Source organism: Oncorhynchus kisutch, linkage group LG15 (assembly GCF_002021735.2).
Source record: "Oncorhynchus kisutch isolate 150728-3 linkage group LG15, Okis_V2, whole genome shotgun sequence".
Taxonomy (NCBI): domain Eukaryota; kingdom Metazoa; phylum Chordata; class Actinopteri; order Salmoniformes; family Salmonidae; genus Oncorhynchus; species Oncorhynchus kisutch.
In genome coordinates this window covers 50,960,655-51,242,635 of record NC_034188.2, presented here as the reverse complement: position 1 = coordinate 51,242,635, position 281,981 = coordinate 50,960,655, and the positions used below count along the sequence as shown (strand labels likewise).

Sequence of the window (281,981 nt, the reverse complement as noted above, 5' to 3'; positions counted from 1 at the left end):
CATACTCTCTTTCCTCTCCCTTGTCATACTCTCTTTCCACGACACTGCATCCCCCGGGCATTACCCCAACCCGAAAAACATTCTTAGTTTCTAAGAGGTCCCTAACTTACTGCTGTTATCAGAATTCAATTCTATCTTGTAAGCTACTACGGCTACTTCGGTGCCGTTCAAGCCTTTCAGACAGACTGAGCTGAGAGCTGGGGCAGAGCTCCACGGCTGGCTAGGTACTGGGGCTGGAGAGCCGTAGGACTGTCAGGCAGAGAGCAGAGCAGAGCGGCTCAGCATGATCTTCTGAGTGAGCCTAGCCGCCCTTGTCCGGCCGATCTGCTCCAGTTACCCCACTCCATTACTTTACCCACCACCACCGCCCTGCCCACCACCCTACATTCCCCTGGCTGCAGTCACAGCCCCAAAACTCTGCTTTTCTCGCCTGCCTTATTGTTCTTGTTTTATGAGGCCCCATCCTTGCAATCTGTCTCTCATTTTGTTTAACTTCTTTGGGGTAGGGGGCAGTATTTTCACGTCTGGATGAAACGCGCACCCAGAGTAAACTGCCTGCTACTCAGGCCCAAATGCTAGGATATGCAAATTATTAGTAGATTTGGATAGAAAACACTATGACGTTTCTAAAACTGTCCAAAATCCAACCAGGAAGTGGGAAATCTGAGGTTTGGAGCTTTTCAAGTCTTGGCCTATCCAATATACAGTGTCTGTGGGGTCATATTGCACTTCCTAAGGCTTCCACTAGATGTCAACAGTCTTTAGAACCTTGTTTCAAGCTTCTACTGTGAAGTGGGAGAGACAAGAGCTTATTGAGTCATGGGTCTGCCAGAAGGCCATGTGCTCAGTCAGGTGCACGCCCGTGAGAGTTAGCTCCGTTCCCTTTCATTTCTAAAGATAAAGGAATTCTCAGGTCGAAACATTATTGAAGATTTATGATAACAACATCCTAAAGATTGATTATATACATAGTTTGACATGTTTCTACGAACTGTAATATAACTGTTTTGACTTTGTCTGGATCTAGTGCCTGCGCATTTGGATTACTGTACTAAATACGTGAACAAAAAGGTAGGTATTTGGACATAAATTATAGACTTTATCAAACAAAACTAACATTTATTGTGGAACTGGGATTCCTGGGAGTGCATGCTGATGAAGATCATCAAAGGTAAGTGAATATTTATAATGATATTTCTGACTTTTGTTGACTCCATAACATGGCCGGTATCTGTATTGCTTGGTCTCTGAGCACTGTACTCAGATTATTCCATGGTGTGCTTTTTCCATAAAGCTTTTTTGAAATCTGACACAGCGGTTGCATTAAGGAGAAGTATATCTTTAATTCCATGCATAACAGTTGTATTTTCATCAACATTTTTGATGAGTATTTCTGTAAATTGATGTAGCTCTCTGCACTTTCACCGGATATTTTGGAGGCAAATCATAACGTGCCAATGTAAACAGAGATTTTTGGATATAAATATGAACTTTATCGAACAAAACATACATGTATTGTGTAACATGAAGTCCTATGAGTGCCATCTGATGAAGATCATCAAAGGTTAGTGATTCATTTTTATCTCTATTTCTGCTTTTTGTGACTCCTCTCTTTGCTGTAAAAATGTCCGTTTTTTTGTGACTAGGTACTGACTTAACATAATCGCATGGTATGCTTTTGTCGTAAAGCCTTTTTGAAATCGGACACTGTGGTGGGATTAACAACAAGTGTATCTTTAAAATGGTGTATAATACATCTACGTTTGAGGAATTTTAATTATGAGATTTCTGTTGTTTGAATCTGGCGGCCTGCACTTTCACTGGATGTTGGTCAGGTGGGACATTAGCGTCCCACGTACCCTAGAGAGGTTAACTGATTTGAGAACAGTTTCACCTTTCTAGCCAATTGCGCATTGCTCTCTTACCCCCTCGTTGGAGAGAGCGAGAGAGATAGAGAGAGAAGAGAAAGAACAAGATAGAGAGAGACCTCAAGTCAGCCAGACACAGTCTGAGGTGAGTGTATATGAACAGGGAGAAATGGGTTAGTTAGCTTCCACTGTGTACTCACTGCTGAGGCCTAACGGCAGCCAGGCAGAGACAGGACTGGCTGATTCCACCCTGACCTCAGGTCAGACTTACAGGAACACTCTTTGTTGATTATAATGAACCAAATGTGCGGTGCCCTAAGGGCACGCTAGGCTACAGCTGGTTCTATAGTGACCCTCATCAATAGAGAGACAGCTGATCTGGGAACCTGATGACCTTGTTTTGGCTCCCATTAAGTAATAAAGACTCTAATGTAAGTGGAGCTGGGGCACAGGCCCCAGATCAGCCCTATGGCTGTGCTCTGCAGTAAGGGGAGTAGCTAGCTTAGTCCCATTAAGCAGTTTTGTTTTATTTGTTTGGGGTGGTTAAATTAAGTTCCCCCTATACTGGTTCCGCCAACTAATTCTCTCTAGATGTGTGATGTTACGGAGCATCATTCAGGATATATAAAACACTCATATAGTTTATGGCGTAAAGGGACATCATCACTGTGTGTGAAAACATAAATCGCCTGTCCTCCCTCCTGACATCGAAGGTAATTATCACCCACCCACAGCCAGGCAGGCAGACACACAGCGACAGGGTGGTTTGTGTCTCTCCCCTAGCCAGTCTAATCATATACACTGCCTTCGCTCCCACTTAGGTGGCACTTATGTCAGCCTTTCTGTGTGAACGGGAACTATGGCAGGCAGATACGACTGACGGCGCTGGGTCAAATGTTTCACTGCAGAGTGTCTGAGGAGAGGGAGGGAGGGTGCAGATTGTGCAAGAGAGGGGAGGGAGGGCAAAGTGAGGCTGACGCCCATGTCTGAGTCCGATGTTCCCTCAATCCCTCTTCATCAGCAGGGAGGTTAAAGAGAGGCGGAGTTGGGGAATGAGGAAGGGAAGGAGAATGTGTGGGAGGAGGAGGAAATAAACCCAGGGCATGTCCCACTAGTCTCTGGGCATGTTTTGCTGCAGCACTAGAGCACTACTGAAAACATGCCGCACAGCTGGACCACTCATCTGCCAATCACTCTCTATTCCCTTCATTCGGTGAGACTGCCCCCTATCACGCTCTTAGGGCAGGTCTGACTTCATGCACTGATGCAACAGGGAACTCTCCGGATTAGAAAGACAGCCCACCTGGGAACAGGGCATGTCATAAACCTGTTGGGTTTACTCTGCACAGATCTACTTACCGAAGGAAACGTTTAAAAAAAAACTAGCCAGCTGGGACTGCAACTAGGGCTGTAGCAGTAACAAGGTTTGTCATTTGGGATGAGTGAGTGGGTTCGAGCTAGGGATGCTATTATCTGAGATCAAACACAACTGCTGTACAGAGAGACAGTGCGGAGGGGGGAGAGGGGGCGGTAAAATAATTATCTCTTTTTTTTACTCTCGTTAATGCCCTCATTCACGTGGCCGGTGAAAGAAATGGCCAACTAAGCTGGCAAACATGTAACTTCAGTTTTAATGGTGTTTGTGTCAAATTATAATGAGCTATGTCAGCATGGGTTAAAGTCCATTTGTGAAATAATGACAGCACCACACACATAAACACATGTACATTCAGGGAAACACATTAAAAGAGTTTCTCTGAGCTTGGGTGAGATCAATAGCTGAAGTTTCTCTCTGCTTCCGGGCCATGATTGGGCGGGTTTGGAGGACTCCAGCGGCGCAGGAGAAAAGTAGGACCACAGAGTGAGAGAAGGCAGAACTGATTTTAAGAGCCTGGAAGGAAAGCTAGACCTAGACCCTCTATAATAGAGCCTGTCAGACTCAAATCAGATGGGCCCCAGTGAGCAGAGAGACATGACACAGAAATCCCTAGGTATAGAAGTAATGAAGACAAGCACAAAAGCCTCCCTTTGGCAACACACTTAGAGCACAGTGCTAATTACTCTGAGCTCAGCTCATATACTCACACAGGTGATATACACTGAACAATGCAACGGGAAACGCTGCTGCTAAGTCACTTTGATCAAGGCGGTAAGTGAAGACAACACTATTAAACAGATGAAACTCATTAAAGTAGTCTATAATAGCTTGATAGAGATTGTGCCCGAGTGGCGCAGCGGTCTAAGGCACTGCATCTCCAGTGCTTGAGGCGTCACGACAGACACCCTGGTTCGATTCCAGACTATATCACAACCGGCTGTGATTGGGAGTCCCATAGGGCGGCGCACAATTGGCCCAGCGTTGGACGGTGTAGGCCGTCATTGTAAGTAAGAATTTGTTCTTAACTGACTGTCCTAGTTAAATAAATACATTTAAATAAAAACAATATTAAGTCATTCATAGGGGGAAATCTCAATGAATCACACCAGTTTCTCTCTTTCTCTATGTGACCGGTATGAAGAATAAAAACTGAAAGTATGCAATCTGATGTGACCATATTGATGAACGATAAACACACACACACACACCCACCCACCCTGGGGCACATACCTTGGTGTTTCTGCGCAGGCTCCTGAGGATGTTCCTCCTCTTGGGGTCCTCACCCTCCTCGTTAATAGAGTTGTCCCCCTTGTGCGCCCCACCCAGCTCCTCTGGTGCCTTGGGTGGCCCCAGCTCGTCGTCACTGCCGATAGAGAAGCTAGTGCGGAAGCTGCTGAACTTGCCCAGGCGTTTCGAGCGGTCGCGGTACAGCCGCGGCTTCACCCCCAGAGCAGACATCTTCCGCCTCCGCTCCAGGGAGCTGCTGTCAGCCTCGCTATCCGAGCCATTGCCCCCGCCGTTAGAATGCTTGTTGGCATTGCGGATGGTGATGATCTTGCCCTGAGTGCTGTCGTGGGGCACCGAGTAGATGCTCTCCTCCTCCGTGGGCCTCTGTTTGATCACGGCATCCACGGGCTCTGCGTAGTCCGAGGGGTCGTAGCCACCGTCGCTGCCTGGCGCCCAGGTGACAGCAGGCGGTAAAGAGCGGCGGTTGGTCCCTTGCTGGTCCATGTAGGGCCCCAGGTTGACTTTCCGTACAGGGGGCTTGGGCCGTACCTGCGGGGGCACCTTGTTGTTGAGCTTGCTCTCGAAGGTGCTGATCTCGGAGATGACTGAGAAGGCGTCGCTGGACTCCAGGTCAGGGAGCTTAAAACCCCCCAGGTGGGAGGTGGGGGTACCATCGGGGTAGGGGGGCGAGGGCTCCACATCCTCCTCAGAGTCTAGCAGGGTGTTGATGGGGCTGGGGGAATTGCAGCGGGCCGGGCTCATGCTCTCAGTGGTGCAGGCCTCTGCTACATTATCGTACATGTGTGTGGCCTCCACTATGGTGCGTTTCTCCACAACCTCCTTCAGGAAGGGCTGGAAGAGGTCTATCCTGTGCAGGCCTCCCACCACCCCTCCAGGCCCACACACTACTGTGTTAAACCTGGCCTCGATCTCCCGGGCCAGCTCCTCCCCCTGGCTCACCTGCTCCCTGGCCACTTCAGAGTCCGACAGCTCAGCCTGACTCTCCCCCACCGCCAGCAGCTGCACGGGGATGATGTCCTGCACCTCGCACAGGAACGCACACAAGGTCTCCATGGATGCCTTGCGCCTGGCCGAATACACGGCGATGTAGCCGTGCACCAGCCGGCTCTTCCGTAGGGCAAATGAGGAGTGGAAGGAGAGCAGGGAGAGGTCGATGGTGTGCCTCTGAGCCCCCACCGTGAGCTCTAGGAGCACGGACGTGCCACTGCTCAGGCTGGAGGCCGGCCGACAGTGCTGGGGCAGCAGGAGAGGCGAGAGGAGCTGCTCCACGTCATAATCGTCCCCACACATCAGGCACATGACTATCCGCAGGTCTGTCTCGGGGATGGGCTGGGAGTGAGAGTCTCTGAAGGAAGGGGGTAAAGGAGGGGAGCTGCTGCCTATGCTCCCAGGGGGCCTACGGCATTCTAACAGACCTTTTAACACCTGGTTGATCTGCTTTTCGTTCACATTGCGTCCATAGCCCACCCCAGGGGAGGCGGGGTCTAGGTAACCACACTGTAGCTTCCCAGCCACCTGCTGCCCCTGGAGGATAAGTGTGTGGGCCGTCTCCCCCCCAATGTCCCTGACGGACCCTACTCCCCGTTTGGTGACTAGGAGCAGGTTCATGGGCAGCTGAAATAGACTGTTTTCCCTTCGGCCTAGCGTGGACTCTCTGAGCTTTTCAATGCTCTCCACAATGTAGGATAGTGACTCCTTAGAGTTGTAGAGACACAGGACGCCATGGGGGGTGAAGGTAGGCGTGTGGAAGGAATTGACCGGCAGCCGAACGTTGCCCTCTATGGGCCGGAGGGACAACTCATACATTTTCCCATCCAGCACGTACCGGTCGTCATTAGTGCACAAAGCCCTGATCTCATTGGCCAGTTCTCTACCCAGGCCGTCTTTACCCAGAATGACCAGATTAATCCGATCTGCATTCCCGTCACCTGGTTTATGGCTATCAAAGAAGGAGTATCGAGTGGGGAACTTGGAGGCTAGAACCTGTTCAATCTTACAGTCCACACAGTGGGGGCTATTTGGGCAGGTCTCCTTGGTGGGGTGGTAGACAAAGTGGATATGCTTGAGAACCAAAGCGTCCCTCTCTGCCTGTAACTTCTGCAGGGCCTTGAACCTTTGCTCCTCCCCCAACACCTCCTGGATGGCCCCCATCTTCTCCTTACTTGGCTTGGCGTCTACCTCCAGCTCATAGAAGAGCTCTGAGTACTCCAGCAGCAGCTCCTGGAAGTCCTCCTTGGCTCGGTCGATGATCTCCTTCTGGTGCCTGTTGTAGATGTCTAGGTACTCTTGTTCCTCGAGCCACTGGTAGAAGTCTTCATTCATGATGAAGCTGCGTGCCTCCTCCCAGGGCTTGCCTGCTGTGATAAAGGGAGAGGCACTGAGCTTCTCCTTGAACTCCCACTTCATCTCCGCCTTTTTGCGCTCGTTTCTCAGGTGCTCCAGGTGGCTCTCATAAATTGTCTCGGCCACAGGGGTCTCCAGGAGATCCTCTGGAATCCTCTCGTCCTCCATGTTGTCTATGTGTGGCGTGGTCTCCCAGGGGGTGTCGTCCAACACAACGAACCAATGGGAGAAGTCCCGTTTGGTCTCCAGAACCTTCTGGACCCCGGACCAGCTCAGGTGGTCGATCTCATCCAGCTCAGGGACTAGGGAAATCAGTGCCTGAGGCAGGGTGCTGAGATAGACCTTCCGTCTTCGCTCAATGTGCTCCTGTTTGAGCCTGTGGACGTGCTGCTGGAAGAGCTTCTTGGCTTTGGCCGTGCCCTCCAGGAAGACATACTCCTTGTACTCTGGGGAGGTCTGCATGCGCCGGTTTATGTTGGGCCACGTCTCATTGTGGTTCTTCACGATGCGGCTGACCTGCCATTCGTAGTGGTCTTTAGCCGAGGCGATCTGCTGGCTCTGCTGCTTCAGGGCCTCAAAGTAGGGGATGATCTTGGGTTTGCCCCGGCCCTTGTCTATCAGCTGCACCAGGGTGAGGAAGGCAAGGTCTACGTTGACGTTGGAGCGTGCTGACGTCTCCACCACCTGGAGGTTCTTCTTGGCCAGGGCGAAGGTGTGCGAGTCCTTGATGTAGCGCTCCACCCCCTCGTCGCACTTGGTGAGCACCAGAACCACTGGCTTCTTGTTCTTGGCTAGCTGGTTGTAGAGATTAGTGATGAACTTCATCTGTTCGTCAAAGTTGCGGTTCATGCCCCTGCTGACGTCCACACAGAGGAGAAAGCCATCCACCATCAGCTTCCCCTCAGGCATCTGCTTCTGCTCAAAGTCCTGCTCCAGCCCAAGCTGGTCTGTGCAGAAGTACATCAGCTTTTCTGCCGAGGCCAGCTTGTTGGAAGCTGCCCTCTTGATGTAGGGCTGGAGCGCTGTGGAACGGTGCGGCTGGAACGTCTGGTCATCAATGAACTCTGTCTGTTCCACCACATGCATCCTGCACTCCGGCCCCTCCTCCAGCACCCGCCCCGTTTCCCCCCAGAACAGGAAGTGGTCATTGTTCACCACGCGTCCTCCGAAGTCACTGGTGCTTAGCACGGAGGTGTGGTCCAGGTAAAAGTCGTCTGCGCTGGGACGGACGAAGCGGTTGCACAGGCAGGACTTGCCCACGCCACACTGCCCCTTCTCTTTCTCTGTGCCAGACAGGCCCACCACGACCAGGTTGTAGGTGGGCGCCTTTGCATCTTGCTTTTTTGCCATCATCGTCGAACGCAGACACTCATCCTGCCATGCCCACAAGCTCTAGGGAGGAGGCTGCAGGACGGTCTTTCCATGCAAAGATTCTTACTGGCCTTGGGTCCGACTCTACAAGAGAAGGAGAGAAAGGTAGATTTTTAAAATAAATAATATAAAAGACTGTGGGAAAGATTCATTGTCATTATTCAATTCATTATTTGTAGGCTGTCCCATGTCTCATTTAAAATTCCCACATCGTTGCTGTGTGATGTTAATAATGTTTCATCTGTGATCCCATTTCACCGCTGAATGTTTCCTGAAGAGATTGAGGTCAGAAGCAAAGCTGTTGGAATGCTACAACTTACTTAAGACAACTGCAGTACAGTCAGTAACTATTCACTGATGCATTCTTTCACATTTAACCTCTTTTTGACATTCTACTACCCACCATACTAAAAGTAGTTTCCTGAGGCTTGTTTGCTACATTCTTCCCTGCTTTGTACATTTCAAAACAGCAGAAAAGGATCTTATGTGAGGATACATAATTATCTCACATCTAACAGTGTTGTCTTTAAGCCAGCAGCAGTTCTACAAGACGCGATGGTACAGTTCTCACTAACACACAAATCCACATACGTAGAGAAAGAGACTAATTGGGCAACTAGGGAAGCCCAACTGCCTTTCAAACGGCTGCTTTGAATGTTAGCTGCTTTCCTCTCCACAAAAAAAACAACAACATTTTCCTCTGGTTCCTGAAAAAAAGACTCTGCGGACAAATTGAACTGGCTGATGTAGCATCACTAATTATGATCTGAAATTGCGTGTCTCGTAACATTTACCTAGATGTAATAGCTGTTCAATTTGGTATCATGCTGTCTGGAGATATCACTTGCGGATGTTTCTTTCCAAGACCCACACACACACTGTTCTCAGAGCAAGCACTTTCACCACTACACAACAGATTCCATTGGCAGAACACAGGCCTACAAAATCATAAATAGAGCTCCTATTGGTAGAACTGAAGGAGGGAGATAACATTCATACCATTTTGATAGACGGGCCCTTTCTAAACAATCAGGCTTGTAGGGAACAAGAAAACCACTAGACAAAGCCCCAAAGCACTAAACACAGCTGTGCACAGCAAAAAGAACCCACACCCAGTCCATGTTAATTCGTCTATGTATTTAGTAAACACATTAAAACCACTGTTAACGATGAATGAACGGGGCTTTTGAGGCATAGTTTGGAGAATACTTACTACCCGCTGAATTGAGTTAGTCATAGAGAGTCAGTGTGAAGACAGAACAAAGAGGAGGGAGAGAGAGAGAGAGAGAGAGAGAGAGAGAATCCAAAACTGTAGATAATATATACACACCAAGACCACAGGTAGGACGGTTGTAGGTTTAATAGTAGAAAGGGGACAATACAATGGGGGATTCAAAAGTTAGTGGAAAGCAAGTTCTATCTACCCAGACTCTGTTTACTGTAACACTACAGCAACACTCACACCTACTACACTGGGTGCATAAACAAGTGGCAGCGCAAAAGAGATCAATATCAAAAGGAATTTCTTTATTTTTTCATATTTTTTTAATATATATTTTCAGAGTAAAACATGTATGAAAAATGCATCAAAAGGGGGCTGGCTGAGAGATCCAGGACAACCAGTCTCTGTAACGAAGGGAGGCTGAGTGTGGAGCTTTTGCCTGGGCTGCAGGTTGATAGAGAGCTGGTTGGTGATAAGACCTGGGCAGCCATTGTTAATTCATGGTCCTACGTCCTGCTGCAGGGCTCTGGGCTGGCTGGCAGTGATTAGCCCGGAGATCAATGAGCCCTTCGCATAGAACAAACAGCACAGAGGGGAGTGGAAGAGAGCAGGACAACACACATTTTGCAGACACTCTTATCCAGAGCGACTTACAGTTGTAGTGCATTCAACTTAAAGTTGGAATCCTTAATGGTGAAACAACCACGTCCGATATTACAACGACAAAGAAGTTAGGGGAAACAACTAACCCCCCCACTGCAATTTTTCAGGGACCATGTAGGACAACACTCCTCAGCTCAATAAACAATAACAATGGTGGTGGGGCGGGCCAGTGGTTCTGTTTCCCCCTACTGCGGATTACATATATAAGATAACTAGGTGAGACAACCACATCTCAGTCGTAGTAAGTACATTTTTCTTCAATAAAGTAGCTATCAGCAAAGTCAGTGCTAGTAGGGAAAGACAAGTGAATTACATTATTTATTTATTTTTTAAATGTATGGGGGGGGGATAAGATGTCTTATTTAAGATATTCTTTGAAGGGTAGGGTTTCAGACAGGAAGTTGTCAAGGAAGTGAGTTTGTGTCCATACAGGACCTCCCGCCCCACCTACCGTTACCCCGATCACGTCAATGCGGAGCTATACGGAGCCCTCCCCAACGTTACAAAATGTGGGAGGATCAAAGCGACGCGGTATGGAACTCAATTTGGCTTCTGCGCGCACCTCCGCAATTGCGTCACACCCTCCATGCGGAGCCTCCGACCACGTGTTCACGGATCAAGCATAAATTGGCTTTGAGCCATGCCCACTGCAGGAGCCCCGTGCTCAGTTGATAGAATGTTCGACAACACTGACAGGGCATAGAAATTGAGAGCGTAGACAAACGCATTCCCCCGTGGAATAGAGAGCCATAACCATTCCAGTTTTATCTGACCTTCAGTATAACGCCGTCGTCGTCATCGGCGGGGTTAACTGGACCTTTACCTCAACACTGACCGGCTCCAGTCCAGACGACAGAGAGCACCGTCTCAATTAGTTACATATTAAACTGGCCTGTGACCCGCTTTAAGCTGAGCCTAATGGTAGGCTAAAGGACAGACAAGGCTCCCCCTGCTTTCGTCCTCGCTGCCTGTCTACTTCAGAGGCACGAGAACCCATTAGTTCATTAGATGTACAGTATTTATCAGTCCCCCGTGTTACACTACCACTGATGATAGTACGCTGATGACAATTCCTGGGCTGACCTATTCCACTGTGGTAAACAGGTGGCACATAACACTACAAAGCAAAGAAGGCAGGGTTATAAACAGGGTTGTGATCTGAAAATGGTGTCGCTATGCAAGAGTGTTGCTATGGCATGTTTTATAGTAGGGCAGTTCCACAGAAAAGGAATTGCGCCGAGACTCAGATTTCTCACTTTAAAATGTGTGCCATGCAAAAACCATTCAACAAACCATACAACTATGCACAAGGGCTACTTTTAACAATTGACACTGAACATTTTACAAATGCAGATGCAAAGTTCGGTAACATAATTTTGGTAAAATCTCCATCAGTCTTTTGGGTCCACGTTTTCCAAAAACGTAATTCTCCGAATTAAGATTCAACCAAGTCTGCAGAAACACTGGGGTTGTCAGCTATGACATGAGACATTGACTTTGAAAAAAAATCAATTTTGGTTATTGAACTACAGTAAGTGAAGTGGATTTACACCCGGTAACGGAACTGTGATAACGGAATTTCATCATGGGTCCCTGTTCTGTAATACACAGAAAGGCATTATTATGGATATGAATGTCATTCTCTTCAGGTGATGTATCCTACACAAAGGTATAAATATGCAACATCCTCCTTTGGGTATTATTGTACACACTGGCTATTATCTTAAAATGAGCCCTGCCCCTAAACAAGACCGAATTTGGTTGGTCGGAACCAAATCTGAACCAATCGTAGATCGTGAACCAATCGTAGACAAGTTTGGACATCATACATTGACCTTTTGCCACTTCCTTCTTCAGAGAAATAGGACAGATTTTTTTACTTGTCCGAAACCTCAAGTCACTTGTACCCCCCCCCAAAAGATGTCTAACACCATGGGCCAAAAAGGTGACTTATAATTGTGCTGTATGCTGCAATTGTGTTGTGTGCAGGCTTTTGATCCAACCCTGCCCAAACACACCAGAATCAGCTTATCAAGATCCTACAGAGAAACTGAATTATTTTACAATGTGGTGTGTTTGAGCAGGGCTGGAGCTAAAGCCTGCACTCCCATTAGCTCTCCTGGACTCTCCAGGAGGGTGGTTGGCCACCCTACAACATTACAATTACAACAAATGACTTCTTGTCTTTGTAAAAAATAATTCACTCCTTCAATGAACCAGGGAACAAATGGCTACGGTAAGGTAGTTAACTAAGATGTTTATCGATTTGTAAGGTTAAAATATTCAGTGTTCAGGGGTGATCTTGGTATTTAATTAGGATGCCCATTAGCTGTTGCAAAAGCAGCAGCTACTTTTCCTGGGGTCCACACAAAACATGAAACAATACACAATACAGAACTTTAATAGGCAAGAACACCTCAAGGACAGAACTACATCAAATAATGGTTTAAAAGGCACACGTAGCCTACATATCAATACATACACAAACTATCTAGGTCAAATAGGGGAGAGGCGTATCTTGACAGCATAGGAGTTACTTGTCAATTAGGCTATTCTAAGAATTGTTTTATTTTTTACTTTGTACACTTGAGAGGTCTTACAACCAGAGTAAGCAGCATTGGTTTCATCACCCATATCAACTGCGTGTTGGCCATCTGCGGTTATACACGAGTGTTGGTGGAAAGTTATTTTAGAAAATCAGACATGACAATAATGCATGCTAATAGCTAAATAGTTAACATTTTTGGGATGGAAAATGGATGAAAAATGCATATATATATATTTCTTAATTTTTTAAAGATAGACTCTTAGCTTCATTTGACACGCTCCTATAAACTTCACATGCTGGTGCTTATGGGTCCTTTTACATGGAAATGACCAGTAGTAACAATACTGGAGTGCCATGAAAAAGGCTACATTAACAAATAACTATGACAGCCGCAGTTACCACAGATTGCGCTAACCGCACACACACACACACACACACACACACACACACACACACACACACACACACACACACACACACACACACACACACACACACACACACACACAGAGAGAGAGAGAGAGAGATCAAGGCACTAATCATCATGCACTCATTTGGGTCAGATGTATTGACTCAGTTTAACATGGCCTGTTGACGAATTGAGCGAGTCACTGGTGTAAATGGGGGGGAACTCTCCTATAGTTTTCCCTCAGGTCTGAGGACCAGCCATCCCAACTGTTCAGCAGACGCTGGAGACATGCTGCTAACATCTACTTGACTTATCCCAGCTGCCCGTTTCCAAGCGCTTCCTCGATAGCCAAAAGGAGTGTGCGCACGTGTGTGTGTGTGTGTGTTTGGGCGCGTGTTTATAACTACCACAATACTTGAGAGTGGGTATTGCAGCGACATTTTCAGCAAAAAACCTTGGGAAGAATGCTAAACAAAACAGTTTTTCCTGTTTTCCAGGCCGTTCTAGTGACAGGTGAAATAAACAACTAGAACCAGCAGCATTCCATCTAAACTGTTGTGACACAGTTAATAACACAGAGATAAAGGAAAATGGCCCCTGACACATTAGCATGCTAACCGACATAATAACTACCATTACCATAAAAATAAAAAATTCGAAATGCATAAACTGTTACTGGTTAAATAGCAACTAAACTAAACCAAACTATTGTCTCGCAGGTAAGGTTAAAGCAAACTTTAACCTTACCTGCGAGAGTATATACAACAAGACAGATTACCAAAGCTATCTGTAAAGGATAGAATGTACAGTGCTAGCTGAATACTAACCAGGCTCAGTTTGTCCAGCCAGACACAGTGTTCCAGTGCCGCCTGAGGCCCTCTCTGTGTGAATAGTGCGCATGTCCTGCCACATACTCACTGCTAGCCCCTGGCTGAAGGGGATAGGTTAGGGCCTGCATTCTATCTACCTCCGACCCAGAAACACATGGATGAGGGAGCGGGTCGGCCGGGGGCTGGGGCGCTGGGTCAGAGAGCTGGGTCATGTGAGCTCATCTCCTCCCTTCGGGGATGACGGTTGGGCTATGCCTGGCGAGGGCGCATCACTTCTTCCATAATCAGAAGCACAGGAACGATAGGGACCCGGCACTGGAGAGTGGCCACCAGGGCGTGAAGTTTACTAACACGCGTGTCAGAGGGCGGCAGCGGGAGAGACAGCCTTAACTAGCCAGAGGGGCCAAGCCCACAGGATCCAGGCATTCCAATGGTTCATTACAGGCCTTCAGCCAGAGAACGTCAACAAGGCCTGAGTCTGAGCCCAGTGGGTCTCATGAGGCCTGTCAAACAACCCATAGCCCTGAGAACCAACCGCCATGAAAACTAAGACAATGTTAGTGTATGCACGGCATACATCTTTATGAGCTGTGCCTGATTGTTAAGAGGGGGAAAAAATACTTCACTGTGCCCACTGACTGAGTTATTCTGATATTTCACACAAGACTATGTATAAAGGAAACATGTAAGAGAAAACTCTATTGCAGTGGTTTCTGAGAAAGAGCTGCCTCTGTTTCCATATATCCAGGGGCTGTCATTGTCAGTACCATATTTGATCAAATAAGCATAAGCTCTGTGATGGGTGATGACAGAGTGCTACAACAGGAGGTAAAACCCATTACTGAGACATGCCTGCTCTCTCTCTCTCTTCTCTCTCTCTCTCTCTCTCCTCCTCTTCATCTTCTCCTCTCTCTCTCCTCTCTCTCTCGTACTCTCTCTCTCTCTCTTCTCTCTCTCCTACTCTCTCTCTCTTCTTTTCTCTCTCTCTCTCTCTCTCTCTCTCTCTCTCTCTCTCTATCTCTCTCTCTCTCTCCCTCCTCTCTCTCTCTCCTTCTCTCTCTCTTTCTCTCTCTCTCTCTCTCTCTCTCTCTCTCTCTCTCTTCTCCTCTCTCTCCTCCTCTCTCTCTCTCTCTCTCTCCTCTCCTCTCTCTCTCTCTCTCTTCTCTCTCCTCTCCTCTCTCTCTTCTCTCTCTCTCTCTTTCCCTCTCTCTCTCTCTCTCTCTCTCTCTCTCTCTCTCTCTCTCTCTCCTCTCTCTCTCTCTCTCTCTCTCTCTCAAACTGGCCCCCATTAACAAGACAGTCGTGAAGAGAGACTGAAAGATTTTGGCATGGATCCCCAGATACTCAAAAAGTTCTACAGCTGCACCATCGAGAGCATCCTGACCGGTTGTAATCACTGGTATGGCAACTGCTCGGCATCTGACCATAAGGCGCTACTGAGGGTAGTGCGTACGGCCCAGAACATCACTGGGGCCAAGCTTCCTGCAATCCAGGACCTATATAATAGGCCGTGTGTTACCTGTTTATTTTTTTAAAATGTTTTTTAGTCTATTTGGTAAATACTTTCTTAACTCTTCTTGAACTGCACTGTTGGTCAAGGGCCTGTAAGTAAGTATTCGCGCATGTGACAAATAAAGGTAGATTTGATTTGACATCCATCCATCCTGTCCCCCCGTTTCCTTCTCCCTCTCTCCCCGTCGATTTCTCCCGCCCAATAGCTATATATTTTATTTGCTCTCCCTCCTCCCCTCAATACCGCTCATCTTATCCCCTCCTCTTTCTCGCGCTCTCTTCTTCTTCCCTCTCTCTTACTCATGAGACCTGCCTTCCATTAGCGAGGGCATCAGGGAAGAGAACTCTCACACGGACACCACTTCCTGCCGAGGCGAGGTCCTCTGGCAGAGAATGGATGGAGGGGAGAACGGAAGGGGTGTGGAGAGAAGGGAGCAGAGGGTGTGTCTGTGATGACAGCTCTGCATAACCAGAGCAGAGAATGTACTCCCTTGTGTGCCTTAATCTGCAAACAGTCATGGATTCTCTTCACACACACACACTTATGCAGTGCAACACAAACACATGCACTGTAATACATTAAAACAGTGACGCAGGCACAAATAACTCATTACCCTCTTTCACTAATGCAATGACTCCGTACTCCATTTACCCACAGGAAGTTTACACTCACATTTACTATTACCAATGCAGTGTATAGACGCAAACAGACCACAGACAACATTTCCAAATATATCACACACACAAACACAAATTGCTGCTAGTAAACAAACATGTACCACTAAAACTGAGCACAGGTCATGTGTTCACAAATTCCAGAGGTCCCCATTGTACTAGTGTCATGATGTTATCTGAACCGTCACACACACACACACACAAAGAGAGCGAGAGAGACATAACACACTGCAGTGCACACACACACACGCAGGACACCCACATCACAGGGGCAGTAATCCAGGCGGGATAGTCAGATCTCGGTGGGATTACACACACACACACACACACACACTGGATTACCAGGGCTCTTTGCATCTTCACATTTCCTGAATCGCAGTATGTATTAGTATGATCTGATGCTCTGCTCACGTAACATGGAACATCAAGCCAGAGATACGCTACCCAAATCCCCTTAGGATGCTCTGTCAAACCACTGGATAACACACACACACACACACACACACACACACACACACACACACACACACACACACACACACAACATATCTGTAATGCTTTAACGCTCCTTAATAAAACAAGCCTGTAGTACATCAAATCCTGGCAGGGTTCTCTGTGGAGCTCTCTGCAGTGGCTTTTCTCCCAGCAGGCACCTTGTTTACTAGCCGAGTACGGAGTGACCTTTTCCAGGCCAAAGTCCGGCAGCTATTTCATTGGGCTCTACCCTGCCATGCCCTGTCACACAAGGCACCACACTGCGAGGTCATTTCCTTTTCCTCCCTGCCTGGGGCATGAGAGATAGAGTTGGTGTTAGGGCAAGCCACTGTGTTCTTATATAGCGAGAGATGGAAGGAGAGCGAGAAATACGGCAGGGGGGGGGGGGGTTGCTTTGTTTCAGATCAGGAGATAAAAAGGAAAGAGTCCGAGAGAAAAAGATCATTCATGTTTGGTTAAAGATAGAGGTGGCTAGAAGGACGAGGGGGGAGAGAACGACTGTTGCAAAGCAGGAGGAAGAGGGTGAGGGATAGAGGAAAGGGAAGGTGTCACTGATGGTTGACACAGAGAGGAGCAGAGAGGGAGGAAGAGGGATAAGGGCCTACTAGAGCGAGAGAGAGAGAGAGAGAGGGGAGAATGAGGGAGAGGCTGAGCGGGGCAGATCAAAATGGCGTCACAGAGTTGAACCCTTCCACAGCATCAGGGGGGCCTCTTCGATAACACAACTAAAATTAACGCGTCGGGAACATGCACGGCGACAGCTATTAATCCCACAGCCCCCCCCCCTCTCTCCGACCACACGCACCACGTCTGTGAGTGGAGGAGTGCCGGGGCGAAAGCGCTGGCTTAGCTACGACGCGACGCCCTACAACGACCTGCAGCTGATATTAACCCATTGCATACCGCGCCCGCAAAACATGCTATCAAAGGTCCCCCGGGTGACTGTGCATTTAAAACAAAACACTCAAATTGCCTTTGTCGACATGGTAAAACAGGTTTGAGCTACAACAACAACAACAGCTGCCATGTCAGCAGGTCAGACACCTCCAGGGACAGAGAGTCATTTTGTAGGTCTCTCTCCCAGCAGAGCTGTGCGTCTTCCTGCCTAACCTTACAGCCCCGGTCCCTGTCAGACACGCTGAGCTAGCATCAGCACACATCTGAACTCACTCTGGAGCAAAGGGGTTGTCATCTGAAACGCGGTGTGAAGAGACACTGTATACAGCCATTGTCCCAGCCAAACGCAATTCCCGGAGCGCAAACAAGCCATGCACCACACAGACAGACAGGCACAGATAACGAGCAATACACACAGGCACGCAGCTTTCACACTCACATAGCCACATAGAAAACTAAATGGGGACGAGAGAGAGAGAGAGAGAGAGAGAGAGAAATATCCCAGCATCCCCCTCCTCCTTTGGGGTAGCCGTATCTCCCCATCCAGATGCCAGTCGCCCACATGACTGTCAGAGCTAATTGCTTGTGTAATTGGTTTGACAACACAGGTGTTGTAGAGGGGACGTACCTCGATAACCTGCACAACACTGAGGCTCTGCTTACATCAGAACCACTGTTAATCGCTTACCTCAGACCTGCTGATCCACATCTAAATGGTAACCCAAACTATTAGCAGCAGAGATGTGAAACTGAACCAGAGTCAGGGCTAATGAGAGCTGTCAGGGGCATTTCCCAGCTGGTTCGAGGAGAGAAAGCTGCTGAAAATAGTTTTCTTTGTTGCCGTTATTGCTTATAATCATTATGATTATCAGACTGCACTCCTACCAGAGTGACTTGTATCGGTAGACAGTTTTCACAAAGTGTCCACTCATATTCACCACAGCAGGCTATCTAGGTTGGGAGTCTTACCAAGGCAGTAACTCGTCTGGACTTTGAACCCACAAGCATTTGTGGGAACCAAACATGTGTTGGGAAGTCCTGGGGGAGGTTTTAAAGAGTAACACCAATGAGAGAGCTCTGTACCTACAGCTAGGTGACAGATGGCCTTCCCGCACACACACACACACACACGTACACACAGATTCACACATACAAACTCACGGCACGCCATATGCTCAAAGATACCAGAGATCCACACCCGCTCACACACAATCCCCCACATGAACTATCATGCCCTCTACTTAAAATGGGAGCGTTTTCGATCAAGTTTCTTTTTTTCTCTCTCCTCCACCAAGAAACGTTCATGCACTACTGAATCCTGAGACCAATTAAAACAGAATATGACAGGAACGAGGGATGGAGGGAGAGAGAACGAGAGAGCGAGGAGGGAACGAGGACCGGAGAATAAATAAACACGTGGCGCGTGACAACACTGCACGGTGACGTCATACACACACGGGGGTTTAGGTGTGTGTGCATCATCCTGTGGTATTATCATATCAAATGTTTTTTTTCTTTGTTGTATGAGACAGCTACGGGCGCCAACATGGTAGCCTGGACAACTGCTATCCTGTGTTACCTCTTGCCGTCAATGGAACAGGAAGCAATAGAGGCACCACTTCCACTCCGATCTCTACTCCATTCCCTCCACTCTACACAGGACTAATGGAGCCTGCTGCAGGAGTAATGAAGCCAGTCCACAACGCTAGGCATTAAAGAAGCTTTCTGATACACAGTAAGGGCAGGCCTAATACATGATGTACCAGACACGGGCTACAGGGAGCAGGACATAGGATGGAGAGGGAAAGAGAGCAAGAGGAACTGCACAAAGAAAGCAGACAAAAACACAGAGGAAGGCTGAATGGGGAAGGATTTTTTTTTTATAGGAAGACAGTGAGAGAGGAAGACAAAGTGAGGAGGAGAGAAAGTGAGAGGAGGAGGGTTAACAAAGGCTTCTGGTAAATACTTAGCATTTGTGGTTGGCTAATGGAAACACAGGGCTACTTAGGGCTCATGCGCTGACTCTCTCTCTCTCTCTCTCTCTCTCTCTCTCTCTCTGTGTGTGTTTAATAACACTGAAGAGGCAGTGGGGCGAGGGACCTCACAGACAGCGACGAGAGGGACCAACGCCCTAAATCACTGCGCTGCCAAAAGATACACGCCGCGCACAGAAAGTGAGGGATGAAACATTTTAGAAAAAACGTATTTATGGAGGAGAGGAGCCAAAGAAGACGGTGAGTCACTCTGCGGTGGGAAAGGCAAACGATACAAATGAAAACACCTGAACCTGCCATAGTGTCAATTAGCGATAATGACTTTTTACTTGTTGCCACAGTAACCAACTCTTGGTGCAAAGGCAGATGGCTGCAGACCCCCCCACCCTCCCCCTACCCCACTCATTTTCTTCTGAGAGCTTTTCTCCTCTCTCTTGTCCTTCCCCCCCCCCCCCCCCACGTGTGATTCATGTAGGAGGAACTAAAAGGCAAACAGATGAACAGCCCATTTCCCTCCTTTAATAACCCCTCGCTAAAATGGCATCCTCTTCTCGGTTCTGTCAAAGAAACCAGACCTGAAGCAACTGAGCTTCAACTTGAAACCCAGAACGAGGGGGCACTATGTGGGTTTCTCCTGCAGCCTAACGCTCTCCAGTGTGTGTGTGTTTCTCTCCACTCTGTTTCTCTTGCGGTTTGTTCTCCCCTCCAGTGTGAGCAGACACAGGAGGAAGCTGACAGGCCCTGGGGCCGACAGCAGTCCAGAGGTTGGAGGGTTACGCTTACTCATCCATTTTAAAACGAGCCTCCAGACAGAAGAGATGAGCACGGCCATTAGAGCTCTGCCTCTGCCCTGCTTCCTGCCTCCTCTGCTCTCTGAGACTGCTCTTCTCCGCCTGCCGGGCCGGGGGCTAGGGTTCACTTCGGCCCTGTCCACTGCCCAGCTGACTCAGCCCCCAACAACACACTCAGAGGAATGTGGTTCGCTGGGGTTAAGGGTCATCTCTGGTGTGGGGTTGGGTGGGGGTGTTAAGGGAGGCGTTCACTGTTACGGACATGTCAGGGACTAACACTACAAGTACTAAAACTACTAACACTAGCCTGAGTGCCAGTCTGTTTCTGCTGTCTTGCCAAATCCTTGTGAATTTTGTCATGCCATGTTTGGCTTGCCAATTACAATGAAGTAGGCAAAAGCACAAACAGATCTGGGATCAGGCGATACAAACTCCCAATGTTGTGTGAACTGTACAATTATCAGGCCCAAATCAATCAAATTTCTCCTATCCCATCCTCCCCCCTCATGACTATGGCAGTTGGAGGCCACCAGCACCCATGGAGCCATTCCAGAGTGTCTGTGCAAAACCCACACTCCTCTGCCAAGGGTTGCTATGGAGCAGAAGAGGTAGGGGTGTTAAACCAAGTGAAGCGTAGACACCCCCACCATCACCACCACCCAGCCTCCCTCTTCACTCCTCAGCCAAGCAGGCTCACTCTGGCTAGTCTCCGTGGCCAGTCTCAGAAGACAGAAGGGGGGAGAGGACGGGGAACGGCATGAAAGATATTATTTTACAGCAGCCATGATTGTGTTGATCCGTGTGGTTTTGAACACCTCCTGTTGAATTCCTTTGCTTGGAGGCGGCACACAAAATGCCACCCCACCCTCCTCCCTCCTTTCCCCTCATCTCCTATCCCCCTCAAACCCCGGTCTGTGCCTCATGACTGGCACCGCTGCTCCCCGTTACCTCATTTCCCAGGGTTCTCATCTTGAATCACCAACCAATCAGCAGAGCCTACTATGACATCAAAGGCTTCTGGAATGGAAAATAATGTTGTCGTTGGATGGCCGCCGCCGCCGGGGGGGGGGGGGGTCATACACACATTTCAAACATTGTGTAAAGCCTCACGGAGGTCAGAAAGACCAGAGTCTCCAGGAAATCCAGTTTGAAGATTCTTGGGCAGCCAAAATAAAGATCCATTTCTATCCTGTACTCTACTAACCAAACAAACACAGATCGAACTGCATCCTCTGCAGCCAGTAATGCAACCGCACGCCGATACTCTACAGTTGATGTGATGTCACACACACACACACACACACACACACACACACACCTGGGCCTCCACCTATAAACTCTCTAATCCAGGGGCTCAGGTATAGGAGAGGCCAAAGTGCTGTCAAAGACCCCCCCCCCCCCCTCCCCCTCCCCACGCACACAAACACCCCCCTAAACCTCCCTGCCATTGTCTGGTTCTATCTCTCTATCGATGAGCCCTGGCTAAGGTCATCATTGTGATTGTGATGTGGTGGGAAAGAAGGATTATGCTGCGGGTGTCTGCTCTGCGCCAGGGGACTTAAGGTTCTCTCTCTCTTTCTCTCTCCCTCTCTCCTCTGTCTCCATGGGGATTTGAGAACAGAGGGAGTGGAGGGGGGTGTTGGGTTGGAGACAGTCAACAACTTCTAGATTTTCCTCCGAGATAAGGAGAATATGTGCAAGCTCTTTGTAAGACTTGCAGGCACACTGACCAAACAACCTTGAGCGAGTTCATTCACAACGCCAGCCGTAGGAGGGGGGCGGGAGGGGGGGGGGCAACCAAACGTGATAAAATCTACTCTGAGGGAAAAGGACCGGAAAGAATCAAATAAACGAATTAAGCAAGATAAACCTTCGGTCCCACTGCACTCTGGAGACCAAATGCCATGAATGAGAGGAGACGGAAAGAACGTTAGAAAGAAGGTTTTCAAAGGAACTGGGTGAAAGAGAGAAAGAGAGTGGTGAGAAGCCAATGGGAGTCTTCCCTAGAGACCAAAAAAACAGTTACAACACCCATTCTTACACAACCTCACTTCCCTAATCAGTGAAATGTTCTTATATCCTATCTCAACGTTCCTAGAATGTTCCAACTCTGTTTTAGTGGCTATGGTAAACGGTGTGGTAACCAGCAGAGTGTGGCGGGCCCATATCCCATGAGGGTCCACTCCTCTAGTGTTGAGTTCTCCCGCCTGAGAAAAACAGCTAGAAACCTTAGACAGAAGTGAAAGATTTAAGTGAAATAAAACACTCAAAGAAAGCATAAACATTTTGAGTAAAATAAGTGACCGCAGGGGGAAAAATTAACTAATATATCTGGACCAACAGAACAGCTGAGGCAAGATAAACTAAACGGTAAGAAAATGTTGCCGTATTGCAATAACTATCCAGCAGGGCGGGAACCGATACATTTCATCCTGTGCCTATTGGCCCATTTCAGCAGTCAATTACTCGGAGTAGCCAATAGCTATCAGCCAGTCTGTCAGTCTCTGTGTGTGCCATGCACCTCATCAAGCCACATGTCTACCCACAGATTCCCATTTAGATTCCCTAAAAAGGCAAAGAAGAGCACAGCCTTATCCCCAGGCCAGGCACTAACCCGGGTAGCTATGCCCCCCAGTCCCATTGATTCCACTCCAATAGGCATATTATAATGGGGTTAGCTAAGGCACTGTTTCGCCCAGGAAGGTCAAAATACGCAGCATTTTTTAAACGTTTTATTAAATAATACACTGCTGGCTTTATTCTTCATAACAGACTGAGGTGTCAGAGAACAAGAGCGTCTTACCATGAACAAAGCATCTACCTGATACGCAGACAGATGTCAGTTAAGGCGTGTACCATGTGCAAAGACACCAACAGCCAAAGCATTTAAAGCCAGCCCTGTATGTGTTCAATCAAGCCCTTATCCCCAGGGGCATGACCAGTCTACCGGAGTATGTACACACACACACAGCGGTTAAATTGGGAGTTGGGGGGGGGGGGGGGGGGGGGGGTTAGAATAGCCTAAACAATAAAATACTGATAAAAGCACATATCCCAGCATACCACATGTAACGGAGGGACCTAGATGATACAAGGTCATTCGACTCCAAAATGTATGAAAATACAATTATGCTGACATCGACAATATTATCTCCCCCTCCGGGAATGATCCCAATAACATATTGGTCCATATTATCATCAGGCAGGTTTGCCAATTAGCAATATGCATTAGCACCTGATGTAGGCCATCTGATGCAGCATACTGGCTATAAATAGGCTGAGGGTTGCCCATCTGCATTTAGCCCATTGGGCTAATCACAAACTCTTAAAAAGTCTAAACACGAGGCTAACATATTGATGACTTGAATGTCCCGACAACAACAACAAATACCTTGCTACTGGCACTCAGCCAACCAAGACTCATATACTGTGAATATAATTGTAGCCTGTTACACCTGACCCTTGTTACATTGGACTCCAGAGTGGCGCAGCGGTCTAAGGCACTGCATCTCAGTGCTTGAGATGTCCGGGTTTGGCCGGTGTAGACCGTCATTGTAAATACGATTTTGTTCTTAACTGACTTGCCCGGTTAAAAATAAATAAACATAAACCACGGTCATCCATTGGCTAACGCGCATAAACATGCCGCTGCTAAAACGCTTCATTTTTAGCCTGCTAATGTCTTGGGTTCCAGAAATAAGTGTGGCCTACGAGTAACACCATAAAGCTTCGTGATCCTCTTCACGGTGGCCATCAAAACCTCTTTTCAAATGTGTGTTTTCCCTCAACTGCATTAAGACTGTTGTACAATGACTGGGCATGCGTATCTCTTTCCCTGTGCGACACTCACTACTTGAAGGCGCCCGGCTGAACAATTGAATAGGCAAACAATCTACCATGGGGGTTGTCTGATTGCTTACTCGCGTTTTTTGGCTGTGGAAAATTAAAAAGGGGACAACCATTTGTCATTAGATCATTCAAATAACCAAATAACCAAAGCAGGTGCCGGGTCTCGGACCCGGCGCGACCCTGCCCAATAATTAGAGCTGGTGTGAGAGAGGCCCCTGGAACAGGCCTGTTAACATGGAGTCCTACACCGGACTTACAGACAGAGGTTCCTACACACCACTGACAGACTGGTTCCTACACCAAATTGACAGGTTACAGACAGACAGGTTCCTAGACAGGTTCCTAGAGCCCAGTGACAGGTTACAGACAGACAGGTTCCTACAGCCCAGTGACAGGTTACAGACAGACAGGTTCCTACAGCCCAGTGACAGGTTACAGACAGACAGGTTCCTACAGCCCAGTGACAGGTTACAGACAGACAGGTTCCTACAGCCCAGTGACAGGTTACAGACAGACAGGTTCCTACAGCCCAGTGACAGGTTACAGACAGACAGGTTCCTACAGCCCAGTGACAGGTTACAGACAGACAGGTTCCTACAGCCCAGTGACAGGTTACAGACAGACAGGTTCCTACAGCCCAGTGACAGGTTACAGACAGACAGGTTCCTACAGCCCAGTGACAGGTTACAGACAGACAGGTTCCTACAGCCCAGTGACAGGTTACAGACAGACAGGTTCCTACAGCCCAGTGACAGGTTACAGACAGACAGGTTCCTACAGCCCAGTGACAGGTTACAGACAGACAGGTTCCTACAGCCCAGTGACAGGTTACAGACAGACAGGTTCCTACAGCCCAGTGACAGGTTACAGACAGACAGGTTCCTACAGCCCAGTGACAGGTTCCTACAGCCCAGTGACAGGTTACAGACAGACAGGTTCCTAGAGCCCAGTGACAGGTTACAGACAGACAGGTTCCTAGAGCCCAGTGACAGGTTACAGACAGACAGGTTCCTACAGCCCAGTGACAGGTTACAGACAGACAGGTTCCTACAGCCTAGTGACAGGTTACAGACAGACAGGTTCCTATAGCCCAGTGACAGGTTACAGACAGACAGGTTCCTAGAGCCCAGTGACAGGTTACAGACAGACAGGTTCCTACAGCCCAGTGACAGGTTACAGACAGACAGATTCTTACAGCCCAGTGACAGGTTACAGACAGACAGGTTCCTACAGCCCAGTGACAGGTTACAGACAGACAGGTTCCTACAGCCCAGTGACAGGTTACAGACAGACAGGTTCCTACAGCCCAGTGACAGGTTACAGACAGACAGGTTCCTACAGCCCAGTGACAGGTTACAGACAAACAGGTTCCTACAGCCCAGTGACAGGTTACAGACAGACAGGTTCCTACAGCCCAGTGACAGATTACCCAGACAAGACTAACCCATAGACACAGTTTACCGGCCGACAAGGCAGACACAAACAAGCATACAGACGGACAGACGAACGGAGATAGGACAGACAGACTCTTAGCCACAGTTCCAAAGTGTTGAGAAACATTCCTTTCGTAGTCTGATCTAGAGTAATCTACAGAATGTCAGAGAAGAGGGGGACCACAGAAACAGGAGTTTCCTTCTCCTCTCTTGAAGCAGTTCTGATGCTAATTGAATACAAGCATCAAACAGTTGTAAAACAAAAAAAAGAGAGAGGTGCTCCCATTTCACATCAGCCATTAATCATGCCGCCTCTGTAGGGTAAATGTATGCATACTACCTTTCCTCAATGTGTGTGTAGACATACTGTCATTTGCCATGAAGGCACTTTTTAAGGTTCCTTCACTCACAGACATGTGACACAGAGAGAGAGAGAGAGAGAGGGGCAGGGGTCCATCTCTCCCCCATCCCTGCTTACATTACTCATGCAATTGGACAGAGCATTCATCTGATCCAACGGGCGTGACCACAGGCCGTCACATGCTACTATAGGTGTGACTGCGACAGAACGGGACCTCACACGCGCACAGGCAGGGAGGCACACATACACTACATACAAGGCGGCACGTGAAGGCACAACCCCTCACACAGAAGCATGCTAACATTCTCACACAATTCATATTTGCCAAGAGAAACTCCCCCCACAAACATACAGTACATAACACACTTCAAGACATGCATGCCCACACAAACGCATCGCACTAGCTCTCTCTCTCTCTCTCTCTCTCTCACACACACACACACACACACACACACACACACACACACAAAAGGGAGCTGGACCTGACTACTGTGACAACACTCCCATTCATCACCCTGCCTGCCTCTGGAGACAGTGCATCCCCCTCATAGTGACAGGAGTCAGAGTACTGGGAAGACACAATACAGCATACAGCATCACACATGCACAGAGCTCAGCATACAGCACACACAAGCACAAGGCACAGCCTGTGTGTGCCTTCGCTACCACAGAGCTAGCGCAGAGGGGCGTGAGTGTGGTGTGTGTGTGTGTGTGTGTGTGTGTGTGTGTGTGTGTGTGTGTGTGTGTGTGTGTGGGGAAGGGGGCGGGGAGACATATATTATTCATTTGCATGTGATCGCATGAACTGAGTCTCTGGTGGGGAAGATAAGCGTCTTCTTTATTTCAGCCTTCTGTGTGTGTGCGGGTGTGTGTGTGCGGGTGTGTGCGTTCTCTCCCCTATCTGACTGTACGCGGAAGCGACAGACAGACAAACCGAGATGGAGAAGTAAAAAGGGGGGGATTGCAAAAAGGGAGAGGGGGAAGCTGAAACAAAGGAAGGAACTAGGAGACAGAGGATGAAGGGAAAGGGAAGAGGGGAAGGAAACCAAAACGGGGAGAGAAAGATGAGGGAGTGAGAAGAAAGGGAGATCAAAAGGACAATCTCCCGACTTTCTCCAAAATACACCTTTGTAACACCAATGAAGTTCTGGGAGCATTCTGAGACACTCCGGAACATATATGACCAATCTGTAACACTGCTTTGACTTCTCAGTCTAGCCAATAGCACTCACTATAATTTACCCCATCAACTGTCAACCTGACCCTAGAGTCACTCTCATTTCCCCTGATATGAACTGGACTTAGTGAGCGGCGGCACAGACAAATATAAGACAGTGATAACCAATATTTTAACTGTCTATGTTAGCCAGAAGTTAGAGGTCAAAAGTAGTGTGGATGGCTTTGTGATAAAAAATATATATATTTTAAAAGAATGCTAGAGTGAAAAGAGGCTTTTAGATTTTTTGGGGGGGAAAAAACTGAAATAACATTTACATAAGTATTCAGACCGTTTGCCATAAGACTCAAAATGAAGCTCAGGTGCATCCTTTCTCCATTGATCATCCTTGAGATGTTTCTACAACTTGGAGTCCACCTGTGGTATATTCAATTGATTGGACATGATTTGGAAAGGCACACACCTGTCTTGGTCCCACAGTTGACAGTGCATGTCAGAGCAAAAAACAGATCTGAGGAAGGGTACCAAAACAATTCTGCAGCATTGAAGGACCCCAAGAACACAGTGGCCTCCATCATCCTTAAATGGAAGAAGTTTGGAACCACCGAGACTCTTCCTAGAGCTGGCCGCCAGGCCAAACTGAGCAATCGGAGGAGAAAGGCTTTGGTCAGGGAGGTGACCAAGAACCTGATGGTTACTCTGACAGAGCTCTAAAGTTCCTCTGTGGAGATGGGAGAATCTTCCAGAAGGACAACCATCTCTGCAGCACTCTACCAATCAGGGCTTTATGGTAGAGTGGCCAGACAGAAGCCACTCTTCAGTAAAAGGCAAATGACACCCAGCTTGGAGTGTTCCAAAAAGGCACCTAAAAAGGCACCTGTTTCTTGTTCAGAAACAAGATTCTCTGGTCTGATGAAACCAAGATTGAACTCTTTGGCCTGAGTACAAAGAGTCACATCTGGAGGAAATCTGGCACCCTCCCTACAGTGAAGCATGGTGGTGGCAGCATCATGCTATGGGGATGATTTCGGCGGCAGGGACTGGGAGACTAGTCAGGATCGAGGCAAAGATGAACGGAGCAAAGTACAGAGAGATCCTTGATGAAAACCTGCTTCAGAGCGCTCAGGACCTCAGACTGGGGTGAAGGTTCACCTTCCAACAGGACAACAACCCTAAGCACACAGCCAAGACAAAGCAGGAGTGACTTCAGGACAAGTCTCAATGTCCTTGAGTGGCCCAGCCAGAGCCCAGACTTGAACCTGATCAAACATCTCTGGAGAGACCTGAAAATAGCTGTGTAGACAATAACGCTACCCATCCAACCTGGCACAGCTTGAGAGGATCTGCAGAGAAGAATGGGAGAAACTCCCCAAATACAGGTGTGCCAAGCTTGTAGCATCACACCCAAGAAGACTCAAGGCTGTAATCGCTGCCAAAGGTGATTGAGTAAAGGGTCTGAATACTCATGTAAATGTGATATCAGTGCTTTAATTTTTTATAAATAAGCAAACATTTCTAAAAACCCGTTTTTGCTTTGTCATTATGGGATAGATTGATGAGGAATTTTTAACATTTGTATACATTTGAAAATAAGGCTGTAACAAAATTTGGGAAAAGTCAAGAGGTCTAAGTACTTTCCGAAAGCCCTGTATGTCCGATGTCCTGGGCATAAAGTGTGTATGGTGTTTAACATGGTGTTTAACATGGTGTTTAACATGGTGTATGGTGTTTAACATGGTGTATGGTGTTTAACATGGTGTTTAACATGGTGTATGGTGTTTAACTGTGTTTAACATGGTGTTTAACTGTGTTTAACATGGTGTTTAACATGGTGTATGGTGTTTAACTGTGTTTAACATGGTGTATGGTGTTTAACATGGTGTTTAACATGGTGTATGGTGTTTAACTGTGTTTAACATGGTGTTTAACTGTGTTTAACATGGTGTTTAACATGGTGTATGGTGTTTAACTGTGTTTAACATGGTGTATGGTGTTTAACTATGTTTAACATGGTGTTTAACTGTGTTTAACATGGTGTTTAACATGATGTTTAACATTGTGAATGGTGTTTAACTGTGTGTAAGGTGTTTAACATGTGGTTTAATATGGTGTTTAACATGCTGTTTATCTGTGTGTAAGGTGTTTAACATGTGGTTTAATATGGTGTTTAACATGCTGTTTATCTGTGTGTATGGTGTTTAACATGGTGTTTAACATGCTGTATGGTGTTTAACATGGTGTTTAATATGGTTTTTAACTGTGTGTGAGGTGTTTAACATGGTTTTTAACTGTTGTATGGTTTTTAACTGTGTGTAAGGTGTTTAACATGGTTTTTAATTGTTGTATGGTTTTTAACTGTGTGTGAGGTGTTTAACATGGTTTTTAACTGTTGTATGGTTTTTAACTGTGTGTGAGGTGTTTAACATGGTTTTTTAACTGTGTGTATGGTGTTTAATATGTGGTTTAATATGGTGTTTAACATGGTGTTTAACTGTGTGCATGGTGTTTAACATGGTGTATGGTGTTTAACATGGTGTACGGTGTTTAACATGGTTTTTAACTGTGTGTATGATGTTTAACATGGTGTTTAACATTGTGTATGGAGTTTAACATGGTTTTTTGACATGGTGTTTAACTGTGTGCATGGTATTTCACATGGTGTTTAACATGGTGTTTAACATGGTGTATGTGTTTAACATGGTATTTAACATGGTGTCTAACATGGTGTATGGTGTTTAACGTGGTTTTTAACATGTTGTTTAACTGTGTGCATGGTATTTAACATGGTGTATGGTGTTTAACATGGTTTTTAACAGTGTGCATGGTGTTGAACATGGTGTATGGTGTTTTAACATGGTGTTTAACATGGTGTATTGTGTTTAACATGGTGTTTAACATGGTGTATGGTGTTTAACATGGTGTTTAACTGTGTGTAAGGTGTTTAACATGGTGTTTAACATGGTGTATGGTGTTTAACATGGTGTTTAACATGGTGTATGGTGTTTAACATGGTGTTTAACTGTGTGTAAGGTGTTTAACATGGTTTTTAACTGTGTGCATGGTGTTTAACATGGTGTATGGTTTTTAACATGGTGTTTAACTGTGTGTATGGGTGTTTAACATGCCGTATGGTTTTTAACATGGTGTTTAATATGGTTTTTAACTGTGTGTATGGTGTTTAACTGTGTGTATGGGTGTTTAACATGGTGTTAACATGCTGTATGGTGTTTAATATGGTTTTTAACTGTGTGTGAGGTGTTTAACATGGTTTTTAACTGTGTGTATGGTGTTTAACTGTGTGTAAGGTGTTTAACATGTTTTTTTAACTGTGTGTATGGTATTTAACATGTGGTGTAATATGGTGTTTAACATGGTGTTTAACTGTGTGTATGGTGTTTAACTGTGTGTAAGGTGTTTAACATGGTTTTTTAACTGTGTGTATGGTATTTAACATGTGGTGTAATATGGTGTTTAACATGGTGTTTAACTGTGTGTATGGTGTTTAACTGTGTGTATGGTGTTTAACATGGTTTTTAGCTGTGTGTATGGTGTTTAACTGCGTGTAAGGTGTTTAACATGGTGTTTAACTGTGTGCATGGTGTTTAACATGGTGTTTAACATGCTGTATGGTGTTTAACATGGTGTTTAACATGGTTTTTAACTGTGTGTATGGTTTTTAACTGTGTGTAAGGTGTTTAACATGGATTTTAACTGTGTGTATGGTGTTTAACTGTGTGTATGGTGTTAACGAAGTAACAGGCTAATGTGATGCTAGTTCTGTACAGACCTGGCCTGTCCCTCAATAGTTTAGGGTGGCAGGTAGCCCAGAGGTTAGACCATTGGGCCAGTAACCAAAAGGTTGCTGGTTTGAATCCCAGAGCCGACAAGCTGAAAAATGGATTTCTCCTTAAGCATGGCAGAGGTGCCGTAATACCATGGCTGACCCTGTAAAACAACACATTTCGCTGCATGTACCACAACACAGCAGCCCTCTATGCTTCAATGAGTGGTTATGTGACAATTTTTTTTTATCGTTTCTTATTTTCACTTAAAAGAAAAGCCAGGGAATCTCCCCATGCATGTATTAGGGATTCATTCAGTGTGTGTGTGTGTGTGTGTGTGTCGTTACAGAGAACGCATTAACATGTAATAAAAGCTGAAGTGTGTTCTCTCTTGGACAAAGCAATTGCACATGTGCATTCCACCCTGACACACGCACGCACACACCGAGTCAATGAATAAAAAGGGAAGGAGGCAGGCTACCAGGTGTTGTGTTTGTGGAAGATATGGCTTTTGTCCACCTAAGCATTTCTAAACACACAGAGCTATCTTCCCCCTCCGAAGGAGTAGAGGTCATTGCTCTCCTCCTCTCCTCTCGGTGGAACGGCACATTCAGCAGCCAGGCTGCACACACAGTAATGAGTCTAATCAAGTAAGACCACAATACAGCAGCCCTCTATGCTTCAATGAGTGGTTATGTGATATTATAAACGGGTTGGTTCGAGCCCTGAATGCTAATTGGCTGACAGCCGTGGTATATCAGACCGTATACCACGGGTATGACAATACACATTTTTACAGCTCTAATTACGTTGGTAACCAGATTATAATAGCAACAAGGCACCTCAGGGGTTTGTGATATGTGGCTAAAATACCACGGCTAAGGGCTGTGTCCAGGCACTCCATGTTGTGTCGTGACTAAGAACAGCCCCTTAGCCGTGGTATATTGGCCATATACCACAACCCATCGGGCCTTATTGCTTAATTATGGGACCGTGGGAATGGTCTCCATCCTTAAAACGAGAGGGAGAAAGAGAGAAGGGGAGAGAGAGAGAGAGAGAGAGAGAGAGAGAGAGAGAGAGAGAGAGAGAGAGAGAGAGAAGGGGAGAGAGAGAGAGAGAGTTGGATAGGCGGCGCACGGAAGAGATGGAAGAGAGGAGGACGGGTAGCTAGAGAAAGAAAGAAAGAAATGAAATGTGTGAGGTCATCTCTCCACCAAAGCGCTGCATTCATTCTGACGATGAAACTCGAATGGACGACTGAAATCTCTCTCGGACAGTTAATGTATGCTTGGAGCGAGCACAGAGGCCACTCGTCTGAGACAAAGTGATTGCGGTTCTAAGAATAACGGCTAAGTCACGAACACCACACAAGAAAACAGACTGTCGCTGCAGAGCTTGTAATGATCATTTATAAGACCATTCGTTGCAACTAGTGGGTCTCAAGTGAGGCAATCAAGGTCTGTAGGGGAAGAGGGAATGAAGGACGAGGAATGGGTATACCGACAGTACATTTTTTGCATCCTCCATCCTACGTTTCCCATCTTTATCCTTTCCCTCCCTCCCTTTATCCTTTCCCTCCCTCAATGCTATAGAAAGCATAGTAGTAAAGACTATAGTCCTTATGATACACAGTGGGGGGGGCAGATGGGACAATGGGCTGAGACCTAGTTAGGCCTACAGTGGGTAGAGATAGAGGAGAGAGCAGCCCCAGGGAATGGAGAATATGACAAACACTCACACACCAGTGGGCAGGGCCAGGGCAGCCTTTGGGTCAGACGAGAAAGGCAGGAAGTGTGTCACTAACAGGAGAAGCACTTCCACCATGGGGGGAGGGGAGAGCAGGGCAGCCACAGCCCCAGGGCAGCATCACTCACAACACAGAAAGGGTTACTGTATGTACGCTGTATGAAATGATCATACAAGGTTTGGTGTGGTGCCTAAATAGCCAATGGGACAACTATCCTATCAAAACCATGACCATTTTTATCATCCTCTCACTCCACCTACGCATTCTGTCTCCTTGTGCTGTCCCTGCTCCCTCCTCTTCCTTCCTTCCTTCCTCCCTCCCTCCCTCCTTCTGGGTCTCTCCATCACTCCTCCAGTCATGTCCAATTCCAGGCGGCGGGCGGGCGGCAACGCCGGTGATGGTGGGATGGGATTTGCGTCTTTAAACTTCATTAGTTCCGCCTCAGCCTGGGGCCTGTAGATTATGACTAATTAAGCAGCTTAACGTGGCTTAAAACCGCCACACAGAAAGGAGAAGAGCCTTATCTGTCAACCTGCTCAAAAGATTTCGTCATTCTTCCTTTTCTTCCAGTGGCAAGCTACACAAATTCCTTCTGCGTGTCCTTTATATGCCAAGGAGATTAGCGTCATGCTCAGGCGGCCGCTTTCGGAGCGGGCAGACACCTCGACAAGACAACAGGGGGGCGTGGATGTGCGCAACATGGCGGGTCGTCCCTGGCAACCTCCCTCATACCAATAACAAGCAGTAACAGCCTTTATAATGACATCGTCTACACAATGTCATATTTGACAACCAAGGCTGAGGCTACTACTCACCCCCAAAGATACAACCACCCATTTAATGTCACCATTGACAAAAGGTGTTTGATAACCTGTGACCTCGGAGAAACAAGCAGTTTGTGTCGTTATTACACGCAGCACTTGTCACAACTAGGGACTCTGTCTGTGCCACCTGGAATTAGCTGGCTGGTGACGGTTAAAGGTCGCAGAGGGAACAGCAGGTCAGCGGGGCTGGGCGGCTGACGTCGGCTGCCATATTTCACTCTGGAGCCGTGGCCGTGTCGGCTTTATGTGGCTGCCGCCGTTTGAAGGTGCTGTTCAGACATCAGGGGGTCAGAGGGCAAAGTTTTGCTTCAGCGTGTTTGCCATGCCAGGTCACATTCCCTCCCTCAGGCTAGCTTGGAAATTAAAACATGTACACACAGGCACACACACACACACACCCTCGCCTAAACACAGGTAGTACCTCCGTCACTGAGACAGGATGTTACTTCATCAATGGATTACACCACTGGGCCTGGTAAAATTGCCACCGCCTCAGAAACTGGTATGTCCTGATAAAGGGATACTTCAGGACTTTATCTACTTCCCTAAAATCAGATGAAGTTGTGGATACCATTTTTATGTCGCTGTGTCCAGTATGAAGTAAGTTATATGTAGTTTCGCTATCCAATGCTAACTAGCGTTAGCACAATGACTGCAAGTCTATCTACCAAAATGCTAAAAATAGTATCCACTAGTTCATCTGACCCTGGGGAAGTGGATAAAGGGCCTCATTGCCAAAGCCCTGAAGTATCAGTTTTACCGTAGTTCAAACACACACTGACTGGATCAGAAGACAAGAGTTAGTAGGACTGATGAGAAGACTGTATGAATCCACATAACTTCATCTGTGAAGCTCCGTTTCAACCTCTCAAACGGAAGCATTTCCTGCCATGGATAGAAGAGAAGAAATGGCCCAGAGAGATATTTGGCTGAAAGAGACATCACTAACACCACACAGGCCCACATACAAAAAGGAAGAAATAAAAACAGAGAGAGGTGGGAATGAGAACGCGTGAGTAGAATGATATAGAGATAAAGACTCAACTAGAGGCCGAGATGAGAAAGGGAGAGAGCGGAACAAAGGAGAGGTAGAGATGGAGAGATAACGCCAAGAGGCGGACTGATGTAGGAAAGCAAAAGAGAGAGGGACTAGGAGGGGAGAGATCATATCTGATAGGAGGGATTTGCCCATGGCTGGAACGGTAATTCACTGAAGCCATTCTGCTGAAGTCCATCAGTCCCGATCTGCCGGCAGATTAGAGGACAAAACCCCATCCCTCGCTTCTCCTCCGCCTTGTTTCTATGAGCTGAATTTGAGAGACCTCTTAACAAACACATCCAGGAGATAGTAATAATAGCTCTATCAAATCCTGTCTTTAGCCCCAGGATACAACACACGAATGGTGTGTGTGTGTGTGTGTGTGTGTGTGTGTGTGTGTGTGTGTGTGTGTGTGTGTGTGTGTGTGTGTGTGTGTGTGTGTGTGTGTGTGTGTGTGTGTGTGTGTGTGTGTGTGTGTGTGTGTGATCTGAAGGTTTGGCGTGTATAATCAGTTTTCTCCTCTCGTTCCTTCCCTCGCTCGCTTGTCCATTTTCAGTTTGTGTCCTCCGCCGCAGGCTTTTACAGCACACCTGCGTTCTCGCTCGCTCTCTCGCTCGCTCTCTCGCTCGCTCTCCCTTCTGTGATTACGTTGCATTATTTACCATGGTACATCAGCCAGCCCCTAGAGCACAGGCCACAGCCCCACAGTCCCTTTCAGCCCTACAGCAGTCTGAGCCATCAACATCCCCTGCAGCATGCAAAACAACAACTCCCCCACCCTCCAAACAACACAACAGAAAATAGATGATAAAAGAACAAACAAAACAAACTGGAGACCAAGCTGTGCAGACATAGTCCTGGAAGCAGGTCAATTACGTCATAGAGGAGGAGTGAGACACGGCTGGCTTCCTAAGCATGCTTTTCATGGCAAATCTGAACCCTGTCCCTGTCGCTAACATTTACTAACCCGAACCCTCAACTAATAAATAGTATGGGCACTTGCACGTTTTATTATACTTTTTTGTCTTTCTAGCATGGCCATCTAGTCATCACTGCTCCTCTGGGCCTTAGAGGTCAGGGGTTAGAGGTTATAGGATCCCAGTAAGAACCAGAGGGTCTGCACAAAACGCAAATGCTCATTACGTCAAATATCCCTACAGACACTCTCTCCCCCCTCTCTCTCACACACACACAAACACACACAGTTCAGCTGAAATAGTTCGTTAAGAGTTTGTGCATATATTATGATGACATTTTTGTTTGTTTTGGTAAGGTTTTAATTGGTTGCTCAGGCAAACACACAAAAAAAGTGTGAGGCAAGTCTACGCCCCTTCATCGGCTATTGGTCAACAGTAGGGATTCTTCAGTAAAGTCTTTGTTGTCGTTCAATTGAAAGACAACTCGTTTTCATGCACATTTTTTCAATTAGAAATACTGCCCCAAACATCTTAGTTAGATGTAAAATTGCACGACTAAGATTTCCTCGGCTGAAACGTCAAAATTAATCTTGAGATCTTGGATTAATTCAGACTGTTTTGATGCACCTGTGTCTCAAAATGGACAAACAGTAGTACTATTGCCACCTTTTTCAAGTTTTTCAAGCGAATGTCTTTTAAGTGAGTATGCGAGTACACTCGTTCAGTTCGCCGTGCCGACTTCGGCTAGTCGCCAGCCGAACTGAAGCATGTCGACGCCTTTAGAGTGCAGCCCAAACCTGACAAACTCTGAGAAACAGCGAGCTGCTCCTCCCCCCTCCACCACCACTTCCCGCCCTTATTCCGGAATTACATCCCGACCCATGAGGACTGCCAAATCCCAAGGGGGCCATGATATCGTCCGTCCATGTCTCCTACGAACTCTGACCCCAGTGATGGTGGGAGAGGCCCCATGGATGTGTTATTGGGTTCAGAGCTACATAAGTTGGATGTGTGTGTACTAAGCATTGCATAACTTCCCAGAAACTGTTCTGCTATGGCAACATAGTGGGACTTTCCAGTAGTGGGCACTATAAGATGTAAAGATGACTTAGCACGAGTACGTAACTATGTGCACTCAATGGCCCTCTATTATCAGTGTAAAACTGAGTGTAAAAAGCTATGTGTATATGAGTATGTACATAGGGCCTTCGGAAAGTATTCAGACCCCTTCACTTTTTCCACATTTTGTTAGGTTACAGCCCAATACTAAAATGGATTAAATCGTTTTTCCCCCTCATCCATCTACACACAATACCCCACAACGACAAACCTACAAAAGGCTTTTAGACATTTCTGAAAGAAAAACAAATCCTGAAAATATCATATATACATATGTATTCAGACCCTTTACTCAGTACCTTGTTGAAGCATCTTTGGCAGCGATTACAGCCTTGAGTCGTGGGTGTGATGCTACAAGCTTGGCACACCTGTATTTAGAGAGTTTCTCCCATTGTTCTCTGCAGATCCTCTCAAGCTCTGTCAGGATCATCCAGGATGGGTAGCGTTATTTTCTACACAGCTATTTTCAAGTCTCTCCAGAGATATTTGATCGGGTTCAAGTCTGGGCTCTGGCTGGATCACTCAAGAGCATTTAGAGACTTGTCCCGAAGCCACTCCTGTGTAGTCTTGGCTGTGTGCTTAGGGTCATTGTCCTGTTGGAAGGTGAACCTTCACCCCAGTCTGAGGTCCTGTTTACATCAAGGATCTATCTGTACTTTCTCTGTTCATCTTTCTCTCAATCCTGACTAGTCTCCCAGTCCCTGCCATCCCCACAGCATGATGCTGCCACCACCATGCTTCACCGTAGGGATGGTGCCAGGTTTCCTCCAGACGTGACTGTTGGCATTCAGGCCAAATAGTTCAATTTTGGTTCTCATGACCTGAGAGTCCTTTAGCTGCCTTTTGGCAAACTCCAAGCTGGCTGTCATGTGCCTTTTACTGATGAGGCTTCCGTCTGGCCACTCTACCATAAAGCCCTGATTGGTGGAGTGCTGCAGAGATGGTTGTCCTTCTAGAAGTCTCCTCCATCTCCACAGAGGAACTCTGGAGCTCTGTCAGAGTGACCATCGGGTACTTGGTCACCTTCCTGACCAAGGCCCTTCTCCCCCGATTGCTCAGTTTGGCCAGGAGGCCAGCTCTAGGAAGAGTCTTGGTGGTTCCAAACTTCTTCCATTTAAGAATGATGGAGGCCACTGTTTTTCTTGGGGACCTTCAATGCTACAGAAATGTTTTGGTACCCTTCCCCAGATCTATGCCTCGATGCAATCCTGTCTCGGAGCTCTACGGTCAATTTCTTCGACCTCATGGCTTGGTTTAGACAGGTGTGTGCCTGTCCAAATTATGTCCAGACAATTGAATTGACCACAAGTGGACTCCAATCAGGTTGTAGAAACATCTCTAGGATGACCAAAGGAAACAGGATGCACTCGAGCTCAATTTTAAGTCTCATAGCAAAGGGTCTGAATATTTATTTACATGAGGAATTTCAGTTTCTCAATTTTCTCTTCGTCATTATGGGGTGTTGTGTGTAGATTGATGAGGATTTTTTAAATGTATTTAATCCATTTAAGAATAAGGCTGTAACATAACAAAATGTGGAAAAAGTCAAGGAGTCTGAATACTTTCCGAAGACACTATGTGCACCAATGTATAATTCCTGCAATCTCTGGTTCAAGGGCAGGCTAGTCACAAAATAACATGAATATAAAACCTCCACACAAACAGGCAACTGACCTACACCCAAAGCAACGTGACAAACCAGACATGTTTATATCAACTCCCCATACCTCGCTCTCTCGTCATCACACCCTCCCGTCATCAAACCAGTCAGTCACAGTGGAATAGAACAACAACAGGCCTAGCTCATCCCAACCAGACGGACAGCATTCTGACCCACCTTTAACCTGATTGGGTGACGAGGCCTCTGTTTTGTTCCCCTGCATGGTGGTGACTAATCCAAGCCACAGCGTGGAAGCTTGCTGGCACCCTGAACAGCCCGCTCCACATTTCAAAACAACCGTCCCACGGGGATGTTTTCATTCTTCAGCCATGTTCAAGCCATGGTGGAAAATAACCTCAAATAGAGACAACAGAGTTCTGGTCATTTTCCTCCCTTGAACCAGACAATGAGTACGTTTACATGCACACTAATCATTTGCTAAACTAAGTATGGCAGTAGGCAGCGTATGGCATTGGTCATGTAAACACCTTACTAGGCTTATCTTAAAATCGGCATTAGGTCAAAATCGGAAAAAGCATACGCCGATTAAAACACCTGGTTTTCTGAGCAATCTTTCAAATTATTAGGAAATGTAAACCCCTTAAAATCGGAGTTCCGGCCTCCCTCTTTTGTGTAAGTGAAATGAGTTTTGGAGAAACGGAAAGAATGCATCTTTGAAATAGCTCACATGGACCTCCCACGACCGGGAGGTCCGTGGGGCGACGCACAATTGGCCTAGCGTCGTCCGGGTTAGGGAGGGTTTGGAAATCCTTGTCTCATCCCGCACCAGTGACTCCTTTGGCGGGCCGGGCGCAGTGCGTGCTAACCAAGGTTGCCAGGTGCACAGTGTTTCCTCCGACACATTGGTGCGGCTGGCTTCCGGGTTGGATGGCGCTGTGTTAAGAAGCAGTGCGGCTCGGTTGGGTTGTGTATCGGGGGACGCATGACTTTCAACCTTCGTCTCTCCCGAGCCCATACGGGAGTTGTAGCGATGAGACAAGATAGTAGCTACTAAACAATTGGATACCATGAAAAAGGTATAAAATTCACACACAAAAAAGAAATAGCTCACATAACTTGATATATGTCCGAACTCCCGAACTTCCGAACAAATCAGCTTCCCTTAAATAACATGGTCGCTGTGGCATGACATTTATTCTGATCGCCGATTTTCTGTATTTATAAGAGCGCCATCAAGTAGCCTGATTTCAGGTGTGTCCATGTAAACAGTGTCCATGTAAAAGGATGGAATCGTTCTTGCAAAGCCTGTAAACGTTTTAATCGAACTAGCTATTATATTAATCTGACTATCCACTATAATTGCATTATTGTGTGCATGCAACTGTACCCAATGTCTAGATCTGAGCTTCAGCTCAACGAGGTGCCCTCCCTGGCATGGGGGTGAACTCCAATGATGAACCACTTTGCAAAAGACGGTCCTGCCATTATCTGCCTTCAGTCTTTGACCTAGAATCTACTCGCTAATGTGATGTTTTACTTGCTCCATCAACCAAGTCACAAGTTCTTCCGTTATCACGGGGCCGCTACAAAATGGTGGCGCTCCAAATCCTCCAAACTAAACAGGAAATGAACTGTGACGTAAGAGCTTTGGACCCTGGGAGTCCTGCTGTATCCTGGGAAATCGGGGTACTGAAAGATCATTTCCCTCAATAGATGAGCCACACCACCTCCCCAACACCACAGCTAGCCTAAAGCAAAGGCCTGTCAGGGTTACTTCCTTGGGGTAATAATGGATCTGCCGTGACAACGTGTTATTTGCTGCCACTACATTGGCATCTCACAGCGATCATTCAAAAATGTATTCTTGAACATATCAACAACAAAGTAGAGACTTCTAAATACAGGGTATTTGCACAGGATGGTCTGAGAGACCCTAAAGCGCGAGGGCGAGAGAGGAGAAAGGGGAGAGGAAAGAGATAAGAGAGAGGAGAGACAGTTTGAAGCGGGCGTAGTCGAGTGGCACATGACTCCTGTCCACGGAGCGCCCCATCCATCTTCCCGGGGGGCGGCGCTTGCGGGTTTTATGACCGTTTTCCCTGCTGCGCGGTGATTGCACTGACATCATTAGCTAAGTGGTGGCGGGATGGCAAGACGTGTTGGGCCGATCGATAACGCCAGGCAAGCCATCCGCAAGCAGAGGCCCGCCAGCCCTGGGCCTGGCCTGGAACCGGGACAGATAAGGGATGTGGATGTGTCGACCGCTGTGCTAGAGAATGGGCTATGAACATCCACCTTATCTTCTACCCTTAAAAAGGATATGATGTCCTCTGTCACACAGTCGTCTAACAGCCATAACAACTCTGAGCGATACGTTATGGAGCTGTAAAAGGGTGGGGGAAGGTAAAGATGGGTCAGTGGTAAAGCTGTGTGTGTGTGTGTGTGTGTGTGTGTGTGTGTGTGTGTGTGTGTGTGTGTGTGTGTGTGTGTGTGTGTGTGTGTGTGTGTGTGTGTGTGTGTGTGTGTGTGCGTGCGTAATGGGATGAGTCCACTGTCACCTGTGCTACCTAGATGTACTTATGATTGCTTTTAAAAAGATCCAGCTGTCCCTGGACTTCATTGACAACATATCAGTGTCCAATCCCTGAGTATCTGTGCTCCGAGTTGAAATCCACTAGGTAAAAAAAAAAAGATCCATCACTAAGTAGGTAATAATTTGGAGGTAAAAGTGCATTGAGCAAGCTTCCAGTTACAAATAGATCACCACATGCCACCACTATTCGCTAAATGTTCTTTTTGTGTGTGTGCACTTATCGCGTGAGCGTGCACACAAATACGTGTGTTAGAGGCAATTCCACGGTTACAGAGTGACAATGACTCACGTTTTCACTTTAAAATGTACGCCAAGCAAAATCCTCTGATTGCTTTAACAAACCACACACCTATATGCAGACGTCTACCTTTAACAATTGCCACTGAACATTCTACTAAAACACATTCACTTGAGGAACGGTGCAGATGCAAAGTTCGGTAACAGAATGACAGTAAAATCTCCCTCTGTTTTTTATGTGACCAATATCTACTCCCCCGAATTAAGACTCAAAGATGTCTGCAGAAAGAATTTGGTCATCAGCTACAGTTTAAGTCAGAAGTTTACATATATTTAGTTTGGAGTCAATAAAACCCATTTTTCAACCACTCCACAAATTTCTTGTTAACAAACTATAGTTTTGGCAAGTCGGTTAGGACATCTACTTTGTGCATGACACAAGTCATTTTCCAACAATTGTTTACAGACAGATTACTTCACTTATAATTCACTGTATCGCAATTCCAGTGGGTCAGAAGTTTACATACACTAAGTTGACTGTGCCTTTAAACAGCTTGGGAAATTCCAGAAAATGATGTCATTGCTTTAGAAGCTTATGTTAGGCTAATTGACATCATTTGAGTCAATAGGAGGTGTACCTGTGGATGTATTTCAAGGCCTACCTTCAAACTCAGTGCCTCTTTGCTTGACATCATGGGAAAATCAAAATAAATCAGCCAAGACCTCAGAAAAATAATTGTAGACCTCCACAGTTCTGTTTCATCCTTGGGATCAATTTCCAAATGCCTGAAGGTACCACGTTCATCTGTACAAACAATAGTACGCAAGCATAAACACCATGGGACCACGCAGCCATCATACCACTCAGGAAGGAGACGCGTTCTGTCTCCTAGAGATGAACATACTTTGGTGCGAAAAGTGCAAATCAATCCCAGAACAACAGTAAAGGACCTTGTGAAGATGCTGGAGGAAACAGGTACAAAAGTATCTATATCCACAGTAAAACGAGTCCTGTATCAACATAACCTGAAAGGCCGCTCAGCATGGAAGAAGCCACTCCTCCAAAACCGCCATTAAAAAAAGCCAAACTACGGTTTGCAACTGCACATAGTGACAAAGATCATACTTTTTGGACAAATATCCTCTGGTCTGATGAAACAAAAATAGAACTGTTTGGCCATAATGACCATCGTTATGTTTGGAGGAAAAAGGGGGAGGCTTGCAAGCCGAAGAACACCATCCCAAACGTGAAGCACGGGGGTGGCAGCATCATGTTATGGGGATGCTTTGCTGCAGGAGGGACTGGTGCACTTCACAAAATAGATGGCATCACGAGGAGGGAAAATGATGTGGATATATTGAAGCAACATCTCAAGACATCAAGTTAAAGCTTGGTCGCAAAAGGGTCTTCCAAAAGGACAATGACCCCAAGCATATTTCCAAAGTTGTGGCAAAATGGCTTCAGGACAACAAAGTCAAGGCCTTGGAGTGGCCATCACAAAGCCCTGACCTCAATCCTATAGATTGAGGGCAGAACTGAAAAAGCGTGTTGCGAGCAAGGAGGTTTGTATGTTTTCCTCCTGACATAGCTGACTTACACCAGCTCTGTCAGGAGGAATGGGCCAAAATTCACCCAACTTATTGTGGGAAGCTTGAGGAAGGCTACCCGAAACGTTTGACCCAAGTTAACCAATTTAAAGGCAATGCTACCCAAATACTAATTGAGTGTATGTAAACTTCTGACCCACTAGGAATACAATGAAATAAAATTTAAAAAATAAAAGCTGAAATAAATATTATTATTCCGACATTTCACATTCTTAAAATAAGTGGTGATCCTAACTGACCTAAGACAGAGCCTTTTTATTACGATTAAATGTCAGGAATTGTGAAAAACTGAGTTTAAATGTATTTGGCCAGGGTGTATGTAAACTTCCAGCTTCAACTGTATAATGACACCTTGAGTTTGAAATAACCTCTTTTGGGTTTTGAACTACAGGTAGGGAAGTGGATCAACACCAGTAACAGAATGATCCCACGTTTGGTCCCACGTTTCATGAACTGATATAAAAGATCCCAGAAATGTCCCATATCCACAAAAAGCTTATTTCTCCCACAAATGTGTTAACATCACTGTTAGTGAACATTTCTCCTTTGCAAAGATAACTAATCCACCTGACAGTGAGCATGCAATTGGCATGCTGACTGCAGGAATGTCCACCAGAGCGGTTGCCAGAGAACAGTGGCAGGCTGGAGAAGTGCCCTCTTCACGGATGCATCCCGGTTTCAACTGTACCGGGCAGATGGCAGACAGCGTGTATGGAGTCGTGTGGGCAAGCGGTTTGCTTATGTCGACTTCGTGAACAGAGTGCCCCAGGGTGGCGGTGGGGTTTTGGTATGGGCAGGCATAAGCTACAGAAAATTAACACAATTGCATTTTTTCAATGGCGATTTGAATGCACAGAGATACCGTGACGAGATCCTGAGGCCCATTGTCGTGTCCTTCATCCGCCTCCATCAACTCATGTTTCAGCATGATAATGCACAGCCCCATGTCACAAGGATCCATACACAATTCCTGGAAGCTGAAAATGTCCCAGTTCTTCCATGGCCTGCATACTCACCAGAAATGTCACCCATTGTGCATGTTTGGGATGCTCTGGATCAACGTGTACGACAGTGTGTTCCAGTTTCCGCCAATATCCAGCAACTTCGCACATCCATTGAAGAGAAGTGGGACAATATTCCACAGGCCACAATCAACAGCCTGAGCAACTCTATGTGAAGGAGATGTCGCGCTGCATGAGGCAAATGGTGCTCACACCAGATACTGACGGGTTTTCTGATCCATGCCCCTACCTTTTTTTTAAAGGTATCTGTGACCTTATATACATTCCCAGTCATGTGAAATTCCCAGTCATATTCCCAGTCATGTGAAATCCATAGATTAGGGCCTAATTAAATTGATTTCAATAGACTGATTTCCTTATATAAACTGTGACTCAGTAAAATATCTGAAATTGTTGCAGATTTCATTTTTATTTTTGTATAGTGTATGAATGTCATTCTTTCATGGTGATGTATCCTGAATAAGTACACAAAAGGGTATAAAAATATAATATCCTGAAGTTTCGGTGTTATTCTGCACAATATAATTCTAATGACCTCCAACCCAAACAAGACCAAATTTGCTTGGTCCAGACCGGACCAAATCTGTACCAATCATAGACGTCTATGTTTCACAAGTTTGGGCATCACAGTACAGCACAATAGAGTACAGTACAGGAGTAGAGTGCAGTACAGTAGAGCATAGTGCATTACAGTAAAGAAGAGTACAGTACAATAGCGTTTATTATATTATACTGTACTCTACTCGTGTGCTCTAATCTTCTGTACTCTACTTTTCTTTAATGTACTCTACTGTACTATGCTCTACTGCAACTGTGGTTTGTGACTACTACACGCACCCTACGTCCAAACTGCCTCATGCCCCAAGGACCCAGCGCCGCTCAATGGGGGACAGTGTCTTATCCTCCCACGCACATGGAACGCCCTTCTAGATAATCTCAGGGCCGTTCGGACTGTTTGAGCTTTTAAAGCAGGCCACAAAAGAGGAGCTGACACACATTTAGCACCATCAAATCCTATTAAAGTCGCAATATTTAACTTTTTGGGCGACCCGAGCAAATTCACATAGAAATGTCAGTTATAGACCTGTCATTCTCATTGAAAGCAAGTCTAAGAAGCTGTAGATCTGTTCTATGTGGACTATTTCTATATGTCCTGTTATTAAGTATAGTTTTTGCGTCTTTTCCTTTCGGTTTTGTACACCAGCTTCAAACGGCTGAAAATACAATATTATTGGTTGTGGAAAATATATTTCGATGACCATGTTACAATGATTCTCTACACTATACTAGGCTATTTTGTCACATACACTGAAATTAGGCTAACTATTAATATTTTCACGTCCAGGAAATAGCTGAGCGATATCTGCATAGTGCATCTTGGGAAGAATATGCCGCTTTTACTATTGTGACAAGCAAGCACATACTTTACAGTGCATCGGAAAAGTATTCAGAATCCTTGACTTTTTCCACATCTTGTTACATTATAAACTTATACTAAAATATATTAAATGCTATTTTTTTCATCATCAACCAATCTACACAATAGCCCGTAATGACAATACTAAAACCGTTTTTTAGCATTTCTTGGAAATATATAAAAAATTTAAACAGAAATATATTTTTACACAAGTATTCAGAGCCTTTGCTATGAGACTCAAAATTGATCTCAGGTGCATCCTGCTTCCATTGATTATCCTTGAGATGTTTCTGCAACTTAATTTGACTCCACCTGTGGTTAATTCAATTGATTGGACATGATTTGTCCAATAGACAGGCACACACCTGTCTATTGAAAAGGTCCTACAGTTGACAGTGCATGCCAGAGCAAAAACCAAGCCATGAGGTCGAATGAATTGTCCGTAGAGCTCCGAAACAGAATTGTGTCGAAGGCACAGATCTGGGGAAGGGTACCGAAAATGTTTTGCAGCATTGAAGGTCCCCAAGAACACAGTGGCCTCCTTAAATGGAAGAAGTTTAGAACCACAAAGACTCTTCCTTGAGCTTTTGGCCGCCTGCCCAAACTGTGCAATCGGGGGAGAAGGGCCTTGGTCAGGGAGGTGGCCAAGAACCCGATGTTCATTCTGACAAAGCTCCAATGTTCCTCTGTGTTGATAGGAGAACCTTCCAGAAGGACAACCATCTCTGCAGCACTCCACCAATCAGCCCTTTATGGTAGACTGGCCAGACGGAAGCCAATCCTCAGTAAAAGGCACATGACAGCCTGATTGAAGTTTGCCCAAACGCACCTAAAGACTCAGACCATGAGAAACAAGATTCTCTGGTCTGATGAAACCAAGATTGAACTATTTGGCCTGAATGACACGTCTGGAGGAAACACAGCACTATCCCTACGGTGAAGCATAGTGGTGGCAGCATCATGCTGTGGGGATGTTTTTCAACGGCTGGGACTGGGAGATTAGTCAGGATTGAGGGAAAGATGAACAGAGAAATGTCCTGAAATGAAACTTAATGAAATTCTGCTCCAGAGCACTCAGGACCTCAGATTGGGGCGAAGGTTCACCTACCAACAGGACAATGACACTAAGCACACAGCAAAGACAACGCAGGAGTGGCTTCGTGACAAGTCTCTGAATGTCCTTGAGTGGTCCAGCCAGAGCCCAGACTTGAACCAGATCGAACATCTCTGGAGACCTGAAAATAGCTGTGCAGTGACGCTTCACATCCAACCTGACAGAGCTTTAGAGGATCTGCAGAGAAGAATGGGACAAACTCCCCAAATACAGGTGTGCCAAGCTTGTAGCGTCATACCCAAGACTCGAGGCTGTAATCATTGCCAAAGGTGCTTCAACAAAGTACTGAGTAAGGGGTCTGAATACTTATGTAAATGTGATATTATACATTTTTTGTTTTTTTACATTTACAAAAATGTCAAAAAAGCTGTTTTTGCTTTGTCATTATGGGATATTGTGTGTAGATTGTGGGGGGGAAACGATTTAATCAATTTTAGAATAAGGCTGTAACGTACCAAAATGTGGAAAAAGTCCAGGGGTCTGAATACTTTCCGAACGCACTGTAGATACGCTATTTTTCCATGTTTTCATACATTCATGAAATTACGCTGAGTCGGGTATTTGTGAAAATTCTGCAGTAATATGAATAGGGAACCTGCCATGTGTTTGGGCAATTAAGACACTGCAGTGTTGTCCAGGTCAGGACTCAAACAGACTGGTGCTCCATAACCAATCACAGCTAGAGTAGGCCTATCATGCAAATAGGCCATGCCATACAAGCATGTGCCATTCACTTTGCAATTACTGTTGCACTGCACTGGATCATTTACATGCAGCAGAACAGCGTGACTATGTTTAGAAAGCAGGAGCAAAAGTCACAAGAAGAAACCTGAATATTTCTTTGCGAATATATAAAATACCATGGGAGTCTTACTTCTGGGAAATGTACAGTCCTATTGATCAAACAACCACAAGGTAGGCTCTCTCTCACTCAGTTGCCTTTGCACAACAACAAGGATGATGTTAGCCTCAGCCAGATGAGCAAAAATGTTGCACAGGGGATGGTAGATAAACCCCCTTAACTTTTTCAGCCTGACGGTCAAAATTACACAGTGAATACGATGGGATATAGTAGCCTGCTCGGCCTCCTGCAACCTGCCCCCAATCCCATAATAACCCACAATTAAGTGGGATTTACAGCTTGCCTGCCTGTTCACTTGATCGATGCCAAATACATTTTGATTGACAACTAAGATTGATTAAATGGGTAGCTTAGGGAGTCACATTTCTTGGTAGCTAATCCCAATAGCAGTAGCCACCAAAGCTGAAAATAAAATGTTGGGGGAAAGGTCTGCCACCCACCCACTTGTCCAGGTGATAACATGACATCCTTCCAGCAGCTAGCTAGCTACAGTTCAAGGCTCCATTTCCGTTTAGGTTCTAGCTAGCTAAAGGACTTAGCGAGCTAGCTATATTTTATTTTTATTTAACCTTTATTTAACTAGGCAAGTCAGTCAAGAACAAATTGGTACTTCACAATGACAGCCTATATGGCTTGATAGCTAAGTAAGTAGGCCTGCATAAATAGATAAACTAGCTTAAGCCACGTAACGGGACTGCATAGCTAGCTAGATTGATTGTGTAGAGATTCCCAATTACTGCCTTTTCCGTACGTTTTGTCCTCAAATATTGGGTCGGTGAAACTGAAACAGTTCATCCCCTGAAAGGCTGGAGGCAGCAAACAATGTACTGTTCCCTCCTAGACTTTGTTTCTTTCATGATATGGTTAGATATGTTATGGTTTTTTTTTAACTATTTTTCTATTTTATGCACTGAGATGATTCTTGTATTATGATTTCCCATTGTAGCTATTTCAATCGATGTCGTTCTGTTAATGATTTTTCGTCACTCTGTTACCGATTTGGTAATAGCGTGATGCATTTGAATCACTTAATTCATAAATAAAATTGTTACCAGTGAAAACACTAGCTAACACGAGCTAAATTGGTAGGTCTACCTCATGAGGGAAAGAAATGAAGGGTCAGACACTAGGGCTGGGCAATATGGCCAGAGAATTAAAAATATATATTTGGACGGTATGACGGTATTTTATGTTTTTTTATAATACAAGTTCTACATTTGCTTTATGGGTAGTGCGTGACGCTAGGGTGGCAACACATACATTTGTGTCACGTCTGCTCCCGCTCTTTCCTCCTCCTGGCGCTTGAGGGCGCCAGGTTGCCCTGCATCACGCACTCCTGCCACCCATCACGCACACCTGCCTTCCCTCGTCACGCACATCAGCGTTATTGGACTCACATTTCCTCCCCTATATTTGTCAGTTCCCCAGCTCTATTCCCCGCTGCTATATTGTATTGTTTTTGTCTTTAGTATTTTTTTGCTAACGCTGCTCCTGTCTCGTTCCATGTCCGTCTTTATTAAATGTTATACTCCCCGCACCTGCTTTGTCTCTCCAGCATCAAAATATCATGTGACACATTTGAAGTGATTTCAAATGGGTCTTTCTCTACTCTGTTAAAGCTGTTCAATTCAACCAAAAGTCATTTTCAGCATTCATACATTTCTGCATTTCCTGCACTCATTTGAGGTCATTTACACACTGCCACATAGGGCTATACTAATGATAGCTAGCTAGAATTTGTACCAAGTCCTTGTTGATAATAGCCAGATGGCCACAACTAAATAAATAGCTCAGCTAGAAACATTATAATTAAATCACAATGGATTCAAAACAAATATGAAGCAGCTGCCTGTAAACTGAGTGAATTGAAGTATTTGTTCATCATCTTGCTAGATAATTAATGCTTTACCAAGCTAGCTAAGTCACATAGTTTCTAAACCCAGAAGCGCAACACTGCGAGACTTCCGGGAACAATTGAGAAACAGACCAGGCAGGGATTTGGGAAGTCAATGAGAGATGTGAAAAATTCTTCCTTAGCTGTTAATTGTTCTCGAAACCTAAAGGCACAATCTAGAGTCGAGTCAATATCTTAAGCAGTTGAACATGTTATGACTCCAACCTCGTGAAAGTGATAAGCAGACAAGTTTTCATTAGTTAAAAACGACATTAAATTTGACGGCCAGCATGTGCTCAGTTCGGCGCGAGACGACCGGTAGACCCAATGACATATTTCTGCTCATGAGCTTAGCTAGCCAATGTCGCCATGACGTCACCAAGTGTGATCGGGATCTCTATTCGAGAAGCAGTTTCTACCCATCTCCACATGTACGGTCTTTGATTAACAGTTGTGTGCCTTGTGCTGCACTTACCACCCCATCCGTTTCATATGAAGTGTGTGTGACTGCCTTGCTCAGTTAACAAGCTAAGGCTATGACAATATTTCTTAAACTAGGCAATGTTTCATAAAACTTCCAGAAGGAAAATAATTTCTGCAAAATGAAATATTAATATTGACATTAGTTGGCAGGGTCCTTTACTTCAACATTGTTTTGATGTATTTGTAATACATCAACTATTTTTCTAGTCGAGTTTTTTTTTTTTAAAGACCCCTTTTCCTTCTGTGTGACAAGAAATCAAAGCCTTTGCTTATTCCACATTTTTGGGATGGAAAATGTATCTATGCCTTCATTTCCCTAAAAAAGATTGACTCCACTTTCATTTGACACCAAATTTGATATGCTCCGATAAACATAACATGTTGGTGCTCATGTGTCCTTTAACGTGGAAATGACCTTAGACATAAAACACGATTGCACGCTTTGTGTGATAGGAAACCTGTGTGTGCCCCTTTCCTCCCTGTCTGCCTGGGCCTATGGAGGGGTGGCTAAAGGGCAACATACTGATCACGAGAACTCCCCAAAACGGCATAACACACTAACGCCTTGTGACAAGGTGGTGCCCTTCCACAGTCCTGAACCACTGCTGACACTAATGTAGCGCAACGATTATCTGAGAAGATGGGGAGTGATGGAGGGAGGGAGACAAATGGGGGGAGAGAGATGGAAAGAAATCGCTAAGGTCAGAAGAGTGTCTGTTTAAGGCCTCTAGTCGACTGTGGGCTCTTTCCCCTCCTCTCCCGGCAGCTTATCAGTCTGTGATTAAACCTTTCATCTTTAATTAGAATATGGTGGAAGTGGAACAGTTCTCGCTCGCTCTCCGTGCTGCAGGTGTAGGGTTGTACCAGACAGTTAGAATAAAGAAAGTACATAGGAGAATCTGGATTCCCACAGATGCCGGGTATAGGTAATACAAACTAAACATCAGTAAAGGTCATGTTCTAGAAGTGTCCCCAAATTCAGAAAGCACATAGTACAGTCACCAGGGGAACGATCCCAAATCTGGGAAATGAAGGCCCCATTCCAGTGTTTTGCCTATATTAATTTAGTAGCGGTGGGATGGTCAAATGTTTTCAGTGTAAACCTAAAAACAACTCAAACCAGATATAAAGTATGTAGAAATGATATTGGAGAAATTTAGTTTTTAAATAAGATCATCTTTGAGAAGTAACAATCACCAAAATAAATAAAAACTAGACAGTCGGGGAGAATCACAAATTCAAAAAAAATGTCATGGCATGGGGCTCACATTGATTTTGTTATCATGTTTGAGTCATTCAGATGGCTTATGTTGTCCTCTTATGCTATGCAAAATGTGTAGGATTGCAGGAAATGAGCTATGAAACTGAATTGTTTTCTCTCAGCCCCATGACAAAATGTGTAGGATTGCAGGAAACTAACTATGAAACTGAATAGTTTTCTCTCAGCCCCATGACAAAATGTGTAGGATTGCAGGAAACTAACTATGAAACTGAATAGTTTTCTCTCAGCCCCATGACAAAATGTGTAGGATTGCAGGAAACTAACTATGAAACTGAATAGTTTTCTCTCAGCCCCATGACAAAATGTGTAGGATTGCAGGAAACTAACTATGAAACTGAATAGTTTTCTCTCAGCCCCATGACAAAATGTGTAGGATTGCAGGAAACTAACTATGAAACTGAATAGTTTTCTCTCAGCCCCATGACAAAATGTGTAGGATTGCAGGAAACTAACTATGAAACTGAATAGTTTTCTCTCAGCCCCATGACAAAATGTGTAGGATTGCAGGAAACTAACTATGAAACTGAATAGTTTTCTCTCAGCCCCGTGACAAAATGTGTAGGATTGCAGGAAACTAACTATGTATTTTGTCTCTGCGGTCAAGGGGGGGGCCTCTGAAATTTTCATTGGAAACAGCGCCATTGGCCACGCCCAGTTCCACACCTCTCCAACCCCCCCCCCCCCCCCCTCAATTAGGTCCCTACCCTCTGCTGTTGACTCCCCCTCGTCCTAACCTCCTCTCCTCTCCTGGCCCCCTTAGGTGGGCTTCCTGGAGGAAACCCAGGGGCTCCGTTGCGGAGAATCTCCAGTGAGAGTCGAACAACAACATGACAGACTCACACACAGGATATGGATGGAGAGGACTGGAGAAATTAAGAAGAAAGAGGGGTAAAACAACACTACAGGGGTCTGTATCTTCAAACACACACACACCTTTGCAAAGCAAAGTACCATCTTATAGAAAAAAAATTGACACATTGGCTACATGCAGAAAGATGCATTTATGCACATGCAGGTAGGTAGACACACACACACACACACACATGTGTGAACACACAGACACAATCAAACACACAGAAGTGCTCCGGGTTAGCCTGCTAACTCTGTGTGGGTGGAAAGCATGAGAGTTCCTCTGGCTGGGAGCTCTTCCCATGATCTCGCACTCCACTGTGCTCCTGTGGGTCTCTATCCTCTCAGAAACAAAGTGCCCCAGATAAAACAGCTGACTCACTCAGTCGCTCACAACCACAGACGGAGGCTCCTGAGCCCCAATAAGATACACTGGAACTGTACCGATTTACGCCGAGATATACTTTAGGTTACATTTGCTGTCAATCATTCACTGCTGTAGGCCAAAAAAATGCTTCAGAAAAGAGGACGTTAGAGAACTCCCATTGGATGTCTACATCGCTGATCCTGCCCATTAAAGTTCAGAGCCCTCCTCTTATTCGCCAGCATTACTCATAGCCTCAGCTGAATGTTACTTAGTAATCCCCTGTGGCAAATAGCCAGACAGCAGGGTTACTGACAGTTGCCATTGATTGCTGATCCCTTAGCACAGAACTGAGGACACATACCAGGAAAAGAGCCTGAAAGGCCAACTGTGCCTTACATCATTGGAACAGCTCACTAAATGTGCATTTCTCTCTCTGTCAGTCACTTTTTCCCCCTTCGCTCACCATCTCATTCCTTCTTGTTACTCCTTTCGAATTCCCTCTTTCTTGTTAGTTTTCCGTGTTTATTAAATCCTGCATTCTTCTCTCGCTCCTTCCCTCTCCTTGTTTCGTCCGTCCTTTTTCTCTTGCTCTCGTTTCTAATCGCCTTCATTCCCCTTTCTCCCTCGGCTCCAATTGTATCTTGTCTCGAGGAGCACTGCAGCGAACAGTGGCCCACATCCTGGGCCTTCATCTCCATGGTCACCATTCATCCAAACATCATGGCCCCCTTTTGTCACCCAGGACATGGCGGGCAATTCAAACTGCCCTCACAAAGGCTGATAACCCCCATTCACACAAGAACTCACCCATACCTTTCACTGGCATGCTCCATTCGCAGCATTTGTAATGTGGGCATATACCGTTGTTTGCAATTCAGGGAGGGATGGGGATTTGTGATCGATAAGAGACCTTGCATACCCTTTATTATTGATTGATGTCCTCTGAAATGTTTTACACACTTATGGATGGACACAAAGATTTCTATGAAACATTGGGTATGTAGGCTTCTGCAGGACAGGACCAATTATTGCCCAACCCCATAAAACCTTGAGGAGATATTGTCCTCTATGCTGCAATGGGGATCCGTTTTTCCTCCCCCAACTCTGGCCTTGACCACTCAAAGACAGAGATCAAACTGACTGTGGACCAGCACAAGAACCTGGAGAACCTTTGTAACAAGCTATCATCATCCATGAATCGGCAATGATGGGGGGGGGGGGGGGGGGGGGGGGAACATGGAGAAAACAACATCTCAACTCAAGCACACTTTCTAATGGTTCAGATACAATCGTTCCTTACTGACGTTCCTCTGCCTTATACTCGTGTCTCAAACAAGGCAGTCATTCAGAAGCAAGCCACTGTAATCTGGCCAACAAATTCTAAAGCTGCTGCCTATAATTAGCTCCTTTCTCTATCAAACACAGGCTTCCACTTTCAATCAAACTTTTCAACATCACCTTTCCTAGTAAGACACAGGGCCGATTTAACAGCTCCCGCTCTGTGGCTGGCTGGCAGCAATGTGAGATCTGTGAATGAACAGGTGAAAATCTACTATTTCATTCAGTAGCGGTTTGAAGTGGTTTGAAGAACTAGAGTCTGTGTCCTCATCATCACTTAATGAGATGTCGCATGGCTACTGTTGGATAGAGTTAAGGGTTTTACAATACATTAAGTGTGTGCATTGATTCTGCTGATAGTGTTCAGCCCACAATTCAGCTAATTAATGTTAGTCTATACCGAAGGCTGGGCAATAGATGTTAGACCCCATTGATTTGTCATTGTTAGAACCAACAGAACTGGATGTGCATGGCTGTGAGGGCTAGTAGATGGGGAAATTAGGTTTCAGAACTAGTGGACCTCATTATTTACAGCCTTTATAGTATAGGCCTCTACTTTCCGGCTACCCGGATAAAGCACTAAATAAACTTCAGTTAGTGCTAAATACGGATGCTAGAATCCTGACTAGAACCAAAAAAAAATGATCATATTACTCCAGTGCTAGCCTCCATACACTGGCTTCCTGTTAAGGCAAGGGCTGATTTCAAGGTTTTACTGCTAACCTACAAAGCATTACATGGGCTTGCTCCTGGCATGATGACTCCTTGCTGTCATGCTAATAAACAGGACCTGCTAATAAGGATGATGATGAGATGTGGAGTGGTACTCTTGCTCCTAGAGAAGTTGAAGACCTCTGATGCTCCTCTCCCCTGAAACGTGTGAGGTCTCACATCCAAACCCCACCCCCCCCCCCCAAATAATCACTGTATCGACCCAAATCAGTATGTCCCGGACTTGGTGTCTATGACATGTCCTGGGCCCTCCGCTGTGTGTGGATGAGGTGGCAGACCAGGGACTCGCTGCACAACCTGTGGCCCAGGGAGGAGCAAGGGTGAGCGGGTACAGCGGAGCGGAGGGCCTGCTGCTCGAGCAAATGGCACAGCTATTAGTGGGGGATGAGGCTTCCTGGTGAGGTGTGACTGTGCTGCAAAGGGCCCAATCAGGCTGAGACCAGGAGGTCCTGACTGCTAATACATTACCTGGGAGCGGAGAGGCAGGCTAGCTGAGCGACAAACTAAAAGTGGGCTTGTGATCGGTTCAGTGGAAGAGCAACTAACAAAAAGAGTGCCATTGAATTCACCGGAGTAATATAGCTTCTGACCCTTACTGAGAAGAGTTGATCGATAAATGGATCAAATGTAGAATGTAGGGGCCTCCCGAGTGGCGCACAATTGGCCTAGTATCGCCCGGGTTAGGGGAGGATTTGGCCAGTGGGGCTTTACATGACTCATCGTACTCCAGCGACTCCTTGTGGCGTGCCGGGTGCCTGTGGGCTGACCCCGGTCACCAGTCGAGTAGGGACTCCCAATCCAGGTTAAGCTGGCAAGTGTTAAGGAGCGCGGATAGGTGGGTCATGTTTCGAAGGACGCATGACTCCACCTTCGCCTTTCCCGAGCCCGTTGTGGAGTTGCAGCGATGAGACAAGATCAGAAATTGACGAGAAAAAGCGGGTAAAATACAAAAAACAAATGTTTTATAATAAGGATTTTGTAGAATTTAAATACCGGTAAAGTGTTTAGAGTAGTAATATATAGCCGCTCCATGCCATTGGTGGCAATTGCATGAGTCTGATACATGGGTTTGTGCAGTGTCCATTGAGAAAAGTATTTTCTATGAACTTGATTGAGATCAAGGAAATATTCAGTCATCCATTTTCTCATATAGCAGACAATCACAGACCAACATACCAGAAAATGACTCCACCTTTACTCTATCTGGAACAGGTTCTTGTATTTGCTTCAAGAGAAAGCGAAATCTACACATACATCTCTGGCAAAAACCAATGATCCGGTATGGAGAGACTGCTACAGTGCCTTCAGAGAGTATTCATTCACCTCAGCTTTTTCTCAGCCATCGACACGAAACACCCTCAATAATAACAAAAGTGAAAACATGTTTAAAGAAATTTTTTGCAAATGTATTGACAATGAAATACACAAATATGTCATTTACATAAGTATTCCCACCCCTGAGTCAATACATGTCAGAATTACCGTTCGCAACGATTACAATTACGAGTCTTTTAGGGTCTTTTTCTAAGAGCTTCTAAGAGCTGGATTGTAAAATACTTACCCATTATTCTTTTTTTTTTTTATCTTCTAGCTCTGTCAAATTGGTTGCTAGACAACCATCATTGCTAGACAACCATTTTCAAGTCTTGCCATAGATGTTCATGTAGATTTAAGTCTAAACTGTTTCCCTCTAGGATCTTACCTGTGCTCAGCTCTATTCTGTTTATTTTTTATCCTAAAAAACTCCCTAGTCCTTGCCGATGACAAGCATACTCATACCATGACGCAGCCACCACTATGCTTGAACATATGGTGAGTGGTACTCAGTAAGGGCTCCCGAGTGGCGCAGTGGCCTAAGGCACTGCATCTCATTACTAGAGGCATCACTACAGACCCTGGTTTGATTCCATGCTGTATCACAACTGGCCGTGATTGGGAGTCCCACAATTGGCCGAGCGTTGTCAGGATTCGGCTGGGGTAGTCCGCCATTGTAAATAAAATTTGTTCTTAACTGACTTGCCTAGTTAAATAAAGGTCAAATACATTTTTAAAAAGTGTTGTATTGGATATGCCCCAAACATAACACTTTGTATTCAGGACAAAAAAGTGAATTGCTTTGCCACATTTTTAGTGCCTTGTTGCAACCTGGATGCACGTTTATTCTGTACAGGCTTATCACTATCAATTAGTTTAATATTGTGGAGTAAAGACAATATTGTTGATCTATCCTCAGTGTTCTCCTATCACAGCTACAGTTGAAGTCGAAAGTTTACATACACCTTAGACAAATACATTTAAACTCAGTTTTTCACAATTCCTGACATTTAATCCTGGTAAAAAGTCCCTGTCTTAGGTCAGTTAGATCACCACTTTATTTTAAGAATGTGAAATGTCAGAATAGTAGTAGAGAATGATTTATTTCAGCTTTTATTTCTTTCATCACATTCCTAGGAGGTCAAAAGTTTACATACACTCAATTAGTATTTGGTACCATTGCCTTTAAATTGTTTAACTTGGGTCAAATATTTCAGGTAGCCTTCCACAAGCTTCCAACAGTAAGTTGGGTGAATATTGGCCCATTCCTCCTGACAAAGCTGCTGTAACTGAGTCAGGTTTGTAAGCCTCCTTGCTCGCACATGCTTTTTCAGTTCTGCCCACAAATTTTCTATAGGATTGAGATCTGGGCTTTGTGATGGCCACTCCAACACCTTGACTTTGTTGTCCTTAAGCCATTTTGCCACAACTTTGGAAGTATGCTTGGGGTCATTGTCCATTTGGAAGACCCATTTGCGACCAAGCTTTTACTTCCTGATGCCTTGAGATGTTGCGTCAATATATCCACATAATTTTCCTACCTCATGATGCCATCTATTTTGTGAAGTACACCAGTCCCTCCTGCAGCAAAGCACCTCCACAACATGATGCTGCCACCCCCGTGCTTCACGGTTGGGATGGTGTTCTTTGGCTTGCAAGCCTCCGTCTTTTTCCTCCAAACATAACGATGGTCATTATGGCCAAACAGTTCTATTTTTGTTTGTTCATCGGACCAGAGGACATTTATCCAACAAGTACGATCTTTGTCCCCATGTGCAGGTGCAAACCGTAGTCTGGCCTTTTTATGTTGGTTTTGGAGCAGTGGCTTCTTCCTTGCTGAGCGGCCTTTCAGGTTATGTTGATATAGGACTCATTTTACTTGCATACTATTATTTGTACAGATGAACGTGATGCCTTCAGGCATTTGGAAATTGATCCCATGGATGAACAAGACTTGTGGAGGTTTACAACTTTTTTTCTGAGGTCTTGGCTGATTTATTTTGATTTTCCCATGATGTCAAGCAGAGGCACTGAGTTTGAAGGTAGGCCTTGAAATACATCTACAGGTACACCTCCTATTGACTCACATGATGTCAATTAGCCTATCATAAGCTTCTAAAGCCATGACATCATTTTTTGACTCACATGATGTCAATTAGCCTATCATAAGCTTCTAAAGCCATGACATCATTTTCTGGAATTTTCCAAGCTGTTTAAAGGCATAGTCAACTTAGTGTATGTAAACTTCTGACCCACTGGAATTGTGATACAGTGAATTATATATATAATTTGAATAATCTGAATAATCTGTCAGTAAACAATTGTTGGAAAAATGACTTGTGTCAAGCACAAAGTAGATGTCCTAACTGACTTGTTAAAACTATAGTTCGTTAACAAGAAATGTGTGGAGTGGTTGAAAAACTAGTTTTAATGACTACAACCTAAGTGTATGTAAACTTCCAACTTCAACTGTATTAAACTCTAACTGTTTTAAAGTCACCATTGGCATTATGGTGAAATCCCTGAGAGGTTTCCTTCCTCTTCAGCAACTGAGTTAGAAAGAACGCCTGTATCTTCGTAGTGACTGGGTGTATTGATACACCATCCAGAGTGTAATTAATAACTTCATCGTGCTCAAAGGGATATTTAATGTCTCCTTTTTTTTTTTTACCCATCTACCAATAGGTGCCCTTCTTTGCGAGTCATTGGAAAACCTCCCTGTTTTTTTTGGTTGAATATGTGTTTGAAATTCACTGCTCGACGGAAGGACCTTACAGATAATTGTGTGGGGTACAGAGATGAGGTCGTCATTCAAATATCACACTAAACACTATTATTGCACAAAGAGTGAGTCCATGCAACTTATTATGTGACTTGTTAAGAAAATTTTTACTCCTGAATTTATTTAGGCTTGCCATGACAAAGTGGTTGAATCCTTATTAACTCATAATTCCACTTTGACATTATGGGGTATTTTGTGTAAGCCAGTGACACATTTTTTATCCATTATAAATTTAGGCTGTAACAGGCTGTAACACGACAAAATGTGGGAAAAGTTAAGGGGTGTGAATATTTTCTGAAGGCACTGTACTTCTGTTACAAGAATTATGTTCTCGGGAGAGAAGCCAGTATAAAATGTATTCTTTTTTATTCTTGACTTTAGAACGCTCCCGTGAATAAACCTTATTGACTATTTTAGCTGGTGCCTCTGTCTGCTTCATTTCAATCAGTATCTTACAAATCCTGATCGAGCAGACTGAGTAGTTTGATTGAATTGGTTTGTGAACATTGAGAACATAATTCTCGTAACAACTTCCTCTTTGACCTTTGTGTAACTTTCTCCTCCTCAAATAAAACCTAATCCCCCTCAAATCAAACCTAAACACCCTCTCTGCTCCTCTCCACACAGAGCTCAATCTCTCCCTCCCTCCATCCATTTTTGTATTCAAAGAATACATTGAGATTGAGACGGAGGTTCTTGTTTGTAATTAAAAGCCCTATAACATTTTTTTAAATAAAATATGACAATTATTATTCCTGCTCTGGCTCCTCTCAGGGCCCCCAGCACAGAGCAGAGCAGGCCAAACCCTTCCTGCATTCCTTTCTTAGCAGGCGCTTCATATCGCAGACCCTGGGTGGTAGGTCGTCTAGTTAGAGCCTACTATCTGCAGAAGCAGGGCTGAGAGACAAGGGGGCCTACTATTTCATTAGTCAAACGGCCTGGAAGCGCTAGGAAGGAGAGAGGCTACGGTGTAAGTGTAGGCCAAGGCTGTGCGTGTGGGGTGGGTCATGTTAGGAAAGTCCAGCCCTTGACACCCAAACCAACAACTCCATAATGGTGTTGTCATACTTGCTGATTCATCTGAAGCCGCATAATAACGAGATGACTAATACAGTACTCCAATAGACATAGAATGGCTGTACGAACAGGAATATGTAGGCTGTAGAGGAGGCTGGTGGGAGGAGCTATAGGAGGACAGGTTCATTGTAATGGCTGGAATGGAATTATTGGAACAATGTCAAACGTGGTTTCCACATGTTTGATAAATTCCAGTCATTACAGTGAGCCCTCCTCCTACAGCTCCTCCCACCAGCCTCCACTGATCAACATATATATATATATATATATATATATATATCACACGTCATGGTTTGATAAACTTTTGACTGCGTGACCTTAGCTGAGGAACGTGGACTCATTTCAACTCAATTATCCGTGGTCACCAAATTCCTCAAACGTGCAGGCCTGTATAATGTTACATAACCATCTGACTATTCATTGAAACGAAACGAATGAAATCCCCTAATAACAAACACGGCCGAAGAACTACAAAACAGTCAGGCTTGACTCAAACCTCTAAAAGGCAAAGAGATTGGTTACAAAACGACAGAAAATCTATCGGCGCCAATAGCCTACAATTCACCAAAAGTCGTAAAACTAGAAGTGTGTCTACCTACAAGACCGTCTCGAACTTGATAACTGGCAGACTGAAAATCAACAGTGACAATTGACAGAGTGGAGAACAGGGACGGCAAGCAAACCGTGTCTGTTTGTCAACATGTCAGAGAACCTTTATAACAGTAGAGGAAACCGTCACAAATACACTGAACTCTGCACGTTGAGAGATCTTGGATAGCGTATCCCACGATACCACATGCACTCTAACATAGGAGTGGCCACAATGCGGACTTGCAATCTCAGCAAAAGCGTTTCTCGTGTGAGTGCAAGCACAAATTAATGCCTTTATATTAAATGGCAACGTCATCCTATTTGTGTAGTTACATTATTGGACGCAACATTTGCTTCTGTAAGGCACTTAGATACACAATGTTGCAACTCGCGTCACTGAAACAATGATCGATATGGTGCGCAGACTATATGAGCATTCCATTTTGAAGTTCAAAATTCGTGTTCACTGAAAACAGAAACTGAAGAAATCGAGACATGCAACTTCGTAGATTTGGGAATTGTAGACTAGATTATTCTTTTTTTAAAGGGCATAACATTTCGATGTGTAAGGCTATAAAAACTTCCTCCCGAAACGGGTTTAGTTTCTGTAGGAAACAAATGTCAAAACATGTTGACGGATTAAAAACATGGCTTGCACTCCAGCTGTCCCAACTAGTGGGATACTATGTACCTATTTGCATTCATCTTTGAAACAAGACCGGAATAGAAATAAAATGTCGAAATATCTATAGGGTAGTCTAGCCAATAACTTATTACGCAGTAATTAACGAATGTTATGCGTCCAGAGCTATCTTATGACATCGGGCCTCGACTGACCACTAGTCCAAAATGATCCTTGAATCGAGGGAAAATGACAGCAGATCGTTGGGTGATGTAATTTAGCCAACAAAAAGACAGGATTTGATTTGTTATTCGTCACGTTTTCTGCCCATAACATAGGGCTTGCGCATGGCATGGGGACCTTATATTTCCAAATTGATCCACACATTTTAGTCCATGAATGCTCCCTTCTGTCCATTCACATGTAACTGTGAACAAATGAAGGGAAAACGATGGGACATAATTGGAACGTAATTGACACAGATAAATCACCTTTTGACAACCATCTATTGCAGAACGACATTCGTTTTATTTGGGCACATGAATTAAGATGAGATTTTTGGTTTTGTGCAAGAGGGGAAAATCTCTCAGAAGAGCTTGGCCCTGGCCTGACAAACCCCATTCCACACAGAAAGATTGCAGACCCGTTTGCTGCACATTTTTTTTTGTCTGAACGAGATTCACTTTTTTATTACCCCCCCACTTCACTCCTAACTACCTATTTAACCTTGGGAAATAACTGTTATACGGACAATTGTTTTCATTGCCACACCATCATAATCAGTTAAAGTCAATTGTTTTCATTTTTAAACCCGTTTAGCCAAATAAAACATTGGCAAAATGAAGTGGTACATACCATAGCATTCCTCCCTCTTCTCTCGTTCACTCCTTTCTCTCCAATGTCCTCCGTCGCAACTCGCAAAAACAGCAATCCCAACGTCTCGAGAATATGATTAGGAAAGAGGGGAAATTCTACTCCTCTAACAGTCATATAAATCTATATATTTCCCTTTTAGACACTTGGTATATTTCTTTCCCCTGAAATCAAGTCTCAATTTTCACAAGTAGCGTATTAAGTTTTCGGTACCATCTGCATTTTGAGTTCCTCCTCTTTCCTTTGCACAATTATCTAAATTATCTCGGGAAAATGCAGTAGAACTTCAGTTTCTTGTCCGCTGAATGTTCGCGTTGGGAAAGAGGGGACGTTAGAAAGGCTTGAGTCGTTGTGTTTGCCTCTTGGTTCACCACGTTGTTTTGACCAATTGTTATTTCCTTTGTTGTGTCCAATATACACGTCTGCCCATACGCGTACACAGAATATGCCGTGTTAGGTGATGCTCAGTGCTCATTTAATAATAGCAACCCTCAATGTTGTGTTTCCTATGAGTATCACTTCCCAGACTGTCCAAATGTATGACAGTGTGTAAGTGTATTTTTTACAGCTTCCCAATAATGGCGGCCCGGCCCTTCTCCAGAATACAGCCTCTCTCCTCCTCTGTCCTATTCGGAGAATAGAGAGAGGGAGCTGTAGCCTACCACAGCGTAGTCTCGCCCAGTGGCGCTTGGACACAATTACAACACACACAGACATTCTGTTTCTAAATAACATAATTGCTTTTATTCTCCTAATAGTTCATGTTATTCATCATACTTCGTTTTATTTTATTTTGCTGTATTAATTATACACTTCAATTTAAAGGGGCAATCTGCAATAGCGACATCAGTTTTTGGACACAAATGAATGACACACCCATGAATTCTTGAAGAATATAGCTTATAAATGCCTCATGAACTTAGTTTAACTGTCATACCCCATCAGAACGCAACATATAAGCTTGTTTTACTACAATGTTTGTAAACAAATTAATTGTAAACAAACACTAACTCAAAACATGGTCAAATTACACTGAGTATACAAAACATTAAGAACACCTGCTCTTTCCTTGACACATCCAGGTAAAAGCTATGATCCCTAATCGATGTCACTTGTTAAATCCACTTCAATCAGTGTAGATGAGGGGGGGTACACAGGCTAAAGACGGATATTTAAGCCTTGAGACAGTTGAGACTTGGATTGTGTATGTGTGCCATTCAGAGGGGGAAAATATTTAAGTGCCTTTGAACGGGGTAAGGTAGTAGGTGCCAGGCAAATTGTATTTGTCACATGCGCCAAATACAACAGGTGTAGTAGACCTTACAGTGAAATGCTTACTTACAAGCCCCTAACCAACAATGTAGTTTATATATTTTTTTTGTTTTTTTAAATACCTAAAAAAAAATAAGAATAAGAAATAAAAGCAAACAATGATTAAAGAGCAGCAGTAAAATAACAATAGTGAGGCTAAATACAGGGGGTACCGGTACAGAGTCAATGTGCGGGGGCACCGGTGTCAAGGTATTTGAGGTAATATCTACATCTAGGTAAAATCATTAAAGTGACTATTCATAGATAATAACAGAGAGTAGCAGCAGTGTAAAAGATGGGGGGGGGGGGGGGGGGGGGGGGCAATGCAAATAGTCTAGGTATCAATTTTATTAGATGTTCAGGTGTCTTATGGCTTGGGGGTAGAGGCTGTTTAGAAGCCTCTTGGACCTAGACTTGGAGCTCCGGTATTGCTTGCCGTGCGGTAGCAGAGAGAACAGTCTATGACTAGGGTGGCTGGAGTCTTTGAACATTTTTAGGGCCTTCCTCTGGCCCGAGTGATGTACTGGGCCGTATGCACTACCCTCTGTAGTGCCTTGCGGTCGGAGGCCGAGGAGTTACCATACCAGGCAGGGATGCAACCAGTCAGGATGCTCTCAATGGTGCAGCTGTATAGCCTATTGAGGATCTCAGGACCCATGTCAAATCTTTTCAGTTTTCTGAGGGGGAATGGGTGTTGTCGTGCCCTTTTTCATGACTGCAAAATTAATGATGTGTTGGAGTCTTGCCTGGCCGTACAATCATGAGTGATCAGGGAGTACAGGAGTGGACTGAACACACACCCCTGAGGGGCCCGTGTGTTGAGGATCAGCGTGGAAGATGTGTTGTTACCTACCCTTACCACCTGGGGGCGGCCCGTCAGGAAGTCCAGGATCCAGTTGCAGGGGGAAGTGTTTAGTCCCAGGGTTCTTAGCTTAGTGATGAGCTTTGAGGGCACTATGGTGTTGAACGCTGAGCTGTTGTCAAGGAATAGCATTCTCACATAGGTGTTCCTTTTGTCCAGGTGGGAAAGGGCCGTGTGGAATGCAATAGAGATTGCATCATCTGTGGATCTGTTAGGGCGGTATGCAAATTGGAGTGGGTCTAGGGTCTCTAGGATAATGGTCTTGATGTAAGCCATGACCAGCCCCCTTCAAAGCATTTCATGGCTACAGATGTGAGTGCTACGGGTCGGTAGTCATTTAGGCATGTTACCTTAGCGTTCTTATGCACAGGGACTATGATGGTCTGCTTGAAACATGTTGGTATTACAGACTCAGAAAATGAGAGGTTGAAAATATCAGTGAAGACACTTGACAGTTGGTCAGCGCATGCTCGGAGTACACGTCCTGGTATTCCGTCTGGCCCTGCGCCCTTGTGAATGTTGACATGTCTTACTCACTTCGGCTGCGGAGAGTGTGATCACACAGTAGTCCGGAACAGCTGATGCTCTCATGCATGTTTCAGTGTTACTTGCCTCGTAGCGAGCATAGAAGTAATTTAGCTCATCTGGTAGGCTTGTGTCACTGGGCAGCTCTTGGCTACGATTCCCTTTGTAGTCTGTAATAGTTTGCAAGCCCTACCACATCCAACAAGCGTCGGAGCTGGTGTTGTACGATTCGATCTTAATCCTGTATTGACGCTTTCCCTGTTTGATGGTTCGTCGGAGGGCATAGCGGGATTTCTTATAAGAGTCCCGCTCCTTGAAAGGCACACCAGTTTGTGTCGAGATCTGCAACGCTTCTGGGTTTTTCACACTCAACAGTTTCCTATGTGTATCAAAGACGGTCCACGACCCAAAGGACATCAAGCCAACTTGACACAACTGTGGGAAGCATTGAAGTCAACATGGGCCAGCATCCATGTGGAACGCTTTTGACACCTTATAGAGTCCATGCCCTGATAAATTAAGGCTGTTCTGAGGGCAAAAGGAGGGTGCAACTCAATATTAGGAACGTGTTCCAAATTTTGGGTATGCTCAGTGTGTGATTTTGATCTCACGGATGGTCAGTCCTTGCATCTATAGCTCTGTCTATGAATTTTAGTGGTAACATTTCTCCAGCCTCATCCATCAGCTTTGGACCAAAACAGGGGTTGGGAAAACGCTTTGTTACTGTTTCAACTGCTGATTGCCCCTTTAACTGCAATATACCCATACCCTTTTTTTTTAAATAGGTAAAGGCAATTTAGGACATGAAATGAGATGCAACTTGCAAGAACTGGAGAAAAAAAACTTCCAGCAAATTCGTTTAATTTTAAAAAATTCATTGCATTTTAATCAATTTCCTGGAATTGACCCCAACTCTTGCAGGAGAACAGATGTATCCATGTCTGGCAATTATAGATAAAAACAATTTTCACAATATCATGTCAGTTATGCCTTCACCACACAAATACACTCAGTTCTCTCTCCAAACTAGTAAATAGCATACTTGTATTGCATTTGATGTATTTTATATAAAATGCAACAAATGCCTAACTTACTGGCTTCACTGACTTCCGTACACAAATAATTCATGTACGACACTCCCATATCTTCCTTTACAATATTAACTAATCCTATATCTGATCCAGCACACAGGGAGAATGGGAGAGAGAGTATATTTTTTTTTAGCCATTCAGAAAATCAATCATCTCATTCCCGGTCCTCTAGACTTACTCATGCCACATCTCTCATATGGCTGTTTATTGAATTGTTGGAGATAACTTTAAACCTGAGAAGAATTCAGTAGTCCTGATAATAGTCCTGATTTAAATGATATTGTCTTCTCCAAGAGGATATGACTTGACAATATAAAAACCACAAACACATGAAAGTTAAAGATAGAGATTCCACAGAGAGAGAAATGATGTATTGCAAGCTAAATATGATTGTTTTTCTACAACTCAAAACAGATGTTTAGTGGCTTGGGGACATTGTCATGCATTGAATCTCTCTCTCTTTCTCTCTCCCTCTCTGTCACACACACACACAACAGTGGAAGCTGCTAAGGGGAGAATGGCTCATAATAATGGCTGGAATGGGGCAAATGGAATGGCATCCAACACATGTGTTTGATGTATTTGATACCATTCCACTAATTACTCTCCAGCCATTACCACGAATTAAGATGCCACCAACTTCCTGTGACACACACATACACACACAGTGGTGTACAGCAGTTTTGCAGGGCCCCCGCAAGGTCTGAGAACATCCCCCCCCCCCTGCACACACACCTTACAACATGTAGTCTGAATCGGGCTGTCATTAACTGATCCTCATGTATATGTATTCTTCGGGGTGGATGTTCACCCATACAAAGTAACATTCAATAGGGTTGGATAACTTTATCTCTTTATTGGCAGAATATTTGATCATAATTACTTTGCTAAAAATTCCAAACAGTCCACATACTCTAACAGTTACTCTTGATCTTTGTATTAATGTTTTATGATAGGTGAACATCCTCCCTTTAAACACACAAGTTGAAAGTACAGCACTCCGAGTCAACAAGCTGCTTGCGGTCCAATCATTTTAGTCAGTGAGTTCACAGCAATATTTACATGACCTCAGTCACACAGAGCAAGATTAGCAGGGGTCAAAGTTTCATTCATAATCTGTCCCTGTTTTACATTTTCTCCTCTACAACTGAACTACTACTGGCCACTCACTGCGACAAGCTAGCCCAACTATACCGATCTCTCTGACCAAGACCTTTCTGAAAGTTTTTTGTTTTTTAACCAAAGTATGACATTTGGGAAATGCTCTGAACTGTTTAATACGCTCCTATTCATTTAAAGCCACAACAGCCTTGGAAAACCATTGGAAAACAACACAGCAAAGCAGTCTAACGAGAGAAGAACGTCCCTGTTTTCTACTTGGTTTCCCCCGTTTTTCTCTATCCCATCTCAACTCTCTCTCTCTATGCAGCTGAAATATTTCTGGGTCCCAGGGGCATGCACATTCCTCCCCCTCACAGTTGTGCAATCCCTGACAATCAACCGCCCCCCCCCTTCGGCCTCCCTGGCCCAACGCACGGCACAGAGGAGCTGTCCAAACTGTCTGGACAATGTTCTGCAGTGGATCGACTACCCACCAGACCAGTTAACAAACTCATGGGCCCTGACTTTGCAGAAAACAGCCAAATGATGTAACACAAATGGCTGACCCTCCATTTTGAGACTTCTTGGTGTGGGGTTGGGAAGAAAAGAGTATTCCCTACCTTCGGTGTGAAAGTCACAAGCTCTGAAAGACAACATGTGTTTTGTTGTTTTTGCTGAGATTTAGTGTTGTGTCCCAATCTGCCGGTATAATAGCCAATGTTACACCCTGCAAATAGTCCTTGTGGTTGAAGGCATGATGTCAGAGAGTTTGTAATGTATGTTTCATTTGGACTATGGAAAAATGTAAAAGTAGCATGGTTTCTTCCCTCGGGTTTAATAGGGTCAAAAGAAATCAATGATAATGGAATTGGTCAAAATTATATGAGACATATTGATTATATATCTGTCTCTTTTTTCCTTTTCATAGTCAAGCACAGTGGTAGCCTATAATATTTTATTTTTTATTAAGATATTTTTTTAAATCTTTATTGAACAAGGCGAGTCAGTTAAGGACAAATTCTTATTTACAATGACAGCCTACACTATAACGCAATTTTCCATTTTATTTTAGATAATTGAATTCCTCCTAGCTTACGACAACTCACAAAAACCATAGCACTTAGCTTGAAGTGATACTTTATCAACATACTTGAAGTGATGTCAACAAAATGTAATGTGCCATAAGATACAATAATAAGTCAAAGTGCCTGTAAATGATTAATACTGCAAAATTTGCACTTTCCCTTGCTGACTTTTTTTGTTGCTTGATTGGTCAAACCTAAACCATACGAATCCGCAGCTGACACAAGAAGGCACAGAGGGGTGCATGCTGGTTCTGGTAGGGAAATACAATTTTCTTTAACTTTTTATCGAACGATTTTATGGGTCTGAAAACTACATTTCCCACAATGCCATGCACCTTTTCCTGTACATCATACTCATGAAGATAGCGGGCAATCGGTCGTCAAAACAATCCTATCATTTTGAGAATTTATGTCAAATCAAATATATAAATCACCAGGCTACGGGAATTGATATTGTTTAAAACAACCGACTCAAAGAAAAGACAATGGTATGTTTGCAATTGGGTACATTTTGTGGTCAATTGCTTTGCTCTAACGTTAGCTAGCTAGCTAATGTCGTTCGCCAGTCTCATGTGAAATGTATGAGACGCCTAGAAATCATAGCCAGCTAGATAACGTTATATATTCGAATTAAACAAACCTATCGATTTAAATTAATCAATTAGCTATATCCGGCTCCCGACTTTGTTTTACGAAGCAACTGCCTGGCTTGCATGTATGTCAGCAGTACCGTTAGACTAGTTAGCCACCTAGCTAGTTAACGTTAGCTATCGAACATAACTAGCTAGTTATATATATTTACCTGACAGGGCGTGGCTAGCCAGGCTAGCTAACGTTAGCTAGTAATCTAGGCGTTGTACACTCTTAACCAATCAGCCATGCTCAGAAATGCACTGTTTGGGCTTTGTTATAGTATGAGGTGAAACTGATGATGCATAGGAGTGGTGATAACGTCCAGTGAACCCATAGTTAGATCTGAGAAGGCATATCCAAGACCAGGCTAGCAAGGGTTCAGAATGTTCAAATGGAAAGTAGGTGTGTAGAACGCCTATGACTCTCTGACAAGAGAAACGGCGAAAATCAAGTTCTATAACTACGTTACATCAAGGCCTAGGCTAGCGTGGCTAACTTTATATTGCGAGTAGAGAATATAGGAATGTAACTAGCCACGTTACTATAGCAGGGATGTAACTAGCTACATTACAATATCAGGGCTCTCAAACCCCAATAATTAGCTTGTTGATAAACTGAACCAGGTTAGTTACAACTGGGGTTGGAGTGGAAACTTACAGGAGGGTAGTTCTCCAGGAACAGTGTTGGAGACCCACTGTACTAGACTGCAGAACATTTCTCACACTTCATTTTCTCTCCTCCCCTGCCATACAGATCCGCTTCATCCTTATTCAGAACCGAGCAGGGAAGACCCGACTGGCCAAGTGGTACATGCAGTTTGATGACGACGAGAAACAGAAGCTGATTGAGGAGGTACATGCTGTGGTGACTGTCCGTGATGCCAAGCACACCAACTTTGTGGAGGTAAGGCTTTGCATGATGCCACGTCTGTGCATTGGTGTGTGCCCTAATGTAGGCTATTAGTTTCTGGCAATTGTATTCGTTGTCACTATCTGGCCATTCTAGAATGGCTGGAAGCAACCAGGGACTATAACTCAAGGTCTGGAGCTGCATTTGGCAAACAGTTTACTTGGCTTTATAGTGACGTGGGCCTAAATTGTATCATACATTTTGACACTGACGAGACGGTGGATAAAATACTATTTTCTACTGATATGCTGTAGCACTAATTGGTTAACCAAGTTTAATTTAAGGTCTGGTAATGGCAACCTGTAAAGGGTAATTGTAAATGGAAAAAGTACTGCTTGCAAGTCAATTTCAATTCTACTGTAATTATTCTAAGATGAAAATCAAAACCACATATTGAGATGCTTGTCTGTCTTGTCTCCAGTTCAGGAACTTCAAGATCATCTATAGGCGCTATGCAGGTCTGTATTTCTGTATATGCGTGGATGTGACAGACAACAACCTGGCATATCTGGAGGGCATTCACAACTTTGTGGAGGTATGACACTAAACACATCAACTCACACTTAGACTGTTTTATTATGATGACCTACAATGTGGGAGCTTTTTTAGGTCAATGACTCTTTGGCTGGTTATGTGAAGGAATGTGGGCTAATCAAATTTCCACCTTAATAGCTGAATGATTAGGCATATTTTATTAGTAAACTATTGTAACGATGTGCTCCTACAGAATTTTTTAAATGGACAATTCTGTTAACTGTCTGGTGCAAGTTTTTAAATTGACAAATACCAGTTAGCAAAGGTGTCAGCTAGAAATGACATGCAGGGATTTGTAGTTTTGCATGATGTCTACGTTGATGCCAATTAGCACTTTTGAATCTGAGAGTAAATAGAGCTGAATATATTGAAGTCACCTTGTCCGAGATTTTCTTCATCAAAATGTCACTCCGGGGTAAGCCTACACGAAACACAGCCCTTATTTTAAATGTTCCTAAAATCCCCTATGGGGAAAAACGCCAGGTCGTATGGGTATTATGACATCTCCACTGTGGGGCTCTATTTTCTATGCCTTCTTACCCAGTGTAATACGCCCCCTATAGTCTTTCACTTCTCTGCAAAAGTAAGACCAAAACAAAGTGGGGGGGGTCTCTGGTGTTCTTTGTTCCCGAAAAGCATTCCCTGGGTGGCATTCCTCCCGGGTCGAGGGGAAACAGCAGAACAGCTCGCACTGTGCTCCCTGTCCGAGGGACAGGCGGAATGTGGCTGTGAAGGAAAACAGCTGAGATTTCCGACACTGTTCAAGAGCACCGTGTCCTGGAATGCTGGACTTCCTCAGGCCCTTAAATGACCACGGCTTCATCTCAAATGATTCCCTATATAGGCTAGTGCACTACTTCAGACCAGAGCCGTTGTTAAATTGTTAATGTAACAAAACCTGACCTCTTCCTTTCCCCCCTTTTAGGTGTTGAATGAGTATTTCCACAACGTATGCGAGTTGGACCTGGTGTTCAACTTCTACAAGGTAAAAGTGTTGAGATTTAATTTTAAAACCAAACACTCTCAGTGCTAAGAGGAAAGACATAAAGGAGCGGAAGAAACCCGGGGGAGGTGAAGATACAATTTCAATGTATTTTATTTCCTTGCAATGGGGAGGTGCCATGGCAACGAGGATGGGACGCATAATTACAACAGTCAATTAGGCACCTCCACACTAGTTTGGCGGCGATTGGTTTTCCTCTACAGGAAATGCTAAGCAATTAAAACTCTCCACCTGATAACCGCCCTTTAAGCATTTGTGTCAATTACGTAAGGTATTTCTGAATATTCGCCCACTCGCTGAAACTTAAAGAAGTGCGGCCCACGGTGAAAGCTGCTGCGCTCTGCGATTTCAAAGAAACCAGAGTGCCAGAAAGCGACATGATGGCAAACATCAGCTCATCTCAACATCAACCCCCCCTCTATTAGATCTAGTGCCACAGCAGCAAGGCCTACGCACAGATAGAAAGACACATATACATAATGGGGTGAAGATGAATCTGAAGGATCTATACAGTTCTCCAACACTTTTGTTTTTAAAGCTGTGTGTACAGGGCGTTTGAGCGGTGCAGAAGTCTGACCTGTCCTAACCTGCTTCTACCCGTCCTGTGTGTTCGGTCCCAGGTGTACACGGTGGTGGACGAGATGTTCCTGGCGGGGGAGATCAGAGAGACGAGCCAGACCAAGGTCCTCAAGCAGCTGCTAATGCTCCAGTCCCTCGAGTAGCCATCTTGAACAGTCCATCTCCTAACCCCATCAATGTCACTCTGGAATGGACCCCTCTCATTTGCCAGCCTCCATGGAGCAGGCTCCACCCCTTACAGAAACCAGGGGCTTATTCACGAAGCTGCAGATAGAAATGCATGGTGTAGAACAGACATTCTGTCATGCAGAATTGGGAATCTAGTCAGCTCTACACATTACATTTCTATTTGCAACAATGAATTTCAACCTCTTGATTATGCCCCATAGACTATTTTGGTGATGCGTGGCAGATATGGCCCTTAACATTTTCAATTCTTAACCACCAGTTCAAGTAAAATCATCTGGATGAGTACATCTGCCGCACTGAAAATAAATGTTCTCTCTATGCCCTGTCTCAAGCTGGAGGCTGCACTTATGGCAGACTAGGGTTGCCAGTTATTCAACTGTGTATCCTGCCTATACTAGTGGAGAGCGAGGATAACAAGGATGCACTGTTCTGGCAACCCCAGAGCGGCACTAAAGTAGCTAACAAGCACAAGAAAACCCTTGTAAACGGCCTGTGATGTCCCGGTCTACTTTTCACCATACTTCTGCCTGGGAGAATCACAGTTTGAGCTGCAGAGTGACTAAACCACCACTACGAATGCCCATTGAACTCTGGTGGTGGTGCACAGTTCAATGGAGTGCACTTACTAAGAGTGCTGTTGAGAGGTCTGGTAATGGCAACCTGTAAAGGGTCGCATCTACTGTGATATTAAATAGGAGATTCTATGGTCTTAAATAACTTAATATCATGTCAGGTTATATCAGACAATGCGTCTCCACTCCACATATGGTGCTTGTTAGTCACACCCAGATGTGTTCAAATTTAAATACACACTACTACTTTAAGATAAAGGAAACTCAACAGGAAAAAGTTACCGATAAGGAATCTAGCTCATTGAATTATACAGTGATATATTTTACGTGAAGTTTGTTTTGTATGGTGTACATGTATATAGTGTGAAACCATTGTTGTCCATTCCAGGCCTTTCCTCAGCTTCGTCACTGGGTGTTTAATACACAGATCCGAATTGGGGGGAATTCCATTAATATTCACTGGTCACCTCATTCATACTACAAACAATGGGTTTCGAACATCAACCAGAGGCCAAACAATAGGTCCAAAACTCCAGAGGCACTTATCTAGGTCTGTGACGTCACCTTGTACTGCTTCTCATTGTAAACATGTCCAGTCTTGCACCTCCCAACATATCACACGTTACTATTATGGTCTGTTAAATGTTTAGTTTTTTGGGGCTATAGTGAGAGATGTACTGCTTCTCCTCCTCTCTTGTCATGTGAGATGTGAGTTTAGGTGTTACTGTCTCCTGTCATTCTATTCCAGTGAGTGTGTATATACAACAAAAAATCTACGTACTAAATAAAGTGTTACAAATATCTTGTGCTTTTTGATACTGTAGATAATGTGATGTACATTGGAAACACATTCATTTTTGTAGTGATATCACCATCTAGTGGTATTAAACCAGCATAGCCTTCACGTTCTGGAATCTGCCAACTGAGGTCATTCTAGCAGCCTCCCAGTGATCGATAAAAATCAATATATCCACTTCAGATACATTAACCCACTCTGCCTGTTACTCCACTGACCCACAAACAGAAATTCAGACAATTAGACACGCAAAGCTTTTACCATGTAGACTAGCATATGAAGTCTTCCCTGATACACTAACCGTACCCTACTGTCTCCATGGCGGATAGGAAACCAGGTTGAAAACAATGAACGCGTGTGCACATATTTAAAAAGACATGATCCGCAAATCAAAATCCACATTTAAAAAGCCAAGTTGATTTCGAATAGACCTTTAAAATGAACAAGCAAACCTTCCCTGCCAAAAACAATCCAATAGACAAACAAATATTATTTACAGCATAGATTATTCAGATGTACAGTAGTTCTTAAAATGGTTACTAAGCAACAACTGAGTTTCTGCTCCGTTCCGAGTGGAGAAAGGACAGGAGACGTTAAGGACAGACTAAGTTAATAATAGGCTGATGGCCCAAAGATTAAGTTCTTAACGATGCAGCCAATAGAATACTCAGCATTTTGAGACCAGGGTTCAATGGTATTAGGGTCGAGCAGCATGGAGTGCAACACTACTGTCGTGAGACCCGACTGACTGATTTGCGGTCAGTCTGTGGTCTGCACACAAACACGGGCTCAGGAAGTCACAGTAAATCTCCCAAGTGTTACATCGTCCCTACAACGGCAGCAGACAAATGGGTCAACATAAAATTGCAGAGGGGATCATTTTACTACAACCCTGGAGAGGGAAAATAGAACAGCTGGCTGGCAGGTCAGTCAACACTTGGAGAGAAAGGACAAAACCCTCAGTTGTTCTTCAGTAAGGAATGACTAACTTCCAATTGCTCTTTTTATTACAGTATATTTTTCAATCAATACAAATCTTACAATTCTATGGATACAGTATATAAACAATCTCAATTAAAAAAAAGTGGCACTTGCAAAAGAGAAACAAAAATAAAGCAGACTTTTTTTAAACACAAAATGGGACCATTCTTTCTCAGGATGATGTCACAGTGGCATTTTGATAGCCATCTTCTCTATGCTGGTTCAGTGTAACAACCTGCTCTTAGTGGAGTGCAAACAGTAGCATTGCTTAGGAATTAGGTAAGGGTACATGGGGCCTGAAATTCTAAATGTTTCATAACCCGATTCTATATGACACACAGAAAATGATAGGTGGAAGAGGCAAGACTTCATGTGTAAGACATGTAAAAACAAAAAGTGCATTTGAATCTTAGACAGCCGCCTGGCCCTGTAACCTGAATATTTCCCACTAGTGACACTGAAACCAGTCTAGCTCCCGGTGACCGGTCTTTACATGTGAACTCAGAGCAGCAGAGAAATGAAGAGGGCCAAGATGGGGGTACGATTCTCAGAGATAACCTCCCCAGGGGCGCGATAGTGCCGGAGAACGAGGCAAGAGTGTAGCATTTTACATCGCAAAGGCAAGCAGTAACATTAGATATGCAGCTGATAATGGGGAATAACAAGGGGTCCTTTGGAAAACCATAAGAAAAGACTGAACTGAAACCTTACTCACCATTGTGCTTTGGACATGACCCGCAGGCCTTTCTGATTGCCTCATGGAGTGGATCGATTTCCCTTTGGGGGGTGCTAGTAATGACTGATCGGAAACATGTGGACTTGGGGGTGGGGGGGGGGTGGACAGTATACATCTACAATGTCAAGAAATGTTCCTGTAAGGCCAGTACTCCACTTGATAAATTGCATGAATTGAAAACAAACCTTGGACAAGTTGTCCATTAGATTAGAATCAATACCATTTATACCCGAGGTCGAGTTACATGTGGTAACATTTAGACCGGTGGAATCAGTTACAAGTGTACATCTGAAGCCGGGAGAAGAATCAAGGGAAATGGGTCAGACAATAATTGAGGAAGCATTCACAACTGACCCAATATCTGCTCATGCTTGGGTGTTGTGGGAAAATGGCTCTTTTCGGGGTTGCAGAGCAGTCAAGCTCGGGTTGGGGAGACTTAGGTTTGCCCCAGTTATCAGAAGGTGAACAAGCAGGCTTGATAAGAAGTACAGTGCAAACAAAGGTTCAAAATCAGCTCATAAAAACAGACAAATGGAGAGTGGCTCCCGCTGTGATGGGTAAAACATAAGAACTTCAATCATCAAGCAACCTGACAGTGCAGTCTAACAGGCTGCGTATGAATGAGGAAGTTTGTTTTGCATTTCATCCTTCATGGACTTTGTTACAGGTGGTGTGTGTGTGTGTGTGTGTGTGTGTGTGTAAGCATGTGTTGATAAAAACCACAAAGGTAGGGTAAAAACAGGAAATCTCCTACACATAACCCCTGACAGTCATCCCAGATATGGACTCCTCTTCTTATGTTCCCACCACAGGGTTTCCCAGCCTAGGACCCAGGGTAACCTCCCTTGGCAGGAAGTATAGTCTCTTACCAATGGTCAGGAGTTGCAGGTCATCTCCATGGCGACTGGTCAAGGTATGCTGTACGTGTGTAAGTGGTTTCAGAAGGGATAAGGGGAAGAGTCCTGCACATCCCAAAACACCTCGAGCTGAGAGGGAGAGAAATGTTAATAGATTTTGATCAATTATTCTCAAAAGACACATTTAATCGAAGCATGGCAGTCTACTGACCTTTAGGGCACGTCCTGTGCATGTGGGAGTGGGGCTGAAGAGTGAGGGTGAGGTCCGGCCCCTAGCAGTTACACTGCTGCTTGGTCTGTGCGGTGGTACCTCTGGGCTGTCTCAGCTGCCTCAGAGAAGAATCTCCATACTGGATACCTGAACCCATCCGTTCTGGGTCCAACTCACCTGACAGAGGCAAGGCGCATTTTTATGTATTTTTTTTACCTTTATTTAACCTGGCAAGTCAGTTAAGAACAAATTCTTATTTACAACGGTGCCCTATGGGACTCCTAATCACGGCCGGATGTGATACAGTCTGGATGTGAACACACATACAGTGACTTCGGAAAGTATTAAGACCCCTTGACTTTTTCCACATTTAGTTTGTTACGGCCTTATTCTAAAATTGATTATACAAGCGAAAACAGGTTTAGACATTTTTGCACATTAAACAACAAAAAAAAACATACTTTATTTACATAATAATTCAGACCCTTTGCTATGAGAGTCCGAAATTGAGCTAGGGTGCATCCTGTTTCCATTGATCATCCTTGAGATGTTTCTACAACTTGATTGGAGTCCACATGTGGTAAATTCAATTGATTGGACATAATTTGGAAAGACATACACCTGTCTAAACCAAGCCATGAGGTCGAAGGAATTGTCCGTAGAGCTCCATGACAGGATTGTGTCGAAGCATAGATCTGGGGAAGGCTACCAAAAGATTGAATGTCCCCAAGAACATAGTGGCCTCCATCATTCTTAAATGAAAGAAGTTTGGAACCACCAAGACTAGAGCTGGCTACCCAGCCAATGAGCAATCGGGGGGGGGGGGGGGGGGGGGGGGGCCTTGGTCAGGGAGGTGACCAAGAACCCGATGGTCACTCTGACATGGCTCCAGAGTTCCTGTGTGGAGATGGGAGAACCTTCCAGAAGGACAACCATTTCTTCAGCACTCCACCAATCAGGCCTTTATGGTAGAGTGGCCAACCGGAAGCCACTCTTCAGTAAAAGGCACATAACAGCCCGGTTGGAGTTTGCCAAAAGGCACCTAAAGGACCCTCTGTTCTGATGTAACCAAGATTGAACTCTTTGGCCTGAATGCCAAGCGGAGGAAACCTGGCACCATCCCCCTACGGTGAAGCTTGGTGCATCATTCTGTGGGGATGTTTTTCAGAGTCAGGGACTGGGAGACTAGTCAGGATCGAGGGAAAGATGAACGGAGAAAAGTCCAGCGAGATCCTTGATGAAAACCTGCTCCAGACCTCAGACTGGGACGAAGGTTCACCTTCCAGCAGGACAACATCCCTAAGCACACAGCCAAGACTACACAGGAATGGCTTCTGGACAAGTCTCTGAATGAGTGGCACAACCAGAGCATCTTTGGAGAGACCTAAACATAGCTGTGCAGTGACACTCCCCATCCAACCTGACAGAGCTTGAGAGGATCTGCAGAGAAGAATGGGAGAAACTCCCCAAACACAGGTGTGCCACGCTTATAGCGCCATACCAAAGAAGACTCGAGGCTGTAATCGCTGCCAAAGGTGTTTCGGCAAAGTAGAGTAAAGGGTCTCAATACTTTTGTAAATGTGATTTTCAGTTAAAAATGTTTTTTAATTAAATTTGCAAAAAAATGAAATAATGTTTTTGCTTTGTCATTACGGGGTATTGTGAGGGGGAAAAAACGAATCCATTTTAGAAGGCTGTAATGTAACAAAATGTGGAAAAAGTCGAGGTCGGAATACTTTCTAAATGCACTGTATGTAATCGGGGTAAGTAAGGTGACTAAGCAACAGGATGTAAGATAAATAGAGTAGCAGCAGCTTGTTTGTGAGTCAGTATAAATGTATGTGCATATTATGAGTGTGTAGGGCCCTGCGAGTGTGCATAGAGGAAATATAAAAATAGGTCAATAAAAGATACAAGGTTAACTCAGATGGTCTTAGCTTATCGATTTATCAGTCTTATTGCTTGGGGATAGAAGCTGTTCAAGAACCTGTTGGTGCCAGACTTGATGCACCGGGTACCGCTTGCCGTGCGGAAGCAGAGAGAGAATAGCGTATGGGCTTGGGTGGTTGGAGTCTAACGATTTTCAGGGCCTTCTTTCCACACCACCTGATATAGAGGTCCTGGTTGGCAGGGAGCCCCAGTGATGTACTCGGTTGTCCACACCATCCTCTTTAGCGCCATGCGATCGAGGGCGGTGCTGTTGCCATACCAGGCAGTGATGCAGCCAGTCAAGATGCTCTCAATGGTACAGCTGTAGAACTTTTGGAGGATTGGAGGGCCCACATGCTGAACTCGCCTCCTCGTTTCCTGTAGTCCACGATCAGGTGGTATTACTGACATTGAGGGAGAATTTGTTGCTCTGGCACCACACTGCCAGGTCACTGACATCCTCCCTGTAGGCTGACTCATTGTCGCCGGTGATCAGGCCTATCCCCATAGTGTCTTCAGCAAACTTGATAGTGGTGTTGTGTGGCCACGCAGTCGTGGGTGCACAGGCAGTACAGGAGGGGACTAAGCACATATCCGTGGGGCCCCTGTGTCAGCGTGGCAGAGGTGATGTTGCCTACCATCACCACCTGGGTTCGGCCCATCAGGAAGTCCAGGATTCAGTTGCGGAGGGAGGTGTTCAGACCCCCGAGTCCTAAGTTCGGTGACGAGCATGGAGGTGACAATAGTGTTCAAAGCTGATCTGTAGCCAGTGAACATCATTCTCGCCTAGGTATTCCTCTTATCTAGGTGGGCGAAGGCAATGTGGAGAGCAATTGAGGATGTATAATCTATGGATCTGTTGGGGCGGTATGGAAATTGGAGTGGGTCTAGGCCAGGGTGTCTGGGATGGTGGAGTTAATGTATGCCATAACCAGCCACCCAAAGAACTTCATGATTACTGAAGTGAGTTCTACTAGGAGGGAGTCATTGTGGCAGGAAGCCTTAAGAGTTCTTAAGAACTGGGATGATTGTAGTCATCTTAAAACATGTGGGGATTACAGACTGGGACATCATCTTCATGCTGAAATACCTCAAGTTTCAGCACGATAATGCTGAGGCCCCATGTATCTGTACACAATTCCTGGAAGCTGAAAATGTCCCAGTTCTTCCATGGCCTGCATACTCAGCAGATATGTCACCCATTGAGCATGTTTGGGATGCTCTGGACAGCGTGTTCCAGTTCCCGCCAATATCCAGCAACTTCGCACATCCATTGAAGAGGAGTGGAACAACATTCCACAGGCCACAATCAACAGCCTGATCAACTCTATGTGAAGGAGATGTGTCACGCTGCATGAGGCAAATGGTGGTGACACCAGATACTGACTGGTTCTGATCCACACCCCAATTCTATATCTTTTTTTGAGGTATCTGTGACCAACAGATGCATATCTGTATTCAGAGTCAAGCGAAATCTATATATTACTGAATTTATTTCAATTGAATGCTGTCCTTATATGAACGGTAGCTCAGTAAAAAAAAAATGAAATTGTTGAGTTTATATTTTTCTTCAGTGTACATTAAATCAAGAAAGACCAAGGCACACAGAGCACACACATATCGCTAGGCGTAAACAACATGAGACATCCCAAAACCATACACATTGAACTTGTTTGATCGTAAGATTGAAAATCAAACAGAAACACATTTTTAGCACACACACAAACACACCTCATAAGTAAACTGTTTGTTTACCTGACTCGATCTTGTTGAGGATGGTACGGGCTGTTTTGAGGAAGGCCTCCTCCACATTCTCCCCTGTCAGAGCACTAGTCTCCAGGAACATCAGTTCTGTAACAGTCAGTCAGTCAACTCGATACTCTAATCCCAATGAAACTAATACAGGTTTAAAAACTTGTGGAAATTACAACTACCTGAGATTAGAGTTGACTAAAAAGGGGAGAAAGGAAAAAAGGGGAGCGATGGAGTGCGGAAAGGGTGAGAGAAAGGGTGAGAGAAAGGGTGAGAGAGTTGTGAAATGAGAGCCAGGGAAACAGCCTGAGTAGAGGAGTGAAGGGTGAGAGTGACGGTGAGAGAAAGGGTGAGAGACAGTTGTGAAATGAGAGCCAGGGAAACGGCCTGAGGAGAGGAGAGAAGGGTGAGAGATGGACAGACAAGACAGTTACCGTTCTCCTGTGCGAAGCGGGACGCCTCGAGGAAGGTGACCTCTCGGTCCGCGTCCAGGTCCTTCTTATTGCCGCACAGGATGATGACGATGTTGGGGCTGGCCAGCGTCCGCGCGTCTGTCAGCCAGTCGGTCAGGGCGTTGTACGTCTCCCGGCTAGAGGAAAGACACAGGAGGGGAGAACTGATTCAAATCGTGTTTCCTTAGAGAAAGGCATGTTCAATAGGGAATGGGACGTTACTTTTGAAAAAGCAGAGTTGTGAATTGTGCGTTCATGACAGCATCAGAGGTCAAACAGAAGAAGTTCTTGGATGAGGGGGGGTGATGATAAGTTGAAAAACTGCTAATATTCTCAACCTCTCTCTGTGGACTAATGTTATTTTTGCTCCAAATGAGAAGAGAAATATGAAACGTCATCCCTCCCTTTCCCCTCCTTAAGGACAGATGGAGTCCGATACCACGTCACACCTTCTCTTTTCTGGGGGGAAAGTCCCCAATCACCATGGTGACAGCATGCTGGTGTCCATGGCAACGTGAAAACAATGAGCAGAAGGGTGTCGACTAATGTCCCACAGCGAGGCGGCTTAACCATGACGTCAGCATAGAGGTAAGCGATGACGACCCCTCTGCATAGCTCTCTCACACCACACGCTTCCATCTCTCCCTCTCCCCATATTCTCTCCCTCCCTGCTCTCTTCTCTCTCGCTCGGTTGACACTCTGTCTAATGGAGTTTTGCTTTCCGGGCTGCCTGCCTCTCGTCTGGAGACGCCACTTTATTACAGGCCCTGTCATTCTGCATCACACACTTTTTACAGGCCCTGTCATTCTGCATCACACACTTTATTAAAGCTCACCTGACAGTACACCATTCACTCCATCTTGATTATGAGACAGGCGGTGCCATGGCAACTCTGGGCTTATTAAATAAAAACTCTTGGCTTGGTGCTGCCATACAAATGTCTCCATCTCTGACTCAGAGTGTCTAAGTGCTCCTGACAGACTCTCCATAGGCCTGTTGAAATTCAAACGTCTCTAGTCAGTCTCTCCGTGCTCTATGCTAACTCCCATGCCCGGGTGTGTGTGCGTGCGTGTGTGGGTGTGCGTGTGTGTGACCAGTAAAATCAGTGCGCGTTCGTAATGGGTCGTTCATTGGTTCACCTACCTTGTGATGTCATAGACGAGCAGCGCCCCTGCCGCTCCGCGGTAGTAGCTACGAGTCACAGACCTGGGGGAGGGCAGACAGAAAGCACTGTTAACCAATCACAGAACCAGAATACAATCTGTCAACCAATGAGAGTACGGGTCAGCAGTAACGGCACTCAGGGTAACCAATGGGAGATCTTTACCTGAAGCGCTCCTGTCCGGCTGTGTCCCAGATCTGTAGTTTAACCGTCTTACCCCCGACGTTGACCACCCTGGACCCAAACTCGACCCCGATTGTGTGGTTGGAGTCCTGCTTGACTGCACAGGCAAAGACCAACCCAAAAAAAAATGGGGGGGAGAGAAGCCACAAACATCACCGCACTGTTTGTTTATGTCTCATCCTTTATTAAAATGTCTGTTTTTACAGATGGCTGCTTTGTGAAAGACAACCTTGACTAAAGAGTAGTTGTGACTGCCTAGTTATTAAGCCTAAGTTGCCAAGACTTCACAGAAACATTTCCTGGTTAATTCCCAGAGCTGATCTATATTGTGCTGATGCGTTGTGCTTGTTTAAAAGACCAGAACAGTTCGCGTCAGAAGCCTCTTCGGAAGCCTCATCAGCATACCAGAGGGTTAAGGAGCTACTGCCTCTCCCAGGTCCAGAGATTAACACAGTCAAAGCCCTTCTCTCACGCTACTGACAGGACTGGGAGTTAGAGGTCTTTATCTCATTTGCACATCAGTGTGTGTGGACATCCGCTACATGAGCGAGCGAGCGTGTGTGTGTCAGTGTGCAGAGATACTTGTAACGTTTCTATATTATTGTACATAAACGATGCATGTGGGTGTTGTGTATTTGCAGGACAGGGGGGCGACCAGCATCGGCACTACTTACACTTGGTCTCAATGAACTGGTGCAGGAGGCAAGATTTCCCTGCCCCAGCACTTCCAATGACCAGGAACTTAAACAGGAAGTCTGAAATGAGAGAGAGCGGGGACAGAAATCAATATAACGCCAGCGGCTCAAACGGTTGAACTTGAGACCAATCCTTAAGTCGTCCTGTGATCGTGAGCTGCTCACGGTCACAGAGTTGCCAACGGTCCCAAATTAGCTGGCTAATCACTACCTTGTGTGCGTGTGTGTGTGACGGCATGTTAACATTGATGTACTTTGCAAAGCGGCTTGTTAAAAGGATGGAGGTAAAAGAGACGTCTAAATTAACAATGAGAGAGGATGTGTTGTCAACCACTGAGAGGTGTAAATCCCATAGGACATCACTCCTCGCTATGAGAGAGATTGAGTTGTATCATCCGGTTTGTCTCCTCAGGCTTTGGAACTGCTCCTGATTTCCCCCCAATAAAAAGCCAAGCCTATCTGTATGGTGTGGCTCGTCTCAGAGTACGCTGAGTGACAGCGATAGCATCCAGGAGCCCTGCCAAAACAGTCCCCCAGACTCTGACCTCATACCACCCTCACCAATTTGACCAAAGGGCTCGATGACTCAATGTTGCAGCGCAACCCCTGACTAGGCAGACAGGCTCCTAGCTAGGTGAGCTCCATGCAACAACTAGCCTGAGTGTTGCACTGACATTCAGATGCAGCGTTTCCCCTATATTCAAATCATGGCTACCACAAAAAAAAAAAAAAACTCTCCCTAACTGTCTGTCTATACAGTTGAAGTCGGAAGTTTACATACACCTTAGCCAAATATAAAAAAATATGTTTTTTACAATTCCTGACATTTAATCCTAGTACAAATTCCCTGTCTTAGGTCAGTTAGGATCCCCACTTTATTTTATGAATGTGAATGACATGAATGTGTAGAGAGAATGAATTATTTCAGCTTTTATTTATTTGGGTCAAACGTTTCTGGTAGCCTTCCACAAGCTTCCTACAATAAGTTGGGTGAATTTTGGCCCATTCCTGACAGAGCTGGTGTAACTGAGTCAGGTTTGTAGGCATCCTTGCTCGCACACGCTTTTTCAGTTCTGCCCACAAATTTTCTATAGGATTGAGTTCAGGGCTTTGTGATGGCCACTCCAATACCTTCACTTTGTTATCCTTAAGCCATTTTGCCACAACAAGTATGCTTGGGGTTATTGTCCATTTGGAAGACCCATTTGTGACCAAGCTTTAACCACCTGACTGATGTCTTGAGATGTTGCTTCAATATATCCACATAATTTCCCCCCCTCATAATGCCATCTATTTTGTGAAGTGCACCAGTCCCTCCTGCAGCAAAGCACCTCCACAACATGATGCTGCCACCCCCGTTCTTCAAGGTTGGGATGGTGTTCTTCGGGTTGCAAGCATCCCCCTTTTTCCTCCAAACATAACGATGGTCATTATGGCCAAACAGTTCTATTTTTGTTTCATCAGACCAGAAGACATTTCTCCAAAAAGTATGATCTTTGTCCCCATGTGCAGTTCCAAACCAATTCTTTAGATTATTCCATGATGTCAAGCAAAGAGGCACTGAGTTTGAAGGTAGGCCTTGAAATACATCCACAGGTACACCTCCAATTGACATCAATTAGCCTATCAGAAGCTTCTAAAGCCATGACATCAAAGGCACAGTCAACTTAGTGTATGTAAACTTCTGACCCACTGGAATTGGGATACAGTGAATTATAGGTGAAATAATCTGTCTGTAAACAATTGTTGGAACAAATACTTGTCATGCACAAAGTAGATGTCCTAACCGACTTGCCAAAACTATAGTTTGTTAACAAGAAATTTGTGGAGTGGATGAAAAACAAGCTTTAATGACTTCAACCTAAGTGTATGTAAACTTCCGACTTCAACTGTATATAAGTATTATAAGATCATCTTTGAGAACTAACAACCACTGAAATAAAAACTAGACGACCTAAAATCTAAAATGTCATGGCATGGGGGCCCCAATTGATTTTGTTACCATGTTTGAGTCACTCAGATAGCATAACAAAGCATAAACCATGGCAGAAACGTGTAGAACTGTAGAAAATGTGCTTTAAAAACAGAAACATTTTGTCTCTGCTGCCCCTCCCCCGCTAACTGCACCACAACTGCCTGAAAAAGATCCTAGGGGAAACGCTGAGCTGGCTACATGGCGGCAAGTGTATAAGAACGGAGGCAGTCTATTCACAAACAGTCCTATGTATAGCCGACCGGGGCCGAGTACATCTGCACAACACAGATGGGTTACACTGGGGCAGCTGCACAGATCTAGTGGTGTGTTGGACCGGGTCTGGTACTTGACCCATCCTACGCACATGACCGTCTGGCTGGGGCCCTGACGTGTGGGACACAGAGCGGTCCAAAGACGGCCTTTGTGCCGTGACCACAGATAGGTCAGAGGTCAGGGGCCAGGGGCCATTTGCATGCGTAGGCCAGGGTTCCACCAAGCCATACAGGGAACAATGGGGAATTGAAGAGGGAGAGGCTGGCTGTGTGTGGAAAGGGGCAGCAGTAGTATAGAGTGAAGGATGCACAAGTCTCTCTCACACACACACACACACACACACACCACACACACACCACACGTGAGTCAAGCTACAGGAAAAACACACAGGCCCCTCACAGAGTTTCAAGGCTAGTTGTTGCATTTACTGGGAGATTACAGTACCAGTCAAAAGTTTAGACACACCTACTCATTCCAGGGTTTTTATTTGAATGTTGTAGAATAATAGTGAAGACATCAAAACTCTGAAATAACACATATGGAATCATGTAGTAACCAAAAAACAAGTGTTAAACAAATCAAAATATATTTGAGATTCTTCAAAGTAGCCACCCTTTGCCTTGATGACATATTAGGGCAAGAACAGCTCAAATAAGCAAAGAGAAACGACAGTCCATCATTACTTTAAGACGTGAAGGTCAGTCAATGCGGAACATCTCAAGAACTTTGGAATGTTTCTTGAAGTGCATTCACAAAAACCATCAAGCGCTATGATGAAACTGGCTCTCATGAGGACCGCCCCAGGAAAGGAATACCCAGAGTTACCACTGCTGCAGAGGATATGTTCTTTAGAATATCTGCACCTCAGATTGCTGCAAAGAAACCATTACTAAAGGACACCAATAAGAAGAAGAGACTTGCTTAGGCCAAGAAACAAGAGCAATGGACATTTGACCAGTGGAATTCTGTCCTTTGGTCTGATGAGTCCAAATGTGAGATTTTTGGTTCCAACCGCTGTGTTTTTGTGAGATGCAGAGTAGACGAACGGATTATCTCCGCATGTGTGGTTTCCACCATGAAGCATTGTGGAGGTGTGATGGTGGTTTGTTGGTGACACTGGGTGATTTTGTTAGAATTTAAAGGCATGGCTACAACAGCATTCTGCAGCGATATGCCATCCCACCTGGTTTGTGCTTAGTGGGACAATCATTTGTTTTTCAACAGGACAATGGCCCAACACACCTCCAGGCTGTGTAAGGGCTATTTGACCGAGAAGGAGAGTGATGGAGTGCTGCATCAGATGACCTGGCCTCCACAATAACCCGACCTCAACCCAACTGAGATGGTTTGGGATGAGTTAGACCGCAGAGTGAAGGAAAAGCAGCCAACAAGTGCTCAGCATATGTGGGAACTCCTTCAAGACTTTTGTAAAAGCATTCCAGGTGAAGCTGGTTGAGAGAATGCCAAGAGTGTGCAAAGCTGTCATCAAGGAAAAGGGTGGCTATTTGAAGAATCTCAAATATATTTTGATTTAACACTTTTTTGGTTACTACATGATTCCATGTGTTATTTCATAGTGAAGACATCAAAACTATTACTCTACAATGTAAACAAAATAGTAAAAATTAAGAAAAACACTTGAATGAGTAGGTGTGTCCAAACTTTTGACCGGTACTGTATTTCAATTACGTTTCCAACTCTGTCAGTGCCTGACTCTTCACCTCAACTTTCTGATTGATTTGCAGACTGTATGCTGTTGACCGCTCTGCTGCTAGTAGGCTAATCAGCTAGACTACAAAGCAGGCCAGTCAAATAGTCAATATTGTAACTCGAGTAAATGACTCGACTCCCACTGATGAAAAGGAAAGAGCTGGGGATGAGATTGCTCCTTTGTTCTTCTGTGACATTTAAAACACATTAAGTTCTCCTGCAGCCAGCTATTCTCCAACTCATAAATCAACTGTGGCCTATTTATACTACCGTGTGTAGTTTACTCAAGCAACATAACCATGAGGACACATTCATGGCAAGGTAGGTACCCACTAGAGGCCTTATCACACCTTGTTTTCTGTCTCTCGACAGAAACACTTATCAAAGACAACCTGTGTGTGAACGTGACCGATGGAAAAGCCTGTCTAGGCCTTACCCCGGAAGGGAATAGTTTAGTCATTGTATTTACACCATAATAACGCCACAAGTATTTTGTTGGGTATAAGCTATAGTAAACAGCAGGCAGGATTTGGCAGGAATAACAGCCTGATCAGTGACCACACACACATCCTCCTGTTCTTCACCTGCTCTGAATCAGACCCGTGTTACCTCTGGAGCCAAGCCATATACTATCTTACACACTAAGACAGCCATTCCCCTAACCGAGAGACTGTGTGATGCGTTTTGTGTTCGGGTAAAGAATAAAAAGGACAGTCGGCCCAATCCTTCACTGAGAGCCAACGTGAATTAGTGAATGCAGCTTCTGCTAGTCTGCTTTGTGTAGTCACGTGTCTCCCCTGTGACTGTTGTTCTGCTCTCCTTTCCTTTATCCCTTCTAGTACTTAGAAGGGGAAAAAAAGCCCATGAGTAAATCAATGAAGACTATTACAGCTGTGCTCTATGTACCATTAGTGCAGAGCACTCCACCCCTAATGTTGACCTGCTGGTGTAGCATTTCAGAGAGAGAGAGCAAAAGAGAGACTATATCATTATCGAGTGAGGGAGACAGATGGAGAGACACGTGTGTGTTTGTGTCAAGCAGGGGGTTGAGTAAGCTGCAACAGGAGAGGAGTGAGTATCCAAGGTGTGCTGTTGTTACACAAACAAAAACCAATCCATTTGCCACAGCATAAGAAACTGAATAGGCCTGGCTACAGTAAAACACTTAGCTACCACTACACAGCATGTCCAAAGCATGTTTACAAGGTTCAAATGTATATTTCGGCATTAAGATTCCAAGACAGTGGTCAAAGGAAGATAAAAATGCATTTTTTCCATTGGTGAAAATAACAAGAGCGGTTTAAGGCACAACTACAGATCCAGGTTCGATACCGACCAGCGCGACTGGGAGACCCATGAAGAGACGCACAATTGGCCCAGCATCGTCTGGGTTAGGGGAGGGTTTGGCCAGCTGGGATGTCATTGTCCCATCGCACTCTGGCGGGCCGGGTGCATGCAAGCTGATTTCGGTCGCCAGCTGTAAGGTGTTTCCTCCTACACATTGGTGCGGCTGGCATCCGGGTTAAGCGAACAGGGTGTTATGAAGCAGTGCAACTTAGCGGGGTCGTGTTTCGGAGGACGCATGGCTCTCGACCTTCGCCTCTCCGGAGTCCGTAGGGAGTCGCAGCGATGGGTCACGACTAACTACCAATTGGATATCACAAAAAAGGGGGCAGAAAGTTCCAAAAATTATCAAATATAATACAAAGTAGAACAAGATTGTTTGTTAGTAACACACCAACGTAAATGTCTTGGATTGGTCTTGGATTGGCCCCCATGGAATTGGACATGTAATGGACCAACAAACACCTAGCTAGCTTGTTTTGATTTTAAAATATGTAGGTTACATTGTCGTTTAAAAAGTGACACGAGAAGAATTAACATTCAGGAGATTAGATGAATGTGGAATAGAATTAATAGAATCCCCATTCTAGCTGACAAGTCAAGCAAGCTTACATGCAAGCACAAAAAACAAGACGTTTGTTTTGGGATTTCTACAGTTCTTAAAAACAGTCAGACTTTTAAACCTCTTAAAAATGAGTATGTTTACATGCACATTAATCATTTGATATTAAACTGATTATGACCGTAGGCAGATTATGCAATAGTCATGCAAACACCTTACTCTACTTCTCTTCAAATCGGTGTACGGTCCAAATCGAAGTAAGCATTACAAACGATTAAAACACCTGGTTTTCTAAGCAATCTTTCAAATTATTAGGACATACTAACACCTTAAATCAGCGTTCCAGCGGTGTATTTGATCTGAGCAAGTGCTAGCACCAGCCACGCGAGCCTTCATCTTTAGCGCGAGTGAAGTGTGTTCAGAACAATTTAGCAGTAACGTTAGTTACAAAGTAGCCTTCACATACAAACTTCGTGTTCGAACCGAGAATCAAATATGCTTCCCAAAAAAATTGCCGATTTCTGATGTATCCATGTAAAACAGCATTATTATGGAAATCGTTCTTGCAAAGCATGTCATAGGTTTAATCGAACTAACGTTATTATATTAATCTGACTATCCACAATAATCGCATTATTGTGTGCATGTAACCCAAATACATCTTTGTTCAAGTTCAGAGGAAGTCACATGCAAAACAGTGTTACAGTTGTGTTTGAAATGTTCATACGAATTCCAGACATGATCTCATGTAGCAAGCTAGTTATGAAGGTGATGAGGATACTGGTATCTGTACCCTGGGGCTGGGGTGTCATTGCATATGCATCAGATCAGGGCTCTCCGACCATGTTCCTGGAGAGCTACCCTCCAGTAGGTTGTCGCTTCAAAACTAACAGGATTAAGTTGGTCAACCAGCGAAACAGGAACAGGGTTGGAGAGCCAGGTCGTTAGCAAAAATGCATCACTTGAGAAGTTAGCTAACCCCACCACTTCCAACTTTTCAATCCCAAGGACACATGACTAACTAGCTAAATCAAAAAGGAGGTCTGTTAAATTCAGCCAAAGGACTGCAAATACAGCTTCTAGCTATAACTAAACTTACTGCCGTAAACTAGCCACCTAAGTTAGTATCAACAAAACATTGGTATAGCTATTTCAATAGGAGTTACTTATTGACTAACTTTGGGACACAACTCCCTCTAGGAAGCACACCCCGCTACTCTCTACCCACTCCTTCTGGCTACGAGACAGTGGTGACACGAGACAGTGTTGATTTCAAGATACCTAGTGGAAATTCCAGGGCTGAATGCATTTGCAAGCACAAACAAGCCTCCTGATCCCAGCAGGTACAGTAGAAGTTACACACGTAGCTAGCTCAAATACAGAAGAGAACGCGAGACACTTCACTCACTGCTTTTTTCTGGTTTAATGAAATTCAATTAACTAAGTAAACCAGCTGCTATTCTATACGTCTATGGGATACCCACCCCGTTAAGTAGACCGGAACTGATTATTTTTGTTCAATGGTAAACGGCCTGAGTGAACTATCTTCATTTCTCCACCATCTTCGGCTAGCCAACAGGCTAACTAAACGTACCGTATGTTTCAGACATGTCGGCCCCCGCTTTAAAAACGATGGACTCAGTTGGCTTTTCTTCGTTTATTTCTTCGTACCGTATGTAAAGGATGTGGTGTTGTTTTCTAATGTGGCAATTACTCCTCGTTTTAGATTTCTGACTTCGCCACACCGTTTCCTTTCCTTCATCCAACAACACAGCTTATTCTTCGATGAGGTTTAAAAGCGGTTGGCATCCAATAAATGTTGCATTACCGCCACCTACTAGACTGGAGTATAACTTTGTTTGAAAAATATATATAAAATATGAACTACCATCTAACACTACACTCACAATTTGTTTTAAATATACAAAATAAAGAAAGAAACACCATACTCCACTATTTAGTCCTGCCACCACACCCTGTAACTCTTCTGACATCAAGTCTCACACACCCAAATACATCTCTGCAGCTGCCACCACAACCTCAATTTTCCGCAACTTACATTCCATCCCTCCAGTACAGTTGATAACCATTGCTATAAATGCTAAAAAGCTTACTGAAACATATATCACTTGTTGGTTTATCACTCTGTACTGGTACAGATCTACCACTCACACCACTTCTCTTAGGGTCCCTCCCCCTTGACCCATCTTCCATTGCTTTCTTCACTTTATTTTGGTGAGTAACGAAAAGTATATTGAATCCAGTCACTTAACAAATTGGTCAAGAATTTCATCTTAGGACAGCTATTATTATTAGGGATTCACTACACTGCAGCCATTGCCATGGGCTGGCAACTTTTGAATGGCAGTGGGTTAATGGCAGTGGGTAACCAAATCATAGATTGCAGTCGTCTCCTTGTCCATAGACTACTTTTAAGGTAAGGACACAAACATTTTGTATTTGTCATTTTGGTGATTTTGGTGATCTCTTTAAAACAGGACTGGAAGAAAATCCTGCTTGCTCTCCAGGAGGGTTGGCCACCCCTGATCCATGTTTCCCAATGGGTGTTTAGAAACGTTCTTGTTATAACAATTCATTTCTCAATCACCCAATTTTCAAAAAATGAATATCAATATTCAGGTGGTTTATGCCTACTAGTTGAAGATCCTTTTCATCATCTTACTCTACATAGACAAAATATGTTATCTGTGTATGATCAGTGAGTCAGCCTACCATCTCTAGCTAGCACGTGCACAATACTAAAATGGCCTGGATCAATTCATATCCAATGCTTATTTGTAGGACATATTCAAAACTGTCCACGATTGTCTGCAAAAATAAATAGCCGCATTATAATTCATTTTCAAAGACACATGTAGGTATATCAAACACTGGAAAAACTGGGAAGAAGTGGAACAATTAAATACTGTAAGTGTGGGGAAAATCAGGTCACCCTACCAAACTTCCCTGCTAAAACAGATGGTAGGTCTGTCTGCTGCTATTTGGTTGCCAAAGCCTAAATGTCAATCACCAAAAGAAGGGGGGCGTTTCTTTAAAACGCGCACGCAATCCCCTTGGTTCATTACATAACTAGACCAATCATATACTTTAATGTGCCGCGGTTCACACTGCTGTGGCTCCTATAGGACAATAATACAGGTTCCGCGCGTGATATTATAATGCAGTCGCAGATGCTCCGATTTGAACACGAGTTGGAGTAGTATACCGTTGAAAAAGTTAACGCCCTGTACAATGGATTTAGAAAAATAAAAGCAGTACTTTTCAATGCGTGAGATATGAGGTGTGGCGTGTTAGATATGAGATATGAGGTGAGGTGTGTGTGTTAGGAGGGTGTTCGGTGTGGGGACTTGCAGGGGCTTGCAAGCAAGTTGACTCTTCCTCGTGAGAAGAGGGTCAAATGCATGTCTCGCGGCCAATGCGTGAGCGTGAGCGTTCGCGTTCGCAGCTCTGCGTTGCATGTTGATGCAACAGCTGGCCACGCGATGGCAGGCACAGATACGAGTTTGTGCCTGAAGTCTATTGCGCTAGGTCTGAGAATTATTAGACCGAACATTGACAGGCCTGCGACACATAAATATAATATGATATGACATGACATTAAACCTGCGTTAATAACAACTGTGTAAGTTTATACTATTTTAGCATAGAATATAAACATAATAAAAACGGCTCAATGTTCTCTTTTGTGATATCTATCTGAGTAGCCATTCTCTATTATTTCCATTATATGCCCAATCTGTATAGTGTCCCATAGGTTTGTGGGTAAGTGTGTTTAGGTAGTGTCTTTTAGTCTTTCTGTTACCTTTATTTCACCAGGAAGTCTGGTTGTGTGTTAGGAGGGTGTTCGGTGTGGGGACTTGCAGGGGCTGGCAAGCAAGTTGACTCTTCCTCGCTTTTGAAAAAGTTCAACAATGCAGAGTCTTTTGAGGTTTTGATGAAGAATGCCTGCGTTCTCATTCATCACCTTGCCATACTGTCTAGAGCACCCAAACACACACACACACACACACACACATTCAAAGCACAGTGGGGGAGGACCGCCCAAGGGCAACAGGTGATAAATGAGAGAGCCCTCCACCACCACTGTCTCCCCTGGTTCCTCCCTGCCTTTGTTCTGCCCTGTCAGATCCCCCCGGCCTCCCCGGCCCTGTTTAAAAGGCCTTTTCACTGACATTAAAGAGAGAAGGAAGCGCAAGGCGCAATGTCGTGTGGGGCCACGGATGTTTTCTTAAGGTGGTCTCTACTCGACTGCACACTGTCTGAGGTGTGGTTGGAGGGAAACAAAGGTACAGTATGGTTTTTTTCTTTTCTTCTGTGATCCACTAACATCTGGAGCTCTACTACACACCCTGTCTCTTATCTTCTCTCCTCCCTCTCCCTGTTCTCCTATCTCGATGCTGTCTCCAGGGCCAGGTTAAGAAATCATTAGGCCCCTAAAAGTTTCCTGACCGTTTCAAACAGATTTTTTTTTTAAACGTTCTGAGATTGGAAGTGAACATTTTGCATGTTCTGGGAACGTACATGTTAAGGTTGCAGGGAGGTTCTGAGAACGTTTTACTATGGTTCTCTGAAAGTTTTCCTGGGAGGTTTTTATTAACGTTCTGTTTGTAACTCCAAGTGTAGGTAGGGCACATGGAAACTAATTTGCTTAATCATGCAAACACATTTATTTTTCATTGTGGTACGGCATCAGGTGACTATTACTGTTCGTTATCCATGGAATTCGTCCACTGCGCCACCAGGATGGAGCTAGCATGCCATGTTTTTTTCCCCTCATACAAAGCTGTTAATCTATTCAAACAGACGCCATTTAAAAGGAAACAAGCACTCATTAAGATCAGGTGTGGACAATTAATAGCTGCGGCCAATACACCTGAACACACTTAACAACATAGAGAATAGCGAGAGTTTTGTCGACGCTGAGAACGGAATGTATATGTTTTTCAATAACATTCTTAGAACGTTTTTTGAACACTACTAATGTCTTCTTGTTTTTTTTTATGGAACGTTTTCTTAATGTTTTGAGAACATTACTTTAAATGGAACCATGAGGAAACCTGCATATAGCGTTATGTTGAAGTACTGAAATTCCCACAGAAGAACGTTGTTTCTTAACGTTCTCTGAACGTTCTGAGAACACAGTAGCGGTGCGTGGGTAAGATCACTGGGGAAGCTTAGCCAAGCCAATAAAAAAGCCATATTACAACCTATGTTGTGATATTTGAGTTGTTTGCTCTGTAACTCATTTGTTCATACTCCACAAAATAAGTAATGACAACAAAAAGACAACAGTCACACAGTGGTAGAATATGCTTAGTTTAATACTCTGAAAACAAACTTCAAGATACCAAAACAATTTAGCTCAATCAATGTTGCTAAATATCGCGTGACTGTCCATGGTACTGATTTCTGTGTATGTGTGTGTGTGTGCGTGCGTGCACAAGTAAAAAAAAAAATAGAAGTATGCCAATGCCATCATCCTCTCTTTCATGTTGGCAAAACGGTCTATGGCTCTGTTATACAGTATTTTTTTTTCTTCATAGGCTACCTAGCTAAAATGCTTGCTAGCCAAACTTCCTCGAATGGGCAAAATGAACTAGCTAAGTTAGCTAGCTAGTTCATTTCAGCCTACTAAGCTATGTCTAGTCTACATATTGAACAGCAGTCGAATTGAACTTCAATCGTCTCAGGCCAGTAGCACAATATATGAATTTATGGTTAGATTAGAATCACCGTCATAATCATTGGCCTGTACAGAGAATTAGTCAAAACCACAAGGCCAAATCCCCATCTCCATCCATGGCTTAGGAGAGGGCCAATTTAGCAAGCAAGCTACTGAAGGACTTCAACACAAATAGACCAGAAACAGACACGTTTGTCTGTAAATGATGAGGATTTGCATAGGATGTGATTTGATTGGTGTGAAGCCAAATCCAAATTGGCCTCCTTTTTGGGGGTTGTTTTGCTGCACCAGGACAACCCACAGTTGAACTCAATGCTGATTATGAAATGATTTCATACACATACTGAGACTGAGGTGCACTGTTTCCCTCACTCGGATGATTTCTCAGGTGAGATTCAGCCATTTGGGTATTATTGGAAAATTATGAAAACACAGGTCAAATATTTGGGGAAGCCTGGCTTCTCTTGGCATCCATGAATACACGCCACTGTAAGAACCTGACTTTAAATAAAACCATGAGGAAACCTGTAGGAAGCATTATGCTGAAGTATTGAAATTCCCACAGGAGAACGTTGTTTCTTAACGTTCTCTGAACAATTTGAGAACATGACTTTAAATAGAACCATGAGGAAACCTGGTGGATATGTTACGCTGAAGTATTGAAATTCCCATAGGAGAACGTTGTTTCTTAACGTTCTCTGAACTATTTGAGACCATGCTCATTGTCAAACCAATTGGAGAACATTCACAGAACATTACCAGAAATTGCATTAAATATAACCATGTTATAACTTTTAGGAAACGTTCTGTTAAAGTAATGAAATACAAAAAAAATTACATTATTTTGTCAAGTTCGTTAAATGTGCCGAGAATTTTCCAAATCCAAGCAACTATCCTGCACCATTCCCAGAACATTGTTGGAAGGCTGTCTGCAAAATAACCATAGGACAACCACACTCTCATCAAGCTCTAAGAAACATGTGGTTCTCAGAACATTATGTGCTAGCTGGGAGGCCCCCTTCAGGCTCAGACAGTCACACAAGATTCCATGGTGTTAACAACAATGAGTCATTTTCCACTGTAGAACCACAGTGAATCAACCCAGGTGAGCATCACAGAGTACTTGGCAGACATGGCTATAAACAACAAGGTATACATTTCATTAGTCATCCCAGCAACAAAGTGAAACACCTGCTGTTTAAAGAGAGACAAAGTGGTTCTTGAATAAATAGCCGTGATGATATGTACTTTGTATATGTACATAACATTGCAAGCACTGTATATTGAAAGCATTGACAAAGCTCTCTGGAGGCAGTGTGGAAAGGAACATAATGGCTCAATTCAAACCTATTTTCTGTCAGAGTAGTGAGAGGAGACACTATGCCATGAGTGGTGAGAGAACAGTGCTGCTCTGAGTTGCTCTGAGGGGGTGTATTTACAGAGCCTTCTGCTTGCATAACACTGGGGGTCTGTGTGGCACATGCCACGGTATCTAGTAGCCTATCTACTCCGCTTAGCTTCATGCTGCCGAGTGTCTGTGCTCTCCTAGCCACAAGGACTGACACAGACTCCTCAGGCTACGGAGGAGCATAGAAACACGAGGAGAGGAAAATTACATCATAACAAAGAGAGATACAGCATTTGGCTTTGAAGAAGAAATGCTGGAAAGTAAAGAGCGTGCGAGCATGCTTGAAAGTCATTCCGTGGGTCACTGTCAAATTGGCGAGTGAAGCGAAAAGCCTATATTTGGAATATACTGTAAATCTGCTGTCATCCATTTCTAGTTCAACCCTTTCCCTTTTTCTATAAGCCTACCATTTTACCACTGAGGGGTCATGACTGGACAGGCCTTAGCTTCCATGTCACCTCTCTTTCTTATACACAGAGTGTATCACCACTTCATAAAGGTCTCCTTTAGGAAATAGATTCTTTATCTCCTTAATCTCAATAAGACTTCCTGGTTAAATAAAGGTGGAATAAAATGATTAGAGGTGGTTTACGTTTGAAGTCGGTGGTAGGAAGCTCTGCGCTGCCAGAGCTGCACGTGGGACCCTGCTGTAGCAACAAGATCGGAATAGGATCAGAATAGGTAGGGTTCTGGCTATGCCCTCATACTGATACCTCCCCCCATCTGTTTGGAGAAGCTGGTTTGAGAAACTAGCTTCTACTTTGAGAATCTGACTTTCGGAGTGAAGGTCATGTTCTAAAAGTGGCATTTGGTTATAGCCACAACAGGAAGAAACTATGCGGGCTGTTGTTACAAGGTTTCCAAAATATAAGCAAGGCCTCGGAACCTACCCGGAGACCTATTGTATTTCAGTAAGCAGGAAAAGATGTTTATTTTGCTACCGCTGACTGCCTGGCTTTTTTTTTTTTATCTAGTCCTTATATTTAACCCTTTCATGTGTTTTGGGGGGCTGTTAATGGTCAACTGAATAGCAACTCTTTATAGATGATAATCCACTGATTATGTAGACTTGTGTTAAGTTAAAAATATAGCACGACAAGAACAAAGGAACACATGAGGCATTGTAATTTACAGTGTAAACAGCGGGTGTTATTGCTGTCTCTCAGTCTCACCCGAAGTTCCTGCTTTCCCTTCTGGTTCAGTAAGCCCAGTGATCCTAGGACATGGCCTGGGCGATGGGTCCAAGAGGGCATTGAGGTGAGGGTTAAGGTGGCCCCATTGGCATCAAGGACAGTGGTGGACAGGGTAAACAGGGGTAAAGACAACACACAAACCAAATGACAAATTTGTATTTATTTAACTTTTATTTAAGTAGGCAAGGCAGTTAAGAACAGATTATTATTTACAATGACGGCCTACCCCGGCCAAACCCTAACCTGGACGATGCTGTGTACCGCCCTATGGGACTCCCAACCACGGTCGGTTGTGATACAGCCCGGAAAGTGTAAGTGTACCTATTAAGTCCACGTTCCCATTAAGCTCACTTCCATCTTTGGATTCAAATCAAAAAGAACAAAACAAACATTTTCAGGTGTTGAGGCTAGCCTCAGATAAACAACATTTTCTGATATTTTTAGTACCTTCTCAGATAAGTGTTCATACTTTATGTCTAATTAAAAGACTCGTTTGGATATATATTAGCATTAGCATATTTCATGGACAATAATTCATTAGTATTTATTGGCCATTAGAAATATGGGTTTATCATGCTAGCAGTCATGTCTGTATGTCAAAGTCACACTGTAGCAACACAACTTGGTGAACTACAACAAGATAATATACAGTATTTCAGGCATTCCCAGGTTACGTCTTTGAATGCATTTAGTCTTATTTTCCTGTTAAATAAACCTGCATTGTTAAACATGGATGCCATTTTTGTCAATTTGACATTTATCTCAGGTGTGCTTAAATTAAAGGGTACAGTAGCATAATAAGCACCCTCTATACACAGAATGTAAATGGAAATAAATACATATTTGTCAATATGATCAATAATATTGTAGTCTGTAATGTATATTTATACCTCAAACCAAATATTTTATGAGTAGTCTTTGCTATTGTCTTTTTCACCATAAATCCCTGTTGTTCCAATTAACCCCATGTAAAATGCCTTCAGAAAGTATTCACAACCCTTAACTTATTTCACATTTTATTGTGTTACAGGCTGAATTCAAAATGGATAAAATATTTTTTTTCTCTCACCCATCTACAAACAATACCCCATAATGACAAGGTGAAAACATGTTTTTAGAAATGTATTGAAAATTGAAACACAGAAATACACTACGTGGCCAAAAGTATGTAGATTCAGCTATATCAGCCACACCCGTTGCTGACAGGTGTATAATATCGAGCAAACACCCATGCGATCTCCATAGACAAACATTGGCAGTAGAATGGCCCATACTGAAGAACTCAGTGACTTTCAACATGGGACCGTCATAGGATACCACCTTTCCAACAGATCAGTTCTTCAAATTTCTGCCCTGCTAGAGCTGCCTCGGTCAATGGTGAGTGCTGTTATTGTGAAGTGGAAACTTCTAGGAGCAACGGCTCAGCCGCGAATTGGTAGTCCACACAAGATCACAGAACGGGACCGCCAAGTGCTGAAGCGCGCAGCGCATAAAAATCATCTGTCCTCGGATGCAGCATTCACTACCGAGTTCCAAACTCCCTCTGGAAGCAACGTTCCTCAGGAGCTTCATGAAATGGGTTTCCATGGCCGCACACTAACCTAATATCACCATGTGCATTGCCAAGCGTCGGCTGGAGTGGCGTAAAGCTCACCGACAGTGGATTCTGGAGCAGTGGAAACCCGTTCTTTGGAGTCTGGGTTTGGTGGATGCCAGTAGAACGCTACCTGACCAAATGCATAGTGCCAACTGTAAAGTTTGGTGGATGAGGAATCATGGTCTGGGGCTGTTTTTCATGGTTTGGGCTAGGCCCCTTAGTTCTGGGGGAAGGGAAATCTTAACACTACAGCATACAATGAAATTCTAGATGATTCTGTGCTATTGGGTGACTCCTCATGCATTCTTGGGTGGGGGATTTGTCATATTGTTGTCTTTCATTCATGCAGGTGATTGCATTTTTTTGTCCACCACCTGTAGCTTTGTAACACAACAGTAGAGAGGGAGATTTGAAACTGTCTTCAGCCAGGCTTTGGGAAGACAAGCTGAACTAATTAACAAGAATAGCAGCACAGGAAATGTGAATCAGCTTTCAAATATTTTATTGAAAGTTGTGTGTGTTATGGTCTTTGTGCATGGCATCTTATCCACAGAGGGCCGGTGTGTGTGAGTGTATGTTTGTGGTCTAAACAAGCAATAACACCTGATTCAACTAATCATGTCTTGATTGAAGGGTACGTTCAGTAGCCATTAAGCCTAGTCCGGACTTTTCACATATGATATCAAATATTTGTTATCAAAGAAATGCTGTAAGTAAAGTCATAAAAGTTCACGAGAGCTTAATCTTACATTTTGTCTCCACTTTTCTCACAAGAAAGTAGAGCAGTACATGTTAGTAATATCTCAACATAGATTTTGGTGGGCTTAATAGGTACGCTTACCCTCAAAGGGGAAGGAAATGAACTTGAACGAGGAAAGATAGAGAAACATAATCTGTCACAAAGAGCTGTTGTTCTTTATCGCTAACCAACACATCAAGACCTTTCAAGTGGAACTGCAAAGCCAAACGTGAGTTGGCTTGTGGGTGTGGTTTGATGAGGGTGTTTCTTGGATGAGTCCTTGCCACCACCAAGACAAAACCATCTGTCAGAACCCTGCCTGCAGCTGTTTCCCCCTACTCAATCACAACAACAACAAAAACTTCTGCAGGTTGAGTTCAATAACTACAGGCAGATGCATGGTGAGATGCCGGGAGGAAGCTTTGAATAGGTCAATAGCCTACAGAATAACGAGAAGAATGTAATTGCGCAATTTATGTAGATATTCTAAACTCGGTGTTTTGATCACTTTCAAATGCAGTAACAGGTCCGTGTAGAATAATCAACCCGTGATATAATGCCATAGAAGCCGTAGTCTGCTAATACCGTATAACAATGTGCACCTTTCATCTTTCATTGTCATTCCCAGCTGATACAGACACTGTGCCTATCTGCATTTTGTCAGGTGGTAATGGGGCTACCTTGGCAAACATGTCAGAGTGGTCATACCTTCCTATGTGGTGTTCCGTATACAACAGTGCCCTGATCCCGGTGCAAAAATACACAGGGTTTTTCTCTCCCCATATTGACTGATACCGTTCAATTCAGTAAGAAATAAAGACAATACAAGTAAACATTGTGTCTAGAAAAATGCTTATGCCCGAGTGCCAGGTCTCTCTCCATTCAGAGACATCAGTATCAAGCCTGTTTCTGTGACCACGTACACACATAGGTCACTGTTCTATTCACCAATGGCAGTTAGGACAGGTCATATCTGACACACACACAGGTACTATGTTGAAGGTTGAACAGGTCAGACGAATCCTACCCAATGATTGTTTCCCCCATCAAACGGCTGAGGCTGCCGCCTGGCAAAAGCATCTCCAGTCCATCTGTAGAAATAGGCAGAGTTGAAGCAGAGTTCACCACTGACACATGGGATGAAAAGGGTGTTGCTATTACTGGACATTGGTGTTGCACTGTGTTTATTCGTCATCACCTAATTGTGGATGTGTTGAGTGCCAGGTCTCTCTGCATCTCACGAGAGATGCAGACACACAGTCTCTGTTCTGTTGCCAGCGGCAGTTCGGGATAGGTGATATCTGACACACACATATACTATGTTGAAGTTTGAACAAGTCTAACTGAACCTACCTAATTCTGTTCTCACCATCGACGACCGTTGGTGAGCAGGCAAGAGGTGAGGCTGGAGGTGAGGTCTTTGCCAGAGCCCCATTGACGGACATAGCAGCGTAGATCAGCTCCTGGCCTCTCATCAAAGATACTGGTTGGTCACACACACACGCACATAGGCACACACACAAGCATACGCACGCACGCCCACCCACATGCGCACACACACACACACGTACACACAGAGCACTCATTACATTATCAAAAAATCGAATCAAATTGTATTTGTCACATTCGCTGACAACAACAGCCTTACCTTGAAATGCTTACTTACAAGCCCTTAACCAACAATGCAGTTCAAGAAATAGTTGAGAAAATATTTACTTAATAAGGACATTTATACCAGGTGGTGTCAGAGGAAGGACCTGAAAATTGTCAGACTCCAGCCACCTTAGTCATAGACTGTTCTCTCTGCTACCGCACGGCAAGCGGTACTGGAGCGCCAAGTCTAGGTCCAAAAGGCTTCTTAACAGTTTCTACCCCCAAGCCATAAGATCCCTGAACAGCCTATAGGCGGTCTCATCGTTGTCGGTGATCAGGCCTAACATTGTTGTGTCGTCAGCAAACTTAATGATGGTGTTGGAGTCGTGCTTGGCCACGCAGTCGTGGGTGACAGGGAGTACAGGAGGGGACTAAGCACGCACCACTGAGGGGCCCCCATGTTCAGGATCACCTTGGCACATGTGTTGTTGCCTATCCTTACCACCTGGGGGCGGCCCATCAGGAAGTCCAGGATCCAGTTGCAGAGGGAGGTTTTTATTACCAGAGTACTTAGCTTAGTGATGAGCTTTGTGGGCACTATGGTGTTGAACGCTGAGCTATAATCAATGAAAAGCTTTCTCAAATAGGTGTTTATTTTGTTCAGGTGTGAAAGGGAAGTGTGGAGTGCGATTGAGATCTCCATCTAACCTGACAGAGCTTGAGAGGATCTGCAGAGAAGAATGGGAGAAACTCCCCAAATACAGGTGTGCCAAGCTTGTACCCAAGAACCCAAGCATACCCAAGAAGACTCGAGGCTGTATTTGCTGCCAAAGGTGTTTTGTCATTATGGGTTGTTGTGTGTAGATTGATGAGGGAAAAATACAATTTAATCTATTTTAGAATGGATTAAATTGTGGAAAAAGTCAAGGGGTCTGAATACTTTCCGAATGTACTGTACCTACGTAAGAATACTGTTAATTGACTATAGCTCAGCCTTCAACACCATAGTACCCTCCAAGCTCATTGTTAAGCTCGGGGCCCTGGGTCTGAATGCCTTCCTGTGCAACTGGGTCCTGGACTTCCTGACGGGCCACCCCCAGGTGGTGAAGGTAGGAAACAACACTTCCACTTCACTGATCCTCAACCCGGGGCCCCACAATGGTGCGTGCTCAGCACCCTCCTGTACTCCCTGTTCACCCATGACTGCGTGGCCACACATGCCTCCAACTCAATCATCAAGTTTGCAGACGACACAACAGTAGTAGGCCTGAATACCAATAGTGATGAGACAGCCTACAGGGAGGAGGTGAGGGCCCTGGCAGAGTGGTGCCAGGAAAATAACCTCTTCAAAACGAAGGAGCTGATCGTGGACTTCAGGAAACCCCATAGGGAGCACCCCACTATCCACATCGATGGGACCGCAGTGGAGAAGGTGGAAAGCTTCAAATTCCTCGGTGTACACATCACTGACAATCTGAAATGGTCCACCCTCACAGACAGTGTGGTGAAGAAGGCTCAACAGCGCCTCTTCAACCTCAGGAGGCTAAAGAAATTTGGCTTGGCCCCTGAGACCCTCACAAACATTTGCAAATGCACAATTGAGAGATTCCTGTCGGGCTGTATCACCGCCTGGTACGGAAACTGCAACTCTCGCAACCGCAGGGGTCTCCAGAGGGTGGTGCGGTCTGCCAAACGCCTCACCGGGGTACACTGCCTGCCCTCCAGGACACCTACAGCACCCAATGTCACAGGAAGGCCAAAAAAAGATAATCAAGGACAACAACCAGAGCCAGGGCCTGTCCACCCCTCTATTATCCAAAAGGCGAGGTCAGTACAGGTGCATCAAAGCTGGGGCCGAGAGACTGAAAAACAGCTTCTCTCTCAAGGCCATCAGATTGTTAAATAGCAATTACTAGCCGGCTAACACCCGGTTACTCAACCCTCAACCCAAAGTTCAAGGGGGCCGAATACTTTCGCAAGGCACTGTATATACTGTATTCTATTCTACTGTGTTCTAGTCAATGCCACTCTGACATTATTCATCCTAATATTTATATATTTCTTCATTCCATTCCTTCCCTTTTAGATTTGTGTGTATTGTTGTGAATTATTAGATACTACCGCACTGTTGGAGCAAGGAACACAATAATTTCGCTACACCCTCAATGACATCTGCAAAAAATGTTTCTGTGACCAATAAAATTGGATTTGATTCCTGGCAGGCCATGCATCCTGCTGGAAGTATGCATTGCATGGTCAATCTGTGTATGGCTTATCAGTCTCAAACAGTCGGGATCCTTTGAAGGCTTCGGTTGTGGGTGATGAAACAACGGAGCCCCGTTCAGCGAAGGGAAGCAAAGTGGGAGGTGGGGCAATTTGGCACGTGGAGCTTGGCAAAAGGAGGCATGATTTGTTGACATCGTTTGAATCCAAACCCAAACTTAATTTACTTGCTGCGAGACACTAAAGTTCCAAACTCGGTTTTAGACAAGACTGAATTTAGGACCAAAGTTCTCCTATTCACACTGCAGTCAATTTTGACACTAGAATAAATGTTTCTGACTCATATCAATGCCACGTGGGCCGTTTTCAAAGGGATTGGTTGTTTTTTTAGGGGAAGTCGTGCTTTAGCAATTATCAATCCATTGACTATTTCACGAAACGTGTAAATGCGTACAATATGGCAGCTTAGGGACAGCAAGAGGTTCTGCAGTGGGACTCAGGAACCGCTGAGCGACACAGAGACATGATCCCATATGAATTTACGGAAACCTAAAATGGTAACAGCCCCGCCCCCTCTCACCACCGCCCAACGCCAATGGTGACACTGTGAGTGGCCGTCAGAGTGCTAAGCAGGGCCTGCATGCTTAAACGTGACACATGTTTATCACATCCTCTCTCTGGTCAGTTGGCTGGGTTACCCTGGGAACCTGGGGCTGTGGGGACAGAGGGAGGGAGGATGAGGTGAGGGGGTTAAGGGTATGGACAGGCCAGGCCATGTCTAGTGGAAAGAATCCATTGACCCCTTCAGTCCCAGATCGCTATCTGACCCTCAGAAGCCTCCTATCTGATCAAGGATGAGTTACAGCCTGGAAACTCACCGTTCTTCACCTCCACACTAACCCCCTCCTCCCTTCCTCCTTCTCTTTTTCCTATGTTCACACTGTCACACCACACCCTGGGGAAAGGAGAGGGAGTGTTGGCAGTCGGGGGGGGGGGGGGGCAGTCGTTTTTGCTGTTGAAGTGTTTTGGTAACACCACCTTTACACTGATTACAATGTGTTTATGTTCTTAAAGGAAGAGAACGGTGTAGAGGTAAAAGGGACAGAGACACGGACTTATCTATGTTTCATGGACAGACGCAATATGCACACTAATGTGGACGCTTAGTATATGTGTGCTAAGTCTGTAAAAGAACACGCTGGGGTAGCTGACAAGTACTTTGTGGATATCTGGTCACGGGAGAGAGGAACATGAAGATAAAGAGAGCGGTAGGAAGGATGGAGAATTTTGGGGGACAGGAAAAGAAACAATCAGGGAAAAGTGATGACAGCCACATCCTGAAAGAAAAGACAATGTGGTTGGCAGAGCCCCTACTACTAGTTGTTTTATGTTCCGGTTGCTAAGTTTCCCCCCAATCTGCATGGCCTACTATAGCATTACGTAATAAAGCTAACAGAGAATAAGAAGAATAAGCATAGACACTTCTATTAGCCACCCCCGCAGTTAGCATCAGTTGTCTCTGTGCTCTTTTTCTGACCTTAAAAACCTTTAAGAAGTAACAAACTGCAGGATAGTTGAAGCACACCACTTCTCAATTCACATTTCCACAAGATAGGGTTGACGTGATGCACCATTGCGTAAGTCATTGCACATTGCAAGCCAATCATATAGCAGGGATCAAGAATGATAAGCACCATAAAAAAGCACCACGAAGAGAAAAATGTGCCTTCAATTAAAACCATGAATCATATTCTTGCCTCAGCCCTATGACACAACGACATATGTGTAGGCCTATGCTGGATGCAACTCGTTGAGGCATCTTTGCATGATGTCATTCAAAATGTGTGGAATTCATGAACATAGTAGGTTTGCAAAGGGAATCATCTCAACTGGCAGGTCCCTGGGGCACCAAGTGAAAGGGTGGCCCAAGGGCCAAGGCACCCCAAACGTAACGCAGACTGTTTCGCGGTCTACTCAACTCTTGTCTGTTTCGTGTCCAGGCATTGCTTTATTTTTACTCCCTCCATCATAGCAAACTGTCAGAAATACCCATATTTCTTATGGAATATTATGCACGCATCAATGCCACTTCATCTTTCAGCACCTTCAGTTCTAGAACCTCCCTTCTCACCCTTACCTTCTCACTCATGCACCAAACTGCACGTACACAAAGTGGAAAAACAATCTCAACAATTTACATTTTCCACAAACTCTATAGCGTCAGTCCCTAAAGCTTCTTATTCTCTCTCTCTCTCTCTCTCTCTCTCTCTCTCTCTCTCTCTCTCTCTCTCTCTCTCTCTCTCTCTCTCTCTCTCTCTCTCTCTCTCTCTCTCAGGGATCACCTCTGATCCTCTATTTGCCACGCTAACACCTGCAGCTCAAGGGTTCACATCTCACACTCTGAGAGAAGCACAGGGGAGTTTCAGGTGCCCCCCCCCCTAAGGCACAGTATACACCTAACCCTCTGTCACCCACCCTCTACCTTCTCCCTCACTTGTCAGTACGCCCGAGAAGTCCTCCTCGCCACACGGAAATCCCAATCCCGTAATTACCCGATTATAGCACCGTCTTATGTACTTGCACAACCATTTTAGACTTTACACTAGACAGTCCATCATTTACGTTTGCATAACAGGAAGAAATAGGAGAGCCTGAGGTTAAACAAAGCCCTGATTTCAGCTATAGTTTGTTTCCAAGCTATTGTATTGGCTTCCCCATGAATGATGGAGTAATGTCCAAATCATCCATTTTTTCAGACGGACAGTAGCAGGCCAGGAGGTAGTCTCGGTGAGGGGAACAGACTCAGTCTGGGAAATTAAACGAAGGTCTAGGGATGGATGTGCACATTTGCCTGCGTCTCTGTCTCAGTGTAAAAGTATACGCTTTAAGCCTGTGTGTGCACGTCCTAGAGACTTAGCCTGCGGCAGTGTCAGAGAGAGAGAACAGTCGTCCCCTGAGGATGATGTCAGGGCCACGAGGGATGACTTCACTGACCACGGAGTCTAACGTGTCCACACGGAGGCCATACTTCTGCACACTCACTCGCCATGACGACACCCGGTCTGGGGGGAGCTATCCACCTCACCAGGGAGAGCTGTTCAGAACAATGGACGGCGGTTGTTCAGTGTAACATTTGGATTAGCTACACCTAGAGCATGTCCTGGTCTCATTGAAGAGGAAACGATGCATCCCACGAGGCATGATACGGGACCAGACAACCACCCACTACTCTGGAACGTGGCATCATAGCTATCTAGTACGGGGGCTCTCCAACCCCGTTCCTGGAGAGCTACCCTCCTGTGGGTTTTCACTCCAACTCTAACCTAGCGCACCTGATTCTAATAATTAGCTGGTTGATAGACTTAAGCAGGTTAGTTACAACTGGGGTTGAAGCGAACGCCTACAGGAGGGTAGCTCTCCAGGAACATGGTTGGAGAGCCCTGATCTAAAGGATGGTAACGAGAGCTTGTTCACTCGACGCAAAGACGTCCCAACAAACTGATGCCACTTTTCTCATAGCCATTACAAAGCAATTCTCCCAGTGATATGAAGCTGTGGACTGATCCTTAAAGGTAACTGCCGAAAGGGATCAAATGTTCCCTTATGCTGCTTTTTACTGCTAATTCTGCTTCTGGTGACCTTTCTATTCCAGCCACAGGTCACAGGTCAGTCTCAGGCGAGCTATGACACAGTAACCCCAGGCGCACCTCCTCCACACCTGTGCTCCCCTCTGCCTGCTTGGACAAAGAGAAGTGCGTGGCACACCCCCCCCCCCCTTCACTCCCTAAAAGCCTATCTAATTGTGTACTCATCCCACATCCCACCTTCAAAGTCTCTCTTCGTACACTTTCCAACCACCATTCGACCCCATTCAAATCTATTTTCTTTCTTCCCTTTCTTCTGAGTACTGTGTTTGTGTATATTTAAAAACAGTTATTAGTAATAATAGCACCAACAGATGTGTCATGGTCTTTCCCCTGTTATTCTAGACACAAAGATGTGTGGGTGTTTCAGGTGTATGTGTGTGTGTGAGTGTGTGTGTGTCTGTGTGTGTTTGTGTGTTTACGTGTGCGGTTGTTTCCCATGCATCCCTGCCTTGGTTTTCTCACCTTGTCTCTCCATCAGCAAGCCTGGCTTTGTTGCCCAATTACTGTTTCTAATGTCTATCCCACCCATGTGCATGCAGGGAGACACACACACACACACACACACACACGCGCGCGCACACACAGGTCGGGGAGCATGTTGAAACTTGTTGGCAGGGAGTGAGTGAGGCGTTATTTGAATGGGACCTTGTCTGTCTGTCTATGTTTGGGGGAGAGCCTTGGTCCCAGATGTGACTCCTTATCTCCACACACAGAGACTGTCTGCTCTGCCCCTCACGTGTCTGTCTCCGTAGAAATAGAATCACTACAGTAGCTATGCGGTTGCCTATTCAACATGGCAATTCTACTCCTTCTACATCTTTGTGTGTCCTTGGGCATTTGTTTTTTGTTGATAGTTCTTGTGAATGTTTTGTTGTTTAAAAAGGGCCTTTGTCTGTGTCCCTCTCAGTGGGAGTGAGACCGTCTGTCTGTTTGCTGACTCTCTGTTCCCTCCCCTACGTTTAGCTTCCTCCTCTCTCACTGCCGCTCTCTGAGCCTCAGGTCCCCTCAGCAAACAAGCAAACAAACCTTTTCCAGCCCCCCCGTCTCCCTCTCCATCACTACTATCCTTACTTGAACAACAGTTAGGGATTGTTTGAAGGGCCAGAGTGGTGCTGACTGACACATTGCCTTAAATCCCACACCAAACAGTAGACCCTGAGAGCCTGGGACTAGATTAGCACAGCACACCACTCTGAGAGGCTGTCCTCCAGGGGGTGGGAGAGGAGGTGAAAGGACACAATGGGACAGAAGGACTAGGTATTGTGGAAGTGACCGGTTTAGAAACCGGGTAGGTGAGGGGGAGTCATTTTGATCCCAAGCCAGAAAGTGTCATATGTTTTATATTTCTGTTACCATGACAACACACACACACACACACACACATATTTATTTACTTCACTTCCTTCCCACACAAACTCTCCATCTCTTCCCCCTCCTCATCTGCTGCAACCTTTTTCTCTGTGTTCAGTAGTCGCACAGTCGAGGGAGAAAGGCTCCGTTGTGTCTATAATTTCTTGACCCTGTATACAATAGTGCTGTTAAAGTGGTGTACCGCCCCCATACTGAGGGAGATAGATCCTCCAGTCATCCCCAGAGCCTGGGACACAATAGGATCCTGGGGGCCACATCTGGGGCCCTTTAGACTGACCAATCTGGTGATCACGTCCCTGTGTCCAGAGGACCAGGAAGTCAATGGGAATGTAATCCTCCCTTCAACCAACCAGGATCTAGCATGCCCCGACAGGGTTGCCGAGGAGGATGTTAGAATCACATTTGTAGATGATGGAAAATCCAACTCAGCTGAAAAAATGTCTGAGTTCTGAGGTGAAATCTCAGGTGAGAGCAAATTCAGTTCTTTGAGATAGAGATTACAGAGGAAATGAAAAGTTTTCACACACACACACACACACACACACACACACACACACACACACACACACACACACACACACACACACACACACACACACACACACACACACACACACACACACACACACAAACAGTACATGGCCAGATATGATTGGATCCTGACAGCGTATGTGTGTGTGTGTGCGCACGCACGCGTGTGTGTGTGTGTGTGTGTGCGCGTGTATGTGTGTGGTAGGAGGGGGCTTATGTTGGGTTGGTTTGCCCTGTGCTGTGCTGAGTAAGCCTTCCTCATTCATGAAAATGAGCAGAGACTGTCAGGAGGCCAGGGCAGGCAGCCCCAACGACCTGCCTTCCCCTCTACAGCTCTACCAGGGGCACACGCACACACACACACACATACACATACACACACACACATACACGCTGTCAGGATCCAATCATATCTGGCCATGTACTGTATGTGTGTGTGTGTGAAAGCCTTTCATTTCCTCTGTAATCTCTTAATCAAAGAGCTCACCTGGGGTCTACAATGACACAGGCTTTAATTTTCCATTATGTCATAACCCCCCCTCTTACACTAGAAGCCCTTCCAACCTCCCGCCTCGTTAGAAGCTCAATAGCCTCCGAATCCGGATACTTTACTGTAAATGATGTGTCTGAGACATAGAGAGAGAGAGAGAGAGAGAGAGAGAGAGAGAGAGAGAGAGAGAGAGAGAGAGAGAGAGAGAGAGAGAGAGAGAGAGAGAGAGAGAGAGAGAGAGAGAGAGAGAGAGAGAGAGAGAGAGAGAGAGAGAGAGAGGGAGAGAGAGCGAGAGAGAGAACACGAGGTAACATACTGGTGGTAATTCAACCCGAGTGCTATGGAAACATAACAAACACTGAGAGAAATGTGACTGAGAGCTGTCACATGGTCCAGATAAGATCTCTTCTACGTAGTTGCTGTTGTTGAGGGTTTTGTAGATAATCAGATTTCTCTGTGTTGGCCTCTATATTCTGGAGAATAAAACAGTGAGATTCAGGAAATCCTTTACTTGGCCTAGGGTGACTGAGTGTGTCCCAAATGGCACCCTATTCCCCAGGACTCTGGTCAAAGTAGTGTACTTCATGGGGAATAGGGTCCCGTTTGGGACACGAGCTCTGTTGCTAAGATTTACCTCAGTTAAGCTTGGCAGTGTAATCCATAGTTTATTATCACATAGGCAATCCACAGTACATTGTTTCTTTGTTTTTTTAATATAACTAGGCAAGTCAAATTCTTATTTTCAATGACGGCCTAACTGGGTCAAACCTGGACGACACTGGGCCAGTTGTGTGCTGCCCTACGAGACTCCCAATCATGGCTGGATGTGATGCAGCCTGGATTCGATCCAGGGACATCTCTTGCACTGAGATGCAGTGCCTTAGACCACCGTGCCACTCGGGAGCCCGTTCTGGGAACGAAGACATACGTTTCCTGACCCTGTAAAATGTTATGTTTTTAAATGTTCTGAGAATGAAAGTGAACATTTTGCCTGTTCTGTAAACATGAATTTTAGGTTGCAGGGAGGTTCTGGGAACGTTTTACTCTGGTTCCCTGAAAGGGTTCCTGGGAGGTTTTATTAACATTCTGAGAATGGGAATTATAGGCTAGTTGAAGGTTATTAAATAACGTTCTGAGAACATGTTTCAGTAAGACTTTTAATAACACTGCTGGCTTAGGTTAACTGTTTTGAACTCCAAGCACAGATATTACCACTGGAAATGTATTTGCTTAGGCATTAATCATGCAAACACATACTATTTTTTTATTGTGGAAAGTCTTCAGTGAGATTCAAACCTTACATGTTTTGTTCTGTATCCATGGAATTAGTCCACTGCGCCACAAGGATGTAGCTAGCATGCCATCGGGAGTCATACCATTAATATTTTAGCTATTTGATTTTGGTTGGCGCAGTGGTCTAAGGCACTGCATCGCAGTGCTAGCTGTGCCACCAGAGACTCTGGGTTCGAGCCCAGGCTCTGTCGCAGCCAGCCGCGACCGGGAGGTCCATGGGGCGATGCACAATTGGCCTAGCGTCGTCTGGGTTAGGGAGTGTTTGGCCGGTAGGGATATCCTTGTCTCATCGCGCACTAGCGACTCCTGTGGCGGGCCAGGTGCAGTGCACGCTAACCAAGTCGCCAGGTGCATGGTGTTTCCTCCGACACATTGGTGCGGCTGGCTTCCAGGTTGGATGCGTGCTGTGTTAAGAAGCAGTGCGGCTTTGTTGGGTTGTGTTTCGGAGGACGCGTGGCTTTCGACCTTCGTCTCTCCCGAGCCCGTATGGGAGTTGTAGCGATGAGACAAGATAGTAACTACTAACAATTGGATACCATGAAATTGGGGAGAAAAAGGGGGGTAAAAATCCCCCCCAAAATATAGAACTAAGAACAGATATAGCCCTTGGTTCACCCCAGACTTGACTGCCCTTGACCAGCACAAAAACATCCTGTGGCATTCTGCATTAGCATCGAATAGCCAGCTCGATCTGCAACTTTTCAGGGAAGTCAGGAACCAATATACACAGTCAGTTAGGAAAGCAAAGGCTAGCTTGTTCAAACAGAAATTTGCATCCTGCAGCACTAATTCCAAAACGTTTTGGGACACTGTAAAGTCCATGGAGAATAAGAGCACCTCTTTCCAGCTGCCCACTGCACGGAGGCTAGGAAACACTGTCACCACTGATAAATGTATGATAATCAATCATTTCAATAAGCATTTTTCTACGGCTGACCATGCTTTCCACCTGGCTACCCCTTCCCCGGTCAACAGCTCTGCACTCCCCACAGCAACTTTCCCAACCCTCCCCCCGCCGCTTCTCCTTCACCCAAATCCAGTCAGCTGATGTTCTGAAAGAGCTGCAAAATTTGGATCCCCACAAATCAGCTGGACTAGACAATCTGGACCCTCTCTTTCTAAAATTATTTGCAGAAAAGGTTGCAGCCCCTTTTACTAGCCTGTTCAACCTCTCTTTCATATTGTCTGAGAAATCTGCCGCGGTCATCCCCCTCTTCAAAGGGGGGAGACACTCTAGTCCCATACTGTTATAGACCTATATCTATCCTGCCCTGCCTTTCTAAAATCTTCAAAGCTAAGTTAACAAACAGATCACCAACCATTTCGAATCCCACCATACCTTCTTCGCTATGCAATCTGGTTTCCGAGATGGTCATGGGTGCACCTCAGCCATGCTTAAGCTCCTAAACTATATCATAACCGCCATTTATAAAAGACAGTAATGTGCCGGCGTCTTCATCGACCTGGCCAAGGCTTTCAACTCTGTCAATCAATGACTACCTCACCTGATTCACCAATTACTTCTCAGATAGAGTTCAGTGTGTGAAATCGGAGGGCCTGTTGTCTGGACTTCTGGCAGTCTCTATGGGGGTGCCACAGGGTTCAATTATCGGGACTCTTTTCTCTGTATATATCAATGATGTCGCTCTTGCTGCTGGTGAGTCTCTGATCCACCTCTACGCAGATGACACCATTCTGCATACATCTGGTCATTTTTTGGACACTGTGTTACCAAACAAGCTTCAATGCAATACAGCACTCCTTCCGTGGCCTCCAACTGCTTTTAAATTCTAGTAAAACTAAATGCATGCTCTTCAACCGATTTCTGCCCGCAACCGCCCGCCCAACTAGCATCACTACTCTGGACGGTTCTGACTTAGAATATGTCGACAACTACAAATACCTAGGTGTCTGGTTAGACTGTAAACTCTCCTTCCAGACTCACATTAAGCATCTCCAATCCAAAATGAAATCCAGAATCGGCTTCCTATTTCACAACAAAGCCTCCTTCACTCATGCTGCCAAACGTAGCCTAGTAAAACTGACTATCCTACCGATCCTTGACTTCGGTGATGTCATTTACAAAATAGCCTCCAACACTCTACTCGGCAAACTGGATGTAGTCTATCACAGTGCCATCCGTTTAGTCACCAAAGCCCCATATACTACCCACCACTGCGACCTGTATGCTCTCGTTGGCTGGCCCTCGCTACATATTTGTCACGAAACCCACTGGCTCCAGGTCATCTAAGTCTTTGCTAGGTAAAGCCCCGACTTTTCTCAGCTCACTGGTCACCATAGCAACACCAACCCGTAGCACGCGCTCCAGCAGGTATATTTCACTGGTCATCCCCAAAGCCAACACTTCCTTTGGCTGCCTTTCCTTCCAGTTCTCTGCTGCCAATGACTGGAATGAATTGCAAAAATCACTGAAGCTGGGGACTTATATCTCCCTCTCTAACTTTAAGCATCAGCTGTTAGAGCAGCTTACCGATCAATGTACCTGTACACAGCCATTCTGTAAATAGCCCACCCAACTACCTCATCCCCATATTGTTCTTTATCTTCTTGCTCTTTTGCACCCCAGTATCAACATCTTCATCTGCACATCTATCACTCCAGTGTTAATGCTAAATTGTAATTATTTTGCCTCTACGGCCTATTTATTGCCTTACCTCCCTAATTCTTCTACATTTGCACACACTGTTCATTGTGTTATGGACTGTACGTTTGTTTATGTGTAACTCTGTGTTCTTGTTTGTGTCACACTGTTTTGCTTTATCTTGGCCAGGTCGCAGTTGTGAATGAGAACTTGTTCTCAAAAGTCCTACCTGGTTAAATAAATACAGTTGAAAGAAAAATATAATAAATAAAAAAGAAACATATGGTTCTGTGCTTGCTGGGTGCTGTGTGATAGCTTTGAGCAGCTATGTTAGGCCTATACGGCCCCAATTCTTTACATTGCCTTGCAAAAGTATTCATCCGCCCTTTGCTTTTTTACTATTTTGTTGCATTACAACCTGTCATTTAAATTGATTGGATTTATATTGATTGGATTTCATGTAATGGACATACACAAAATAGTCCAAATTAGTGAAGTGAAATTTTAAAAAATAACTTGTTTCACAAAATCTAAAAAAAATGTAAGCGGAAAAGTAGTGCGTGCATATGTGTTCGCCCCCTTTGCTATGAAGCCCCTAAATAAGATCTGGTGCAACCAATTACCTTCAGAAGTCACACAATTAGTCAAATAAAGCCCACCTGTGTGCAATCGAAGTGTCACATGATCTGTCACATGATCTTAGTATATATACACCTGATCTGAAAGGCCCCAGAGTCTGCAACACGACTAAGCAAGGGGTTTGGTTATAAAGAAAATATCTAAAACTTTGAACATCCCACGGAGAACAATTAAATCCAAGCAAGTGGCACCATGAGGACCAAGGAGCTCACTAAACAGGTCAGGGACAAAGTTGTGGAGAAGTACAGATCAGGGCTGGGTAATAAACAAATATCTAAAACGTTGAACATTCCACGGAGAGCAATTAAATCCATTATTAAAAAATGGAAAGAATATGGCACCACAACAAACCTGCCAAGAGAGGACCACCCACCAAAACTCACGGACCAGGCATGGAGGGCATTAATCTGAGAGGCAACAAAGAGACCAAAGATAACCCTGAAGGAGCTGCAAAGCTCCATAGTGGAGATTGGAGTATCTGTCCATAGGACCACTTTAAGCCGTACTCTCCACAGAGCTGGGCTTTACGGAAGAGTGGCCAGAAAAAAAGCCATTGCTCGCCAAAAGGTATGTGGGAGACTCCCCAAACATATGGAAGAAGGTTCTCTGGTCAGATGAGACAAACATTTAGCTTTTTGGCCATCAAGGAAAATGCTATTTCTGGCACAAACCCAACACCTCTCATCACCCAGAGAATATCATCCCCACAGTGAAGCATGGTGGTGGCAGCATCATGCTCTGGGGAGGTTTTTCATCAACAGGGACAGGGAAACTGGTCAGAATTAAAGGAATGATGGATGACGCTAAATACAGGGAAATTATTGAGGGAAACCTGTTTCAATCTTCCAGAGATTTGAGACTGGGACGGAGGTTCACCGTCCAGCAGGACAATGACCCTATGCATACTGCTAAAGCAACACTCGAGTGGTTTAAGGTGAAACATTTAAATGTCTTGGAATGGCCTAGTCAAAGCCCAGACCTCAATCCAATTGAGAATCTGTGGTATGACTTAAATATTGCTGTACACCAGCAGAATCCATCCAGCTTGAAGGAGCTGGAGCAGTTTTGCCTTGAAGAATTAGCAACAATCCCAGTGGCTAGATGTGCCAGGCTTATAGAGACATAACCCAAGAGACTTGCAGCTGTAATTGCTGCAAAAGGTGGCTCTACAAAGTATTGACTTTGGGGGGGTGAATAGTTGTGCACGCTCAAGTTTTCCGTCTTTTTGTCTTATTTCTTGTTTGTTTCACAATAAAAAATATTTTGCATCTTCAAAGTGTTGTGCAAATGCTGTGATACAACCCCCCCAAAATATATATTTTAATTCCAGGTTGTAAGGCAACAAAATAAGAAACATGCCAAGGGGGTGAAACCTTTCGCAAGCCCCTGTATGTGTGACTACAGAACTCAGTGCACAACTTATGATCATCTACAGTATGTATAATTACATTTGCCATTCTTCTCAACATGCAGTATAAAGACCTAAGCACAACACGACATATGTGCAACAGTTCACTTAGAGTGTAGAGCGTTGGGCCAGTAACCGAAAGATTGCTAGCTTGAATCCCCAAACTGACAAGGTGAAAAATCTGCCCCTGCACAAGGCACTTAACCCTAATTGCTCCAGGATCGCTGTCAATAATGGCTGATCGGTCGCCGTGACCCCACTCTCGTGACCCCACTCTCAGAGGGGACATGCAAAAAAAACAAAAACATTTCCATCTCCTACTCGTACAGGTTACTCACTTGTACATGCAGGGAAACAGGACAAATATAAGCACCTCCTATTTCATATATGCTGTTGTCAGTTATCAGACTATTTGCTTTGGAATGAGAGGATCCCACAAAGTTTTCCATCGGTACATTTTCCATTTATGCCTCTCGGGGTCTAAAAACAAAAGTACACAAACCACATTCCATCTCATGTTTCCAATGGAAAACTGACGCGTAGAGTAATACGCATAACACTGACATCGTTATTATGTGTTTGCGAATGGAAGAGGTGAAGAGCCAGCCATTGGAGGCCGTTCTGTCTGAACCAGGTCATCAATCTAGTGTCTGAATATGGAATCCCCGCTACATGTTGAGTCCCACACACTCTGTCACAAGTCTGTGTGCTAATTCTTATTCTTATTTTTATTTGTTTTATCCCAGCCGTCCCCGTAGGAGGCCTTTTGCCTTCTGGTAGGCCGTCATTGTAGATAACAACAATTTGTTCTTAACTGACTTGGCTAGTTAAATAAAGGTGAAATAAAACAAAAATCCCTTGACACCAGGCCTAAGAAGAGTGGGCCTTCAAAGTGGCTTGTGCTATGCAATTTTTAAAAAAAGTTAAAAGGTGTGTTTATGTGCGTGCGTCTGTCTGTCTGCATGCATGCGTGTGTGTGTGTGTGTAAATAGGTGGGCATGTAATAGGTAAGCACCTGTCAGTCCTTACCTACAGACACAGACACACAGACAGACAGACACATACACACAGACATACACACAGACTCTCTCTCTCTCTCTCTCTCTCTCTCTCTCTCTCTCTCTCTCTCTCTCTCTCTCACACACACACACACACACCCAAACACACGCATACATACACGCGTGCTCATATCACCCTGTGGCGACGCCGTTGAGCCCCCAGCCTAAGACAGTCTGCTCTGACTCAGCCCTACCCAAACAAACGCACATTTGGAGAAGAAATTGGTCCAATAAATCACAACTGTAACAGACACCAGCCGCCCTGCCCGTGTTCCACTGACCCTGAGAGCCCAATTAAACAAACTCTGGAGGTTCAGGGAGTAAACCGGGCTGCCTGGACCTCTTCCTCACAGCACCGCAGCACGTTTCCCACACACCACTGGGGCTGAACCCTGACCCTTAAAGAGGACCACCCATCACTGGCACTGGAGCAGGGAAGAGGAGATTAGAGAAGGGGTACTAAGGAGGGGGGAAAGAGCCTCAGGGTGGATGGTTATTGGGGTAGGGGTGAAAATGGCTTTAAACCTTCAAACTAGTGAGTGGGGGGGTTCACTAAGTACTTCATTAAGGACTACAGGAAGGGCAGGCAGATCCTAAATAGTGACATCTGTCCCAGTTCCCTTCTCTTGCTCTCTCTTCTTCTTTCTTTCTTCCTTTCCATGTTTCCACCACTCTTTCTCTTTCTATATATCTCTCCTACTTCCCCGCTACCTCTCTCAGAGCAGAGATCAGGGGTTAACGCGGATTTTGAAGATGATGGAAGAAAGTAAAGTCATGGAAGTTCGTCAGGGTAAGGTCATTTGGGGAAGGTTGTTGTGGGTGTGTTGGACATCCTCTCCCGGATGTCTCATATCACTACTGCACAAATCCTTCTGAGTCTGTTTAAACTTTTATAATTTGATGAAACATCCAAAGAAAGTGGCCTTATTTTTGTCTGACTGCAGGTCATGTGGTTGGGCAGGGAGGTGGCCACATTTTAACGCTTTCCGGTGCGGTGTTTGAAATCCAAGCATGTGAAATGTGTGATTGAAGGAGAGAATTGTATTTTTGTATTTATTATGGATCCCCATTAGCTGCTGCCAAAGCAGCAGCTCCTCTTCCTGGGGTCCAGCAAAATGAAGGCAGTTTATACCACGTAAAAACATTACAATACGTTCACAGATTTCACAACACACCAATAGCACATATATGTGTGAGTGTGTGTGTGTGTGTGTGTGTGTGTGTGTGTGTGTGTGTGTGTGTGTGTGTGTGTGTGTGTGTGTGTGTGTGTGTGTGTGTGTGTGTGTGTGAGTGTGTGTGTGTGTGTATGAATGTGTCTGTGCCAATGTTTGTGTTGCATCAAAGTCCCCGCTGTTCCATAAGGTGTTTTTTTAATCTGTTTTTTTTAAATCTAATTTTACTGCTTGCATCAGTTATTTGATGTGGAATAGAGTTCCATTTAGTCATTGCTCTGTGTAGTACTGTGCGCCTCCCATAGTCTGTTCTGGACTTGGGGACTGTGAAGAGACCTCTTGTCACATGTCTTGTGGGGTATGCATGGGTGTCTGAGCTGTGTGCCAGTAGTTTAGACAGACATATCTGTGTCTTCAACATGTCAATACCTCTCATAAATAAAAGTAGTGATGAAGTCAATCTCTCCTCCACTTTGAGCCAGGAGAGATTGACATGCATTTGATTAATATTAGTTCTCTGTGAACATCCAAGGGCCAGCCGTGCTGCCCTGTTCTGAGCCAATTGCAATTTTCCTAAGTCCTTTTTTGTGGCACCTGACCACACGACTGAACAGTAGTCAAGGTGCGACTAAACTAGGGCCTGTAGGACCTGCCTTGTTGATAGTGTTGTTAAGAAGGCAGAGCATCACTTTAATATGGACAGACTTCTCCCCATCTCAGCTACTACTGCATCAATATGTTTTGACCATGACAGTTTACAATCCAGGGTTACTCCAAGCAGTTTAGTCATCTCAACTTGCTCAATTTCCACATGATTTATTACAAGATTTATTTGAGGTTTCGGGTTTAGTGAGTGCTTTGTTCCACATATGATGCTTTTAGTTTTAGAAATATTTAAGACTAACTTATTCCTTGCCACCCACTCTGAAACTAACTGCAGCTCTTTGTTGAGTGTTGCGGTCATTTCAGTCACTGTAGTAGCTCACATGTACAGTGTTGAGTCATCTGCATACGTAGAAACTCTGGCTTTACTCAAAGTTAGTGGCAGGTCGTTAGTAAAAATTTAAAAAAGCAAGATGGATAGAGAGAGATAGATAGAGAGAGATAAAGAGAGAGAGAGAACACACAAAGGCCTGAGACAGACAGGCTGGAATGTGCCGGCAGGTAGCGGAGGGGCCCAGGAAGCAAGGAGACATGGGAAAACATGGAGCGGGAACAATAGCAGCGATGTGTGTGTCTGGGAGAGGGGAGAGGGCCCAGGGGACAGATCGGCTTACCTACTACCGCTTACCTGCTCAGTACAACACTTACACTGGGAACAGGTCTCAAAGGGAGACGCATCAATGCCTGGCATTCATATCAGCACCGGAATGTGTGTGTGTATGCGTGGATGAGCCTGCGTCAGTCTCTATTGAAGTGATCGTTTGCGTGTATGCGTGAGTGCGTGTGTGTGTGTGTTTGGCAAAGAGGGGCCCGCTGATTAATTGATGTAGGGAAGAGAGGGAGAGGAAATCTTTCAGGCTTGAGTCAATTATAGCGTAAAACAAACCCCTGTGGTCTTTCTACGATCTTGTGGTATAAACACAGAAATCTACTTTCCTCAGTGTAATAACTCCTTTCAACTGGGCCTTTCGATATGCTCTTTAATTACACTGAAGTGGCAGATTGAATTCATGTTGAAATGTTGACTCGGATACAGAGAGAATACAGCCATGCTTCATTCACCACGGGAACACCATTTCAGACTAACTATTCTACTACCTCCCAGTTTCACCCATGCCACAGTTGAAGTCACCCCTTCGACTTCAGTTCTAGTTTTGTGCAGGGAATAAACGGTGACTAGGGGGAATAATAATAAACATGGATCAAGGGGAAAATACAATCCCCCTGAATTGACCGACATTGTGTAGAAGTGTCTCGAATAAGAAGCGTAAAGAGAAGCAGACGAGATCACACTCCCCCAGCCCAACCCTCTGTCTCTCCTGATATGTAGACAGGGTCGCTGTGAGTGTATGAGGAGGTCCAATATCTCTTTCCAAAACAGAGAGTCCCACAGACAGCAGGGGTGAGAGGGGTGTGTGTGTGTGTGTGTGTGTGTGTGTGTGTGTGTGTGTGTGTGTGTGTGTGTGTGTGTGTGTGTGTGTGTGTGTGTGTGTGTGTGTGTGTGTGTGTGTGTGTGTGTGTGTAAAGAACACCCTTCTTCTTACAATCTGTGTCTAACGTGGCAGATGTCGGAGTGTAATATGAGAGGAGTTCTGTTTTTCTCACAGGGCTGCAGAGACATGGGTCACAGTGGCAACAACAAGTTGCATAGCAGAGCAGTGGGACTGGACTGTGTGTATGTGTGTGCGTTTGCACGTTCTGTGTTCATGTATGACACTTAATAGGCAATTGGACAGACGTCTGATTGAGACATGCCCAGTTCTCAGGGGATTCTCACTCCAATTTTTAAAATAAGAACCAGCCAATGTTGTTGAATTCCTTGTGTTCTTCAAAAAGCTTTATGTTACAGATTTGATGAAACAGCAAACGTTCAAAGATATGGGCAAATACTGTATCACATTTGAACAAATCAGATGACATCAACCATTTAGTTATCACACATTGAATAAAATTTTGATGATGAAAACAAAGTTGAAAACTAAGGCTGTCATCCTCCATTTTATTCATACTACTCAAATGTTATTTAGAGAAACGGAAGTGAGATTGTGATCCCATGTTTCAGAAGAAAGCACATGCTAGACCAAAAAAAAACACAACAAAACCGGAACATCCCGCATTTCCCCTCCCGAAAGGAATTCTGGCTGAGCACAAACTCTAGATCACACGTGAGCAACATACTGGCCGACCACACAAACACGAGAACACACCATGTGTCTCTTGCAAGAGGGGAGGAAAGAGAAGTGTTTGGGTTCACAACAGACCACTGGTAGACTGACTGTAGAGCAAAAGATTACTTGTTATCAGGGAGGGTTGAGAGAGACGTCAGGAAATGAGAGAGACTGGAGAGAGAGAGAGAGAGAGAGAGAGAGAGACTGGAGATAGAGAGACAGGAGAGAGAGAGGGAGAGGGAGACTGGAGAGAGAGAGAGAGGGAGACTGGAGAGAGAGAGAGAGAGAGAGAGAGAGAGAGAGAGAGAGAGAGAGAGAGAGAGAGAGAGAGAGAGAGAGATGAGAGAGAGAGAGAGAGAGAGAGAGAGACTGGCAAGAGAGAGGGAGAGGGAGAGAGAGAGGGAGAGGGAGACTGGAGAGAGGGAGAGAGAGAGAGAGAGAGAGAGAGAGAGAGAGAGAGAGAGAGAGAGAGAGAGAGAGAGAGAGAGAAAGAGACTGGAGAGAGAGAGAGAGACTGGCGAGAGAGAGGGAGATGGAGACTGGAGAGAGAGAGAGACTGGAGAGAGAGAGGGAGACTGGAGAGAGAGAGGGAGAGGGAGACTGGAGAGAGAGAGGGAGACTGGAGAGAGACTGGAGAGAGAGAGAGACTGGCGAGAGAGAGGGAGAGGGAGAGGGAGACTGGAGAGAGACTGGAGAGAGAGGGAGAGGGAGACTGGAGAGAGAGGGAGACTGGAGAGAGAGAGGGAGAGGGAGAGGGAGAGGGAGACTGGAGAGAGAGGGAGACTGGAGAGAGAGAGAAAAGCACAGAACAACAGCAAGCAGCTGACTCTAATTGAGGAGTCCATAAACACAAACATATAAAGGTCAATCAAAATCCACTGGACTCCCCAATTACTGACCAGGAGCTCTATAAGAAACGTCATGCTCTGAAATTTTAAAAAGCATGCGGACCTGATGGCATCCTAAATGAGACGCTCAAACTCACTTTTCAATTGGCTATATTAAAACGGTTTAATTTGATCCTGAGTGTAGGTTATTTCTCTGACATCTGGAATCAAGGACTCATAAACCCAATCTTTAAAAACGAAGACAAATTTGACCCTAACAATTACAGAGGCATTTATGTGAACAGTAACCTGGGGAAGGTTTTCTGTAGTATTATAAATGTAAGAGTTCTAAACTTCCTTAAATAAGCACAATGTCTTGAGTAAAAGTCAAATTGGATTTATACCAAAACATCGCACAACTGATCATATTTACACCCTACACACCCTGATGGATAAACATGTCCACCAAAATAATACCAAAATATATGCTTGCTTTATCGACTTCCAAAAAGCATTTGATTCTATTTGGCATACAGGACTGTTCTACAAAGTTATTGAAAGTGGTGTAGGGGGTAAAACATATTACATAATTAAATCAATGTATACTGGCAATACGTGCAGCATTAAAATTGGCAAGAAAAGAACATAATTTTTTAACCGGGGGCGGGGCCTTCGCCAGGGTTGCAATCTGAGCCCTGCACTCTTCAATATTTACACCAACGAATTGGCCACTATTCTAGAAAAATCCTCAGCCCATGGTGTTAGTCTCCACAATTCAGAAGTTAAATGCCTACTCTTTGCAGATGACCTATGCCTGCTGTCACCCACAGCACATGGCCTACAGCAGAACCTGGACCTGCTAGAGCAGGACTGCCAGACCTGGGCCCTGGCAGCAAACCCCAAAAATACTAAAATAATGATTTTCCAGAGAAGATCCAGATCTCAGGGAATTAGACAAAAGTTCTCAATTGGTACAAAATATATAGAGTACTGCACACACTACAATTACTTGTATTAATCAACTTGGTGTTAGGGGGCAGTATTTTCATATTTGGAAAAAAAACGTTCCCGTTTTAAACAGGATATTTTTTCAGGAAAAGATGCTAGAATATGCATATAATTGACAGCTTTGGATAGAAAACACTCTAACGTTTCCAACCCTGTAAAGATGTTGTCTGTGAGTATAACAGAACTGATGTTGCAGGCGAAAGCCTGAGAAAAATCCAATCCGGAAGTGCCCCAGGTTTTGAAAGCGCTGCGTTTCAATGATTCCCTATTCAGCTGTGAATGTACCATCAACGAGCTTACACTTTCCCAAGTTGTCTACAGCATTATGACGTAGGTTTACGCATTTCTGTTGAAGAATAGCCATAGGCGGCCACATTGCGTAAGTGGTCACATGGTGGCTCCGAGAGAGATTCTTGCGTAAAATACAGAGGTAGCCATTATTCCAATCGGTCCTAGTGAAAAAAACGAATTGTCCCAACGGATATATTATCGAATAGATATGAGAAAAACACCTTGAGGATGGATTCTAAACAACGTTTGCCATGTTTCTGTCGATATTATGGAGCTAATTCTGAATATTTGTCGGCGTTGTGGTGACCGCGATTTTGGGCGATTTCTCAGCCAAACGTGAAGAACAAACGGAGCTATTTCGCCTACAAAAATAATCTTTGGGGAAAAATGAACTTTGGCTGTCTACCTGGGAGTCTCGTGAGTGAAAACATCCGAAGTTCATCAAAGGTAAACGATTTAATTTGATTGCTTTTCTGATTTCCTTGACAATGTTTTATTGTATTCTACTGCCACTTACTCTGTATTTTTGCATTCTTATATTGTATTATTTCTTATTGTTCTTTGCATTGTCTAGAAGGAACCTGCAAGTAAGCATTCCTTTGGACGATGCCTACCATGCCCCTCCCACACATACGACCAATACAACTTGAAACCTCTCTGCTTTGGCCAATCCCATGGAATGTTCAGCACCAAGCCACACTCTCAGAGACAGAGGGCCCCACCCTACTTATAGGCAGGGTGAAATACCTAGGAGCTTTCCCCTACCCTGCAAGTAGAAGAGGCGTATCTGGCTTATATAAGCTATACTCCTGAGCAGGAGTCCCTTCTCCCCTCACTGTACCAAAGTCCAAGGGCAGAGGACACCATAACAGTCTATAGAGACTTGCAGTCAAAGGCAGATGTAAAGGTCTACTGGAGGTACGTATGTATGCTGGTATGTTTTTCAAAACAACAACCAGAGAGGTATCAGCTGCCCTCTCTTCAATCGAATCTGTCCTGTCCCTTTCTGCAGTGTCTGTCTTAAAAGAGCCGTGATGTCGAAAGCTTCAATCTGTTTCTGGGGCAGGAGAATATAATTCACATGGGCGTATGTGACAGGGCATTCTTTACTGTCGGGAGATTTGAGATAATGTCCTCCTCCTCCCCATAAGGTGAGCGTCCTGCCTTGAGCTGTCCTGGGAGTCCATCAGCGGGTCACCCTGCATCCCGTTATTATGTCATCCCTGAGCCATCCGTCCAAAGCCCCCGGTGCCTGTCAATCAACCAGTCATTTTTTAGAAAATAAGTCATTTAGCAGAAGCTCTTATCCCGAGTGACTTACAGGAGAAATATGGGTTAAGTACCTTGCTCAAGGAAACATCAACAGATTTTTCACCTAGTCGGCTCTGGGATTTGAACCAGCAACCTTTCAGTTACAGGCCCAATGCTCATAACTGCTAGGCAACCTGACGCCCATAAAACAGAGTCAGTGCTGCCTCCACTCCGTTTCCACACGCCTGTTTTTTTTTTTGACAGATAGTGCTTCCAACACTGCATTACTGAATATCTTCTATGCACAGCAGTCATTTTGGTTCGTTATCACCAAGCCTGAGGTTTATGAAATGTTCCCCACTGCCTCAACAGCAGACCCCTCACCTCCCCATAGATGTCCACACAGAGACCTCCCTACACAGACCCCTCACCTCCCCATAGATGTCCACACAGAGACCTCCCCACACAGAGACCTCCCTACACAGAGACCTCCCTACACAGAGACCTCCCTACACAGAAACCTCCCTGCACAGAGACTTCCCTACACAGAGACCTCCCTACACAGAGACCTCCCTACACAGACCCCTCACCTCCCCATAGACGTCCACACAGAGACCTCCCTACACAGACCCCTCACCTCCCCATAGACGTCCACACAGAGACCTCCCTACACAGACCCCTCACCTCCCCATAGATGTCCACACAGAGACCTCCCCACACAGAGACCTCCCTACACAGAGACCTCCCTACACAGAAACTGAATATCTTCTATGCACAGCAGTCATTTTGGTTCGTTATCACCAAGCCTGAGGTTTATGAAATGTTCCCCACTGCCTCAACAGCAGACCCCTCACCTCCCCATAGATGTCCACACAGAGACCTCCCTACACAGACCCCTCACCTCCCCATAGATGTCCACACAGAGACCTCCCCACACAGAGACCTCCCTACACAGAGACCTCCCTACACAGAGACCTCCCTACACAGAAACCTCCCTACACAGAAACCTCCCTATACAGAAACCTCCCTACACAGAGACCTCCCTACACAGAGACCTCCCTACACAGAGACCTCCCTACACTGACCAGTAGAGAGCCAGGATGGGTTAAGTGACCATTTGGGCTCCATCCAAGCAGATGGCTGAGTGATGACACTCACCGTTGCATGCAGGCCTCCTTCTACAAACAGGCTCCTGAAAAAGTCCTGAACAGAGTTCACCTGAGAACTCAACCTGAAAGGCATGCATATCCCACTTTCCACCTCCCCCGGGGGGTTATTTCCACCCAGAACTGGCAACCAGACTCACAGTGTAATGCAAACAAATGTGTTTGAGACAGAGGGAGAAAGAGAGTGAGTGTTTGTGTTTCAAATAAGGATCCAGTGTGTGTGTCTGTCGCCATCCCTGGGGGTGTCTAGCTTGTTTATCTTTCTATATTCATAAACAATAAGAGTGTGTATTTCTGCTCTAGGACTGTCTGTGTGTGCGTGTGCGTGTGTGTGTGTGTGTGTGTGTGAGGAGCAGCTGAGAAGGTGCTCATTATACCTGTTAGGGCATGATGTGTTTTACACGTTGAATGCATGTAGTGGGCTATATACCAGAGACATCTATTTAATAAATTAAGCAAATGCCGGGGTTTTGCTATAAACGATATGTGTTTGTATGTGTAGTGAAGTGGACATGTGTATGGAATAATTTTATTTAATATTTGTTTTTCAGTTTGTTTGTGGGGGTAGGGGGAGTGCAGTGGGTGGATGCATCGGGCATCGGTACAGACGGCACTTCAGAGGCAAACTGAGTGGGGCAGTGAGAAGGGAGAGGTCAGTGGAAGGGAGCGGGCAGTAGGTTGACGAAGGGCACACAGTGTGCTTCTGTCTCTGAAAGAGCCCCATTGATGCTAGGAGTCATGGATGCAGATGAACAAGGGGCCTTCCAGCCGACATGTCGCAGCATGGAGACACACTGTACATCCAACCCCATCCCTCGCCCCGCCTCATCCCCTCCACTCTGTAGCTAGTTCCATAGCCCACCCCAAGACACCGCCCACCCGAACAACCTCACCCAGCCTATTCATACCAGCCTACAGACACACGGACGAACAACAGAGAGACGGATAAAACCCAAGCAGAAAAACAAGTCCTCAAACATCACGCACGTGTATGCACACAAAGAAACACACGTGTATGCACACAAAGAAACACACGGGCATGCACACAAAGAAACACACATGTATGCACACAAAGAAACACACGGGCATGCACACAAAGAAACACACGTGTATGCACACAAAGAAACACACGTGTATGCACACAAAGAAACACACGTGTATGCACACAAAGAAACACACGTGTATGCACACAAAGAAACACACGTGTATGCACACAAAGAAACACACGTGTATGCACACAAAGAAACACACGTGTATGCACACAAAGAAACACACGTGTATGCACACAAAGAAACACACGTGTATGCACACAAAGAAACACACGTGTATGCACACAAAGAAACACACGGGCATGCACACAAAGAAACACACGTGTATGCACACAAAGAAACACACGTGTATGCACACAAAGAAACACACGGGCATGCATGCAAAATACACACCCACACCACACACAGCAGACCTGCCCTCTGGTCACTGGAGCACTGGTCACGTCACTGAGTGAATGTGTTTCAAACTAGAATCTGTATTTGGTGAAACAGCGCCACTGTTGGCCCCAGCACAAAGAAACACACGTGTATGCACACAAAGAAACACACGGGCATGCACACAAAGAAACACACGTGTATGCACACAAAGAAACACACGTGTATGCACACAAAGAAACACACGGGCATGCATGCAAAACACACACCCACACCACACACAGCAGACCTGCCCTCTGGTCACTGGAGCACTGGTCACGTCACTGAGTGAATGTGTTTCAAACTAGAATCTGTATTTGGTGAAACAGCGCCACTGTTGGCCCCAGCACCTTTTTATTGTGTGACAAAATGGATGAGAGGAGCATCCGACAGCGTGGTACATTGTTTCCGCAGTGCATGCTCTGCTGCTCTGGGGGGGGGGGGGGGGGGGGCTGTGTTCGTTGTTTGAAGTAACTTTGTTTTAGTAATATCCCAAACAGTCGTGTCAGTTTCGCCAAATATGGATTCTAGCTTTAATATACACTGAGTGTACAAAACATTAGGAACCCCTTCCTAATATTGAGTTACACCCCCATTTGCCCTCAGAACAGCCTCACAATTCGTCGGGGCTTGGACTCTACAATGTGTCGAAAGCGTTCCACAGGGATGCTGGGCCGTGTTGACTCCAATGCTTCCTATGGTTGTGTCAAGTCGGCTGGATGTCCTTTGGGTGGTGGACCATTATTGATGCACACGGGAAACTGTTGAGCGTGAAAAACCCACCAGTGTTGCAGTTCTTGAAATGCTCAAACCGGTGTGCCTGGCACCTACTACCATGCCTTTTTCAAAGGCACTTCAATATTTGGGCTTGCCCATTCACCCTCCGAATGGCACACTTAAACAATCCATGTCTCAATTGTCTCAAGGCTTAAAAATCCTTCCTTAACCTGTCTCCTCTTCATCGACACACTGATGGAAGTGGATTTAACAAGTGACATCAATAAGGGACCATAGCTTCCACCTGGATTCACCTGGCCAGTCATGTCATGGAAAGAGCAGGTTGTCAGATCTCCCCAAGGAGATGTGGGTGTAGAGTCAGGCGCAGGAGAACCAAGTACCAAAGAAAAAGGCGTTTTATTTAACTGACTCAAGACAAAAACAACAGGACTCTGGGCTACAGTAGTAGCACTGAAAACCCTCACTCAGACACAGTCCAGGGGGGGGGAAACACTGTAGAACATGAGAAAATAAAAGAAACCCAAACTCACTGACAGTTCAACGAAAACAATCCCACACAAAACCCCAAAGGAAATGTCGAATTAAATACCCCCCCCCCCCTAATTAACCAAAGTGAAACCAGGTGATACACAAAACAGACATAACCAAAAGAAAAGGAAAAAGGATCGGTGGCAACTAGTAGACCGGCGATGACGACTGCCGAGCGCCACCCGAACAGGAAGAGGAGCCACCTTCGGTGGAAGTCGTGACACATGTTTTGTACACTCAGTGTAAATCAATCTGGGTTAGTCTGTGACTGAGTACAAATACCCATACTTGTGTTCTAAACAGTATGCATTTTAGGTATGCGAAATTTCGAAATATCGAGTATGCTTTTAATGCCAGGATGTTTTACTAATTTCAGATTTTCATCTAGTAGAATTCGCTGCACACTTTTCAGGAAGAAAATGGCCTTTTCCAGAGCCAGGTGTGTTCGACAACAGCTGATAATCAGCTGATAATGAGACAAGGGGACCCGCTGTACCCAAATTAACCAACGGTGGGAATCATCGCAACTGAGCATGAGATGACTCGTTCTCACGATGGGTGAGCCTAGTATGATGATATTTGTTGCTTACTGAATGAGTTTTTATTAAACAGTACATTGGAAACAGTTTGCAGTACGATTAGCGCACTGTATTGCTGACTTTCCATCCCAAAACACGCAGCACAATCACGCAGTCAATCAAAATCAACACATATAGCTTTAAATCAGCAGAGGGTTGACATGGTAGCCAATATAAAACCGGTTTTACTGTCCTGCAAAGTCCAGGGTGTGTGTTTTATTGGAGTCAGTGTACTGTATACTGTGTGTGTGTGTGTGTGTGTGTGTGTGTGTGTGTGTGTGTGTGTGTGTGTGTGTGTGTGTGTGTGTGTGTGTGTGTGTGTGTGTGTGTGTGTTGTTAGATCAGCTGTTTTGGGAATGGAGACCGCACTGCTAGTTAAAAGGAGGCAGGCTATCTACAGGCCCGGAGTGATGTTAGGACCAGCTGGGGAATACAGTCACTGAGTAAACACACTGTCAATGCTGCCTGGACAGATGGAGAGAACCAGAGTAGGCCCAAATAAAAGGGAGAGATAGAGGGACGAGAGTTTAAAATTGTGAAACGGTAGAGATTCCTCAGCACAGGGCAAAGGGGACGATTTTCTCTCTCAGCTGATCTTCTTCCCTTTCATGTTTATGAAGCCAGACATGATCCTCCAACTTCATGCCGTATGAACCCAGTGTACCTTAGAGTCCGGCGAACGAATAGAATCAATCACTCAAATGTATTTATAAAGCCCTTTTCACCTCAGCAGATGTCACAAACTGCCATACAGAAACCCAGGATAAAAACCCCAAACAGCAAACAGCGCAGATGTAGAAGCATGAATGAGTTATAGGTACCATAGTAAAGGACACAGACTGTTGCTCCAAGATGTCTAATCGTTGTCTCAGACCATCAGAGTATTATCTAGCGAGCATGAAAATAGAGTCTGTGTCAGCGTATCAGATTTACATCAGAGGGGTCACCATGAACTCACACTCACGAACAAGCGCTTACACACCGACCCCTACACTCACGTACGCACCTACGCACGCACGCACACTGTCTCAGACGTCCACAGCTTGGTTTAACAGAGAGCCCAGTTGTTCCCCCAGTTCCTCCCTCCCCTCCTCAGACGAGACGGCGCAGGTCTACATTTCAAAGGCCAAGGTCACGGTGGCCTGCATGCGTACACCAGGAAGTCAGACGCTAGTGAGAGTAATTAGGGGGCTGGGGAGTGGAAGCCTTCAATCTCTCTCCAGACTCTGTCTATCTCTCTCTCTCTCTCTCTCTCTCTCTATATATATATATATATATATATATATATATATGCCCAATTTCACCCTCTTTCCTCTTCCTATGTAACCTCTTTATAAGCTTTTCTATAAACTTTATTGGTAACTCCTCTAAAGATTCTCCAATGATATAACAATCCAAACATTTGATTTTGGTCATGTTTGAATGAAACATAATGGAATAAATCCTTCTCCTCTCCTTTCTCTGTTCAAACTTTCCCTGTTAATTCTCACAGGTCGTTCCAAGATGTGTGTTTTGTCTTGTCCCGCCGTATCCCGTGTAAATATAGTTTTCCTTTGTTTTTATCCGTATATATTTCATATATACTTTAATCTCACTTTCCATCTACGGACTGAATATACTCTCCTGCAACCCGCCTCACCCAATGTGGTACAGATCTGCTATTTTTGTACTTTAGAACCGGAACCCCCTTCAGAAGCTAGCCAGCTAACTAGCTACTAGCTAATAGTCAGTTAGCCACTGCTAGCGGTCTTCACCGTTAACTCGGACACCAGCCAGCCTCAGCTCGGTCAATACCTGCCAGTCTGCACAGCGCAATATCAACCCAGAGCATATTGGACTGCTTTTCTCTACCACATCTCCGGATTCCAACCGCAAGCTCTGAACCTTTACACCGGATCATCGCAGCTAGCTAGCTGCAATCCGAGTGGCTACTCCTGGCTAACGTTTCTGTCCCGAAGCAAGCACCAGTTAGCCTTGAGCTAGCCTCGAGCTAGGCCCATCTCCCGACTAGCCGAGAAGGTCCACCAGCAAATTCTTGGGCTACAATACCTCTTTTGTCAATTGGCCTGGACCCTTTACTGCCAACACGGAGCCCCGCCGATCCATCATGACTGGTCTCCTGACGTAATTGTCAGAGGTGCTAGCCCCAGCCCGCTAGCTGTCTGAATCACTGTGTCTCCAGCTCGCCTAGCGTAGGAGCGACTACTGAATCAGCTCCCTGACTCACCTATTGCTACTCATTGGACCCTATGATCACTCGGCTACACATGCCTTTCCCTAATGTCAATATGCCTTGTCTATTGCTGTTTTGGTTAGTGATTATTGTCTTATTTCACTGTAGAGCCCCTAGCCATGCCCAATATGCCTTATATAGCCCATTTGTCCCACCCCCCACACATGCGGTGACCTCACCTGGCTTAACTGGTGCCTCTAGAGACAAAACCTCTCTCATCGTCACTCAATGCCTAGGTTTACCTCCACTGTACCCACACCCTTTTCTGTACATTTTTGAAAGCAGGAAGCAAAAGTGACTCTGTCTATAAAAAAAATAGTCAAATGAAGCAGATGCTAAACTACAGGACTGTTTGCTATCACAGACTGGAACATGTTCCGGGATTCTTCTGATGGCATTGAGGAGTACACCACATCAGTCACTAGCTTTATCAATAAGTGCATTGAGGACGTCGTCCCCCCACTGTACGTACATACCCCAACCAGAAGCCATGGATTACAGGCAACATTCGCACTGAGCTAAAGTGTAGAGCTGCCGCTTTCAAGGTGCTGGACTCTAACCCGGAGCTTACAAGAAATCCTGCTATGCCCTGCGACGAACCATCAAACAGGCAAAGCGTATATACAGGACAAAGATTGAATCATACTACACCGGCTCCGAAGCTCATCTTATGTGGCAGGCCTTGCAAACTATTACAGACTACAAAGGGAAGCACAGCCGTGAGCTGCCCAGTGACACGAGCCTACCAGACGAGCTAAATCACTTCTATGCTCGCTTCGAGGCAAGCAACACTGAGGCATGCATGAGAGCATCAGTTGTTCCAGACGACTGTGTGATCACTCTCTCCGTAGCTGACGTGAGTAAGACCTTTAAACAGGTCAACATACACAAGGCTGCGGGGCCAGATGGATGACCAGGACGTGTGCTCCGGGCATCTGCTGACCAACTGGCAGGTGTCTTCACTGACATTTTTAACATGCCCCTGATTAAGTCTGTAATACCAAGATGTTTCAAGCAGACCACCATAGTCCATGTGCCCAAGAACACAAAGGCAACCTGCCTAAATGACTACAGAACTGTAGCACTCACGTCCGTATCCATGAAGTGCTTTGAAAGATTTGTAATGGCTCACATCAACACCATTATCCTAGAAACCTTAGACCCACTCCAATTTGCATACCGCCCAAACAGATCCACAGATGATTCAATCTCTATTGCACTCCACACTGCCCTTTCCCACCTGGACAAACGGAACACTTATGTGAGAATGCTATTCATTGACTACAGCTCAGCGTTTAACACCATAGTGCCCTCAAAGCTCATCACTAAGCTAAGGATCCTGGGACTAAACACCTCACTCTGCAACTGGATCCTGGACTTCCTGACGGGCCGCCCCCAGGTGGTGAGGGTTGGCAGCAACATATCTGCCACGCTAATACTCAACACTGGAGCTTTGCAGGGGTGCGTGCTCAGTCCCCTCCTGTACTCCTTGTTCACCCACGACTGCATGGCCAGGCATAACTCCAACACCATCAGAGGTTAAAACCTCTTTGGGCTAGGGGGCAGGATTTTGACGTCCGGATGAAAAGCGTGCCCAAAGTAAACTGCCTGTTACTCAGGCCCAGAAGCTAGGATATGCATATAATTGGTAGATTTTGATAGAAAACACTCTAAAGTTTCTAAAACTTAAAATAATTTCTGTGAGTATAACAGAACTGGAATGGCGCACCTGCCTGGTTGAAAAATGTTTTTCACGCTTTTGTATGAGGGGCGCTGTCCTCAGATAATCACATGGAGTGCTTTCGCCGTAAAGCCTTTTTGAAATCTGATACAGGGGCTGGAATAACAAGAAGTTAAGCTTTATTTTGATGTCTGACACTTGTATTTTCATGAATGTTAAATATTTCTGTCATTTGAATTTCACGCTCTGCAATTTCACCGGATGTTGTCGAGGTGGGTCGCTAGCGGAACGCCTGCACCAGAAAGGTTAAGTTTGCAGACAACACAACAGTGGTAGGCCTGATCACCGACAACGACAAGACAGCCTATATGGAGGAAGTCAGAGACCTGGCCGGTTGGTGCCAGAATAACAACCTATCCCTCAACGTAACCAAGACTAAGGAGATTATTGTGGACTACAGGAAAAGGAGGACCGAGCACGCCCCCATTCTCATCGACAGGGTTGTAGTGGAGCAAGTTGAGAGCTTCAAGTTCCTTGGTGTCCACATCAACAACAAACTAGAATGGTCCAAACACACCAAGACAGTCGTGAAGAGGGCACGACAAAGCCTATTCCCTCTCAGGAAACAAAAAGATTTGGCAAGGGTCCTGAGATCCTCAAAAGGTTCTACAGCTGCAACATCGAGAGCATCCTGACTGGTTGCATCACTGCCTGGTACGGCAATTGCTCGGCCTCTGACCGCAAGGCACTACAGAGGGTAGTGCGTATGTCCCAGTACATCACTGGACTAAGCGGTATCAGAAATGCAAAGTCTAGGACAAAAAGGCTTCTCAACAGTTTTTACCCCCAAGCCAAAAGACTCCTGAACAGGTAATCAAATGGCTACCCGGACTATTGTGTGCCCCCCCAAACCCTCTTTCTACGCTGCTGCTACTCTCTGTTTATCATATATGCATAGTCACTTTAACTACAGTATATATTCATGTACATACTACCTCAATTGGGCCAACCAACCAGTGCTCCCGCACATTGGCTAACCGGGCTATCTGCATTGTGTCCCACCCACCACTTGCCAACCCCTCTTTTACACTACTGCCACTCTCTGTTCATCATATATGCATAGTCACTTTAACCATATCTACATGTACATGCTACCTCAATCAGCCTGGCTAACCGGTGTCTGTATGTAGCCTCGCTACTTTTATATCCTCACTACTGTATATAGCCTGTGTTTTTACTGTTGTTTTATTTCTTTACCTACCTATTGTTCACATAACACCTTTTTGCACTATTTGTTAGAGCCTGTAAGTAAGCATTTCACTGTAAGGTCAGAGACCTGTTGTATTCAGAGACCTGATTTGAATATTTTCTTCCACGCCCAGAAATATTCTCCTTTTACTCTCTGCTCCGAATGCACTAGACGACCAGTTCTTATAGCCTTTAGCCGTACCCTTATCCTACTCCTTCTCTGTTCGACTGGTGATGTAGAGGTTAACCCAGGCCCTGCAGCCCCCAGCACCACTCCCTATCCCCAGGCGCTCTCATTTATTGACTTCTGTAACTGTAAAAGCCTTGGTTTCATGCATGTTAACATCAAAAGCCTCCTCCCTAAGTTTGTTTTATTCACTGCTTTAGCTCACTCCGCCAACCCGGATGTCCTAGCCGTGTCTGAATCCTGGCTTAGGAAGGCCACAAAAAATCTTTAAATTTCTATCCCCAGCTATAAAATATTCTGACAAGATAGAACTGCCAAAAGGGTCGGAGTTGCAATCTACTGCAGAGATAGCCTGCAGAGTTCTGTCATACTATCCAGGTCTATGCCCAAACAATTCAAGCTTCTACTTTTAAAAATCCACCTTTCCAGAAACAACTCTCTCACCGTTGCTGCTTCTATAGACCACCCTCAGCCCCCAGCTGTGCCCTGGACACCATATGTGAATTGATTGCCCCATCTATCTTCAGAGTTCGTACTGTTAGGTGACCTAAACTGGGATATGCTTAACACCCCGGCCATCCTGCAATCTAAGCTATACGCCCTCAATCTCACAAAAATGATCAAGGAACCTACCAGGTACAACCCTAAATCCATAACCATGGGCACTCTCTTAGATATCATACAGAACAACTTGCCCTATAAATACACCTCTGCCTTCTTCAACCAGGATCTCAGCGATCACTGCCTCATTGCCTGCGTCCACAGTCAAATGACCAGCCTCATCACTGTCAAACGCTCCCTAAAACACTTCAGCGAGCAGGCCTTTCAAATCGACCTGGCCCGGGTACCCTGGTAGGATATTGACCTCATCCCATCAGTAGAGGATGACTGGTTGCTCTATAAAAGGGTTTTCCTCACCATCTTAAATAAGCATACCTCGTTCAAAAAATGGAGAACTAAGAACAGATATAGCCCTTGGTTCACCCCAGACTTGACTGCCCTTGACCAGCACAAAAACATCCTGTGGCATTCTGCATTAGCATCGAATATCCCCCGCGATATGCAACTTTTCAGGGAAGGCAGGAACCAATATACACAATCAGTTAGGAAAACAAAGGCTAGCTTTTTCAAACAGAAATTAACATCCTGGTAGCACTAACTCCAAAAACATTTGGGACACTGTAAAGTCCATGGAGAATAAGAGCACCTCCTCCAACCTGCCCACTGGTCATCTCCAAAGCCAACACTTCCTTTGGCTGCCTTTCCTTCCAGTTCTCTGCTGCCAATGACTGGAACGAATTGCAAGAATCACTGAAGCTGGAGACTCGTATCTCCCTCACTAACTTTAAGCATCAGCTGTTAGAGCAGCTTACCGATCAATGTACCTGTACACAGCCATTCTGTAAATAGCCCACCCAACTACCTCATCCCCATATTGTTCTTTATCTTCTTGCTCTTTTGCACCCCAGTATCAACATCATCATCTGCACATCTATCACTCCAGTGTTAATGCTAAATTGTAATTATTTTGCCTCTATGGCCTATTTATTGCCTTACCTCCCTAATTCTTCTACATTTACAAACACTGTACATATATTTTTCTATTGTGTTCTTGACTGTACGTTTGTTTATGTGTAACTCTGTGTTCTTGTTTTTGTCGCACTGCTCTGCTTTATCTTTGCCAGGTCTCAGTTGCAAATGAGAACTACCTGGTTTAATAAAGGTGAAATAAAAAATTTAAAAAATAATAATAATAATAAAAAAAAATAATAATAATAATAAAAAATAATGAAAAAACGTTTAAAAAACTCATTGTTTCCATCTTACTACCCCTTATGTAAAAACCACATCATCTCATGTAATTTGTTCCAATATCACATGTGATCTTAAGTGAAGTTAATGTTATCACGTGACAAAGTGTAATGCATCGTGACAACATGAAACTACATGTGATTTTCATATGGGAAATCATGTGTTTTTTTTAAAGGACCCTCACAGTCTTCTACGCCATCTCTCCCCTGCCTATCTCTATCTTTCCCAGCTCCTCGTTATATCACTCAATCGAAAACTAACTCCCTCTCTGTCTCTCTGTGTCTCACTCCCTTTCTCGCCCTGCCTCTCTGTCTCATCCTACCCTGACCCCTGTTCTGACCTGATTCGGGATAACCATGCCCTTGGTCTACGGCTCACTGGCCATTCTTTAATGCTTTACGGAAAACCATCTCCATGGTAATCCTCTTAGGCGGGTCAACATTCAACAATGGCTCACCAAGAGAGGCCCAATCCATCCCAAAGTGCAGAAAACACCTTTGAAACACGCTAAAACACTTACTTTATTGATTTAAGTTGGGTGAAAAGGTGGTCCAACCTTGCTCTACTTCTTCGTGTGAGTTACGGTCCTAAAAGGAACTGACACACATAGACATCATCATGACCCCAAACCTCACAAACAACAACTCCACAGGCCCTGGTGCTTTATCAGGCCTCACAATGGGAGCAAATGGGACAAAAACACCTCGATCAAAGGCATCAAAACCTTCTTTTTGTTCTACGGTAGAGAGAGACAGAAAGAGAGAGGAGGAACCTGCTTTTCAATGGGCCGTTCTGGGAAAGCATCGGCCAAACAAGAGAGGGACGAAAAGCAAACGGATGATATGGATTTACGTTGGCCAGTGGAATGACAGAGAGAGTTTGTTCTTACATACTTTGGTGGCAATGACGCATTCACAAAGAAAAGTTGAGTGGGGGGGTGAATAAGTGAAAAGAAAAAGGAGAGAATGGGCTGACGGAAACGCTGGACAATAGTTTATTAATGTGTAAGGGACAGGACAAACGTCAGTGTCTAAACTACTTTAAGATTCAACTCAAACATTCAGTTGAAGTTTGGAAGTGATTATTCACACATCCTCATCTAATATGAATTTAAGGGGGACATTTTCTTGGAAACCTGTGGAGTTGATGACTGCAACACAGTGTTGTCAAATCTCCTTTGTCTGTTTCTCAAAGAAAGACCAAACCACCCTTACAAGAGGCTGTTCAGCATAGACTGTACTGTACTGTTTTCAACATTCTGACAATAACCTGCTAACCCCTATAGATTTGAACCAAGAGAATGCAACAAGTAGATTATTAGCAGACTGCAGGGACAAAGTGCAACTCTGAAAAGGACACACTGGGAGCTTTTGCATCTGTTTAGATTCAACCGGGTTCTTAGTACAGGGGCAACTCAGATACACAGGGCTAATGGGCCAAGAGTTCACCGAAACTAAAGTCATGAGCACCTCATCACCTTACAGGATTGAGAGTTTGCAACATTCTCATGGTAGAGCTCAACAAAAACGGCCTTTCTGAAAACATAAACAAATCTCTGAAAACAGCCTGAGACCGAACCCTCTCTCTCTCTGACTTGTCATGTTGTCCAGGTACAGACGCCAGGCCTGGACAGTGTCTGGGGTCCAACAGAGCCTCCAGAGAGGGCACATCCTGTCCAAGGGGGGACCAGGGGGAGCATCCCTAAGCCCAGGAGGTGGGAGGGATCAGGTCAGGGGTCAGGGCTACTCTCCCAGGTTTCAAAGCTGGCTGGGGGCTGGGGGGTCAGAGGTGAGGAGAGGGGGGCTCAGATTTGGGGGGGGGGGGGGGGTCCCCTCTCAGGGGTCAGCTCTAGTTAAGGCTGCTGTGTCTTTGTGGAGCGAGGCGAGGCGGCAGACACACTAATGGCTTCCGCAATTAAACACTAAAAGTGGAAGCGATTAGCTCGTCCGCTTAAAGAGGCAATGAGCGCCTTGACGACGGCCGCATGGACCCAATTACCTTGTCTGTCTCTGAGAGCTTGTTACCCAGCATTCATTGCATGCAGCAGGGCTTAACTCAGTGATTGAAGTTGGTCATCCAGAAATCAATCACTCAGGACCAGGGCACCTCTCCTATTGACCCCAGTATATAAACAAAGTCACTGTGTGGGACTACTACATATGGGACGTGTTTCAAAAGGGGATAAAGAGTAAAGACACTATTAGCTTAGAGAGGGAGGGGAGAGGGAGAGGGAGGGAGAGAGAGAGAGAGAGAGAGAGAGAGAGAGAGAGAGAGAGAGAGAGAGAGAGAGAGAGAGAGAGAGAGAGATGAAGGGGCATTGTTGGGGAGAGAATGAGAATTATTATTGTTGGAAGATTGGTAGGTAAAATACTTTAAGGAGCAGATCACTCTGAGGGGGGCGAAAGGAGGATAAAAGAGAGAAAGAGAAGGCAGAGAGAAAGAAAGTGAGAAACTGAATGCAAATATTTAGATGTGGGCTCCAGAGTGGCGCAGCGGTCTAAGGCACTGCATCTCAGTGCTAGAGGTGTCACTACAGACACCCTGGTTCAAATCCAGGCTGTATCACAACCGGCTGTGATTGGGAGTCCCATAGGGCGGTGCACAATTGGCCCAGCGTTATCTGGGTGTGGCCGGTGTAGGCCGTCATTGTAAATAAGAATTTGTTCTTAACTGATTTGCCATGTTAAATGAAGGACAAGACAGACAGAGTGTGAGTAAGAGGTGGAGAGAGTGAGGAGTGTAGGGAAAGAGTGAAATGAGCAAAGTAAATGAAGTCAGTAAAAGAAAGAGTGGGTGCAAAAAGAAGGATAGCGAGGAGCGAGGAGTCGTACTGCAAAGAGAAGAGAGGGGCACACTTATGTAACCCTCTCCATTACTGCCAACAGCTGGGTCTGGGCTTGCTGTAAACCTCCCTGGGTCCACAGGCCAGACTTCATGTGTATGTTACTAATAACATCAGAAACTGGACTGAGAACAGACATGGTCCTGGTCTTGATCCTTGGCAAAGACACGTTTTTGGGAAACTCTTATAGAGGTAACTGAGGCAGAGGCAAAGGAAAGTGGTCGGGAGAATGAAGTAGTACAGGCGTCAGAATCCAGCTCTCAACAAGCGTCGGTCCACCCGTTGATTGTAAATTTGCATTTGAAAACGTACAGGCAATGAGCAGGCGATCTGGAACAGGGACCGTTTTTGAGCACCCATCACTGACACCGACAACTATTGAAAATGTTTCCACAGTAAACACACACGCACAAGCGGAACATTAGACGGAACACAAACAACTGCGTAGGGGTTTACGAAAAATACTTGCGTGTGTCTGTTTGCACTAAGATCGATTCCGGTCTATTTGACCACTGAGCAAGAAAAACCTAATGCGTCATAGGAGTGAATAATGACCTTCTAACAGTGATGTTATCACTGACCAACAACTCTGTTTACTGGTTTCATCAATCTGTGTTTTCTTTGTGAATGAAACTGCACTTCTGGCACAAACAGCTATGAGATCATTTCTTTTCGGACTCACAAGACAGATTAGCTGGGCGGTTGTAACATGTCTGGCTTGCTTTCTTCCAAACACACAGCCAGGGACACGGAGGATAGGATCAGTACTGAGGCCTGGGGGGGAGGGAGGGAGGGTCATTAGGTCGGTAGGTAGGGTTGCTCACACAGACACAGACACACACACACACACACACACGCACACAGAACTTATCTGTCCCATATGAGAGATCAAAGAGCAAGACCATCAAACAAAGAAGGGGGAACGCCAACAAAAACAAACTACTGTAGAGATACAGGTTGAGAAGGAGGGAGCGGGAGAAAGAGAAAAACTGAGCGAGAGGGAGAGAGAGCGGAGAGAGCAAGAGAGAGAAAAACTGAGCGAGAGGGAGAGAGAGCGGAGAGAGCAAGAGAGAGAAACTGAGCGAGAGGGAGAGAGAGCGGAGAGAGCAAGAGAGAGAAAAACTGAGCGAGAGGGAGAGAGAGCGGAGAGAGCAAGAGAGAGAAAAACTGAGCGAGAGGGAGAGAAAGCGGAGAGAGCAAGAGAGAGAAAAACTGAGCGAGAGGGAGAGAGAGCAGAGAGAGCAAGAGAGAGAAAAACTGAGCGAGAGGGAGAGAGAGCGGAGAGAACAAGAGAGAGAAAAACTGAGCGAGAGCGAGAAAGAGCGGAGAGAGCAAGAGAGAGAAAAACTAACTTGAGCGAGAAACTATCGCATAGCTAAAACGAGGTGAGGTCACCACACCGACCCGCTCAGCGCACACAAAACAAATACTAGGCACCTCCCAAAAGGTCAATCAGACAACCACATCCAAGTGGGCCGCTGCCGTCAGCCAATCATACATTCCGGTTGTGACTTCAGAGGTACAGTTGGATTCAGACCAGGAAATGTGATCTATGCTGGAGAGCAAAATGCTCCAAAGAGTTCCTCTTGGAAATCCCAACCTTATTGAATTTAGGCCCCAGAGCCTCCACTCTCGGGCTCCGGTTTCACCAGCCATTTCATTTACCAGAAATGAGGCGGAGAGAGAGAGAGAGAGAGAGAGAGAGAGAGAGAGAGAGAACTTTTCATGCCCCATATACAATTTGGCACCAGGGGCCAAAACTGACTACAGTTCAGGCAACTTGATGTCAGGAAGCACGTACAGTGTAGACTCGTATGGAAATGTGAAACACACTATAGCATCGTATCTAAACTTTCATGTTCGTTACTCAACTTTGAGGGCCAGGTTTCGAAACATTGGGAGAGTTCTCACTTCCAGGTGATAAGCAGACAGTCATTAACTTAGATCCACAATGCAGGGAAGTTTCTACTATCCATAACAGCCAAGGTAAGGCTGAGAGATATTGTTCTACTTCCATCAGATGGTCTATTTTAGACAGCACAGCATGAATTGCCTTTTCAGCTGGGTGCGCTGTAGCTTACACACTGGGATTACATCTCCTCCTATTAATTAAGGAGGTGGACAACAATACAAAGCCCACATGTGACCAGCACTCACATGACAGCATACTGTTTGCGTGCAAACGTGCTCAAATTCAAAGAACCACTGGAATAACAACAAAAGGTCGACACTGAGTTGACATACAAACGCATACAGACATGCATGTATGCTTGCATACACACACACACACGCATACACACATTAATGCACACAAACTATGACACGTGGTACGCAGACCAGCGACCAGCTGGTCCAGAGTCAGAGATAGCTCTTTTTATGGCCTATCAACCAGAGGCTGTTCAAAGGCTGAGCCACTGACCTCGGACCTGGGAAAGTGAGATGAGTTCAATTAGCTCTCTCTAACTAGACAGAGAGAGAAGTCTAGAAAAGGTCATCAAACAATCAACAAGCCCAGAGCTGACCTGACCAGAAGCATATGTTGCTTCATGTCGGCTTTATGGCAGTGTCCATGGTCTATGGGACTTTATGTTGTCTTCATGGCAGTGTCCACAGTCTATGGGACTTTATATTGTCTTCATGGCAGTGTCCATGGCCTATGGGAATTTATCTTGTCTTCATGGCAGTGGCCATGGTTTATGGGACTTTATGTTGTCTTTATGGCAGTGTCCATGGGACATGATCTTGTCTTTATGGCAGTGTCCATGGTCTATGGGACTTTATGTTGTCTTTATGACAGTGTCCATGGTCTATGGGACATTATCTTGTCTTTATGGCAGTGTCCATGGGACATGATCTTGTCTTTGTGGCAGTGTCCATGGTCTATGGGACTTCATGTTGTCTTTATTACAGTGTCCATGGTCTATGGGACTTCATGTTGTCTTTATTACAGTGTCCATGGTCTATGGGGCTTCATGTTGTCTTCATGGCAGTGTCCACAGTCTATGGGACTTCATGTTGTCTTTATTACAGTGTCCATGGTCTATGGGACTTCATGTTGTCTTTAGTACAGTGTCCATGGTCTATGGGACTTCATGTTGTCTTTATTACAGTGTCCATTGTCTATGGGACTTTATGTTGTCTTTATGGCAGTGTCCACAGTCTATGGGACTTCATGTTGTCTTTATTACAGTGTCCATGGTCTATGTGACTTTATGTTGTCTTCATGGCAGTGTCCATGGCCTATGGGAATTTATCTTGTCTTCATGGCAGTGGCCATGGTTTATGGGAAATTATGTTGTCTTTATGGCAGTGTCCATGGTCTATGGGACTTTATGTGGTCTTTATGACAGTGTCCATGGTCTATGGGACATTATCTTGTCTTTATGACAGTGTCCATGGTCTATGGGACTTTATGTTGTCTTTATGACAGTGTCCATGGTCTATGGGAATTTATGTTGTCTTTATGACAGTGTCCATGGTCTATGGGACTTTATGTTGTCTTTATGACAGTGTCCATGGTCTATGGGACTTTATGTTGTCTTTATGACAGTGTCCATGGTCTATGGGACTTTATGTTGTCTTTATGACAGTGTCCATGGTCCATGGGACATTATCTTGTCTTTATGGCAGTGTCCATGGTCTATGGGACATTATCTTGTCTTTATGGCAGTGTCCATGGTCTACGGGACTTTATGTTGTCTTTATGACAGTGTCAGTGAGAAGTGCTGAAGACATGGCGGACGTAAAGACAGCTTAACTCTCTATGAGAGAAACCAAGCAGTCTGGGCCCATCATCCTCACCTCACACTCACTATGTCAAGGTGTGGTCATGTGGCCATTCAACTTTGTGAGAACTCCTCACTATGTACATGTCATAAGCCTTTCTAGCAAGAGAGAAGCAATCGTTGCAAGACCCAAGGCCTGAAACATACTTTGAAATCCTGCGGCCAAGGCTTCTCATTAGGCCCAGACACATTGCATCTCATTACAAGTGCTTGGGTAATGCTAATCCCAAAGACAACGCCTTTACCAAGAGGACCACATGGGGCGAGACTGCCTGAGATCGCCCAGGCCCCTGAGTCCCGACGTACATGACAAAGTCCCTGTTCAACTCTAATCCTGTTCCCATTGGCTCATGCCTAATTATTCTGGTCATAATCATGTAAGGAGGGCAAGAGAAATACTTCACCAACTTTAAGCCATCCCAAATGATTATGGAACAACTCTTTCATGTGGAGTCAGAGTTCATCTGTTACCTAAACGTTTCCCAGAACGTCACATAAGCAGTAGGGAGAAGGTTGAAGGTTCCTTTTCTGAACCTAACCGTGCTGCAAAGCTGCTGTAGACTTGAACTGGGCAGGCTATCCACTTCATGTGATTTCTCAGAGAACATAGGCTACTGTTCCACAAGGCCACATATGCTGAGTGACTTAATGTACTTTTCTTTCTTCTAGGCTACAGTCTGCTTATTAAACTATTTGAGTGTAGGCACTTAGTCCAGAAGATACAATTGAAGTCGAGAGTATACAAACACTTAGGTTGGAGTTAGGTTGGAGTTACACTCCACATATTTATTGTTAACATGTTAACAAACTGTAGTTTTGGCAAGTTGGTTAGGACATCTACTTTGTGCATGACACAAGTAATTTTTCCAACAATTGTTTACAGATAGATTATTTCACTTAAAATTCCCTGTATCACAATTTCAGTGGGTCAGAAGTTGACATACACTAAGTTGACTGTTTCTTTAAACAGCTTGGAAAATTCCAGAAAATTATGTCATGGCTTTAGAAGCTTCTGATTGGCTAATTGACATAATTTGAGTCAATTGTAGGTTTACCTGTGGATGTATATCAAGGCCTACCTTCAAACTCAGTGCCTCTTTGCTTGACTTCATGGGAATATCAAAAGAAATCAGCCAAGACCTCAGAAAAAATTGTAGACCTCCGCAGGTCTGGTTCATCCTTGGGAGCAATTTCCAAATGCCTGAAGGTACCACGTTCATCTATAAACAATAGTACACAAGTATAAACACCACGGAACCACGCAGCTGTCATGCTACTCAGGAAGGAGACATGTTCTGTCTCCTAGAGATGATTGTACTTTGGTGCGAAAAGTGCAAATCAATCCCAGAACACCAGCAAAGGACTTTGTGAAGATGCTGGAAGAAATGGGTACAAAAGTAACTATATCCACAGTAAAACGAGTCCTATATCAACATAACCTGAAAGGCCGCTCAGCAAGGAAGAAGCCACTGCTCCAAAACCGCCATAAAAAAGCCAGACTACAGTTTCCAACTGCACATAGGGACAAAGATCATACTTTTTGGGGAAATGTCCTCTGGACTGATAAAACAAAAATAGAACTGTTTGGCCATAATGACCATCGCTATGTTTGGAGGAAAAAGGGGGAGGCTTGCAAGCCAAAGAACACCATCTCAACCGTGAAGCACGGGGGGTGGCAGCATCATGTTGTGGGGGTGCTTTGCTGCAGGAGAGACTGGTGAACTTCGCAAAATAGATAGCATCATGAGGAGGGACAATTATGTGGATATATTGAAGCAACATCTCAAAACATCAGTCAGGAAGTTAAGGCTTGGTCGCAAATGGGTCTTTAAAATGGACAATGACCACAAGCATACTTCCAAAGTTGTGGAAAAATGGCTTAAGGACAACAACGTCAAGGTATTGGATTGGCCATCACAAAGCAATGACCTCAATCCCAACCTCAATATAGAATTTGTGGGCAGAACTGAAAAAGTGTGTGCGAACAAGGGGGCCTACAAACCTGACTCAGTTACACCAGCTCTGTCAGGAGGAATGAGCCAAAATTCACCCGACTTATTGTGGGAAGCTTGTGGAACGATAGCTGAAACATTTGGACCCAAGTTAAACAATTTAAAAGCAATGCTACCAAATACTAATTGAGTGTATGTAAACGTCTGACCCACTGGGAATGTGATGAAAGAAATAAAAGCTCAAATAAATCAGTCTCTCTACTATTATTCTGACATTTCACATTCTTAAAATAAAGTGTTGATCCTAACTGACCTAAGAAAGGGAATTTTTACTAGAATTAAATGTCAGGAATTGTGAAAAACTGAGGTGTATGTAAATTGTATGTAAATTGCAGTGGGTCTAGGGTGTCGGGTAGGGTGGAGGTGATATGATCCTTGACTAGTCTTTCAAAGCACATAACAAAAGTGAGTGCTATGGGGCGATAGTCGTTTAGCTCAGTTACCTTCGCTTTATTGGGAACGAGAACAATAACAAGACTTGAAAATGGTTGTCTAGCAATGATCAACAACCAATTTGACAGAGCTTGAAGAATTTTGAAATGAATAATGGGCTAATGGTGCACAATCCAGGTGTGGAAAGCTCTGAGACTTACCCAGAAAGACTCAAAGTTGTAATCACTGTCAAAGGTGCTTCTACAAAGTATTGACTCAGTGGTGTGAATACTTACCGTGCATTCGGAAAGTATTCAGAACCAATCAATTTTTCCACATTTTGTTATATTACAGCCTTATTCTAAAATGTATAACATTGTTTTCCCCCATCAACAATCTACACACAATAGCCAATAACGACAAAGCAAAAACAGGTTTAGACATTTTTCCTAATTTATTTAAAATGAAAAACTGTAACATCACATTTATATAAGTATTCAGACCCTTTACTTAGTACTTTGTTGAAGCACCTTTGGCAGCCCCGAGTCTTCTTGGGTGTGATGCTACAAGCTTGGCACACCTTTCTTTTGGGAGTTTCTCCCATTCTTCTCTGCAGATCCACTCAAGCTCTGTCAGGTTGGATGGGGAGCATAGCTGCACAGCTTTTTTCCGTTCTCTCCAGAGATGTTCGATTGGGTTCAAGTCTGGGTTCTGGCTGGGCCACTCAAGGACATTCAGAGACTTGTCCCGAAGCCACTCCTGCGTTGTCTTGGCTGTGTGCTTAGGGTCGTTGTCCTGTTGGAGGGTGAACCTTTACCCCAGTCTGAGGTCCTGAGCAGATTTTCATCAAGGATCGCTCTGTACTTTGCTCCATTCATCTTTCCCTCGATCTCACAGTCCCTGCCACTGAAAAACATCCCCTTAGCATGATGCTGCCACCACAATGATTCACCATAGGGATGGTGCCAGATTTGCTCCAGACGTGACGCTTGGTATTCAGGCCAAAGAATCTTGTTTCCCACGTCTGAGAGTCCTTTAGGGGCCTTTTGGCAAACTCCAAGTGGGCTGTCATGTGCCTTTTACTGAGGAATGGCTTATGTTTGGCCACTCTACCATAAAGACCTGATTGGTGGAGTGCTGCGGAGATGGTTGTCCTTCTTGAAGGTTTTCCCATCTCCACAGAGGAACTGGAGCTCTGTCAGAGTGAACATCGGGTTTTTGGTCACCTCCCTGACCAAGGCCCTTCTCACCCAATTGCACAGTTTGGCCGGGCGGTCTTGGTGGTTCCAAAATGATGGAGGCCAATGTGTTCTTGGGGACCTTCAATGCTGCAGAATATTTTTGGTACCTTTCCCCAGAAAAGTGCATGACACAATCCTGTCTCGGAGCTCTATGGACAGTTCCTTCAACCTAATGGCTTGGTCTTTGCGCTGACATTCACTGTCAACTGTGGGACCTTTTACAGACAGTTGTGTGGCTTCAGAAATCATGTTCAATCAATTCAATTTACTACAGGTGGACTCCAATCAAGTTGTAGAAAGTTGTAGAAACATAAATAAACTTCAGTTAGTGCTAAACACAGCTGCTAGAATCTTTACTAGAACCAAAAAATGTCACAAGACGCAGGCCTCCTTATTGTCCCTAGAATATTTAAGCAAACAGCTGGAGGCAGGGCTTTCTCCTATAGAGCTCCATTTTTATGGAATGGTCTGCCTACCCATGTGAGAGACGCAGACTCGGTCTCAACCTTTAAGTCTTTATTGAAGACTCATCTCTTTAGTAGGTCCTATGATTGTAGTCTGTCCCGGGGGTGTGAAGGTGAACGGCAAGGCACTGGAGCAACAAACTGCCCTTGCTGCCTCTGCCTGGCCGGTTCCCCTCTCTCCACTGGGATTCTCTGCCTCTAACCCTGTTACAGGGGCTGAGTCACTGGCTTACTGGTGCTCTTCCATGCCGTCCCTAGGAGGCGTGCGTCACTTGGGTGGGTTGAGTCACTGACGTGGTCTTCCTGTCTGGGTTGGCACCCTCTTGGATTGTGCCGTGGCGGAGATCTTTGTGGGCTATACTCGGCCTTGTCTCAGGATGGTAAGTTGGTGGTTGAAGATATCCCTCTAGTGGTGTGGGGGCTGTGCTTTGGCAAAGTGGGTGGGGTTATATCCTGCCTGTTTGGCCCTGTCCGGGGGTATCGTCGGACGGGGCCACAGTGTCTCCCAACCTCTCCTGTCTCAGCCTCCAGTATTTATGCTGCAGTAGTTTATGTGTCAGGGGGCTAGGGTCAGTCTGTTATATCTGGAGTATTTCTCCTGTCTTATCCGGTGTCCTGTGTGAATTTAAGTATGCTCTCTCTAATTCTCTCTTTCTCTCTCTCTCTCTCTCTCTCTCAGAGCCCTAGGACCATGCCTCAGGACTACCTGGCATGATCAAATCAAATCAAATGTATTTATATAGCCCTTCGTACATCAGCTGATATCTCAAAGTGCTGTACAGAAACCCAGCCTAAAACCCCAAACAGCAAGCAATGCAGGTGTAGAAGCACGATGATGACTCCTTGCTGTCCCCAGTCCACCTGGCTGTGCTGCTGCTCCAGTTTCAACTGTTCTGCCTGCGGCTATGGAACCCTGACCTGTTCACCGGACGTGCTACCTGTCCCAGACCTGCTGTTTTCAACTCTCTAGAGACAGCAGGAGTGGTAGAAATACTCTGAATGATCGGCTATGAAAAGCCAACTGACATTTACTCCTGAGGTGCTGACCTGTTGTATCCTCGACAATCACTGTGATTATTATTTGACCCTGCTGGTCATCTATGAACATTTGAACATCTTGTGTTCTTTTATAATCCCCACCCGGCACAGCCAGAAGAGGACCCCCCCTCATAGCCTGGTTCCTCTCTAGGTTTCTTCCTAGGTTCTGGCTTTTCTAGGGAGTTTTTCCTAGCCACCGTGCTTCTACACCTGAATTGCTTGCTATTAGTGGTTTTAGGCTGGGTTTCTGTACAGCATTTTGTGACATCAGCTGATGTAAGAAGGGCTTTATAAATACATTTGATTGATTGATTGATCTCAAGGAGGATCAATGCAGGAACACTTGAGCTCATTTTGAGTCTCATAGCAAAGGTTCTTATGTAAATAAGATATTCCTGTTATTTATTTTTTATACATTTGCAAAAATGTCTAATAAACAGTTTTAGTTTTGTCATTATGGGGTATTGTACATAGATTGATGAGGATTTTTTTTTAATGTAATATATTTTATAATAAGTCTGAACACTTTCCGAATCCACAGCATTCTTTTGCATAAATTACTAAAAACATGTTTTCACTGTTATTATGGGGTATTGTGTATAGATGGGTGATAAAAAAAAGTGTTTTAATCCATTTGGAGTTCAGGCTGTAACACAACAAAATGTGGAATAAGTCAAGGGGTATGAATACTTTAAGGCACTGTATATATTGCCTGCTATGATGCCCGACTTGTAAATATTCCAGTTGGCATCGAACATGTTTTCTCCTTTCACAATACTTCAGAGATCTTATAAACCGGACAGTTGCACACCATCAGTCAGCAACAGTAAAATCTGAAAATAGAAAGGGTGTTTCATCTTGCACTGTAAATCTTCTTTGTTTTCATTGTGACCGACACTTGGATTCAAGATTCCTATCCGAGGCCTTTTTTAATTTGACCTTTAACTACACAAGTCAGTTAAGAACTGGGGGGACTTACACCCTCAACATAAACATTTACATAGTGTTCTTACCTTTGACCTCACACGGAGTGTCACCAGTATTCATTTTTGGACCCAATGGGAGATCGGATTCATTCAATCCCTAACATACTCCACACGGGGTGAAAGATTACATTTCTCTCACTAAAACACGAACAAAACACAGCATGTTTTTGTTAAGATTTCACATTTATTTAGATCTCTGTTGATTTAGAAACAGTCCCTGACGGTACCAGACAAGGGAAACGCATCTGTCATTCTGTACCATTTGAGGGTGTGTTCAGGGCAGCTTGTGACAGACCCCAATGTACACAAAATGACCCTGATAGATATCACATTATAGAAACATTGTTATACATGCCACTTCTCATACATTTGTTTGTAGGGTTGATCAGTGGCTGTGCATTTTGATGGCTGATGCCCCAAATAAAGGGATACACAGAGAGAGGACACAAGACGGGCTTCTGAAAAATAAGAAGCAAATACAAAAATCGGTTTCTTTGGCAATTCACCCCATCATCGTAAGGTTACTGGAGAGGAGAACGAGTACCAGTGAACTCAATATTTGAGCGTATAGTTCTGTAATTACAAAAATATAGTGACCAACAGTGGGGTGAAAACCTTTGCGACTCTCATGGAAGGGTGAACATCTAAAGTTTTAAAATGACAAAAGAGAGGCATCAGACCCTGTACAGTCTAAAGGACATTGGATGGCATCATTGGCACGACTCCAACAAAGTATTTGGGTTAAGTGTAACTTACAGTGGCACCACTCAAATGACCATGTGTTCCTCAATCTAAACTCCTCACCCCGACAGAGTGAGACATCACTCTCAGTAGCTCTTAGACTCCCACCAGTTGAGATGAGTGGCTATTGGATGGAAATCGGCGAGCTCGTGACGATCAAAGTTCTCCGGCTGAAGTAGGTTGAGTGGAGATCAATGGGGGGGGGGGGGGGGGGGGGGGGGGGAATTGTTGAACACTCTCCAAAAGGTCTGACCATTAACATGTATTGATGAGGAGCTCTTCTCTGTCTGGGGAGCCCAGTCCCTCACTGTGTGGTCTGCTGACAGTGGCAGCAGCTGTATCAACAGACACCGCTGAAGCAGACAGGCCGACATACACAACCTGGGCTAGGGCCCTCAGTCGGTCATGTGTTTAAACACACACCAGGCGTAAGCCTCCACCCCCTGACTTAATGACCATTACCAGAGGACCAGGTCATGCTGCTGACAGTGACGATTAGGGCCAGATGGAATCTGTGGAAAAGTCTCTTATCAATACCTCGAAAGTCTGTAAATGTAATCGATTGTAGATATGAATGTATTGTAGCTGTATTAGTATTGTAGCGGTATTTGGTTTGAGTTTAATTCCATGTTAATCCCTCAGTTTATTTTCATCTAGCTCTGCCAATGAGATCTACTGGCTGTTTGATTACAGAGTGGTGGATAAAAGAAATGAACATGTATAAGGTATAAGGACAGGAGGAATACATACAGCACATTAAGATATAGTATTCTTTTTAAAAATGTTAATGCCGTATTTGGCCAATTCCTGCGAGGGAGAATAAAAGTACATGACAACCCCAGTCTTTTCCCCTCCCCAGCCATTAGTTTATATAGAAGTCATTATTGCTCAGAGTTCAACTCGCTCTTTGCTCCATTATATTGACAATCATGCTGATGGGTTTACTCCTTGATCTTCTCTGATAGCACTCTGCTCAGACGTTAAGAGTTCAGACCAGCCCAAGCAGACACGGAGTGGTTGGAGCCCAGTCCTGTCAGTCTCTTTGCAATCCATCAATCAGTGTCTCTCACCCCCAGTCCCCAGTCCATCCTCGCACTCTACTAAGCCGTGGGTCCTTGGTCATTCCTTTTGACTAGGGTTGCAAAATTCCCGGAACTTTTTAATAAATTCCCTGGTTTTCCAGAAATCCTAGTTGGAAGATTCCCGATTCCCTGCTTATTCCCTTCGGATTTCGGGAATACGCCAACTGGGATGTCGGGAAAACCAGGGAATTTATTGAAAGTTCCTGGTATTTTGCAATCCTAATCTCGACCAAAGTGGGGTCATGTGAGCGGAGCTAAGACAGAAGTCCTTCAATCCATATGAACAACAAAGGCTTGTCCGAGCACGTTTCCAGTCCCAGAGTCAATATCCTCGCCTCTTTGCTCTCTACGGAATACAGAAGTACTTCTTCCACCACGACTTGGACAGTGTCTTCATCTTATCGGCCGTGCTGCGCACCTTCCTCTCCCGCCGCGCCCTCCTATCGGCGTGCTTCATCCCCACGGCGATGGCCGCGTCAAACACCTCCTTCAGGTTCTTCTGGGTGAGCGCCGAGCACTCCACGTACGCCACGGCGTCCACTTTGTCCGCCAGGGCGCGGGCGTCCACCTCGGCCACGGGCCTCTCCCGCCGGCGGGCCAGCTCGATCAGCACCTTGACGTCCTCGCGCAGGTCACACTGGGTTCCCACCAGCAGCATGGGCACCAGCGGGCAGCGCCGGCGGATCTCTGGGACCCACTTCTCCCAGACGTTCTGGAAGGAGGCAGGGCTGACCACGCTGAAGCAGAGGAGGAGGGTGTCGGTGCGCGAGTAGCAGAAGTGACGGAGCTTATCGAATTCATCCTGAGGAGAGAGGAGGGAGAGAGACACACACAAGGGACATGAGGGGGAGGGTTAGTGAGAGGTTGACATTCAGCAGTAACACAGGGCCAGTGCCATTATATGTGAACCCAAACAAATGGTGAACTGAGTATCTTGAAAAAGGTTGACTTGGCATAAACATTGACAAACAAGTGTAGAAGGGGAAAAAAGCAGATGGGAGAAGTTGTTTAGGCAACTATATTTCCCACCCCAAAAAATGTATGTTTATAGAAGACCGATGGCGTGGGTGAGTGGATAGACCAGCAGTGACTTTTAAAATATTTTATAAAAACTGCTGGATCCTGAAATTAATAGTCTGTTTTGCAGAGCCAAGCACGGATGATGTTACATAAAATCCATCAAGGTCTTACAGACACTTTCCAAAGCACCTCATCCCTAGTTAGTTGAGATTTACCAACTCTAGTGTGTGATGCATTTCACGTCAAGGTTCACACAAACAAACCAACACATTGCAGTAATCGCTTTATAGGTCAATGCAAACCAAGCAAGCAGGATGTCAGTGGAAATAAATGGTGGTGATAATCTCTCCATAACAAACTGTGTGAGAAAAGTCTGTTTATGTTGAGCAGTAAAGCCCAACCTCTTTTATATCACACTGATTTGGATAACATGGGCCTCCCCACATCCTTGAGTACACAGATTAAGGCTGGCAGAAACTTGACACAAACCCCTCTCTCTTTATCCACTTTCAGAAGCCTGACATGGAAAGGTACTTTCTTTTCTATTCAGGAGCCTCTGAGTGGAAGTCTTTTTTTTAACATACTTTTCCTTTCCACATCATACTTTCACCTTAAGTGTTTGCAAACTGAGGTGATGGCGCAGAGATATTGGCTTACATACAAAACGCATCAATCTTTCTGAGCGGGGAGTGACTGTTTAATTAACAGGGTAATTCTCATGAATCCAGTTTTAAAATGTCTGTAGCAAATTGAGTTACAAAAGTAGTTTGTGAATAAATCATTAAAATGGTATACAAGTTGAAGTTCACAAACACCCCCTTTACCCAACTTGGTCTTCTCATTAAAGAAACGGCTAAAAAGCGCAAATTTATATTTTTTATAATAATTGTATCATTTTTGTGTGTGTTGTGTTATGTTTAACGCAAGTATTTTCATTAGGGGAGCAATGTTAAAAAATATAAGAAATATTTATTTATGTATTACTTTTTGGGACTGTGTGTGAAAACGTGGGTAAAATGCATAATATCTGATCAAAAAAACACAATAATTATGAAATAGATAAGTACAGATCCTAATCTAATCAAGAGGACATTGTAAAAAATGACACTTGATGGTTTTTTCGTGAGAATGACCAAACAGCCACGTTGCTATTGTTTATCTCAGGCTCTGAGGGTGTGGTATCTGTTCTCCTGTTATGAAAGTACATATATGTACAGTAGGTGTTTGTTGACTTTATCTGCTTGTTTTTCCCCCCTAGGTCTCTGACTGGGAGAGTGGGGGATTTTGAAGTTGTGTGCAAAGTGGGCAGATCCGTGCAGGCCTAAGACAACAGTGTGGAGATCACTACAGTGATGTACGCTGTGAAGTGTTTGGGCCTTGTGTTCGTGCCAATGGTTGTGAACTCTACACTCAACCAAACACAGTCAAATCTTCTTAGGCACTGATGAAGGCATGAAATGATAAGTATGAAATAACACATACGGAATCATGTTAAACAAATTATCAGACCAAAGGCCTTCATGTCTTAAAGTAATGATGGACTGTCATTTCTCTTTGCTTATTTGAGCTGTTCTTGCCATAATATGAAATTGGTATTTTACCAAATAGGGCTAGCTTCTGTATACCACCCCTACCTTGTCACAACACAACTGATTGGCTCAAACGCGTCACGGAAGAAATAAATTCCACACCTGTGAAATGCATTCCAGGTGACTACCTCATGAAGCTGGTTGAGAGAACACCAAGACTGTGCAAAGCTGTCATCAAGGCAACGGGTGGCTACTTTGAAGAATCTCAAATGTATTTGGATTTGTTTAACACTTTATTGGTTACTTCATGATTCCATATATGTTATTTCACAGTTTTGACGTCTTCACTATTATTCTACAATGTAGAAAATAGTACAAATAAAGAAAAACCCTTGAATGAGTAGGTGTGTCCAAACTTGTATTAATAATTATACATTTTGAATTTCATATAATATCTTATGTTGTTCTTGTCTATTACAGTTTGGTACTTTGTCATGTAATTGTAAGCTTTATGTGGGCCCCAGAAAGAGTAGCTGCTGCATGTGCAGTAGCAAATGGGGATCCCAGTAAACTAAACTAAACTATCCTCTCTGTGTTGTAGCCATAGAATGAGATTACGACATCACCCATGCCCAGAGAGAAAACACCAGGGCTTTCACAACTTGTTCCCTTTCTAGAACAATCTAACCATGTTAAAAAGGCCTGGCATGATGCTCAGCGCTCAGGGGCACAACTCTCAGTTACACCAACCGTGCCTGCCTATGCCTGCCCAACTACAGAGAGAGGGGCGAGGCGAAGAGAGGGAGAGAGAACAAGATTTTTTTTAAACATGCATTAACAGCTACCTGCTGCGATTGCATCGTCTCCCTCCCTCTTGGTGGTTGCCACACAACGCGGCTTCAGCCCAGATCTCTTCTAATGAGTTTACAGCGTTCTATCGCCTCTCACCATTCCCAAAATCCCTCCTCTCATCCCCCAACTCCAAAAGTTATGCCAAAGGATTTGCCTGGTTGCAGCAGAGCCCAGGAATTCACCTCTCTCTAGGGGGGGGGGGTTAGAGAGACATTCCCAGGAGACACCAGCGGGCCCCACAGCTGCCACAGAGTTGTGGGAAAGCCTGGGAAATAAGACGGTGCCCCCAGAATTCTGCCCTGAGCGATACCCGCCAGCAAAGACGGCATGCAAGAGTGGTGGACGAAAGCCAAACACGGTCTCGGACACTAAAATCACGTGACATGTATGAGAACCAAGCAGAAGAAGGAGAACGGCCGTCGGGGGAGTTCAGTGGGGCTCTGCATCTTTTCTCCTCTGGGCATACATGCATGTGACAGAACGGTGGACGCAGCACCAACTAGCGAAGCATACTACTATACACTGCATGTAGTATGTGGAGGGTTGCTCTGCTGCATGTCGATGTGAGGCTGTTGTTCTCACCTGTCCAGCAGTGTCACAGAGCTGTAGTCTCACAGGGTGTCCATCCACCTGCACCACCGCTGTAGGGGAGAGAGAGCAAGAGAGCGAGAGAGCGTTAAATCACCTGCTGTCAGCAGAGCTATTGTCCCATCTGCCTCCCCATTACTCCACCAGACACTTTAAACAAACATGCACACACAGAGAGGGAGAGAGAGACCTCTGACAAGCCAGTTTGACATACTTCATACCTACTGGACACAGTGGACAGAAACCTCACCCATCCCCCTAACTCAGAGTGGGGGCCTTGTCTCGACCACCCACTCGCCCAGTTAAAGTAAAGGCTATAACTACTCTTTCATATCACATTCTGTGTTCTTTCAAGCTTTGAAAGGCCCTGCCAAGCTGTCTACAGAGGAAAACAAAGCCGATCTGTTTGTTTAGTGACTCTCCCAATTACCCTCTCCAGATTGGAAGAGTGTTATGAGTCATGCCACTAGCAGTTTCATTATAGGCCATGTTCAAAAGAGCCCAATGTGGTGAAGCTTATGGAAGCGTTTACAATGCGCCCGGGGTATACGGTCACGCCCCCTGATCAAAGAGCTGCAGGGACTACTCCTCATTAAACCCAGCGCACATTGTGCAATCCTTCCCAAATCTCTGACATGTGATCTTCCTTGAATTCTACTTGGGCCCAAAACTCTCTGCCCTCCCCCTCTCTTTCCTCTACCCCAAGTGTCACCTGTGAAATTGCATAACTGCCCAGAAATCAGCTTTCAAAAGAGGGCTCCGATTCCAGGGACAGATACATGACATCATCAAACGGGGGCCCCAAACTGCACAATCCCTCTCTGTCACTGGGGCAAAAAAGACAATCTCAGCTCAGAGCCATTGCAACAGATGTGCCCATTACACTATAGCAGAGACGTGGCTTTTAGGTCAAGGCTGACAACAATGGCCAGAGTTGTGCAATCCAAAACCATGTCTGGCACATGTTCAACAAGCATGTTCTGTTCAGTTTAGGCCTACAACTTCAATTTCTGAGGGCAGCGAGGAAGGGATGAATATTAATGATATTAGTGTGTGTATAAGCCTATCAAAATATGCAATATTCTCATTCAAAACCTTCCACGGCAGTTGGAAGAAGTCTAGCGGCAGTTGGAAGAAGTCTAGTAAGGTGTTCAGAATAATAGAATGGTTGTAATAGATGCATATTGCTGATGAACGCATAAGTAAGGGCAGCTGTGTCGAATTATCATTTTGGATGGGCATAGAGAGGGTGTCACATTTTCCTAATCACGCCTCATCATGTCATGCAAGTTTAGATGAATTCAGACATTGTGTTTTTGGTGGAGGTTTCCTGAGATCAAAGTTGATAGGGAAAACTTCAAAAGGAAGGATAGGCCTCTCCTGTGATAATGACATCACGTCACCGTGTGCCGCGGTTTTCATCACTTGCCAACGGAGGATAGTTTCAACTAGTATACTGTTGAAGTTTTCCACAGTTTTATACATTAGACAAAACATCGCTGGTGGCAGCATTTTGGAAAATGGAACTCTGCCAACTGGAACATATAACAAGCCAGGACGTATAGTTTACGTGAAACAATACAAAGACCTGCAACAGACAGTCGCTGCTGTTAGCCTCCAGGGCAAGTCAAGTTCGGTGATTCGTTCCGCAGAATGGGTGGCTGCAAGGGAGAGCCAGCGCGTTTCACCTTTACAATATAACAGATGTTCATTCACTATGGTCAGTTAAGGCTTTATTGCAATGTGCAATATAAGGGTGTTGACCCATAGTCAAAATCAAAACGTAGCAATGTGCAACAGAGAACATGTTTTATGTTTATTATTTTATCTGGCTGGGAAGTTGCAGATTTCATGTCGACAGGAGGAAAATGTATCATTTTTGTCTAAGAATAGTGCCACAATAAATGGTTAACTGACTCACCTGAAAAGTCATCAAACGCGGTGGGGACGTATTTCGTTGGATAGCCATTTGTTGTGTAGCTGACAACCAGGCTGGTCTTCCCAACCGCTCCATCGCCGAGTAGTACGCACTTCAACACCCGCTCCTGAGCCTCGCCTGGCCGGGTAGTTTGGTGTTTGTGCGGCGGCACTGGAGGAGCCATGGTCTTGTTATAATCCATTGGAACTGGAGGTGACATTCGGCACTTGTTACAAACACCTTTTCCTTACTCCAGTAGGAGCAAATAAAGAGAGCACCATGAGAATGTCTTCTGTAGCCTATAATATATTTGTCAAGTAGACAGGTTGGTCTATAGCATTTTTATATATATATAATTCAAAAAGTAGCGGTCTTGTGATCTCCCAAAGAACTAATAATAACTGTGTAAAAACATTGAAAACAGTCACTTCTCCCGGGTTTGAATACTCCAATCCGTTACTCTAATCTGTTAGACATTGGAGGAGGATGGTCTGCTTTATAACATCAAGCGTGATTAGACTAGTCCCTCCCCTCTCCTCCACTACTGCGTTTTGAAAGGAGCGAGTTGATAGACACGCCTTCTTGCCAGTGGAAAAATGTGCACATGCATGTACCTGGAGGTTTGTGTACTGCACTGGTGGTCTCCAATGTTATTCAACCGGGGGGCCTGGACATAGTTATCAATCATTTGTACACTTGGGAAGATATATTCTAAATTAAAATAACTTTGAGCTGATTTCCTGGTGATTTTACAGTCTTATGTCTAAACAACGAAAATTATAAACATTTAAATGTGTTTTGTTTGTTTTCTCACAACCCTGGTGTACTGTATTCAAATGTAGTATATTGAACACCTCAAATAATTAATAGAGATGCATTGTGTAGCCCACCATTCCCTGTTCCTATTCATTTTAGAATATATAACAGGAAGGGAAAAGCTTGAAAGGCAACTTTTGGAGGACTTTGACACACATTTCCCCTTTGACAATTTCCCTACTAACTATTTAAAATGAGGGCCAGTAACACAAAACATCATTCTACAAAAAATGAGGCCCAACCCTTCAAGTGTTCACATGAATCGGCTTTGTCAAGCAGCTGGTTTGAAAGTGATCTGTGGCACACCTTTAACAGATTTAGGCTGATGCAATATTATCGCGATGTCCTACAGTGAGAACAGACTAAACAAAAAGACAGAGCCAATATGCCTACAAACCGGAACTAATACACATTTAACGCCTTGTTTGAGGTAAGGGCATGTTGAGACTTGTCAAGGTAAACCAGTTTAAATGCCCCAATTTCCTTCTGTCACGTGTCGATTTCTTTTATAAATGCACATACTGAAACGCCAGTAAGGCCAATGGTCGAGTTCGCTCTCGGCCCATACATTATGTCGCCTACTGCACTATATTTGAGGCCTGGGCAAGCAGTACTGCACTTCCAGTCAATTTAGTAATTTCTGGTTAATTTTACAATCATCAATTCTAAAGATATCTCAGCCTCGCGGATATTTGCACATTAGGTTCTGCAGAGTCACAGTCGATCAAGTGTAAATGTCGTATTCAAAATCAAAATGGAGTGACACCTTCACTATTAATCTGTGACACGGTATTACTGTTGCAGTACATGGATTGGCTTTTGTCGCCTCCTTGTGGTAAAAAGCTAGTCATCAAATGGCAACGATAACACTCCCTCTTTTTCTTTTAGTTTAGCATAAAAACGTTAATATCAAAAACTCGGGAGTCTTAATCGCTCTCTCTCTCTTTCTCTCTCTCTCTCTCACACACACACACACACACACAAAGTGGTGGGAAAACACATAATGGAATCAAACACTAGACTCATAAAAATGTTGATTTGTTTGTCAAGATTTTGTGTTTAATATCTTATTGCAAAATTAAACGTTTGGGTACCCATTTGATTTTTGATCATACAAAATAATTAATGTTGGTCTATGTATAATACAAGTAATGACATTTAATTTGAGGTTTGATAAGACTTGCTCTCCTGTCCTTGCCTCTTCTAAGGGATTAGTTAATAAAGTCTTCCTGTGAACCATAACCCATCTCACCTCTCATCCTCCAATTCACCATCTACCAAGGGTTCAGGTCTCTGGGCCATCAGGCATCCCTAGGATTGTGTAGTGAGATCAGTGCAACAGGGAGAGCGATGTCAAGTGTAGGTGATCAGCCACATCTAATCATGTCCTGGGATAAAGTTAATTCTTAACATACAAGTCCAACATTATTGCACACAGAGTCAGAACATACAATAATTATAAGGCAGAAGAAAATGTACCCATAAAAAACTTTGCAGGTTTAGTGCACGACTAAAGCACACTGCCAAGCTCTGGTGAGGACCTTAAAGTAATAGATGGTGGGCATTTCAGTGGCAGCATGTTCTGAAATATTTCTTTACACCAAAATGGATGATGATGATGATTTTACATTATTGTGAAATGACTCGAAAAAATTATTGGTTTTTAGTCTAACTTGAATGGCTTGTTACAGAAGGTGTCTAGAAGCAGTTATCTAGCTAGTGATTCACTCCCTGACAACTCAAATTGAATTGTTCCACTGCTCTATGTCCGCTACATACTTCAGTCTGAGACTGCCATCGTTTAAATCATTTGTGGTGACTTCAAAACGAGGGGTGTTGTACAAAACAAAGTCATCAGCGATCGGATCGTCTCGAACCCCCAGGATCAAAGTCAATGACACATTTTCCAAACACCGCTTTACCCATGTGTGTTCTGGCTCTGGCCCAACCCATCGGTTTCTGGGACCAATCAGAATGGCTAGAATGTGTTTACGTTCTAAAAATTGTCGGGGAGGTACTCATTACGGAGAAGAAAGTAACATCTGTGGTAGTGGCGTAGTGTTTGGCCCGGAGCAAGGAGTTTGGGTAGCCAAGCAAAGTAATTCACGCATTAATGCGACTGTTCTTAGAAGGGCACCTATTGAGTCATTGCTCCCAAACACTCTGTCAGGCTAGACGTAATCTCGGAAACCCAGAACTAATATTTCACGTAAATTGTGCCAGATGCTCAATTAGGTTCTTGGGGAGATATAAAGTCAGCAAAAAAAGAAACGTCCTCTCACTGTCAACTGCGTTTATTTTCAGCAAACTTAAGTGTAAATATCTGTATGAACATAAGATTCCAACAACTGAGACATAAACTGTTCCACAGACATGTGACTAACAGAAATTGAATAATGTGTCCCTGAAAAAAGGGGGGAGTCAAAATCAAAAGAAACCGTCAGTATCTGGTGTGGCCACCAGCTGCATTAAGTACTGCAGTGCATCTCTTCCTCATGGACTGCACCAGATTTGCCAGTTCTTGCTGTGAAATGTTACCCCACTCTTCCAGCAAGGCACCTGCAAGTTCCCAGACATTTCTGGGGAGAATGGACCTAGCCCTCACCCTCCGACCCAACAGGTCCCAGATGTGCTCAATGGGATTGAGATCCGGGCTCTTCACTGGCCATGGTAGAACACTGACATTCCTGTCTTGCAGGAAATCACGCACAGAACGAGCAGTATGGCTGGTGGCATTGTCATGCTGGAGGGTCATATCATGATGAGCCTGCAGGAAGGGTACCACATGAGGGTGGAGGATGTCTTCCCTGTAACGCACAGCGTTGAAATTGCCTGCAATGGCAACAAGCTCAGTCCGATGATGCTGTGACACACCGCCCCAGACCACGACGGACCCTCCAGCTCCAAATCGATCCCGCTCCAGAGTACAAGCCTCGGTGTAACGCTCATTCCTTCGATGATAAACGCGAATCTGACCATCACCCCTGGTGAGACAAAACTAAGAGAACTATTTGCCAGTCCTGTCTGGTCCAGCGACGGTGGGTTTGTGCCCATAGGCGACATTGTTGCCAGTGATGTCTGGTGAGGACCCGCCTTCCAACAGGCCTACAAGCCCTCAGTCCATTCTCTCTCAGCCTATTGCGGACAGTCAGCACTGATGGAGGGATTGTGCGTTCCTGGTGTAACTCGGGCAGTTGTTGCCATCCTGTACCTGTCCCACAGGTGTGATGTTCGGATGTACCGGTCCTGTGCAGGGGTTGTTACACGTGGTCTGCCACTGCGAGGACGATCAGCTGTCCGTCCTGTCTCACTGTAGCTCTGTCTTAGGCGTCTCACAGTACGGGCATTGCAATTTATTGCCCTGGCCACATCTGCAGTCCTCATGCCTGCTTGAAGCATGCCTAAGGCACGTTCACGCAGATGAGCAGGGACCCTGGGCATCTTTCTTTTGGTGTTTTTCAGAGTCAGTAGAAAGGCCTTTTAGTGTCCTAAGTTTTCATAACTGTGACCTTAATTGCCTACCGTCTGTAAGCTGTTAGTGTCTTAACGACCGTTCCACAAGTTATTTTGATTTTTACGAATTATCTTTGAAAGACAGGGTCCTGAAAAAGGGAAGTGTCTTTCTTTGCTGAATTTATAAGAAAAGATACTGAGACTATCGGTCTCCACAACCCTAAAAGGAAACTCTCAAGCATGTACCAAATGTCTCCTCCCCTTCCAAAATTTGAAAGATACGAACCCCCTTGAAATCTTGTTTTGTCCAAATTATTAGTGATGAAAAAATCTGCACACTGGAACAAAGTTCCTTGTTAGTCGTTGCATCCCGCAGTCTGTTGACAGACTACGATACCATCCTATGTTGCGTGCATCTGTCCACGAGATGTTAGGCTAGAGGTACCCTCTGTGTGGGTGATGGGGGTTCAATGTTTGGGTAATACTACCCCCCTCATAGGTCTTCCGATTTTTCCACCTTTTATTTTTTAAACTCCTTTGCATAAATACTTCTGATGCATGACCAGAAGAACATATATGCGCCTCTGCGATGAAGGAGATTCATATAATTGTTTCAATACTCCATCATCAGAGATCTGGTTTTACCTTCAATACTCAGTACTGTATTACCCAAATTCATTTTTACCTCAATCTTTGTGTACATTTTCAATCATTCATTCATCCAGATAAGGCATTTAGAGGCCTGGTTCTGACTGTGCTGTTGCATCCTACAGTTGAAGGTGGGGCTAATTTGAGAAACTTGACTGGTTGTATAGACTGGTGAAATGAGAATGTTCAACGTTGATGAACACAAATCTCAGACGTGTGGATAATTCATGTGGGCAAAAAGAAACAGAACATTTGAAATTAAAATAACAAATTGTGGTTTTAATAGCTCTCAGGTAACAGGTTCAGATCAACAAGCTGCATGTCAACTCACACATACTGTGTACACACACACACACACACACACACACACACACACACACACACACACACACACACACACACACACACACACACACACACACACACACACACACACACGCACATCCTGATTCCAAGTGTTAGGCTGCCATGAATAATGATGAACTCTTGTTTGGTGAACTCTAACCTCTGACCCGGGCCTGACCCTGTCCTAGCTCCTGGTGAACTCCAGTCCCGCTGGACTCTATTCTGAAGTTTTTACTTCCCTCTGTTCAGATATACAGCTGTCAATAAGGAACACACAGGTCTCCTAGAGTTCGAGGTTCCAATCAGTCTTATTACTTTTCTGGACTGCCACAGTGTCTATCATTCAAGCCACAATCACCCATGTAGGTCATTTAACACTGAGCTGTGTCTTAAACCTTCCTTCGAAACAGCAACAACTCCCGTCCAGATATCACTCCCGTTCCCTCATCCTCACCCACTAGCAACCTACCCTATCCCACCATACAGTATACAGTCATGTATCATCATGTCCCAACCCCATGGTTTGACTCCCTACACAACCCCCCCCCCCCCCCCCCCCCCCATCGCAGAAACTCCACGTTCTGGAGCTCTGAGAACAGACTGCTGAGTAAGACATCTGAGTGACAGCCTGTAACTCCTCCTCTTCTCTTCTCTGCTCCTCATCCTCCTCCCCTGTCCGCCATGACTCTTCATTGTGTTTTGGGCTTGGCACCGCCAGGGGTTGTGTCAGGGGTGGGACCACCACCTTGGGCAATTCTGTGGAGACTGTATTAAAGAGAGGGGTCAATATCACATGATCTCATTTACTTTGGTCATTTGACAAAAGGTTATAGGTTTTTTCCATACCATTTCTCCAATACTGCCAGCCATTACAAATTGAGTAAATGTCAGTTATTCAGAAATAAGTTCAGAGTCTGCAGAGCTGCAATGGAAAACTAAAGGAAGGAAAGAGGAATGTTGCATTCCACCGCTGTGACGAAAGATGGCGCCATACTCACATGTCCTTGGCGTTGTCAACGTTGGCCTGAATTCCTGCAACGAAGCCGTCCACTTTTGCCTGGAACGTCAAAAGAGGTATTGGCGAGAAACTCACTTCATTTGAACAACTCAGTGAATAAATCAGGAGAGCAGTTGTCAGCAGCGTGAGTGAGATTTTACCTGGTGCTGCCTGTAGACCAGCGGTAGAGAGAATAGAGCGATCACACCTGGAGAAGAGGACAGAAGGGGAGGAGATGGCATGTGTTAAGCTTTCTGATTGAGTAAGTAGCTTCTTCAGACTAACAACATGGCATGCCCTTTTATTCAAATAAAAAGGCAGTTGATAAAACAATATAAGCCGGCCGTCTTCAACTGACGGGGTAGCCTACTGGTTAGAGCGTTGGACTAGTAACCGAAAGGTTGCAAGTTCAAATCCCCGAGCTGACAAGATACAAATCTGTCATTCTGCCCCTGAACAGGCAGGCAGTTAACCCCTGCCCCTGAACAGGCAGTTAACCCACAGTTCCTAGGCCGTCATTGAAAATAAGAATTTTTCAGTTTTAACTGACTTGCCTAGTAAAATAAAGGTCAAATAAAAAATACTAGAAGTGCAATATTCAACAATGTTGGCATGCATCAGCCAATGGTATCAGTCTCTGCAGGACAAATGGCCATCATGTTTATTGAATGGCAATTCAATAAAGTTATTTGAATACTGATTCCAACTGTGTCCGTGATTCTCACCAATGATGAGCACAGTAAGGCCATTACACAGGTCTCCTAGGAAAGTCACCAGGTACATCAGAGCCAGGAGCTGAGAAGAACGGGAGGAAACACAGTGAGCTCCACATACACAACGCACAATTTGAATGTACTCTCTGCAATAAGCATAGCAAATTCCATCAAAATATAAATATATTTAGCAAAAGATTTTTATCCATAGCAACTTACAGTCATGCATGCATACATTTGAAGTATGGGCGGCCCCCGGGATTTGAACCCATTACCCTGGCGATGCAAGCGCCATGCTCTACCAACTGAGTGGTACAGGACCGCCAAAGACTTAGAATGTATAAGCTTGTGGTAAATGTGTTGCAAAGAGTATCTTAAATAATCCCACAGCAACCCCCCCCCCCCTTTCCCGATAGCTACTTTATTGAGGAAAAATGTACTTACTAGGACTGAGATATGTGGTTGTCCCACCTAGCTATCTTAGTGCATTCATTTGAACTGTAACTCTCTCTGGATAGGCGCGTTTGCCAAATGACTCAAATGTAAAATGTCAATGAATGCACATATTAATTGAGCACATATTTCCCAGATCATCCACCATAACCCTTGTGGAGTTGGTGTAATATAGCTCAGTGGGTTGTCACTTAGGGCCCATGCCCCCATCCTGAAACGGGACACCCCCCTCTCAGAGAAGACGAAACTCCTCTCGTACCCTGTAACTGGGTTAACAGCCACCTGTGTCCCATGTCACATACCGGCCAGGTCAGGGTTGAGACCAAGGGGGCTCTGCGGCTTCTGGGGCTCAGGCTTAAGGCTACGTGGTACAGTCACACTGGCTCTCACTAACTGTGATAAGTCACACTAAGTACTCCTGCTGTAAATTTACATTTAACCCTAAAGCATTATGGTGCAAGTCACATGACTGTTGTTGATTTAATGTGCCAATGTTTTCCTTCTACTGTCCCGGGAAAACTGGAGAGAAAATGAACGAAGTCTAAAAAGAAGGTTTCTAGCAGAAACGTTGTATCATTTCATAATGAACTGAGATTCAGATTAGAATTGAATTTGATTGAATTACTAGTCGGAAGTTTGCCGTACATGTTGTGTGACTCCGACAAGGGAACACGCTTCATCAATATGTCAGGACTGACCTAGAGTGTAACTGAAATACACACAGAGAAATGTCGTACATGTTCTGTATGAAACACATACATAGGATGGGGAGAGGAAAAGGACGAGAACCTTTGGCAAACTGTTAAAAGTAACCTTTGCGTGAGCACTATGTTGTTTTAGCCAACCCCCCAAAAAAGGACACCGTTGCAATGCTTTGAGAGCTCTCAGGTATACTGGTAAGGGGACGATACAGTTGGACTACTTTCTTATTGCTACCCTTACAATGTGACGCATCGTCCCCGATGCCAATTCAATAAAATCCCAACGTTCTGCAAACTTGCTGCCAGTTTGCTTGCATCACACTCCGGTTGCAGACAGAAACCAGGGAACGCTGAAAGCGGCAGGACCATATGTACACGATTATCACAATCATATGAACCACAGTGAGTTGTGGGTATGACAGCAGCGGTCTTTGATAGTGGTCTTGTTAGGAAACACAGTCGTCATTTGTCATTTGACGACGGTGGGCATGACAATGTCGTCATCTCCAGTGAGCGGGGAGGCAGGCTGATGCCAGTACAGAGCAGAGGAAGAGAAAAAGGTGGATAGAGAAAGAGGAGGGAGGGATGTCTGCTCGAAGAAAAGAAAGAGAGTTCGAGAACAGACAGCTAGATGTAGTAAGGTTGAAGTAAATCCACAACGACAAGATGGCCTCATGGACTGGGTTCAAGAGACAAGGAGGAGAAGGGAAGGAGATGTAAAGAGAGAGAGAGGCAGAGAGAGAAAGGGCATGTTTTGAGGGACAAAAGGTCCATGCCATTCTGAAGAGCTTCCTTGTGTAAAAAGTTATTTGAACCTTAATAAGGATCGGCCCCTTTAATTTTCGCCTAAAATGACATACCCAAATCTAACTGCCTGTAGCTCAGGCCCTGAAGCAAGGATATGCATATTATTGGTACCATTTGAAAGGAAACACCTCGCAGTTTGTGGAAATGTGAAAGGAATGTAGGAGAGTATAGCACAATAGATCTGGTAAAAGATCTGGTACCATCATATTTGAAATGCAAGAGAAAGTATGTATTATTCCAGCCCATGTGCAATTTAGATTTTGGCCACTAGATGGCAGCAGTGTATGTGCCAAGATTTAGACTGATCAAATGAACCATTTTGCGTTTCTGTTCAAAATGTTGTATCAAGACTTATTAATAAGTTTTCATGTTCAAAACTGTGCACTCTCCTCAAACAATAGCATGGTCTTTTTTCACTGTAATAGCTACTGTAAATTGGTGCAGTTAGATTAACAAGAATTTAAGCTTTCTGCCAATATCAGATATGTCTATGTCCTGGGAAATGTTCTTGTTACTTACAACCTCATGCTAATCGCATTAGCCCGCGTTAGCTCAACCGTCCCGCAGGGGACCCACCAACCCTGAAGAAGTTTTAAGTGAATGAATGAGACTTGAGAGGAGCTCTTGAAGGAGAGCATATAAAAAAGGTACTGCCATATTCTGGCCCTTTCTAGACGAAGATCGATGAGATCCAACACCTAGGCAGCCTCACCTTGAGAGAGTCGAAGAGGTTTCCAACCAGGAAGAGATTCTTGAGTGAGTTAGCAGCAGAGACGACTGCAACGATGACCTTCTGAGTGTATTGGTCAGCCAGCTCCCCACTGAAACTGATATCCAAATCTAGATACGCCCTGAGGACAGAAAGAGAGGGGGGTAGAAACAGAGGGCGCATTAAAAGACAGAGTGATAGAGGGGGAGTGATGGAGAAAGAGGGAGATAGAGTTCAGGACCAATGGGAAAGGAGGAAAGAGGCAGTGTTGGATAGAAAATGAGCGATTGTCGCCACGAGCGTCATGACGCAGAACACGGTTTGTCGTCTTATGCCTCAATGATTTTCATCACCACAGATATTCAAGTCAAAATGTCCTTTCGGATCACGATGGATGAATTCTATCAACTATTTTGTCACACAGCAGTGGTTAACCTAAAAAAAACTGCCGTTTTCTTAAAGACAAGCCCACCGGACTGTGATCCCAGACAGGATTTATTTTGGGAGGTGAGGGAATCCAGCCAATTAAGAACCTATTCCTGAATGCCACTCCCACAATGTTATTAGAGAAGAGAGGAGATAAACAAGAGTGGAAGGGAGTGGGGGATGAGAGGAAATAGGAGAGGAAAGGCGAGAGGAAATAGGAAAAGAAGAGGGGAGAGGAGAGGAAGAAGACAGGAATAAAGGACAAAAGAGGAAATATTTTTAAAAGAGCAGAGAAGAGGACAGACAAAGAGAATGGAGAGGAGAGAACATGATTACATTGAGAGAAGAGAACCCCCTCCAGGTGTAATAGGAACACTTCCCCACCCCCATTCTATCCCATCTCATGCCAGGTGGCCAGCCACTCACTTGAAGGGGGGCACTCCGTCTCCCATGTTGAGCACGTGCAGGATCTTATAGTAGAGGCTGACTGAGACAGTGAAGCACAGGGCGCCCAGGGAGATGGTGGAGATGACTGTGATGATGCTGAGCTGGAACAAGGACAGCAAAACCACCACCAGCCCTGTGAATACCATGCCTGTACGCTCTGTGTCCTTCCAGTAGATCAGATCCATCACTGAGGAGAGGAGGAGGAGAGGAGGAGGAGAGGAGGGGAGAGCAGAGGAGCCAGAGAAGGATAGACGGTAAGAGGGATGGAGAGGGGAATTGACAAGAGGTAGAATAGGTGGAAAAATAAGAAAGTTAGATGCATTGTCTACATGTTCAATTCAAGGATAAACCAATGAGAAACAGAGTGGAAGCCAACATGGTCTTCATTGAGGCAAGGTGGGGGAGGGGACAAGCCCATGCATCTGACACTTCCTCAGATTATTTTAGTTGGTTGCTAACGGCCGCAGGGACAGTCAGAGCTGCAAGAGTCTCTCCTCCTCCCTGTTCCTGCCTATGTGCCTTTTACAAAAACCCCACAGCATCACCAGCCAGTCAGTTCCTGTTTGTCTCTGACTCTCCAGTGGTCAGTGGGCCAGAAGGCCTTTCAGCCGTGCGTAGGCAGAGCAGAGGGACAGTGATCACCAGGCAGAGAGAAAACACAGACAGGAGCAGGGGGAGATGGCCTGGGCTTAATATAGCCTGCACACTGTGTAGATGAAAGGAGAGAGAAGAGGAAAGAAAAGAGGAGAGGAGGGAGCAGGAACCCTGAATTTAAATGTTGCCTCGGAGAGCACCTGCTGACAATCTTCAAGCCCGCTTCCACCCCCTTTCTGCACCCTGTCCGTCTCCCTCGATCAGTCACCCAGCAACTGGAGCCACTGCGACTGGGCCCTCTCAGAGCCAAAATGGAGGCTCCCCTGGCCTGATCCCTCCATGGAATAAGTAGCAGTAGCTCCCGACCAACAGAGTAATTACAGCCAAAACACTGGTAGCACAGTGTAATGAAGCTGAACTCGGAGGTGGTAAACTGTAGTGACAAAGACATGTGGTCGTTACTCCATGGCTATCAGTGTTATGAGTGAGCCTGGCCCTGGAAATTAGAATAGAGTGCACTGATATACCTGACCAGTAGGAGGACTATTTATAAACATTACCACACACTATTAATACCCTCAAAGCCTCCAGTACACACACACACACACATCTGCCCACTGTCCCAACAGCTGGAACTACAGTACAGTAGCATACAGCTCTCTGATGTGTTGGCACTTTGCGACATTAACCAGCACACGGTAACACTGTTAAATGCACAGACTAAGTGCACTAAGAAAAGGAAGACATACCACAACAAGCCGGGGCAAAACAAACCCTTCATTTGACGGTCCAATAGATTGACTCTATACTAAGTCACGATTATATTGGTTCATGTTAATATAGTGATATAATGAACTCTCTGAGAATAGTACAGACAATAGGAAGTGGGAAGGGGGAGTCACACGCGCGCGCGCACACACACACACACACACACACACACACACACACACACACACACCAAATTAAAAGCCGTATTTGCCATAATCTTAGAGAAACCTCTCTATCTATGCCAAGTTCCGCATACTCTTACACCATGAGGAAATACAATGCAGCACTCCTCACAGCCGCCAAGCTTACCCTAGTAAAACTGACTATCCTACTGATCCTCGACTTCGGCGATGTCATCTACAAAATGGCTTCCAACACTCTACTCAGCAAACTGGATGCAGTCTATCACAGTGCCATCCGTTTTGTCACTAAAGCACCTTATACTACCCACCACTGCGACTTGTATGCTCTAGTCGGCTGGCCCTCGCTACATATTCGTCGCCAGACCCACTGGCTCCAGGTCATCTACAAGTCTATGCTAGGTAAAGCTCCGCCTTATCTCAGCTCACTGGTCACGATGGCAACACCCATCCGTAGCACGCGCTCCAGCAGGTGTATCTCACTGATCATCCCTAAAGCCAACACCTCATTTGGCCGCCTTTCGTTCCAGTACTCTGCTGCCTGTGACTGGAACGAATTGCAAAAATCGCTGAAGTTGGAGACTTTCATCTCCCTCACCAACTTCAAACATCAGCTATCTGAGCAGCTAACCGATCGCTGCAGCTGTACATAGTCTATTGGTAAATAGCCCACCCTTTTCACCTACCTCATCCCCGTACTGTTTTTATTTATTTACTTTTCTGCTCTTCTGCACACCAATATCTCTACCTGTACATGACCATCTGATCTTTTATCACTCCAGTGTTAATCTGCAAAATTGTAATTATTTGCCTACCTCCTCATGCCTTTTGCACACATTGTATATAGACCCCCCCTTCGTTTTCTACTGTGTTATTGACTTGTTAATTGTTTACTCCATGTGTAACTCTTTGTTGTATGCTCACACTGCTATGCTTTATCTTGGCCAGGTCGCAGTTGCAAATGAGAACTTGTTCTCAACTAGCCTACCTGGTTAAATAAAGGTGAAATAAAAAAATAAATAAAAATAAAAAAATCTAACCACCACAGAGCTGAGCACTGAATGACTGACTGACTGACTGACTGACTGAATGACTGGACTCAATCTTTACTACAACATAATAAAATCACCAGTCAACCAATTCACAGCCTGACCTGGCATTTTATTTACCACCACAACCAAAACCACCCCCCAGCCATTTTAACACTACGGGGCACGCAGGGGGCACGCAGGAAGTCCCAGAGTAGCCCTGTGAAACACTTTGGCTCTGCCAACCCTGCTGCCCAAAGAGGTAACCCTGTCAGATGGGGCACAGATCAGCTCATTACACTACTAGCCTCTTACCTACACACAAACAATCACATATATGGTCCCTACATGCTGTAACAAGCTACAACACAACTCTGGATGGTCACCACTAAGGCCAGAATGAGCTTTTCAAAGGATCAAAGAGTTTAATTTTTGTGCCATGGAAAAAATGTTGCGATACTGGTATCGTCAAAACCCTAGTCGCCACCATTGGACCGTTGGAACGGTCTCAAACACTCACTGGTCAGTGAGTGGTCAAAATCTCCCCAAATCTTCTCTCCAAAGCCACGGTCACTAAATGCACAGCTCTACACTGGACAGACGGGGTCAGTCCCTATATGTGGAAACGCCCCGACGGCTGAGGACGACAGGTACTGTAATTCTAACAGTGCCAATGTCTGAAACGAGACACTGCTTTGCCCATTCAATAGGTCACCTGCCTCCCCACCAATTCACTGATAGATCTCAGTGTGCCGGCAGACACCGTCTCATAATATCTCCATCTTGTCTCTCTGAGCCCAGGGTCTTACCGTTAATGTTGGCCATTTTGGTTGCTGCTCAGGCGATCCCCCCTTCTCTCTGTTTGTCTCTCTCTCAGTCCCCCTGCTCTCTCCCTGCCACGCTGAGCTGTTTTTGGCCTCCCCTGCCCCGTCAGCAGTACAGAGACTTTTCACTCCAAAATAATCAGCCCAATAGGGCCCGCCCCCCTCAAGACTCATGTAGACTACAGCATAGATAGATAAGATAGATGCCAAATATATTCACTTGTTCACACGTAGTACATGCATATACTGTATATATTGACCTGAGACAGAGACAAATCTTGAGACACACACACACACGTTGGTATACACACAGATAGCCATGGTGGATAACATAGAGACGCAAAGAGACATAACCACAGACAACGACGACACACAAACCCATTCAGAGGAAAAAACACTCACACAGAGACGGAAAACGGACATGGACACAGACGGAGAATTACATAACACACTTATGTAAGCAGAGACAGGACAGACAACAGCTAGCAAAGGAGAAGGTATAGAAGTAAAAACACATTATTGTGAGATACAAACAGTACCGTCCTACCAGTAGGTACAAACTCTTAGGGAAAAAGGGTTCCAAAAGGGTTCTTCGGCTGTCCCCATACGAGAACCCTTTTTGGTTCCAGGTAGAAGCCTTTTTCGGTTTCAGGTAGAACCCCTCCGTGGAAATGGTTCTACATGGAACCCCAAACGGGTTCTATATGGAACCAAAAAGGCTTCTTCGAAGGGATCTGCTATTATGACAGCCAAAGAACCCTTTTAGGTTATAGATGGCATGCGTGCGCAAATAACCTCTATTCAAATATGCATAGCGGTAGTCTAACCTGTAACCAGCTAGTCTAACCTCACAATAAACACGGGGAGTCAAATGTGTTCTGACATATCTGATACAGAAACCAGATGGTTTGCTTTACATGATCTAGAAACACTTGATCTAGAAACCCTTAAAGCCTGTCAACAGCTTGACCAGTCATTAATCACCCAGGGTCAGTGAGAGGGGGGTGGGCAGTACAGTACACCCAGCCCCAGTCCACCCAGCCAGCCACCCCCCCAGTCCACCCACTATAATAAGATTGGAGGATATGGCGGAGGTCCATATTGAGTGGCATCCCCCTTGAAGAGTCATCCATATCGACCATGGAGGCCAGAGAAGATAGATTTAATGTTTCTCTCTCTCTCTCTCTCTCTCTCTCTCTCTCTCTCTCTCTCTCTCTCTCTCTCTCTCTCTCTCTCTCTCTCTCTCTCCTCTCTCTCTCTCTCTCTCTCTCTCTCTCTCTCTCTCTCTCTCTCTCTCTCTCTCTCTCTCTCTCTCTCTCTCTCTCTCTCTCTCTCTCTCTCTCTCTCTCTCTCTCTCTCTCTCTCTCTCTCTCTCTCTCTCTCTCTCTCTCTCTCTCTCTCTCTCTCTCTCTCTCTCTCTCTCTCTCTCTCTCTCTCTCTCTCTCTCTCTCTCTCTCTCTCGTGTACAGTGATCCAAGGGATACTGAAAGATTAGGGTGTCAGCATGTATGTCCCAGCAGACATACAGTGCCTTGCGAAGGTATTCGGCCCCCTTGAACTTTGCGACCTTTTGCCACATTTCAGGCTTCAAACATAAAGATATAAAACTGTATTTTTTTGTGAAGAATCAACAGCAAGTGGGACACAATCAATTTATTGGTCCGAGATACTGTTGTGAAGAAGTTTAAAGCCGGATTTGGATACAAAAAGATTTCCCAAGCTTTAAACATCCCAAGGAGCACTGTGCAAGCGATAATATTGAAATGGAAGGAGTATCAGACCACTGCAAATCTACCAAGACCTGGCCGTCCCTCTAAACTTTCAGCTCATACAAGGAGAAGACTGATCAGAGATGCAGCCAAGAGGCCCATGATCACTCTGGATGAACTGCAGAGATCTACAGCTGAGGTGGGAGACTCTGTCTATAGGACAACAATCAGTCGTATATTGCACAAATCTGGCCTTTATGGAAGAGTGGCAAGAAGAAAGCCATTTCTTAAAGATATCCATAAAAAGTGTCGTTTAAAGTTTGCCACAAGCCACCTGGGAGACACACCAAACATGTGGAAGAAGGTGCTCTGGTCAGATGAAACCAAAATGGAACTTTTTGGCAACAATGCAAAACGTTATGTTTGGCGTAAAAGCAACACAGCTCATCACCCTGAACACACCATCCCCACTGTCAAACATGGTGGTGGCAGCATCATGGTTTGGGCCTGCTTTTCTTCAGCAGGGACAGGGAAGATGGTTAAAATTGATGGGAAGATGGATGGAGCCAAATACAGGACCATTCTGGAAGAACCTGATGGAGTCTGCAAAAGACCTGAGACTGGGACGGAGATTTGTCTTCCAACAAGACAATGATCCAAAACATAAAGCAAAATCTACAATGGAAAGGTTCAAAAATAAACATATCCAGGTGTTAGAATGGCCAAGTCAAAGTCCAGACCTGAATCCAATCGAGAATATGTGGAAAGAACTGAAAACTGCTGTTCACAAATGCTCTCCATCCAACCTCACTGAGCTCGAGCTGTTTTGCAAGGAGGAATGGGAAAAAATGTCAGTCTCTTGATGTGCAAAACTGATAGAGACATACCCCAAGCGACTTACAGCTGTAATCGCAGCAAAAGGTGGCGCTACAAAGTATTAACTTAAGGGGGCTGAATAATTTTGCACGCCCAATTTTTCAGTTTTTGATTTGTTAAAAAAGTTTGAAATATCCAATAAATGTCGTTCCACTTCATGATTGTGTCCCACTTGTTGTTGATTCTTCACAAAAAAATACAGTTTTATATCTTTATGTTTGAAGCCTGAAATGTGGCAAAAGGTCGCAAAGTTCAAGGGGGCCGAATACTTTCGCAAGGCACTGTACATACAGACAGAGCAGGAATGATTTTTGGTGGAATTAGCCCATTACCCCTTGACACAATGGAACACACAGGGCTCACAGAAAAAATATATTCCAGGGTCTATGTTACTCAGGCAGTGAGAGGGAATGCTTTGTGCTCTCAGCAGCATATCGAGGACAGAGATGGGAGGGAGGTAACGGGGGTAGGGGTCACTGTCTTCCGGCAGATGGCATCATTAGTGCAGACGCACTATCGGACGTAAGATAATGTAGCAGAATGATTCGGGCAAGGGGATGGTAGATGCTTAAATTGTAAAGGTAGTTCCAAGATAGGAAAGTCACATAAAAATAGGTAAGATGTGCTACAAACGTTACCTGCTATGTGGGTGCATATCGTAGGGCCTGATAGGTTGAGCACCGAAAACCACTGTTCGCTAACCAGCTCTTCCTGAGTGTTTCGACCAATGGAGGTGGAGGAAGTGGATGACACGTCATCGGTGAGGCCGCCTCTTGGTCGCACAGCCGTGAGCAGTGGGACGGTGGTTTCCATGGTTACGAGGGACTCAGGCTCAGGGGGTGGTGATGCTGCTGAGAAACAGGACACAAGGTAATTGTGACGAGGTCATTGCCCTGCATCAAGTTAGTCTACAGGCAGGTCACAATAGATCAACTACAAATGTAATTTATCTAACGACGTCATTATTTACCTGAACCTCACCTACCTTACAATGAGCAGTGATTTAGCAATCTTATTAACAAAAGTGCTCATCCTGATCCTAAACAACAGGAGAGAGCATGCTGTCCAGGGAGTCTAAAGCACAGTGGTGTCTGACTTCATCTCTGGTCACACACACGTACACACACTATCACAGTTATGTACTATCAAATGGGACACACTTCCCATTTTCAAACATGGAGGTTACACCCATTTACCCTGGAGCAATATGTTCGCCCACAGTGTGATTTCAGGGTCTAGAAAGCCTGAAAAGATGCAGTATCTCCTGCTTTTATAAATGTAGCTCCATGCAGGTATATCTACCCTGATCCCATCTACCCACTCATCTAGATAGCCCCACCCCATCCCCACTGCTCCATAGTGGGCTCACCCTGGTGGCTGTCAGAGGGACTGTAGTGCTGGGGCTCCAGGGGCTCTGTCTCCTCTCTCTGGGTCTCTGTTTCCCTCTCTTGAGGTTCAAGCTCAGTATCTAGGAGAGAATCCTGGACTGTCACAGTCTGTGTGTGGACATCCCTCTCCCTTTCCTCCCTCTCCTCCTCATCCTCTAGGGTGAGGAAGATATGGGGGTCCCTCTCCCTTTCCTCCCTCTCCCTCTCCTCCTCATCCTCTAGGGTGAGGAAGATGTGGGGGTCCCACTCCACGTCGGGGGAGTCCAGGGGGAGGAGCGATTCCACGGTGTCCGTGCGGATCAGGGAGGTGCGGCCTCCCCTGGCCCCGCCCCTCCGCCGGCTCCCTGACGATGAGTCACGATGATGTCGTGAGGCTCCGCCTGCCTCGGCCTCGGCGATGGCGATGTAGGAGAAGGTGGGCTCGAAGGAGTTCTGTCTCGGGGTCCCCCAAATGGAGGGGGATGAAGCTCCACCGTCATCATCCTCCGGACCCCCGTCTTCTTCGTCAGACCACTCCCTGGCTGTCTGCAGGTCGTACAGCTCAGACTCCTCATTCCCACCTGGAGAGAACAGGCACAGGAAAAGCCTTAAAGTAAAACCTATATTGATTTAAGTATTTTTGTATTTTTATATTTGTTATCCGGTCCTGTGTCAATGTAATATGTTGAAAATTGTGTCGGCTTTCATTACAGAAAACCTATACATTTAGCTATAGACTACAGCGAAATCGTTCATCCTAGGAGAAAGCTATACAAGCACGCAATGTCATTCCATAGACCTATCACATGTTCTGTGGAGTTAATGTCTACGGAGGAGCCGTTTGACGTCGCTTTCTCATCTACATATCCTCTGATGTCTTTGAGCGCCGAGTTGAAAGCCCAATGAAGCACAACATGCTTTGTCTGAATGAGAGGGCAACATCCAAAAAGTTGCAAGACATTTTTGATGGGAGTAATCTTTCCAGATCTCATTATTCCGAAAGGCTACAAAAGCATTCAAGCAAACAAATGGACACAATCAACTTCAGGTTAGACCTGTAGACATGTCATAGTATGCTTTTTTTTCTCCAAATGATGATTCTCACATACAAAGTCCAATCATTCACACGGTCCATTTCTAAACCTCTACTGTATGTATGCATTGTGTGATGTTACCGTCAGTGCAGGGAGGTGTTGAATCAGGCGTGGAGGAGACAGAACCATATTCCTCTGGAAGAAAAATAACAAGATTAATCAGAGACATGCCTATTACCATTGGCTGGGGAACTATCATAACCACAGTTGTGAAATGTACAGTGCAAAACAGACCATTTGTATCTTAAAAACTGATTAAGGACTGCCGTTTGGCCACTCTTATGTGAAACTGGAGACACTTCTATAACGTCTATGTCTACAACTCCTCTCTTCCTTCTATTTCTATGTCTGCAACTTTTCACCGAGGCCTATTTGCATGTAAGGCTGGAGAGCAGACACTATCGAGATAAGTTTCCCTCTCAATATAAAGCATTGTATCACATTCAAAAGCATTACCACACATAGCCTATTCTCAGACAGATTACGTGCTTCCAATCATGTAAATGTGTTTCTATAGTGTCTCAATACATTAAAATGAGATTGAGAGAATAAATAAAAATGGTTGCATTTGTATTTTTTAGGAGAATCCATGGCTCAAATCCAGGTATTTGAGTAGCCTTTTTCTAAGCTATTACCCAGTCTTTAAAAGCAATTTCATTGGTGTTTGTATACGTTATGCTACCAGCTAACTATGTCCCCTCTCCTACAGTAGAGATCATCTCTGGCAGAGCAGGCAGGGGGGAGGTCTTAACTACATACATCCAATAAATCAAGCAGCTGGTAACTGTAAAAGAAGCCCTGGCTAAAATGAAAACACCTGCGTACACATATACACACACACACACACACACACACACACACACACACACACACACACACACACACACACACACAACCGGTGCTCAGTCAATGAAAACACCTGCGTACACATATACACACACACACACACACACACACACACACACACACACACACACACACAACCGGTGCTCAGTCAATGAAAACACACACACACAGCCTACACACCCACACACATCTGCAATAGGTCTCTACAAAGGAAAAGAAAAAGGTGTGTCTGCTACAACACTGCATCAATCCATCCGTTCAACCGTGTGTTCATCAAGGGAGGGAGCGAGAGATAGAGAGGGGAGATCGATGGCCACGCATATGGCTATTACAGATGCTGTACAGATATATGGGGATGCGAACGACAGACATATAGTCAGAGAAAAGCCGACACACTCACTGCAGTGGGAGAATCCTAGAACCTGGCCCATGCTCCATCAAGGCACTGCTGGGCCCATCCAGTCTGGAAGCCCCCCTCTCTTCCTCTGGATCTCTCTCTCTCTCGCTGCTCTCTCCCTCTTCCACCTCCCTCCCTCCCTCGTTCCACCGATGCAGCACTGCTGTTTCTCTCTCTGGCTCTCCCTCTATGCACCCTCCCCGTCCTTCTCTGGCTCACGGGCCCCTCCCTACCTCCTTCTTCCTGCTCTCTATTTTCCCCTCCCTCTCCTACTCTCTCTTTTCCCCTCCCTCCCTCTCTTGCTCTCACATCACTATGACGGCAGGGGAGCAGCACAGGCAGGGCAGAGCTGTGTGTGTGTGTGCGTTTCCCTCCTTCCATTCATGACTAATCATTAGTGTGTTCATCCAGCCAGGTGGAGTATATCTCTATCTGCATTTTACGGGGCGTTGTATTTTTTATTTGTATTTATTAGGGATCCCCTTCCTGGGGTCCAAGATGATTGGTAGTGGTGGTGATAGTGGGCATGGCCTTGTTGCATACACATGACAAAGGGAAACAGAGAGCTCACTACAAATACATGTCCTTTTGCACCCTCCCACACACAGACAGACATACTGTATGCCTTACTGGGTGTTTTGAATAACCACCATGTGTGAGACTGCTAGGTAAAGCAGAAGGGTGCATTTGTAGATTTGCCTGGTGGCAGTAAGCAGCCATAGCAACAGCACATACTGTATGTAACCCAGCTCGTTGTAGCCCTGGTGTGCTGCCTGAAGCTGCTTCTGCAAATGAGTGGTCACATGACATGTCAGCTAAATCATCCTGCTCCTGTATGTCACTGACTGTTCAGGCTTGGACAACATATAAGGGGGAAATGACATGAAATATAGACATTTTCTCCATTCAAAAAACACATAATGAGGCTATAAAGTGCACTTTCTGGCAGGTGCAATACACTGAGTGTACAACACATTGTGTCAGCACATTCCTAATATTGAGTTGTACCCTCTTTTGTCCTCAGAACAGCCTCAATTCGTCAGGGTATGGACTACAAGGTGTTGAAAGTGTTCCACAGGGATGCTGGCCTGTTGACTCCAAAGCTGCCCACAGTTGTGTCAAGTTGGCTGGATGTCCTTTAGGTGGTGGACTATTCTTGATACACAAGGGGAACTGTTGAGTGTGAAATATCCAGCAGTATTGCATATCTTGACACACTCAAACCGGTGCGCCTGGCACCTACCTAACCCCGTTCAAAAGCACAGGGTATAGGTCCAACACAAGTCCAACACCATCATTAAGTTTGCTGACGACACAACCGGTGGAAGGACTCAATGACAACGATGAGACAGCCTATAGGGAGGTCAGAGACCTGGCAGTGTGGCAAAAGAACAAGACAAAAGAGATGATCGTGGACTGCAGGAAAAGGAGGGCCGAACATGACATTCACATCGATGGGGCTGTAGTGGAGCGGGTCGAGAGTTTCAAGTTCCTTGGTGTCCACATCACCAACAAATGATCATATCAAACACACCAAGAAAGTCGTGAAGAGGGCACGACAATGCCTTTTCCCCCTCAGGAGAAAAGATTTGCCATGGGTCCCCAGATCCTCAAAAAGTTCTACAGCTGCACCATCGAGAGCATCCTGACCGGTTGTAATCACTGCCTGGTATGGCAACTGCTTGGTATACAACCGTAAGGCGCTACAGAGGGTAGTGCGTACGGCCCAGTACGTCACTGGGGCAAAGCTTCCTGCCATCCAGGACCTCTATACTACATGGTGTCAGAGGAAGGCCAAGAAATGGTCAAAGACTTCAGTCACCCAAGTCATAGACTGTTGTTTCTGCTACCGCATGGCAAGCGGTACCAGAGTGCCAAGTCTAGGTCCAAAAGGCTCCTTAGCAGCTTCTACCCCCAAGCCATAAGACTGCTGAACAATTAATGAAATGGCGACCTGGACTATTTGCATTTCCTCCGTAACTTTCTCACTCATCATTATTCACAATACATTCAGGATTATCCACATTAATGTAGAAGTGTTCAGAAACATATTATCTTCTTATGACACAATACATTATTTACCATTCAGTTCCTATTGGGCAAAACATAATCCGTGTCACGTGTGCTCCCTCTCCGGCCTCTAGGTCACCAAGCTTTTCGTTAGAGCACACCTGTCACCACCGTTACACGCATAATGACACTCACCTGGACTCCATCACATCCTTGATTACCTGTCCTTTATTTTATTCCCCAGTCGTCATTGTTCCTGTTTCATGTCGATGCGCTGTTTATGTTTCTGGTTTTGTTCATTTATTTCTTAAACGTATTCACTCCCTGAACTTGCGTCCCGACTCTCAGCGTACATCCGTACAATCCGAAACGCAACCAAAATAAACTGTAAATACATCCAACAAGTTTGTAGAGCCACAAGCTTGATGTAGTCACATGGTAAGAATATGGGACCGAATACTAACGTTTCGACTACTTTAATATAATATACAAGTGAATTTGTGTAAAAAAATAAAAAATAAAACACGTCTTCAAATGGGGGGAATAGATAAAGCGCACTCATTTCTAAATGGTAAAACACGAGAAATACCCTCAAATAAAAGGTGACATTCAGTACTGTCACCTCATCTGAATCATTTGATCACCAATCCAAAACGTGGAAGTATAGAGCGAAATTTACACCGTTTAGCTTCACTGTCCAAATAAATACAGGCGAGTGTAGGTTACTTACTCATTCACTTCTGTACCTGACCGCCATAGAGCGGGTTCCATCCCCAACCTGAACAAATAACGCGACATATAACGGGCTCTATAGATAGCGTGATCAGCTCCCAACCTCATGTATACACAATTTTAAATCCAGTAATCTACAAGACCACGCCAGAATGACTGCATCTAAAATAGGTCAGAAACCGCAAATGCACGCCAGGTAATTATTTTAAGAGAAACAGCAGAGGTGGATGAGGAAATGCCTACACTTATACCATGTGTGTGTGGCATCGTGTTAAAGAGAAGGAGAGAAAAGGAGAAAGAGAGTGGCGGACTATATTCAGTGAATAAATTGCAAACAGTTCTGAACATAAACTGCAGGGATCTAGTTAGAATGAGCTCTCCCAACTCTCTATCTGTCCACTGTGCTGCTATGGAACCCTGACAGGCTCATAATCCATACTGTTCATTCGGTCATGCAGTGCTAATCTAAGATCCCTCGCAGGTTGGAGATTAACTAGTAGCAGAGAGAGCGAGAGGCAGTGACCATAGATTTAGGCCAATAGCATCACAGGGCAAACATTGGCCAGGGACAGGAGAGAAAGAGTGGTAGAAAGACAAGAGAAGGAGGACAAGAGAAAGACCATACAGACATACAGACAACACATACACATTGAGACAAACGCTAGGAATCCAGAAACTACGCCCACAAGCTAGTTTTACAAAGACAAGGATGGCCACCACGATTTCTGCCAGTATCTAGTGAAGCCCACCTGAACACAACTCTACAGTCCGGAGTTGACACATTGTCCACGTGCTCAGCGTGTCCAGTGGCTTGTGAACGAGCTAAACCCACTGCCCTGGACCTGCTGCGGGGGACACAGACTGGGAGAAGGAGGAGAGAGGGGAACAAGAGGACCAGTGCCAGGTCAGGAAAGAGACTCGAGCGGCACCTCCAAGGAGCCATGAGGACAGCCAGGCGGGCCAGCACCGTGGAGGTGCCGTCCTTCCTCCGCCAACTAGCCAAGGAGACAGAGAAGATGGTCACCTTCTTCTTTAAGGGGGGACAGAGAGATGGCCAGGAAGGGAGCGAAGAGGACTTCAGTGATGAGGATAATGGGCCGAGCGTCTACCTGGACCGGCCCGTCCTGGATAAACACACGGCCGAGGGGAGGTCTCAGTGGGGGGTGAACTATGCAACGGCCAGCATGCAGGGCTGGAGGGCGCAGATGGAGGACGCCCACACCTGCATGCCGGAGATGGGAGGGGAGCTGGCGGAGTGGGGCTACTATGCAGTGTTTGATGGACACGCTGGCAACACGGTGGCACAGTACTGCTCCCATAACCTGCTGCAACACATCCTCGCTACAGGTACCAAATTGGGCCGCGCACTTTGACTAACTGATGGATAATCATTGTTGGCAGCCTCATTTATTTTCACTTGAAGGGAATATGTGCAAGCATTTATTTGGGCAAGTTGGGAAGAATTTTACGACACCTATTTCCAGTGTGTGTTCCACAGACAGATATTGTTTGATAAATCAATGAACAACTTTGTCTTAGGCATGGGTGTCTTCAATTTGAGCAATGACAAGGTGCAGTTGTGCTGTAGGCTATATGTATGGTGTATGAGGGAGAGCGTGATCTTGATCTTGAATACCAAAGACATTATCTCTCTTGGTTTTACTTTCTAAACATAAACATGGTAGCACAACATGGCTGACAGCTGTTGTTGTTGAAAACCTCTTGATCCTTACTCTTGGCCCAAAGTATGAGATACTTAATCTGACACTTAAGCCTACAGTGTCTGCTACTTAACTCAAGACAAACGTTTAATCCTAACCTACATGACATTAATTAAAAATAATGCCACGAGCAAGACAGACAGACAGTCACCTCAGAGGACTACAACACAATCTGAGCTCTGAGATTTGGGCTCTGGCAGGGCACAGTGGGCATTTGTCCCCTAGAACCAAGCTGGTAAGGCTGGGGGTCAAATAATTGTATTGTAACTATGTGTATTTATCCTGTAGTTGGCCAGACTGTAGTTAACTTCTGCATGTCAATTTTAGGCAGTGAGACCTAATTATGCTTATTTGTCACATATAGGCCAGGTCGTTAACTCGTATTGATCTCTCCTTCAGGGCGTGTAAAGGCACAGGAGGACCCTGACGACGTGAAGGAGGGGATCGTCGAGGGCTTCCTGGCCATTGACAGCCACATGCACACACTGACGCGCCAGGAATGCTGGGAGCGCAGCGGCTCCACGGCGGCCGCCGTCATGCTCTCGCCGCAGTACGTCTACTTCGTCAACTGTGGCGACTCGCGGACGCTCCTCTGCCGCGACGGCCAGGTCATCTTCTACACGGAGGACCACAAGCCCTTCAACCCCAGGGAGAAGGAGCGGATACAGAACGCGGGCGGCTCGGTGACCCAGCATAGGGTGAACGGCTCCCTCGCCGTGTCCAGGTCCCTCGGAGACTTTGACTTTAAGGAGGTGGACTGGAGGTCCCAGACTGAGCAGCTGGTCTCCCCAGAGCCAGAGGTGTACGAGCTGGAGAGGTCCCCGCAAGACGAGTTCCTCATAGTGGCTTGTGACGGAGTGTGGGACGCCATCGGCAACGAGGAGCTGTGTGCGTTCGTCCATAGTCGCCTGCAGGTGTGCGATGACCTGAGGGAGATCTGCAACCAGGTCATTGACCTCTGCCTCTATAAGGTCAGTGTATAAATGATCAGATCCCACTACATGCAGAGTCACACTGATCCTAAACCTCTGCCTTCTCTATATGGGTACATATGCAGGACCAGAGTATTAACTTCATAAGGGGTACACTCACACTCAATAATTGCCAAAGTGAGTAAACTGCAACAATAACCATAACTGGACATTGTATGGAATGTCAGAGGGTGCTGGAGGTGAGAGGGTTAAGAGGACTTTGGCAGTATTTTCAGGCAGAGATATCATCCCCACGGCCTTGGCTGTCCTCTCCCTTCCTGGAGTCCTGGAGACTAATACCATTCCAATTCTCAGTGTTTAGATCAGGCAGAGGATTTAACAGCAGGACACAGCCAGGTTGGTACAGCAAGGTGACTTACGCTGCACTGCAGGGAGTCTCCTCGATAGGCAATGGCCATTTATCTAAATACAGTCTAAATATTGTCTTTGATTCTTTTTTTATTCATTTTATCGTGGAGTCCTACTGAGACAAAGGTCTATTTTACAGAGGAGCCCCGAATGACATAAATGACAGAAAATGTACACATCAAAATATAAATACAAAATGCAAGCAGAAAGAAAGAAAAACGCGGTCATAACAAAACAACAAGACATTGATCAGTAATAAGATCCTCAAACAGCTTTCTGAACTGCCCCAGAGGCACCATCAGATCCAATTTAACAACATTCTCAAGATTCTTCCACAAATGAGGTGGGAGAAAACTAAAAGCAGATGTACCTAACTCAGTAGAGACTAAAGGAGACCCGGGGTTGGTAACTCGAATGTCTAAAGTTTAGTAATGATGTCTGGTAGAGTGGGACCTTTTTGTGAAAAGGGCTTTTTTAACTGAAAACATAGCATAGACTTTCTGGTAGAGAACGCAGTGATGACATCACAGAGGGCCAACTGACTTTCTGGTAGAGAATGCAGTGAATGAAGTGATGACATCACAGAGGGCCAATGCAGTGATGACATCACAGAGGGCCAACTGACTTTCTGGTAGAGAATGCAGTGAATAAAGTGATGACATCACAGAGGGCCAATGCAGTGATGACATCACAGAGGGCCAACTGACTTTCTGGTAGAGAATGAAGTGATGACATCACAGAGGGCCAACCGACTTTCTGGTAGAGAATGAAGTGATGACATCACAGAGGGACAACCGACTTTCTGGTAGAGAATGCAGTGATGAGTGCTAAAATTGTCGGCCATCATAAAGCGCAGCGCGTCATGACAAACTGCATCTAACGGCTTTAATGGAGTGGCAGCTGCGTTCATCTCAATGATGTCGCAATACTCTAGGACCCAAAGGAACTTAGACTGAATGTTCTGCTTTCTACTATTTAGCCAAAGAGGCAGGACCCATTTCTGTCGAAGAAGACCACTTTTATTCTCAGCGTCTTAACTAACTCATCAATATGCTTTTTAAAAGACATTCTTTCATATATCCAGGTGCCCAGATATTTCTAAGGGACACGATCAATATGGACACCATCTAAAGTACATCTTCTTAAATCATCAGTTATTTTTATGCACTCTACACAAAAGGGGTCCACAAATGTTATTCGGCTGTCCCCATAGGAGAACCCTTTTTGGTTCCAGGTAGAACCCTCTGTGTAAAAGGTTCTACATGGAACTAAAAAGGGTTCTACCTGGAACCAAAAAGGGGTTTTCAAAGAGTTATCCTATGGGGACAACCGAAGAACCCTTTTAGGATCTAGATAGCACCTTTTTTCTAAGAGTGTAGAGAACAATATATACTTTGTTTTACCTGCACTCGATACTAATTTCAGGTCAATAAAGTTATTCTCTAATACAATGAAGGCAGACTGTAGTTCAGAGTGAGCCTGGTCAACCGCGGGGGTAATAGCATACACAACATCGGTATACAGCGTAGGTAACACTTTTTTTTTTTTTAACAGACAAGTTGATCTTGTTAACGTAAACAGTTAAAAGTACACAACCCAGAATGTGACTCCTGCAAGACACCTTTCGTAATATCCAGAAAACCTGATTTAACACCATCAGTAGATACATAGAGTTCTATATATCATTTCATTTTTAAACCGGTTACATGCAGCCTGGTCTAGGACAATTGAGGAAAGCCTCCCAATTAGCCGTGAGTGATCAATAGTATCGAAAGCATTTGACAGGTCAATGAATAGGGCAGCACAATGTTGCCTTTTATCCATATAGTTAACCACATCATTTATAACTAGGGTTGCAGCAGAGATGGTGCTATGACCTGGTCTTAAACCTGACTGATGTACATTTTAGAATACATTTGAAAGATAAGAAAAATCTTAGTTGAGAATTAATCAAGGATTCTAATATTTTAGCTAGGCAAGAAAGTTTAGAAATAGGGCTCTAATGATTTAGGTCACAAGGGTCACCACCTTTGTGAAGGGGAGTACATGATGGCACTCATCACTGGACAGGGTGTGTGTTGAAGGGCCTACATCGTTACATACCTAATGTACCAAGCATTATGTAAGCAGTTATCTTATTCAGGTCTGCTTAGGCTGGTTAGGACTTACCTTGGCACAACCTGTGCCTGTCCTCTAAATAGCAGGATTATGAGAGGGAGCTATAGAGGGAGGGAGAGAGGGACAGAGGTGAGGGCAACACAGTGGATTATGGGTGAGTGTGTGTGTGTGTGTGTGTGTTAGACTGTCAGGGTCTCAAGGCCACACCAGCTGGGAGCTAAGGCCTATTAACCTGGCCAAGAAGAGCCTCACTTTATCAATGGCAACAGAACAGGCTTACCTCCTTGGAGTCTGTACTTCAGCTAGGTGGGTTTTTGTTGTAGCACACAGCGAACCTAGCTTCTCAGCTCTGTGACATGACATCACAATAACCAATTAGTCCCCATAGAGATCCTATTAAATTACAAGAGAGGCTATGTCATGACCAATCACAAGTCCAGAATGGGGTGAAATGGCAGCCATCTTGATCAGGGAGAAATCCAAAACCAGTCTATTTGGAATGAATGGCAGTAGAGACATAGGCGATGCATTTCCTGCTTTTACTTATGAAGAAATGTAAGACATGATGTTTCATAAATTGTGTAATAGAATTATAGTCAACCTAAAATATTGTCATATAATTATAAATACTGTTTATACAGGTTTATACAAATGTATGAATAGACTCTAAAATATATGTAAACAGACAAATGTCTCAGATTTAGTTTTTGGGGAAAGCTGTGAGCGCTATTATATGATACAATATCAGTACTTGTTGAGTTTACAACTTGTGTAAGACCTATCATCAACTGATTTCAGACAGTGTATGGCTGTGGATTGACTGCATTGTTTAAATGGAATATTGGCATATTAATTAATGGAATCACTCCTCTAAAACTGGCTGGCTAGCTAGCTAACACACATACAGTGCAGATAAATTCTTCACATTCATTGTTTTACACAATATCTTATCACAGCACTGGGCAAACCATGGCTGAACTTTGGACCATCGTTATATTTTAGCCATTTAGTATCCATAGCGACTTATGTCCATTCTGGTATTCTAATTCTTAATTCTACGTCCCACTCTTCCATTGTGACCCGTTTACAAAATTCTGATTTCTGCTCTCTGTCAGTACACCATTATGACATCACAATTTCCCTCCACCTGCAGGGCCATGTACAAATCTTCCCAGCTGAAAATATTTTTACATGACACAGTGCACTTTGAGACTTCACAGTCCTGTTCTCCATTGTGATGTCATAATGACACTTATTTTATTCTCTGTTCACATTATCATTAAGCATGCAAAGAATATTCCTCATTGTCACATTATTCCTCAAGTAAACCATCAACAGTGGCAGCAATATGACATTTCATTTAGCTTTTCAATGTTTGGGGTAACAAATGACATTATTGAAATGAATCATACGCCAACAATGTTTCCTATTCATATAAAATATTGGCTTATGCTTATCTTACAAGAGCTCATAGAACTGTGCCTATATCCAGCAAAGGCATTATTCCTGCACTGCCTCTTTGTCGCCCCCCACAGGGTAGTTTGGACAACATGAGCATCATCATCGTGACCTTCCCTGGTGCACCCCAGGTGTCACAAGAGGCCCTACAAAAAGAGGCCGAGCTAGAGACAATCCTCGAAGCCAAAGTGGAAGGTAGGTATTTCGATGGGCTTGAGTTGCGGTTAAGCTTACTATGCGACTCGAAACCATCTTGGCTTGGCCTCACTCACAATAGGCTTTCATGTTAATATGGCATCACACCACATCAAAACTAAACTTGATAACAATAACAAGAGCGCTGAGACAATGGCAGCTTAATTCTCCCCTCTGACAACAGGGACCGATCATTACGTAACTCTCTCCCTTTCTCTCTGTCTGTGTGTGTGTAGAGATTGTCAACTTGCTAAAGTCACGGGACAAGGACCCTGACCTGCTGTACGTGATGAAGTTTCTGGTCTCTGAGGACATACCTGGCCTGCCACCAGGGGGAGGAGTCACCAGCAAGTAAGTCACTCAATCACATGACTCACCAGTAAGGGGTCAAAAAGTGACAAGAGGCCTAGATCCGTGTGAATAAATGAGTAATTGTTTATATGGGGCGGCAGGGTAGCTTAGTGTTTAGAGCGTTGGACTAGTAACCGAAAGGTTGCAAGTTCAAACCCCCAAGCTGACAAGGTACAGTTAACCCACAGTTAACCCACTGTTCCTAGGCCGTCATTGAAAATAAGAATTTGTTCTTAACTGACTTGCCTGGTTAAATAAAGGTAAAATAAAATATTAAATGTTCATCATTTGTCATAACTTTTTCTCTTTTTCCTTTGCAGAAGAGACTGTGTCATCTCTGCATATCAGAAGTTTGTAACGCCCTTCAGATCTCTGGAACCAATGGTAGGAGAAGACCAAACATAGAGGGCACGCTCTTGCACTGTCTCACTAAACACATAAGCGCAAACTGGACTACAAAAGTAACTAAGTTACTTTTCCCCCCTGACACGTAATTGACGCGTCACATTCCAGGACATCGGAGGATCTGAAGAGTCCAACTAGTCGTATCCATGGAAATGTATTCTTCAGCCTCACGTATCCATGGCGGCCACTTAGAATTGGGGCCTCCGCTTTTCAGCTGAGCAATCAGTCAATAGCTAAATAAAGAACTATGGTGGGAGGGGGTGTGACCTGGGCCTGCCCTTAGCCAATCATCTCTTCTCTGTTCCTCATTTGCACTGTCTATCAATAAGTCTACTGTAGCATCAGAGAATATCAAATAGTTAGCATTATTCCAGTAAGGGAAGAATTACATATTCCAAAACTATTCTTTAAAAAACATGATAATTAGATATAATATTTATTAACTTTCTTACTTTACACTTTACAGTGCCTGGGTAGTTAATTTTCTTCAAGACTAGAAGCTAATGAATAAGGCTGATCATGTTATTTCATTTAAAAATCATACGGATATGTTTAAGCAGTGTGCAACTCCATACTGCCGCATCAAATTCAATTGAAAAAAAAACACCCCTTCAACCATTGCAGACCAGTGAAGGCTCCGATATACATGTGTCCTGTGATGGCATGGCCTACACTAAATAATCTGCATAATCCTATGAGGGACCATAGGTGACAGGAATAGATGTGTGTCATGACGATGATGGACACCACATATGTCCAAGGGTGTGTGAATGTGTGTGTGTGCGAGTGGATAACATGGGCTGTGGGATTATTAGCACACACACTGTAACCTTTTGCAGTTTGGAGCACAGACGCTCACAGTTAGACACGATTGAGACCCGTGTGACAGGTAAAGAAGTACAGCTACAGGTAAAATGTTCTTCTGCTTTTGAAAATAAGCGGGTTTTTGCCGTTAGCACGTTTTTCTTTTCGATTACATGTCATTGTGCTGCCTTACAAAGCTCTCTGTTGCGCTACGGTTACTTAAATTCCTCCTTCGGATCACACCAAACGGGTGGACATAGTAGCTGTATTCCATGACAGAGGTCAAAAAGAGCTAGACTCGAGATCAAACACTGCTGCGGCATGTCCGTGTGAATTCTATGAAATCGGGAGGAAGTGGGATCCAAGAGCGCAACAGATTACCACGAGGACTTTCACAAATGTATGTCAGTGATTTGATGACTGTATGGGCATCGCATTTTAAGCCCTTAACTGACCCAAGGGGCAATAAATGAATGAAATAAAATGACATTCTGGGATTTTTGATAGAGCGGAGTGGGCTCTTACTCCTAAACTGTTTGATAGATACAGCACTACAGGGTTAGACTAAGGACAAAGGGAGAAGAATACAAGACAATTCTGTAACGAACCATTGATATCGTTCCAGAACTGTCTTTTGGCCAGCTGTATATGCATCTCAACCAGGGGGCTCAAATGCGGGTTTTTGTTTTTTTCCTTTCAATTAAGACCTAGACAACCAGGTGAGGGGAGTTATTTACTAATCAGTGACCTTAATTCATCAATCAAGTTCAACGGAGGAGCAAAAACCTGCAGACACTCAGCCCTCCGGGGAACGTGTTTGACACAGTGATATAAACGAAGTAGGGAGCCCTTGCTCTAATGAAGCCCTAACAAGACCTCAGACTCGTTGAGCACGGGTTCTCTGGAATGTGTTGTCAGGGTGTGTCAAGACTCAACACCTCCACCCTAATTGCTCTGGCCAAGATTTCATTTGACAGACACAGTGTCACTCACCTCCATACCCCTTAAACACTAACAGGCATTAAAAATAAATACACAACCAACTGGATAGAACTGGTCTGCAGAAAGCACATGCAGCAGAAGAGGATAAATACTAACAAGAACAGTAGAAAGACAAGAGCTCAAAGAACAGACTGTTGCCAGTTATCAGGTGCGTTATGATGCTTTTAGAGATCGGTGCATTGGATTTGACAGATATTCGGGGAGACCGATGCGGATTGTCGCTTTACTGTGGTGTGTATTTCTCAGCACCAAAATCTTGCAAGACTCTTTTCAACAGTAATACCAATGTATTGTGTTAATGGGGACTTTTTTTTTCTTTCTTTTTTTTAACCATCAAACTCACAGGGTTGGATGTCAGTCTGGTGTTGGTTGCCACAATGTTTACTAGCAGTTTATGCCTTTTTGTAACAAGAAATGATGCGATGTAATTAAATAGCCAAGATTTTCTATAACTCGATCAATATTATAGATAACATAATTCAGCATTTTATGCCTTGAACATGACATTTAGCAAACTATTCACAAACATGTGGGTGTGAGCCCCAAGGGTAGGTCATTTTATGTATTCATCTTTTAAAAATGTACAATTGTTCCATTGATGTAGGGAAATTGCGTTGTGTTTGTCAGGTGGTCAGACTATTGCTTTGTCCAGGAAAATAGACCGTAGCCCAGGAATTGTCTTATTTCATCTGAGCAATATTGGTTAAATTAAACGTTGGTAAATGTAGCTAATGGATGAAGTTAGAATTCAAATTGACAGGGTAAATTGGCTAATTGGTTGTTTTTTTAAACGCATGGTTGGAATTTTTCAAGATGACATGGAAGTGTGTGCACTCACCCGCCACGTTAGAGACGACAGGGTCAGGACATACCTGAAAAAAAGTAATTAATTGTAGCCTAGTTGTAGGACCAGCAACTATTTGATAGTTTCGTTGTATGTAAATAATATTGGATTATGGCATTTTTCTAAATATCTGTAATTGACACTGCAGTAGCCGAATTGGAATGCAATTGAACATGGATGGTGGCTATGGCAGCACGGCAGTGGGCTCTGGGATGTCGGGCAGTCTGGGCGGCTCTGAGACGGTCCCACTGCTAATCACGGACCCCGTACCAGAGACGCCGAAATGGCAGCCCATGTCCAAGGAACAGCTGGAGCTCGAAGCCGGGGGCCCGGGGTGGAGGAAAATACGCTTCCGCCTGGTGGTGGTCTTCTGGCTGGGTTGGCTGGCCTTGCTGGGCGCCTCTATCGACATCATAGTGCAGAGCCCTCGGCCGGTCGCACCGCCGCTACTGTGGTGGCAGAGGGCGCTGTTTTACCGCATACAGCCCATACTGCTCATGGACGCCCAGAACGAGGTGCCAGATGGTATCGACGGTGAGTTAAAGGAAGAGGGCGTTCAGGCGACCTAAACACCCAAGAATACAATGGCTGCACTATATAGACTACTCTGTCTACACAATGTAAAGTAGCGCCTTCAGTTCAAGCACTTTATTTAATGCACTAAAAATGACAATCTTAAACGTTTATATAAGGCATCGGTAGAAATAAATTAATCCAAAATTGATATACACTGATTAATTCTACTGATCTACACTATTTATACAAAAGTATGTGGACACAAATTAGTGGATTTGGTTATTTCAGCCACACCTGTCAACAGGTGTATGAAACACAGCCATGCAAATCTCCATAGACAAAAAATGGCAGCATGGCCTTACTGAAGCGCTCAGTGACCTTCAACATGGCACTGTCCATAGGATGCTAGCTTTCCAACAAGCCAGTTCATCAAAATTCTGGCCTGCTAGAGCTTCCCCGGTCAACTGTAAGTGTAGTTATTGTGTAGCGGAAATGTCCAGTAGTATCAACTGCTCAGCCACGAAGTGATAGGTCACCCAAGCTCACAGAACGGGACTGCCGAGTGCTGAAGCGCGTAGTGCATAAAATATTTCTGTCCTCGGGTGCAACACTACCTACTGAGTTCCAAACATCCTCTGTTTTTCATGGTTTGGGTTAGGCTCCTTAGTTCCTGTGAAGGGAAATCTTAACCCTGCAGCATACAATGACTTTCTAGATGATTCTGTGCTTCCAAATTTGTTGCACAGTTTGGGGTAGGCCCTTTCCTGTTTCAGCATAACAATTCTCCCGTGCAAGAAGCGAGGTCCATACAGAAATGGTTTGTTGAGATCGGTGTGGAAGAACTTGACTGGCCTGCACAGAGCCCTGACCTCAACCCCATCGAGCACCTTTGGGATTAATTGGAATGCCGTCTGTGAGCCAGGCCTAATCGCCACAACATTAGTGCCGACCTCACTAATGCTCTTGTGACTGAACGGAAGCAAGTCCCCACAGCAATGTTCCAACATCTAGTAGAAAGCTTTCCCAGAAGTGGTGGCTGTTATAGCAGCAAAGGGGGGACCAACTCTATGTTAATGCCCATGATTTTGGAATGAGATGAGCAAGTGTCCACACAATTCTGTTTGGGGTGCTGCAAAAAAATATAATTTGCAGACCTGCTGTAAAAACGTGTTTGTCCTCACTACAGACAGTTATATCGTCCGCTAACACAAGACTACAGGCCCAATACACTACTTTTGCGGAAAATATATATATATATATTTTAAATTCTTGGGGGTGCTACAACACCCCTACTTCCCGCGGCTATGCTGCTGTGAAAATTCTCCTAACCTGCTACAAAAAGTAACTTGTCATATCTGTGAAGCTAGTTTCTGAGCTTTGTGGTATTCTTCTGCTGGGTCAGTGGTGTGTGAGCAGCTACCATACCTGAAGTCCCTGGGTGTAAAGGCTCTGCTTCTGGAGGGGCTGTTTCACCAGGACGTGTCCCCACTGGACCTCAGTAAGATTGCTGAGCGAGTGGGTACAGTGCCTCAGATCCAACAACTGCTCATGGAGAGCCACAATGCAGGTATGTACCCAAGAAATCATTGCCCTTACCAGGGGCACAACTTTCACTGGGGTTGGGGGACATGTCTCCCCCCCCCCCCCCCCCCCCACATTCTGAAATGGTTTTTTTTGTTGCTATGATACAAAAAGTTATGCCCCCCCACTTCTAAAACCGCAATTGAGCCCCTGGTCCTGGTCCCCTGGTGACTAATGCCAGACCTAAACCAACCGAGGCCAGCTAGCCTGTATCCTCACACGGACATTTCCAGAGCTCTTGAAAGATGCACTTAACTTACTGTATGTTCTGATCCACTATTCACATGGTCTCCCTCCTTTAGGCATCAAAGTAGTGTTTGACTTCTGTGATCTGGACCTGTTCGGACCCAAAGACTCAGTAGGCAACGACTCTGCTGTGCCCTCTGACCTCACTGGCTCAATACAGGTAGGATAGGTCTTGCATGACACCATGAGTAGAATGGCTAGATCTTGGTTTCAAATGTTAGACTTTTTAATGGAGTATTAATAATTGTTTTGTTTCCCCAGTATGCACTCCGATTTTGGTTGGAACAGGGTGTGGCAGGATTTGGGATCTGTGACACAGATGCTGCATATTCCGAAAAGGTCAGACTGTTGAGCAATGCTCAAACTTGGTTGCCATCCAATCAAAGCCAGACCAATTTATTTCAAGTTAATTCGTTATCAGCATAGACGTTTAACTGAATGTTATCCATTCATGCCGTCTGTTCGTTTTAGACCCTGACCGAGTGGAGAGTTCTGGTCAAGGAGTTCAGCACATCAGATGATGAGAGGTGCTGTGGCACTGTGAACACTTCTAACATACAGTAGAGACCAAATGATACACAACACACATACTGTTAGACAAGCGTTGGACTAGTAACCGGAAGGTTGCAAGTTCAAATCCCCGAGCTGGCCAAGGTATAAATCTGTCGTTCTGCCCCTGAACAAGGCAGTTAACCCACTGTTCCTAGGCCGTCATTGTGAGGAATCTGTTTAGGATTGAGGAATATGTAGTTCATGTTTTATAGGAAAGTCGTTGAAGTTGGAATGTCATCTGTGTGTCATCTGTGTGTCATCTGTGTGTCATCTGTGTGTCATCTGTGTGTCATCTGTGTGTCATCTGTGCAGGATTGTAGTGGTGAAACAAACAGGAGAGTCTCTACCTGCCCTGAATGCCTCTAACACGTCAGTCAACAGCTCATTGGTGGAGCTGGTTATGATGTCACTACTGCCACACGAGCATCCCCTCCTGTCCGGACAGGAAGTGGCCATTGCTGTGGAGAGACACCTGTCGACATCCCACGGCGAACTTTGGCCCAGTTGGACGGTAATGACCCGACATTCTTTCTGTTCATTCTATCACAAAGTATAGGCTGGTGAGGAGGGTGTCCAACTCCTTATTTATTGGCAAAATGACATCAATATGGTGTGTGTGTGATGCCAGGTGGGCGGTGAAGCATCACCGATGTTGCACAGAATACTCCTGGTTCTGATGATGACACTACCTGGATCACCTGTTGTCAAATACGGAGAAGAAATGGTTCATTCGCGGGTAAGAGACCCGAGTCCTAGGGATGCAATACAGACTACCCGCATCTGATGTGCTCATGCTTTAGTACAGTGGAACACCATTGAATCGTTTTCTTTCTGTGGTGAAGAATGAGTCTGCAGACATGAGCTGGGAACGTGAGGCAGACAAGACCATTGGACTGAACAACTCTGTTGGGGTGAGTTTTCTAAGTAAAATAATATCAAATTTGTTAGTCTTCATATACACACAGTATTACCATATCGGAGCTCAGTGGTTCTAGGAAAGTTGGCAAGTGGTTTAGGGTGTTTACCACAGAGAGTCTCTCAATGACAGGCCTATTTTTTTCCTTTGATCTGTTCCTCCATTTATGACACCTCTGTTCTTTCCTTCAGGAACAGAGGAAGCTCAAACACTCTGCCTTGGCTCTGTTCAGCTCCCTCAGTGGCTCTCGCCTCAGAGAAGAATCTCTCCTTTATGGGAGCTTCACCTTTCTCCCCTTCAACACCACCTCCCTCCCCCCCTACTCCACCCTGGCCCCCCCATCAGCCCCTGTGCTAGCCTTCCTGCGCTCTTGGGGCTGTGTCCACTTCCTGGTGCTACTCAACCTTGGGCCTGAGGCCCAAGCCCTGGACCCAGCATGGGCTCCCAGCCTTCCCACTGCTGGGGTGTTTGTGACCAGCACAGGGATGGACCGCCTGGGTGGCACCTCCCTGGAAACACTGAGGCTCCAGCCAGAGGAGGCCATAGTCATCAAACTGTTTGAGTCTGACAGCTACTCCTCCTAGGGCCTGTGGTCTGGGGCATTAGGCAGAGTGAGAGGGGCTATGACTGGATGCAGGGGAGGATAACTTGGCAGAAACGGTAACTATTTAGCCATCTATTCCTTTTTTTTTTCTTTTTTTTTGAGGCTATATCAAAATGTCAACGTTCTTAAAATAATAAATAATTGTTTATCATTTGTTCTGATGACATGGTCAACTTAAGAGGGTGCCAAATATTTGGACTACAATGCAAACACTTGGCAGAGAATTTAAAGGCTGTGGCTGAGATTAGTCACCCCTATTCAATATTTTTTCCACCAATTTGGTATTTTGACCAATAACCGCAGATCTTTTGCAGAGCTGATCTGATTGGTCAGAAGACCAATGGGTGACAAAAGAACACAATTGGGCTGACTGTGTCTGAACATGGGCCGTTTACTGTAAATTATCATGTGTAACAAACACTTGACTCAACAGTTGATTTCAACATCTTTCACTTGAGAAACAACATTGTATGATGTATCCTGAGATATGTAGCTGGGTAATGTGGTGAAACGCACAGTAAATCACTGAATCAACCACAATGATTGGTGGGAAGGTCTCACATGTTTCTGGTTCTTCCATTGTACCTTACTGCTTTGAACGATTTTATATATTGGTGCCAAAAAGCAAAGCAGTTTGAAACACAACCTGACACATACACTTCCTTTTTGCACTAATCATCCCTTCCAATTCTTGTTGTGGATTTTAAAAAAAAGCTAGAAATAAATATGACGAAGAGACGAGCTCCGACTAGGATAAATAATTTTCAACTGTCATCCAACTCGGAATTCCAAGTCGGAAACATCTTTCTGAACTGAAGATCACTGACATTTGACCTCGTGTTTCCCCCCCGAGTTCCCAGTTGTCTTGACAGAACCAATACAGCTAGGACTGTTATTTCCTGTCCCGGAATCCCGTTTAACAGACAGGTTGAACTCTACTTGACAGAGACGCTGAACTGCTAGCCATCAAGCTAACGAAATTGGTACCAGATGAGTTTTGCAATGGAGCTCTCTTTGGGGAAATGAATGAACGGTTCCAGAGCTGTATCTACTACACTTTGTTTCAGGACAAACCGGATCACTCAAGAGTTCCAATACAGAAATTGTTCACTTGCCGAGGATTATAGGCTTGAGGTGGCTTCCTTGATCACGGAGGTAGCAAGCCTATGTAAGAAACGGGAAACCGCCGAGTGGAACGCTATTCCACATCAAGTAACTCATGCAAGCAGTAAAATGAGATTTTTAAAACATAATAAAACACCTCATGGAAGGGGACTGTGAAGCAACACCAACATAGGCACATGCATACACACACGTATACATGGGTTTTGTACTGTAGATATGTGGTAGTTGTGGAGTAGGGGCCTGAGGGCAAACGGTGTTTTGTGACATCTGTGAATGTATTGTGATGTCTTTAAACTTGTATAAACACCCTTAATTTGGCTGGACCCCAGCAAAGAGTAGCTGCTGCCTTGAAGTCTTTTACTGTGTTTGGTGTGAGTTGGCCAGCCACAGGGGGGTGCTATTGCACAAGTCAGGGCACTGCCATAGTATTCACACTTTGTGTTGTGTGGCCCCAAGGGTATAACATGTTAATGGTACATTTATGATTTTCAAACGAGCCAAACCCATTAATTTAATATCAGTATCTAAACAATCATGAATTAGTTGAACCTGGTAAGAGTGCTTTCAAGAAACAGCCTTTCGGCTGTGTTTAGACAGTGTAGTTATTGACAAAAGGGCTGATCTTTATTTTATTTCACCAGGTAGGCTAGTTGAGAACAAGTTCTCATTTGCAACTGCGACCTGGCCAAGATAAAGCATAGCAGTGTGAACAGACAACACAGTTACAAGACCAATTAGTGGAAGATCAGCATTTTTATTTAACTAGGCAAGTCAGTTAAGAACAAATTCTTATTTTCAATGACGGCCTAGGAACAGTGGGTTAACTGCCTGTTCAGGGGCAGAACGACAGATTTGTACCTTGTCAGCTTGGGGTTTTTGAACTTGCAACCTTTCGGTTACTAGCCCAACGCTCTAACCACTAGGCTACCCTGCCGCCCCACAGCATTAAGATGCCTGTGTAAATGCAGCCATATACAGTCACATGATCAAGAACTACCTGCTGTAAACCCAACTATTCTTACCTTTAACCCAAACTGCTGGCACTCATAATCTCTGACCATTACTCCTCAATTAGTTAATTCTCACTCCTTTAATTTCTCAGGTAGTAATATTCAAGGTTTCCATTAACATCTGCCTCTTTCTGTGTACAATTTTAATATTTGCCAATCACCAACCAGGTCTACAGACATAGTAAAATCCCAAAACCATATTGTACCAGCTAACCCACAACCCCCTCCAATTCCTCAGAACTGTATATTGAGATATACACTGAGTACACAAAACATTTAGAACACCTGCTCTTTCCACGACATAGACTGACCAGGTGAAAAGGTCAAATCCACTTCAATCAGTGTAGATGAAGGGGAGACAGAGAAATGGATTGTGTATGTGTGACATTCAGAGGGTGAATGGGCAACCCAAAGGACATCCAGCCAATTTGACACAACTGTGGGATTGATTGTTGTTTTATTAACAAAATAGCTGATCTTTTTTTTCAAAAGACCAATAAGTGGAAAAATAATCAGAATTTGGCTGCCTGTGTAAACGCAGCCAATGTGTCTGGCATTTCCCTACAGTTCTTACATATCACATACCTACCTAAACCCAAGGGGTCATTATGGCTGTGTTTAGACAGGCAGCCCAATTCTGGTATTTTTTTCACTAATTGGTCTTTTGACCAATCAGATCAGCTCTGAAAAGGATCTAATGTGAAAAGATCTTATGTGATTGGTCAAAATATTATTTGGTGGAATAAAATATGTTAATGTAAACGCAGCCGTTGTGACCTCAATTTCTCAGGAAGGATCTGTTTTACATAATGGCACGCCTGTTCTCTCTCTCTCTCTCTCTCTCTCTCTCTCTCTCTCTCTCTCTCTCTCTCTCTCTCTCTCTCTCTCTCTCTCTCTCTCTCTCTCTCTCTCTCTCTCTCTCTCTCTCTCTCTCTCTCTCTTCTCTCTCTCTCTCTCTCTCTCTCTCTCTCTCTCTCTCTCTCTCTCTCTCTCTCTCTCTCTCTCTCTCTCTCTCTCTCTCTCTCTCTCTCTCTCTCTCTCTCTCTCTCTCTCTCTCTCTCTCTCTCTCTCTCTCTCTCTCTCTCTCTCATATATTTATATATATCTTTCAAATCAGGCGAGCATGTGATATGGAATCCAATTCGTCACACTGTGCGTCGTCCATAACAAACTGCGCTCCCAGAAGAGGTCATTGTTATACACAGGGCATGTTATTTAGATTGTACTTTCTTCCTGTTGGGAAAGCTACATTTGTATTTAAAAAATTTGATTATATTTTGCTATTGAATTAGACATGGCCAAGTGAGGCTGGCCTGCCTGAATCATGCCAGTATTGTATGGAGGAACACAATCTGCGTACCATCACACATCAGAAACATGGGTCTCAGGGCCGGACCTGTACGTTCTGCAGCCCTAGGCGAGACAAAAAACGATTTCTAACACATCTGGTTAGTAGACTATGTAAATATAACAGCCTAATATTTTCATTCTGATTACATTGATAAAATCACCAATGTCTCTATTAAATTAGTTTTTATATTTCTTTGTGTGTGGATTGGGGGATAACAGTTTTGCAATCAAGATAATGTTGAGCTGAGAAAGTCTCAAAAGAAAGGTGGATAATGGAAATATGTGTCAGGGAGTAATGGACAGAGAAATAGGCATTCTTACCATATTTCTCGACGTCAAGCCAGAGTGTCTTGTTTGCAATGCTGTTTGCAAATAATTGCATCTTAAACATCCTTATGAATCTAAGCATGGCACTTTCAAAAGTTACCTTTACACCCAGACAGAGGCTCTACTGACGCAGAAAAATGTACGCTTCAACTGCTAGCTACTCGTCCGTTGTATAACCAAACAACAAAAGCGCTTCCCTAAAAGCTGCCCGGGTTTAAACAAAAATCTATTTTCAGAAAGAGAAAAGGGAAATTAATATGAATAGAATAGCAAAGTACATTGTTTTTATCTCCTTGAATATTATAGGCCGCAGTTTAACTTCAGATCGTCATAGATGGGAATCAATATATTCCCATATGCATCGGAGTCATGTCTTTCGCAGGCATTAGAGCTTGTTTATACCATAAAAACATCACAAGTTAACTATTGTTATAGAACTGTCACACCCTGATCTGTTTCACCTGTCTTTGTGCTTGTCTCCACCCCCTCCAGGTGTCGCCCATCTTCCTCATTATCCCCAGTGTATTTATACCTGTGTTCTCTGTCTGTTGCCAGTTCGTCTTGTCTTGTCAGGTCTTACCAGCGTGGTTTCCCGTCTCCCTGCTTTATCAAGTTCTGTTGCCTAGTTTCTCTTGTTCTGACCATTCTGCCTGCCCTGACCCCGAGTCTGCCTGCCGTTCTGTACCTGCCTGACTCTGACCCGTTTACGAACCGCTGCCTATCCTGACCCCGAGCCTGCCTGCTGTTCTGTACCTTATTGACTCTGCCCTGGATTATGGACATCTGCCTGCCTTTGACCTGTCTTTTGCCTGCCCCCTGTTTGGGTCAATAAACATCGGTGACTCTAACTGTCTGCATCTGGGTCTTATCCTGAGTTCTGATAAGAACGCTTGATAGAATCTGGATACGTTTTAAGTATTTATTTCAAAATATACAGCAAACAATAGATATCATTTTTTCCCTTTTCTTTAACAAAGGGTATGTGATACCGTCACTCAATTCAAGCCCTGGTTTAATGAAAATAATGTCATGGCTTTAGAAGCTTCTGATTGGCTAATTGACATCATTTGAGTTTATTGGAGGTGTACCTATGGATGTATTTCAAGGCCTACCTTCAAACTCAGTGCATCTTTGCTTGACATCATGGGAAAATATAAGAAATCATCCAAGACCTCAGAAAAATTGTAGACCTCCACAAGTCTGGTTCATCCTTGGGAGCCATTTCCAAACGCCTGAAGGTACCATGTTCATCTGTACAAACAATAGTACGCAAGTATAAACACCATGGGACCACGCAGCCATCATACTGCTCAGGAAGGAGACGTGTTCTGTCTCCTAGAGATGAACGTACTTTGGTGCAAAAAGTGCAAATCAATCCCAGAACAACAGCAAGGATGTTGTGAAGTTGCTGGAGGAAACGGGTACAAAAGTATCGATATCCTCAGTAAAACGAGTCCTATAACGAAATAACCTCAAAGGCTGCTAAGCAAGGAAGAAGCTGCTGCTCCAAAACCATCATAAAAAAGCCAGACTACAGTTTGCAACTGCACCTGGGGACAAAGGTCGTACGTTTTGGAGAAATGTCCTCTGGTCTGATGAAACAAAAATAGAACTGTTTGGCCATAATGACCATCGTTATGTTTGAAGGAAAAAGGGGAGGCTTGAAAGCTGAAGAACACCATCTCAACCGTGAAGCACGGGGGTGGCAGCGTCATGTTGTGGGGGTGCTTTGCTGCAGGAGTGACTGGTGCACTTCACAAAATGTATGGCATCATGAGGTAGGAAAATTATGTGGACATATTGAACCTTCATCTCGAGACATCAGTCAGGAAGTTTGGTCGCGAATGTGTCTTCCAAATGGACAATGACCCCAAGCATACTTCCAAAGTTGTGGCAAAAGGGCTTAAGGTCAACAAAGTCAAGGTATTGGAGTGGCCATCCCAAAGCCCTGACCTCAATCCTATAGAACATTTGTGGGCAGAACTGAAAAAGTGTGTGCGAGCAAGGAGGCCTACAAACCTGACTCAGTTACACCAGCTCTGTCAGGAGGAATGGGCCAAAATTCACCCAACTTATTGTGGGAAGCTTGTGGAAGGCTACCCGAAGCATTTGACCCAAGTTAAACAATTTAAAGGCAATGCTACCAAAAATTAATTGATTCTATGTGAACTTCTGACCAACTGGGAATGTGATGAAAGAAATAAAAGCTGAAATAGATCATTATCTTTACTATTATTCTGACATTTCACATTCTTAAAATAAAGTTAAACTTTTTCTTAGGCAATCATAATACAGAACGCAACCGCGTCACAAAACAAATGCCCAAAGTACAAAGTACCGGCTGCCACAAAGCACGAGCATAAAACAAAACCCGACGCAAACCAGCCCGGAAGTGTGCCAACCTTGACAAATAAACAATACCCCATACAGACATGGGGCTAAATACACATAGTAATGATGATGATGAGATGTAAACCAGGTGTGCAGGAAAACAAGACAAAACACATCTAAAATGAAAGGTGGATCGGCGATGGCTAGAAGACCGGTGAAGTCGACCGCCGAATGCCGCCCGAACAAGGAGAGGAACCGACTTCGGAGGAAGTCGTGAGAGGTGCTGCATTGCAGTCTGCGATGTTTTCTCTCGGTAGCTGTCCATTGTCCTGAAATCAAATCATCTTAGTTTGCTTGGACACCAGCCTGATCTCCAGCTCCTTCCACATCTGTAATCTATCTAGGTGGTCATACGACATACGATTCCATGACCAGAGCAGATTTGCAGAAAAAACAGAAGGCTGCATCGTTTTGCTTGGAATAGACAAGTCATGTTCTCTCCACTCTCTCCCCTTTCGCCATCCTCCTATTGTAGTGGGCCACAGAAAACTTTTGTTGCCCCTCATCTCTTAGGAAATTCTCCTCCTTGTCCTGATGTGGCCCAGACTGCACTAAGATTTCCCGTAAAGATCCATTCATATATTTTTCTTGGGGGGGGGGGGCGCTTGGCAAGATAGCACATTTGACCATATGTCTCTCTTATGCACAAACACAGAGACATGGTATGCACGCAACAACAAGACATGCACACGTGCGTGCACGCTCAAACGGAATATTTCCGTGACTTATAACCTAAACCTGATTCTTATCTTCCAAATAACAAACCCAGGAAAATAAATGTAATAGAAGAAAGAAAATATATGCAACGTCATAGTGTGGTTTTCCCCAAATTAAGCAACCTGATAGCCTTTCTTCAGGACAGCCTCAACAGCAGAATAGATTTCACCACAGACATGGGAAAGACCACATTTACTTCATTTTGATCAAATTTATTTTTGGAAGTCTTTGAACAAAAACATATTATTGTCCATAATAGTCCAACTGCAGTTCCCAGACAGACTGAAGAAAAAGCATACAGTCCCTTGTAGCTTTACATTCTCTTCAACTGGAATGTCTGTCATTGGAAGATTCCACAATGCTGGAAACTTTGAGTATCTACACTATGAGATTTATCTCTGTCCCCAATAACGATCTACTTTTGATTGCAGAAGAGGCAATAGGACCACATCACAGCACATTTTCCATTCTATCCATCACACTCTTCAAGGTTGAAATATAACTCGCTCTTTATCCATTCTCACAAAATGATGTATTACCTAGTTGTGACATCCAGAAATGCATGATATTAAATATGTTAAACCATGATATAAAACCATGATTAAACCTCTATATTATACCATGACTCTCTTTATATTAAACCTCACACTTTCTGACATTAGCTAATAAATTGAGCTGAGGGAAGTGCCCAGTAAACCAGGGACTTAAATTACATTTAACGCTGAGTCAGTCTTGCTTGGCCACCTCATCTACAGTACATGTTGTGTACACATCTAAAAAGAGATGTGTCATCAACAAGTAATTGGGGGCTGTTCTAATATACTGTGAATATGTCACAGATAGTAGTATCTTATTGCTTTATCATACAGTTTCATAACACTCTTTCACTAAATCGATATTCATATGCTATGAATATGTGGTCCCACTTTATTTGGATAGTCAGAATGTTCCATCTGTAGATGCTGCAGATGGTCATACTATCAACAAACTATCTGTTGATAAGCAACTGCTTCCTAAGGTAAGGGTTAGGGTATGGGGTTAAGGTTGGGTTAGGGTAAGGGTAAGGGTTACGTTTATGGTCAGGATAAGGGTTAAGGTTGGGGTTAAGGGTTAGTAGATAGTTAGTTGAAACGCTACCGAGTCTGTAGAGCATCTACAGATGGACTATCCAAATAAAGTGTTAACAAATATGTTTACCAGGTAATATAACACTTCATAAAAGCCCACTTCCAGGTAAGTGGTATGAAAGACTGCTTGTCAAGCATGGACCCAGATCCAGACCAGCTGATTTACTGTTTTCATTTCAATTCAGAAATGGAAATCACAGAGAGGTAAAGTAAATCCAGACCACTGACGATAAACTGTAAAACAAACCAATTTCCAGTCATCTCCATGGAGGATCTTAAACTCATAATAGTAATGGCCATTCCTCTTGACCTGTCTTGACCTGTTTGTCTGTCTGTCTGTCCGTCCGTCCGTCCGTCCGTCCGTCCGAAAAAAAACAACAACAAAAAATGTATCACTTCAATATGTTAATGTTGCCTTTAATTTGACACTACAGTATATGGTCTTCCACATTCATTGATTTAAATTATTTTAAAATCTATATTTCTACTTCTATTTCTATATTTCTAAATCTATATTTTTCCGTCTGTCCGTCCGTCCGTCTGTCTGTGATCGGAGGTGGTCAACCTTTCATAAATCAATCTCATCATGTGCCACGTAATCCATCTTGACTGAGGGCCTGTTTTGATTCTGACACAGCCGAGACAGGGAAACAATGTTTACCAGACAGGGGGATCTATCTTAAACTCAACCACAACACAGACTGAACAAACACACGGGCCAGAAAACAGACACAACCACTGCTTATGCCTGAGCCAAGACAAAGCATTTGGCTTGATGTTCATACCTTTAGAGCTACTTGTTAGATGTATCATCTAACTCAACTCAGATGTACTGAACGGTCAGATAGTGTGGCAAACAAAGAGGTATTGGGACAAAAAGTGAATGAGTTTGAGGGTTGTGGCCTGAAACCACTGTAATATCCATTAGAGAGTAAATCAATCAGTTCTGACTGAACAGTTTCATAGAGGGACGTCACACACGTAAAGGGACCTGGGCTGATGGCACTGAAACAATACCTAAATCCAATTACAGCTCTTTAGAGGACTTTCAATCTGTGGACTTAGAGGACTTTCAATCTGTGTCAGTCGGGTATGTTTGAGGGTATAAACAACTCTGGGATCATCTGGAGCAGTTTGAGCCACATGCCCACGTCCTTTATAATATTCCTGTTTAGCCTCAATTGTCAACCTCAATTTTGACTGTTAAGGACTGATGTCCTGTGGCCTTTATAAACAATACCAGTCCAATGCTCTATCCTTGGCCAGATAGGAGATAGAGACTTCTTGCTATGCGGTTGTGTCTGCATCATACCCTTAGAATGCACACTCCTGTTGTGGTTAATGGCTGAATGGCTCACCAACATCTGTCTTTGTGTGTGTGTGTACTCGCAAATGTGCATGCCTGTGTGTGTGCTTGTGTGGGCTTGCATGCATAAGAGAGTGCACGATATCACCAGATGTCTCAGACCTGCTGCATTTATTGCTACTGCGAACCTTGACTAGCTTCTACCTCTACCCTCTGAAGAACATGACAAACCAGTATTAATATACTAGAACAGATCACAGGTGCGATGTCACTCTCTATGAGTGAGCAGAGCGGATCACTGAGCAGACTTCAAAGAAACAGCAGCATTCTTCTGGAGATTGGTTTTTCCCAGGCTAACTCCCGGCCAGGAACACCATCGCTGTGCGGCCAAACCGGAGATGCACACAGAGTGCTTTGGTGTTTACGCTATTACCGTCAGTACTGACGTCCCAGGCCAGGGCTCTTGTTAAAATAATTTCAGAGAGATATTTAACTTCAGTAATGTAAAAATGTGGCTGTCAAAGGCCTCAATTCCGCATTTTATTTCCGATAGTCCACTTGACGTTTCTATTTCAGTTTCTCCTCTGGTCTCTGGTGAAAGTATCCAAACAGGCACTGAACCCATTACAGACCAGGGCAGCTGTAACAGTGGAACCTTATGAAATTCAAGACAAAAGTGACTTCATAGTGGTTTGTCGCAATGATGCATTGATTCAATTCAAATAATACTTCACAAGGTCACATTATGTTGGCTGGAGGTTGTTATCATGCCATTGGACCACTTACCTAACCTGTTTGTTCTTCAAGCAATGAAGCATAACAGCAATAACTGAAGACATCAATAGATGCCAATCAATAATGTACAGTATGTTCTTCGAACATGTTCCTCACCGAGAGTAAACCCTATGATCCTGGGGAAACAGGCATAGGTTTAACATGCACTACCTCTACCATTATCCTCAGTTTACTCATAAGCTGCTGTACATCATAAAATGGGTGCGTCTAATCCTGAATGCCGATTGGTTAAAACTATTCCACAAATTACCACCGGCTAAATCTATGACGTTAAAATGCCTATTTACTCTGTTCCATCTGATTGCGCAATCCAGTGTCTCATCAGCCCAGTCAGGCAATTTGTAAACTTGATCTCCACTATAAAAAGCATCTAGACAGTATCTCACATTTCTTTTAGACTAACATTTTGTTTTCAACAGAGGACATTTGCATAAACCTCGCTTTCTGTCTCTCACATAGACATTTGCAACATTGACTCAATATTCAAAATCTTTCTCCAGCTGTCTCATAGCATTGAATGTGTCAGGAGTCGGGACGGGACAGGCAGGCAGCTTCCCTCAGCCAGGCGAAATCATGAACCAGCTGGCATCATTTTTACGGATATATACAAAGAAATGTAAATTGAAAAAAGTTAAAACGAAACGAAGTGCAGCTAGTTTGCAGTCTTTCCAGCTTCAGTTGGAAGTGATTGTGTTAGCTGTGTTGTTGGCTAACTTCTCTGAACAACGGTGTCCTAACGAGGGAGCACATTTTCTATGCCAGGCGAAATTGTGCCTCATTAGCTCATTGTTATGGATGTATCCAAATAAATACCACTAGAAAACGGCTTAAACAAATACAAATGCAGCTACTGTTGTTGTTCTGGCTGCATTGTTTGACGTGACTGTAAGTTAGCCGTAGTTGGCTAGCTAGCAAGCAAGGGATAAGAACATTCCCAGCCAGTATGTCAATGGAACATTAGAATCTAGGGTAGCAACCCTAGATTTGTGTCGGGGATACAGTGCCTTGCGAAAGTATTCGGCCCCCTTGAACTTTGCGACCTTTTACCACATTTCAGGCTTCAAACATAAAGATATAAAACTGTATTTTTTTTGTGAAGAATCAACAACAAGTGGGACACAATCATGAAGTGGAACGACATTTATTGGATATTTCAAACTTTTTTAACAAATCAAAAACTGAAAAATTGGGCGTGCAAAATTATTCAGCCCCCTTAAGGTAATACTTTGTAGAGCCACCTTTTGCTGCGATTACAGCTGTAAGTCGCTTGGGGTATGTCTCTATCAGTTTTGCACATCGAGAGACTGAAATGTTTTCCCATTCCTCCTTGCAAAACAGCTCGAGCTCTGTGAGGTTGGATGGAGAGCATTTGTGAACAGCAGTTTTCAGTTCTTTCCACAGATTCTCGATTGGATTCAGGTCTGGACTTTGACTTGGCCATTCTAACACCTGGATATGTTTATTTTTTAACCATTCCATTGTAGATTTTGCTTTATGTTTTGTATCATTGTCTTGTTGGAAGACAAATCTCCGTCCCAGTCTCAGGTCTTTTGCAGACTCCATCAGGTTTTCTTCCAGAATGGTCCTGTATTTGGCTCCATCCATCTTCCCATCAATTTTAACCATCTTCCCTGTCCCTGCTGAAGAAAAGCAGGCCCAAACCATGATGCTGCCACCACCATGTTTGACAGTGGGGATAAGGTGTTCAGGGCGATGAGCTGTGTTGCTTTTACGCCAAACATAACGTTTTGCATTGTTGCCAAAAAGTTCAATTTTGGTTTCATCTGACCAGAGCACCTTCTTCCACATGTTTGGTGTGTCTCCCAGGTGGCTTGTGGCAAACTTTAAACGACACTTTTTATGGATATCTTTAAGAAATGGCTTTCTTCTTGCCACTCTTCCATAAAGGCCAGATTTGTGCAATATACGACTGATTGTTGTCCTATGGACAGAGTCTCCCACCTCAGCTGTAGATCTCTGCAGTTCATCCAGAGTGATCATGGGCCTCTTGGCTGCATCTCTGATCAGTCTTCTCCTTGTATGAGCTGTAAGTTTAGAGGGACGGCCAGGTCTTGGTAGATTTGCAGTGGTCTGATACTCCTTCCATTTCAATATTATCGCTTGCACAGTGCTCCATGGGATGTTTAAAGCTGGGGAAATCTTTTTGTATCCAAATCCGGCTTTAAACTTCTTCACAACAGTATCTCGGACCTGCCTGGTGTGTTCCTTGTTCTTCGTGATGCTCTCTGCGCTTTTAACGGACCTCTGAGACTATCACAGTGCAGGTGCATTTATACAGAGACTTGATTACACACAGGTGGATTGTATTTATCATCATTAGTCATTTAGGTCAACATTGGATCATTCAGAGATCCTCACTGAACTTTTGGAGAGAGTTTGCTGCACTGAAAGTAAAGGGGCTGAATAATTATGCACGCCCTATTTTTCAGTTTTTGATTGTTAAAAAAGTTTGAAATATCCAATAAATGTCGTTCCACTTCATGATTGTGTCCCACTTGTTGTTGATTCTTCACAAAAAAATACAGTATTATATCTTTATGTTTGAAGCCTGAAATGTGGCCAAAGGTCGCAAAGTTCAAGGGGGCCGAATACTTTCGCAAGGCACTGTATATCTTGAGGAAGGATAAAATACTGTAGTATGAATAAATTTATCAAAATACTTTTGTTTAATGAAAATATGTCAACAGTTATTTCAATATGTTGGTAACCCGTTGTATAAAAGTTATAATGCCCTCAAAGCCAGTGTTTGGAGGATATATTGGCACGGTTTGCCGGTTTGCTAATATTGGCACGGTTTGCTAACAACACCCGTGCCCATATCTCTTCCAAACATCGGCTTCTCGTGCATTATCACTTAATTAAAGACCCAGGACTCCAACGAACACGGAGGCTCTGCAATGAATCAACATATAGCCCCAACTGTCTGCAACCATCTATCTCAATATGGGGCTATGTAAATAACATGAGAGTTATGACATCGGTGGTGTAGTTGGTATATTTATGCTAGTCTCCCTGGTTCTGCGTGCCTATTCTCTCCATGGCCCATGCCCTTCTCGATGGCTTTGTCTGGGTGGTGTTTATTTAAAAGATGCCACTGTGTTTTGTTTTATGGGTAGTCGACTTGTAAACACTCCTCTCGGTGATAATCTGTGAGGGCTTTTTCCCCTCTCATGGTGCCAGGGAGCACGGGGGAATGATAGCGAGACGGGATGGACAGATCAGGGGAAAGGGGTAGAGGCCTTAGCTTTTCTTTACTGCATGCTCTGCTCATACGTTTGATAAGAGAACATGGCCGACATGAGGAAAATGCTCCACATCAAACATTTTGGTACAGTCTTGTTGCTACATCAAAGGTATTGTAACATTTCACAGCATCTTTTTTGGGTGCCAGTAACTCAAGCGAAATGCTGTGTCACATAACTAAGAAGCAGGGCCAGCCCATTCAAATGACAAACAGTTAGCTGCGTGATGGGACATAGGTTCTAGAAACAAACTCTTACCACAACCCAACAACCATTGGGTGAAAAATTGGTCCACCATTCAATGCATTATACAGTCCAGAAAATGACTGCTTAAAAGGTGAAAGGTAAACAGAATGCTGCAGAGGCAAAACAGAGCTACCCAAATGTTATGACTAATTTGGCAGCTCGGGTTATGTTTGACGGCAGCGTTCCGCAATGGAAAAGGACACACTATGGCGAACGGCAGCAGGTGCACTTAGTGTGAAGCTGCTGCGGATTTTTTGATTTTTCCAAATAATTCCAACACGCTCTGTGGGCATATAAATCTTTTATAATGAGAGCCTGTAACAGGCCTCGATAGGCAAATAGGCCTCCAGGCAGACTGATCATTCCTGGAGACTGTGTGTATCCTACTGTTGGCAACATCATGTAATAGATGTTGTTAAAAAATGAGCTCTGTGGGACAAACTAGTGCCCCGGGGTGCAGATGAGACAGATATAGGAAGAAGCAAAGTAATGTTTTGATCAAACAGGTGGAGGTAAAGTTCAGTTCTCCCTTCTGTGATAAGAACTTCACACGCACTCGGAAGTTCAGTCTTTCAAATAGATTCAGTACGTCAGTCAAGTTAACTTTCATTGCATTATTCAGTAACCACATTTTGAAATAAATACGAACAAATAACTCAAATGCTCATAATATTTAATTGATGAAGTATTCCACTAAATGAAAGAAGACCGAATTTAAATTTTGACCAGGGCCAGCTGACGGTATTTACTTTTCCATCTGTGTTGCATTCTGACTTCTTCTTCAGGTGTCTGGGAAGTATGCCATGTGATTTTCTTTGCCATGTGCTTTTTTTCAACAGCTTTTCTCTCTCTTTCTCCCTCTGTTTCCTTTCGTTATGGTAACTTGATGTGTACTGGAGGCGAAGTCAGGTGCAGGAGAGCAGAGTGAAGTGAACAGGCGCACACATTATTCCGGGAAAATATCAAAAGCTCAAACAATGTGCCCAAAACACGGAACATAGACAGATGTCTGGTGCATAACAAAAACACCAATAGACAAAATACACGTAACACATACAATCTTACACAAAGACACGATGGGGAACAGAGGAATACATACATGTAGATTGAATGGGGAATGAAAACCAGGTGTGCAGGGAACAAGACAAAACAAATGGATACATGAAAAATGGAGCGGCGATGGCTAGAAAGCTGGTGACGTCGACCGCCGAACGCTGCCCGAACAAGGAGAAGAGACGATTTCGGCAGAGGTCGTGACAGTTATAGTTCCTTGTCACCTCGCCCATGTGGGCCTTCACCCTCTCCTTATTCTTCCTCACTTCTTCCCTACTCTCTGCTTTTCTAGCTCTGAGCAGCTCTTTCACTTTGTTCTTCTCCAACATCTCTCTTTCTTTCCTCTTCTTCTTCTCTAGCTTTGCCCTGACTCTCTGGGCAGTTTTAGTTTCCTTCTGAAAGAGAAAGTCCATACATGTTAATCAGTGATCTGAGATATTATTATTAGTCATTCTCTAGCATGCAGTCAACTTAATCTATTGAATCTGATAGTATAACCATTAGGAGGTGACTTGTGACCCTCCTGAAGTGTGACTGGTTAAACGGAGTACTGTACCTGTGGCTGCTCTTGCTCTCCGAACCTCAGGGCAGTCTGCATCTGGTACAGCTTTATGTATGCCTCTTTCATCCTCTCCACCATATCTCTCTTCTCTATTGGCCGTCTGTATTTCTCCCTTTGCATTTTCTCAATTTCACTATTCGTTCTCTCCCACTCCCATGTAAGCGCCAACCTCTCCTTTTCCATCTCCCATCCCTTCTTCTCTTGTCCATGCAGGCAAAGAATCCTCATCTTTTCTCTTTCCAGGGCCTCTATCGCTCTCTCCTTTTCTCTCAGTTCAATCATCCACTCCTCTGCTGCCTGTGTGCTCCTTCTCTTAATCTCCTCCTTCTCCTTCATCCATCTTTCCCCCTGTTGATCCCAGATTCTTTGTAGGCCAGCCTTGGCCTTGGCCCATCTCCCCCTGTCCTCCTTCCAGCCTACTAAGGTCTGATTCCTCTCCAGGTCTGCTTTGGCCAAATCTGCCTTCAAACCATTTCTTATGAGGTTCCATCCATTCCTCTCTCTCACCCTCTCCTTCACCACCCTTTCATTCTCAGCTAACAGTCTCTTCTTGTTCTCCACTCTCAACCTCCATAACTTGGCCAAGGACATCTTTACCTTTGATACCTTGCCCATCAAGGTTTGTGTGTCGGCTGCTGCACTTTCTCTGTGTTTGTCCTACACCTCTCGCTGCCTTTCATTCTCTGCTAACAGCCTCATGTTCTCCACGGTCAACTTCCCTATCTTGGCCAAGTGCAGTATGTTCTGCATTGTCACCTTTGTCATCTTGACTTCTAGTTTTTCTTTGTCTGCCACTAAGCTTTTTCTGTTTCTCCAACATCTCTCTCTTCCTTTCATTCTCAGCTAACAGCTTAGTACTCTCCACTGTCACCTCTCCTATCTCGGCCAAGTTCAGTATGTTCTGCACCTTCAGCTTTGCCATCTTGGGCTCCATCTTCTTTCTGTCTGACACTACGCTTTCTCTCTGTTTCTCAAACAACTCTCTCTCTAGCTTCCATTGGTAGTAGTGTACCTCAATAGGAGCCTCAGTCTCCCTTATCTGCCTCAGCAACTCAGCAACTCTTCTCTTTGCTAGCTCTGGTTCCATCCACACCTTGTTGACTTTCTCCAACACCTCTCTCTCCAGCTTCCATCGGTTGTGGTCTACCTTGTTACAAGTCTTAATCTCCTTTCTCATTGTCAGCAGCCCTTCCATTTCTCTTTGTCTTTCTTTCTCTTATTCCTCCCTCATCGTGATGCCTTTCTCCATCTCCTCACTTTCAGTCAATTATTTCCCCAGTGTACTAATCCATCTCTGCATTGATATATGGAGAAACATGTAGTAGTTATTTTTGATTTGTTCCTGTCATTTTCTTAAAACTGTTAGACCATGCCAGATTTCAAACTTCAGTTACCCTCAGGGTAATTGGTATAATCTAGTAAATGCTAGTGAGTAGGCCTACTTTTATTGATTTACTTAAAAGCCAGATTTTTTTTTTTTACACATTAGGCTATTGTTTTCTGACCAGCTATTGGGATTCATTCTCCAGATTCAGTCTCACCTCCGCAAATTTCGTCCAATTACAAAGAGTTTAAAAAGTATACAATTAAGTTATGGTTAAGTGATTGATTACGTCTTTTTTTCGTTGGTTCTTCTGTTTGTTGTAACATTCTAGAGTTGTAATATTTAGCCAAGGAATCTTGCCTAATTGTTGCATCATAATGAGATTGGAATTCTGGGTTGAATTCTGTATTCTGGTTTAAAATCTCAAAATTCAAAAGATTTTAGAACGATATTTAAAAAAATCCTAGACACGTTATACATAGCTGTACACAATTCTATCTAGCCCATTAATTAGGTATACAATTTATAAACCATTCATTTTCCGGAAAATAAATTCGGTTTATTTCAAATAGATTCTAAATAAATATGACTTTGTAAGTAATTACATGTTTTTTATTTTAAAAAATTACAGAAAATAGTCCAGGGTGGTTCTTGTTGTTCATCAATAGGTGGCCGTGCCCTCTTAATGTTTTATTTGTTGCGTAATGGTTAGAGAAAAATAAAGAATAATAAGATTTTGCCATATGCAAATAATGAAACATTTTAAAACCTACCAAAAATTACCTCGAAAAACGGACGGTCATGTATCATTTCTAATAAGTAATCTGACCTAAAGTAGTATTTTTAACCGTCTCGGAGACTACGAGAGAGAGAATGAATGTGAGTGCGTAGAAGAGAGAAAGGGAGAGCGGGCTACGCGTGGGCGCGAAGGAGAGAGCTGAAAGTGGCACGCGCACTACCTAGTTTATCAGTAGATGTCAGACAGATGCGTGCGACAGTCGGAGAGTTTGAGTTTCAGAGGAAGGATATTAAACGTTAGCGTTTGCACTGTCTCTAACGGGGTCTGTAGGACATACTGAGCAAAAGATAAGGAATGGCAGTTGATATTTGTCGCCAATTGAGAGCCGTCTGGTAAGAGTTGAGAGCTTGTTTCGTTCTTATACACAGGTGTTATTTATTACTCATGAATGCGAATATCATTTGAACTGCCCTTACGTCGATTTTCTGGATTATATAGGAATATATATACATTTTGCGCAATGGAGCCCTAAATAGTTATATATTTTCTTTAAAAAAATAGGACTTATAGAACCGTTTTTAGACCCTGGAGACTTTCGAAATTTAGCAGACGAGCAACAAGATTAACGGACACAATTTGGGCGAAATCCACTGAATCAACACTGATTCAGCAATGCCATCCCATTGGTCACAGACGTCAATTCAATGTTTAGTTGTGATTTACATTTGGTTGAGTTATCACTAACGTGAATTCAACAAAACATGCCACCATGTCATTGGATTTAGGCAAAAAAAGGGTGACTTCAAGAGCTTGAGGGGGCAACACCACAACACAACCCTTACAGCCTGACACACACACACACACACACACACATCCAACACAAACACACACTGAACCTCGGCATGCTGTCGAACGAGAGCTGTGAGAACAGCACCCATATCCACACGGACGGGAACCCGGTGGTGAGCACAGTGATGTTCATCCTGGGGGTGATGGGGAACTTCATCGCCCTGGCCATCCTGGGGGTCCACCAGAAGGAGCGACGCACCAAGTCCTCTGTCTTCTGCATCCTGGTGACGGGACTGGCCCTGACTGACCTGCTGGGAACCTGCTTCCTCAGCCCCCTGGTGTTTGTGTGCTATGCCCGCCAGCGATCCCTGCTGGGGCTCACTGGGGACCAGGGACTCTGTGGCCTCTTTGCCTTTGCCATGACCTTCTTTGGCCTGGCCTCCATGCTCATCCTCTGTGCCATGGCCGTGGAGCGCTGCCTGGCCATCAGCCACCCTTATTTTTACTCCAAGTGCGTCCGACGCAGCTTCGCCAAGGTGGCCCTCCTACTTATCTACATCTTCACCTGCGCCTTCTGTGTTTTGCCATTCTTCGGCTTTGGCCGCCACAAGCAGTACTGCCCGGGCACGTGGTGCTTCATCAAGATGGAGGCGGCAGGCGAGGGGGTGGACGAAGAGAGGAAGGTTCTGGCGTTCTCTCTGTCCTACGCCTCGCTCATGGCGCTGCTGATCGTGGCGGTGTTTGTGTGCAACGGCTCTGTGATTGTCAGCCTGTGCCGGATGCACCGCAGCCAGATGACACGGCGTGGTTCGGTGGTGAATGGAGGGAGGAAGAGGAAGATGAGTCTGGGCTGGTTCGGACAGGGGGAGGAGGAGATGGACCACCTGATGCTGCTGGCCTCCATGACGGTCATCTTCGTTGTCTGCTCCTTGCCGCTCACTGTGAGTTGATCTTTTTCTTTCTCTCTCTCTCTCTCTCTCTCTCTCTCTCTCTCTGACCCATATACCTGTGTGTGCATGTTTATGTGTGCGTACGCGTGGCCCCTGGCTATGACTGACACATCATATGTGACTCAAACTCTTATGACTTTCACTGTCTTCACTTACTTTCCCTGTGACTGACGTCTTTCTCTGACTAACTCTTAAATCTTTAACTATTTGTGTCTCTTCAATTGTCTTATCTGTATCTGTATGTGATTCTGTCTGATACCTAGTCGTGACCCTAGAATACACTGTCATACTGTGGCTATTAGCCATTCAAAACCACTTCTTTCAACTCCTGATATCACTCCATGCACACGTCATGTTAGCGTTCTGTGTAAACAATGGCATGCCGCGCCGTCACGCTCACTGTTAGATCGCTTTGGTGTTTTGATATTGAAGTGAAATGAGAACCGCCCTGTTTTTAAGAGAGAATCAGATCTGGGGGAATCCTTTGTTCCCAGGAGGAAACTGTTTAAAAAAACAAGCAGGCCAGTCTCCTCCTCTACTCCCATGAGGCCGTTCATTATAACATATCCACTCCCCAGAGATGTTTATCCCTTGGTTGCATAACCAGACAGTCATTATTTGGATAGTAAATAAAACTGAACCTTGATGTTTTGCCCCTCTAATTGAGAGGTGTGTGCTAAATCTGTCAGCCCTGGAGGACTGGATCTGGCCCCTCCCTCCCTTTCCAGAGGGCCATGGGTCGGGTCCCTTGTTGGGCTATCCCTACCTGTGGGTGTTGTTCACTGGGTTTGACACGGACCTTTTGGAGGCAGCTTCCTGTCCCTGACTCTGGCCCTTCTGCCTGTCTCACTCACTCACTCACACACACACATTTATAGAACTACATATAAAGTGAGGGTTGATACCAAAACAATCTGTTTTGCTGAAAGTCACTGTTTTGAGTATACACACTAAATAAGCTTGTCAGTTTCCTTTGAACTTAAATCAATCATTGATTTGTTCAACTAAGGACATTCCAGTTACCAAAGTAGTTAGAGTAACTACAAGGAATGAGGGTAATTAACTGTAATGTCAACTGTTCCCTTTTTCTTTAAGTCATTCAATACCAACCATCTCCCTGAGGTCTCTCTGCTACCTGTGGGTGATACTCCATGATGAGACAGGGAGGTTTTTAAGGAACTCTGTTAGTGTAGTCTCAGTCAGGATATGTGGTTGATATCTGAGGGAAATATACAGGCACGTCCTGGCTCCTGAGTCATTCCTTCAACCATACGGTATCTGTGGGGGGAGAATTTCCTCCACCTTCCAGCAATGATTTGGCATACCTGTTGAAATTCAAAGCTAACCAAATACTCCTAAATATGTAGGTAGTCAGCTTGATTCACATGCAGACGGTAAGAAACATTCCCCTGCAGATTGGACCTGTGATACCCGAGCAGGTCCGGCTCCACGCTCAAGTGACATAAGCAGTCACTTAGGGCCCCAGGCTGCTAGGGGCCCCCAACCCCCCAAAATGTTGTGTGTGTATATACTATATATATATATACACACACACACACATACTAGAGGTCGACTGCTTATGATTTTAACGTCAATACCGATTATTGGAGGACAAAAAAATCTGATACCAATTAATCAGCCGATTTGTATTTTTTTTAAATTAATAATAATTTGTTATAATGACAATTACAACAATACTGAATGAACACTTATTTTAACTTAATATAATACATAAATAAAATCTATTTAGCCTCAAATAAATAATGAAACATGTTCAATTTGGTTAAAATAATGCAAAAACAAAGTGTTGGAGAAGAAAGTAAAAGTGCAATATGTGCCATGTAAGAAAGCTAACATTTAAGTTCCTTGCTCAGAACATGAGAACATATGAAAGCTGGTGGTTCCTTTAAACATGAGTCTTCAATATTCCCAGGTAAGAAGTTTTAGGTTGTAGTTATTATAGGACTATTTCTCTCCATAACATTTGTATTTCATATACCTTTGGATGTTCTTATAGGCACTTTGGTATTGCCAGTGTAACAGTATAGCTTCCGTACGTACCTCTCCTCGCTCCTACCTGGGCTCGAACCAGGAACACAACGACAACAGCCACCCTCGAAGCAGTGTTACCCATGCAGAGCAAGGGGAACAACTACTCCAAGTCTCAGAGCAAGTGACGTTTGAAACTCTAGCTAGCCATTTCACATCACATCGTTACACCAGCCTAATCTCGGGAGTTGATAGGCTTGAAGTCATAAACAGCAGCGCTGCTGGCAAAATGCACAAAAGTGCTGTTTGAATGAATGCTTATGAGCCTGCTGGTGCCTACCTGTCTACTACTATCTACTCAGTCAGACTGCTCTATCAAATCATAGACTTAATTATAATATAGTAACACACAGAAATACGAGCCTTAGGCCATTAATATGGCCGAATCCGGAAACTATCATCTCGAAAACAAGATGTTTATTCTTTCAGTGAAATATGGAACCATTCCGTATTTCATCTAACGGGTGGCACCTATCTAAATATTCCTGTTACATTGCACAAACTTCAATGTTATGTCATAATTACGTACAATTCTGGCAAATTAGTTCACAATGAGCCAGGCGGCCCAAAATGTTGCATATACCCAACCTGACTCTGCGTGCAATGAACGCAAGAGAAGTGACACAATTTCACCTGGTTAATATTGCCTGCTAACCTGGATTTCTTTTAGATAAATATGCAGGTTTAAAAATATATATACTTCTGTGTATTGATTTTAAGAAAGGCATTGGTGTTTATGGTTAGGTACACGTTGGAGCAACGACAGTCCTTTTTCGCGACTGCGCACTGCATCGATTATATGCAACGCAGGACACGCTAGATAAACTAGTAATATCATCAACCATGTGTAGTTATAACTAGTGATTATGATTGATAAATTTTAATGCTAGCTAGCAACTTACCTTGGCTTCTTACTGCATTCGCATAACAGGCGGGCTCCTTGTGAGGCAGGTTGAATCCCTGAGCTGACAAGGTAAAAATCTGTCGTTCTGCCCCTGATCAAGGCAGTTAGCCCACCGTTCCTAGGCCGTCATTGAAAATAAGAATGTGTTCTTAACTGACTTGCCTAGTTAAATAAATGTGTAAAAAAAAAGATTTTTTTTTAATCGGGAAAATCGGCAACCAAAATTACCGATTTCCGATTGTTTTGAAAACTTCAAATCGGCCCTAATTAATCGGCCATTCCGATTAATCGGTCGACCTTTAATACATACATTACATACAAACATACATGCTTGCATTCATACATACATACATGTGTATGTGTATATATATGCATACATGTGTGTATGTATGTATATATATATTACAGTGAGCACCATAATTCATTGGACAGTGACCATTCCTTTGTTATTTTTGTTCTGTACTCTAGCACTTTGAGTTTGAGAGGGTGAAGTGCAGACTGTCAGCTTTAATTTGAGGGTATTTTCATACATATTGGATGAACCGTTTAGAAATGACAGCACCTTTTGTACATCGTCCCCCCATTTTAAGGTACTACAAGTATCTGTTGAATTGGCTTCACAGATTTGTGTCGTTAGTGAATGCAGGAGAGCTGTTGATGAAGAGGATTGATTCTAGACTTTGCTATTGCCTTTGGAGGTTGTTGTTGGGGTGTGACAACATGAGGAAGACAGCAGTGTCGATGCAAATGAAGCTGGCTGTCATAAGGCTCAGAAATGAAAATCAATCAATCAGGAACATTGCAAAAACCCTGGGCATGCCCAAGTCAACAGTTTGGTTCATAAATAACAAGAATAAAAACAACTTAATTAATGAACTTAATTATGTCAAAAGACACGGTAGACTGAGGAAGACCACTGTAGTGGATGACCGGAGAATACTCTCTATGGTGAAGAAAACCCCCCTGACAACAGCCCAACAGATCAGAAACACTCTCCTGGATGCAGGTGTAGATGTGTCAAAGTCTACCATACGTAGACTACACCAGCAGGACTACAGAGGGTACACTACAAGATGCAAACCACTCATACGCCTGAAGAACAGAACAGTGATATTACAGTTTGCTAAAAAGCACCTAAAAGAGCCCCAAGAGTTCTGGAAAGAAGTCTTGTGGACAGATGAGACAGATTAACATGTACCTGAGTGATGGAAAGAGGAAAGTGTGGAGAAAAAAAAGACATGCCCATGATCCAAAGCATACCACCTCATCCGTGAAACATGGTGGAGGGGGTGTTATGGCTTGGGCCTGTATGGCTGCCAGTGGAACAGGCTCACTTGTCTTCATCGATGATGTGACTGCAGACAGAAGTAGAACAATGAATTCTGAAGTCTTCAGAAATATTTTATCTGCTCAGATAAAAGCAAATGCCTCCAAACTCATTTGCCTGCACTTCATCATGCAACAAGACAATGACCCTGAACATACTGTTAGAGCAACGAAGGGGTTTTTGATGGCCAAAAAGTGGAAAATCCTTGACTGGCTGAGTCAATCAACGGATCTGAATCCAATTGAACGTGCATTTTACATGCTGAAGAAGAGACTGAAGGTAATAAGTCCTCGAAACAAGCAGGAACTGAAGATGGCTGCAGTACAGGCCTGGCAGAGCATTACAAGGGAAGATACCCAGCGTCTGGTGACGTCGATGCATCGCAGTCTTCAAGCAGTCATTGCATGCGAAGGATATGTGACCAAATATTAACAATGACTACTTTATTCTACATTATGTGAAACTGTCCAATGTTTTTAATGCCTGAAAATGGGAGGGACTATGTACAAAATCTTAAATAATTTCTAAACGGTTCATCTGATATGTATGAAAATACTCTCAAATTAAAGCTGACAGTCTGCACTTCACCCGCATTGTCATTGTATCCTTTCAAACTCAAAGTGCTAGAGTACAGAACAAAAATAACAAAAAAATGGTCACTGTCCAATGAATTATGGTGCTCACTTTGTGTGTATATTATATATATTTTTTTAACTCAGTCTGGGTCTCAACTTAATGTATATTCAGAGCGTTCACAGCACACACTGGTTGATGAGTAGGGTTGATCCAAACGCTCTGATCTCACAACGGCAGTCAAGCACCCAAGCTAACTGCCTAACATTAGCTAGCTTGCTAGCTACTTCCAGACAAAAATTAGAGAACACCCCACTCTGACCATTTTACTCACCCTACCAGAGCTGGTTAGGCTATTTTCATGTTATTCAGAGCGTTGGTGACTAACTGTGCTGCTGGCAACAATTAAATTACTTTTTTTCCTGGTTTACTGATACCGGCCATATTAAACGGGTGTTGAGTGTTCGTAAATTCATCAGTTATTATGCGCTCTGGCACACTCAGATGAGAGTGCTCTGAAATCATAAATTCAGTCTGGCCATCAACTCCGAACGGACCGGAAATGGTTACATGCATAGTGGAGTCTTTTGTTAAGAAATGTAGCTAGGTAAATAATGAACCATAATCCCAACTCATGACGTTACTACCCTGCATGAATCTGCAGGTAGCTAACCAACCAGAGCCTAGCGTTAGCTAGCTAACATTAGGCTATAAATAGCCAAGCAAAAGGCTCTGAGATACGAATAATAAGATCATACACGTAACGTTAGCTTACGAGCCAGCCAGCTAACGTTAGCTAGTTAGCTAACAGTACACGTTAAAAGCTATGTTCGACAGGATTACCTACAAATATTAACCAGCTCAAATGGACAGAAGCACGCTATATGGAACTCATCTCTCATGTCCAGCCCACTCATTATCTTAGCCAATCATGGCTAGCGGCAAGGTTGCTGACTTTTTCTGTGGCTAAATCAACTAGGCTCATATTTTAACCATTTTATTCGTGTTTACAGATGGAATTCACGTTTGTTATTAAGGCACATGAAAGTTCACATGTTCCAGAAGGCATTTCTGCATAACGCATTTTGATAAAAAGAACAAGTTCAAATGAACTTCAAGTAGATGAAGTAGTGACCCGCGATATACAGCTGAAGTCAGAAATTACATACACCTTAGCCAAATACATTTACAACTCCGTTTTTCACAATTCCTGACGTTTAATCCTAGTAAAAATTCCCTGTCTTAGGTCAGTTAGGATCACCACGTATATTTTAAGAATGTGAAATGTTAGAGTAATAGTAGAGAGAATGCTTATATTTCTTTCATCACATTCCCATTGGGTCAGAAGTTTACATACACTCAATTAGTATTTGGTAGCATTGCCTTTTTAAATGGTTTAACTTGGGTCAAACGTTTCGGGTAGCCTTCCACAAGCTTCCCACGATAAGTTGGGTGAATTTTCGCCCATTCCTCCTGACAGAGCTGGTGTAACTGAGTCAGATTTGTAGGCCTCCTTGCTCGCACACGCTGCTGCCCACAACTTTTCTATAGGTTTGAGGTCAGGGCTTTGTGATGGCCACTCCAATACCTTGACTTTATTGTCCACAATTTTGGAAGTATGCTTGGGGCCATTGTCCATTTGGAAGACCAATTTGCGATGCAAGTTTTAACTTCCTGACTGATGTCTTGAGATGTTGCTTCAATATATCCACATAATTTTCCTGCCTCGTGATGCCGTCTATTTTGTGAAGTGCACCAGTCTCTCCTGCAGCAAAGCATGCCCACAACATGATGCTGCCATCCCTGTGATTCACGGTTGGGATGGTGTTCTTCGGCTTGCAAGCCTCCCCCTTTTTCCTCCAAACATAACGATGGTCATTATGGCCAAACAGTTCTATTTTTGTTTCATCAGACCAGAGGACATTTCTCCAAAAGGTACGATCTATGTCCCCATGTGCAATTGCAAACCGTAGTCTGGCTTTTTTATGGCGGTTTTGGAGGAGTGGCTTCTTCCTTCCTGACCTTTAGATATAGGACTCGTTTAACTGTGGATATACAGTGGAGCAAAAAAGTATTTAGTCAGCCACCAATTGTGCAAGTTCTCCCACTTAAAAAGATGAGAGGCCTGTAATTTTCATCATAGGTACACTTCAACTATGACAGACAAAATGATTTTTTTTCTCCAGAAAATCACATTTTTGGATTTTTAATGAATTTATTTGCAAATTATGGTGGAAAATAAGTATTTGGTCACCTACAAACAAGCAAGATTTCTGGCTCTCACAGACCTGTAACTTCTTCTTTAAGAGGCTCCCCTGTCCTCCACTCGTTACCTGTATTAATGGCACCTGTTTGAACTTGTTATCAGTATAAAAGACACCTGTCCACAACCTCAAACAGTCACACTCCAAACTTCACTATGGCCAAGACCAAAGAGCTGTCAAAGGACACCAGAAACAAAATTGTAGACCTGCACCAGGCTGGGAAGACTGAATCTGCAATAGGTAAGCAGCTTGGTTTGAAGAAATCAATTATTAAGAAATGGAAGACATACAAGACCACTGATAATCTCCCTCGATCTGGGGCTCCACGCAAGATCTCCCCTCGTGGGGTCAAAATGATCACAAGAACGGTGAGCAAAAATCCCGGAACCACACAGGGGTCCTAGTGAATGACCTGCAGAGAGCTGGGACCAAAGTAACAAAGCCTACCATCAGCAACACACTACGCCGCCAGGGACTCAAATCCTGCAGTGCCAGACGTGTCCCCCTGCTTAAGCCAGTACATGTCCAGGCCCGTCTGAAGTTTGCTAGAGAGCATTTGGATGATCCAGAAGAAGATTGGGAGAATGTCATATGGTCAGATGAAACCAAAATATAACTTTTTGATAAAATCTCAACTCGTCGTGTTTGTAGGACAAAGAATGCTGAGTTGCCTCCAAATAACACCATACCCACTGTGAAGCATGGGGGTGGAAACATCATGTTTTGGGGCTGTTTTTCTGCAAAGGGACCAGGACGACTGATCCGTGTAAAGGAAAGAATGAATGGGGCCATGTATCGTGAGATTTTGAGTGAAAACCTCCTTCCATCAGCAAGGGCATTGAAGATGAAACGTGGCTGGGTCTTTCAGCCACCCAGGCAACGAAGGAGTGGCTTCGTAAGAAGCATTTCAAGGTCCTGGAGTGGCCTAGCCAGTCTCCAGATCTCAACCCCATAGAAAATCTTTGGAGGGAGTTGAAAGTCTGTGTTTCCCAGCAACAGTCCCAAAACATCACTGCTCTAGTGGAGATCTGCATGGAGGAATGGGCCAAAGTACCAGCAACAGTGTGTGAAAACCTTGTGAAGACTTACAGAAAACGTTTGACCTCTGTCATTGCCAACAAAGGGTATATAACAAAGTATTGAGAAACTTTTGTTATTGACCAAATACTTATTTTCCACCATAATTTGCAAATAAATTCATAAAAAATCCTACAATGTGATCTTCTGGATTTTTTTTCTCATTTTGTCTGTCATAGTTGAAGTGTACCCATGATAAATTACAGGCCTCTCTCCTCTTTTTAAGTGGGAGAACTTGCACAATTGGTGGCTGACTAAATACCTTTTTGCCCCACTGTAGATATTTTTGTACCTGTTTCCTCCAGCATCTTCACAAGGTTGTTTGCTGTTGTTCTGGGTTTGATTTGCACTTTTTGCACCAAAGTACGTTCATCTCTAGGAGACAGAACGTGTCTCCTTCCTGAGTGGTATGACGGCTGCGTGGTCCCATGGTGTTTATACTTGCATACTATTGTTTGTACAGATGAACGTGGTACCTTCAGGCATTTGGAAATTGCTCCCAAGGATGAACCAGAATTGTGGAGCTCTACAATTTATTTTCTGATGTCTAGGCTGATTTCTTTAGATTTTTCCATGATGTCAAGCAAAGAGGCACTGAGTTTGAAGGTAGGCCTTGAAATACATCCACAGGTACACCTCCAATTGACTCAAATGATGTCAATTAGCCTATCAGAAGCTTCTAAAGCCATGACACAAGTTTCTGGAATTTTCCAAGCTGTTTAAAGGCACACTCAACTTAGTGTATGTAAACGTCTGACCCACTGGAATTGTGATACATTGAAATAATCTGTAAACAATTGTTGGAAAAATGACTTGTGTCATGCACAAAGTTGGGCCTAACCGACAAAACTTATAGTTTTGTTAACAAGAAATTTGTGGTGTGGTTCAAAACGGGTTTTAAGGACTCCAACCTAAGTGTATGTAAACTTCCGACTTCAACTGTACGCCTAGTGTCCTGAAACGGGTCACATTTGGTTGTGCATCAGCAATTTTTCTGTTATGTCAGTCACTGACATGCACTCAATTAGCAATGACCGCTCATCATTTTTCAATTGGTAAGTTAGTCTGGCCAGCTATCTAAACTTGCAGTAATCGTGGCTGAATACCAACCAGGCACGCCAAATCTCGTTTAGGGCTCCCAAAAGGCTAGAGCCGGCTCTGCCTGATGGAAATTTAAGCCAGGATACATCCAGAGTGTCATGTCAAGGCCGTTAATCTGGTGAATAATTTATTAGCTTGTTATTAAGGAATCACCCAACTGACTCACACAACACCTCAGACATGCCTCACTGCCTGTGTGTGTGTGCCTGCGAGTGCGTGCATCTGTATGTGAATGTGACTATGAATGGATGAGAGCGAGGTAATGGAGGAGTGTGTATCGGATGAGATGAGTTCAGCACAGTGCATGTCAAAACAGTAGTATCTCCTCCCAGCTAAGCCCAGCTGCTTTGCCTACAGCCCCAGGCCTATAGTTAGGATGTGGGGTTAGAGTGTAAGACTGCCCGCCTTTCTGGAGCTGAAAGACTGTTGGAACATGACGGAAACCTGAGCAACAGGAGATGCAGGATGGAGGAAAGAAACTAGTTTTGGAACTATAGTTCCCTCTTTAATATGATAAGAGTGTATTTGTATTTATTATGGATTCCCATTAGCTGCTGCCAATGCAGCTGCTACTCTTCCTGGGGTCCAGCAAAATTAAGGAAGTTATACAATTTAAAAACATTACAATACATTCATAGATTTCACAACACACTGTGTGCCCTCAGGCCCTTACTCCACCAATACCACATATATACAATTGAAAATCCATGTGTGTATGTATGCATGTGTCTGTGCCTATGTTTGTGTTGCTTCACAGTCCCCGCTGTTCCATAAGGTGTATTATGGAACAGCGGGTGTATTTTTTTGGGGACGTTTTTTTACTAATCTTACTGCTTGCATCAGTTATTTGATGTGGAATAGAGTTCCATTTAGTCATGGCTCTATGTAGTACTGTGTTGCCTCCCATAGTCTGTTCTGGACTTGGGGACTGTGAAGAGACCTCTTGTGGCATGTCTTGTGGGCTATGGATGGGTGTCCGAGCTGTGCGCCAGTAGTTCTAACAGACGGCTTGGTGCATTCAACATGTCAATACCTCTCATAAATACAAGTAGTGATAAAGTCAATATCTCCTCCACTTTGAGCCAGGAGAGATTGACATGCATATTATTGTTAGCTCTCTGTGTACATCCAAGGGCCAGCCGTGCTGCCCTGTTCTGAGTCAATTACAATTTTCCTAAGTCCCTTTTTTGTGGCACCTGACCAGTAGACCAGGTGTGACAAAACTATTGCCTGTAGGACCTGCCTTGTTGATAATGCTGTTAACAAGGTAGAGTAGCGCTTTATTATGGACAGACTTCTCCCCATTTTAGCTGCTGTTGTATCAATATGTTTTGACCATGACAGTTTACAATCCAGGGTTACTCCAAGCAGTTTAGTCAACTCAACTTGCTCAATTTCCACATTATTTATTACAAGATTTAGTTGAGGTTTAGGTAGTGATGCACCGATATGACATTTTTGGCCGATGTCCGATATTTAAGCATTCTTAGTACAGTTAAATAGTTAACACACACACATGGACGCAGCGGTCTAAGGCACTGCATCTCAGTGCAAGAGGCATCCCAGGCTGTATCACATCTGGCCATGGTTGGGAGTCCCATAGTGCGGTGCACAATTGGCCCAGCGTCGTCCAGGCAGTCATTGTAAATAAGAATTTGTTCTTAACTGACTTGCCTAGTTAAAAAATAAAGGTTTCACACACACCACACTGACCAAAAAGTTTTTTTGTTGGCATTTACGTATGTCCCCATTACCAGTAAAATATAATCAAAACCTATTTCTTTCACTTACTTGCTGTGCACTTTCGTTGTTCAGTCATTTCATTCTCAGGATTTCTATAGAACACCGTTTGGGTCTTTGCGTGTCAAAAAAGATACATGTCAAATAACACATCTGTTTCAGTAGCTATAGTTAGCTAGCTAATTATATAGCTAGGTGTCGTCATCTAAAATAACCCTAATTTATAAGACACTTCTTATTTGATTAATGGTGGTCGGACCCATCTATGTGAAGCTAGCCACAATAAGGATTGAAGCTAGTTGGCTGCTTATAAAACGTTAGGGCAACAGGGTTAAGTTGCTGACTAGCTATTTATTTTCATGAACTGAAGTTCAATTTCAATAGGCGAACAAGTGGCAACCTAGCTAGTACTCACTCACAAGGATTCCTAAATCATTGCTAAGAATGAAAATGACTGCAGGTTCTACTGGTCATTTGTTTTCAGGCTGGTTGTATTGGTGCTAGCTAGGTACCAAGCTAAAGCTAGCTATCCCAGAAGTTGTGGTCGAACAAATGATGCTTTATTCCCAACTCGGTATTGTAAACACGTAGTTTGTGGCCGGTGTTTGCTTGTTTGACAGATTTGACAGTGCTACCGTATCTCTTGACACGCAAAGACCCAAATAGCGTTCCGTAGTATGTATATTGTGAAGCTAATGGCAGTGACGCTATTACTGTGTAACTCCAGTAGGGCAACATCTGGTGCTTGACCAGTTGGCGAAAGCCAACATCACCCGTGACAGAGAACGGTTGATTGTCAAGGGCAATGAATAGCATTATCTTGGCTTTAATGGATTTTGCCTTTGAATTGGCCTTTGAATGTTGCTACCCTTTTAAATGACTGGTCGACTTGTTGACAGCTCAATCCACACAGCAGACATAGCGGGCTAGTTTAGGAATGCTGTGTTGCACGTATAGCGCAAAGTTTTACTTGGCATCATTACGTCATGTACCTACGTTATATAGGTATGCACGTCAGCTTTGACATCGGTTTTGCACATCAGGGAGTTAAACTAGACATCGGCCGATACCGACGTTGGCATTTGAAGCTAATATCGCCCGATTCCGATATGTTCACTGATTTTTATGTCGTGCATCCCTAGGTTTAGTGAATGATTTGTCCCAAATACAATGCTTTTAGTTTTATAAATATTTAAGACTAACTTATTCCTTGCCACCCACTCTAAAACTAACTGCAGCGCTTTGTTAAGTGTTGCAGTCATTTCAGTCGCTGTATTAGCTGACGTGAACAGTGTTCAGTCTTCCTACATACATAGACACATTGGATTTACTCAAAGCCAGTGGTATGTCTTTAGTCAAGATTGAAAAAAGTAAGGGGCCTAGACAACTGAACCTGGGGAATTCCTGATTCTACCTGGGTTATGTTGTAGAGGCTTCCATTAAAGAACACCCTGTGTGTTCTGTTAGACAGGTAACTCTTTATCCACAATATAGCAGGGGGTGTAAAACTGTAACACATACGTTTTTACAGCAGCAGACTATGATCGATAATGTCAAAAGCCGCACTGAACAGCCCCCACAATCTTTTTATTTTCAATTTCACTCAGCCAATCATCAGTCATTTGTGTAAGGCTGTGCTTGTTGAATGTCCTTCCCTATATGTGTGCTAAAAGACTGTTGTCAATTTGTTCACTGTAAAACAGCGTTGTATCTGGTCAAACACCAATACTTTCCAAAAGTTTACTAAGGGTTGGTAACAGGCTGTTTGGTTGGCTATTTGAGCCAGTAAAGGGGGCTTTACTATTCTTAGGTAGGGGAATGACTTTTGCTTCCCTCCAGATCTGGGGGCACACACTTTCTAGTAGGCTTAAATGTAAAATATGGCAAATAGGAGTGGCAATGAGAGAGTCTAGTTTATGTAATGCTCTTACCACTTCTGTCAATACTGAGCACACACACGCAGACTCACAGGCAGGCCGCCATCTCTCTGTCCAGTTCTTATTAATGGAATGCAAACACGTTGATGTAACACTATACAGTAGAGCACAATGCCAGGCGCTGAAGAATAGATGCTTTTCTCACAGCGATCTGCTTTCAGCACCGCCACAAGATCTAGTGAGGCTGGCTGGAACAAGTGAATTTGAGAGAGATGGAAAGAAGAGATAAATATGGTGTGTTTGGCTGATAACATGGGGATGTTTGCTTTCAGTCTGTCTACTCTGCAACGGATGGATGGGGTGAGGGAGGGAGGGAGGAGAGAGAGGTTGAAAACCAGAAAGAGAGAGAGATGAGTGCCCTGGACTGATGCTGCTTGATACAGTGTCGGGCATTTCCATGTAAAAGGCTCCATGACCCCTAACATGAAGTTTATAGGAGCCTATCAAATTTGGTGTCAACTGAAAGCTAAGACTTATTTTTTTATTAAGGCATATATCAATTCTTCAACCATTTTCCATCTTAAAAATGTGGAATAAGTAAAGTCTTTCTGGTCAACTAGATGGAAAAGGGGTCTTCTCTTCTGGAAGTTTAAGAAATATTGCCTTTGTCTTATCATTCTGTCACCAGAAATAATTCAAGTTTACAGAAGTAACAAGTAAAGGTAGACCTACCAATTAGTTAGTGTTTTTACTGATAACAATTTACTTTATGATTTATTAGGTGATTCAAATGTCATTCTGTTACCAAATCGTAACAGAATGACCAAATAAGCAGTAACAGAATGACTGTGACTGAATTGGCTACAACTGGAATTCATTGTAGTCACAAACCACAGTTGGGTCACCTTCTACTACCACCATAATTTGCAAATAAATTCATAAAAAATCCTAAAATGTGATTTTCTGGAGTTTTTTTTTCCTTCTCATTTTGTCTGTCATAGTTGAAGTGTACCTATGATGAAAATTACAGGCTCTCATCTTTTTAAGTGGGAGAACTTGCACAATTGGTGGCTGACTAAATACTTTTTTGCCTCACTGTATGTGTTTGTGGGAGTCTCACCTTTCATGTTAATGTGTAGCACAAAATATTTGGGCGCTACACACAAACGTTGGCAGATTGGCTGTACCGACTTCAGACGAGTCCCAAAACGCTTGTGGTGGTTGTAGAGCAAAACACCATCTCGTTCATGAGTCTCATCTTTCCATCAAGGGGTCATAATAGTTTATAGGCCAATGATTTTGTGAGAATACCGATTTTGATGTCTCATGGTCTGATAAACACTGCTCTAGCTCTGTTCCCCTTTCACTGCATTTGCGGAAGTGCAACATTGGCGGATGCGGATGGATTGAGATGCATCCAATGCAAAAAACAGATCTTTAGCTTAACGGGATGGATTTTATGGGGATTTTTCTTTTATGCTAATTTGATTTCCGCAGAGGTGCGGACATCATCTCTAGGGGGTTAAAGATGCATTATGCAGAAATCGCTCCTCCATTTCCCGGTTGCTAAAATTATAATCGTTTGCCCAATTCCAGTTTGTGACAAAACGAGTAAGTATAGTGTAAAGAATCATTGCACCATGTAAACCGCTGTGAAATATATTTTCCATAACCAAAAATATTGTATTTTCAGCTGTTTGAAGCTGGTGTACTAAAGTGAAAGGTGCAAAAAACTAAACTTAAGAATGGTTTCAATGAGATTGACCGATCTATAACTTACATTTCTATGTGAATTTGGTCGGGTCACCCCAAAAAAAGTTACATTGCAGCTTTAAATAGCCTATAGTTAAGGCTATCTTACAAACTAATGTTACTGTATTTATTCAACCTTTTAAAATGAGTAACACGCCATGGCCACATTGAGGTCACTGTAACAATAAATGTCTTATGTAATCATAGAAAGCATACAAGTTCAGGATTAGCATGCAAAGGTTGCAGCTCTATGGACATTTTCACAAATGCTATAATAATCTGCAACAGCATTTATCACTTGCACTATGTACGTTATTCTCATTTAAACTGCAATCCAGGATATTTGGTTGTGTTATTAGATGAAGCACAGTATAAGTGTCTGACATTCTAGTCCCATTTGAACTTTGTTGTGCTTATAAGTGGTTAAAAGCGTAGTGATAACATATTTTGATGACCACAAAACCAAAATCTGACATTTGATTTTCCATTGGAATTTGGTTGTGCTTTTAGATGGTTGAAAGCATTGTGATAATACCTTGGCAATTAAACACATTTTTGGGTGAAAATAGGTTGTGGTCTCATTGATCAACACTTTCAACCAAATATTACCCAATTCTACATGTGAAATGACGGTGTGCCCAATGGGATACAATCAAAACGTCTACATTTTGTTATTTGTACTTAATTAGGACAATTATCTATATTTATTTAACTTTGAAAATGTGGAGTATGTTGTGTAGATCGTTAGGGGGAAAAAACAAGTGTATTCCTTTAGCGATTTCACATAAGGCAGCAAAATGTGATCACTGTGCAGGGTTTGTGTAGACTTTCACTATAGGCACTGTATCTATCATCTCTAGGTAGTGCGCATGTATTGCTGCGTGCATGTTCGTTCACCCTCTAGTTAGTCAAATGGGGATGATGAGTGTAGTTCACCCACATAAAAAAATACTATAGTATTCACTGTAGTGTTTTTGTGGACTTTACTGTAGTATTCCCTGTAGTGTTTTTGCAGAGTAAAGTCTGCAAAATCACTGCAGTGAATACTGTAGTATTTACTGTTGTTTTGCTGACATAACTGTAGTATACTGTAATATTTAGTTTACTATGGTATAAATACTTAATGTAGTATGCTGTCGTTTTTTTGCGGACCGGCAAATTTTTCATGACCTGTAGGAAGGTCGGACTGAGGTCTGAACGGATAGTTCTAAGCTTCTGCTCTTCTCTATAAACTGTATGGAACACAATAGGGCTCGCTCCAAGAACCTCTTATCCCTTAGGCAGTGTGATAAGAATCATACAAGTTGATAATATCCTCCTCTCAGATAACAAACCACGTATAGGAGTGAAAGATGGAGTACAAGCACTGGCTGGACAGGCTCTTAGTGTAAGGTGTCTGTGCAGTGATCTGGTCCATTGTTTTGGCCTGTGTTATTGCTCTGAGTCTTAGTGGACAGAAGCTCAGTGAGGACCAGTCAGGACCAGTCAGGACCTCCACAACAGCGGATTGACATCACACTCACTCAAATAATTTTGAGGAATTGACCACAGGCGCTGTCCATTGACCAGCATGCCTTATCATGCTGTTGTCATAGTTCCACATGTCTAGTGTGGAGTATTCCAGAGAGTAGATGTGCTGTGTGAAAGAGAGAACAAACTCACTTCCATGACCTCCCCCTGCCGTCTCACTTTTCTTTTACTGTAGTAAATACTACAGTATACAATTGACATATTCCTTGCCCGTTCCCCACCCCCATATCGCAACTTGTGCCATCCATAAGTGAGAAATCTAAATATTCTGTTCCCTAATGGTAATTGAAAAGAACAAACTCTGAACTATCTGTTCAGAACCCAGTCCTACCTACAGGTACCTACAGGAATATTTGCTCTTTTAGTATATTTCCAGTAGGTGTCCTGAAGGAGAAAGCCTACTATGTAAACTATTTATTATTTATATATATATATATATATATATATATATATATATATATATATATATATATATATATATATATATATATATATATATATATATATATATATATATATATATAATTATATATATATAATTATAGTAAATACTACAGTAATATCTGCAAAAACACTACAGTAAATCCTACAGTATACTACAGTCAGCAAAGACACTACAGTAAATACTACAGTATAGTCCACAAAAACACTAAAGTAAATACTACAATCTGCAAAAATAATGCATTAATTACTATAGTATATACTACAGTTTTCTTTTATTACAGTATTTATAGTTAGCGCTGGGTGATAACGACTAGAGGTCGACCGATCGACCGATTAATCGGAATGGCTGATTTTAATTAGGGCCGATTTCAAGTTTTCATAACAATCGTAAATTGGTATTTTTGGACACCGATTTGGACAATTTTTTTTGTATTTTTTTAACACCTTTATTTATTCTTTATTTAACTAGGCAAGTCAGTTAAGAACACATTCTTATTTTCAATGACGGCCTAGGAACGGTGGGATAACTGCCTTGATCAGGGGCAGAACGACAGATTTTTACCTTGTCAGCTCAGGGATTCAATCTTGCAACCTTACGGTTAACTAGTCCAACACTCTAACCACCTGCCTCACAAGGAGCCCACCTGTTACGCAAATGCAGTAAGAAGCCAAGGTAAGTTGCTAGCTAGCATTAAACTTATCTTATAAAAAAACAATCATAATCACTAGTTAACTACACATGGTTGATATTACTAGTTTATATAGCGTGTCCTGCGTTGCATATAATCGATGCGGTGCGTATCGTTGCTCCAATGTGTACCTAACCATAAACATCAATGCCTTTAAAATCAATACACAGAAGTATATATTTTTAAACCTGCATATTTAGCTAAAAGAAATCCAGGTTAGCAAGCAATATTAACCAGGTGAAATTGTGTCACTTCTCTTGCGTTCATTGCACGCAGAGTCAGTGTATATGCAACAGTTTGGGCCGCCTAATTTGCCAGAATTTTACGTAATTATGACATAACATTGAAGGTTGTGCAATGTAACAGGAATAATTAGACTTATGGATGCCACCCGTTAGATAAAATATGGAACGGTTCCGTATTTCACTGAAATAATAAACGTCTTGTTTTTGAGATGATAGTTTCTGGATTCGACCATATTAATGACCTAAGGCTCGTATTTCTGTGTGCTATCATGTTATAACTAAGTCTATGATTTGATAGAGCAGTTTGACTGAGCGATAGTAGGCAGCAGCAGGCTCGTAAGCATTCATTCAAACAGCACTTTTGTGCGTTTGCCAGCAGCTGTTTATGACTTCAAGCCTATCAACTCCCGAGATTAGGCTGGTGTAACCGATGTGAAATGGCTAGCTAGTTAGCGTCGTGTGCGCTAATAGCATTTCAAACTTCGCTTGCAGTGAGACTTGGAGTGGTTGTTTCCCTTGCTTTGCATGGGTAACGCTGCTTCGAGGGTGGCTGTTGTCGTTGTGTTCCTGGTTCGAGCCCAGGTAGGAGCGAGGAGAGGGACAGAAGCTATACTGTAACACTGGCAATACTAAAGTGCCTATAAGAACATCCAATAGTCAAAGGTTAATGAAATACAAACGGTATAGAGAGAAATAGTCCTATAATTCCTATAATAACTACAACCTGAAACTTCTTACCTGGGAATATTGAAGACTCATGTTAAAAGAAACCACCAGCTTTCATATGTTCTCATGTTCTGAGCAAGGAACTTAAATGTTAGCTTTCTTACATGGCACATATTGCACTTTTACTTTCTTCTCCAACACTTTATTTTTGCATTATTTAAACCAAATTGAACATGTTTCATTATTTCATTGAGGCTAAATTGATTTTATTGATGTATTATATTAAGTTAAAATAAGTGTTCATTCAGTATTGCTGTAATTGTCATTATTACAAATAAACAAATAAAAATCGGCAGATTTAATCGGTATCAGCTTTTTTGGTCCTCCAATAATCGGTATCGGCGTTGAAATATCATAATCGGTCGACCTCTAATTATGGACAAAATATAATATCACAATATATTTGACAGTATTTGATGTTTTTGAATAACAAAAGTTGTAAATATGCTTTATGAGTAGTTCATGACTCTAGAGTAGCAACACATACCTTAAGTGATTTCAATATCTCCATTTATAGTGTTCAATCTGTTGGATTTGACATTTTGAACATTGAGATATTAAAGACATGATAGATCAGACGCATAGTATATTAAGGAGTGAAAAAGACTGGGTCTCTGTAGAAAGACAGATAGCTGTGGAATGTGTTGGTTGAGAGGAGAGCAATGTGTGAAACGGGAGACAGATGGACATCTGTGGATTAGATGAAGGAGGGGTTGAGGTCAGGAGGTGAGGACAGATTCTCTTAAAGGAGCAATAAAGGTTTGGTATCCTGTTACCCTCTTTATTAGCTTCCTGTAGAGCCATAAAATGTAAGGATTGGAGAGGAGTGTTTTTAAGTAGGATGTATATAACTGTGATGGTGAGAAATGTTTTGCTCTCTGATTACAGATGTACAGAACCTTTGGGGAAAATTAAACTTGGTTAAAGCTTCTCTGGTGTCCGTGGTTATTTACTCTGAAAAATAAGAACCTAACAAATCCAACCCCAAACCAATTCTTTCTGCATTTTCGGCACTTTTATTATCTTTTCCACACTCGGCCACGCAGCATGATATTGGCAGAAAAATATAGGCCTAGTTAATTGGTGAACTGTTGAAATAATGGAATCAACAGTTTGGAATATAGTGGGCATCGCACACTAGTGACTCCTGTGGCGGGCCGGGCGCAGTGCACGCTGACCAGGTCGCTAGGCGTACGGTGTTTCCTCCGACACATTGGTGCGGCTGACTTCCGGGTTGGATGCGCGCTGTGTTAAGAAGCAGCCTGGCTTGGTTGGGTTGTGTTTCGGAGGACGCATGGCTCTCGACCTTCGCCTCTCCCGAGTCCTTATGGGAGTTGCAGCGATGAGACAAGACAGTAACTACTAACAATTGGATACCACGCAAAAGGAGGTCAAATAAAAAAGATACCGTTGTACAAACATGCTTATCTAGGCATACACCAGCACTGGTACCAGGCAGTATTAGCTAGCTAGTTACGTTTGCACTGACTCTTATGCCTTGATCACACCGACAGCGTCATTAGGCAAAATGGTATGCCGCATCATCTGGATATGCGAGCAATAAAAGTTCAACATTCACCTTCTGCTACCATTTCTATCACATACGTTCGATAAATCCAACGTATGCATTACACAGAACGCAATGCAACTGCCCCTGCAACGCAGTGCTGCAAGGCAAACGCAGCATCCTGTTGGAAATGAACGTACTACCAAAATGAAATGACGCTGTCCGTGTGATTGAGGCGTTAGTACATGTAGCAACTAGCGATTAGCATTAGCGGCTAACACAAATTGTTAAGAAAAGACCAACTAGCAGATAGTAGTTTGCAGACAGATACACAAACCAATAGTTTATAGAACACTTGTGGAAAGCAGCATGTCACCAACGTTGTTGCATCCATCTGACCATGCAGAATGAACAGAAAGAATGTGCTCATGACTCTTTGGTCGAGCAACTGCTCTCTCCTTGAGTGACAGGGAGCAGTGCTTGGTGTGGTTAGCAGCAGAGCAGCGAGAGAGAGATGACTCAAGTAGCAAATGGTGTAAACTATAAAAACTGACATTATACGCACCGGAGTTAGGGTTGCACATTTTGGGGGATATTCAGAGGTGGAAACATTCCATGGGAATTAACAAAAATATATGCAAATTTAATATTAATCCCATTTAAATGTAGATGTTTTTTGCATTGGATATATTTACCATAACGTATGGAGAAAAGCATTTACCATTTTACCTTTTTATCATAAGTAGACATAATTGAAAATGATAATCTTTTCAATAGAGAAAAATAAAATATGTTTTACGAATTGAACTTCAATTAAATGAGTTGACTCATTCACATGGGATGATTTCACTGAACCACAAAAGAAAGGGAATATTGAATGATTCCCAATGATCCATCGCATCTCATTTTCAACATACATCTGTAAAATGATAGTCTAAGCTAAATCTTTGATCTCCCTGGACCTCTTGAACATCAGACTCTGAGGGCTCATCTTCACTGTCACTTTCCAACCTGGTTGAGGATGGCTCGTTGTCAGGCTCAAAAAGCCTCAAATTTGCCCGGGTGGCCACCAATTTTTCAACGCTTGTATTGGGCCGCCTATTTCATGCTTTGGTGTGTGTGTGTTCCCAAACAAGTACCAGTCACGCTCTGGGGCAGCTGATGTTAGTGGGATTTGGAGGATTATATTTATATAGGCAAGTCAGTTAATGTAACGGTTTTCTTCATCTGAAGGAGAAGTGGACCAAAATGCAGCGTGGTTTCTTTGATTCATGTTTAATAACAAAAATATAAACACGAACACTACAAAACAATAAACGTGGAAACCCAAAAACAGCCCTATCTGGTGCAAAACACAGAGACAGGAACAATCACCCACAAACACACAGTGACACCCAGGCTACCTAAGTATGATTCTCAATCAGAGACAACTAATGACACCTGCCTCTGATTGAGAACCATACTAGGCCGAAACATAGAAATACCTAAATCATAGAAAAACAAACATAGACTGCCCACCCCAACTCACACCCTGACCATACTAAATAATGACAAAAAAAGGAAATAAAGGTCAGAACGTGACAGTTAAGAACAAATTCTTATTCTTATTTATTTTTCATTCTACATTAGATGCAGTGAAATGTCTCCACACATCAGATAGTGCCCGTGACAGTTTCCTGTAAAGATTAGGGAAAAAATGAGTAACAAAAACAAATACAAATACATTTCCATGTACAGATAAATAGTTAAGCAGTTAGATTAAACAACTCCTTTTGTAAGATAAATGTTTTAAAATGAAACCTGTGGAAACAGGTAAATTAACACTCGGCTACACTCACTCCCCTTTTGACCTCCTCCTCTTTCCGCAGCAACCAGTGATCCGGGTTAACAGCATCAATGTAACAGTATAGACTTTACGCCCGTCCCCTCGCCCCGACCTGGGCGCGAACCAGGGACGCTCTGCACACGTCAACAGTCACCCTCGAAGCATCGTTACCCATCGCTCCACAAAAGCCGCTGCCCTTGCAGAGCAAGGGGAACCAATACTTCAAGGTCTCAGAGCAAGTGACGTCACCGATTTGAAACGCCACTGGCACGCACCACCGCTAACTAGCTAGCAATTTCACATCGGCTACACATGCAGAGGGTTGCAATTCCATTGAATTGGGGATAGTTTAACCAAAATATGCCACAAAACCTAGAATTGCCTTATGTGTATCCCACAAAAATGGTTCAATGTTAGCTTATAACTTTTTTTTAAATGAATTTAAGCAAAATTCCCAGGCTTAACTTCCCATGGAAAATGTCTGTAAATTTCCCGGAAAGTTTCCAACCCTTTGCATCCGTAGCCGGAGTATCAATTTTAACAAACCAAACATTTAAAAACCGTTATGGAAGGTAAAGTAAAAAGTCAAACCGGTCAATGCATCAATACTGGTACAGCGCCCAACCCTATTTATACTAGAGTTAACTGTAAATAATACCGGAAAGTCAGTATTTATACTATTGTAATTTTATCATGTGGGTGAAGCAGCAGTGTGGGCACTTCAGGTTACTCATCAATACAGAGATCAGTAGAGGGCAGGGTTAAAATTAGGAAAGGGGTGGGATCAGTGGATGCTCCTAGGCACTTCCATAACACTTTAGTGTACAGTAAGCTCAAAAGTGTTGAAATGTTCACATTGTCATCCACATACGCAAAACAGCTATCAACATCGGTCCAAACCACTATTTATGGACACATACATTTTTTTTATTTTATTTAACTAGGCAAGCCAGTTAACAAATTCTTATTTACAATGACGGCCTACCAAAAGGCCTCCTGCCAGGATGGGGGCTGGGATAACAAATAATAAATAAAAATATATAGAACGAAACACACATCACGACAAGAGAGACAACACTACATAACGAGAGACCTAATACAACAATAAAGCAAGGCAGCAACACATGACAACGCAACATGACAACAACATGGTAGCAAGACAACATGGTAGCAGCACAAAACATGGTACAAACATTATTGGGCACAGACAACAGCACAAATGGCAAGAAGGTAGAGACAACAATACATCACGCAAAGCAGCCGCAACTGCCAGTAAGAGTGTCCTTGATTGAGCCTTTGAATGAAGAGATGGAGATAAAACTGTCCACTTCGAGTGTTTGGTTGCAGCTCGTTCAAGTCGCTAGCTGCAGCGAACTGAAAAGAGGAGCGACCCAGGGATGTGTGTGCTTTGGGAACCTTTAACAGAATGTGACTGGCAGAATTGGTGTTGTATGTGGAGGAGGGCTGCAGTAGGTATCTCAGATAGGGGGAGTGAGGCCTAAGAGGGTTTTATAAATAAGCATCAACCAGTGGGTTTTGCGTCAGGTATACAGAGATGACCAGTTTACAGAGGAGTATAGAGTGCGGTGATGTGTCCTTTAAGGAGCATTGGTGGCCAATCTGATGGCCGAAGGGTAAAGAACATCTAGATGCTCGAGAGCACCCTTATCTGCCGATCTATAAATCACATCTCCGTAATCTAGCATGGGTAGGATGGTCATATGAATCAGTGTTAGTTTGGCAGCTGGTGTGAAAGAGGAGCGATTACGATAGAAGAAACCAAGTCTAGATTTATCAAAGCTGCATGCTAAAGTTATGTGCTGAGAAAAGGACAGTACCATCTAGCCATACTCCCAAGTACTTGTATAAGATGACTACCTCAAGCTCTAAACCCTCAGAGGTAGTAATCACACCTGTGGGAGAGGGGCATTCTTCTTACCAAACCACATGACCTTTGTTTTGGAGGTGTTCAGAACAAGGTTAAGGGCAGAGAAAGCTTGTTGGACACTAAGAGAGCTTTGTTGTAGAGCGTTTAAAACAAAATCTGGGGAGGGGCCTGCTGAGCATAAGACTGTATCATCTGCATATAAATGGATGCGTGAGCTTCCTACTGCCTGAGCTATGTTGTTGATGAAAATTGAGAAGAGCGTGAGGCCAAGGATCTAGCCTTGGGGTACTCCCTTGGTGACAGGCAATGGCTAAGACAGCAGATGTTCTCACCTTATAGACTGAACTCTTTGAGAGAGGTAGTTAGCAAACCAGGCCAAAGACCCCTCAAAGACACCAATACTCCTTAGCCGACCCACAAGAATGGAATCGTCTACCTTATCACTTGAGATACAGTATCACTCGGGCTCCCGAGTGGCGCAGCGGTCTAAGGCACTGCATCTCAGTGCAAGAGGAGTCACTGCAGTCCCTGGTTTGAATCCAGGCTGCATCATATCTGGCCAAGATTGGGAGTCCCATAGGGCGGCTCACAATTGTCCCAGCGTCGTCCGGGTTTGGCCGGGGTAGGCAGTCATTGTAAATAAGAATTTGTTCTTAACTGACTTGCCTAGTTAAAAGTAAAAATAAAAAATAAAAGGCTTTGGCCAAGTCAATAAAAATAGCAGCACAACATTGCTTAGAATCAAAGGCAATGGTGACATCATTGAGGACCTTTTTTAAGATTGCAGTGACACACCCATAAACGGAAACCAGATTGCATACCATGTAATCACATGAACTAAGCAGATACCGACTGTGGGATCTGAGTGGGAAAGAAGTCAAAATCTCAGTGACACTGAGGCTGCTTTGGTCAAAGATTATCTAGAGGTGTTTTCTGTTCTCTGGTAATGTAATGCCAACTGGCATTCACCTGTCAATAACCGCTAGTGTAGCATGTGTGTGGAGAAGTCATCCATTCATCCATTTTAAAGGTCAAATACTGTAAAGGGGAGGGTGAGTGAAATACTTACATAAGCCAGAGCCTCCATTTAGTCCCAGGTGCTCTAGGCAGGGCTGATTAGAAATAGATAACCCTATTGTCAGGCGTATCCAAGTCTCTAATGGAAAGGTCAGTGTGTAATGATACAAAGCCAGCTTTTGTGACCTGAACAATGAGAATTCCCCCTCTGGATGAATTAGGACTCACACACACCAGCATAGCGGAGTCTCTGTGTCTGTCTCCACCCTCTAGATCTAGTGGTAATTGCTGTGCCCAAAGGCTCCCAGGCAGTGGTGGAAAAAGTACTCAATATTGTCATACTTGAGTAAAAGTAAAGATACCTTTTTTTAATAGAAAATGTGTAAAAGTGAAAGTCCCCTGTAAAAGTGTTTAATTTTTTAAATTAAGTAACAAAAGTACATTTAATTGCTAATGTATACTTAAGAATCAAAAGTGTAAATTATTTCAAATTCCTTATTAAGCAAACCAGACGGATAGCCAGGGCCACACTCCAACACTCGTAATACAAACAAAGCATCTGTGTTCAGTGAGTCTACCAGATAAGAGGTGGTAGAGATGACTAGGGTGCTTGAATTGGACAATGTTCATGTCCTGCTAAGCATTAAAATGTAACAAGTGCTTTGGTGTGTCAGGGAAAGTGTATGGAGTAAAAAGTACATTATTTTCTGTAGGAATGTATTGAGGTAAAAGCTTGTCAAAAATATAAATTTTAAAGTACAGATATGCCCAAAAACTACTTAAGTAGTTTACATCACTACTTCCAGGCCCAGCTGTTGTCTTTAAATGTTGTTGTGTTATGGCTCGGTGAAACACAATGTTCTGTTTAGTCTAAATACCTAACTGCTAACAGACAACTAGGGTTTGGCAGTGCACAAACTCAGCCACCACAGATGTGATGTTTGGTGCGTCACACTTTCTACCTGCCCCAGTACCCACACTTCCAACGTCTGGCACAGGGGGATTAACATACACGTATCATAGGAGCAGGGAAGATATATCCTGCAGGATAAATGACCACCCACCCTTTATCGTTGGCATCAAGAGAATAATTGCCAGTGGTGAGCAGGTCCAGGAAGATCTTGAACAGATATGGCACAGAGAGTGAGTGAGTGAGAAAGAGAGGGAAACTGAGGTTTTGGGAGGGAGAGAGGGGGAGAGAGCTCAATCCTTCTTCCTCCTCTCTGAGATCACCATCACCTTAAAGGCATCCTCATTCGGGAAGAGAGAAAGAAAGAGCAAACACAAGTAATTTCTCTTAACATCCCCAAGCCATTGTTTTCTGAGCGAGATGCGTTTCATTTTCCCAGTCAGTCACCCCAATGGCAAACATCACTCCATAGATTTTGCTCAGGTTTTCAACGCTGAGTTGAATGTCATTGAGAAAATATTTTTAAAAAGTCTGTGATCTGTTTTTTTCTTGTGCCGTAACTGACTACAGTTCAGTAAAAACAAAACAATCTGAATGCGTGTAACTGACCTTTTGTTGTGATCAGAGTATATGTAACTGATTACATCTAATCATTTACTCCCTAACCCTGTGTGCAAATAGCTCACTTCTGTCTGTCACCTGACCCCTGACAGTCTCCACATCGGGCCCTTTAATATGCATGCATAATGCAACGTGCCTCCCTAGCCCTTGGCTGATCGTTTCCATATTGTGAGATTCCTGAAAACACTTCTCTCGTGTAGAAAGCTGTTTTAGATTAAATGTCTCAGATGGAAATAGATAGAGGTGATCCAGGGACACTCTCCAAACCTAACCCTAAAAAAGGACCTTTTAACCTGATTGTTACTCCCCATAAATCTCCAGTTATGGTTATGGTGGATCAGACATCACCATGAGCCATGCCCGCATAACAGCTGAAAGCATGATGCCACACTGTTAGTCCTATTGACTTCTGGTTGCCCTCCGTCTTCAATAAGAGGTGGCGCAATCGGCTGAAGTCTTGCAACCTGATCAATCGATGGCTCAGGACTCATTTGTTGAATTATTTACTGACTTTGCTAGCAGGGGGTCCTTACCAGCTGGTGGTTTGTTTGGGGAATATATTTATTCGTCGGTCTGGTGAATGATGGAGCTGCAGGGAAGTGGCTGTGTTTACAGAGGTTAGTCATAGAGAGAGGAGTGATGTATTAACATGAACATTTACAGACCTAATTTCAAAATGTATATTCACTGAAATAATATCCAATGTACTCTAGTTAGTCCATTTCTTTTACATTAGCCTCTATGTTGTGTATATGTACAGTCAGATCCCAAATTATTGGCACCCTTGAAAAAAGACTGCATAAAATGAATAATGAAAATATTGAGCAACATTGTATGCCAAACATGTTTTACTAATACAATTGGTCTGATAAAGAGATTTAGTTTACAATTTGACCTCTTATCTGTGAAAAAGATAGAGGTCAAAAGGATTGCCACCCCTGCCTGTTTTCAATATGCCGGCACCCTCCCCTTGTGAGGATATGACAAATTGGAAAACACATTGGGAGGGATCTTAGACCAGGGGTTCTCAACCTTTTTAGGGCCTTGGACTCCTTTTGTGATAGCAAATTCTTCATGGACCCCCTCATAATCAGAAAACCACCAGAGTGACATAAAAATAGCATACAAGGAGTTGCATTTTGATTTTGTCAGTGCATGGCCAGACAAAGTTTTGGGAAGTTTTTGTTGTTGCAATTTTCAATCTGTCTCTTTTTCATGGGACAGATATTTTTTGTTGTTGCAGCTTCAAGGCTAATGTCCTGCATTTCTACACATTTTGCCATGAGGCAGAACACGTTTCATAATTTTTCATGTTTAGTTTGGAGTCTTCTGGAGAGTAGATGTGCTCTTTGAAAGAGGGAACCAACCCACTTCCATTACCTCCACCTGGTTAACACATGCCCAATTATCTGACAGGCCCAGACGAATAGCCTACCTGTAATGTGCCTCTCACCTCATTGACCCACAATCCTGTCCCTCTCCCATGCGTCCCCCATTTGCCCTCTAGAGAACTACCAACATGAAAAAATACTACAGAGTACTGAAGTATACTGTAAAATAAAAACTACACACTGTAGTATCCCTCGATCATGTGTAGTACTTACTATAGAATGTAGTAGTATATTGTAAAATACTACAGTATTATCTGAAAAAAAACACAATACTACAGTAATGTCTGCAAAAAAACTACAGTCTGCAAAAACACTACTTTTGTTTTTACTACAGTATTTAATTTGCATATACCCTGCCCATTCCCCTCCCCATATCGGAAATTATACCAGCCATAACTGTGAAACCTACATGTGAAGTGTAGACCATATTGTGTTCCCTACAGGTAATTGAAAAGAGCAGAAACTCGGGGCCCCCCGGGTGCTGTACTGCAGCGCCAGCTGTGCCACCAGAGACTCTGTGTTCGCGCCCAGGCTCTGTCGTAACCGGCCGCGACCGGGAGGTCCTTGGGGCGAAGCATTGGCATGGTGTCGTCCGGGTTAGGGAGGGTTTGGCCGGTAGGGATATCCTTGTCTCATCGCGCACCAGCGACTCCTGTGGCAGTGCACGCTAACCGGGTTGGATGCGCGGTGTGTTAAGAAGCAGTGCGGCTTGGTTGGGTTGTGTATCGGAGGACACATGACTTTTAACCTTTGTCTCTCCCGAGCCCGTACGGGAGTTGTAGTGATGAGACAAGACAGTAACTACTAACAATTGGATACCACAAAAAGGGGGTAATAAAAATAAAAAAATAACACCAAAAAAAGAGCAGAAACTCTGAACTATCTGCTCAGACTCCAGTCCTTTTATTTAACCAGGCAAGGCAGTTAAGAACAAATTCTTATTTTCAATGTCAGCCTAGGAACAGTGGGTTCGGGGCAGAACGACAGAGTTGTACCTTGTCAGCTCGGGGATTTGAACTTGCAACCTTCCGGTTACTAGTCCAACACTCAGGCTACCCTGCCACCCCAGTCCTACAGGTTCTGGAATATTTGCTCTTTTAGTATTTCTCCAGTAGGTGTCCTGAAGGAGAAAGCCTCCACGTCTGTGTCAAAATGAATACAACAAAAACACTATCGTAAATTCTACAGTAATGTCCGCAGAGACACTACATAAAATACTACAGTATAGTGTAATTACATGTTTACTGTGTTAGGGGATGCTTTTCTCTCTTGTTTTGGAGTTTCTGGATTATTTGCATATTGCTCAAAATCTGTAGTAGATAAACCAGTTTACTTTTAAAATTGAGTTTATCAAACATCTAAGTGATCAGCAATTAAGAGCAGTTGGATTCAGTAATAATTACATTTATTTTAACATAAGAAAAGCAAATCATATCAAAAGTAATGTGAGCATTTCTCAATTGAAAAAGTGCTTCGAGTTTTGAAACGGCAGCCTTTTTAATCATCTGTTTCAATTGCACCAAAGTTCTACACACAATACCTCATAATGACCCCATCATTTTTTTCACATTTCTTCAAAATAAAATACTAAAATATCTCATTTGCATACATACATACATTTTCACACCCCTGAGTCAATATATTTCAGGGTAAGCGCTTTGCACACCTGAATTGTACTATATTTGCACATTATTTATTTTATTCTTCAAGTTGATTGTTGATCATTGCTAGACAGCCATTTTTAAGCCTTGCCATAGATTTTCAAGCTGATTTTAAGTCAAAACTGTAACTAGGCCATTCACGAACATTCAATGTGGTCTTGGAAAGCAACTCCAGTGTATATTTGGCCTTGTGTTTCAGCTTATTGTCCTGCTGAAAGGTGAAGTCATCTCTCTGTGTCTGGTAGAAAGCAGACAACCAGGTTTCCCTCTAAAATTTTGCCTTTTTTCATTTTTTTTTTCATTCAATTTTTTTTTATCCTGAAAAAGTCCCCAGTCCTTAACGATTACAAGCATAACATAACCCAAACATAACACTTTATATTCAGGACAGTAAATGAATTGCTTTTGTCACATTTTTTGCAGTATTACTTTAGTGCTTTGTTGCAAACAGGATGCATGGAATATTTTAATTCTGTACAGGCTTCCTTCTTTTTACTTTGTCAATTAGGTTAGTATTGTGGAGTAACTACAGTGTTGTTGATCCATCCTCAGTTTTGTCCTATCACAGCCATTAAACTCTAACTGTTTTAAAGTCACCATTTGCCTCATCTTAAAATCCATGGGCTGTTTCCTTCCTTTCCAGCAACAGAGTTAGGAAGGATGCCTGTATCTTTGTAGTGACTGGGTGTATTGATATTAATAACTTCACCATGCTCAAAAGGATATTTAATGTCTGCTTTTTTTTTTTTTTTACCCATCTACCAATCGTTGCCCCTCTTTGCGAGACATTGGAAAACCTCCCTTGTCTGTGGTTCACTGCTCGCCTGCGGGACCTTACAATTATCTGTATGTGTGGGGTACAGAGATGAGGTAGTTATTCAAAAATAATTTTTATGCACTATTATTGCACACAGAGTCCATGCAGCTTATTATGAGACTTATTAAGCACGTTTTTACTTCTGAACTTATTTAGGCTTGCCATAGTAAAGGGGTTGATTATTTATTGACTCGAGACATTTCAGCTTTTCATTTTCTATTAATTAGTAAATATATAAAAATAAAACAAATATTTCACTTTGACATTATGAGGTATTGTGTTTAGGCCAGTGACAAAAAAAAGATCTCAATTTAATCCATTTTAAATTCAGGCTCTAACACAACAAAATGTGAAAAAAGTCAAGAGGTGGGAATACTTTGTTCTTGCCGAAAACTGAAAATACCCACAGCTTTTTATCAGGTTGTAAATTGACTAAATGGGCAATAAAACACAATCCTTTTTTTCCAGTGGTGGTTTTATCAGTCAACTTAATTTATGTCTGAAAAGGGATGTCAACTGGATCTGTGAGATAAGGCACTAGCTAGCTGCTAAAGCTCTCCAGAGGCACGTCCCTGCTGTGTGTGATGCAAGACCAGCTCAGTGTTGCAGGCTGGTGTGGGAGGTGAAGTGTGGCTTTATGGATGAGATTAGGGGAGATTTATGACCGATGGGAAGTTTCATAGCACTTAATCTGACTATGCTGCTCAAATGATTGAGAATGTGAAATCTCCCTCTGTCTCTTTTCTTTCCCACGCATGCTACACCACACACAAACCCCGTCACTCAATTTCTATACTCATTTTATCCTCCTTTGGCTCATATACATTTTTACAGAGACCTTTGTTCATCCATCAACACAGAGGTTGTTGGCACAGTGTTATCTGCACCTTTAAGCACCACACCTTTGAGGATTTGTCCCTCTGTTTTCTTTTGCTGGTGTTTGACAGAATCCTGGTTAAAATTACACTACATGACCAAAAGTATGTGGACACCTGCTTGGCTTGTTGAACATATGATTCCAAAATCCCCACCCCTTTGCTTCTATAACAGCCTCCACTCTTCTGGGAAGGCTTTCCACTAGATGTTGGAACATTGCTGTGGGGACTTGCTTCTATTAAGCCACGAGCATTAGTGAGGTCGATTAGGCCTGACTCGCAGTCTGCGTTCCAATTCATCCCAAAGGTGTTCGATGCGGTTGAGATCAGGGCTTTGTGCATGCCAGTCAAGTTCTTCCAATGACAGTGGACCGGGAAGCTAGCATCCTTGTTGGAAAGCTGGCATCCTATGACGGTGTCACGTTGAAAGTCGCTGAGCTCTTCAGCAAGGGCATTCTACTGTCAGTGTTTGTGTATGGAGATTGCATGGCTGTGTGCCTGATTTTATTCACCTGTTAGCGATAGTTGTGGCTGAAATAGTCAAATCCACTCATTTTAAGTGTTGTCCACATACCTTTGTGTATATATAGTGTACGTAGAGGAGGGTGCAGCAGGACCGTAGATGGTTGAATTTTGTCAAAGAGTGGAGGACAAAGACTGTGAGAGGGTTTAGAAGAAATATGGCATACACAGAGAGAGATGTGAGCAGGAGAAATTCAAGTTAGAGGCAATCGGAGGTTAGAGAGCGAGAGCGAGATGCTATCAGATGGAGCACAGCTGGCTTGTGTAGAGTCCACCGTGGCAGCTGCTAGCACAAAGTGATGACCTCCGTCTCATCCAGGAAGCAGTAGTCAATTAGATCTGACTCTGTATTATTTTCCTGTACCGTCACCTGTTTCCCCAACTCTGAGATAAAAGCATGAGCATCTATTTGATGCTGCATTTTGTTGTGGCTGTAGACTGGTGTAACCATTTCACTTTTGTGGGAACTCAACTCGTCACAGGTGCATTTGGACAGTGTGCAAAACTAAGATCCACCTTGGTGCAAACAAGAGCAGTCAATGTTTACAGTAATCACTTTAGTGCAATTTTCACAAGTACAGTGCCTTGCGAAAGTATTCGGCCCCCTTGAACTTTGCGACCTTTTGCCACATTTCAGGCTTCAAACATAAAGATATAAAACTGTATTTTTTTGTGAAGAATCAACAACACGTGGGACACAATCATGAAGTGGAACGACATTTATTGGATATTTCAAACTTTTTTAACAAATCAAAAACTGAAAAATAGGGCGTGCAAAATTATTCAGCCCCTTTACTTTCAGTGCAGCAAACTCTCTCCAGAAGTTCAGTGAGGATCTCTGAATGATCCAATGTTGACCTAAATGACTAATGATGATAAATACAATCCACCTGTGTGTAATCAAGTCTCCGTATAAATGCACCTGCACTGTGATAGTCTCAGAGGTCCGTTAAAAGCGCAGAGAGCATCATGAAGAACAAGGAACACACCAGGCAGGTCCGAGATACTGTTGTGAAGAAGTTTAAAGCCGGATTTGGATACAAAAAGATTTCCCAAGCTTTAAACATCCCAAGGAGCACTGTGCAAGCGATAATATTGAAATGGAAGGAGTATCAGACCACTGCAAATCTACCAAGACCTGGCCGTCCCTCTAAACTTTCAGCTCATACAAGGAGAATACTGATCAGAGATGCAGCCAAGAGGCCCATGATCACTCTGGATGAACTGCAGAGATCTACAGCTGAGGTGGGAGACTCTGTCCATAGGACAACAATCAGTCTAAAAATCTGGCCTTTATGGAAGAGTGGCAAGAAGAAAGCCATTTCTTAAAGATATCCATAAAAAGTGTCGTTTAAAGTTTGCCACAAGCCACCTGGGAGACACACCAAACATGTGGAAGAACGTGCTCTGGTCAGATGAAACCAAAATTGAACTTTTTGGCAACAATGCAAAATGTTATGTTTGGCGTAAAAGCAACACAGCTCATCACCCTGAACACACCATCCCCACTGTCAAACATGGTGGTGGCAGCATCATGGTTTGGGCCTGCTTTTCTTCAGCAGGGACAGGGAAGATGGTTAAAATTGATGGGAAGATGGATGGAGCCAAATACAGGACCATTCTGGAAGAAAACCTGATGGAGTCTGCAAAAGACCTGAGACTGGGACGGAGATTTGTCTTCCAACAAGACAATGATCCAAAACATAAAGCAAAATCTACAATGGAATGGTTCAAAAATAAACATATCCAGGTGTTAGAATGGCCAAGTCAAAGTCCAGACCTGAATCCAATCGAGAATCTGTGGAAAGAACTGAAAACTGCTGTTCACAAATGCTCTCCATCCAACCTCACTGAGCTCGAGCTGTTTTGCAAGGAGGAATGGGAAAAAATGTCAGTCTCTCGATGTGCAAAACTGATAGAGACATACCCCAAGCGACTTACAGCTGTAATCGCAGCAAAAGGTGGCGCTACAAAGTATTAACTTAAGGGGGCTGAATAATTTTGCACGCCCAATTTTTCTGTTTTTGATTTGTTAAAAAAGTTTGAAATATCCAATAAATGTCGTTCCACTTCATGATTGTGTCCCACTTGTTGTTGATTCTTCACAAAAAAATACAGTTTTATATCTTTATGTTTGAAGCCTGAAATGTGGCAAAAGGTTGCAAAGTTCAAGGGGGCCAAATACTTTCGCAAGGCACTGTATCTGGTACGATTTAACAAATCTAAGCACAAATCGAAACAGATCAATGGCTCATGCTTCAAAACTATAAGCAGGTTTTCAGTTGACAGTTCAACAAGCAAACTGTCACTTGTTCACTGCACCAAATCACTCAACTATAATTTGGTTAAATATTAAATCTAAGGATCTGCTTTTCAAATTGCAATATTCACTTTAATTTTGAGATGATTTTTCTGGTCATTTGTTAACGTAACAATTAACTCAATGGTTACTAAAATGGGAACAGGTCTGTCCATGACAAGACGTTCCTCTACTTTATCTCAGTCAACCAGATAGGCCTTAGTTTAATTACACTTGGACTACTGTCCCGTTTGGTCTTGTGCGGCAAAGAAGGACATATAGGCAAATTGCAGTTGGTCCAAAACATTGCAGCACGTATTGCACGTAGATGTACACGGAGGGCGAATGTCAATGACATGCATGTCAATCTCTCCTGGCTCAAAGTTGAGGAGAGATTGACATGCATCACTATTTGGGTTTTGTGCAAGGGGTTGATGTGTTGAAGGTACCGAACTGTCTGCAAGCAGAGGTCTCGTCACAGTCCCCAGGTCCAGAACAGAGGCTGAGAAACACATTAGTGCCCCCCAGGTAACTCAAGCTAGCAATAAAACCAGATAAAAAATAACAGATAAAAGAACACTTAGACATTTTATGCATTTTTTGCATTTTATTATGTATGTAATGCGTGGTTGAGATAGGACTATGATGTGTGGTTGTCTTGCCTGACTATTTTAAGATAAATGCACTAGCTGTAGGTCGTAAATATTCTGTAAAATACAATAGCGTACCACCATCTTTCTGACCATGGATCAGACATGCAATGATTTCAATCCAGAAGTTGGAACACACCTACTCATTCAAGGGTTTTTCTTTATTTTTACTAAACTAATCAAAATATATTTTAGATTCTTCAAAGTAGCAACCCTTTGCCTTGATGACAGCTTTGCTCACTCTTGGCATTATCTCAACCAGCTTCATGAGGTAGTCACCTGGAATGCATTTCAATTAACAGGTGTGCGTTGTTTACAGTTAATTTGTGGAATTTCTTTCCTTCTTAATGCATTTCAGCCAATCAGTTGTGTTGTGAAAAGGTAGGGTTGGTATACAGAAGATAGTCCTATTTGGTAAAAGACTAAGTCCATATTATGGCAAGAACAGCTCAAATAAGCAAAGAGAAATGACAGTCCATCATTACTTTAAGACATGAAGGTCTTTCATTATGGAAAATTGAAACTGGCACTCATGAGGACTGCCACAGGAAAGGAATACCCAGAGTTACATCTGCTGCAGAGGATAAGTTCTTTAGAGTTAACTCGACCTCAGATTGCAGTCCAAATAAATGCTTCACTGAGTACAAGTAACCTGGTTCAGCCCTTAGCATATTGGCCATATACCACAGTTCCCTGAGGTGCCTTACTGCTATTATAAACTGGTTACCAACGTAATTAGAGCAGTAAAAATCTGTTTTGTCATACCCATGGCATATGGTCTGATATACCACAGCTGTCAGCCAATCAGCATTCAGAGCTCGAACCCCGCAGTTTATAAAATATATTCCACTCATTATCTGAATTTCATAGATACATTTTAAGCTGATGCATTTCAAGCAGAGGGGCCGGCGATACTGTATCAGTTGACAAGTCACATAAGAAAAGGTGATCTTGTACTATGTGGCATGGGGCAGAAATGTTTTTACAGTAGCCAACTGCTTTACAATACCCTATGTCTGATTTGTCCTATGTGTGTACTGTATAAGGATAATAAAAATGAGACGGACATATTTCTCAACATGTCCACAACCTGCCATTGGATATACAGTTGAAGTCGGAATTTTACATACACTTAGGTTGGAGTCATTACAACTTGTTTTTCAACCACTTCACACATTTCTGGTTAACAAACTATAATTTTGGCAAGTCGGTTAGGACATCTACTTTGTGCATTACATTAATTTTTCCAGCAATTGTTTACAGACAACACTTACAATTCACTTTATCCCAATTCCAGTGGGTCAGAAGTTTACATACACTAAGTTGACTGTGCCTTTAAACAGCTTGGAAAATTCCAGAAAATGACGAGTCAATTGAAGGTGTACATATGGATGTATTCCAAGGCCTACCTTCAAACTCAGTGCCTCTTTGCTTGACATCATGGGAAAATCATCCAAGACCTGAGAAAAAAAATTGTAGACCTGGTTCATCCTTGGGAGCAATTTCCAAACACCTGAAGGTACCACGTTCATCTGTACAAACAATAGTACGCAAGTATAAACACCATGGGACCATGCAGCCATCATACCGCTCAGGAAGGAGACGCGTTCTGTCTCCTAGAGATAAACGTACTTTGGTGCGAAAAGTGCAAATCAATCCAGGAACAACAGCAAAGGACCTTGTGAAGTTTCTGGAGGAAATGGGTACAAAAGTATCTATATCCACAGTAAAACGAGTCCTATATCGACATAACCTGAAAGGCCACTCAGAAAAGAAGAAGCCACTGCTCCAAAACCGCCATAAAAAAGCCAGATTATGGTTTGCAACTGCACATGGGGACAAAGACTGTACTTTTTGGAGAAATGTCCTCTGGTCTGATGACACAAAAAATAGAACTGTTTGGCCATAATGACCATCGTTATGTTTGGAGGAAAAAAGGGGAGGCTTGCAAGCCGGAGAACACCATCCCAATCGTGAAGCACGGGGTTGGCAGCATCATGTTGTGGGGGTGCTTTGCTGCAGGAGGGACTTGTGCAATTCACAAAATAGATGGCATCAAGTGGAAGGAACATTATGTGGATATATTGAAGCAACATCTCAAAAAATCAGTCAGAAAGTTGAAGCTTGGTCGCAAATGAGTCTTCCAAATGGACAGTGACCCCAAGTATACTTCCAAAGTTGTCGCAAAATGGCTTAAGGACCACAAAGTCAAGGTATTGGAGTGGCCATCACAAAGCCCTGACCTCATTCCTATAGACAATTTGTGAGCAGAACTGAAAAAGCGTGTGCGAGCAAGGAGGCCTACAAACCTGACTCAGTTACACCAGCTCTGTTAGGAGGAATGGGCAAATATTCACCCAACTTATTGTGGGAAGCTTGTGGAAGGCTACCTGAAACGTTTGACAATTTAAAGGCAATGCTACCAAATACTAATTGAGTGTATGTAAACTTCTGATCCACTGGGAATGTGATGAAAGAAATAAAAGCTGAAATTAATCATTCTCTCGACTATTATTCGGACATTTCACATTCTTAAAATAAAGTGGTGATCCTAACTGACCTAAGACAGGGATTTTTTACTAAGATTCAATGTCAGGAATTGTAAAAAAAAGTTTAAATGTGTTTGGCTAAGGTGTATGTAAACTTCCGACTTCAACTGTATATATATTTGTTTTAATTGCATGTCAAGTTATATTTAAATACTGTATAGAAAATTATATTTACCATCCACTATTCTTTCTATTCAGCAATTGAAAAATAACAGTTTTGTAGTGTTATCTTGTATGTTTTGCTATTTCATTAAATGCTAGTTAAAATGACTAAATGGTGAGCCTATCAATATCTGATGTATTGGTATCTAAACAAAATGTTCTCATGGTATTTCACGGAAAACTTTGATTTGCATGAATGACTCAAAGGTGAAAGATGTGAAACCCCAATTCACAATCAAAGGTTCTGAACCTAAGACTGGGGGCATTACACATGTTATCAGTTTAAGAGTTTAGTACTTGGAGTTTTGAAAATACTCCACTTACATTTGAAAAATGTGCCAAAGTGATAACTGCAAGAAAGCAGAGTTCAAATTGCAACTACTGTATGTAACAACCAAATCACAATGAATCAATCCCTTATTACAACCGATTGGTTTCTATTGCAAATATTGATTAAGAAGCTGGAGAACAGTTGTTCAACATTGTTGTGTAAATACTGCTGACATTCATATACGGTGTTGGGGTAGTCCGTAGTAAAGAAAAGCTGTACGACAGGATTTACAGGTGTAGGTGTAGAACAATAGGCCACATGTATGAGGTGCTGGTTCACCCTCCTTATGCCAGGACATGATCTAATGAAGTCTGCCACTTATGTTTTTTCATCAGAAATGATTGCTTATAAGAGACGGTGTGAAAAATTACTGTCCTCAAGAGTTTTTATTTATATATTTTAGATGTGTATGAAAAATATATATATATATACAATATTGTTTACCTGGAATAAAATGTTTGTATCCTGTATATTTCACTGTGATATGTGGTTGTTTCACCTTGCGATCTTAAGATGAAGACACTAACTGTAAGTTGCTCTGGATAATAGCATCTGCAAAGTGACTAAAATGTCAAATGTAAGTGTAACATTTTTATATTGATGTCGCAAATGTATAATTTGTACATTTCTTTATTAAAAATATAGTTATTTGTTACATTTGACTGTGTTTAACCGAGCAGTAATACTTTAGTCTCATAATAGCACCGGAGTGTTTGATTGTTGAAGTGTTTGTTTGCAATATTTGTAACTTATTTTGTACATAATGTTTCTGCAACCGTCTCTTATGACCGAGAAGAGCTACTAGATATCAGAACAGTGATTACAAACCTCGTACTGGAAGATGTTTCTTTAAAAAGTTGGACACAAAGGATTTACTTCAGACACCCGACAAGGCCCAAATCCACGTGATTCGCATGAGAAAGCGATGGAAATATCGGGGACGTAGGTCGGGGTGCCTTGTAAGGATCTGACTGCGAGTTGGTAATCTGCCTCTACCATCAGTGCTATTAGCCAACGTACAATCATTGTATAACAAAATTGGCGAACTACGATCACGAACATCCTACCAACGGGACATAAGGCATTACAGTTAATGTTTCCCCGAGTCGTGGCTGAACGACGACATGAATAACATACAACATCCGCCTCCGGTAAGACAAGGGGTGGCGGTCTGTGTAAACAACCGCTGGTGCACGAAATCTAATAAGGAAGTATCAAGGTTTTGCTCGCCTGAAGTAGAGTGTCTCATGATAAGCTGTAGACCACACTATTTACCAAGAGTTTACTATATATATTCTTTGTAGTTGTCTATTTCCACCACAAACCGATGCTGGCACTAAGTTCACACTCAATGAGCTGTATAGGGCCATAAGCAAACAGGAAAACGCTCATCCAGAGGCTGCGCTCCTAGTGATGCTCTTTGAGGACCGTGTGGTGCCAGGAAACAACCTCTTCCCTCAACGTGAACAAGACAAAGGAGATGATTGTGGACTACAGGAAAGGAGGACTGAGCACGCCCCCTTATTCTCATCGACGGGGCTGTTGTGGAGCAGGTTGAGAATTTCAAGTTCCTTGGTGTCCACATGACCAACAAACTACCATGGTCCAAACACATCAAGACACTCCTGAAGATGGCACGACAAAGCCTCTTCGCCCTCAGAAGACTGAAAAGATTTGGCATGGGTCCTCAGATCCTCAAAAGGTTCTACAGCTGCACCATTGAGAGCATCCTGACTGGTTGCATCACTGCCTGGTATGGCAACTGCTCGGCCTCCAACCGCAAGGCACTACAGAGGGTAGTGCGTACTGCCCAGTACATCACTGGGGCCAAGCTTCCTGCCGTCCAGGACCTCTATACCAGGCAGTGTCAGAGGAAGGCCCTAAAAATTGTCAGACTCCAGCCACCCTAGTCATAGACTGTTCTCTCTGTTATCGCACGGCAAGTGGTACTGGAGTACCAAGGCTAGGTCCAAAAGGCTTCTTAACAGCTTCTACCCCCAAGGCATATGACTCCTGAACAGCTAATCAAATGGCTACCCAGACTATTTGCATTGTCCCCACCCCCTTTTACGCTGCTGCTACTCTGTTTATTATCTATGCATAGTCACTTTAACTCTACCTACATGTATATATTACCTTGACTAACCTGTGCCCCTGCACATTGACTCTGTACCGGTACCCCCTGTATATAGCCTCGCTACTGTTATTTTACTGTTGCTCTAAAGTAAAAACAAACAAAAAAACATTTTTTATGAATCTATTTTTTACTTAACACTTATTTATTAAAACTGCATTGTTGGTTAAGGGTTTGTAAGTAAGCATGTGACATACAATTTGAATGGATTTATTTATTTGAGAGTGTGGTGGATATGTAGCATTTTGCAACAAAAAAAAAGATGATTATTTGTCTCTTTTGAAAATTGTATATTTTAAACAAATACATGTCTGTCATTGAACAACCCCATGCCATGATTTGATAGTGGGAAAAATGAACTGATCTCCTTCATAATTTCTCTAAAGAATAAAAGCACATTTACCAACATTTCAGAAAATGCATATATAGTGTTTTTTTGTTGTTGTTGTTTTTTTACTCATGTCCTATTGGATTATAGAAAAAACTTTTCTGGGTTTCATATCAGCTTTTAAATGTTTCCCTAAATCATTGACAAAACTGTGGGAGGTTTTGTGGATTTCCTTATTAAAACCCAGGTCTCCCACAGGAGACATTGATGTTTTGACCTCTAGACCATGGGGAAATTCATTATTGTCAAAGGGTGACAGAGATTTTGAAGACGCAAGAAGGATTACTGTAGTTCATCACAGAAATATGAGCCTGTCTCATGTCAGTTAAACTTACACCCTTTGTAAAAGGACATGGGAATTCCAACAGTTAAAAAGTCATAAGGATTCACAATGGCATGTCCTATTGGAAAATTGGCTTAAATTAAATTCCCCAGCTACAAATACTATGTCATTGGAGTTCAATATCAGGTTTTAAGTTTCTCTGCATTTACTAAACAAGCATACCATTAAAACATGGTGCCCTTTTTGTTTTCATCTCTTACATTGTACATTTCAGATTTATTTAATGGCTGTTTAGGCAGTGTTTTTATTAAATCTCTGTTTATTAAATCTCTGATCATTCTAGAAGTCTCGGTTCATGTGGAGAATACATGTTCCGCCCCTAGAACTCTCAGAGCTAGAGAATGCGTACAGTGGGGACTGCACGATTCTAAGGAAATAATTGGAACCATGCATCCAGGAACTCATGGCGGAATTTGTTGGTTTGGGTTTTATGAACCACTGACCCATAGATGGTATTTACTAGTACGCTTCAGCTAAAAGCCCTCTCACCCCCTTGCACATCCCATTACTGGCCTTGCCAAAACTACTTATGTGCCCCCTGCCCCTAAAAAGAGCCAAGGGAGCACCATTATGTTCCCCTGAAATTCAGCTGAATTATTACATACTCAATTTAACATTGCTAAATACATAACAATAAACAACCAAGCATAGTTGCTCTAACATCGGACTGTTGGCTTTTAACTACATCCCTTCAGGGATGTGTGTAGCTGCCGCTGTATTGTATTTAAAGGGGAGGTTTAGTGAAACCATTAGGTTTAGTGAAAAAATCAGTAATAAAGAGGTCGAGAGGGTAATGGGTGGACATTGCACAGGACATTTCCCTGAAGTGGGCATTGAGAGTTCTCAACAATTATTTTCATATCCATTACACTGTGCATACACCGGTTGAATCAATGTTGTTTCCATGTCATTTCAATTAAATGTACATTGAACCAATGTGGAACAGACGTTGAACTGACGTCTGTGCCAAGTGGGATGTCATCTACGTCACAGATGTATGTTAATCAGGAATTGTGTGTTTGGATCATACTTTATGTCCCTGATCAATCACCTCAGGTGTCTGTTGAGTGCCCTCAAAGCTCATCATTAAGCTATGGACCCTGGGACTAAACACTTCCCTCTGCAACTGGATCCTGGACTTCCTGACGGGCCTCCCCATGTGGTAAGGGTAGGCAACAACACATCTGCCACGCTGGGATTGAGTTATTCGAACTCAATCAGCATGCCAGAGTTATCTCCAGCCTTGTCCTCGTCAACACTCACACCTGTGTTATTATTAAAGAGAGAATCTCTGACATGATGTCAGCTGGTCCTTTTGTGGCAGGGCTGAAATGCAGTGGAAATGTTTTTGGGGGGATTCAGTTCATTTGCATGGTAAAGAGGGACTTTGCAATTAATTTCAATTCATCTCACTCTTCATAACATTCTAGAGTATATGCAAATTGCCACCATACAAACTGAGGCAGCAGACTTTGTTGAAATTAATATTTGTGTCATTCTCAACTTTTGTCCACGACTGTACAAGTACACCCCCCTGGACTGGACGCTAGTCTATCACAGGGCCTTACCCCCAATATATCTCCTTAAAGTAACTGCAGTGTTTCCAGATATCTATTAAATATGATCTATAATTACTTACAATATAAGTAAAAAACGTTCTATAAAATGGTCATTATTAACCTTTCACTGCAATGGGCTAAATCAGGGTCTTACAGAGTGTTTCTTGATAGTCTTAAACAAATCTACTTTGAATGACATTCACTGACTACAGCTCAGTGTTCAACACCATAGTGCCCATGAAGCTCATCACTGAGCTAAGAACCCTGGGACTAAACACCTCCCTCTGCAACTTGATCCTGGACTTCCTGACATGCCACCCCCAGGTGGTAAGGGTATGCAACAACACGTCTGCCACGCTGATCCTCAACACTGGGGGCCCTCGGGTGTGTACTTAGTTCCCTCCTGTACTCCCTGTTCACCTATGACAGCGTGGTCAAACACGACACCAACACCATCATTAAGTTTCCTGACGACACAACAGTGGTAGGCCTGATCACCGACAATGATGAGACCGCCTATAGGGAGGAGGTCAGAGACCTGGCAGTGTGGTGCCAGGACAACAGCCTCTCCCTCAATGTGAGCAAGATAAAGGAGCTGATCGTGGACTATAGGAAAAGGCAGGCCGAACAGGTCCCCATTCACATCGACGGGTCTGTCGTGGAGCGGGTTGAGAGTTTCAAGTTCCTTGGTGTCCACATCACCAACGAACTATCATGGTCCAAACACACCAAGCCATTCGTTAAGAGGGGACGACAACATATATCCACCCTCAGGAAACTGAAAAGGCTTGTGTCCCTAGATCCTCAAACGTATACAGCTACACCATCGAGCATCCTGACTGCTTGCATAACTGCCTGGTATGGCAACTGCTCGGCATCTGGGTAGTGCGTACACACCAGTACTTCACTTTGGCAAGGCTTCCTGCCATCCAGGACCTATATACTAGGCGGTGTCAGAGGAAAGCCCCCCAAAAATGTCAGACTCCAGTCACCTGAGTCATAGACTGTTTTCTCTGCCACCCCACGGCAAGCGATACCGGAGCGCCAAGTCTAGGACCGAAAGGCTCCTTAACAGCTTCTACGCCCAAGCCATAAGACTGCAGAACAATTAATCAAATGGCCACCGGACTATTTACAACTAACCTGTAACCCTGTAACTAACCTGTACCCTTCGATGGAGTCAGTACCGGTACCCCCTGTATATAGCCTCGTATTGTTATTTTGTTACTTTTTATATATATTTTCTTAACTCTTTCTTGAACTGCACTCTTGGTTAAGGACTTGTAAGTAAGCATTTCAAGGTCTACACTTGTTTTCGGCGCATGTGACAAAGTTTTATTTTATTTTAACACGCCACTGTATTACCTCTGTAGTAGTGTCTTGAGGTGATGTGCAGGGAGAAGTTTGGTGTGTTCTGGAAGCCATTAGTCATGGAGAACCTTAACGAGAGTCTCCATGTCAGGGCTTGTGAAGTGGGTACAGTGACAGATTGTGCAGTCTCTGTGCTGTAACAAACTCATCACATACTACCTGCCAACAGTTTTAATTGTAAAAGACATGTAAACTCAGCAAAATAAGGAAAGTTCTCTCACTGTCAACTGTTTATTTACAGCAAACTTAACATGTGTAAATATTTGTATGAACATAAGATTCAACAATTGAGACATAAACTGAACAAGTTTCACAGACACAGAAATGGGAAGTAAGTCAGTATCTGGTGTGGCCACCAGCTGCATTAAGTACTGCATTGCATCTCCTCCTCATGGACTGCACCAGATTTGCCAGTTCTTGCTGTGAAATGTTACCCCACTCTTCCACCAATGCACCTGCAAGTTCCCAGACATTTCTGGGGGGAATGGCCCTAGCCCTCACCCTCCGACCCAACAGGTCCCAGATGTGCTCAATGGGATTTAGATCCGGGCTCTTTGCCGGCCATTGCAGAACACTGACCTTCCTGTCTTGCAGGAAATCATGCACAGAACGAGCAGTATGGCTGGTGCCATTGTCATGCTGGAGGGTCATGTCAGGATGAGCCTACAGAATGGGTACCACATGAGGGAGGAGGATGTCTTCTGTAATGCACAGCGTTGAGATTGCCTGCAATGACAACAAGCTCAGTCCGATGCTGTGACACACTGCCACAGACCATGACGGACCCTCCACCTCCAAATTGATTCTGCTCCAGAGTACAGGCCTCGTGTAACGCTCATTCCTTCAATGATTAAATGCGAATCCGACCATCACCAATGGTGAGACAAAACCGTGACTCGTCAGTGAAGAGCACTTTTTGCCAGTCCTGTCTGTTCCAGCGACGGTCAGTTTGTGCCAATAGGCAACGTTGTTGCTGGTGATGCCTGGTGAGGACCTGCCTTAGCTTCAGAAGCAAGTCAGCAGTGGTATGCAGGGTGGTATGCTGCTGGCAAATTATCTTTGAAAGACAGAGGCTGGACTGAGGGCTTCTAGGCCTGTTGTAAGGCAGGTCCTCACCAACAACAGAAGCCTGCTGAGCACATGTAAAGACGTTTCCAGTTTACCAGCTAGGTAATCACAGTTGTACATCAGAGTGACAGTCAACAAACCCTGTGGTTCTGATTTCTATCTATAGATTCTAGGCTACAGAGGAAGTCACTCTGGAGGAGGTCTGGTGTTCCTCTGTGACCCCTCAAATATTCTCCCCTTTCTGCTATTTCCTACCAGGTTTCTTCTGGTCTAATTTGGGCACAAAACTGGAGAAAGAATTTTCAATCACAAAACAAACATGAGTGTTTTTATTGGGAAAGCCTCCTCCTTGTGTTAAAATATTTTCTCCTGTTTTTCCTCTGTTGGGGTGTCTTGGTCAATCCAGGTCTGTTCTTGTCCCTTCCGGTCTGTGTCTGTATGTCCCAGTCCCACCCTGTATAGCTGGAGAAGATGGGCTATGATCTCTGCCCCATTTCCCACATCCTTTGTGACTCTTTGCCACACTTCCCTCCTTCCTTCTGGATGTGATTTGGGCCTCAGCTTTCTCCCATTATCGTCCCGTGAGTAAAAGAGTCTTGGCCGACATGGCACTGGCTATCCCGTCACTCTGTATCCAAACCAATCCCGTATGTGTGGTCAGAGCTCAATGGGGAATTAAAACCATAAAATTACTGTGAAATCATCCATAATTTTTCACATTAATGCTAAGTGAATAATAGCAGTATAATTATTACCATGCATTTTGATGACGATGATTAAATATGATCGCTTAGTTCTTCACTCATGAATGTTGTATTTTAAATTATGACCTTATGATATTGAAGTCGGCGATGACCATCTCCTCGTCCCAATGCTTGTGGTTTTGTAAAATATTCATCATTATTAATATTTGTCCACTATACCATGGCCGTCATAGAATTAGGAATGAGTCATTTATGAAAGTTGAAAGTTGCTCTGGTCATTAGATCTGAAAACCCCCTGAGAAGATCCAATGGTAAACACCTACCCAGCCTATTGCTGAAACCTTCTACTTTTGTATGTGCCAAGGCAGCAGCTACTCTTCCTGGGGTCCGAACACACCAAAGCACCCACATTACATATAAAGAAATAGACAAAACAGTGAACTATGTATGTACTGAATGAGCTAAAGATCAAACGGAATAGCATATAACATCCCTACACCACCACATATCCACAACACAAAATGTTCATTACCACCATACAACAATATCACAATGTGCGCGTATGTGTGTGTCTGCACCTTTTGTGTGTGTCTCTTAACAGTTATTCCATAAGGTGTATTTTTACCTGCTTTTTAAATCTCTGATTCTAATGCTTGCATCAGTTACCTGATGTGGAATAGAGTTCCATGTAGTCATGGCTCTATTTAGTACTGTGCGCCTTCCATAGTCAGTCTCTCTTCCACTTCGAGCCATGAGAGATTGACATGCATGTCATTTAATGTTAGCTCTCCGTGTACTTTTAAGGGCCAGCTGTTCTGCCCGGTTCTGAGCCAACTGCAATTTTCCAAAGTCCCTCTTTGTGGCACCTGACCACACGACTGAACAGTAGTCCAGGTGCGACAAAACCAGGGCCTGTAGGACCTGCCTTGTTGATAGTGTTAAGAAGGTAGAGCAGCGCTTTATTATGGACAGACTTCTCCCCATCTTAGCTACTGTTGTATCAATATGTTTTGACTATGACAGTTTACAATCCAGGGTTACTCCAAGCAGTTTAGTCACCTCCAACTTGCTCAATTCTCACATTATTCATTAGGAGACGTAGTTGAGGTGTAGGATTTAGTGAATGATTTGTCACAAATACAATGCTTTTAGTTTTGGAAATATTTAGGACTAACTTATTCCTTGCTACCCATTCCGAAACTATCTGCAGCTCATTGTTGAGTGTTGCAATCATTTCATTTCAGACACACTGACCTTACTCAAAGCCAGTGGCATGTTGTTAGTAAAGATTGAAAAAAGCAAGGGGCCTAAAGAGCTATCCTGGGGAATTCCTGATTCTACCTGGATTATGTTTGATAGGCTTTCATTAAAGAACACCCTGTGTGTTCTGTTAGACAAGTAACTCTTTATCCACATTATAGCAGGGTGTGAAGCCATAACACATACGTTTTTCCAGCAGCCAACTATGATCGATAATGTCAAAAGCTGCACTGGAGTCCAAGACAGTCCCCACAATAATTGTATCATCAATTACTCAAAGCCAATCCATTTCTCTCAGCCAGTCATCAGTCATTTGTGTAAGAGCTGTGCTTGTTTAGTGTCCTTCCCTATATGTGTGCTGAAAGTCAGTTGTCAATTTGTTTACTGTGAAATAACATTATCTGGTCAAACACAATTTTTTCAGAAGTTTACTAAGGGTTGGTAACAGGCTGTTTGGTTGGCTATTTGAGCCAGTATAGGGGGCTTTACCAGTCTTGGGTAGTGGAATGACTTTAGCTTCCCTCCAGGCTTGAAGGCATATACTTTCTAATAGGCTTAAATTGAAGATGTGGCAATATCGACCGCTATTATTCTAAGTCATTTTCCATCCAGATTGTCAGACAATCTTTCACCTTTTCCACACTGACTTTACGTAATTCAAAAGTACAATTATTGTCTTTTCATAATTTGGTCAGATATACTTGGATGTGTAGTGTCAGCGTTTGTTGCTGGCATGTCATCCCTACTGACATTGCAACATGGCTGATATGTTGTTATTGTAAAACACCCAGTCTTCCTCTTTGGCAACCGGAAAGTGGTTCCACTTCCTCTTTTAATGTGGTTTCTATCAGCAGGTAATGTGCTGGCTGGTACATAGCAGATTCAGCACTTTTCAATCTATTTGTTTATCTGTTTATGGGTCAGACAGTGTATGTACTGTATATAGAGCCACATGCTTCTTCACGTCAAGTCTTAAAAAAAAACAAAGTTTTACAACCCCTGTCCTCAGTTGCCCTTAGTGGTAACAAAAGAGGACTTGGAACCTGAACAGGAGCTTTCTGGCTTTCTGAAAGGGAGAGTACAAGACGACCGAGGTGAGAGAAAGTGGGAGTGGAAGGAGAGGAGAAGAGAAAGAGGGCTGAGCTTGTGAGAGGAGATCATCATAATGGCAACAATGGAAAACAGGAGAACATAAGAGGATGGAGAGACTTGTAAGGAGGGGAGCGATGGAGAATGAAACAGAGAGGGGGAGAAGAACGAGCGAGGGAACTGAACGAAGAGAAACGCAATTAAAAGGGGTTATTCTGAGTGGGTGGAAAGATGTCAAAGCCAAGCTGCCACACCACTCACTATATCACATCTGTGTCCGTGTGTGTGTGTGAGTGCAGATGTGTGCATACATGTTCCCAGGGCTCAAAAAACAACTTAAGTAGATGTTTTCAAAAACAATGTGATGGGAGAAAACATGGGTCTATAAAGTCAGAGAAGTGTCAAATTTACTGGAAAACATATGTTCTTTGTTACTTCAATAGGCATCTGTTAGAAAGACTGCTTAACTATGATTACCATACAAGGATAATTATCAGATATTTAGCAACAATATGCAGATAGTTGCCAAGAAAGCACAGGATGACAATGTAGCTTCATTGCTGTTTCTTAAGTGGGTGAGTCATAATCATCTGTGATGAGCTGAAGGAGAACACTCTCAATCTCCCTCTCTCCCTCTTTCTGAAGTTGTCCTCTGACAGAGGAGATAACCACCTTGTATTAGCTCTGGTCTGCGATGCCCAGTATCTGCATTGTTGACAGGCTAAGTAGAGTTGTGATCAGACCACAGGCACTGATGGGATGTTTGTACTGGCGCCTGCCTGATCAATATTGTGCTTACTTTATAACTGTGCCCCTCAGAGCAAAACACTCTTTCCAGTAAAGGTGCATTAGAGGCTGTATACAACAGGTTGTCTATGTATATTGTAGTTGGATACTTAGATACATCTTTAGTTCGTTGCTAGTGCATACACAGCAGATCCAGTCCCCACCTGGGTATTAAGCCTTCCGGGTAATAACTCTCCCTATTGTTATCAGTCAATAAACAGAAGCCTGCTGAGCACAAGTCTTAATGGATGCATTGAACTCTCTCTATAGCCTTTGGCCTTTCTAACAGACAGACAGACAGGCAGACAGACAGATTCCCCAGACAGACAGACAGGCAGACAGATAGATTCCCCAGACAGACAGACAGACAGACCAATAGATTCCCCGGACAGACAAACAGACTCCCCAGATAGACAGACAGACTCCCCAGACAGACAGATAGATTCCCCAGACAGACAGACAGACTCCCCAGACAGACAGACAGACAGACTCCCCAGACAGACAGATAGACAGACTCCCCAGACAGACAGATAGATTCCCCAGACAGACAGACAGACAGACTCCCCAGACAGACAGACAGACTCCCAAGACAGACAGATAGATTCCCCAGACAGACAGATAGATTCCCCAGACAGACTGACAGACAGACAGACAGATTCCCCAGACAGACAGACAGACAGACTCCCCATACAGACAGACAGATTCCCCAGACAGACAGACAGACAGACTCCCCAGACAGACAGATAGATTCCCCAGACAGACAGACAGACAGACAGACAGACAGACAGACAGACAGACAGACAGACAGACAGACTCCCCAGACAGACAGACAGATTCCCCAGACAGACAGATAGATTCCCCAGACAGACAGACTCCCCAGACAGACAGACTCCCCAGACAGACAGACAGACTCCCCAGACAGACCGATTCCCCAGACAGATAGATTCCACAGACAGACATATTCCCCATTTAGACAGACTCCCCATTTAGATAGACAGACTCCCGAGACAGACATACAGACTCCCCAGACAGACAGACAGACTCCCCAGACAGACAGACAGACAGACAGACAGTTTCCCCATTTAGACAGACAGACTCCCCAGACAGACAAACAGACTCCCCAGACAGACAGACAGACTCCCCAGACAGACATACAGACTCCCCAGACAGACATACAGACTCCCCAGACAGACAGACAGACAGACTCCCCAGACAGACAGACAGACTCCCCAGACAGACAGATAGACAGACTCCCCAGACAGACAGATAGATTCCCCAGACAGACAGATAGATTCCCCAGACAGACAGACAGACTCCCCAGACAGACAGACAGACTCCCAAGACAGACAGATAGATTCCCCAGACAGACAGATAGATTCCCCAGACAGACTGACAGACAGACAGACAGATTCCCCAGACAGACAGACAGACAGACTCCCCATACAGACAGACAGATTCCCCAGACAGACAGACAGACAGACTCCCCAGACAGACAGATAGATTCCCCAGACAGACAGACAGACAGACAGACTCCCCAGACAGACAGACAGATTCCCCAGACAGATAGATTCCCCAGACAGACAGACTCCCCAGACAGACAGACTCCCCAGACAGACAGAAAGACTCCCCAGACAGACCGATTCCCCAGACAGATAGATTCCACAGACAGACATATTCCCCATTTAGACAGACTCCCCATTTAGATAGACAGACTCCCCAGACAGACATACAGACTCCCCAGACAGACAGACAGACAGACAGACAGTTTCCCCATTTAGACAGACAGACTCCCCAGACAGACAAACAGACTCCCCAGACAGACAGACAGACTCCCCAGACAGACATACAGACTCCCCAGACAGACAGACAGACAGACTCCCCAGACAGACAGACAGACTCCCCAGACAGACAGACAGACTCCCCAGACAGACAGACAGTTTCCCCAGACAGACAGACAGACAGACAGACAGATAGATTCCCCAGACAGACAGACAGATTCCCCAGACAGATAGCAAAAGGATTGTGTAGACTGGTTCTAATTTTAGTGGACAGACTTAATTAATTGACAGTTACTGATAGAATGCACATGCACATTTGTCTGGGAGCTAGACATCTAGACGTTTTCCTCCGTAATGGTTTTGCTATGGGGAGTAGGGTTAAAAAGGGTATTTATCATATGAAGTCTAGCTCCCTTCAACACCCACCCACACCAGTTTCTCAGTACTAAGTAGATTTAAAAACTCTCAATCAATCAGGCTTCCGAGAATAGAGTATAGAAAGACCCCTATGGACCCCCATAGATTAATGTCCACCGAATAGGAACGTCTTGGGGGGCTTGGGGGGGAACGCTTGCACTGACACACAGGTTAGCCCAGGTTTGTAACCTTTCAGCCTGCATTCAGAGGATGGACCATAATAACAGGCTGAGGAAAGGGAGAGTCACAGATCTAATAGAGATCAAAGACATTGTGACGACCAATATGGCATCTAAGTTCCGCGCAACTTAACTTCGTCCCGTGGAAGTTAAGTCGGATAAAGTGGATAAACAGGTTCATGTCAAGCCCCTCATGGAATGTAGGCCTATATTGAACACCACACATTGGCTGAATGATAGAACAGCGGTAAGGATCGCAGCTGGTAGAGATGAGAAGCAGGTACAGGGAGTGAACATTTTAATTATCAACTGACATCAAATCAAATCAAATCAAATTTATTTATATAGCCCTTCGTACATCAGCTGATATCTCAAAGTCCTGTACAGAAACCCAGCCTAAAACCCCAAACAGCAAGCAATGCAGGTGTAGAAGCATGGAACGGAACAGGGCAGCGTCTGGACAAGAACACATAATGACATTAATGCAGACACAGGGAACAAACGGAGGAGCATACAGTTATAGACGGGGCAATCAACAAAGGGAAGGGGTTCAAGTGAGTCCAATGAGCGCTGCTGCGCGTAATGATGGTGACAGGTGTGCGTAATGAAGGGCAGTCTGCAGAGCGGGACTAGGTGTGAAAATGTCCATGTTAAAATGTTATGGGATGTATTTTCTCCATAGTTTTTGATGGTAGGCCACTCTGGTAGGCCTGCATTATGATCAAATAGCCACAGTAGCTTACTTGGCCACTGTTAAAACTATAACTTAAAGTGGGTACAGCCTCAGTGTTCACAGTAAACATGAGCTGGAAGTTTTCACAACATTCAAGTTTGCGCTCAGAAGACCTGAAATTAGCTCAGTGCCATTTTTTTTTTTGAGGGAACATTGGTGGTGACTGATAAGTCTAACGAGTAAGGAAAGATGGAGACAGAGATGAGACTAACTGGGTATCAAACCTGGTTTTCTGGTTGTCTGCTGCATTTGCCCACTGAGTTAAAGCCAAAGATCTGGAGACTGCTGACAGTGACACCGTGGTGACATACAGTGCATTTGAAAAGTATTCAAAAACCTTGACCTTTTCCACATTTTGTTACATTACAGCTTTATTCTAAAATGTATTTAAATATATATCTCTTTTTCATCAATCTACACACAATACCCCATAATAATAAAGAAAAACAGGTTTTTAGACATTTTTGCACATTTATTACAAATAAAAACAGATACTTTATTTACATAACTATTCAGACCCTTTGTTATGAGACTCAAAATTGAGCTCCGGTGCATCCTGTTTCCATTGATCATCCTTGGATGTTTCTACAACTTGGAGTCCACCTGTGGTAAATTAAATTGATTGGACATGATTTGGAAAGGCACACACCTGTCTATATAAGGTCCCACAGTTAACAGTGCATGGCAGAGCAAAAGCCAAGCCATGAGGTCGAAAGAATTGTTCGTAGAGCTCCAAGACAGGATTGTGTGGAGGCACAGATCTGGGGAAGAGTACCAAAACATGTCTGCAGCATTGAAGGTCCTCAAGAACAAGTGGTCTCCGTCATTCTTAAATTGAAGAAGACTCTTCCTACAGCTAGCCGCCCAGCCAAACTGAGCAATCGGAGGAGAAGGGCCTTGGTCAGGGAGGTGACCAAAAACCCCAATGGTCACTCTGACAGAGCTCCAGAGGTCCTCTGTGGAGTTGGGAGAACCTTCCAGAAGGACAACCATCTTTGCAGCACTCCACCAATCAGGCCTTTATGCTAGAGTGGCCAGACAGAAGCCACTCCTCAGTAAAAGGTACATGACAGCCCGCTTGGAGTTTACCAAAAGGCACTTAAAGGACTCTCAGACCATCAGAAACTAGATTCTCTGGTCTGATGAAACCATATTCCCTACGGTGAAGCATGGTGGTGGCAGCATCATGCTGTGGGGATGTTTTTCAGCGGCAAGGGACTGGGATCGAGGAAAAGATGAACGGAGCAAAGTACAGACATCCTTGATGAAAACCTCCTGCAGAGCACTCAGGACCTCATACTGGGGTGAAGGTTCACCATCCAACAGGACAACGACCCTAAGAGCACAACCAAGAAAATGCAGGAGTGACTTCGTGGTCTCTGAATGTCGTTGAGTGGCCCAGTCAGAGCCCGGACTTGAAACCAATCGAACACGCGATGCTCCCCATCCAACTTGACAGAGCTTGAGAGGATCTTTAGAGTAGAATGGGAGAAACTTCCCAAATACAGTTGTGCCAAGCTTGTAGCGTCATACCAAAGAAGACTGAGTAAAGGGTCTGAATACTTATTTAAACGTGATATTTCAGTTTGACATTTTTTATAAAGTTGCAAACATTTCTAAAGACCTGTTTTTGCTTCATAATTATTGGGTATTGTGTGTAGATTGAGAACATTTAAAAAAATCAATTTTAGAATGAAGCTGTCACGTAAAACATTTGAAAAAGTCTAGGGGTCTGAATACTTTCTGAATGCACTATACCTTGGTTTATAACCTCTCCTGTTCATGGCACAGACAGATATGGCAGCTCTGCTTCTAGCTCCTAAGCAACTTTGCAGTATTTATTTTTTGTATATATTTTAGTTATTTCTTACATTATTAGGCCAGAATCTTTAGGGGGTTATTACATACAGGCGGAAATATCTTTTGGATATCAGAGCGGCGTTAACTCACCAGCATTACAACCAGGAATACGACTTTCCCAAATTGGATCGTTGATCGTTCCCCCCCAAGGACGATTTTACTTATTCCAAAGGCTGCTCCAAAACACAGCCGGTGGAGAAGCGGTATTTGGAGTGGACTTCTAGTCTGACTCAGGAGGCGTGCACACCATCCATCGCTTCCGAGTATATTACTCGCTAATATTGTCTCTGGATAACAAAAAGTAGACTAGCTCCGGGCCACAATCTCCTTCCAGAGAGAGACCAGGGATGGTAACATTCTCTGTTTCACGTAAACATGGCTCTCTCAGGATATACTGTCCCCGTCCATTAAGCCATCTGGATTCTCAGTACATCGCACAAACAGAAATATAGAAGTCTCTGGGAAGAAGAAAGGCGGGGGTGTATGTTTCATGATTAACCACTCATGGTGTGATTGTGATAACATACAGAAAATCAAGTCCTTTTGTTCACCTGACCTAGAATACCTCACAATCAAATGCCGACCGTATTACCTCCCAAGAGAATTATCTTTGGTTATTGTCACAGCCATGTATATTCCCCCTCAAGCCGATACCACGACGGCCCTCAAAGAACTACACTGGACTTTATACAAACTGGAAATCTACTGCATTTATTGTAGCTGGGGATTTTAACAAAGCAAATATGAAGAAAACGCTACCAAGGTTCTACCAACACATTGACTGCAGTACTCGCGCTGGTAAAATATTGGACCACTGTCTACTTACATTTTTGAAATTCCTACAAGGAATTGGCCAATCTGATCATGACTCCATTTAGCTCCTCCCTTCATATAGGCAGAAAGCGTGAACCACCGTATTTAACCATGGCAAATTGACTGGGAATATGGCTGAATACAAAGAGTGTAGTTATTCCCCACTTAAGGCAATCAAACAGGCAAAACGCCAGTACAGAGACAAAGTGGAGTCGCAATTCAACGGCTCAGACTTGAGACGTATGTGTCAGGGTCTACAGACGATCACGGACTACAAAGGGAAAACCAGCCAGGTCGTGGACACTTAGGTCTTGCTTCCGGACAAGCTAAACACCTTCTTTGCCTGCTTTGAGGATAACACAGTGCCCCCGACGTGGCTCGCTACCAAGCACTGTGGGCGCTCCTTCTCCATGGCCGATGTGAGTAAGACATTTAAGCATGTTAACCCTCGCAAGGCTGCCGGCCTAGATAATATCTGTAGCCACATCCACAGAGCATGCGCAGACCAGCTGGCTGGAGTGTTTACGGACATATTCAATCTCTCTCTATTCCAGTCTGCTGTCCCCACTTGCTTCAAGATGTCCACCATTGTTCCTGTACCCAAGAAAGCAAAGGTAACTGAACTAAATGACTATCGCTAAATAGCACTCACTTCTGTCATCATGAAGTGCTTTAAGAGGCTAGTTAAGGATCATATAACCTTTACCTTACCTGACACCCTAGACCCACTTCAATTAGCTTTACGCCCCCAATATATCCGCAAACGATGCCATCGCACTGCACACTGCCCTATTCCATCTGGACAAGAGGAATACATGTGTAAGAATGCTGTTAATTGACTTTAGCTCAGCATTCAACACCATAGTACCCTCCAAGCTCATCATTAAGCTTGGGGCCCTGGGTCTGAACCCCGCCCTGTGCAATTGGGTCCTGGACTTTCTGATGGGCCGCACCCCAGGTGGTGAAGGTAGGAAACACCTACACTTTGCTGATCCTCAACACAGGGGCCCCACAAGGATGTGTGCTCAGCCCCCTCCTGCACTCCATTCACCCATGACTGCGTGGCCACACACGCCTCCAACTCAATCATCAAGTTTGCAGACAACACAACAGTAGTAGGCCTGATTAACAACGATGATGAGACCATCCACAGGGAGGAGGTGAGGGCCATGAGAGAGTGGTGCCAGGAAAATAACCTCTCACTCAACGTCAACAAAACAAAGGAGCTGATCGTGAACTTCAGAAAACAGCAGAGGGAGCACGGCCCTATCCACTTAGACGGGAACGCAATGGAGAAGGTGGAAAGCTTCAAGTTCCACAGTGTATACATCACTGACGATCTGAAATGGCCTACCCACACAGACAGTGTGGTGAAGACCCTGCTATACCCGCAATAACATTTAGTTAAATATGTGTATGTAACAAATTTAAATTTGATTTGATTTTTGAAACACTTGAAAGTCACTCAACACTGTCTTATCACTCCCAGGAACACCTGTAGTCAGCATTAGACGGCAAATTAACACAGTATCATCAAGACTTTGGTCACAAAGATACATGAAAACAGGAAATGGTTCTTTCTCTCTCTCTCTGGGATCCACTGCCTTGCTGTCTCTGAGATGAGCAGAAACATAACTTTATCATCCCGTTGAAACAGGATCTGAAGGAGAAGGGGCGCAACAGTCCTCCAGGAGCCAAATGGAGACTAATAGGCCACTATGGACTTCCATTATGGGGCCTGTTTCCTGATAGCAAAGGCCATCAACAGCACCAAATGGCCTATAATGGGTCCATGTTGTCCTGCTCTGGCCCCACACAGACTGTACCCAGGTAGATGCACCCTTAGGTGTGGGTGCATGTGTTTTATGATTCTTGTATATGCCTTTCCCCCCCCCTGCCACTGCAGCCTGTCACAGAGCCTTATAAACCACACACATTCATCAGTATGGAGCATGTTTAACGAGCGGTTGATGCCTCTCATCTATCCTGTGTTCCAAACCAACACTCAGTGACAGTGCCCGTGATTTGTGTCCCTCTTAAAGGATACCAGGACCATATGTGGCAGGGTGGCAAGGAGAAGGTGGCAACAGTAGCAGTGTTTTTGTGAGATGTTTTGGCAACACGTAACAACAAACACCATCTTAGGCTTTTTTCACAGTACACATCCAAATCACATTTCCTGTATTTTATTTTATTTTCTATGATTGTGTTTAAAAATATATACACATTCTTCTATGTATGTTTCCTAGGCTCCTGCCTTGAATGTATAATTGCTTGGTCTTATAATGCAGGGCTCTCTCAAAAAAAGAGACCTTGTTCTCAATGGGACTCCCCTACCTAAATAAAGGTTACAAATGTGTGACATCCCACCTGGACACCGTCACCATGAAACCATATTATGTATTCATCTATCACTGTTCAACAGGTTCCTAGTTTGTAACCATAATTCTTAGAGGCCTTGTAATATATTAGCCTGGCTTTCACCAGCTCTCGAAGTCACATCTCGCTGTGTGGTCACGTGGGTCGCGCGTCAGCCAGGTTAGTAATATATGCCATTCAGCAGACACTTACTGATGTACTGACTTAGTCATGCGTGCATACATATTTTACATATGGGTGGTCCCGGTAATCAAGCCCACTATCCTGGCATAGCAAAGTACCATGCTGAAGCAAATGAGCTACAGAGGACCACAATGGTCAGCCTGTACAGTATAGGGCCTCTCAACTGTCTTATGAACTGTGTCTGACCCTTACTGCCGCAGTTCAGACTCCGAGAGGAGCCCATATAACATATACGTCCTCTAACTCAGCCTGGGGCTACAGTAATGGCAGCAATGGTAGATTTATTTCACTATCCCTCAGGGCGCCACACTGGATGACACGTATTTCACCCCTAGGCCATCCTTTCACTGTGAATGAATAAGTGAGCCAAAAGCTGGGACCAGCAGCTGAATCAGGGAACCGCTGAATTGGGGAACAGCTGAATCGGGGAACGGCTGAATCAGGGAACGGCTGAATCAGGGAAAAGCTGAATCAGGGAACGGCTGAATCAGGGAACAGCTGAATCGGGGGAACGGCTGAATCAGGGAACAGCTGAATCGGGGAACGGCTGAATCAGGGAACAGCTGAATCGGGGAACGGCTGAATCAGGGAACGGCTGAATCAGGGAACAGCTGAATCGGGGGAACGGCTGAATCAGGGAACAGCTGAATCGGGGAACGGCTGAATCGGGGAACGGCTGAATCAGGGAACAGCTGAATCAGGGAAAACATGCTGTGTTTATAATTAATCCTCCACTCCTATGAATGGAATGAATTACAATATCTGTGGTCCCCTACATCCATCATTAGTCCTCTTGATTAGGATGCTTTGGGGTTAAGTTTAGGGTTATGGTTACAATTAGGATTAGGGTAAAGGGTTAGTGGTTAGGGTTGCGGGTTAAGGTTAGGGTTAAGTGTTAGGTTAAGGGTTAGGGAAAATAGGATTTTGGGTGGAAATTAATTTTAGGTCCCCACGGCGATATAAAATAATGTGTGTGTGTGTGTGACTATTTTGACATCAGTTGTGCAATGTGGGGATTCACTTCCATTAAAGGCATTGCTAAATTTCTACAGAGACATTAGTTCACTGTGGTTGTGGCAATTGGCCAACACAGACACAGTGTCTGCACAATGTTCTCCGCCTTTTTATAATGTCCGTCAGTGCGTTACAGGACATTGTCTGTTTTGGCTAGTTAGCCTATGGTGGAGATGAGAGAGCGCGGTGCTGCTCCTACTCCCTCCTGCATGCTGATTTGGCACAGCTCAGACCTGTAATGGTCCCTGGGCTGCTCCCACTCCGTCTTTTGGGTTATTACTTTTCACTCCCAGGCCTTAGCAACAGGGAAACATTTACGCTGTGACACGACACCACTCAATCAGGCCACGTAATCAATTATGGGGCTGTTTATTGAATATATCACAGGAAATAAGGGGATTGAAGACGGAGGAAAGGAATGAGGTGGCTGAAATGCTTTTGGTGCCAGCTGCTCTCTGTGGCCAGGATGTCTGTCTGTCTGTGTCTGCCTGGCTCGTTCTGCACTGTCCTGTATACTGGCATGTGATGGGATTTTATAAAGTATCTTGTCCTTACTCCTCTCTTTCTCCCTTGTCACTCTCTTCCCCCACCCCTTAGTATCCAGCACTGTATTTTTCTGCTGTGTATCTCCACATAAAACTTATTTTACATTTTATTTTGACGAGTAAGAGTAGCTGCTGCATGTGCAATAGCTAATTGGGATCCTAATAAACTAAACTCCTCAATATCTAACTCTCTCTCTCTATGTCTCTCCTCCTCAGATTGCCGGTTTTGCCAATGCCATCGAGCCGGTGGGTGACGACCAGGAGAACCTGCTGGCATTCCGTTTCCAGGCCCTCAACCCCATTGTGGACCCCTGGGTCTTCATCATCTTCCGCAAGTCCGTGTTCCGCCACCTCCGCTCGCTGCTGCGCTGCCGCTTCACGGGGGGAGCAGTGAAGAACACGGCCCACTGCACCTTCTCCTTAACCCCTGACGACCACAGGGAGTCTCCCAAACCCTTGCCCTCTGTTTCCTTGCAGCCCAAGCTATACTCCAGCCTCTTATGTGGGGGTGGGACTCGGGGCAGGAAAGAGAATGGGATTTAGGGATGGATGGATGTGGGAGAGCAGACATTTGGGGGAAGGGGTTCGGGATTTAGGGTTTGGAGAATGAACTTTTTTGATTATTAGTACCTTATCCACTGTTGACTAGGATACATATAGTATACCCGATGCATGAGTATACCCGATGCATGAGCTACATGTTTCATACATGTGAGTGCCATATAAAAAGACTGCAAAGTGAGCGATTATGCCTCCAAACACACTGAAAACAAAAAAAACTCCAAGCAACTGAAATGGATGTATGCAGGAGACCACTAAGGGATTCATTATGGACAACCAGCCCTGGAACGGCAAAGGACTCTGTCGACATACAGTGCCTTCAGAAAGTATTCATACTTTATTTTTTACCTTTAAGCAATTCAGTTAATAACAAATTCTTATTTTCAGTAATGGCCTAGGAACAGTGGGTTAGCTGCCTTGTTCAGGGGCAGAACGACAGATTTTTACCTTGTCAGCTCGGGGATTCGATCTTGCAATCTTTTGGTTACAAGTCCAACTCTCTAACCACTAGGCTACCTGCCACCCCTTGACTTATTCCACGTTTCGTTGTGTTACAGCCTGAATTCAAAATAGATTAGATATATTGTTTTCCTCACCCATTACACACAATACCCCATAATGACGAAGTGAAAATATGTTTTTAGAAATGTTTGTAAATGTTTTGAAAATGAAATACAGGAATATCTTATTTACGTAAGTATTCACACCCCCTGAGTCAATACATGTTATATTCACCTTTCGGAGCGATTACAGCTGTGAGCTTTGCAAACCTGGATTGTACAATATTTGCACGTTATATATTTTTTTGTCATTGCTATACAGACATTTTCAAGTCTTGCCATAGATTTTCAAGCCGATTTAAGTCAAAACTGTAACTAAGCCAATCAGGAACATTCAATGTCATCTTGGTAAGATACTCCAATGTTCAGTATATTTGGCCTTGTTTTTAGGTTATTATCCTACTGAAAGGTGAATTTGTCTCCCAGTGTCTGTTGGAAAGCAGACTGAACCAGGTTTTCCTTTAGGATTTTGCCTGTGCTTAGCTCTATTCCGTTTCTATCCTAAAAAAGTCCCTAGTCCTTGCCGATGACAAGTATACCCATAACATGATGAAACCACTGCCATGCTTGAAAATATGAAGAGTGGTGCTCAGTGATGTGTTGTGTTGGATTTGCCCCAAACATAACGCTTTATATTCAAGACATAAAATCAATTTCTTTGCCACATGTTTTGCAGTTTTACTTTAGTGCCATGTTGCAAACAGGATGCATTATTTGGAATATTTTTATTCTGTCCAAGCTTCCTTCTTTTCACTCTGTCATTAAGGTTAGTATTGTGGAGTAACCACAATTTTGTTGATCCAAACTCAGTGTTCTCCTATCACAGCCATTAAACTCTAACTGTTTTAAAGTCACCATTGGTCTCATGGTGAAATCCCTGAGTGGTTTCCTTCCTCTCTGAGTTGGATACATGTAGCTTTGTAGTGACTGGGTGTTGATACACCATGTAAAGTGTAATTAATAACTTCATCGTGCTCAAAGGGATTATTAATGTCAGCTTTTTTTTTCTACCAATAGGTGCCCTTCTTTGCGAGGCATTGGAAAACCTTTGGTCTTTGTGGTAGGATCTGTGTTTGAAATTCACTGCTCGACTGAGGGACCTTACAGATACTTGTAAGTGTAGGGTAAAAACCATGTTAACCACTATTATTGCACGGGTGAGTCCATCAAAATTGAATAAAATTTTATTTGTCACATGCGCCGAATATTTACTTACAAGCCCTTAACCAACAATGCCATTTTAAGAAAAATATTTACTAAATAAAGTAACAAATAAAAGAGCAACAATAAAATAAGAATAACGAGGCTATACACAGGGGGTACCAGTACTGAGTCAATATGCCAGGGTTCAGGTTAATTGAGGTAATATGTACATGTAGGTAGGGGTAAAGTGACTATGCATAGATAATAAACGGTGAGTAGCAGCAGGGTAAGAAAAGGGGGGGCGACTCAATGTAAATAGTCAGGGTGGCCATTTGATTAGCTGTTCAGCAGTCTTATGGCTTGGGGATAGAAGCTGTTAAGAAGCCTTTTGGACCTTGACTTGGCGCTCTGGTACCGCTCACCGTGCAGTAGCAGAAAGGGTAGCTGGAGTCTTTGGCAATTTTTAAGGGCCTTTCTCTGACACTGCCTGGTATAGAGATCCTGAATGGCAGGAAGCTTGGCCCCAGTGATGTACTGGGCCGTACGCACTACCCTCTGTAGTGCCTTGCGGTCGGAGGACAAGCCGTTTGCCATACCAGGCGGTGATGCAACCAGTAAGGATGCTCTCGATGGTGCAGCTGTATAACTTTTTGAGGCTCTGAGGACCCATGCCAAATCTTTTCAATAGGTGTTGTCGTGCCCTCTTCACGACTGTCTTGGTCATGATAGTTTGTTGGTGATGTGGACACCCAGGAACATTAAGCTCTAAACCTGCTCCACTACAGCTCCGTCGATGAGAATTGGGGCGTGCTTGGCCCTCCTTTTCCTGTAGTCCACGATCATTTCCTTTTGTCTTGATCACGTTGAGGGAGAGGTTGTTGTCCTGGCACCACACTTCCAGGTTTCTGATCTCCTCCCTATAGGCTGTCTTGTCGGTGATCAGGCCTACCACCGTTTTGTCAACGGCAAACTTAATGATAGTGTTGGAGTCGTGCTTGGCCACGCAGTCATGGGTGAACAGGGAGTGCAGGAGGGGACTAAGCACGCACCCCTGAGGGGCACCAGTGTTGAGGATCAGCGTGGCAGATGTGTTGTTGCCTACCCTTACCACCTGGGGGCTGCCCATCAGGAAGTCCAGGATCCAGTTGCAGAGGGAGGTGTTTAGTCCCAAGGTCCTTACCTTAGTGATGAGCTTTGAGGGCACTATGGTGTTGAACGCTGAGCCGTAGTCAATGAACAGCATTCTCACGTAAGAGTTCCTTTTGTCCAGGTGGGAAAGGGCAGTGTTGAGTGCAATAGAGATTTGCATCATCTGTAGATATGTTGGGGCGGTATGCAAATTGGAGTGGGTCTAGTGTTTCTGGGATGATGGTGTTGATGTGAGCCATAACCAGCCTGTCTAAGCACTTCATGGCTACTGACATAAGTGATACGGGCCGTAGTCATTTAGGCAGGTTACCTTTGCTTTCTTGGGCACAGGGACAATTCTTTACCATTAAACATATTATTTGACTTGTTAAGCACATTTTTACTCCTGAATTTATTTAGGCTTGCCATAACAAAGGGGTTGAATACTTACTGACTCGAGACATTTCAGCTATTCATTTGTAATGAATTTGTAAACATTTCTAAAAACATAATCCGTTTTAAATTCAGGCTGAGTCAACAAAATGTGGAAAAGTCAATTGGTATGAATAGTTTCTGAAGGCAGAGTATATACACACCCGGTGAAGCCCGTGAAAACATTGCACTAGGTCTTCTGTCCAGGTATCACTGAACTCCCATTTCCAAGCTAGGGAGAGAATGTTCCTGTTAAAATATCTACTAATAATTTTGTTAGCTTACCAAAGATGGTATGGTGGTGTCCACGATTACTACCTTATGGAATGCAGAATTCATCACTTCCTGTATGATTTCCCATCTTGTAAATGTACAAAACAGACAATATGCCCTTGCGTATGCCCAAGTCATTCAGGTCATTATCTTAAAATGACATTCACAACAGTGTAGTCAATCAACATGCAGGAATGAGAAAGATGTGATTTTGTTATGCTGTGTTTTATTGACAACCTCTTTGCCCTTTAAAATGTCTCTCTGATCGGTCACATAATTGATGTGCGGGATGCAGGTCCCAGCTAGCCTCGTACGAACCATCCTGATCTCGTGAGCTGACGTGCATGGATCCGTGTCGCGAAACAGAATGTAAGCGCGTGAGATCAGAATGGTTCGTACCAGGCTAGGTCACATCAGGTCACCTTTCCTACAACGTGACGGCCTCTTCTTCGCGCATGTCCCCTGAATCTATGGTCAAGTTTTAATGAGGGCCAATCTCTCTATCTTCTTTTAAGGATGAATGGATCGTGGATCCTATGCATGTGCACGTGACATGTCTTAAATCCATGTCTCAGTTTCCAAACTTTTGCGTCCAACACTTCCGTCATCAATACGCTGTTGTGGGTAATCAAATCTAGGGCGTATTCTGGGCTCATTGTGAGAGACCTGTGTCTATGGCGCTATTCTGTTGTACAATATAGTTTATGGACATTCCTTAGTGCACTCACTCAAGAGGGTACCTATTATCTCATTCTTATCAAGCTAATTCATTTGACCTATATTGTCACAGCAAAATAATCCTGCAGCAAAATGATTTGAACGTTTAGTCCATATTGTTTCTTGATCGGTGGTTATAGGCTATTAGCTGGTAAAAAAAAAGAGGCTACATGAAAAGTGCAATACTGTTAATATAACCCATGTGTTTTCAGTGAATTTATGTACATCATGATGCTCATATGCATTTAATGCAGTGTAGTGATCAAATGAAGATCCTACATCTGTATGAGTCTGTTTGAATGTAGTCAATATATTAACTGCTCCTGTGTCTGTAGTTCTGTCGTTGAAAAAGCTCACGAAACGATGTTTGAAGTTGTTGCTTTTTCTGTCCTATTTCTCCTCCGTCACTATGGCTGCGGTTACACAGGCAGCCCAATTCTGATATTTTCACATACATTAGATTTTAAAAAATATAACTTTTTTTTTTAGAGCTGATCTGATTGTTAAATAGGCCAATTACAAAAACAAAAAAAAGATCAGAATCTGGCTGCCTGTGTAAACGCAGCCTCTGATAGTGATTGCATGAAGAGTGCTGTGTTTGCTGGTGGTAAGTCCTTTTTGTGTACATCTCTATGTGTTCTCTCAGTTGTATGGATGTTTTGTGCTGTTGTGTTTGATGTTTGTGTATGTGATTTGTGTTGTGTTTTGCGGTGTGTTGTAGTGATTTTGTTTCCTGAGCTATGATGTGCCACATGCCCAGTGTGTGTTCCAGTCTGGCTTCTTGCACTTGAGAATATACGGTGTCAGATATGTTCTTGCAGTATTGGGATCAATTGTAACAAATGTGAATACATGTTAGACATATATATATATATGTATATATATATGTTGCTGCACATGTTCCTATGTAAAAATATTTAAATGCTAAATAAAGATTAAGAGTATATATAACGTGTGTAACTTCACTATTGTGTGAATTACTTTCCGCATGTACACTACCGGTCAAAAGTTTAAGAACACCTACTCATTCAAGGTATTTCTTTATTTTTAGTATTTTCTACATTGTAGAATAATAGTGAAGACATCAAAACTATGAAGTAACACACATGGAATCATGTATTAACCAAAAATGTGTTAAACAAATCAGAATATTGTTTATATTTGTGATTCTTCAAATAGCCACCATTTGCCTTGATGACAGCTTTGCACACTCTTGGCATTCTCTCAACCAGCTTCATCTGGAATGCTTTTCCATACAGTCTTGAAGGAGTTCCCACATATGCTGAGCACTTGTTGGCTGCTTTTCCTTCACTCTGCGGTCCGACTTATCCAAAACCATCTCAATTTGGTTGAGGTCGGGGGAATGTGGAGGCCAGGTCATCTGATGCAGCACTACATCACTCTCCTTGGTAAAATAGCCCTTACACAGCCTGGAGGTGTGTTGGGTCATTGTCCTGTTGAAAAACAAATTATAGTGTGCATTGAATTCTAAATAAATCACTGACAGTGTCACCAGCAAAGCACCCTCACCACACCATCACACTTCATGCTTCACGGTGGGAACCACATATGCAGAGATCATCCATTCTCCTACGCTGTGTCTCACAAAGACACGGCAGTTGGAACCAAACATCTCAAATTTGGACTCCAGGCCAAAGGACAAATTTCCACTGGTCTGATGTCCACTGCTCGTGTTTCTTCGCCCAAGTGTCTTTGCAGCCATTCGACCACGAAGGCCTGATTCACGCAGTCTCCTCTGAACAGTTGATGTTGAGATGTGTCTGTTACTTGAACTCTGTGAAGCATTTATTTGGGATGCAATTTCTGAGGCTGGCAACTCTAATTAACGTATCCTCTGCAGCAGAGGTAACTCTGGGTCTTCCATTCCTGTGGCGGTCCTCATGAGAGCCAGTTTCATCATAGCGCTTGATTGTTTTTGCGACTGCACTTGAGGAAACGTTCAAAGTTCTTGAAATGTTCCATATTGACTGACCTTCATGTCTTAAAGTAATGATGCACTGTTTTTCTCTTTGCCTTTTTGAGCTGTTCTTGCCATAACATGGACTTGGTCTTTTACCAAATAGGACTATCTTCTGTATACCACCCTTACGTTGTCACAACACAACTGATTGGCTGAAACGCATTAAGAGGGAAAGAAATTCCACAAATTAACAAGGCACACCTGTTAATTGATATGCATTGCAGGTGACTACCTCATGAGGCTGGTTGAGAGAATGCCAAGAGTGAGCAAAGCTGTCATCAAGGCAAAGGGTGGCTATCTGAACAATCTCAAATATAAAATATATTTTGATGTTTAACACTTTTTTGGGTTACTACATGATTCCATATGTGTTATTTCATAGTTTGTCTTCACTATTATTCTACAATGTAGAAAATAGAAGAAAATAAAGCAAATCCCTTGAATGAGTAGGTGTTCAATAACGTTTGACCGGTAGTGTTTGTCTTATTAATCTGTGACTATACAGAAATTAAATGTGGAAAATATACTGTATGTCTTGTAGAATTCACAGAGCTTTAAGACATTACCTGTGTGTTTACAGATAAAGTATAAAACAAGACAATGTAAATAGGAAAATGGTTTAGTTGGGATTTAGACAACATAGCTGCTTTGAACATGCCAGTCAGTCAACACACAAAACAATTGCATCTGGGAGATGACATGAACGTTTACGATTCTTAGAAATATATAGAAAAAAACTGTTGGTTTATTGACTAGATCAACTTCTATGGTTTTACAGTAAGTATACATATGCAGTCATAAAGTATTCATAAAACTTCACTTCCCCATATTACATCTCGAAAGATCGTATCAGAAGCAGGCAGAGCATATAGGAAAGGTAGTTGCAGAATAACAACGACGCAGCATATAACCTACAAAAAAAGAAAAGAGGTCATCGAACGACAACTGACAGTATAGAGTTGGCACGGACCCCAGCATCCCTCACCAGAGGGACTATCATCTGAATGAGGGCAGGAAACCATAACCAAGACATACTGTAGACTCTGCAAAAAAATAAAGCCTGCTCCTTTAGCAAAGACTTACCGGAAGAAAAAAAACGTTAACACGTATAAAAAGTAGAGCAGCTTTACTGGCATATTGTAGATGCTTCATTTCACCGCAGTGTTTGTGTGCGGGCGCGTGTAGGAGGATGTGAGCAAGATTACAAGACAAAAACTGTGTATTCATAATGACGCAACAAATTCCATATGTCATATTCTCCGGTAATGGGATTCCACTAAGTGGTTGAAGATGGTCCTTCATTTGCAAGATGATATTTCCTGGGATAACAATAGATTTATTCATCACTAAGAGCCAATACAGAAACAGGCGCTCTGATACCATCAAAAAGCCCTCTGCCTGTCTTCATGGTCTTTCATCATCGTCACCGTTATCACAAATACTTTTGTCGAGCGAGGTGAATGTCATTTTGTGCAGGCTAGTCACATAGCTGATTCCTCATGTAATCACTCATGGTTTTGTATTATGTGGGCTCAAGACTGTAAAGCCAGCAGGCCTGTCTTTTGAGACAGTAGCATTCCAGATACACATTTGGCGCAGGTCATTACTGATGATTATATCTTGCGATGTCTGGAGTGTTTTACATCTCAGGAACATCATTAACATAATAAAATGGTCCTATAAACAAATCTGTATCTGAAATGCCGTGCCCGGGTCGTTCGGCAGTGTGACAATATTTTCTAAATCCGTCCTTCCTTCATTGAAGTCATTGCTAATGTATCACAATAATTTTGTCAATTTAGTCATGACAAGTCGATTATGAATAATGCAATATATTATATGCCATTTAGCAGACGTGTGTATCCATATAGGTGGTCCCAGGAATTGAACCCACTATCTTGGCATTGCAAGCTTTACCAACTGGGATACAGAGAATCAGAAGCATGGAAGGATGCTTTGCTCTAGTTTTGGAACAGCGCCCTGGTCTGTTCCACGGACAGGAAGCCCATCACCCTGGTTATCTGTGATTCACCAGAGTCTTGACAGTGATGAATCTTTATCTGAAGCAGAGCACTAATGAACAGCAGTCCTGGCCCTCACTGAGGTTGTAATTAAAAGTGTTACTTGATTAACCAAATGGAAATAGAATGGACGAACAGAACAGGGAGTGATGAACTGAGATGAACCAGACTGATACGTAGCAGTATACACACACTTCGACATGAGTATTTTCTTGTTCTTTCATTGTCTTTCATTTTTTTCTTTCTTCCTCAGAACTCAAGTCTTTCTCAAATTCTAATTACGGGGGGGGGGGGGGGGGTAATTGCCCACCTTATCTGTCAGTAACCCTGACCCTCACCTGAGACCCTCAGGCAACATCTTTCCCTTTCCTCCTGATAAATGATATTGTGAAACAGTGATCATCCTTTGACCTCTGACCTCCTCAGCTTGGGGGTGTGTTGAGAGATACAAAGACTAAGGGCTTGATTCAATCTGTAGCACTGAAGATCCGCCCTACAGAGCGATGGAAATTTAAAGGCTATGCTTCCGCGTTCGCGGAGACTGCATTCATGGTAAACGCTGCATATGTCGGGTCAATTGGAAATTACCTTTAAATTTCAGGCATGATATAGCGCTGAACTTTGACATTGCAAAGGAAAGCCTTTGAGAGTTTGAGAAGGGTTTTAAGTACAATGATAGAGTCTATGGGGAATTCTCATCTGAAATCAATCCATTGACTTATTCATCTTACAGGGAATTTATGTTGAAAAGAACATGAACCAAAGTGCGATTTTCAAACAGCAGTTTTCTAAGTGTTATTACATGGGGAGCCCCTTGTCTGTCTTTTATTGATAAAAAGGCCATGATCCTCCGAGTATGACTCACATTTCATCTGATTTCAAATACGATCTGCATTTTCAGAGGGAACATCCTGTGTTCTAATAACACCAGAATGATTGTTATATTTTATTTTGGAGGCTATTTCCAGACTGATTTTCAAAATCTTTTTTTTTTTTTTTTTTTACAGGAATGAGAATGCTTCTAGTTTTCTACATAGATATCATACCTCATTGCTGATTGGACACTTTTGATCGAGAACACACAAAGCAAAATCAAAGATTGATATCCTGACTTGAGGGACAATACACTTTTGCTCTCTGTGCAGCATGCTTCGTGTTACCTAGTTTACCTTAAGGTGATGTGTTTAACAGAGATGGTGTTCCACTCCAGGAAATTCTGTCAAGGACTCCTGGCAATGACTCCCCATGGAGTAATTATAATGACCATCAGCGATTAATATGTCAACCTCCAGTGAAAGGTAGGCATCTGTTTTCTGTAACTTGGAACAGAGGACATCACTCCTTGTGGTGCATAGAGGCTACACACTTCCCTTGACCAAGGGCTTTTTGGTTAAAGGGAAAGTAATTAATGAGTTTCTGCAGATGGATTGATCCCATCTGACCACAGCTATCCCACTTTTCCAGAAGTGCATGTCTGTCCAGTTGGGCCTGTTCATGACTGCAGAACAGAATCAAACACCTCATTATAAAAGGTCATGACTTCCATGCCTTCGTTTAACCTTTAGATTTGTAATGGCAAACTAAGTGAGGGAGACACAGTCACTGTTACAGCCCTAAGGGTCAATGTCCAATGGCCCAAGAAGCTCTCTGAAGTAGCTGGGGCAAATCATGTTTCTCTCTTTGGCTGCAGTTATCAAAGGAATTGCCCTGACAGGCTACCAGAATGGGGATTTTAAGATAAACGCAGAAAATAAAGTCTGAGCTTAACACGGGTTTAGAAGATACATTTTGTTCTATGTGAGATAATATCAACCAGTTAACATGACTTCATGATTTATGAAGCCTTTATGCGCTTAGGTGCTTGTTTTGATGACATAAATCCTTCAGAATTCCCAAAACATTATGTTAGCGGATTAAGATTATTTCATAGAAGAAAATGTATAAGATCTCCTAGGCCTGTGTTTACCACGGACCTTATTTGTGGCATTTATCCCGCAAAAAAACATTCATTTCCCCATAGGCTTTGACCAATCAGCCATGGCGTAGTTATTGACTTAAAAAATATGCAATTACTATTGCTCCCCAATGGGCACAGACGTCAATTCAACGTCTATTCCACGTTGGTTCAACGTAATTTCATTGAAATGATGTGGAAACAACATTGATTCAGTGTGTGCCCAGTGGGTCTCTATACCTTCCGGGTTATAATAATATTATTGTATTTTGTATAGTATATATATATATATATATATATTGTAATGAAAAACACTATACAAAATACATTATATATATATATATATATGTATTTTGTATAGTGTTTTTCATTACAAACAAGAATATCAAAGTCGCTTTGAAAACCAAAACAAATCTAGTGATCTAGCAGGCCGTGGTTGTGGTCTTTCACAACTTCATACGTCTGGTTGGAAAGGCAGTTTGGAAAGGCAGTCAGTAGCTTTAGCAGAGAGCAGTGCTCTTTTGGGGGGGAGGAAACAGTTCACTTCCTACAATTCTACTCATTTCACCAGAGAAAAATGTGCAATTTTATAGCTAAACTCATGCTACTCTACATATTGTGCCATGAGGCCGAGAGAAAATGTTGCTGTTTTAAAGCCCATTTACTGCTATTCTACACATATTGCCATGAGGCAGAGAGAAAATTTGCAGTTTAATAACTAATCACATATTATTCTACACATTTTGCAATGAGTCTGAAAGCATTTAGCATTTTTAAAGCTAATTCTACACAATTCAAACCAGTTCTGCTACATTTGATATGTGGTACAGTAGTAGCACATCAAACGGCCTGAACTCTCAACTTGAGTATCTTTTGATTTGATGAAAAAAAAAAAGAAAAAAAAAATCGGTGGTGACGGGTGTCTGTAAAAAAATTATGGGTGGCAAACAATAACTGAGTCATGAAATGCGAGATAATTAGAAAGGCTACATCGATTGTGTTATATTTCCCTACTTAGATTAATGTCAGGGGATAATTATATTATCTTATCAATGAGACAGAGACAGAGACAGAGCAACAAACACCTAAATTAATAATAAGGCTTACGTTAGACCAATACCTTCCAGACTTTGAGGTCTGCTGAACCGATCTCAAGCATTAAATCAGTCTCACCTCATTGAAATGTTAAAAGTTCAGTCGCTTTTTATATTTCCACACTATGAGGTCGAAATAACACTCTGAAATTGTGAAAATTGTGATAATTTCATTTTAGTGTGGGAGCTTTAAAAACAAAATAAGCCTGGAATTTCAGCCTGTACAGCATGACATCACAATCTGATCTGATTATTCTGACCAATGACCAGTCATCTTTTATTTGCATATTCATCCTCCTACTGTGACGGGGTAAGTTTTTGTTCTATATCTATGGACGCAACCCAGTCGTTTGTTCTAAGAGTTTCATTGCCATACTGGCTGGAAACGTTATCCCTTTCTTGCTAGCTAGCCAACTACAGCTAATTTACAGTCACATCAAAAAGCCAGAATAACAGCAAAGTAGCTGCATTTGCATTTGTTTAAGCTGTTTTCTAGTGACATTTATTTGGATATATCCATAACATTGAGCTAATGAGGCGTGATTTTGTCTGGCATAGAAAATTTGCTCCCTCGTCAGGACACTTGTTCAGAGGAGCTAGCCAACAACACAGCTACAGGAACACAATCACTTCAAACAGAAGCTAGAAAGACTGCAAATTGGCTGTGTGTTGTTTGAACTTTTTTCTATTTAATTCTTTTTGTATATATCCATAAAAAGGATGCCAGCCAATTCATGATTTTGACTGCCTGAGAAACGCTGTCTCGTCCCAACACGTTCATTACTATGGGACAGCAGGAGATCAAATTTCAATATTGAAACAACGGTGCAAATGTCAGAGACAGACTAGGTTTACACAAATCTCCGCTGTTGAAAACAAAATGTTAGTCTAAAAGAAATGTGAGATACTGTCTAGATGCTTTTATAGTGGCGATCAAGTTTATAAATTGCCTGGCTGGGCTGATGAGACAGTGGATTGTGCAGTCAGATGGAACAGAGTAAATAGGCATTTTAACGTCATAGATTTGGCCGGTGGCAATTTGTGGAATGGACACCGGCTGGAACACGGTTTTAACCAATCAGCATTCAGGATTAGACCCACCCATTGTATAAAAATGCTATAACTGTCAGCTGACAAAGGCTTCTGAGCAGATTCCAAGACAATGATACAGCATCATCTAGTGAGGATATGTGAAACTACACCTAGAGCAGAGCATCACATAAGGCCATTTTGTCCTCCACACAACTATGAAAAGGTGAGGACAACACAAGAGTTAGAGGACTCTATATGGATAAAACCCACTTTGGCATTTATGGACATTGCTATTGAGGGCTTCCACCATTTGAAAGTAGTTAACTGAGTGGGAATTCCTGTGTTAAGGAAGGATCACATAATTCCACCTTC

At 43.9% G+C, this 281,981-nt stretch overlaps 8 protein-coding genes across 20 annotated transcripts in view; 3 read left to right on the top strand and 5 right to left on the bottom strand.

The window, feature by feature from the left end:
* Positions 1 to 61,806, bottom strand: part of arhgap35a (Rho GTPase activating protein 35a) — an 84,275-nt gene extending 22,469 nt beyond the window's left edge. The window contains exons 1-2 of one of the 2 annotated variants that reach the window (XM_031790469.1): positions 61,150 to 61,806; positions 4,477 to 8,292 (exon numbers count right to left, since the gene is read on the bottom strand). In XM_031790469.1, coding sequence (XP_031646329.1) covers positions 4,477 to 8,190 — 3,714 coding nt within the window. In that variant the 5' untranslated portion in view covers positions 8,191 to 8,292; positions 61,150 to 61,806. Of the gene's footprint in view, positions 1 to 4,476; positions 8,293 to 38,329; positions 38,867 to 61,149 lie in introns of those variants that run through there. The other variant, XM_031790470.1, reaches the window with a different exon arrangement.
* A 5,490-nt stretch (positions 61,807 to 67,296) lies between these two features.
* Positions 67,297 to 72,362, top strand: LOC109905425 (adaptor related protein complex 2 subunit sigma 1). 4 transcript variants are annotated; one of them, XM_031790467.1, is made up of 5 exons: positions 67,310 to 67,396; positions 68,529 to 68,678; positions 69,106 to 69,219; positions 70,144 to 70,203; positions 70,842 to 72,362. In XM_031790467.1, the coding sequence occupies exons 1-5, from the start codon at positions 67,385 to 67,387 to the stop codon at positions 70,941 to 70,943; spliced, it is 438 nt and encodes a 145-aa protein (XP_031646327.1). In that variant the 5' UTR covers positions 67,310 to 67,384; the 3' UTR covers positions 70,944 to 72,362. The 4 variants fall into 4 exon arrangements, with proteins under 4 accessions (XP_031646328.1, XP_031646327.1, XP_020358376.1 ...); XM_020502787.2 differs by having other exon boundaries at positions 67,349 to 67,630; XM_031790468.1 differs by lacking the exon at positions 69,106 to 69,219 and having other exon boundaries at positions 67,297 to 67,396.
* A 384-nt stretch (positions 72,363 to 72,746) lies between these two features.
* On the bottom strand, positions 72,747 to 88,976 carry LOC109905424 (ras-related protein Rab-4B-like). 3 transcript variants are annotated; one of them, XR_004203094.1, is made up of 8 exons: positions 88,665 to 88,970; positions 81,296 to 81,376; positions 80,604 to 80,718; positions 80,420 to 80,482; positions 79,258 to 79,412; positions 78,827 to 78,922; positions 75,143 to 75,319; positions 72,747 to 75,060 (listed from the first exon to the last, which is right to left on the bottom strand). XR_004203094.1 is itself a non-coding variant. In XM_020502786.2 (8 exons), exons 1-7 carry the CDS (start codon positions 88,788 to 88,790, stop codon positions 75,204 to 75,206), a joined length of 642 nt encoding a protein of 213 aa, XP_020358375.1. In that variant the 5' UTR covers positions 88,791 to 88,970; the 3' UTR covers positions 72,747 to 75,060; positions 75,143 to 75,203. The 3 variants fall into 3 exon arrangements, 2 of the variants coding, with proteins under 2 accessions (XP_020358375.1, XP_031646326.1); XM_020502786.2 differs by having other exon boundaries at positions 88,775 to 88,970; XM_031790466.1 differs by having other exon boundaries at positions 72,773 to 75,060; positions 78,827 to 79,412; positions 88,775 to 88,976.
* Positions 88,977 to 147,761: 58,785 nt separating this feature from the next.
* On the bottom strand, positions 147,762 to 154,639 carry LOC109905423 (rho-related GTP-binding protein RhoU). Its single transcript, XM_020502785.2, has 3 exons — positions 154,164 to 154,639; positions 152,237 to 152,295; positions 147,762 to 149,055 (listed from the first exon to the last, which is right to left on the bottom strand). The coding sequence occupies exons 1-3, from the start codon at positions 154,378 to 154,380 to the stop codon at positions 148,600 to 148,602; spliced, it is 732 nt and encodes a 243-aa protein (XP_020358374.1). The 5' UTR covers positions 154,381 to 154,639; the 3' UTR covers positions 147,762 to 148,599.
* Positions 154,640 to 159,335: 4,696 nt separating this feature from the next.
* Positions 159,336 to 177,077, bottom strand: LOC109905422 (reticulon-2). 4 transcript variants are annotated; one of them, XM_031790465.1, is made up of 10 exons: positions 177,059 to 177,077; positions 173,157 to 173,210; positions 171,984 to 172,562; positions 171,253 to 171,465; positions 164,655 to 164,862; positions 163,806 to 163,944; positions 161,145 to 161,214; positions 160,581 to 160,627; positions 160,421 to 160,479; positions 159,336 to 160,187 (listed from the first exon to the last, which is right to left on the bottom strand). In XM_031790465.1, the coding sequence occupies exons 1-10, from the start codon at positions 177,060 to 177,062 to the stop codon at positions 160,112 to 160,114; spliced, it is 1,449 nt and encodes a 482-aa protein (XP_031646325.1). In that variant the 5' UTR covers positions 177,063 to 177,077; the 3' UTR covers positions 159,336 to 160,111. The 4 variants fall into 4 exon arrangements, with proteins under 4 accessions (XP_031646325.1, XP_020358372.1, XP_020358371.1 ...); XM_020502783.2 differs by lacking the exon at positions 177,059 to 177,077 and adding an exon at positions 174,322 to 174,525 and having other exon boundaries at positions 171,253 to 171,462; XM_020502782.2 differs by lacking the exon at positions 177,059 to 177,077 and adding an exon at positions 174,322 to 174,504.
* LOC109905420 (protein phosphatase 1A) lies at positions 176,445 to 193,176 on the top strand. Of its 4 annotated transcripts, none has more exons than XM_020502778.2 (10): positions 186,279 to 186,602; positions 187,447 to 187,832; positions 189,217 to 189,381; positions 189,698 to 189,801; positions 189,903 to 189,980; positions 190,113 to 190,168; positions 190,506 to 190,704; positions 190,822 to 190,929; positions 191,036 to 191,104; positions 191,301 to 193,176. In XM_020502778.2, the coding sequence occupies exons 2-10, from the start codon at positions 187,460 to 187,462 to the stop codon at positions 191,691 to 191,693; spliced, it is 1,545 nt and encodes a 514-aa protein (XP_020358367.1). In that variant the 5' UTR covers positions 186,279 to 186,602; positions 187,447 to 187,459; the 3' UTR covers positions 191,694 to 193,176. The 4 variants fall into 4 exon arrangements, with proteins under 4 accessions (XP_031646324.1, XP_020358367.1, XP_020358366.1 ...); XM_020502777.2 differs by having other exon boundaries at positions 186,279 to 186,685; XM_020502780.2 differs by lacking the exon at positions 186,279 to 186,602 and adding an exon at positions 186,750 to 187,002.
* Positions 193,177 to 206,002: 12,826 nt separating this feature from the next.
* LOC116353616 (golgin subfamily A member 6-like protein 2) lies at positions 206,003 to 209,308 on the bottom strand. The gene is made up of 2 exons (XM_031790463.1): positions 206,980 to 209,308; positions 206,003 to 206,818 (listed from the first exon to the last, which is right to left on the bottom strand). The coding sequence occupies exons 1-2, from the start codon at positions 207,598 to 207,600 to the stop codon at positions 206,432 to 206,434; spliced, it is 1,008 nt and encodes a 335-aa protein (XP_031646323.1). The 5' UTR covers positions 207,601 to 209,308; the 3' UTR covers positions 206,003 to 206,431.
* A 524-nt stretch (positions 209,309 to 209,832) lies between these two features.
* On the top strand, positions 209,833 to 269,679 carry LOC109905419 (prostacyclin receptor-like). The gene is made up of 2 exons (XM_020502776.2): positions 209,833 to 210,778; positions 268,930 to 269,679. Exons 1-2 carry the CDS (start codon positions 209,951 to 209,953, stop codon positions 269,254 to 269,256), a joined length of 1,155 nt encoding a protein of 384 aa, XP_020358365.1. The 5' UTR covers positions 209,833 to 209,950; the 3' UTR covers positions 269,257 to 269,679.
* The last annotated feature ends 12,302 nt before the right edge of the window (positions 269,680 to 281,981 follow it).

What these genes read in the sequence shown, in the direction of transcription:
- LOC109905420 (XM_020502777.2), top strand. Translation starts at nt 186,663, where the DNA reads ATGCGGATTGTCGCTTTACTGTG. An exon ending in ATGCTGCATATTCCGAAAAG is followed by an intron (nt 189,981 to 190,112) that starts GTCAGACTGTTG and finishes TGTTCGTTTTAG; the next exon opens with ACCCTGACCGAGTGGAGAGT. An exon ending in AAGAAATGGTTCATTCGCGG is followed by an intron (nt 190,930 to 191,035) that starts GTAAGAGACCCG and finishes TCTGTGGTGAAG; the next exon opens with AATGAGTCTGCAGACATGAG.
- LOC109905423 (XM_020502785.2), bottom strand. Translation starts at nt 154,380, where the DNA reads ATGTCACCTCCAGTTCCAATGGATTATAACAAGACCATGGCTCCTCCA. An exon ending in CGCGTTTGATGACTTTTCAG is followed by an intron (nt 152,296 to 154,163) that starts GTGAGTCAGTTA and finishes TCTCCCCTACAG; the next exon opens with CGGTGGTGCAGGTGGATGGA. An exon ending in TCTGTGACACTGCTGGACAG is followed by an intron (nt 149,056 to 152,236) that starts GTGAGAACAACA and finishes CTCTCTCCTCAG; the next exon opens with GATGAATTCGATAAGCTCCG.
- LOC109905424 (XM_031790466.1), bottom strand. An exon ending in CCAGTTCATTGAGACCAAGT is followed by an intron (nt 80,719 to 81,295) that starts GTAAGTAGTGCC and finishes TTGCCTGTGCAG; the next exon opens with TCAAGCAGGACTCCAACCAC. An exon ending in GCCGGACAGGAGCGCTTCAG is followed by an intron (nt 80,483 to 80,603) that starts GTAAAGATCTCC and finishes GCCCTCCCCCAG; the next exon opens with GTCTGTGACTCGTAGCTACT.
- LOC116353616 (XM_031790463.1), bottom strand. Translation starts at nt 207,600, where the DNA reads ATGGGCAAGGTATCAAAGGTAAAGATGTCCTTGGCCAAGTTATGGAGG. An exon ending in GAGAGCAAGAGCAGCCACAG is followed by an intron (nt 206,819 to 206,979) that starts GTACAGTACTCC and finishes TTTCTCTTTCAG; the next exon opens with AAGGAAACTAAAACTGCCCA.
- LOC109905419 (XM_020502776.2), top strand. Translation starts at nt 209,951, where the DNA reads ATGCTGTCGAACGAGAGCTGTGAGAACAGCACCCATATCCACACGGAC. An exon ending in TCTGCTCCTTGCCGCTCACT is followed by an intron (nt 210,779 to 268,929) that starts GTGAGTTGATCT and finishes TCTCCTCCTCAG; the next exon opens with ATTGCCGGTTTTGCCAATGC.
- LOC109905422 (XM_020502782.2), bottom strand. Translation starts at nt 174,352, where the DNA reads ATGGGCCAGGTTCTAGGATTCTCCCACTGCA. An exon ending in CCTTACTGTGCTCATCATTG is followed by an intron (nt 160,628 to 161,144) that starts GTGAGAATCACG and finishes CCTCTTCTCCAG; the next exon opens with GTGTGATCGCTCTATTCTCT. An exon ending in GTTGACAACGCCAAGGACAT is followed by an intron (nt 160,188 to 160,420) that starts GTGAGTATGGCG and finishes TCTTTAATACAG; the next exon opens with TCTCCACAGAATTGCCCAAG.
- LOC109905425 (XM_031790467.1), top strand. An exon ending in AGCACACCAACTTTGTGGAG is followed by an intron (nt 68,679 to 69,105) that starts GTAAGGCTTTGC and finishes TCTTGTCTCCAG; the next exon opens with TTCAGGAACTTCAAGATCAT. An exon ending in GCATTCACAACTTTGTGGAG is followed by an intron (nt 69,220 to 70,143) that starts GTATGACACTAA and finishes CCCCCCTTTTAG; the next exon opens with GTGTTGAATGAGTATTTCCA.